This window comes from Cataglyphis hispanica, chromosome 9 (genome assembly GCF_021464435.1).
Source record: "Cataglyphis hispanica isolate Lineage 1 chromosome 9, ULB_Chis1_1.0, whole genome shotgun sequence".
NCBI lineage: Eukaryota > Metazoa > Arthropoda > Insecta > Hymenoptera > Formicidae > Cataglyphis > Cataglyphis hispanica.
Window position 1 is genome coordinate 7,134,121 of NC_065962.1, and position 275,813 is coordinate 7,409,933.

Sequence of the window (275,813 nt, forward strand, 5' to 3'; positions counted from 1 at the left end):
TTCCGGAGGAGGGCGAGGGGGTTGGTTGAATGTTTGGATCTTTTTTGTTTGCTGAATGCGTTCTTGAGAATCTTTAAATTAGATCCCTAAATTTTCCGATCTTTGATGAATTAAAACATGTCTTTTTTCTTTTGTGTTTGAATCTTGAAATTTTAAGATTCTCAGATATATATATATGTATAGGTTTTTAGAATATATTTTTGGTGATTTATAGAATTTTGAAGTTTTGTAATTTAGAATCATTGCATCTTTCATGCCGTTTAATTCTACTTTGATACATGTTGAATTTTTATATTTTTATAAATTTATATGTCAAAATTTCATGATTAGAGAATTTTTAAAATTTATATATATATATATAAATTTTAAAAACTCTTAAGTTTCTTAAAAAAATTAGAAACTTAACAATTTGAGAATCTTAAAATTTCAAGATTCAAAAACAAAGAAAAAGACATGTTTTAATTCGTCAAAGATATATATATATATATATATATATATATATATATATATATATATATATATCGACTTTGATATACATTGTATTTTTATATTTTTATATTTTTATAAATTTATATATCAAAATTTTATGATTATGAATTATTGGATTTATATATTTTTTTATCTAATCGGTTTTATGAATTTTTTTTTAAAGATATAGTTTCTAGACACGCAAATTATGTTATTCTGTAAATATTTTAGAGAATGTGTAAACAGAGAGAGAGAGAGAGAGAGGGGAAGAGAAAGAGAAAGAGAGAGAATAATAGACGCGAAAAAACTACGTCACGAGCTATAATAACAGTTTCATTCATTTCGTTTATTGAGGAATTGTGTTTCCTGTCTACGTAAGCATCGTGTAAGCATCGAAGAATAGTCGATTAAATTTACAGAATTGGTTATCATATATAAGTATGAGCGCGTCAATGCCATTATAACGCAATCTTATCTTTTCCCTAGTCAGATTAATAGAAGGATCTTAATATGAATAGAAGGATTGCATCGATTAATTATGATTAAAAAAAAAAAAATAAATCCGAGGATTTCATAATTTCACAATAAAAAAAAAGGAATCATCGCGCGAGATAATATTGAGAAGAAAGTTTAAATAGCTGTTAGGGAAATAAAATTCGTCGCGAATTCACCTGAGAAAACAATACGCATGTGTTGATCGTGCTCTCGAGCTTTTTTTTTTATCAGCGTGCGCATATACACATGTGAAAAACGTTATCCTGTGTGTGACAAAATTATCGCGCATATCCCGCAAATAAAGCGGTTGATTAAACGTCAAGAAATACTATACGATATTGATTATCGGAAATAATTGACGAATAATTAATCCATATAGTCTATGGAACGAGGAAAACATATGCGATACAAATAGCTTCTTCTTTACACTACACGTAATTATTCAGATACACTTCAGTTCTATAACTCTCTTATACTGTTCTCCATATTTAACTAAGATTTTTTTTTAACCTTTCCATGTTTCACTCTGACGTGTTTTCTATTTTTCATTTATATTTTCATCAGATAGCGCATCATTTCGGCGTTGGCTATTTTCGCGTGGCAGCGATTTAAATTAAACGCATAATCTAGATATACAGAGTGTCTCGGATTAATCGTACTTTCGCATTTCTTTAGTCAATTTTGAATCAATTTTTTTTTTTAGAATTTTTGCGGCTATTGATAAGTTTTGAATTTAGTGTAAGCGAATTTTGATAATGTTTGTTCTTTTTTAACGATTTTTAATTAATTTTTGTCTTACAATTAAAAAACAGAAAAATTGAAAATATTTTTAAAAATGTATTTTAAATAATGCAATAAATTTTTTTTTTTAATTTTTAAAGCTTTTTGGAGATTGGATAAATTTTCAATTTATGGTATTTCCGGACAGATCTTTATTGAAAATTCTTTCATTCAGAGATGATATTATAAATAATAATACCGCCATTTGCATATGTTGGATGACAGTGTGCATCCTAATGTTATATAATATTTTGATATGAATATAATCATGTCATAAATTACTTAGGAATAAAGAAACAATTTTTAGTCTTCATGATTGAACAAGATCTCCTAATCTCTGGAATGTAATTAATTACAATCTTTCAAAATTATATGCTTATCATTGTTTATCATATGATAGCATATTACTATTAAAAAAAATACCGTATATAAATATTATTTAGAAAAATATGAAAGTATATAAAGAATAATTTTTTTCAAATCATGGAAATTACGATAAGTCGAAATCGTCAAGACAGCAAAATGCTGACGTGATAAGGAACTCGGTGAGACCATTCGATATTAACATTCAAAACGACCAACGATTGATATCGATCACGTGGAAGCCTCTTTGCGTCTCACACATTGCTATAGTTCTCACGTGTGATATCTTGGTAATACTATATTAATGTTCAAAATACTGAGACGTCGATCGAACGTGCGTTAGAAACTCTTTTCTCGGTACGGCAGTGCCGTCGTGGCGTAATGCGTATCTCGAGACACCGGTTGTATGAACGTACAAGTGTACACAATACATGAGCGTGCACATAAAGCGCGTATGCTCGCTCGTCGTCGGATGAGTCATCTCGCGCGCGCGTTACACGCACGATGGCGCAGAACTTCCTTTTTTTTTTCGCGATCGTCAATAGTTAATGTTGCGTGCAACACATCTAGAAGTCGAGAAATTATTCTAAAGAATTTTAATACGTGGAAATAGACTAAAAAAGACATGGTGCACTTGTAAAGATTTTCGTCGTTTTAAAACTCTAGAGGTAAGAATTTAAAAATGCAATAATGTTTAGAGAGTGATACGAGAAATTAAGAATCAACTGATACATATCGGAACATTACATTTTAAAATTCTAGGATGAAATTGATATTGTATATACGAGCACGATCCTCTAGTGGCAGAACTCTGTTAAAACTTAACCGAAAAATATTTCCCGATATTTCAGAAGTTTTTAAAATCCCCGAAGAAAAATATGTCACTTGTTTATATCTTCCCAAAGGAAAAGAAATGTAGAAAGCAAGTATATATAAACAATGTTAATTTATATATGATGCTAGATATGTCACGCACCAAAAAACTTTCAAAATAAATAATTTTTAGCAAGTTACTGTAATTATTTGTGATTTTTTTTCACTAATCTTTTTTAACAAAATTAAAATTTGCAAGACATATACTATTTTTTCTACGAATACTTTCTTTATCAAAAAAGTTTTAAAATAGATATAATGGACTTTGTAAAGCTGACCAATTATAAAATATAATATTATTTGAAATATAATCAAATTATAATTAAAATATAATTATTATTTAAAATAATTAAGAAATTAATTAATAATTATTAATAATATTAATAATAATAATAAATAATTTTTTCTTTTGCAAAAAACCAATATTGAAAAGATTAACGTGCATTCTAATGTAAGCTAGGTTTGGTATGAGGGGTTAAATTACGCTCCTGCGCAGAGCGTTCCACGACCCCCTTCACCCCCGTCGCGGCCCCGCGGCAGCGTTCTCCACTCTCCTCTAATGTGGTTCTCCGCTCTCCTCGTCACCGGTGAACTCGTCGTCGTCGCCGTCGTCGTTGTCGTCGTCGTCATTCGCGTATCGCGCCGCGCTTAGCCTGGCTTCTCCTTCTCCCCCTCAGTCTTCGCTCGCCGGCCGTTGGCAGAGGATCTAGCATCGATCGCGGCTCTCGCGATTGTAGATCTTCCGTGTTCGTACATCGCGCGCAATTTTTGCCATTCCCATGGGAAGCATGTTGCTGCGACGTGAGCATCGCGGGGTCCCTCGGGCCCACGCGATCGCGCTCTCTTGAGACCCGTGACGTCATCCCGATGGTCCATCTCCTCATCCAACATCCTTCTCTTCCTGATCCTTTCCTATCCGATCCTCGTAAGGTCGCTCTTATGGATGGGATATCGCGTCGGGAGTGCGTAACGTCGGGCTTCTACATATAACGCTCTTCGAGCTTTTTCGTTTCTCGAGAAGTGTAAGTCGAAAAATTGGGCCACCGTTGGATTTCTAAAACGGCTGACCGGACTTTTCGGTTCCTGGACATGTAGATGCAAGGTGTGTGTATATAATCATATGGAATGCACGGGATTTTCAATTCTCTGGGGATTTCAAATATATCAAGATTCTATCGAAATATTGCTTTCAATTTTTAGAGTCTTATTGTTAGACATATAAATTGAAAAACGTTAAAATAATTGATCTCTATTGTATTTTTACAGAGATGTAAATAAAATATTCTATCAAATATTTTCTACAAAAATATCAATTTCTGTAAATATCATTCGAAATTTTGTAATAAAGACTTTTTTTATATTTTAAAGTACAATTCGACGCTTTTTCAATTTCGTTAAGCTTTGGATCTTTGGATTTTTTTTTTTTTTTTAATGTGTCTATTTATAAAGTACGTAGATAGCGATAGAACTTCTTATACATTGAAATATTCAATTTTTAAATGTATGTTAATCATATCATTTATTCATATATTATATCATGTATAAATTTTGTAGAAATTAATTGACTTTTTAGTAAAATTTTTAGATATGTTCTCCGTGGAACATAATGCTAATATGGGAATTTTTTATATGTTTAGATTTAATGATTTGACATCTGAATTCTCCGGAATTTTCGAATCTTTAAATGTTTAATCGAAGCAACTATTTTATTCGTTTGCAGATGTACTGGATATTTTAATTAATTGCTTTAATCAATTGCTATCGTATGTAGATTAGGAATGTAATCGTGATATGTAAATGAAATCTAATTGAAATGCTTGGCCCTCAATTTTTTATATCCATGAATGCTTAAATTAATAGTAGGATATGCTTGAAGCATATTTTTAAATGAATTAATTTTTTAATTGATGATTTTTATATTCATTGAAAATATACAATTGGATCAAGATTGAAGCGAGATTTTAAGTTATTATAAAATAATAAATAAAGATTTATGAAAATTTATAATAAAAAATTTTTTAGAGATTTCTTTAAACGTTCTCGACAAGTTTGTACATTTTCTGTTATTTTACTATAATTCACACACACACACACACACACGCACGTATTTTGATGCAATTCAAAATATTTGATATAAAAACTTAGATTATGCTTGAAGATTGAAATGAGATGGACACGATGAAATTAACTCGGAGAAATTATCGTTTTTTTTTTTCGAGTGAATGAAAGCACGCAGAGTATTCCGTATATGATGGCAGGTGTTGGTGCTACACCTGTTCGCAGGTTGAATGTCTTGGTCAGGTTACGAATAGTGATAGTCCGAAACTAATGCCTAAATTATCTTAATTTTAGTCAGCATAGCAATACATTATTTCACTTACATCGCAATTTATCTACTAAAACTATCGGGTTAGTTCTCAATGACGGATTCCGATAAATGTGTGAAGCAATTTTTCTTGAATATAAACGTTTATTTTTCCATTATTTTTCACGATTTTTTAATCTTCACAATTTAATACTACTATAATAGTAATAAAGTTTCAATTATTCTATAAACGCTATCGATGTAAAATATATCCAAAATAAACTAAAAGGACAATGAAACATAACAAAATTTTAATACTTAAAACTTGTCTCTTTAAAATTTTCTATGAAATTCTTTAACTTTTGCTGAGCAAAAAACAATGAATTTATGAAAAAATCCTCGATAAATTGTAAAGTGTTATCTAAGAAATGTCTATATATAAAATAATTTATATTTTTAATTTATTTTCTCTTAGACTAAAGCTTAAAATTAATTGAAAATGATTAATGATATTCAGTTACAAATTTTAAATTTGAAAGTTTAATTCATAGTTTCTTATTTTTTTATATGAAATATATAACACTTTAATTATATAAATTCTGGTTTAAATGTTTTTTTGTCAAAAGAACATGTCTCATGTAACAAATATTTTTTTTTACATTTGTATTTTAATACAATTATTATCGAACAATTTTGTATGTGCGTTTCTGAAAAAAAAAAATAACGTAATGATATCAAGTCTTTTTTCTTGGAAAGTTTCCATATGTTGATTTTATGTAAATTAATATTTTTGCTATTGACTTTTTGCAAGTAAACGTTGCTTTAGCAACTTTCTCGAACTGTTTGATAATGCCTATTTAAACGACCACATTCGTAAGAGATATCGACAGATTGCGAGGGTATCGGGCCCATCGCTAGCCACGAGGTCCCACTTGCCGCTCGAAGCGTCGAATTCCACAACGTTTACTCATTCGAAAGAACGAACTCTCGAAGACTTCTCGGGGCCGGAGAGAAACTTCGATGGCGGAAGAGAAGTGGGAGAGTGGTCGGACGGGAGAGAGAGAGAGAGAGAGAGAGGGGTGGGGGGGGGAGGGAAGGGAGACAGAGTAACTAACCGATGGTCTAATCGGCCGTTGATTCTAACCGAGTATTATTTAGTTTGATCTAATTTAAACGGCTTTTCTCATAATTCAACGAGAATTATATTTTTCAAATAAATTAAAACAAAAATTTAGACAAACACGAAAAGATGAAATTAAAAAATTACAATCTAATTTACGAATCTAAAACTTAATATTCATATTTTAGTTGATGCAGTTTTAATATTTTATGAGATTATAAAGAAATGCGAAAGTAAGTAAATCTGAATCCTAGAATTTTTAGGAATCTAAGATGGAGCAATACGCGGATACTATAGACGCGACGTTATTTATAAAAATATACAAATCACATGCTAGCAAATCCCGGGTATATCACGTAATTTCTAAGTTAGTACATCGTCGCTTACAACAGATCTTTCGTAATGCTCGGGACATTGGTAGTCGTCCAACTGCCAAATTAGAATTGTAACTAAAAGAATAAAATAACGTCAAGAATTGAGAATTCAAAGACATGACAATCTGTGCTGTGTTTTTGAAATATAAAAAAAAAACATTTTAAAATATGCAAAAATATTTTTAGTAAAATATAAAAATTCTTAAAGTGCAGGATATTTTGAAAACTAATATTTCATTAAACTGAGTCAATCATGGACTTGATAACAATTTATCAAATTAATTTAAACTACTGTTCTTGTTTTAATTTAAAATAGAAATAATTGCAAATATGGGAAGAAGAAATATTCAATAAAATTTAATATAAATTTAGTATAAAAATTAAATAAAAAAATATATAATGAAGAAATAAAACATTTTTGTAATATTTTTTTATTTGATTTAATTTGATTTTGAAATAATAATCATGAGAGATCAAATATCTTTTTTAGATTACTTAAAAAGTTATTTAAAATTTGTTTTCTTTTTATTCATTATTTCATTATTCTGTTAACGTTTTCGCAAATAAGCGTATTTTAAATTTGGTAATATATGAAAAACAATCGCAAATGGCGAATTGCAAGAAATATGAGATACATGCGAGTAAGAATGCGCGAATAAGGAGTTTCTGTTGTATTAACTGATGTAAGGAAAAAGTTTGATAACAATTGCTGACGTATCGCAATTAATGATGTTTCAGCGTCGACCGCAGGACCGTGCCACGACGTGAGCATCACCGACGTGAACTCCAACCATCATCATCACCATCATCATCATCATCCCGAACATAATCAGCACGACCATCGGCCTCAAGACCGAATTCCATCCTCCTCCTCGATGTCTACCTTGCTATGCTGCGAGCCAGTATCGGCTGGCCGGCCTCGGGCCAATCTGAAACTCGTGCTGAATCGCAGCCTGAGTGAGCCAGGACCGAGTCCTTGTGCCTTCCCAGCCTCGCCAACCGTTTCACCGATCGCCACCTCTGTCGTTAATAACAACACTAGTAATCCTACTGTACCCTCGATTATTATCGACGAAGAAACGAACGGCGACGACGACAACGACGTCCATCGCCGTAGCTTCCACCACCTCCACTATCACCACCATCATCATCATCACCATCTTCACCATCTACACCATCATCAGCACTTGTCGATAACCACGAAGCGTTGCAAACTGGAGACCGCTAGTCTGCCCAATAGTCCCTGTGCGGAAAACGGCACCCTTCATCGTCAGCTGGTGCTGAGCAAGACCCGCGTCGTCACTTCCGGCAATCTCGCTCAGCGTCTCGCGCGTCTCGATCGACCCTCCGCCGTTCCGCCGGTGATTCTGGACTGCAGACCGTTTATATTATATAATGTCAATCATATACGCGGCGCTATCAACGTCAACTGCTCGGATCGTTTCAACCGACGCAGACTCCAACTGGGGAAAGCTACTCTTGCCGATCTCGCAACTGCTCGCGAGGGCAAAGAACTGCTCAGGAGGAGACAGTTCAAAGAAGTTATAGTGTACGACGACTGTACCGATGACCTGGAGCATTTGCCCGTTCAACATCCATTGTTTTTGGTACTCGCCGCTCTTGTGGATGACGATCGGGAACCCGCTCTGCTGATCGGTAAGTATTCTTCAGTTTTTCTTGATTGTGTGGCTGGTATTCCGATTACAAAGAGTGACTGTATTGTGAAGTTCTCAACTCTTTATTATAAAGATATTGGATTTGTGCAGCGATAAATCATAAATTTTATTCTCTTTCATTTCTTATAAACGTTAAATTAAATTACACATTGAGATATAATCTTTAGTAATATTTCAAAATCATGCATTAATGCTTAAGAATTAAAAAGAACGATAAACTATTTCTTTTTATTTATAAAAAGTATAAAATTTGATATATAAATTATCAAATTATAATTATTAATTTTTATTCGAAAGCACGCTCCACAAGATGAAAGATTCCAATTGAAAAATTCGATTCGTAGTATACGTCAGATAGATTGTTATCGCTATATTTGCTATGGTTTAAATATAGTTTTTGTCATATACTCTGATGGCCAGATGTGCTCTTTGTTATCGAATATAATACAACTGATAGTGACAAGATAATGATATAGAAGATATCAGATCCACAACAGCAATGCATCTTACAAGACAAATTTTAAAGTAGATAGTGTAAGGTGAATTGTTACTTGAAAATATACGGAAACTTAGAAACTCTCAAGTTTCTGTGTAAATAATTCTTCAAATACGCTCGAGATGAATGCAAGAAGATCTAAAAACATATTTTCAGACATTCAAAAATAGCTACAGAAATATAAAAAGTGAGAATAATTAACAAAATTATATCTTTAATTTTGCAATGTTTTGAAAATTTGAATGTGAATATTAAGCTTAGACATTTAAACTTTAAGATTAATATTCTTCAATCTTCTTTCTTAAATCATTGGATTTTTAAATATTTTAATATTGGATTTTATCACTTTTTATACATTGAGTATTTTCGTATTTGAAAGAGAGAGAATTTGAAACTTATCAATTTAAAAAAATTTTAAATAGATACAAAATGAATATGTTGAAGGCATGCATATTTTTAAAAGTACACAATTTATAAGAATAATATTAATAGTTTTTAAAAACAAAAAAAATTAAACAAAATTATTGTGTAAAATTTATTAATACAATAGTATATATTTATACAATAATTAATACAATATCAAGAAATTAATATAAAGAAATTTAATAGATAAAGAAACGTTATAAATTACCCAAAAATTTCGAAATTTATTAATACGACGCAGCTCCCTTTCTTTCTTCTTTTCTTTCTCTTTTATCGACACCAAGTCTATAAATTTAGGATAAACTCACGATGATCTTTTCACATGAAAAACTATTAGTAATTAATCTTCGCCAGTCTGTCCTTGCTGATTTTTTTCTTGTAGCGCAGAATTTATTTACAAAAGCGAAAAGACCATGAAACAGAGCGAACTGTTTGTCGTCTATCCGGTCCTCTACGTAGGAGTGGGTCTCTGGTTTTCGGAAATAACGATGATGCGAGCGCGATATTTCTGCCGGCCGCCAATCGCGCGTCGAAACTTTTACGCCGAAATCATTCCCTCTTGCTATTATTTTTGTCGCTCATTATACGCTAATAATTTCCCGCATTTTTTCATATGTTTTTTTCAGATTATAATTTGTTTTTTATCATCCTGTAGCGATTGTCAGTTTTACATTTTTATCTTAATCTTTCTCTTCGCTTTTGGTAAATTTTGATTTATTAAAGAATGACTGAATGATTAAACTGAAATAAAAGGAAAGAATAGTAAAAAAATTTCTGTTTAAAAATAAGATTTAGCATTGAAACAGGATATATATATTTTAAGTATGATTCCTACTGAAAGGAATATAATAATTTTTATTTATTTTATGTATTTAAAAAATTTTTTTATTAATATATATCACAATCAATAATATAGAATAAATTTAAATTTGGAATTAATCTTTTTTTAAGAAAATCTTTGATGGATGCAAGGGACTATCACAAATTAAAATTAAAAGAAAAATATTTATTTCAAATTTTGTTTCTTTTTTTTGTTTATTTAATTTATATATTTTTTTTTCATGAAAACAATAGCAGCATAATTTCATTTTAGATTATGCATGCTTCTGACGTAAAGACCTGTTTACTCGGGAGAATTTAAGAATGACGCAGGCAGCTTTTCGTATAGTTCGAATAGGTACAATCAAATGAATAAATCAAATATATTAAATTCAAATAAAGCACATTTAAAGAACATTGCATTCCTTTATATAGAAAATCTTAATAGATATTTGAAATCGCCTTTACTAATTGATATAAAAATATCACTTAATGATATTAAAAATTGAATGGGGAACAATAAATAGAATGTTTATCTTAATAGAATTTTAGATTTATAAATATTTTCGATTACCGCTTTTAATCTGAAAAATTGGAGCATTATGCGAGAGAAGGTAATGATTTTACTGAATGTGTTCTTATAAAATTCCACGTAAATCCCGCGACATAACATATGGCAGTTGGGAGATAATTCGAAGGAATCAAGGAAGAAAGCGCAGACGACGACCCGTTCGAACGTTTGACGGCGACGAAGACGACGACGACGACGACGACGACGACGACGACGACGACGACGACATCGTACGAAGGCGAAAGGTGGGGATCTATTCATAGGAGTGACTCACGTCGGAGATGACGCCGCGAATAGTCGGACAGATTTTGTGCGCCGCGATCTGCGCTTTCGCTGTATTTTCGCAAAGCTACGCACGGGAGATGAATTATAGCGAATTAAACGGAAGATTTGTCTAGAATTTACATGCCATAACCGCGTCAAATTAAATATTAATCGCGTTTAATATGGCCGTATAATTTTCAATTTGATATAAGGTCGATTGCGATAACGATATCACAATAATACTCCAGGCAATAAAATTTTTAAAAGAAATATATTACGTAAAAATATGAAATATATTATGCAGAAATTACATTATATAAAATAAAAGATGTAAAAATGTAAAAATTTCAGAATCTAATAATTTTTATGGCTTAAACTCTTATATTTTTAAAAATCTATAAATGTTTAATTTATTGGAATAAATCTATTATTTCTCACATTTATTTATATTTAGAAGAAAATTATAAATATAAATAAATATAAAAATTTGTATATATTACTAATATAATTAGGAAATTATAGATTTAAGATATAATAATAAAATTATTTAATAAATTTAATAATAAAAATTTAATATTAAAATTATTTAATAAATCTAAAGATATAAAATTTAAGAAAAAATGGGAGCAATAATAATAATATCTAAAATATAATAAATTTCATCTTAAAATCAGATATTTTTTTTTTTTTTTAATCAGCAATAAACGTAACGTCACTTTTGTGTGATATCAATTTGTCTTGGCTAGTTACATTATATAATTAGTAACGATTCGCGGCCGCCTATAAACAACGAGACCAAAGCATCGCGTGGCTCGTTTTGGCGAGGCTAATGCGTGCGTCTGGTCTCCCGGTCGGTCCCGATCGCATTTTTCTCAGACGACAACGACGACGACGTTGAAAGCATGAGTCACCGTGTATATCGACCCTACGGCATGTTTACGCTGGCTAAGCGCACGAACAGCCATATGTCAAAATCACGATTGCATAACGTATCCCCCGCGTTGTTACTGACATGGCGTTTTCACTCTCTTTCGGGATATTTAGATATGAATCAGTTGCGCGGATTATAAGATTTTCCTATCAGCGCGACCTTACCTCTTACAGGTGCGCCAATTTCCTCGCTCCGATATAATTTACTTTCGTTTGAAAAAAAATCATAAAGATTGAAAGAATCAGCTGAGACATTCTGTCAGTCTGTAAAACTACGCGTATTATTGAAAAAACTACGTTTTAATTTTAAAAGTGAGGGCAGACAGTTTCCCGTAATTTATAAAAATTTTATTTTTATTAAATTATTAATCACAAGAAGCTAGTTATTTAGTACAGTATATTATTATTTAATAACATCAAAGCAAAATTTACAGATAACACTTATATATTCAGTCTAGTGTACGTTTCAATTATTTCGCAGCTCTATCTTTGTACTTAGATACTAGAAATAACTTTAAATACTGCATCGTGTGTATAACTTGAATTTCAAAGAGTCTAATAGTAAATAGGCTTTTCTAAAATTTCTAAAATTAGATGCACATACGTTATTTGCAACGTTATTTTTAAACAAGAAAGAGAATATAGATGCAAGATAATAAGAGAACGACGATTGCAAAAATTTATAAATAATGTTGATAATAAAAAATAATAAACTAATAATATAATAATATGGCATGTGTGTATATTACATAATTTATTATTATATTACATAAATAATAAAATATAGAAAATGGCGATTAATAAAATAATGATAAAATTTTATACAATTATAAGATTTAATATTAACATGCTCGTACATTATACGAGAGAGCAAACGTTTTGGAACGTTTAGAGTCAATAAATGAAGCCGAACTTGAAGCTTAATGAATTAGTCATCGCTCTCCAAAGCCCGGGGGTTGCTGTATTTTTTCCATTGTACGCTTTTTCATCCCCCTTCCATTTAAGGGTGCGATGAGGAGGTAGTCTAATCGAGGGGGAGCGTGCGCTTCAGAACAACGTACAACGCATCTGGATCAGCTGTCGATGACGATTATTACATATGAGTCATCCGATACACAGCTCGCTTTAAAATGTATCAATGACTAACGCGTCCAGCTCACAATCGTTCCAGCCCCCGCCCTCTTGTCCCCTTACCCTTCGGGTCCTTTTGTGCCGTACCGGCGTGATTCAAGTACTAGTACGATCGTGATGAAGGATCTAAAAATACGGGGTATCTGATGACTTAGCTTTGCTTCGTAACTGCTCATAATCTTGTTTCCACGATATGAACAAAAATCTCACTAAATATATAGGATATATTTCGTTATCGATGACACAGACTGAACGGTAACCCAGAAACAAGATAATTTTATAAAAGTGACAAGTCAAAATTTAAAGAATTTTTTTACACGAAATTTTATTTTCGAAAGAATTTAATTTGAAAATGCTGATATAACTTTCAAACTTATATATGTTTTATGACAGTGTAAGAATTAATTTCAATTTATTTCAATAGCCACTATCTGAATATGGATAAAAGTACAATTCTATTTAAAAAAAATTCTGTTTCATAAATATATAAATTTATATTAATATTTTGTTAGGCTTTGTTAAAATATTTCAAATTTAGATCGCAAATTAATTAATTTTATTTAATTATATTTAATTTTATTTAATTATACGAGCTTAAAAAGAAAATGACGAAAAATATACTATATTAATCTTCTGATTTTTCAAACTGTTTCCTTGAAAGAACAAAGTAAAAAAATTTTATTCTTGTTTAATTATCTTATTTCTTCATACATTATAGAATCATCACTTTCTCGATTGAATCATCTTATATCTATTTGCATACAAGTGAACGGCGGCTGAAATAAAGTTCTAGCGTTACAAAACCGATGCACATCCGCATACTCTTTGCTGGGAAGTGTAAACGGTATATTGATGGTTAATGATATGACACGTGTCATAGAGCACTACATTGTTTGCTGGTTTACGTTTCACTGACGCGTAACCTGCTAGCTTATTGTGAAACGAAAAATAAAATCTTTAAGCTATGACACAGAATAAACTAAGTACATCTAAAGATTATAAAGACAGAAAAATTTAAAATTATAAATATATTATTATTAATTGTGTAAAAATTTTTAATTTAAGATCTGTCTTTATCTTTACCTGCTTATTTTTACCTACTTATTTATGAATATTTATTTAAATATTTAATTATTTAATTATTTATTATATTTATATTTAATAAAATTTAATAAAAATTTTATTATATATTTATTTATATATAATTATTTATTATTTAAGTAAATATCCATAAATAAACAGGTCTAAACTTAAAAGACAAAACCATGAAAATAAAAAAATAAAAATAAAGTTATAATGTGAGCAATGAATTTCATCGATCGATGAGATCAGTTCGTTACTGTTTATATTTCTCTGTATGTTATATGGTGAGCTTTAAAAATCCATAAAAATTACACACACATACACGAAAGAATAATATATTTCTAATTTAACATGAAAAAAATAGATTAAACGTCATGAAGATTCTCTCATCAAATTGAAGCAATTTCAGTCTCTGTCGAATTTCGGTAAAGTCAAACATAGCAAATTCCGCACTAACCTGTTAGACGTGTATTCGACACCATCGACATTGTAATGCGGTGCAACTATCGTCGGACACGAAGTGTTAATCGACCATCACGAGCAACACATTCCGACATTCGGTCATTGACTCGGATTCCCTCTGAAAATATCGGATGCGGGAGGAGGAGGAGGAGGAGGAGGAGGTGGTGGGGGAGGAAGGGATACAGCAAGCTACTGAGAAAAAGAAAGAGAGAGATAGAGATAGAAAAGAAAGAAATGAGGGTCGTGCGGGGTTATTAGCGTGAGATGAATCAGCGCGGACGCCACGCGGACAAGACAAAACGAGCGACCGTACGTCCTTCGAACTCGTCGGAATTTCCTTGAGACTGGACGAGAGTGAGCGAACGAGCGAGCGTGCTATGTCGTGCTATGGTTTTCTACTACGCTTCACTCAGATGAGTCAGTCGGTCGGCATGATTCCGCGGGTTATTCGTGGCGGGAACGGAGACAGCGTGTAGCGATCCCCGCGTACGTCTGTCGGCCTAAAATAAGGCCCGCGACCGAATCCGCGGATGGATCAACGTCATCTCCGCCAGGTTGGATTCATCCTTAAAACACGCATCTTTCCAGCCAATCGCGATTTGACACCGTTAATATACTGATGTTAGTTAGATTGTGGAAAATGTAAAAATTTTTTCATCATTTTTCACGATAACATTATTAGCATTAGATTACAATCGCCATGATTGCTTTTGATTGATCGTTTTTTTTTGGTCTATATTATAGCTAAGTCTATAGAAAGTTTATTAAAGATATCTCTCTTGGTAAACGAAAGATTAATTAATCTCTCATCGAGAGTTACAATATTTAAAAGAATGTAAAAAAAAAATAGATGCTAATAGCAATATTATCTTCGTCATAAATAATTCCGGTTTTATTGTCTTAGCATATATATTTGATGATCACTCAATGACGTCAGATTCATGGCAATTGCGATTCTTGAAAGCAGAGTATTTCCCGAATTTGGACGACTGTTATTGTAAACATTTATGCGCTCGTTCTTAGTCATAGTAATCGTTAGGATTTTAAATCGATATCTGGTGACGATATTCATTATTTACGTCATTTTCAAAATTTATAGAAAAATATACTGCAATAAATTCAGGACTTATCATAACAGGAAAATAACAACGTATAACAACGATTGTGTTATTTTAAAATTAATTAGTGAAGAAATTATTTGTAAGAATTAAAATTTAAAATTTAATACCTTCAAAAAAAAGGAACATAAAATATATATATATATATATATATATATATATATATATATATATATATATTAATTAGGAAATTTTATATACAAAAAACACAGACAAAATTTATACTTTTAAATTCTCTTTATAAAAATTTAAAAATTATAGAGTTTTGAAAAAAATTAAAAGTGCAGTCTGAATGCTTTTATATAAATATATATTTTATTTAATGGATATTTTATTTATTTTGATTAGACAAATATTTTTCATTTAGACTTTTGTTCACAATCAGTAGGAAACATAGCATGATCTTGGTTACCCGCACTTCCTTTTATCTATGCATTCCTTGATCATCTTGGTTTTGTTCTAAAAGGAAGTAAAACCAAGATATTAACGAATGCACAGATAGATAAAAACTTCCACGTTTATGAAAACTTATAAATTAAGAAACTTATAAATTAAAAAATATAAATTGATTAGATAAATAGCAATAGTAGCTTATTAGGTATAACACTTATATTTGTGATAGAAAAATTCTTTGCAGCAACTCTACAGCGTAATGCGTAATGCAATTCCAAATATTACTTTGATCTTTCGATTCTTTGAAAATATGAGATGTATGAGAAACAAACAACTCGTTCGATAAATCTCGCTAAATAAAAAAAAAAAAAAATTACGTTTTAAATGATTTTTTTTTTTAAAGTCAGTAAAGAGATTATTTAAAATAGCGATTTCTATTGACTCACAATGCAGTATTGAACTCTCTTATATAAAAAAAAAAATCAATGATTTCTTGCTTCTAACATAATCCGATATGGCTACAATGAGGAGCTTTAACAATAGTGTGCTTTTATATATCATCCAGCGGTGTCATAGTGGCGGAAAGGGTGAGGATCAATGTCGTTCGAAAGATAGTTAGCGACTCCCTTGATTGAACGCAGACGATACGGCAATCGGTATCTCAGGGTCGTGCTCCGACAGTGAGTCATACTTAACCGCATCAGGCGTCGATATCAACGACATTTACGAGCGTATGTTCAACACGCGTCCTTCTATCGGTCATCGAATGACGCGCGATTGAAAACGTTCGGAGGGGGAGAGTAAAGAGGGACGTGTTGGAAAGAACCGATTCGAAGTCATCTTTCGATTCCCGGGAAGATGGCTTAATCTTCTCTGCCGTGATTTAAGACCACGTGTCTTCGCGCTGCAAAAAAAAAAAAAAGAAAAACATGCATTTATTATCGTATTAACGCGTTGTACGTTTTAACGTGTCCTTGTACATTCGCTAATTACTTTACTCATACGCTTTCAACGTACAATATTGACACTTTATTGCGCATTTACATTGATGTATCTAATTTGAATTTATATTTTTTATACATGGACATTGATGCGTTTTTAATTGTGTCGTTAGCTTTGGAAAATATGTCGAATATAATTGATAAAAATTTGAGAATAGTCAAGAGAAAATTCCGTTTTGTCAATCATAGGCATTCAAATCATCCCCGAGTCTCTTCTGAGTCATTTGCATATAGAAATACTCGACCTCTTTACTCGTTAATTAAGTCTTCCGACATGATTACATAATAATTTGCAATTGAAAAATGCGTTGCTCGACAAATCGGTAGCTGAGAAACTGAAGAATTCTTGTCATCACGATTGTGAACTATATACGTTTGTCATATTGTAAATAGAATTTTGAGTAAACAAGATATATATGAATTAATAGTATGATTCATATATCATAAGCCTTTTTTTTATTTGTATTTGTGTAAATACTGCACAGATTTTTTTATCTTTAGGGCAATACATGTCATTCTGATTATATAATACATTGACATTCGTTTTGCATTCGCGTTAATCACGAAAACAAATCCGCAAATTGTCTTTGGTTTATTAAAGTCGCAGGTTACATTTTTTTATCACACTCATTATACTTATGGATAAAAATTTTGTAATAGATATTTATTCTCAGAAAAAAATTAGAAGATTTCTATGTATGTCAAAATATTTGAAAATTAAAGATTTTAACGTGTAAAAGAACGAGAGGTTTAACTTTAATAATTTGCAAATTTAAATTAAACTTGTGAAAAATCGCTTTATATCGTAATATTAAAAATTTGTTTTGAACAAAAAATATGAGATAAAAAATTTATTAGGAAAAGAAAAGCACAGAATCTTGGCATGAAGTTTCTTGGTAATAGAATTGCATCGTTATCGTATATTTTCCGGCTCTTGTTAAACTGTCTAGGCATCTGGAGATGCATAAGCATCTGAACTTATGAAGGACGAAAACATTCTAAGAATTCAAGTATCCTAGGTTTATCACTTTCTAAAAATGCAACAGCTTAAAAATATTAAAAACTGTAAAAAAAAAAAAAATCCATGGGTTTATAAATTGAAGAATTTTTGTGTGTGAATTAATTATGATTCTCTTTCTCTTCTTATTAATAAGAAAAATGAATCAGATGTGTAACTAAGAAAGAATTTCAAAGAGATTCAAATTCAAGAATCTATATATATACCGTGTGTCACTTGTACGAAATGTGCATGCCGGAACACTATAAATTCTGCGCTGGAGCTGCACAACGTCACGTGCGTACATACGCAATGACGCGATCTCAAAGATCCTTGATCGTATTGATCGTGATCTAGTGCCGCGGAAGACCTTGAGATCGCGATAGAAAGAAAAAAAAAAAACAAAATGACGTTTCGTCGTAGGCATAATAAACGTTTCGCTCTAAGTGATTAGTCATTGGAAGAAATTTCCACATGTGTAGATCTTTCAATGTTTAAACCTTTAGATCATTCATTCCTGGAGTCTGAATCCGCAAGTTTAATCAGAATTATCTGATTCAATTTAATAATTAGTTTTATATATTGAGAGATCTTTAATTAAAATAAAAACTTAGTTTAATAATTTATAATAGCAGAAAAAGACATAGAGGAAGAGAGAGAGGGAGAGGGGGAAAGAGATATTTATAAAATACGAGAATTAAAACATTAAAAGCTTTAAAAGTTTTATTTTTCTTATTCTTAAAATTTAAATTACTATTTAAAATACTTAATAAATTTACAAAATTACATTATTATATTATTACATAATTATTTTTCTTTAAAAAAATAATGTTTTTGCGAAATGCGAGATGACCAAAAGTAACACGCACAATATCGCGATGCAAGGAGGCCACCCGGTATATCCGTGCATGAAAGAGTCATCTGGCTGCATCGCCACGGCGCGTAAAGAAACGTACGCGCTCGAGTCGCGTCGCATACGTTCGGCAATGTTCGGCCGCGATTCACTAACGTCAGCCGCAACTACGGCGACGGCCGACCAATCGGCGCGTCGTAGGATGACTCATCCACGGCTAGGGGCCTCATGTAAACTCTCTCGTGCCGTTCAGCCCGCAGTCTCCCGCCAACCGTGGCACGATTTGTATCTTTCGTTCGTGCGACAAGGAAGGATCACGAGCAGTTCGCCAAAAGCGCTCGCTCGCGAAGTCTTCGAATTATATTGCTCCTATAAATAGCTTTCGGGACTTCTTGTTTTCTTTGAATTTTTGTGTCAAATGGTGAGGTGAAACGACTGTCACGCGGAGGGATCTGTATTGCGGGATTAATTTTAAACATGAGAATCAGAAAGGACGCACCTTGTCTCGTGCTCCGATTGGCGCCGTACGAGAATCTCGAGTCTTGGGGTAAGCTGGATAGAGATTCCTTTCACAGCTTTTCTCGTTATTTCTTGACAGATTTCTTTGCCAGTTTTTTCACGTGTATTTCACACGCGTTTTAAGTACACGTGACATTACTGCGTCGACTGATCGAAATCTTTCGGATAGGAAGGGGGAAAGGGCAGGGGGGGGGGAGAGACGAAAATAAACAAAATAATGTCAATGATGAATAATTTGTAGAATTATTGATTGAATTAATTTTCAATATTTCCATCGTACTACATTACGTTGTATTTTTATTTGTCCCCACTTGTTGCTATGATTGTTGTTAATTGATTACTATTTTGGTTTCGTATTTCTGAATCATCGTTTCGATGACGTCATGGTTGACCTAGAGAAATATAGATATTATTTTCTCTCTCTTTCGCGCGCTCATTTTATAATATAAAAAGATGTATTAGTTAGAGCTACCAGATATTCTATAGGACAAAAAGATACGATGTAGATCTTAAAAAAGAATGAGGTATAACAATGAGATATTTCGAGTGCGCACATGCGTATAATGCTTATGTATATATATTTATAGAGCAAAGAGCTCTCAGTTAAAATTTTATTTGAATTTTAAAGTTTATAGATCATATGTGAATCACGCGCGATAATTCGGAAAAATTTTCATATCTCCGTCTTGAATAAATAAATCTTTGGATTTTTAGATATGTCTAAGGTTTTTAAAAATATGGAGAATAATTTGTTTTTAGAAAGATTTACATCTCACAAAACGTTTATATATATATATATATATATATATATATATATATATAAAAGCTTTTAAAGAAATCTTTTATATATCTACAAACACAAAACCGTCACATATTTTTTTCTAATTATTTGTTATCTTTAACGAATTACAGAAGTGGGTTTTCCTTAAGGAAACTTTGATGACACAGTCGTATTACGAACATTAAAAATATGTGTGTGAGAAAAGCTTTATCAAAATAAATTATATAAATTAAAAAACGAACATACATAAGTCTTAATTCGGAAAATTTAAATAATTCACATATATATATATATATATATATATATATATATATATACATATAGAACTGATTTTTCTCTAAATTTTAGTATGAAAAAATCGCGAAGATATAACTTACCCTTAATCTGTAAACATGCCTATAGACATAATGCATATCAATAAAAAAAAAATTTAATGCATATTAATATAAAAATTAATATAAAATAGTTTTTAATTTATATTAATCTAAAGAATAGTTTTTAAGGAATTATTTTAGAAACTTTTTAACAAAAATTTTAATACTGATCATTATTTTATTAAAAGAAGGAGCGCATCTCCTTTGTTTATAAAAAATAGTGATATTCGCCGTTTTACAAAGACAATATATAGTTTTTATCATATTTATTGTTATATTTATTATTATGTATGATTTGCTATATATGGCATTAATTGATTTATTTTATTTTGTTATTTTTTATGTAAAATATCCTAAAATTATTTTAATGATGAATTTTTTAAGATTAAATCATTTGCAGCTTCGAAAATTTGATAGAAAAAGATTATTTTCATAAATTTTTAATTTAATGATTATTATTCTAACATTGAATCAATCGTTATTTTTTTTTTTTTAATTGCTTTTAATATTGGTAATATTTTTCTCTTACGATCATGTTTTTGGTTGTTCTATTTTATACAAATACTTGAGTCCATAATTTCATTGTTTTCATACAAATCCACGGTGCCTGATGAAATTCTTTTTTTTTTATATGATTATAAATATAATAATAAAAATCATTATACATATATCAGAGCAGAATCTTGGAGGCTCCAAGCTGCAAATATTCTCGACATGCCGCTGTTTCGAATTCTTGCTTAAAGACATGATGTTTGAGTAACAGGATTTTCATCGGGTGCGACGACCGTTGCGAGATTTTCACGTAAACGCACCACCGTTCGATTACTATACCGACCTAAATCAAGTGACTCACATATACGGCTTTGCCATAATGATTATGCGATTCTCGCGACATCGCTTCAATGTTTCATCCTAGATTCGAGGCGATTCAAGTTTATGTATTTAAACCGTTGATTTACAATAATATATCTCTCTTACGTTAAATTTTTTATTTTTATGACAACAATTATTAACATTTAATTTAATTTACGAATATATACACATATAATTAATTAATATATACAATTAATTTAGTAAATATATATGTTATACATTTAAAGTTAACATTAATTTACATTATCAGTAGGTAAGAATATATTCAAGAAACGTGGGATTTGTAAAATAAAATCAAGATTTTATATATGATATCATTAAAATATTATTGCATAAAATAATTTTTAATATATTATTATAAATCTTATCTACTGATCGCTTATTAAAATCCAAAGTAGATTAAAAGTTGTGAAAATAAACTTTATGGAACAATTAAATATCGTATTTTGTATATCAAATAATTGTGATAGATTTACAATGATTACAATCTGTAAGAAATATAGTCTACATATGAAAGACATGCCAATTGAATTTATGATGTCGAATTGTCTTCGAAAAAATTGTCTTTGATTTATGAAATATTATAATTTGATCTATGAAATATTTATAATTTTATACGGAATGAAAATTACAATATATCAAGAATATGCAATGTTAATAACGTGCGATACAGATCTGTATGTCATACAAAATAGATCTATGGAAACTAGATCAATGTGGAAGAGCTATGGAAAAAATTTATCGAAACTATATCTATAGCCTTTTAAATTATTATTTCACAGGATATTTTTTTCATTAGAAATTCTATTCATATGTATACTGTAACGATCTTAATTTAAAATCGTGAAATCGGAAAGGTGCCAACATTGGAATAATGATTGGCGACGACAGTTTGGGGTTGGTGGCCGCTCCGCGAGAGCCAACCTGGCAAAGGGGGTACGGGACGGGAGGAGGGATAACGGAGTGAGTCATCGTTGAGCCAGGCCAGGCCTTAGCAGCCGCAGGTCAGGAGAGGAAGACACTTTTAGCCCACATTTCTTCCTCGCCTTCTCTCTCCTTTTCGCGTTCTTGGCGTTCCTTTATTTTTATCCACCGTCGTTTATTCTCAGTCCGTTTCTCCCTTTCTACTCACTTTTTCCACGCCGTCGTCTTATCCCACCCCTTATCCGTATCTTGGATAGCAAGCTTGAGATATAGATGACGGTATCATCCTCTGAAATTCCTCTTAGATCCCGCATCTGCGACGCTTATAATTGATGTTTTTAAAGCTCGCTGAAAAAAAGAATACAGAAGTCTAATTGGCCAATATATCTTTATATCATAAGCAATAATTATGACTTATGTTTTTTTTATATATTTTTATATATTTTTTTCTTATATATTTTTCTTATATATTCTATATTTTAAATCAAAAATTGTTTCAAAGATCTTTCCAAAAGTTTTCTATTTTCTCTCTTTCGTAATCTTCTGATATTCTTTCGAGATTTAAAATTTATATTCAAATTAAATTGTTTGATTCGTGAATCTGGTTTTTATTGTTAGATTCGGAATACTTGAATTTTTAGATTTAAAATTTTTGAAATTTCAAGTTTCTAAAATACTTGAATCTCTCTTAGATTTAAGATCTGAATATGATGAAAATCTATGAATTTGTGAAACTATTATCGTTACCATTAATTATTTAATTATAGGTGAGATAATCGTTTTATACGTGCTTTATAATTTGATAAACTAGGAACATTAATTTATTTAATTGACGTGTTAAGAATTTCTCAACTTATATGTAGAATAATTTAGAGAATTATCATATTTTCTTTTTTAAGTATATAAATGAATGATTGAACTAAAATGTCAATAGTTGACACAAAATTATGTCAAGCTCATGACGCAAAATGAGATTAATAAAGATAAAGAAAGAGATATTATTTTCCTGATATTTAAAAAATAAATATTAAAAAACTATCTATGTTTTTACACTAAAACATTATAAACGACGAGACTCTCTCAATAGCGATTTATGATATTTACATATTTACAAATAGAAGGTGGATTCATTGTGCCAGTTATATTTATTTCGAAATATACGGTATATATATATATATATATATATATATATATGTATACATTGAGTTAATAAATAAACTCTCTCAATGTTTTTCACAGTAATTCTAATAAATATAGAATCGTGACCGATCACGTGCTCAACGTTAGTGATATGTAGACACTCTATATATACGTATATGTATTTATATATATTTGTTATTACATATATATATATATATATATATATATATATATATAAGAGCGTTTACGAAAGCAAATATGTCTGGCTTTGTCTAATTTTTACGATGTGAATAATTTGACAATAAAATTATTTATAAAGACAAGCTATTCTTGTGCGAGTTATATTAATAAAATATTTTTCCGTATACTCTCTACATAAGCCTTTAACAATAAGAAAAATAAAAACTTCAACCGATTTAAAAAGAGAAATCACTCGTCATCTCATTAAAAAAAAATTAACCTGTTGAACTAATCATGGACGATTATCTGTTTCAGGTGGACATAGGGAGTTTCACAGGCGGCATCGAGAACTATGCGAAGATACACTTTTGCCGAACGGCACCGCCATCGATACCTCGACGACGACGACGGTAAGCGGTTGCACGAGTCCCGGACCGGGTTGTCCCGTGCTAAGCGTCTCCGGTCCACCCACCCCGCAGCCAGCCGACATCGACAGCCACCCGGCATCCCGCGTGTTACCGTTCCTTTATCTCGGTAACGGTCGGGACGCCGCCGATCTGCAGCTACTGCGTGCCCTCGGTGTCACCCGAGTGCTAAACGTCACCTCACAATTGCCCGGTTACCACGAGGAACGGGGTATCACGTACAGGCAGATACCCGCCTCGGACTCTGGTCATCAGAACCTGAAACAATACTTCGAGGAAGCGTTCGACTTTATCGGTGAGTCTGGCGAGATTTGTTGTATTTATTAATAGTTATTTGAACAAACTATTTTTTTTTACTCGGGATTAATTTTGAGTGTAAAACTGCCGTCTTTCTGTTAAAGATTTTTTTTACTCACTGTAGAAAATATTTTATTCGAAAAATAAATTCTTTGTTCAAAATTCACGCAAAGAATATTATCGGAAATTGCCTCGTGTATGTAATTATATAATAATATAATAATTCAGAAAGAGTATATTGACGCGCCAATGTCAGATTGTCAGTTCGCGGATCCACGTGATCGTCGATTAAGCGTGATTTTCCACGATTACGTCGGTGGTAGATTTCCTGCTGTTCTTCTTCCGGTCGTGTTCATTCCGTTATTTCGCTGCAAGTATTAACGGGCCCGTAAACGGAAACAGGGTGTAACCAGGCGTTTCCGGTGAACCATTGAACCAGAGCGCCAGAAGACCAGAAGAACCTTTCATTCATGAAAGCATGAGTCATGCGCGCGCATCCGTGAAACGTAAGAGACCTACCTCTCCCTTTGCCCCTTGACCCTGCGTCCTCACTCCTTTATCCTTGACGTCGATTTCTCTTCTCGCTTGTTTATGCGTGTGCGCATTTGGGATGAAACGGGTGAGGGAAGGGGGAAGGAAGGACTTTATGCGTAGAAGGGAAGCAGTCGTGCGTGGCGATTGAAAGGGCTCGAAAAAGGTAGATGCGAAAGAACAAGGGAGAAAGGAAGATGGGTCTCCCTCCGAGCGTGCAACTGGTGGAATGCCGGTTGAATAAACGGATTCTGCACCCTTGGCATCCGATCTTGGCGAAGGTTTATTCCGGAAAAATTCTTTCCCTCACTATTGTGATTTAACTTCGAATTCAAGAATGCCTAAATATTTCAAATTCAATAATGCCTAAGCCATATAACTATCTTTTTTTTTTATTTGTTAGAAGCTTTTTGTATATAATTAAATTTTCATAAACATTTAATTTTCCGTTAAAATTTTTTTTTTATATTATTTTTTTATATTATAAATAAAATAGAACAAATGATGTATTGTCTTATAAATATCAGAAGTAATCGAATAGCTGAAGATCGTTTATTAATCCGTATTAACATCAAATAATAACTATATTTTGAAAAAATCAATTAGAGATATTCATAAATATTTACATGCTTCTCCCGTATATATGCACATTCTCGGTATGTGTATGTGAAATATTTTTTGATTATAATTGATTTTTAAAAATTCATATTATTATAAAGGACTAATATAATTTTTAAACATACTGTATTGGAATTTTTAATGGAAAAAAAAAATCGAACGATTTATCGCGTGCAGTCGAATTCTTTCGTAATGCGACGTCAGCATAGTCTGCATAGGATCCGGGCGATGCAGTGACTCACTGGCGATACGATAGCGTCCCCCATATATTGCATAATCGAGTCGGTTGTTCGAGTTTCACGACTGCTTCGTTTCAGCGTTTACGAGCTCGACTCATTTCTATTTTTCATAAGCACGCGTTGAAGTCGATTTCGCGAGTCTTGAAAACTTTTTTTAAATTTTAAAGAATTTCGAATAAAACATAAACGAACAGCATATTTTTAGCATTGCAATAGACCTGCAAATGCACCTGGAATCTAGAATCAGAATATTTTTAATCACAATATGATTTGTTCGAATAATTATTTATTACTTTATTTATTCATAATAAATTATTTTGCTTATTATTATTTATTAACTTAAAAAATGAAAATTGAAATATTATCATCATAATTTTTGCAAAATTGCTTTAATTATTATAATTTTTTTTTTTTATGTCAAATAATTTCTTCTATTTTTTTGTCCCACAAAATTCCTAAGTTTTTGCGAAATTCTATTTAAAAAGATCTATGCGATAATCAACATAATAAGAAATATATTCGTCGAATACATTGATCATCGTGCAATTCGTCTTGGTGTTTCAGAGGAAGCGCGGAAAGCCGGAAGTAGCGTGTTGGTGCACTGTCAAGCCGGCGTATCGCGCAGCGCGACGATTGCGATCGCCTACATAATGCGGCACAAGGGCCTGTCGATGGTGGAGGCGTACAAGCTGGTGAAGAACACGCGTCCAATCATCAGCCCAAATCTGAATTTCATGGGTCAGCTATTGGAACTCGAGCAGGGCCTGCGGGCGTCCGGTGACGTCGTCAACTCTGCGCCAGAAGATTCCGCGACAACGACGACGACGACGGCGTCAACGACGACAACGACGAGTAGCTGTCATCAGTGCAGGTGGAGTCATCAGCCTAATAATGAAGAGGTGGTCACATCCGGTTGTAGCGTTTGAGACCGGGACCTTCTTTCCGTATCTTCTTTTTTTTCGATCCTTTTCGAGAATACCGATCGAATCGTCGAAGCCGGCATCGGAGCATCGCAAACGTGCGGTAAACATATCCCGAGATATCATCGAGAGCGAATGTCGACGTTCTTCCTGTGCCTCTTCGTGACAAATGGCCCGGATGATTACTAATTCCCGGGATTGGATGGTCGATCGTTTAAAGATATCAATCGCGGCTGTAAAAAGAATTGTGCGACAATGGAGCCTGCGATCGTTTTTGAAATTATGGAGATTTTGATTTTTCAATATTTGGATTATGTGTCGTATTTTTTATCCAAGGCTTTCTGGCCTAAAAAATATTCGCCCTTCGCATCTTTAGTTTTTAGAATGAAGATGTTCTTAGATTCTCAGATTCCGTGTCTTCGAAACGACCATCCAGTTAAAAGGTAAGCTGCCAACTTGACAGATCAACTTATTAAGGGACTTGAAGGAAATGTATGAAGAAGATATGTCACACTCTTATGACAAATAACTTATTTCTATAAATAGATGCATTGTTCTCCATGTATTGAAATACTACATCTCGTATCACATATTAAAATTAGTCTGTACACTCCATATGCGACAATAAATCACTTTGACACCAGTCGAGCAGCTTTAGCTGGATAAGCTTATTACGAATGTGACATACCTTCTCTTCACGCTTGTATCTAAAGAAAAAAATAATAGAAAGGGATTTTTTACTTCGGAGAGGCGCAAAATGGTAGGGAGCGTATTCCGTATCAGAGGAACTTGAGCACGCTCTTTTTTTTACTTCGACAACGAACACCAACGCGTCGCGATTATTTATTTTCAGATAATGTTCAATCGCGGTAAACATTACTTGTACTTACGATATACAGTGTTCCCTAATACGCCTGGTCAAGTCAATGGAGAGGCAAGTAAAACATGTGGAGTGCTCGTTAACGAGCTTCTCATTAAATAAGCGGTCAAGTGTTGTCGTCCGACATTGTTTATGCAAGAGGAAGCGAGGGAGGAGGATACGATGTTGACGGAAGTGACTGTTTAAATGATTAATTATAGGCAGCTTGAAATATCGAGGAAGACTCGGAACTAAATATTGATACATAATATGTTAGTTTTAAAAAAAGACTAAGGAATAATATTGATCATTAGGTCCACGATTATTGTATCACAATTGAAATATAATTTAACGTTAAGCACAATACATTGGCATGTGCTAATATAAAAAAAAATAGCAATATATATTTTTTATCCGTAATGTATTGGTTTTGCGACATCCTGTTTAAAACAGTTTAAAGATACAAGATATATTATCTCATATAAAACATAAGTTTAAATCGATGTAACACTCACAAACAAGTAAATGAATCAAAATTTATTAAATCCTTTTATTTATTAAATATTTTTTTCTATCAACAACGCGATATCAACTTACAATAGGTAAAAATCACGCTTGCCTCTCAATTGACCTTCTTCATATCAGGCATAAACTTTTGCTAGAAAAATTATCCTCAGCATGGAGAAGATAGTTGTCTAATCAACATGTATGGGGTGTCACGAGAAAAAAAATGAGGTTCTAGTTTTTAGACTAATAAAGTTACTTTTGCAACGATGTGTCATCTTAAATATTTTTTATTTTAATCTGTTTTTGCGTTATACATTTTCTTTTGTTCAGTTAATGTGGGAATAGTAACAACTTAATTAATTTCAATGTTAACCGTGGAAGTAAATATTAAGCATGACAGATTGTATTTTCGTAGAAATTTAATTTACTAATATTTTGACGTAAAACTATACGCACAATATTACATATTCTTATAATATTAGAACTGTTTTAATTCACGTTTTATTTCAAATATGAATAAATAAAAAATTAACTATTTTGTATTATTTTCAAAATATTGCCTTTAAAATTAAATATATTTAATAAATAATGAAATATATAAATGAAGAAGGAAAATTTTCTTTGAAGACGTAATAATTCTTTATTACTACTACCTCGTCCATAAATATTTGCTTATGTGATATTGTAGAGACATATGAAATTGCAAAATCTTAACAAAATTGCAGCAACATTGTGCGATGTAAGTGCAATACTTATACAATCATTGAATGCTGCAATTTTTTTTAATACTGAATTAAAAATTTTTTTTTGTATTTCTCAAAGACATGATGATAAGAATTTCAATTAGAAAATGAGACCCAATAAATAAATACAATTGATTAAAAAGAAAAAACATCCTTCTCCAACCCCCCCTCTCTTAAAATCCCGCAATAATATTATCCAGAATGTAAAGAAAGTTGCGATTCTGTAAGTAACCGATACTATATGAGTGATATAACGTACACATTTTTTCTCGAGGCACCCTTACATCAAGATCAAGTAAAACGGAATGTTAATTTAATGGCGAATTACTAAGAAGTCTCTATGGAAGGAAAAAAATGTTCATTAAATGAAATAAAAATGATTGTCAATAATTTAAGTTAATATATATCAAAACAAATGCAAAAGTGATAGTGAGAGAAAAAGAAAGAGAGCGCGTAAATGACGAGAAAGGAGAGCAAAGATATAATAAAGTGAATCGATCGAGACCATTAATCGAGAGCGGAAATTCGCCTGTTTTGCGTCTATATTTCGATTGCAACGCGGTTAATATTTGATAAAAAATATATTATAATATATCGTTCACTGAAAATAGCTTAGTTCGTTAAGCTCCCTTAGCATTTAAGGATCTGGTTGAGATCCAACCATCGTGATCTAGTCGTTTGTTGGGATGATGATACGTACGATGTAACTGAAACGATACGAAGATGCTCTGTAATCTACGGAATAAGTGTAATGGTCAGAAATACTAAATCATATAATTATTAGATAAGATACAAAGAGATGATGGAAGAAAAAAATTGACGCGCTGAACTTTCCGACTTATCCTTTAAAAGGAATAGTGAAATTCAAGGGAATAAATTTACTGTGCCATGTAACAGCACAATCTCGCGGTTCGACCAATGAAAAAAAAAATCTTAACGTCGCAAAGGCGCCTTGTTAACGATTTAATTATATTATCGACAATAACTTTTTGTGGAGAAGCTATCGTGAATCGCGAGAGGAGAGTTGCGAACGACGGGGAAGTAGAGGGAGAAAGAACCAAGTTCCTTATAGAAATTTCGTCGAAGAATTCTACGACGAATTCTCGATTAATTGAAGAATTTTCAAAGAACGGTACATATCAGTGAAGCGTTGCCTTGCGATAAACGACGAGAGAACTGATAAATAGTCGTAGAAGCGTACGGTATAGACAATTAAACGATTTAAACAATTAGTTACCTTGCCAGCGATCGGGAGTAGAGAAAAAAAGATGGAAATGGGGGTTGATAGAAATGTAGAGTACCTGTTGCATCACACAAAATTTGTACGTATTTTATCAAGACAATGGCAATAATAGCTAATACAACGACTTGCGATAAATCATGGCATTTTTCATTAATCAAATGATAATCTAAATGGCTAGAATTAATCAGTCGTTTACTTTTGAATTTTTGAAACATGCTTTATTTCTTGCGATTTGTAGTGTTGAATAAAATTCAGATTTTTAATGAAAGAAAGATAAAGTGCGTCACATTTTCGCTTAACTTATTCCCTTATCTGTTTAGTAAGCTTAAACAATATAATTTCTTTTGAATCGCGAGTTCTTCATGTCGATCCGATTAAACTTCCAATGTGTGTGTGTTTTACACATCTAAAATTTTATATTATATATATCTTAATCTTATTATGTTATTAAAAATAATTTTTTCAATGCAATTGACATTTTTTTTTATAATTATCGTTAATCGAAATTGTACTCTTTCCTAAAGAATTTTTACTCTTATTCTTAAAAATTATCATTTAATATCAGTCCTGAAAATAGTCTTTTACGATTAGATAATAATACACTCGCATGTGTAAGCAATTTGGTGATTATTTATTGCACGTCGTCGTATTTTTTATTGTTAACGTGTGTGTGTGCGTGCGAAGGGTATCGCTTGCCCTTTCGAGATGTTTGCGCTTTTTAGAGATATCTTCTTACGAATTAATCGATATATCTTTCTTTAAGCGCGACAAAGTATTTTAACAAAGTTTTATACAACGTTTTGAAAAATTACATTAAAATCTTATAAATCGAATTTCCGCGGCTTTTCAGCGGAATAAGTTGCGACAAACAAATCTTGGCAGAATCAAAGCGTACATTTCGAAAAAATAAAAGCAAAGGGCGAACGTATAAAAAAAAAAAAACAGGAAGGATTTTGGAGGAAAGAGAGAAAGACCCTAAATGTATGATCGGATCCCAACGATTTGTAATGTACAGCTACGTAGCGATTAGAAAATATTAGCGTAAAGATGTAACTATATTGCGTATGTGCGTGCAAGTATTGTATTATATTAAAAAATTTATTTAGTTATTTTATGAATAAAAATGCAAACACACTTTGTCGATTCATCTTGGGAGCTGTTTCAGCCTCATATTTTCGCGAATTTTATTCTATACCAAATTAAAAGGGATTGTTTTGAAAATAATTTTGAATACTTTTAACATTATGCTAATTTTTTCGAAATATGCAAGTAATTATTTTCAAAGAAATTTTCAAAGAACATTGCATATCATTTCAAACTAAAGTAAATAATTAAAATGATACAGTAGAGCAGGACAATTAAGATATAAAATAAGAGTATAAAGTGTAAAAGATGTTTCGTTTAATCTTTATGTATATGACTATAAAACATATTTATCTTTAAGGAGAACAAGGGGTACAATATACAAATCATCAGATAGCTTGGCAATAAAAGTTTTTCTTCAAACAATTTTACACATTCTCGTTATATCGTTCCGCGTATTACAACATAGATACTTGCCGCAGAGTTTCCTAATTAAATGCATTAATTGATTACTACAGAATTATTTGCGTGTCTATATATACATAGAATTTTGTACGGATTACGTATAATAATAATAATATTAATAATAATATAATAGTAATAAAATAATTCATAATCTTACATCATCATGTGTTGCAAGTACAAAACTTCCGTAGATCATTCATTCTTATATTATTATAATAGAAAATGAATTAAGTCGCTTATGTCGTAATCGGTCCTTTTGCATGGTTTCAATATTACATACACACACACACACACACACACACACACACACATACATACGTATATACATACATGTATATATGTATTTATTATATGTTATTTCACTGAGGAAAGCATTGAAGCAAATAATGGCAATTAATCAGTAAGGGAGATAGCAAATACATATGTATAATAATCCATCCGATCTGTGTGGCTACAACTGAAGTTCTGCAAGCCATGATTGTTATCAATAATGTCTTTACAAGATTGAGAATTACTATTGCTTTTTACAACATGTAGCTCGCATTGCAGATTGCAAAATCATACATTTATACGATTCCCGTATAGCCGGATCTGAGAATTATCTGTTTATTCGTAATGATTCAATCTGCGATACGCACTAAAAATTAGATTTACTTTTAATTAGGGTGTATCTTCCATATTGCCTAGGATGATCCATAAATCATGCATCGGAGGGATGTAGAAAATTAATTACTACGAATGCAATGTGAAAATATTCTTAATTTATTGAACTAAATATCTAAACTTAACAGGCTATCAACTTAAATTTTTTAACTTTTATTACAAACTAATCCATTTATATATTCTCTATTAAGTTTTCAGCCTTTTAAATTCATAAAAAAAAAGAAGTAAAAATATAACATGATGCACAATTTTATTCTACAGCTCTATAGTTGCCAATTTAAGAAAAAAAAATATATAAATACAGAAAGAAATCTTTGTGCCACATTTTCCAGTTTTTATCTTTCGTTGAGAAAATTAAAAATCAAAGTAAACCGCAGGTGCAGAACTGCATTGTGAAAAAAAAGAAAACAATTCAACAGAAGAATAAAATTTTTCTTGAAGCATTCTGCATTATATATATTGAGCAAGGAAAAACGTACAGAGATATCACAAAAGCAATTAAGATATTTAGTGCAACGCGCAATATTTGTGCTTTATAGTTAACTCGATCAATTTTCGAAGGTATCAATATACATATAACGCGAAAAAAGATTCTCTACTAATTTAATACTCGATAGAGAACGTAGATTCTTTGATCAGTTTATATTATATACTACATAAAAATATGTATATCACAATATCAACAATAATTAAAATAGTTAACGCAATATGCGATTTTCAGTCGTTCACCCTGTAATGGTTGCAAATTTCCCAACAATCGAAAAATTGGGAGATACGATGGAAAAATTATGTTAGACCAACGAAAAGATAAATAAATTGTTCTTGCTACTACAAATGAGAGAGAAAGAGAGAATAAAACAAAATATATATGATAATAATCAAAATAATCAGCGCAGTGCGCGACTTACGGCTCATCCTGCAGCTCGGCGATTATCATAAGGAGCAAAGAGCCAAGAAGGCAAGATTTTTATTAGACGAAGAAGATTAATTGCTGGCTAATGCAGCCATCGCACGAATCAACGTAGCATTCTCCTCACGAAGCCGTTCTCGTTCCACGGCCATTTCGTGTTGTTGCTTTAAAAGGCGAGCCTCGAGCGCCATAATTTTATGATCTCGGTCCTCTAAAAGGGACAATAGCCTCCTGTTCTCCTCCTGTGCTCGTTCAATCAACTGAAAATCGCATCGTGTTCGATTCTTAAATTTACGTTATTTGATTAATTAAGTACATAGAAAAAGTAAAATTTTTGGAATTTTTCGCCCAACATATTTTTATTGTTGATTTAATTAAATTTTAAATATATATAATTTGATTGTATAATAATTTTTTAACAACTTACTTCGTGTGGATTGTCGCCGGTTGGTGTTGGCAATCTCGGTCTGCCGGTCGCGTTGACAGATGTCTGCGGCTCGTGATTGCCATGGTCCGATTGATTAATGCTATCAGATTGATTAAGAGAATCAAATTCCTCGTCGTCGGCTTCCAAATCCGAGTGACTAAAAAAACGCAGACGTCGATCGCGTTCACGAATTAGTATTTTATAGTGTGCCATTTATAATATGCATTAGGCACGACCATTGGTGCGGATACAAAGAATATTGAAGAATATTGCACGTAATTAACATAAATTTATTGTTAATTTTTAATATTCGTAATAATTTAGTTCTAATAAAAAATATAGTCAATAAAAAAAATAATATGATTGATTTTCAAGTGATTGAACATACGATTTTGTCCAAAATCCTTTAACTTTAGTTGCTATCCTTATATTTTTAAATTATTTTTTTTATTCAAGGGAAAAATTATTATTATTATTAGTCTAATTATTTTCAGTTTTAAAATAAATTCATGGCTTAACTAACTTTGTGCATATTATATTTTTTGTATCGCACCAAGTCCTTCATGTTCGTTTTGTGAGATTAATTGTTCCATTACGATTTATGTTATTGTCTACATTTGGAATATTATCAGTTATGTACACAGTTAGATGATGTGACAGAGATTAGGTAATTTGTTAATTGATTAATCAAGATTCTACTAGCTCTATCGTACTTCGTACAGGTCGTGCCTAATTGTAGTTCTTCTGGTACAATGCACTTACCAATTGTGCCTAATTATACATGACCTGTATGAAGTACGGTAGTGCCTAGAAAGCAGTTATAGTTTATTATAAAAGAAAAGTCAAAAATTATAAAAGTTATATATATATATATATATCATGACAAAAGGTGCTCATTTTCCAATTATCATTAATTATGTGCAAATATATATGAGATACCTTTTATTTCGCCTTTGTGTGTACATTCTGGCGGTCCGGTCCTGTAACATGTTATTTTTAAATAACTATCCTAGAAAACAATTGGTCTACACTTTCTTCGTAATAAGAAATATTTATTGTTATCATTTTAATATTTTTTTGTGCCTTTGCAGCATTATATTATCAGTTTTAAAGAAAAGAAATCAATAATTAATATAGTAAAGATTTTGAGAACAATGCTTTTAAAAGATTGAACTTGATTGAAAATTTTGTTATATAATTTTAATTGCAATTATATTTCAAAATAATATCAAAATAATATCAAACATTGCGATTAATAATTCTTTCTAGACTTTTTTCCTCACAATATATAAAGCAAATTTATTGAATACACTTACTTCTATCAATTCATGATCAAGGAATTCATTGTGATGCGTGTTATGCTTAGTTTCAAGGCAAGTACCAGTAAGTTCCTCCTCATCTTCTCCCGTACTACCACCGGTGCTCTGAGAAATTATATCAAATGTCGAAAATACTTGTACAATATTTAAACATTAAAAAATATATAAAGAGCTATATCTCATAACCGAATAATAGTAGTAAGTTTAATATTACTATTTATACGGAAAATATGATTGCTAGAAAGAGCCATCAATTTTCGCAAAATTATAATTATCTTGGCATTAATTGCTTCTGCAATAAAAATTTAAGAATCAAAATTTTGTTTGTTGAAATTAATTAAAGAAAAAAGTATCATTTGATATTCATAAACATATAATTAACAAAGCTTCTTCTACGAGAAAGCAAAAAGTAAAAGATATTTTCGAGTTTGCTGTAATTCACAAATTATTTTGATAATTTCGATATTCTTATTAAGAAAAAAATCAACTGTAAATTAATAATCAAAAAGACTTGACTATAAACAAAATGTAATAATTTAATCTTATTGTGAATTGATTAAAGTAATTGTACATAGAAAGGTGATAATTTAGGAGCATTGTAATATAAAAATCAAAGGCGTTAAAATTGCAAGGTTTTAAAACTGGAGCAATAAAGTCTTAGAATTCGTTAATTTAGGACTTCAAAAATTTGATAAAAATAAAAATTCAAATGATTAAAAAAAGTAAGTTGCAGGACTTTATCGATTTAGAAAAGCAAGCTTATAAAATTTCAACATATATATAGAGATTCAATGATCTACAAATTCATAACATAATGATTTTAAAGATAAAAAAATCAATTTTTAAATTTTTGATGAAATCATATTATTTTTTATGCTGTGCAATCTAACCATGTGATTACTTATGGGTTAATTGACAATAGCAAACCTCTGTCGATGGTAAATGCACGACTCCTGTGCTACGCCGTTTTTCTCGTAGTTTCCGTCGATCGCGTTGCTGCTTTCCCTTGTTTATATGCGTTGGCCTGTGCAAACAGGATACGACACTAAAGACACTAGAACCAGATCCAGAAAGTATATTAGGCAATTACGTAAAGTTCCTTATATCTAGGAGGCTGTTAGCTAATGGACACTCCAAGCGCGGCAATAAGTTTCTACAGTCTTTCTGCAATTTCACAAGGCGCATGCGATCGCGATTTACATACCGGCCCGTTACGCGTTTATCTTGCTTCCTTATTATGGGTTTACTCTGCAAGTTGTCATGCTCGGATAGAAGCATGGGATTGGAACTTGTGTCGTAAGCACCTTGCGATTCTTCCATGTCGGGTGTACTCTCTGAAAGGAAAAGAAGTGAGGGAAATCGTTAGGAGCAATAATAAATCACTGGTCATTAACATTTAATTTCTTAGCTCTTGTTTTTCTTTGATAAAATTAAACGTTTTCATTAGATATTTTAATCTGTATCACAAATATATACAGAATATTCTAGAAATCACTAACGCTAATTAGCTAATAGCTCCTGTAATTTAATTATTCATTCTGTTATTTTCACGAGACAACTAAAATTAAAATTAAGTCATATTTAATGCCACTAAAATGCATTAATATTAAATATTTTGTTTTATTCTTAAAAAAACATCTGATCTCATTTGGTTGTAAACACTTTCACTAACACATACTTTGAAAGCTTATGGAAGACACATCTCCTGTTCTAGGTGGACCCACTCTAGCTCTAGCAGTCCTGATCCTGGACCGCCTAGATGTCAACTCGAAGTCATTGTCAAAATCTTCTTGGCTGACGGAGCTGGACGCCATGCCGGCGATATCGCTGCAATGCAAGAATCCGCTTGTAATACCACACTCGTCGAATTTACAAAAGCAATCGCTATAAGAGTGTGCGTGTGCTGTGCAGAGAGAAAAAAATGGGTCCTTACAAAAAATACCTGGACATCTGAACAAAGAGTAGGTAGGTTGTGACGTGCGATACCTATGGGGATGATGATCGTCCCGTGCGGCTTTTTAGTGCCCGTGGAGCTTAGCTGGTTTTAGGCTACTGTTCAGGACTCGTCTGAGAAAAAGGGAGAGGAAGAGAAGTCGAGAAAAGAGCTTTGTTAAAAAAACAGGCTCGCGGGTAAAACGCAAAAAAAAAGAGACGCAAACGTGCGCAGGTAGGAATGAAATCAATTATCATCAATCGAGGAATCACCTGGGGAGGCCCCTCGGTTGCCGATACGATGATTCACTGGTGACCCAAATGAGGGATTGACAGCTGTCAGCCGACGTGAATGATGATCATAAACACAGACGGTCGAAACGAGCACATAATAGTTGGACCAAAAACTAATTCGACGTATCGATCCGGTGGAAGGCAGGTGATTTGAGAACTGCTTCTACAACTTTATTTTCAGGAATGCAACTCTCTGGTCAACTGTAGAGCTTAGAACCCGCTATACGAAACCTGCTAATGATTGCCAGTAACTGCTAGTCTCTTCGCCTGTTGTTCACTGCGCTTAACCACCCCCACTTTCCTTCGCGTAAGTACGATGCGTAGTATGTCAGATGACAGATAGCTCGAAGAGAGACTGGACTGCGTTCAGAAAACGCAACGATTTTGTAACCGTTGAGGGAGCGCAAAGTGATCGATGAATGCGTTCGGAAAATACAGCAGTTGTGGCTGTTTTAACTGATAATACGTTATATATATATATATATATATAATACATATGAGTGAAAAGATATGAATAAGTATTTGAATGACTTTTCTTCGACACTAGCAATTTATATTAGAATAATGTCATTTTGCTTCTGATGTCATGATAATACTACATATATGATTGAATGAAAGGAGGGAAACCTGAAGAATCATTTTGATGACATATATTAATTTTGTTTATCTTTATAATAATAATTAATATTCTACGATCAGGTGTTATTAATATTTGTGAGTTCAATAATTTCAATAATTTTTGTTCACAAATTAGTTTAAACATTTTTTATTAATAGCTCTATAGAATTAGAATATTATGCGAGACATCACAAACAAATATTGATTAAGCAATATTTCATGTATGTATGTACATTGCAACAAAATGTATGTACATTGCAACAAAATGTAATAATATAAAAATGAAAAATTATGTTGTTCATATATTTATTAATCATATAATCTTAAACCGTGCATAAAAGTCTCGTTTATATTTCATTACATCTTGCTGTAATGAAAAGTTAACATATAGTACATAATAATACTACTTTAGAACTCTATAGTTTTTCTATAAATTAACATTAAACACAGAATTTTAATTTAAAAAAAGAATAACTATCTGAATTATAAAAACAAAAAATCAAGTATCTTTAAATTATATAAACAGGATATTAAAAATAAATTTATTAACATACAAAATTTCTATATATAAGATTTAACATTAGTAATAAGTATTAACATTATTAATATTATTATTAAGTGAATCAATCTTTATGTTTCTCTCTACACAACTCATTTTATTACTCTTTCTCTTAATTATTCATAATTTAGTTTTGATATTTAACAAAATTTATGTATATATGTAATACTTTTATTAATATCTATGAATATTATAATACTTTTTAAACTGTTTTTTTACAAAATATAATCTATATAGAGAAGTTTATATCTGTTATATAATAGCAGAGAATATATAATAGATAAATACCTTAAAAAACACAATATACTATACATACATATATACATCACTCAACACATTATTTCATTAAGATTTAAATTTTAATGACAAATTCTTTGATAACATTGGAATCGATTTATTTATAATGTAAATGTGTGAAAATAATTAACAAAGTGTTAATTATTTTCAAGATATATATGATTAGAAAATATTTTTGTAATATGGATTTTAGATAAATAGATAATAAAGTCATTCTTCAAAAAACATTATTTATAAATATTTCTAATTTAATAGAGTTTTAATTTTGAAATCTAATTACAAAGATGTGTAATACTGAAAATTGAATTTCCATTCAGGAAAAATCGATTCCATATAAGAATCTATCATTAAGTTGAAAGAAGACAAGTAACTTATATACTATTACTGTTTAAAAATTCCAAAAGAGTAGAATAATATTGTACATCATTTCTACTCATCATTTAGTTTGCTCAAACATTTTTCTTTTAGGTGATTGGGTTTGTTACACCTGGCACATACTTGACCTTGTGCTGGACACATGGATATAGCGTGATCTTTACCACATCTAAGGCAATTTTTCACAACAGGTACTTTGCACAACCATGAGAAATGGTTTGCTTTGCCACAATTTGTACATATTTCGCCAAAAGCAAGACAACGTGACTGAATATGATGTGTTCCACATTTAGTACAATCAGACACATATTTTATCTTACAATAATCTGTAAAATGATTATATCCATTACAATTGTTACATCGCATCCCATGTGCTGGACAATGGTTCCTGCTATGGCAAGTACCACAACGAACACATTTCATTTCAGGTAATTGTGGATTAGGAGAGAGCTCTTGTATATTTTTATAGTTCTTTTGTAACATCAAGTCTTCACATTGTTTCCAAAACAACGTAATTTTATGAAGATCCAATAATTGCAAATATGATATCAAGTTATCTCCTTTAGACTGTACAAAAAGCATAGCCTTTCCTGTGAAATTGTAATTTTTAATATCTTGCATAATTTTTTCCTTAACAATATTCACAGGATCACCATGATTGCTTGCAATTGCAACAAGCTATAAAAGAGAAACATATATATGAATTTATATCAATATCAAATATAAGTATAAATATATTTCAGGGCGCTAAATTATTTATAAAAATTATATATGCTGAATTTCAGAGATGTGTAAACAAAATTTTATCATTTAATTCAATATTTGCATAATATTTTTGTATAATATGAGTAGTCCTGAAACTGCTGTATTTTGACAGTATTTTAATTATGTGCATTATATAAGAAAAAATTTGATGTTATATAAAGATTTATAACAATTTATATATAATACATTATAATTATTTATATATAATACAATACAGATATTAATTTACCATCAAGCTATCAATATAATTTTCAATGTTTTCATCTTTTTTTCTTTCTTTAAGTCCAAAAATAAAATGTAAATCAAAATAACGTAATAATGTTTCTAAATCTTTCATCTGAAAAGCATTGCGGGAAGGAAAATCTTTATATGCTTGCTCTCCAAGTGGACCAATTAACATCAATAAGATAACTGTCCATTGATTTTTATATAATTCATTGGCATCTTCTTTCTGAAGAAAGGATAAAAAATTCTGTTTCCACTCGCACCAACTTCTACCAATATTTTTTTTTGTGTCACTCAATGGTGGAAAGTGTCGCATTTTGTTAAATATATCTGATAAAACTGCTGCATTATCTGCTATATATGTAACAATATAATATATAATGTATATAAATAATATATTGTCGTATACACAAAAGAGAAAAATTAAATTGTATAACTTACCCATATTAATTTAATAAATATTTTCTTATTTTTTAGTTATTGATATGTATCTTTCACAAATATTTTGATAGTAAAATTTATAATAAACTATGGATGTCAAAATAATTATATGTCATATATAATTGTCTTTCTGAACAAACCGGTAAAGTGATCTATATTTGACAATAATCGTTTCTTTGCTTTTTACGTCGCGGCGGTCTTGTGTCATGCATTCTTCGCTTATCAAAGACTTGGATAACTGTATGACTGGACATTGGATGCTGTGGAACAAAAGATCGCAATAGATCTAATCGTGCTATATATTTTAAACAGCGTTGCCACATTGATGCTGGCAAGAGCATTTTCAATTGAATAATAGCCATGGACTTTTCCATATATCATACCTAAACATGCTAATACATGGCTTTTGATGTCTTATATGATGAAACAAAGGCACCTTGTTAATATAATTTATAATATATGTATATAGTATATAATATATAGAATAATAGCGTTTTTGAATAAAGCAAATTTAATTATTCTGAAAGCGATTAATGACATAAGTCGTCTTGAGTTATATATTCATTTATATTAATCAAATTCATTTTCGGTTAAACATATACGTTCATGGAAAATTGGATTTAATCGCTTCCTTACATGTTATATTTCTTTACTACTTCTTTGACAGATAAGATTCTTTTGACACTAAACTTTAGAGAATGGAATTTAAAAAAAAATGAAATTATATTCTTCAATCAATTTTAAGTAATTAAACTTAAAATTTGAATTGTAAAAATAATGTTAAAATTTAGAAAAATTCAATCTTTTTCAATAGTTTTGGGAAAAGAATAATCTTTGAATTTGAAGAAACTGTAATGAAAAGTATATTTGATATAATTTTAAAATGCTTGTTTAAAAATTCTCTATTTTTCATATATAATGAAATTGACTTTACAATTTTGGACATTCTAAAAATCATTGACCTGAAAGGAAAAAGATTGCAACCTTTTGTCCACAGAATTGCATACAGATGTGACCGTTTTTACATGAGAAATGATGATAAGATTAAATCATAATCATATTATATACTTTGTCGGAAATTGCATCCAAAGGTGATGTCATTGGGTGATGATAAAGCCTTCATATATACTTTTATACTATTACTTGACTATGAATATATTTGTAGAATATTTTAGAAACATGACATTTTTTATTTATATTTATTTTATTTATATTTATATTAGTTATAAACGCATTACCTTATAACAACAATAAGAACTATAATAGAATAAATTAAGACTCAATATCTTTTATATCTTTAAAATTTCATGACTAAAATAATTTTAATAATACATACATCAAATACATATATATATCTTTATTAAATTTTTTTGACGTTTAATTTTCAAATATATTAAAACCTACAAAAAGAAAGAGAGAAAAGATAATATTTGATTTTTACTTTTATCAAAGTATATAATCTTTATCATTTTCCTCCATATCAATTTACGGTATATTTTTGGGAGTTTGATAACTCGTTCTTAATTACGCATGCTTCCTTTTTTTGTAACACGACGACATACAATAATGCGCGGCATTGAGGGAAATTCGCGGAAGTAGTTTGTGCCTTTAACTTATATATTAAATCTTTAAGCTAAAAGATTATAGGAAAAATGGATGTTCTTCTATTCAATTATCTCGCATAGAAAAATAAGAATGGTAATATAAAAAGTAATATATCGACAAATGTAATAATAATGTGTATCAAAATAATATATATTATGATTTATAAAATTTATATCATACTCTCAACTTTTGTTCTCTTATATAATAGAAGGAATATACTATTCGGGTGATATTCCTAAATTGTTGTATATGTTCATTTTTTGAAACATTTTATTGGAAAATGTCCTCTTTTATAGCACCTAGCACATATGGTATTTATTGCGGGGCATGCAGATTTAGATGCGATATGTGTTAAACCACAATAATTGCAATTTAAAATTTTTGCAATTGAACATTTCCAAGAGAAGTGATTTGTTTTATTACATCTATTACATTCATTCAAATAAGCAGGACACTCTCGAACAAAATGATTTTCCCCACAATATAAGCAATTAGTTATAAATTGAGATGGACATCTTGTCCAATAGTGATTCTCGTTACCGCATTTATTACATCGTTTTCCACGAGCATAACAATTATTTATTTTATGAGTCTTTCCACAATTATTGCAGTTCTTAATTAAAAAATTGTGGATTTCTTCACTTTGCTTGAAGTTCACGTTCTCATATGACATCCAAATATATATCATTTCTTTTAGAGTTAATGATTGTTTGCATGATGGAAATGAGAATCCCAAAATTAAACTTTCAGCTTTTCTTGTAAATCTATCTTTATCTACTTCCATCAGAATTTTCTCTTTCACTATTTCATCTGTATTAGTCATATATTTTGATGCCATCACCTAAAAAATAAAACTATTAATTTAAGTTTTTATATATAAAAAAATTAAATCAAATATTTATATTTTATAGAGATTACAAAATATATTATATATCCAATGCATTTAAATTCTTTAATATTTTAGGCATTTTACAGAGAGAAAGAAAGAAAGCTATAACTTGTTTTTGTAATAAAAAAGGAATGACATATGAAAATCTTGCATAATTTGCATAATAAATTCTAGGCCTCATATTATATAATATGTTTAAAAAATGATTTAGCTACAATTAAAAATAATGTTTTATGAAAAACAAGTTTGTGAAAATAATAAAAATATTCGCATTAACATACCGTCAAATTATTGACATATTTATCGATATCTTCATCATCTCCTCTTTTTCTACCTCCAAATATGCAATAGAAATCAAGTTTTTTTAGCAATATATCTATGTTTTCTTCAGCATATTCTTTATCAAATGTAAAACTTCTAGAAATTTCTTGGCCAACAGGACCCATACGATTTAAGAGCATTATACCCCACTTTTCTTTGTTACTCTCTGCTTGGTCAATTGATTTCATGTATGTGAGAAACTCATTTTTCCATGAAAACCATTGCATCATAAAGTCTTCTTTTGTAGATATTTTAGATGGTGGTGGTTTAGATGGTGTAGTTACTTTAATTTCAGACTTATTTTTCAGATAAATTGTTTGATTTTCATTATTGCATTTTTCTTTATTGTTGCAGGTTTCTGTCATAAATTTAGATTGAACATTAACTGTGTCATTACATGCAAAATTATGTGACTTATCAAATAATTCTTGTCTTTTTTTTTCGTTGGCAGTTTTGTATGTTTCATGATTATTTTTAAATGAATTTATATCTGGAATCCATGTGGTACCCATAAAGGTACCATCTTCCCTTATTATTGTGGCTGTAACGTAACCAGGGGGGCATTGTCGATACTTCATATTATTATCGTGTTCATTTTTACTTTTGGAATTACCTGTAATATTATTTTAATTATGGTTGCTTATAACTTGCTTAGAAGTGTTATTTGTAAATAAAATTAATAATACTACAAAAAAGTAATGAAAAATACCCATTTTTTTGTAACTGCTCACTACTTTATACTAAAAAAACTTTTTAGTAATTCACTTGTCTAGTAATTCATATATCTCAAAAATAAAATAATATGTTATATGGAATAAATTCTAGGGAAGCCTGTGGACACATATATAATATATTATTTAGTTTTATAAAATCATATTTGAGAAAAGGATAGATGGAGAGAGAGAGAGTAAAAAAAAATTTTTTTAAAGAATTTGAAACATTTTTTTTATAAATTTTTTCAACATTCTGTAAAATATGAATTACATGTACTATTTAAAATAACATAAAAAAAATCTAGCATAATTTCTATTTTTTTTTATTACACTTTTACGTTTCAGAAGTCAAATAATCTTAAAATTAAATGTGCTTCATAATTAATGTGCTTATAAATTTGTAGATGCAAATAAAATATGTGATTAAATGTAATAATAAACTAAAATTCATATTTGATTAGAAAAAATTGATTTGTAATTTCAAGTTTCACTAAATATTTTTTTATTCTTATTCAAAACACAACTACCTAAAACAATTGCAGTTTTACATTTAATAGACGTTTACTATCTTATTCCTCAGCAATATGTCAGAAAAAAGATTGAGAATTTTATATTAAATTTTATCTTTCAGTAAGAGATGAGTTACAGAAAAATATTTATATATATCTTTTATATATATATACACACACACTAAACATAGTATTTTCTGTTTCATATACTACTTTTTTCACAAGTATTTATATAACAATTATACAATTTCAACATACGTTCTCAAATCAACACAATTTATGGTATAAAAATATTTTAGTTATCTGCGAGCCTGTTACCTTTGTCCTTACTAGTCTTTACCAACTTCTACTTCTACTTCTTTATTACGTTTCTCTTAAAATAGAACACTACGTATATATACTTCTCCTTTGTCTTCGACACTTGACACAACTCACGTACGAACTGGTGAATTCCCATTAAGCCTCCGACACATGTTGCAGCTGATCGCAGTAGTGCAATTAGTAGTGCATTATGCAGCATTTTCAATAACTTTATTAACAAAGAAAAATTTGAGATTTGCATTTTTAGGACACTTACCATAAAGCCTTAGGAACCTTATACAGTGTTCCATGAAAAACGCTGTCAGATTTCGCTATTACTAATTTATATGTTTAATATTTAATATGAAAACATGCACAGTGTGTCTCAAGCTTAATATTTCGTCAACATAAAACATGAATACGACTGTATTAAAATAATTTTTAAATATACGTCACCAGTAAAGCTTTGTAATTATGATCTACTTTTATGAATTTTATTCATGTTGTGTTTATGGGAAATGCAACAGAAGGATCCTCATTGTTATTAGGAAAGAAATGAGCAAAACACACAATATCTATATCGGTAAATTTTCTAATAATGTAAATAAATTTTCTTGCCAATAATAACGATATCTACATTATCAATCAATAAGGGTAATGTAGGAAATGTGAGGAATGTAAGAAATGATGTAGGACATAAACTTAAATATATTATGAATTTTCTAACAGGATTTTATTCATAATAAATTATATATTATATATAGAGAATATATGATATGTCAAAAATTTATTTTTATGAATGATCGCGTTCATATATTGATATTCTCTCATTTTTCACTCGATTCGATTGCTTTCTTACAAAAATTTAAATGGGAAAAAATTGTTGGAACTATAAACAGGAAAATATAATTATATAAGAGATGATTTATAAGCTGGAATTTTTTGAGAAGACGTTTTAAAGAATCTCTAGAATTTCTTAGTTCGATTATACTTTTAGTCTTTAATTAATCGCGAAGATGTAAAACATACGTTCGATCTATATTGCTTTCTCAATTTCCCCATAAATGGTTATTGTTAATCGCAAATCTTTCCATATAATTCAGTTTAATGTTATTCTGTCTTTTGGATTTATATACCTTGCAGGCATCCCTGACATCGCGTTGTTAAGAAGTGATATCCAGCAAAACGGATATGTAGGTACAAGGTTGCGATATCACACGTCCGTTGATTAGATACCAGGATATACGCATACGGTTTTATATATAAGAAACTTATCGAAGAATATTTTAAAGAGTAATTTTTTGATGAGTTTAAGTTGTTTTGAAATTAAGTTTGAAGTTTCTCTTAATTAAAATATTGCATATTATTTAGCATATATTATTTTTTATGTCGTATATTACAATGTACGTAAATGTTACGTGATGCATAAAATTTTTTTTTAGGCGTCTAAAAAGAAATATATTTAAATATTCCTTATGTTGTATGTAAATGCGAAATTGTTTTATTTTAAAACAAAAGTCCGAAGTGAAAGAATATAATTAGATATATATAATCAGATTCAGAAATTAATAAATAATGTTTCTTACATTTTGTGCCACCAATTTCTCTATTATAATTTTTTTTATAAAGAAAAAGAAATGTTACAAAAAAGTAAATAAATGTAAGTCACAGGATGTCGCAGATTTTATATTTTAATGTATGAAGCATAACAAATTTTTGAAATTTTTTAAAATATATATTAGACTATATATATCATCTACATACATGCATATTTTACTCATACTTGTATATACATACACATATATGACTTTCAGACTTAAGATTATTTTTTTTGATAAAAAATAAATCTTTATTTTTATTAAAAAAAGGATATACATGCACCCAGTTGTGCATAAATTGACAGTACGTTAAAGTTTACAAAAAACACGTTTATAAAAAAAAAAAAAGAAAAAATTAAAAACAGAATTAAAATTTTAGACAAATTAAATGTTTTTGTCATAAAACTTTTGAATATTTTGTTGTGATGTAATTTTCGTAATTTTATAATGTTAATTTCATAATGTTAACGGATTTATTACGAAACAGAAAAAGTGAATCTACGAAAAAAATCGGGTCAGATGATAATCTTGAAAATAGAGTTTCGCGTGTTCTTACAAAGACGTAGTTTTTAGCAGTAATTATTTTAATGTATTTCTCATTAATTAAAACATACCACCCGTCCGTGTGCGGATACCACGTCGGATATTAGAAGCATCACGTACTTTGAATAGCTCCCTAATAGTCTGTTTAATTTTGTAATATTATTTTCCATGTCGCTTTATGTTTACAAATTCACGACACAATTTAATTTATCCCGAAGCAAAATTATATTACGACTGATGGTTTTATCATGAAATGACATATATAAAATCTATATAAAAGTGGTTTCTATGATATTGTAAGAAAATAATTCGATCTTGTTGCGCTTTATATCGCAGAACAAAGATATTGTTTTAACTTTTCCGATTGTTTCGAGATCGATTTTCTGTCAATAAGAATATCGAGACATCAGCTTGAATAAAAAGTTAAAAATCGAAAATTATCGAGAAGCAAAATTTTGGGAATGACTCTGGCAAGCTAAACTTTAGAAATAATATCTCCAAGAGAATTTGCTCTGTTGAAATTAATATATTATGTGAAATTAAATAATTTTAAAAAGTATTATATTATACACGTCACTGTCTAAAATTTTTATTTTCAAAAAATAGAAAGAAACATTCATTAAAATCAATATAATTATATAAAAATTATTTTACGTTATGTTACCATATCATTTTATGATTGCTTTTTTTTTATATAAAAATGTTTTTATACATAATTTAATTTTTTCAAAAAACAACTGTTTATAATATAAATTTTTTTGATTGATCTTTAATTGATACTTTATATTTACTCCAATGTACTCAAAAATTTGTTTAATCATAATCTAAAATATAGTTCTTCATCAGTTTCTTTTTTAACAGCTTGCTCTTCTCGTGAATTCTTCTACAATTTGCCTCTTCAAATAAAATCTCAGTTTCTCGAAGCCACCGAGTTCCCTTCTCTTGACCGGCCCTGTTACGGGTCGATAAAGCCTCTCACTCTCTCCCGCTTCCACATCCGCGCATCCTCTCTGTGCCTCACGGCCTCCTTCCTGACACTCCGAATGAGAAAGAGGGAGACGGGGACGGTCGAGCAGGATGGAAGATGTTGGAGTTCTGTCAGTGGCCTCTCGGACACGGAAGCGTCGAAAGTGGAGAACGTCTGCGAGAACGTTTCTCCTCATCCTGACATCCCGAGTGCACCGCCGCGTGCGCGAACATCCGCACGGTAATAAATTGATCATCGTGAATCGCGGATCGCGGACGTTGATGTGCGCGGAAAAATCGACGATGTCAAAAACGCATCCGATCGCAGTCACACCGACGTCCCGCGACGTCGTACGTACGCGTTTACATAGCGACATTACGAAACGTCAAATCGAATATTCGATCGGTTTTCTTTGTTAAAATGCGCCCCTTCTTGAACGAGGAAGACACAGTTTTCGTTTCATCTGTTTACGGGACGTTTCATCCCTTCCAGCTTCCTCGAGAAACATCCACGGTGATGATCGGCGTGTGATGAGATACATGACATGACATGACAGATCACGAAGTATTATCCTTGTCAAATTCAACGAGAGCATGGCGAGCACTTTCCTCTCTGTTTGTCAATGTTTAATAATTTTTTGTATCCCTGTATAGTCTTTATGTGTTCTCCAACATCCACCAAGCACTCTCGATAGTCAATATCAGTCCGCTGAACGCATTAGAAAAATATTTTTATGACAGTTGTGGAACTGGCGCGATTTTCTTTACAAGCTTGTGATGGTCTTACAGCTGTTTTACACACGAGTGTTCTAGTTTCCCGTATTTTTTACCATCTTGAGAAAATTTTGGATCAATCTGACTGATTTTTCTTTTTAATCACTGACTCGAGCAATGTTGATGACACTTCAAATTAAATTTCCGAAACAAAAAATCGAAATGTTTCTAGTTTTAGAATTATACAATATAAGCAATCGAAGAAAAAGATAATTTTTTTGAATTAAAAAATATGAAATAATAAAGAATGGATAATAAATCTTTCGATTAGTTTTAAATAGAGATTTTATTCGTATCATTCTTTATTTCTCTCTATTTACAAAGTAAATAAACGCTTTATTTTGAAAGAGAAAATTGATTGATTTGCAAACACTTGCATCTCTAAATACAAATAAGATTACAGTTTATCTGAAGCCCTTTAAAAAAACTTGCTATAGATTGATCTATGAATTCGTGGATGGAAGCATTAAAGAGACTTGAATATTTGAATTTTTCGATAAACTTTTTCCTTGAGAAAAAAATGATAATTCGCTGCAAGAGTCACGATGTAATAAACTGTCGTAAAGTATAGACCCGCAAAATATTGTGTTCGAACATATCATTAAAGATATGTTTCATTTTCATGACTTTGACAACAATTTTCTTTGACTAATTAAATAAAGTTTTAACTTCGCGTTTTAAATGTGACATATAAGCATATAATTGTAAAACCAAATTAAATATACGCAAAAATATCTCTCTTCTTTTATGTTATTTAAAAACACTTGGTTGGATTTTATCTCATTTAAAATTTTCCCAAAATTTGTGATATAAAAGTTGTGATATAAAATAAAATATTTAGATATAAAATAAAATCTTTATAAAATTTGATTTTTTACATGAAATCTTACATAAAATTATTGTAGCAAAAATTGTTATTAAATATATATTTTTCAATATGAATGTTATGAAAATACGTATCAATAATTAAAGACTAAAATAGAGAAAAGCGAAGTATAGTTAGATATGACGCGATCCATCTTTTTTCTTAATTATAAGGACTGATTCATCTTTTATGATCTGTTATTACATCCTTAATGTGTAGCAATCATTAGAAAAATTTAACATTAAAAGATGATAGATGTGAGTATTTTTAGACACTTGAAGTTTTTCAATCAAGACGCGCTATCGATCCCCCCGGCCATCCGAAGATTCGTTTACGCGTTTGCACTCGTTGACTTCAACGGAAAAGTTTTATTAAACCCCTTGTCGCTGAGCAAAACAAGATCGCTTTTATAAAAGCTAAAGGAGAAGCTGACGAGAAGATTGCGCGCTGAGAGTTTTGTTGAAACTGATAGTTCCGAAACGAGAATGCACTTTATCGCCTGTACATAAAAGCCACCGCGCCAATATTGCAATTAATTATGCTATCATTAAAATAATTAGTTTCAGCATTTATACAAGAAAGGATGATTTAAGAAATCAAGATTAGAAGAAACTTGTGTAGAGAGTGCATCAAAATCTTGATACCGAGAAAAAGGTGATTCCTTATCGAAATAGTAGAATAAATCTTCTTTTAAGACTTTGTTTTAAAAAAGATTACTTTTTTCATTATTAGAAAATTAATACTTTTTATTTTCTCTCAGGACGAAAAAGTTATTTTTTAATAAAACTTTGATTTTTGCATTTATAGTAAACTACTTTGTATTTTTCCCAAGAAGTCCTATTTGCTTTTACCTTACACCGCGAAATTAAGGAATCCTATGTCGTGTATAATATATCGAAATAATAACGTATCATATGTAACGTAACATGCAATTGCGCGTGGAAATGTGTAGTTAGTAGTGCGTGTTAACGATCGATGCGATTAGATTGGTACGATAGTGTGGCGTGTTCTCTATCGATGGTGCCGTTACCGTATCGATCTATGCACTTCAACCCTCTAACGCACTTTATGACTTTAGTCTGTTACCTTTGGGAAATCTCTGAAATTTCTAACGTAATGAAAAGAAAAGAAAAAATATATATACATATATATTTTATTTATAAAATTTTATTTTTATTTTATTTATAAAGAATATCTCATTTAGAATATTTAGAATATTAGAATATTTAGAATATTTCTCAAAATTATATTGCATATCATAAAAATTTGTTCACTAATTATTATTTTGAATTAGATAGAGATGAGTAGAAGCAGTTTATTTCTGTAACAGAAATATTGAAATATTATAATAGGTCGAAAGTTATAAGCGATTGAACAAAATTTTTGCAAATTAAATTTTAAGAGAATAGATACATAATAACAATCATTTTTAGCAATTAATTTTAAGTTGATTTTATTTTAATAGAATTTTAACTTGTATTTAACTTGATTAAAGATATAACATTAAAAATTGGAAAACTGCGCGATAAATAAAGATTTATTCCGATACTTTTGCTAGAAAAATTGATTGCAAATTAGAAAATGTATTATTAAAAGTCTAATTGCGAACAGTAGATAACTGTCTATATATTTTTATTCATTAAATTTCCACACTACACATGAGGTATATGTATATGTCACAGATAATCTTCCATAAGTCTATCCCGTGTATTACCGTCTACCCAGTCAATAAGTTTCCTCAAAGTTCATCTCAAATGCGCTAATTGGATTCTACAACCCTTCGACAAATATATCATCAAATATCATGAAAATCCTGCATCGAGTAATTGTCGTATATTTCGCATTTAATTGTAATCGCAAAATATCATTGCAAGCTAAAAATAAACAAACAGCGGTTCCATTACAAATCTGAATTTGTAAACAATATATTTGTTCAATAATGCAAACAACATATTTGTTTAATAAATTAAACGGTATTTATTTATAAAATGTAATTTCTAAAATCGGAGCAAACTACTTGAAAGATTATTTTATAAAATAAAAGGAGAAAAAATATTTAATTTCTTTTTGTATAATTATTATTTTCTATCTTTTATTTAACACAATAATTAACACATTTAAACAAAATGTTCTGCAATTTATGATTTTAATTTTAATGCCGGATTTAAAATTTGTAGTCATTACTCACTCATCATGATATTTAGCAGAAAATCAATGAAGAAATTCAAACTTAAAAAAAAACGCAAAAATATATATTATTAATTTTTTAAAAATTTTCAAAATTTTTTCCAAAATTGAAATCTGGCATGAGAGAACTTTAATCTTCATTTTCTATTTATTTTTGCATGTGAAAAATCATCTCCTCAATTGTACATTGTCAGTTACAAGACATTCTGTATTTTGTCCAAAGCTGTATATCCATCATTCCAAATAATTTTTTTAACTTAAGTTGAATTCTTCCAACATTCATTTAATTCATATTTATTCAAATATGAGCACATATATTTTTCATATATACAACAATTAACAGCAGTTAATAGAAAATCTTTAATTAAAAAATGGACGAGAGAAAAGGAAAGTTTTTGGAATCTCTAATTATAGTTTTGTACTAAAACGCACGCTGTAAAATTGATTTATAACAATTTACAAGAAAAAAGAAAACACTGTGCTTATGGTGCTGCAGAAGTCATCGAACATCACGTGGACAAGTCTGACGTGGAAGTCGGAATATGTGCGAGTTGGTCAATGTTGTTGAGATTTATTAATTCATCGACGGAAACATGCTATCGGAATGCGGTGGATTAGTGCACTTCAAGAAGAGACTAAAGCCTCGCAAGCAACGATCCCGAGAACTAATTCGCGTTTTCGGAGGATAAGATGAGCAAAAGTGTGGAGTTACTCGCTGGATCGGAGGACAGTGAGCGAACACCTGCAAGTGAGTGATGTTACGATATGTACTACATTACATATGAATTTTTATTTTAAATATCAATTTTTATTTTTATTCTACTTTTTATTTTTACGTACATATGATTGGAAATTATTTCTATACATTTTTTTCTGATTTTAATAACTGTTTTTACAGAAAATAAATTCTACACAGATTCCATTTATAAGAATTTAATGAAATATAATTTCTTTGTTATTAATATAATATTTAAGTAGAGAAATAATATAAGCTTTTATTTTTTCCAGATAAAAGTTATTTTTTGTGCACTTAATTCTACATATAATAATCAAGTTTAAAAAAAAATTAAATAGTAGAATTCACAGATTGTTTAAGTTAAATAAGATCATGATGAAAAGATTGGATCATTTTATTAACTATTCTAACTTTCTCTCTTCTTTTATAGATAGCTTACATACTTTTATTTTTCGATCTAAAATTTTTATAGCCTTTAGGAGAGATTATAAATCTTGTGATCATAAAACTATGATCAGTGATTTTTCCAACGTTAAATAAAATATCGAATTTTTTATTTATTTTGTCATATCAATATCTCATGCAATATCCCAGTTAGATTGGAATACCCAGATTGATTTCCGCGCTGCATTAACGTGTTAAGATCATTTCCGGAAGGGGAGATAAAATCCAATAAACGTTGAATGCATTTGCTCTCCGCACGTCCGGATCATTCCCACATCCGGAATGTACGCGTTCATTCCGCATTGTGCATTATACTGCACAATATTTTTGTTAATCGACTTTAAATTCGTCTGAGAATTTTTATTAAAAGTAAGATCACGGATAGTTAAATTAGAGAATCAAATTTATTATAATCAAATTTGTATCAAGATGTTATAATTCCGTTTTTATTGTTAAATAAAATATTTTTTTCCTCATTGTGATACAATAATCTATTTTTGTTGTGAGATAATTGAAGCAAATTAATTTAAAGGTTTTAATTTAAAAAAATGTGTAATTATTTTTAATATATAAAAAATATATATCTCAATAAAAAAATATTGAGCAGAATGTTATAAGAATCGGAAATCTATATTAATTGCTCGACACATGTTATCATTTCTGAAGTATGACGGAAAGCATGTAAACCTTTCAAAGTCAGATGCATATTACACTATGTTTAATAATACAGACGGATCAATATGCTTACATGATGTGCGAGTACATATAATGTACTTTCCTTGTCATTCTTTTAGAGACGTACGTGTATTGTTTTATACTCCATTCACAATCCAAATTCACCCTATTTTTCCACCCTATTACATCGACTTTCAATTCGGGTACTAGGGTAAAATATAATCGAAATAAATGTATTTTTGTTGTTTCTTTTCCCATTATTTTTGGTATGTTGCATAGATATTAAATAAAAGGATATCATGTTATCAATAATATTGATAATAGCATTATTGTCTAATATCGTTAATTTTCTCGTTACATTATAAATAAATTATATATATTATATATATTAATATATGTAAGGATTAAAAATTATTTTACATTATAAAAACAATTGGAGTTTTTAATTCTTCCAAAATAATTTTTAGTGTATAGCTAAATGCAAAATAAAAATTAATACTAAAATATAAATTTAGAATTATTTATCTATAAGAATATTGTTAAAATATTATAACTAATAAGGGATTCAAACAACCAAATACCAAAATAATTTAAGAATTATCTAACAAAAATGCCAACTCTCTCTCTCTCTCTCTCTGCTGTGCAAATCTTATTATATGTTAAAATATTTAATTAGTAAAATGATTTAAACAAAGAGCACACGCGTGCAGGAAAATTATAGCAATAAGTTTCGTCAAGTAAAAACTGTATAAAATATTCAATTCGATCGCGTATTAATATCTGTGACGAATATAATTTCATATTATATTCGATATCTGTCTCGTTGATAAAAAATTTCACAATTTTCGTTGCTAGAAATGATATTTAAAAATGTTCTGAACTCTGCTGGCGTCTCGTAACATTTTATCGGCTACAAAACTGTTATTTATTTTATTTGTGATCTTGTATTATTTAATCACATCTTGCTTTTTGGAAATCCAGTTTGTTTGTAAAGATTTTTAAGATATGTGAACTGTCAAAAAATCTGAGTTTAATATGAATAATTAATTTAAAAGAATAACAAAGAAAATTTTCAAGAGTTTTATAAGAAAATAGAGATCATCTTCATTTTCTAAAAATTTAAAACAGTTTGCAAATAAACTTTTTAATTAAACACAGACATTTAAATGTCGGCGAATTAGACAAATTCAAATTATTTAAAAGTTCATTATACAACTACACTTAAACGTTTCATTTAAGCTTATTAAAAAGAAGTATGTCAAGTGAGTTATCCATGTGTGTTGTGAATCAAATTACTATACATATGTTATCAAAATTCACGTATATAAAGTTACTTTACTGTCTTTCTGAAATTAATCATATGTTGTCAATTTTATTTATCTAAATGTTGAATGTTGAAACCGCTAGATTGAAATGTTGCTGAAAAGGTAGATTACATTATATATCATAATATTACATAAAAAAATGCAATATTAGCCACAGATATGATTTTTTAATGCTTGAATTTTCTTATTGTAAAAATAATTTCAGAGACAGATATTATTCAATTTTTAATTTAATAACTAAAAGGGGGAACAAATTCCACTTTATCGTTTATTTTTTTTAGAAATTGATTTCTTTCTTTCTTTACAATGTATTTTTATCTTTTAACAGAATTGGTCATAGCTGGCCGAAAAAATCTATCTGCAGCCATCAATAACAGCATATCAGTTTAGCGTTAATGCTGCGTTAATATTGTCTTTTCGGTATGAATTTTTCATATAATATCCATAACGGCATCAATTATTCATGTAATATTCATATTGCATGCGTGTAATATTAATACCTATATTGTTGATATCAGCATTCATCCAGCTTATTAAAATCGCGAACTTGAACTTTTTTATTTATCGAAAAATTTGTTATAAAAAAGTAGTTTTAACATTAGACCAAGAAAAGAAAAAAATTTAGAAAAAATCAGAGATACATTTCATACTCTAGTAAAATGAAAAATTTTATTTTACATCTTTATATCTACGACAGCATGAAATATTCTGTACGAAATAAATTTTTCTATCTGCTTGGTAAACGCGGGTAAACTGATCGAGACTCTCGTTTCGACTTGCAGGTAACACTTGCACCCCAGAGAGATCCAGACTGAACCTGAACGGAAGCCGTCAATTCTCGAAAAGCGCCACGGAGCTCCGCGACAACGAGATCGCGAATAGCTCGCCATCGAGGCGGGATGATGGATCGGGTGAATCCGGCATCATCCACCATCATCGCCATCATCGGCATGGTCCGGCATCGGTGGCACAGCGAACCCACGTTTTCTTCGCGACCCTGAAGAGTCGTTGGGCTCGCAGCAGGAGCAAGGAGCGGAAAAAGTCAAAGGATGCCAGCGGCGTGCAGGATACGAGCCAGCTCAAGAATCCTGGCGTCGAGTCCGATTATGCCGCCGATTACTCTTCCGAGCATAGCAGAAGTTCCTCGGCCACTCAAAGCCCGGCCAGGCATTGCCTCAATCGTCCAGGTGAGCGATATTCTTTTGACAGATCAACCGACTTGTGCAAAATCTGTCTGTTTATATTTTTTTTAATTTTATTTTAAATTTAACTGATCAAAAATATAATTTAAAGTGAAAAGCAATAAAATGTGAAAGAACAATATGATGCTTTTGTATGCGCGTTGATGACTCAGTTGCAAACTTTCATCTATATTCAATATTTACATATTGCATATCTACGATACATCCGATTGTCAAATAGAACGCAAGCTTTCAATTTATATACACATCGTACTATCCAGTTCAATTAAAAAAAGTTGACAAATATATTAAGTAATTATTTTTATTAATAAAACAGTTTTGCAAATATTTAGAGAAAGATCTGCAATTAAAAGAGTTATAAAATAAGAGCACGATTCAGAATTAAAAAATATGTATCTACATTTTAAAAGATTTAAAATGTATGTATATATAAATGGTTGTTACAAGTTGCGATAGAAAATGTTTAGAATTTACGAGACACTTGATCTGTATGACATGACGGAAAAGTTCACGGTCGTCATGACATAATTGTGTACGGACAGTGTTATGACATGCTCGCTATGCATTGAATACACAATGAATTGAATTACTGTTATGCAAAGAAGCTCTAAATGGCGTCTTTGATTCCCGTTTCATCGCTTACAGCAGCGTTTTTCAAACTATGTTCGACAAAATATCAGTGCTTTAAAACCTTATGCCAGATGCTTCATTCAATGTCACAAGAGAAATTAATTTTTTTTATAAATATTTGAAAAAAAATAAAGAGAGTATTTGTCTTGTTTTTAGATTAGTCATTATTAATTTATTCTAATTTTTCAAGCATTTTTAATATATTTCTGATCTATATCTCTAAATTTTTAAGAGAAGAAATGCGTGTATGTGTAACTCATAAAGAGCTGATCGATTTATTTATATTAGTATCTGCAAATTTTGAATTTATGTTACGTTCAAGCACATTTTTATGTAAGAATGTTATTTGTCATTTTTTCATTCCAAATTATTTTGTACGATAAAAGTCGAGACGCACGAGTCTATGATGTGACATACAAATGATTCTATTAAAGAGTAAAAAAACTTTGCAATCTTGTGTGCCTATCTGGGTTAAATGGATGCGATCTAGAGTATCGGAGAATTAATACTTATCAAATTCATTTGAATAACTGGCTGCTCGGAAGTTTCTGAATTCTTCAGTGAATTAATTTATTGACAAACTACTCGACTTAATAATTAAACCATCTTGCAAAATAATTATGTCATGAGAATTAATTTTCGAGCGTATTAAATAGGATTATAAATTACATTAAAATAGGATGATAAATATAAATAAATACACATGCTTTGGAAGGCGAACTATCTGTCATTGAAAATATATTTATCATCCTATTATATCGAGCAAATAACAATTGCGTTGTTGACAAACAAGCAATAATTAAAGAGTTAATTATACGATTAATAATTAAAGCAGAATCGCGAATAATTTGTGTTCATAATTGCATGTGCAAGTAATTATGTTTCGAATAAAATTTAGCATTAATTATCAAGCTTAGCATTAATTACTGAGAGCGTGCAAATAAAAATATCGAGCGTGCAGTTTGCATTTAATCCCAAAAGTCGATATGTACAGCACGTTTAGATCTCATTATATCAATTGATCCAAAATGCTTCAGCACGAATGCCTGCTGGCGTGTCTTGCTATACTTAGACAGATTAATCTGAAGGACTTTTCATGTGCTTAGTTTATAATACATACAAACGTCAGTACATAGCAGTTTTTTGATACGCGTAAAGCTTCATCTACGAGAGAGATTATCGCGTAATTATGTTTTCATTTAATTACATTTTTACATTTTTTTCTCTCAAACTTTTTCCATAGCCCGATCTTTTTTTCATTCAACCTTGCAGTATAAGAAATTGAAAATATATTATTATTAAAATATAGTTCTAAGAATATTATGAAATTTGGCTATATATTCGATGCATTTCATAACAATTTTTGCACAATAATGCTTGCGTCAGTGCTTCAAGATTAAAAATAATATAAGTAATTATTTGATGTTAAATATAGTGTCAATGATTGAGATTCAAAAAATAATATTATACATTATTTGAATTTTTCTTCGACAATTTTAGAATATTTTGCAAAAATACATCTCAAGGTTAACGGTTATTAACAGGAATCTTCTATTTCCTATAATCATCAAGTTTGTGGTAACATTGTAGATATCGCGATCGTCAAGATCGAGACTGACTGAGTATCAAAACTGACACTGAACAAAACTTTAACACGTGCATCTTAGTATATTTTATATGCGCAGAATCTCCGTTGGCACGTGGCCGAGAAAAAGTCATGATCATACAAGAGGACAGCTTCGGAAAATGCGGCGAGGGATTTTCGAAAGGATCCGTAAGCTTCCAAAAAGAGGGACACACGAGCGAAGGGCCTCGAAGCTCCATCAGCCAAGATGGGGGCGAGTTCCTTCAGGACGAGGTGATGCGAAAAAGAGAACAAGCGTTGAGGCAACATGCCTTCTTCCAACTTCGCTTGCACATAAGGAAAGGCGCAAATCTCGTTGCGATGGACAGATGCGGTGAGAGAAAGAAAAAAAGATTTTTAACTATTTTAATACTTTATCGAAGAGAAGATTCACAAAATATATGAGATATATTTGTTGTATAAATGAATATTTATAAAAGAATGCGCAAACAATTCTCACAATTATTTTGTGAAGTAAATAAATTATAAAAAATATTATCTTAAAGTCGGTAAAATCATTTTAAATTATTTGAATATATCATCGTTTTTATATCGATATATAGTTCGAAATATAGTTCGAGATATTCAAAATTATTTATGAAAACATAAAATATCTTTTATATTCATCGATACAATTTATAATATATTACATTTGTATATATAATTGTTAATTTCTTGTTTTAGGGGCCAGCGATCCTTACGTAAAAGTAAAATGTTCAGGACGATTATTATACAAATCGCGAACCGTTCATCGCGATTTAAATCCAGTTTGGGATGAAAGCGTGACCTTGCCGATAGAAGATCCTTTTCAACCACTTACTTTTAAGGTATATTTAGTGATTTTCTTATTGCACAAAACAAAATTTTGAATTGAATCAAACATTACAAAAAAACTATAAATATAAATGTATCTCTAAGATAATTCCAATTTTTTATACATATAAAATTTCCAAAAAAAAAAAAAATAAAATAAAATTTTTTGTCTTTAGTTTAAATTAAAATAATTTAATTTATTTAATAAATATTATGACACCTAAAACATAATTTGTATTTCGGATATAAAATATTATTTGATGAAAAATTATTAATATAAAAATATTCTGACGAGAAATAATCAAATAATTTTTTATATATTATAATAGGTTTTCGATTACGATTGGGGTCTGCAGGATGACTTTATGGGAGCTGCTCAATTGGATCTTACGCAACTCGACCTTGGACATTCTCAGGATATAATATTAGAACTTAAAGATCCGAACAGACCGAAGCAACATTTAGGCGAAATTTATTTGACAGCTACATTATGGCCAAGAAATCAACAAGAAAAAGAACAGGTATTTTTTTATCTTCTTTAATTCGGTAAACTTTTAATTTATTCAAAATTTTTAATATTTTAATTCATTTATAATTTCACGAGAAAAATGATTAGCTAAGCATACGTAATGTCCATGAATATTCGAGAATAGCTTATATCGGAGATGTATCAACTACGGTTCTATGAAGGATATAAGAAGAGATAATAAACTAACAATAAGCGATCGCGACGTCATGATTCTCGGTCGCGGTAAAGAGATAGATATGCCGTGCGTATATTTATAGCGTATATATGAAGAATATGGAAACTAGGTTGTGAGGGAAGTATCCGTCCGTATTACGATATCGACTTGGCGGCTTGTCGCTGAAAGTGGAGTGCAAGGCCTGGCAAGAACTCCCTTATCACGGGAGTTCCACTTACATGTTAACTATTATTAAATGTCGTGAGGCGATAAATAATTAAATGAAAACTCGGATATTACGTTATGCGTGTCGAGCATTAAATTTACTTTATTTAGGAATTCGTAATTAATTTCTGCAAGAGTCTCAGTCCTACAGGTATAATAATGTGACATTTATTTCAGACGCGTTGCACTTGCTCATTTAAATTTTACTCTGCATAAATTAATATTTATATCTGAATCTACGGTTTAATTTTTGTGTTACTTATAATGTTAGTATTTTAAAATATTTTTGATTTTATTATAACTGCGTTTTATTATTGTCTTAGAAATTTAATTTAATATATTATTATTAAAATATTTAATGTTCAATAAAAAGTTTATATAAATTATAAAATAATAAATTAAATTAAATTAAGTAATATAAATTAATTAATGTTTCTGATTAATCTTCTTATTACTTGTATATAAAATAGTATAAAATATTTATTTACGATAAATCCTTGTATTTATTCTTTAGAATTTTACAAGTCGACCTTTGATAACACAAGAAAGATACAAATAATATTATCTATACAATTAGTATTACTTTGCTTTTCTAAATTGAGCAAATTTAATATTGCTCTGTGCGATGTGTTTCTCTTCTTCTCTCTGCAAACCGAGAAACATCCAGAATATTGAAGGTAAATTAGGCACAAATTTGCTATGTGGTGTATCTCTGTCTCTTTCTCTCTGTGAATTGAGAAACATTCACGGCAAAATATCGTGCTGTGCGGTTATAACATCGTGTATATATATACAGTGTCTCAATGTTTACCGACGTAACAGCAGTTTGCTAATGCGAATGGAGAGGGAAAGGAAGGCCAATTGGTCAACATATTACGCCAGTTGTCGACGAAGCATACTTAATAGTCGGTCGAGTTTAGCCATCCGACTTGCGGGCGATAAGTGCATCGTCGCTTATCAATGCGACGTGGATACGATGGATACGATACCGGCTCGTGAGTGAATTTCATTATACAACATGGTTTACCATTGTTCATGATAAGAGACTTCCGATCGTTGTCCACGTGATTCATTTAGCTGCTCGCCTACATTTCTCGTAATGACTCAGCGACGATAATCGGCAATATCGAATACCGTTATCATTGTAATTAATTAACGTCTGATATTTGCACTTTACGCGTTTCGTAAAGTAATGAGTCAGCGCGTACAAGTGTTTCCTCGTGAACAATTTCTTTCCCACTCTTGAGTGTGCCAGCGTCAATTGACATCAGTCAGTGTTAAGTGAGCTTCAGTGTATCAGACTGTTTGTTTCGAGAGTTTGTTGAAAGATGTTTATATTATATCGCGCGAGTACTTATTGCAAGAGATGTACAAAATAATATGAGTGTGTGATTAATATTTCAGATTATAAGATTTTTAAAAAATCATTAATTTAGAGAAAATTTAGAGGAAGACTGTAGGATTTCTCAGGGTCACGCGTGTTGAATCATTACGTTCAAATACTCCGTTTATTTCCACTGCATTATGCAATTCAACCGATAACTTTTTCATGCAAAAACTATTTGAATGCACTCATTAAGAACCGTGACGAGTTAAATGACAGGATGAAAGACGGGAGGCAGAGGTGATATCAGACATCTCGTTCTGTCGTCACGTGAATCCATTAGCAATGAAGGATGCAAGTCAATCAGAGGAAACATGATAGCAATGACGTTGTATTAAGAAGCTTTCATGAAGAGCATCGACGAAAATAATGTTGCACATTATTTTCGTCTTGGAATAGAGAACTCGTTTAAAATTTGTTCGGTGTACTTGCAGAAGATTAGAAAAATTTCAAAATTAAACATTACCCTTAAGAACAATTTCTACGCAGAAGGAATGCTGTATCGTTAAACTTGGACAATATATTCGATCTAAAGTCAATGCACACACCAACTCAATATCACATCTGAAAAGAATAGTGAGAAATAGTGATAAATCGCGCAAATTTAATACCACGTGGAAGACCAGATCCAATCATCGCATCCAAGATGAACGTTACACCGGAAGATTTTTCATCCAAAGCGAATGCCGCGAGCGAACCTAATATCATCCCCGAGATCAACGTTACGCCGGAAATTGATGTCACGTCCGAGATCACATGCGAAACAGATGCCGTGCCGGGGAAAAACTTCCAGGATGACGTGTCTAAAGTCAACGATGTATCTGAGATTCATGCACTATCTAATACGGATATCGTTCCTGATAAAATAGATGAGACGTTTATCGATAAATCATCTAATATTACTGCGCCTCCCAGAAGATTGCGTCGGAAATTTTCCATGGACCAACAAGGACGTCATTCTCTTGCGGTATTAGATCCAACCGTATCAAAACAAAAATTCGACGATACGGATGACACTACTACGGAGAGCGAAGCTGAAATTAGAAATGACGTCTTGACGTTGGATGGTAATTTTTTTTTAGAAAATCCACGCGAAGACAATTCGAGAGAATCGAGCTCTCTCGCCGACGAGAAATTGAAAATCCAGCAAGCTCCTGCGATTGAAGAATTGTTTGCCGAGACAATTTCCGAAATTAAGGAGGCGGAATCGAATACTGTCGAAAGCGAGAAATCGAAGTTAGAGCGAGCGTCTGCGATGATAGAAGCCTGGAAGGCGCGAGTGGCTGAAGCATCAATCGAAAGGCGATCCGAGATCAAGAAAAGAAAGACGAAGCTAAGAAGTTCCATGGAACGGAAGATGGAATCGATAGAGAAGATACTGGAGGATCACGTGGAGCGGATCTGGGAAGAGAACGTGGAGAAACACTCGTGGCTGCAACCGATTGACACATGGATCGGCGATCGTTGCAAGCCTTCCTCCAGCTACACAGTGACGCATCGTCGACGAGAGGTCAACGAAGACGTTGTGCCAGAACTCACGTACGATTTCAAGTTCACGTCGGCGACGACAGCGGACGAGGAGCCGAAAATCGAGTGCGGACCGATGGATAATCGACGAACGACGACAATCGTCGAACCGAAAATCGAAAGAAGAGTGATTGAGCATTTGCGGAGACTGCGAAATCGAGCCGGTTCTCCGAAATCAAATCGATTCGAGTCCGCGCAGCTGAAGAAGCAAGAAACTATTCCCTCGCACGAGGAAAATGAGGAGGAAAATACCGATGTATTAATCGATTCCGATATTTTGGAAGTAAAGGAGGTCAAACGCTACGACCTTCTGGATAAGCTAAAGGATAACGTTAAGGAGAAAATGGAAGACATTCATAGGGTATAGAAAACGAATGTCTTTTTTTATCGGTAAAATTTATAACGAATTATAACAAAAATTATCTCTAATATATCTTGTCAAAACGGGTTGCTGTAGAGATAATGTCTTTATCTTAAAATTTAATATTTATGCGTCAATTGAATAATATTAAAGCTATATCGGTAAAATAATATTTTACTATTACTCTTTTTTATGTATATAAAAATATGTAGAGCTATTCTTTTTGATTGTTTAATTTAAATAACTATTTTTTTAAATTAATAAATAATCTTTTAGCTATTTAAAAAATCAACGGATAATTTAATTTTATATTTTCCAAAAAAAAAAAAAAAATTAAATAAATTCTCTTTTTAAATAAAGTTTTCTAATAATAATATGCAAATTATATAACAGACATATATGATAAGCCAGGAATATTAGAAAATTTAAAAAGTCAAATAATTGATTTTATAGAGAATTACTTTTCACGCATTCGTTACTCTTATTAAATTTGTTCTTTGTCTATAAAAAATTTTTTATTTAATTATATACACAATTGTTAATTATTGTCTCGAATGTCCAATAATTACATACATTAAATTAATATTATATTGCAACGTATAAGTCTTACAGTTAAAAAGTAATCTGGTAGTAAGAATTTATTTAACGTTGCAGTATTTCCAGAAGACCAATCGATTAGCAGACGTAAATAGACGCTTAAAATCACAAATATGGAGTTCGGTGGTTACAATTGTGCTCGTGGAAGCAAAGAATTTATTGCCGATGGACATAGATGGTTTAGCGGATCCTTATGTAAAGTTTCGGTATGTAAATCCGTTATTATAAAATGAAACTAAATAATTAAACATTATTCATTTTCATTAGAGAATTAATATAAATTTAATTTTGCTTCGGATAAGTTGATTCAAAGAATTCTATATATAATAATTAATTTGTCTATTTGACTAAAGTTTTGCAAATATATTAGCAATTCAAACCGCGATCGTTCAAACAATGGAAAAGTTCGACTATAAAAACCAGAATTTCGCGTCTCAATTTGCAGACTCGGCACGGAGAAGTACAAGTCGAAAGTTATCAATAAGACGTTGAATCCAGTTTGGTTGGAACAATTCGATCTCCATCTTTATGAGGATCCGTATTTGGGGCAAGAGTTGGAGGTGACAGTCTGGGATCGGGACAAGAGTCATCAAGACGATATGATGGGCAGGACGGTGATCGATCTGGCGGTTCTCGAGCGAGAGACCACGCATCGGCTATGGCGCGAACTCGAGGACGGTTCGGGCAATATTTTTTTACTCCTAACAATAAGCGGCACTACGGCCAGCGAGACAATTAGCGATCTGGCCGCACACGAGGAAACGCCGATAGAGCGCACTCAATTAATCCAACGCTATTCGATCTTAAATACATTGCAGAGGATACGCGACGTAGGTCACCTGACAGTGAAGGTAATTAAAGATGATTAACATTCATTATTAACGTACTGTCATATTCTGGAATGCTAATTTTCTTAGAATATTATTTAAGAATGATAATTAATATACAGAGTGTTCCTAAAATAAATTGTTAAAATTATTTAGTCATTACTTGAGTGTTATTGAAAATTCTTTTTATTCATGCAACTTTATATTTTAGATTTATTTCTTTTTGAATAACTTTTTACCAATGCTTTTATTATTATTTTATTTTAATTTTATTATTATTGATTTTTTTATTTTTATGTTTTTATTATTTAAATATATATATGTAGCCAGAAATAATTATTCTGTTTAATAAAAATTATTACGCTTTAAAATTGTGATAAGTTTTGTTTTTAAAATAGTACTTTTAAATATATCAAATTATAAAAAAAAAAAAAAATACTTTTACATATATCAAATTTCTCTACTTAAATTAAAAAAATTGATTTTTTAATAAGATTTTTATAAATTAAAATAAAAGAAGCAAACTTCCTTTGGCGAATCTTATATTATGAGTGTCTGTTTCTAATACAATTTTTTTTTACAGGTATATCGAGCACAGGGACTCGCAGCGGCCGATCTCGGAGGTAAGAGCGATCCATTTTGCGTTCTGGAGCTTGTCAATGCCAGATTACAAACGCAGACCGAATATAAAACTCTGGCACCAAATTGGCAGAAAATTTTCACTTTGTAAGTTAATTTAAATTTATATATAATTTGAACGCTCCACTAAGCATTTAAAAATATTAAATTATCACAAATTGTCAAATACGAAAGCAGAAAAAAAATTAGAATATGATCAGGCAGTCCTTTTCGAATATAATCGAAAACAATTTCTGTTGCTGTTTCAACAGTAATGTAAAGGATATCAACTCCGTTCTGGAAGTGACAGTGTATGATGAGGATCGGGATCACAAAGTGGAGTTTCTTGGGAAAGTGGCGATACCATTATTAAAAATTCGTAACGGAGAAAAACGATGGTACGCGTTGAAGGATAAGAAATTAAGAGGCCGCGCGAAGGGCAACTGCCCTCAGATTCTTTTGGAAATGACCATCGTGTGGAATATAATAAGAGCATGCATCAGAACGCTTAACCCGAAGGAAAAAAAATACATGGAGCCGGAAATGAAATTCAAGAGACAAGTCTTTCTGCGGAACGTCCTCAGGCTCAAGGCTATTATCGTCGTATTTATTGACATAGGAAAATACATACAGTGAGTGGCCTCAACTTTTCGTATGATATAATTTTTCTTTGATTTAGATAAGGTAAGATAATAAAATAAGTGTTCTACATTTGAAATATATAATCCTAAAAATTTTATACTCTTTTTTTGAGCAAAGGAGTTTCGGATGACATTGAAATAGATTTTCTAATTTTTTAAATTGTTACCTTTTACGATGCTATTTTTCGCTTTTTCCTACGGTTAGGAGTTGCTGGGAATGGGAAAGTAAGATGAGGAGCGTCATCGCTCTGGTCATTTTTGTTCTCGGATGCTATTACTTCGAACCATATATGATACCAGGTCTATTATTATTGATTCTTCTAAAATATTACTTGGTAAGTACTTTTATTATTGACTTTACTCTAAGTTTTAATCCCGCGCTTTCGTAGGTACTGTGTCTTTGTATTTCAAATTAATATAATTATCTTGACATTATTTATATATGTAAAAAAAATTATTATTTTTTATGAGATGGTTTAAAAATTGTGATATTAAAGTTATTTTTGTACGTTATATATATATATATATATATATATACGTTTTCAAGTTGACGAGTCTAGAATCCGCAGAAAAAAATTTTTGCAAAGGATTAAAACTTAACTTATATTGCCAGCACGATATTGTATTCTAAATCCTTCCAATTTTTAATTATTATGCTGAAGCGCTTTACTATACTTTAATTAAACGTCTATTTTTTTATTCTTTAGTCTTTATTCTTCGCTCCTTATTGCCTCCCGCAGAACCATTGGTCAAAGTATGTACAGTGATAAAAATCATTGATACCATCACATCCAATGAATGGAGCATGCGCTTCTTAAATATCCACATATTAATCAATAATTTTATTTTGAAATCTTATGTGAATGTGTCATGCGTTTGCGACCTAATTTCCAAAAATTCTTTTAATAGATTCTCGTAACAAAAAAATAAATAATTGGAATTATATATAAATCGCGTATATATCTATAATTCTTAATTTTGACGTGTCATTTATATAGTTCAAATTTATATACATTTACAATGGATATTTTAATAATTTCAAAAAAACATATCTGTTCTTCTATTTCAAAATTTTATAGAAAAAATTAAAATTATTTAAACTACAAAATTTAAAAATATCAAAAGCAAAATATATTTGCAGAGTTGATGCGCCTTAAAAATAAAAAAGACACAATACTTGATTTGAACAGAATAGTAGGATTAATAACCAGAATAATAATCAATTATTATCTGGACGATTCTTTAAGATTTCGTAAACAAAACAAAATATTTGGAATTTTTTATTCTATAATTCATATATTCTGTATATTGTATTTTAAATTGACTCATCCTGCATAAGTGCAAGTTACGTTCGCTTTGTTTTTTTATTGGCTATGTTGCATGTCGAATTTCTTTGCTACCTATCAGCTTAGCGGCGAAAGGAGCGGGTTCAATCATTGGATTTGCGGACAGGTCGCTGTGGTGACAGGTGCACCTTTGATTTACGCAAATTCGCAGTTTCAAGATCATGCTGAAATAGGATCCGATGATGGTCCGGCAACGCCAGGGGACGACGATGATGACGAGGATGACAAAGATAAAGTAAGTTATTACGTTTTCAAAGAATATGGAATTTAATTAATTATGGCACAAACAGCAAGCAAATATTTTTTCGTGATAAGAAGATATATATTTTTGTCCCGGAAAAAAAAAATATATATATATATATGTTTCATGTACGAGTTTTTCTTCATTAACATGGCTGTGTGTAAAAAGTGGTGCAAGTAACATTGTTACTTGTTGTAGACTGTTGCGTCTATTAGATATTGTTAGGGATCTCATTATAGATGATAATGCGAAGATAGTGATAAATATGGCAAATTCTCATTTGCGTACCGTGCTCTATTTAATAAACATTATGACCTTCGACCTATGTAAATTAATCAGGTAGATTGCTCTCCCTCACGTTAGTAATAAGCTGAAGTATTGAGAATTAAGTGCCTCTGTAAAATATTTTATGTATCTCTATGAATTACGCTCTATAAAATGCAATAATGCCTGGATAAAGATGTTATCTTTATAACACATTATTTATAAGCAACAGCGTAGAGGTTTCATATAGATATGCATAAAACTCTCATTCAACAGATACAAAAATAATTAGTTTTACAAACATTAAATATACAAAAATATATACATATTTGTTTTTCTAGAATATTTATATACGGTTCAAAAAATATTTTTCTTATTTTCATTTACATTTCAATTCTACTTTCTGCTTGTATCGATCTTTTATTTAATTCTAATTTTAATCAGAGAGCCTATTTATTGGTTTTAATAGATTGGGCACAAATTTGTAAATAATCTGAAGAATTAGAATATCCGAAAAATTAATATGCCTTTTGAATGTTTAAGCAACACGAAATTAAAACATTTCATTTACTAAAATGTACGATTTTTCAGGAAGAGAAAAAAAGTCTGAAGGAGCGTTTACAAGCAATCCAAGAGGTGACGCAAACAGTACAGAACTCAATCGGCTACATAGCTAGTCTTTGCGAGAGAGTGAAAAATCTTTTCAACTTCACGATTCCCTATTTGAGCTATTTGGCGATCACTCTGACGATCGCCGGGGCAGTTGTGCTTTATTTTATTCCTGTCCGGTATCTGATCCTCGCCTGGGGAGTTAATAAATTCGCCAGAAAAATCTTCAGGCCTCACTCCGTGCCCAACAATGAGATTCTCGATCTTATATCTAGAGTGCCTGACGACGAGGAACTGCTTAATTATAGGTGGGTAATTAACGATAACCTACATTATCGTTATCTCTCAGGATTAATCGGTTTCTTTCGCTTATAGATGTAAAGCATCCGTACGAATGTTTCGAGAAACTCACGTATAATGTGATTTGATACTGTATCTTTCGTTTTATGACATTGAAAGATGTATCATAAAAATTCAACTGGATTATATAATTTTATATTCTAATATTTCTAATATTTCTGTATCTTAAAAAAAAGAAAAAAAAAAAAAAATAAGTTATAAAAAAGTTAACAGTTTTTATGTTTAGTTATAAATAAAAATAATAAACTCTAGAAATTACAGACTACAAGAAAATATTTATTAGAATAGAAACTATTAATTTAAATATTTATTTAAAAATTATTAAACTTGTATTAACATAAAAAAATCGCTAGAAATTAAATAATTTTTATATATCTACGTGAAATTCTGAATTTTTCTTTAAAAAACTTCATCCGCTTCTCAGAGGCGGAGGGGGAAGAAAATGTACAAAATATATTAAATATATATAAATGCAATAAAGTTTTATTTTTTTTAATAGTGCAGTGAATGTCTTTCTTGTAAATTATCATATCAAAATTCTATGTCATCTTCACGATATAATCGATCTCATTGCTTGATGCTTTTGAGTCCGCAAAAAGGACACGTCTTTCAACGCGTGTCCTTTTACAGAGAACTGAAACCTGTGCCGACAGCGGATTGCGAGAGAGGCTCGGGCAGTCCCAGTTCAAATACGAGAAGAGAGCAGAGAAAGAGGCACAAAGCGGCGTAGCAGAATTACCCGCGGCCGGAAGTCGCGGGTCCAACAAGGTCATCCAGTATCCTTAAAAAGGTCCTGCTGCGCCGGAAATTGCGACAGCGAAAAGGATCAGCGGAAAATATGGATGTGATTGATATAGACTGAACATGTACTTTCATTTTTTTATTCTCCCTAAATCGTAAGAATCTTATCTATCGTCAGTCGTTGGCGAGGGTATCGCACGTGATATTGCTTCGAAAGAGGCGAAAACATATAGAAATTATTGACAATGAAAAAATTTTAATGAATCGAAAGAGGATAGCAAAGAAATCGGGATGGATATTTGTTACGTGAGTAATGAGAAAAAAAAAATATTCTTACGCGGAAGATAGGATATTATGTACTGCGGTATAAAAATGATTGATGATCATATGATATATCTTAAGGTATATAACATCGTTAAATATAAGAAAGATTAGAAAAAGACCCAATATGCGTTGAAATATATATCGTGAATAATATTATATAAAATACGTAATGCTAGAATTACGAACACGTAGCGTATAATATATTTAAAAATGCCATTACCATTTTTTAAAATGTATTATATGATCATGTCGTTTTTTCTTTCCGCAGTCGTTAGTAGATATCCATGATACTAAACGGAGATATTATTGTTATTTTTTAAAATGTATGGTGCATGTGATCATTGAGAATTTTCTTCTAACTAATTCAATAGATCAGAAAAAGTCAAACAAAAATAAAATTATATCTAATCATCTAATTCATTTTAGATTTAAATCTACGATAATAAATGCTAAAATTCGGATTAAACTGGGTTTCTTTGTTATTGATAATGATGTGTATAAAAATATAATCAACGAAGAAGTTTGTTAATGTATTTTAAGATTTAAATTTAAACGTTAAAGAAGATTGATATATTCGAGTATTTATAAAGATTTAAAAGCATAAAAGTATAAGAATGTAAGCAAAAACGCAGAAATAAAAATTTTAAAAATTGCATAAATAACAAATGGTAAAAAATAAGCAAATATCTCAAAAAGAGAAAAAAAAATTATTTTTAGATTTAGTAAATTTTAAAAATACTTTATTAAAAGTCTCAATTTTTTTTACATTTAAAAATATTTAAATCAAGAAAATTATAGCTTCTTCCTTGGTCATTTGATTTAGACAAGAAAAGTGTGTAATAATTTTTTTTACAATAATCTCCTAAAAAATAAACAAAAAGAGAGAGAGAGAGAGAGAGAGCCAGAGAAAGATACAGAGACACAGGCAAGGCAATCTTGAAAGTATTTCGTGTTTAAAGGGAGAATCACGTTTCGAGCATATCAAGAAAAGCAAGAAACGCGTATTCTTAAAAATTAGTTAACAATTCATTAGTTAACAAATTTGACAAATTAATGAAGATAAATATTTAAACAAAGCGCGACGACAGTTTCCTTATTGTTAGCGGAACACATGTCGTTCGTTTCGTCCATCGGTGTCATTAGTTAGCCATTAGATATCGTTACGAGGAATAAAGAGATATAAAAGCAATTAAATATTTTTCAGGACATAATCAAGTATTAGTATTGTTACCAAAAAAAGTTACGCATAACTGGGCTTTGCAAAAGAATATTATATAATTTATTTTAAATTAAATTCAGATGTTCTGCCGTGTTTTTCTTATCAATATTAAAATATTACTTCCAAAAGCTCTATATAAAATATTCATTGAAGTTTTTAAAATTAAACAATTACGTTTTACAGTACTTGTAATTAATAATTTGATGCAGGAAAAAGTTATTCTGTTATTATTTGAATAAGAAATACACGGCAGAACTTCCGCATTAACTCAATACATTCGCGCATGCGATTACGCGAAATTGTGTACGCACGCTTATAAGTATAAGTTGCGCGCGATGATTCTCTTCTAAAGCGTCTGACGTTATTTAAGTCTTCGTTCCAACGCACAATTTGTTGATTAAATGATAGAGAAAGAGAGGGAGAGGGAGAGGGAGAGGGAGAGAGAGAGAGAGAGAGAGAGAGAAAGCGCGAAATTATTTTATTTGGGCATTTCTGTATTGTTGAGGAAATCGTTGTTGTGCGAGAAAAGTTTTGCTTTTTCGACTGGAAATCATTCAGATCACGGCGCGTGTATTTTTACACTAACAGTGTTTGCATTTGGATCTTTGGTTAGATAATACTAATACCGGAAGTATATGCAACACACTTTCTATGTGATAACTTTCTTATCACGTAGGTAATAAGTTCGATGTACTGCTGGTGTTACCAATGGCGATTTTACCATGCCTTTTTAACAGACGATTACATAATCGCCGTGACATTTTCTGTCCAGCATGCATTCGTTTCCTTCTTATATTGAATTTGTTGCGCAACTATGTAATATAAAAAATTTATAGAGTACTGTAGTGTACTGATTATAAAGAACAATCGCGCAAAAATGCTTTTTGCATTATAGTACATAATTTTCAAAGAAATAATTAAAAATAATTAAAAAAAGTAATTAAAACAAAGAATTAAAAAAGAATTAAAAAAGAATTAAAATTTAATTTATATCTAAGTTTGAGAAGATAAGATCGAATCATATTTTTCAATTAACTTCAAGTATATTTTCATAAAATTTCTATTTGAAACTTAATTATAAAAAATATATAATATTGAACATTAACATTGTATTACAAAAAATAATAACTTTCCTCGTTTTTATTAAGGAAAGATCGTTTTTGCGAATTACTTGATCGAGAAAGCTATAATTAAGAGGATAATTGAAATTTAGATTATTTCAAAACGCGTTTTTACCCGTCAATAATGTGTTAAGTCATTATTTAATTAAAAAAAAATACAACAGAGTTGTAATTTCTTCGCGGAAGAAGGAGGAAATGTCACGCGCGATGATTACAAATGCAGGCTCGTTATGTAAAAATGCACTCGCTTAAGAATGCGGATAGTACCTAAATATTTATTTCTGGTCACAAATTTACTGGTCTATGGACAATAGAGAGAATTGGAGAAAGAGAGAGAGAGAGAAAGAGAGTGTGTGTGTGTGTGCTTGAAAGAGAGAGAAAAAGTAGTATCGCTGATCCATTTTTCGCTTTTCTAATTGTATACTATAATCGTTATATACACGTGCATACGTCTTTTTGCAATCTTTTATCCTCAATTTACTCATTCTCATCCTCTATGTATAAGCGCCTCGACGATCCTTTCGGCACAATATTTTAAAGTCTCTTATGGAGCACTTACACACGCGAGGCGTATTTAGCCAAACACTTATATAAACACTTACACGTAAATAACATAACAGACTGGATGTTTTACTACTGTTCGATTCATTTCAAATAATTTACTTTTTACAGATTCTTGGATCAATTTGTATAATGTTTTTTTTCTATGTTAATTTTGATAGAATTTTAATTTAGAGTTTACCTACAGAGATATATTAAATTAAAAATTAGAGTGCGTGCAATATGTAACGATTTTTCTTGACATTTTTAAGTTAAGAGAGAAATTTTCAAATGCATCAAAGCTGAAGCTGTAGTTATATATTTAATTATGGAACACACACACACACACACACACACACACACACACACATTGTTTATTTCTTTTGTTATTACTAAAGGCCTAAGAGGCGAGCTAAAACAAATCACACACGCATTTTCAGGGCTTTACATACATCATCTAGTCAACGAATTTACTTAGACGCTCGTGATATTTGTAAAATCATTTTCTAATGTGTTTTTCGGACTTTGCAGTTTTCTCTGCTTAATTTTTAATGTTTATAATTTTATCTACTTTTAACAAACACATTGCCAAATATTTCAATACTGACACATTGAATCAAGAATACGTCGCGCTTTTTTATGTTTGTTTATTTCCAAAGAGTATGTCAAATATTTATCTGACAATGAGTTTATAGTTACGTAGAAAGTTTAATATTCTTTATGATAGAGAATAATAATTTATTTTTTATCTTAAAAAAAAAGATAATAGAAGACAGTATCATCTCAATAAAAGCAAATCTGGATACCGTTAAGTCGATAAAATTCCTCTATCGCTATCAAAATACAAAAATTAGTTTGCAAAATATATTTTTCTGTACCTATAAAATATAATGAAGAAACAATAGTCTAAGAGATTAAATAGAAAACTCAATATTATATAATTATGAAAAAGTTTTAATTGTTCGGAAACGCTTTCTCAAAAAACTTATTAAAGCTTAGCTGCAGCTTATGTAGTATTGAAGAAATTATACATTGAACTTCTGGAAGTTCAATTTTAATTTCTGTTTTAAGTCCTAATTGTAAATATATTACTTTGCATATTTCATTTTATACCAGATACGATATAATAATATATTTTCATACATTAATTTATATCAATTTTACTCAAATATACATATATATATACTTTATTCGAATCGTATAAATATCTACAAAAAGTTGTTTCAAATAATTTTTAAATATCTCATGGAATATTTTTCGAAATTTTTCTGTTTAAATTTAAATTCTACTTGCGTTCGCAAGTAACTATGTTGCGTTTATTCAATTCTACAATTCATGCCAGAATTAAAAGTTCAATTCTGATTATCGAGACAAGTACCTGCTATTAAAACCAAGCATCAGTATTAACGAATAGAGATGTTGCGAAGACGCGATAGATACGTCAGGTTTTAAACTCGTTTTTAACTACTCCTAGTCCTTTTCTACTCTTCCAGTTTTGTACCTCGATAAAATTGTGTCTCCCTTCTGCGATCGACACAATTTTATATTTTCTTCCCATTTTATTGTCTTCACTATTTTCGAGAATACGCGTCAACTTTATACGCATAACGTACATACATATATACACACACACACACACACACATATATATATATATATATATACGATATGCCTTAGATTAGTGGTAGAGCTCTATTCTTCAAGGAATCAACGATTCAAAACTTACATCTCTAACACAAGTATAATCTGCTTTACTTATCGTTATACTTAATTGTTATTAAATCTCGATAAGATTTATTGATTCTAAAATTAAATATTCAAAAAAAAAAAAAGAAAAATTTGAATTGCTAAATTTCCAACTGTCAATTCTAAAGTCCAAATATTGGAAAGTTTTATTTTCACAAATTGCCTTAAATTACACATAATTTAAAAAAAAATATATATATATATATATATATATAAATTAATATATGTACATACCACATAATAAAGCTGTGGAAATTTTTGTAATAATGCATAAAGTAATAATTTTTATAGTTTTTTGTGTAAAATATAATTTTTACATTTTAAATGGACTTAAGACAATTAAAAAAAAAAACAAGCTTTTCACACACACACATACACATATACACACAATTCTCTAATTCCTTTTACAGGAAATGGACTTCCTTATACGAGCTTCAGGAAAGTATTTGAGCGATATGCACCGATACGCATCTTTTAGTAGAACAGTCTGTAGCGGACACGCCTGTACACATATACACACACACACACACATATGCACGTTTCGAATTTGCATGCTCCAGTTTCTTCGTGTGTTATTTGGATCTTCATTCGAGTGTTTAGTCGTTAAGAGAAATGCGAGTATCGCAAATATTTACGAGGATCGCGTGCGTTTTTCTCAATTACATCGGCCACTGATCTAGATCGTTTAGATCAGTCGAAACGCTCCGCACACATTTGTCTACTTCCTAATTGATAAGAGAGAGAGAGAGAGAGAGAGAGAGAGAGAGAATTTAGATAGAGAACGCAAATGTGATTCAATCAATCGATCGTCGAGAAGAGAGAGAAAGGAGTACGTATCGAGGTGAAAGGTGTAAGTTCATCGGAGGATCTCGATCGATGCGTATGTGAAATTCGTTACACTTATAGTGGAATTTAGCAAAAAAAAAAAAAAAGGCGGATACCATCGATCGAGCTCGTTCTGGTGTCCTTAACCAACATTCTTGATATTCCGATAAGATGTACTTACGACAAAGCGTGATAAGAATCGTTATTATATTCATAATATATGAAAAGAGATGAAATATTGAAAAATAAACGAAGCTTTTAATATCCACATCTATTGTTCTCTCACATTTCCTCTTTCATATATTTTCTTTTTGCATTTGATTCTTCTCATACTTCAATCATTATTTTTCAAACTTCTATAGCAAAAAATTATAAATTTTGAGTACATGTTTTTTTTTCCCAAAAATAGAGAGAGAGAGAAAGAGTTTCTATTTTGAAGTAAATCTTTGACGTCAAATAGGAATTTAATTTTGTGGAAAAAAGGAGCAGAAATTTGCAAAACTTGGTAAGATAATATAATCATAATGTATTCTGCAATTTTGCGCCAATGTCGCTTGATTACAGTTTATGTAGATAATAAAAAAAAAGACGGAAAGTCATTTAACTTTGCATACGTCATCACGTTAATTTGCCCTGCGATAAAACGGTTAATCCCCTTTCTATCTCGAACAAAGAAAATTCTTTCACACACGCGAGTTTCTCGGTCGCGAATAATTCGCTTTTCTTCCCGGAACGCGTCTATTATCAACGTATCATGCACTCATAAACTACGTCATATCCGTATTATGCACCTGCAAGACTCGCGAATTTTTCGCAGCCAGCCGAATGATTGCGCAAGTAGGAAACGCCATGTTATCCTTGACGGCCGTTTATTACGCAGTATCCCTTTGTAACCTTTTTGCGACCCCGATGTGTCAAACGTAGTTTACTTTCCATAGCCGACTTGAAGAAAGAGAGACAAGAAAGGTGCACGCACGCCTTTATTAAAGAATGCCGCTACCTCGAATGGTGAAAGTAAACCCCGCCCGCGTCGAAACGAAATTGAAAAGCTTTTATCGAGACGCGTCGAGCCATGATGATCTCTTTTCGTACTTGACGTTCGCTTAATGACACATCATTGTGTGATATAAAAATAATTGTATATCTCTGAGAAACATAAAGAGAGATGTGTAGCTAGACCGCAAAAAAAAATCTTTTTTGTCGAGTTAAATTTTCTTCCACATGGTTTATGCTTATCAAATAATGTATATTTGTAGCACCTGTTCCACTGCTTTATGTGATTCCAGTTCTTATTAATTTACTTTTTGTAGAATTTTTTTTAGATTATTATTTTTTTTCTTAATCAGTGGAAATTGAAACATTTCCGAAGTTTATCAAAATTTCTTTACTAAGAATTGAATTTTATTAATTATTTAATTTCAAAAAAAAATAATCTTACATTTCATATAAGATTATTTTTAAAGTTCTAAAAAAGAAAGATGTTTGTTCTGCCAACGAACGGGAAGAATAATAATAATCATAAGAGACGTCCTAGACCTTGTACGAGGGTGAAAGTCGAGGTCATGTTTGACCGGATTTGGGTCCTCATCGGGAGTACATGGATGACCAAGTATCTGAGAATCGATAAACAAGTCGCAACCACTTTCTCGTAAAACAGGCATGGTTTAAAGAATTTAAGCGTTCATTGACCCGACATACATAATCCAATGGAATATCTCTTTTCTGAATATGCATTTATTTTTCTTATCTTACTTTAAATAAATAAATTCTTGAATGGAATAAAATAAAATTATGATTTTTAAGAAAACATTTTTTCAGCGATCTCAATTGCCGAAATATATAGAGATTAAAAACAAAATATAATATTCACAAATACGTGTTTGGAAATTAAATAATATAGCTAATAATTGATCCTGCACGCAACTGTTACAAGAAAGTGATAATCGTTTCTGAAAAGTTTCGAAAAGTATATATTAAGTTTGAGAAAAAAACGGAAACGGCTGACCACGTAGAAAGGTCTGGTTTGTCTTGATACACATACTCTCTTGATCTGGATCCGTCGGTTAGAATTGTGAAAACTGGATGGACCGGCTATAATCATTACACACTAACTTTCCAGTGAAGTGTCCAAGTGTGAAAATTTCAGTTGTCCGGGTCAAAGGATCCGGTTTCTGGTATTCTCAATATAAAATATATTCCAGTCTATACAGTTCTTTCTCTTTTTCTCTCTAATTGAGGGATAAACGCAAATTTTACTTAAATTATTGATTGGAGAAAATATAGCATGCTAATTCATAAAGCTTCGAAATAAAGATGCAATTAACCTACATTTGCTTTAATTTACATAAATGATAAAGAATAGATAAGAAAGTTAAAAAGAATCTAAAAAAGTAAATTAATAATTTTGTTACAAAAAATAATATAGTCGCATTTTTTATTTTTATTTTTTTAATATTCTTAATATTAATAATAATATTTTTAATAATTTTAATTTTTAATTAATATTTCTTTCTTTTATTCCTAATTCTCCCTTTTATTACTGATCATATATTCGAATATAGTTTCATCAAATAAAGTTTATTTCAAGTTTTAAACTCAAAATAATATAAAGTAAAAATGTTTATTGAACTTTAAAACAATCTGTCATCTTTAAGAAAAAGAACAAATAATAACTTATTATATTTGATCTTAAAACTTTGATTCAACTAACAGCATCGACTTATTATCTGTTATAAACGGAAGCGTAATATCTCTTAAAGTTTAAAAAATCATGGGAAAAAAGATCGTGAAATGTCCCATGACATTGAAACGAAGCTCCTGGACCAGTGCGGTCAGAGATCCAAATGTGAAAGTAAGATATTTCGTTACTCTCTCCTCACTTATTCATCGTCACGTACATGCATATTTTGTGCACACACGTGGCGGATTGTCTACATTAGCATAATGTGATCGAATCTACAATGTGTGGTCGAAAATTTCCCATGAAAACAATTAAAAGACTTTCTTTTTTGTGACCCTGATAAATATTGCGATTTGAGTTAAATACGTAAGAAAAGAATTGTAAAAAGAATATTCTATTTAGAGTACTAGAATATTATAAACACGCGCTACGCGCGCGCCATTTATTTTATGTGTACCAATGGCATATAATTGCTTACATATTAATTCTAGTTTTCCACTTTTTTAAAATAAATTAAATAAAAATTACACACCCACTTAATATTTAAACTATCAAATGTGTCGCTCAGTTATGACAAGCTTTTATTAATATAAAGTAATGTTCAGTGCATCGTCGAGATAACCAATTAGCATCGCGAAAAAGAGGTAACAATATTGCCAGTATTGATTTAATAAACTCCGTAATATATTAATTGATAATTTAATAATTGATTTATAATTTAAAATACATGTATAATTTAATATTCCGTTTGTATATACGTCATAGTACGAAAAATATTTCGGCAACGAATAATCAAAACATAACATAGTATACGGCCTTGACGATGTAAACATTAGCGCGCTAGTGTTATGGCTTACGGCTTTATTATTCTCACGGCGACACTCGAACAGTAAGGAACGCGAAACGCTCCACAAAATTTCTCTACTTAACGCGATCGCGACAAGTATCGGGAAATAATTTAATATCATAAATAATTAATTATCTTTCGTACAATTTAAATTTTGAATAATACGTAATTATATCATAATGGATAAATTCCGAAGCGCGTATTTTGCGTGACGTTTTAATCAAGAATCGAAATGATTAGAATTAAAATTGTAAATTATTGTTTTATCGCAATCTTTCTCTCTCTTTCTCTCTTTATAAACAATAATTTATTTTTTTAAAAATACTTGATTTTTAATTATACTTCATATTTTATCATTTATATTTTATTATTCGATTTTTGATAATTTAAATATGATTCGGCTTGAGAACGCGTAATAAAATAATCAAATAACCGCAGGTTCGAATAATGATTAATATAATAATAAGCTCCATGATGTATTAATCGTTTATTAAATAATCTATAATTTAAAATACTTGTATTATTTAATATTCGACACCGTATATACGTCACAGTACGCAACATATTTTCGGCCGCGAAACAATAACATTGTATTCGGCCTTGGCGATGTAAACATTAGCGCGCTACTGTTAATGTCTTACGACTTATTATCATTCGTTCAGCAACACTCGAGCAATAAAGTCGTATTTGTCGAAGTACGATTTTCGTGTAAAATGGGGTTCGATCATGCCGAAAGTGCGGGAGTGTCGTTCAAAGTATCGCGCGTACAAGTGCGGTAGTATCTTTTAATAAAAATGCGGGAGTGCCGTATAAAGTATCGCGCATGTGAATCAACCTGAGAGGAGGAGGAGGAGGCCTAGGAGAGGCATCTTGCACCGGCGGAGCAACCCAAGGGTGAGTATTATTATTTTTATATTAATTATTATAAATCCCGCACACGCATTAACTCGATTCGATCATTATTTGAATAGTTTAAACAAGAGAGACTCATATCATAAAAGTTTTTATTTAAAAAAATAGTTTTCTTTTTTAAAATTTATAAAATTATTTCATATTTATACCTTTTTATTATTATACGCATCGGATATCAAATTCGATGCGCACAATAATAATTTTTTGAAATGTTAATAATTATTTTAAACGTTGCTATAATTTGGATTTTATATTTGTGTGTTACAGACAACGTAGCCTCAAGACCAAATCTCCGCTGTTGCGCATCAGTGCCGGTGAGTGATAAATTTTATTTTATTTTGAGGTGACGGAGATATTGTAGATGCAAATGTAGATTGTAGATTGTAAATAAATCCGTTGCCTCAAAATGGATGGGCTAGAATAAACGCAATCAAATAACTTTTAATAGACTTTTTAAATATATATTAAAACACATTAGAAATATAATTTAAAATATAAATTAAAACAAAAAATTGAAGAAAATATAAAATATTTTTTTCAATAGAAATTTTATTTAATTTATTTAATATAGAAGACTAACTTTATTTCTTATATAAAATATTGATAATTTTTTAATTGTGATGTTGCGCCAATTTTGTCATAATTTTTTATAGCCCATCCATCTTTCTTATCATAGCAATGAAAGCTTAGACAGTTTGTCACGCATCGTTTTAATATAATTTTACTTTAGTCAATCTAATGCCAACTTATCAATCAAATTTAATCATTGTTTGAAGTAAAAATATTTAATCTTATAATAATATTTATAATAATATGTAAATGTAATTTATATTAAAATAAATTAATAATACATTTATGTGTCATATAATTTGAATAATTTGACTGAAAGTCAAATTATCAATCAAATTTAATAATTGATTGCGAAGTAATAATATTTAATCGTAATAAAATAAAATTAAATAAAATTATAAAAATATATAAAATAAAATTAATAAATAATATAGGATAATATAATATAATATAATAATATAATAATATTTACATAATATAGGATATGCTACGCGTATCCTATATTAAATTTAATTAATAATTTGACTTTCAGTCAAATTATTCAAATTATGTGACACATAAATGTTTTATTCATTTTATTTTAATATAAATTATCTATATAAATCCTATATTATTTATTAATTTTATTTTATATATTTTTATAATTTTATTTAATTTTATTTCATTACGATTAAATATTATTACTTTGCAATCAACTATTAAATTTGATTGATAATTTGACTTTCATTCAAATTATTTATATATCAAATTTTGCAATTTATTAAAAAGATGCATGACAAACTGTCATGTCATAAATGAGCATAAAATTATGCTCGTGTAAAATTATACCCGGCGACAATAATTAGCCGGCAACGGAAGGAATTTTTTTCCTTCATTGATCTCTGATAGGGGGGGTCGAAGCTACATCTCTGGCTAGACGTAGCCAGAATTAATATGGCCAGGATCAACGATAGGTAAGTCCAACTGGCCCAACGGAAGTAGCCTACGGTGCATTATATTAGGGCATTCTATTAGGGCACGCGAGTAAGACACGCGAGTAGGGCATGCGGTTAGGGCACGCATCTATTATAAAATACATATAACTATTATAAAATTAGTTATATGTAATATAATAATATGTATAACTAATATGTATTATCTGTTTTTTCAAAATCAATTAAATCAAAATTATATATATATATATATATATATATATATATATATATATATATATATTATTATATATAATATTTGTATTATATATAATATTATAATTATATATATATATATATAATATTTGTCAAATACGCAGCCATGACAGATTTTTATTAATATGAAGTAATGTACAGCGTAATATTGAAATAACCAATCAACATTGAGGAAAAGAAGCAACAATACTTGCGAGTATCAATTTAACATGTCTTTTTTAAGTGGATCATTTTTCATCATCAAAAATATAACAACGCGTTAATTATTCTCCCATTTTAAAAACATTGTTGCTCTGATGAGATTTATACATTCCGAAGCAGTTCTAATTTTATTGCAGATTCTTGGGTCCGATAACTTTAAATACGTAAAATGTAGTTGGCGATTGCCGAAGCGAATTGGAAGAAGGTGAAATAAATCGTGTGCGAGTCACATTAGAGTCACTAAGAGTTTTCCACAGGGAAATGATAGCTACTATCTTATAGCTGCACTTCCTTTTTGATGATGTAATGCAGAGTAGTTTTTCTTTGTATGTAGCAGTTGATGTTACGACCACGCAACATTCGTGCTATATAATCTCTGCGATATTACATTTAATATTCGTGACCGACGAGAAGCATCATATGTTGACCGAAGCGAATCGACATTTCACGGAACGCTTGTTTTCCCATTCTCGTAATGCTTGGATAACGTTATTCACGGGACAATACAATACGCAATTCTATAAAATCTATTTATATTCAAATAGAGTATCTGATAAATAATAATTATTTTGTTATTTATATTGCGTTATATACAGTATTTTTTTTGTATGTGATTTACATTATGTATTATATATTTTCTTTCTTTTTTCCTCTCTACATATTTATTTTATTTTTTTCTAGCACTTAAAATTTTTTATAGCCAAAATTAAAGAAATTAATAATAATAAATATTAATAATAATAAAAATTAATAATAATAAATATAATCACGTTGCGTATTGTCAAAAAATTAAAATGCGATGAAAATTTCTACGTTGAAGTAAAAGTGTGCCCTGCTTTCGTTAAATGACCCTGATCACGCAGTTGTTGTATATGATAATTAATCTTTAAATTATAGTATTATGTAAATTAAGTACTTAGTAGTAAAAAGTAGTCTTCTGTATAAAACCATTATTTTAAATCGTAAAAAAATATGAATGACCAGTAGACCACAGAAGTGAACTAATTTAAATAAAAGTTTTTAGTTTCTATTAGTATTGCCAAATTTTAATTTTACTACTACAAGGTAAACTCGCAATGAATATTTCAGAAAGAGAAAGAGAGAGAGAGAGAGAGAGAGAGAGAGAGAGAGAACGCACAGAAATAGAAATTTTATGTATTTTTGTTTTTTTAATAAAAAATTAATTAAAAAATTATCACTTCATTTAATTTTAAAAATGAATATGTCTATTACTAATTTTCTCATAAAAATATCTAATTTACTGAATATCTTACGTGACAAGCAAGAGAAAGTTCCAATTAGAGATGAGATAAAATCGATACCATTGATCCGTGAGAAAATCCAAAGAAGGAAAAGGTAAATTCCCGATTGATTCTGATGAAAGGTCATACATGCAATAATGGATTCGTCGGTTCCGCATGTAATCGATTGCGGCTGCACCCTTTTCAATAAAAAAATTAAGGCGCTGATATATTATATCAGATTCAATCGCGATAGGCATTGTCCGCGAATTCGTACGCGCATTTGAAAATAGGCTGCGAACAGCGAATTTAAACTCGACCTAGAAAACATCTAATTTATATACCTTGCGACATGAGTTACGTGAGTAAGAAGTTATTATCGTAAGCACATCTAATCCTATGTGAATCGGTTATAGTGTCGTATTGAAATTCTGCGAAAAAGAAACGCGAGAGTTTGGATGAAAAATAAAATATGTATAAGGTTTTTATTATTATTTTATTTTTGATATATAATTTTGATAATTTTGATAACTTTGATAACAAAATTTATTTTAATTGAAAAAATTTATTCAAAATCTAATTTAAAAAGATCTATTATTCTTTCAAAGAAAAAGATATCTGAAAATATAATCGAAAGGCTTAAGGAAGATTAACAGTGGCTCCTTGATAATGGCATTATTGATATTCCCTGCACGTCAGTTACATGCGGTTACTCGTATTACCGTAACGTGTCTGAAAGTGATTTCATAATTCACAATAGCAAACCAAGTCACATTTAGAATTCTGTCTGCGATCGAGCGATTTGGCAATCCCTTAAAAAAACTTTTATTTCTTCTCACGAATGTCCTCGCTGTCGCGCACTATTAACTAAACAGGGGAAAGCTGTCCTCCTCCGCAAATTCAATCATCACGGAGTTAATTTCTTCGTCTATTCAGAGAGACTGATTGTTATGGAAGAGAATACGGTATACAGAAATGACTTGTTCCGCGTCGCGATGCTTTCTATGCAACAATTCTACCTGTTTAGAGATTACTACGTTTCTAATTCGCCTTACGTCGGCAAATGAAAATTGGTGTGCGATGTGATTGTGTCAGCCAGTTATGCAAGATTTGCATTAAATCTGCATCACATAACGAGAAGATTGAATATCGCTTGCTATTTTCGTGAGATTTCTATGAAACTTTCGCACTGTTAATATAACGAGACTATATTTAATGCAAGTGAGATATTTTAATTTAATATTTGTCGTTTGTTCCGAATCAGTAGTGTTTAGAATAATTTTTATACAATATTACAAATGTACAATTTAATAATGTTATGACATAATATGCTTCTATACAATATTTTTTGTGTTAAATATTATAAAAAGAAAAATGATTCAGTGTATGTATGCGAGTATATAAATCAAGCGGTATTCCTTATATATATTATATAAAAATTCGATCAAATATATTGAAGATATATTTAAAAAATAAAATTAAAGAGAATGGTTTTCTTTTTAAAGAGAATTTTAAGAATTAAAGAGAAATTCTCTCTTTTTGATGCATTCAAAATTATCTGTACAATTAGTTTTAATGATTAATTAGATGATATCCCGATATCAACACTCCTTAAATTATTAAATATTAATATCAAATTATTTTTAAATTTTGTAGCACAATTTACGTATAATAGTCGAATTTTACAAAGATTAAAAAAATGTGATTCATATTTTAGGCATTTGTCAAGAAAAAGTTTAGTTCAAATCTAAAAAATTCGTAAATATTTATTCGAGGAATCCTTAAATAACTCGTCGTGCTTCAAAAGTCACAGTGGAAAATAGTCACCATGCTCGAACAAGGTTCACCCTGACCTACTTCCGGTCAAGTTCATTGCTCATCCGCCATAGGAGTTGTTGCACTCACCTTCCTCCCGTCTCATGCTTTTAAACGCTCCTCTCGTGAGACTCTCTTTTGATCTCACGCTTTCAATGTAGTATGAATATTTCGTCAGAAAGATAATAATTATAAACAACATTAATAATATTTAAACTTTATGCAAATATATATATATATATATATATATATATATATATATATATATGTATGATAAATGTTATATAGGAAGTTAATATCTTGGAAGACTATATTTATTATGTATGTATATATATTTATATTATTATTAATAATATAAATTGTTTATAAATATGAATAATAATATAAATTTATATTATCATTTAGAATAAGAATTAATTCTATTAATTCCATTTTGCAAAAAGATAATAAAAAAGTAATAAAGTTAAATTTTATACAAGAAATTTTTCTATAGGAGAAATATAAATTGTTTATAGTATCGAAACTGATAAAATAGATATTGATAATTCATTGTCAGATCGAGACTAACTCATAAGTTGAAAATAAGGAAAAATATCGGTACCATTGATATATCATATATTGATATATCATACCGATATTTTTCCTTATTTCCAACTTTCGCATATTATTATTACATCCTGCAGAATAAGTAAGCGGCTGCTATAATAATTACTATTATAAAAATTCAGAAATAATGTAATTTGTAATTGAAATTTCAGACCATCTGCCGACTCTTCATTTTGCAACCGATTAAATTGTTGAGAGTAGTGTATGAATGCGATTGCATCTTGCCTAGAATTAAAATGGAAAGAACCTTTGCCCCTTTGGTTGCTCATTTAACAGAGAAACGAGTTCTTATTGTTAAAATAGTACGAATATTATGACATCGTTGCGTTGATTAATCAACTCACAATGCTGCGCCGTCAAATCAAGCAAATTAATAAAGAGAAAGAGAGAAAAAAGAGAGAGAGAGAGAGAAGTAAAAAAAGAAAAAAATTACAATTAATTTTACTCGACCTATATCGATTAATCGCACCGCTTGTCATTTATCGTATTATATTTCTAGTTGCAGATTAAAGATTATTAAATTAATCATTAAATCGATTTGTGGCGACCGGAAAAACGCTCACTTCTCCGTCCGCGTAATTCTTTTGCAAGAAGCAAATGGAATGAAATCATTGTAAATTGAGTCGCCACAATATCCGTCGTTGCGACCACGAGGCAAGGGGGAAAGGACGTTTGCGACAGTGGAAAATCGGTGATACGGCGGCGGTGGATTATTAAGATAATTGCATAGGAGAAGCAGGAGATGAGGGGGCCGGCCATGAGATAGGAATGCATTTTGCTTTACAGGCGGACCGCTTTCACCTGCAGCGATTCTGAAGGCACGAGACCGCGGTATAAACTCTTATTGTTTCTGCTATCAATTAGCGTTGCTCGTGATGACAATCTCGTTTTTCTAGGACTCCCCTGTACGTCTTTGAACCAACTTTGGCCGAATGAAACTTTGATCGATTATACAAACAATCCCGGCTCGAAGAAAGACCGATAATTTATTACTACCGAGAGATATATTTTTGTAAGATACTTTACAACGAATTTTTTCAAAGATGATTCTAACCGATTATTTACACGATATTGCCAATTATTTTCTTAAAAAATAGACAGACAAGAGAAACTTTTTGTAAAAGTGTTTGCTCTTAGAAATTACCGTGAAAATTTTTACGGTAATTTTCTTTAGTAATATACATATTTTTACAGGTTTATTCCCTGCGGCATTTCACAAAGATTCTAATCATCCAGCATTTTACGAGGTGATTAGAAGTCTTCGTAAAAGACTGTCTTTCGCAAAAAGTCTACGACAAATGCACGCGGAAAATCTCACATAAGCTAGGACTAACTTATATAAATCGTTACAGTGAAAGGAAAGGTGAAGGTCTAAGTGAGTAAAAATAGATATATAGAGTGTCCGCAAAAAGGGGATATTTTCTTTTTTCATAAATTTGTTTAAATAAATTTTGTATAAAAGTGGTGTAATATTTTTTTTTTTGAGGTTGTTATGCATAACTAAAATCATGCAAAATTGAAATTTATTATATAAATGCTATTTATAATTTTATTACTCGAGCCAAAATGTTGTTCTTATTTTTAATCTCTATTTTTTCATGTTTATGAATTCTGGAAGATATTATTTTATTATTAATTTTATCTACATAAAAGTGATTGATGCATAACGACGGAGTTAATTTTTATTAGATTAGGTTGATTTGTAACATCCAAATGTAAGATCTAAATTATAGCAATATTCAAAATAAATAATTATCAAAAGTTTATTAATTTACGCATTAAATTTTATATTCAATGTAAATCAATTTTATATTCAATATAATAATAAACAGATAATTAATGAAATAATTATATAATAAAATAAAAAAAAATTATTTTTCTTAAATATAAGCTTTTACAGAATCCTATATATATAAAATTTTTTTCCTAGAGTTCTTGTTTTACTTATTCAAATAAACGGGAATAAGTACGCGCGTACGGAATTCAGAAAAAATAATATCCATATAATAAATTACGATGCCTCTAGATTTCCTTCTCTTTTCGTACTGTCAAATCAACTTCCTCTAAAGTTCATTGTACTTCTGCACTGCATTCACTTACAAAAAGATGACCGTTAATGAGACTCGCGTTCGAGTCGCCCGTCATATAAAAAGCTGGCATATAAAAACAAACAGAAGCCGCATGGCACTCTTGAATAAAAATCGTATATTTTTTTATACTCATTAAAATTATTACCCCGCTCCATTAGATCTTAGTTATTATTCTAAAAAATATTATAATAGTAATATTTAATATAATATTTGTCTGTCCGCTCTCGATTTCTCTCTTTTTCTCATTCTTGTTCTTTCTCTACTCGCTAATCAACTTCCGATTATTATGCTTAGCCTGTCCACTATAATTATTTTCTAGTAATAACGAATATATAATAAAACTAATATATTGGCTAAATAAATTTTACTTTCACAACTTTTTCATTCTTTGCAGATATGAATACTTTCTATAGTAAGGAGAAATCATATGTTTTTTCAATTAGTACAAATTCGTGTTCATGTTTCAAGGTTACTCACAACGTTCGCTTATGCAAATCGATTAACGACCACTTTACGAGACAACGGCACAATGTAAAGAGTACTTTGAGTGCTCTTGTTTGATCAGAAGTTTACATATATCGACAGAACAAGCTGGTTTTCTCTTACTTTCCCTTGTAACATCTATTTGTTTATTTTATTGTACTTATAACAATTAATGGAGCAAATTCTAGTCAGTAAGAAAAGCCAAACGTTTTTATGCTAAATCAAGAAATGTGAAAGGTACCTGTATAGTGTGCTGAAATTTCAGATAATTGATAATTATAATGAGTTTAAAAATATGATTCAAAATTTAATTAAAATAACATTTCTCTTCTAAAAAATAAAAAATTGTCAGAACTTATCAAAATTTGTTATAAAATATATTATACAGCATACGCCTAATGTGAAAATCGACTTGCTACATCACTTTAATTTATCGGCTACTGTATTTTTGAGCCTTCTATACAGGACAATATGAAATGTGTCCGGCGTTGGGGGGCCGTGCGAATGTTGAAGGCATGCAATCATCAGCGCCCCGTATATCCGGGCATTCAATTTGACAATTCACCTCGTCCTTCTACCTCTCGTCCTTATTTCACGCCACTTAAAAGGACATTGAATGGATATATTTCCAAAGAGTGTTATGCCTTTATGACTTTTACGTAAAATTGTACGAAAATATCTTTGTGTCAAAATTCCATTTAATTATAAATTTTATATTTAATTATAAATTCTTGTATATTTAATTATATTTAATTATAAATTTTTAATATGTTGTGACTTTGAAATTTCTGATATTGCAGTCTGACAATGAGATTTGTCAAATTATCAAATTCAAATTTACAAACTTGAAAGTTAAGAATTATTAAAGTATTAGAATCTTAGATTTTTAAAACTTGGATTTTTAAAATCTGGATCTGTATTTTTAAACCTTGCGAAATTTCTTTATAAAACCATCATCAATTTTTTGCTTCTCTTCTTCAATTTTTTATGTTAATTTTAATAATTGTAAAAAACAATTATTGTTTTATAAACAACAAGTAATACAGAAACATGACAGTACAAAATTTTGATAATTTAAAAAGAGAGAAAGATATATAATAAATAATAATTAATAAATATATTAAGCTAAAAGTATTATTCCAATAATGTAACATAAAAGAGAACAGACTTTAATCGACATATTAATAAAAAAGAGTGAAGAGAATCGGAATTCATTGCGTACAAAAGTTTGACAGGAACATGACATATAAAAGATATTTTTAAATCATTAACGTCAACACGGAATAACGGTGAGTGATGAATGAATGTAGCATGAATAATGCGACGGTTTACATTGCTTTGCCATTAACCAATTTGAGTTTGATTAGAAAGACGGAGTAAGAAATCGATGTCCGCGGAGAATTACGAAAGTTACACGGAATTGTGCTTATTTCCTCTCCGACCGAACTCCTATTCAGAGACGGCGAAATATCGGATGCAATATCCTGAGAGCAGCAGCGCGCGGATCATGACAAGACGACCAACGATACGTTCTAGACGCGGCCGACGCGTTTCTTAATCCCGGCGTCCCGATTTCCTTCCTGCAAGCGAGAGGATCGTAACGGCGCACATTTCCGTAAAACTCGACGAACTGACCGACTCACGATTCCAATCAGATGTTGCATAAGAACGAGTAACACGCGCACACCTCTCGCGTTCGCCTCTCACTTCTCTCGCTCGCCTTGTAAACTCCCCGACCGAAGTAAAGCGGCTCTCTTTCATAAAGTCTATTCTAAAACTATTCATAATTAGCGATAGAATTTAAAACAAAATTCTATACCTAACTCGATATGTTTTTTATAAAATATAGAAAATATTTATAAAAATTAAAATCTTTTAAGATTAAAGTACCTTTTTCTATCGTTTAAAATAAATTTAATACTTTGTATATTATTTAAAAAAAATTATTTATTCACTTTATTAATAAGAAGAATAGGCTAAATATTTTGAAGTTTTGTATCAATATAATACAAAGAAAAATTGATAAAATAATATTAAATCGATCAGATCGATCAGATCTAATACATTGCATGTAATATATCTGATACAGAAAACATGCTTCAAGTTTCAAACACGACATGCAATCGAATCACCATGCAAAAAAAATCAAAACACGCATGATAAATGTCGCGGAACGCAATTGTATGTGCGTGCGAAAAATGATTGTTTCTAATAAAAAAGACAATGTTTTTCTTAATATTTTTACACGATAAAATGTTTTATTTATTCGAATTTTATATCTTGAAGAAAAATTGACCAATAAAATAAAAATAGCTTTAATTATTATTACATAATTCTTTACATTGTCAATTCTGTGATATAAAACAAAGATAATAAAAATTTATCTGAGTGGATTGAACCTCGTCCTTTTTAGAATAATATCCAATGTGCAACGATACCATGGGGCCAACCGAAAGAGAGGCTTTCTCCTGGATCACGCCGGTGGTATCCTCGAGTTCTTCGTCTGGAGGGGATATCTATATAGCCTGTCCATTCTGGGACAGCCCGTTCAAACTGCTCGTGTTCCTAAGACCGCACGTGTACTACCGTGTCGACGAAAAAAACACGCGCACGTTGACGTTTTCGCTCCAAGCACGCGGAGAACCAACGGAGACAAGTACGAAGTGACGAGAGAGAATTAAATTAAGCTTGGAATACGGCACGGGGAACATGTGCTAGTGGTGCGATGTGAGCGAGTGCAAGGGACGCGAGCGGTAAACAAAGCGAAAATTGTCTGGAGTTTGTAGAGGGAGAGGAAACGGGCGCGAGAGGAACGAGCGATAAGAGGGTGGTGCTGCGGTGATCCGCTGCGGAAATACAGCACACCCTGCACAATGGTGAGTTCACGGGGGTATCGTTGGGGGTTGCGGTAAACCGCGTGCGTGAAAGCCTGCGTTTGAAATCTTCGAGTCCTACATTAGCACGAATAATTTATGCACTTTACTCTATCTAGTCGATGTAGAATAAAATAGTAGACGTAAAGTATTTTTGAGAAAATTGCATTAATATATATATATGTGGGTGTGTGTATTGAGATAAATTTTATTTTCCGTGACACGTTTCACTTTGGTAAATCAATTTTGATATGCGCTGATAAATAATAATCAGATAATTAGTATTATGCTTGAGAGAAATGTGAAAGGACTCAAAGGATTTATTGAAACAGCTTACGTAAATTTTTCTAAAATATAAATCCGGATAAAAACACGTTCATAAAAACATGATCATTTTTCTTCTTTTCACATAATACGCAAAGTAGAATTAATTTGATATTAATTCTTATTGTTTATTTTTTTTAGTGAAATAAATCGCTACGTAATTAAGAAAAAAAAAATAAACTAAAAAAGACTAGAATTTTAGTTTTGTATAAATTTGAATGAATGACTCGCGTTGAATTATAGCCATTCATTAACAGGATGTATATATTATCAATAGTAGAGAAAGTTTCTCCTTGATGGCCTATTTAAAAAAATAAAATGTGCACGAAGCTCCGAGTAGATTATTCTATGTATATTATTCATTACAGTAAATATATCTATTACATTTTATTACAGAGTGTATATAAACTTAAATCTCTATATGATATTATTTACATACTTTTAATGAAAAAGAGGAAGAGGAAGAGAGAGAGAGAGAGAAAAAGAAAGAAAACTTGTAATATTCAAAAAATAATATAAATGACTTCTTTCTATAAGCTCATATAATTGTGCGTAAATTTATTTATAAATTATTTCATCACTTTTTTTTGCTCAAGAAAAAGCTTATATTATTTTTGAAGAAAATATTGTAAAGAAAAAAAATAATATAAAAATATAAAATTAAGTTATTTATATAATAGTATAATTTTATAATTTATATAATAATATAATTTTATATTAGAATAATATAAAATATTTCATATATTTTTTTGGAAGGTTTTTCCAGATTCATGATTTTTCTTCAACAAAATAACGTGTGTAATTTATTCGTAAATGTTTATAAATTCACGTAAAATCTCTTTTGATATATATATAAATATTCGAAACATTCAGAATATCGGCGATGCATTCCTTTATCTCGGACGGCGAGATAATTGTAAAATAGACCAGTGTGTCGATGCATCGCCGGCGTTACTACGCTTTCTAATTTGCGCTCTGTATGTTGATACTGTAAAATTTCACAGTACATAATTTACTATTAAACAACTTGCGACTATTAAGAAATACTTCATCAAGTATTTAACGGTGCACGATAATACTCGAGACCTGAAAATATTTCTCTGTGCGTAGCTAATAAATTGTTCCCCCCTTTACAGATAATTATTAATAAAACTCGCTCCACTTTTTGTTCAAAATTTATGCTTATAAAGATACAAGCACTGTTTCGCTCAATCAACTATAATTGGGTCGTAATACTATGTGTGCAATTTATGATTCTTTTTCCGCGTAGTAATCATCGTGACTGTAGCCTATATTCACGCTTTCATGCTTAAATGAAAAATTTATTATTTAAAGAGAATAGTAGAATACCGTGCAAAATGAAATAACCGATCATGTACAATGTGGCACAAGAATTACTTATCAAATTTTAATTAGCCTTTCAAAGAGAACGGCGAGCCAATATAAAAGCGTTAAGGATCACCAAATTCATTACAAAAAAAAAAAAATGGAAAGAGAAAGTAGTGCGACTTCTTACATGAAAGATCATTTCGCACATATCGATAATGATCGTCGACGCCTTTCCTTAGAAAAACACGTTTTACGAGTATCAGGACCTCATTCCAGTTCTCGCAAAGATAGGATAGAGATAGATTAGGATAGAGATTGTAGAATCTCGATTAATTGTCTTCTATATAAAGGTGAAAAGTTCTAATACATAGAGAGAAAAAAAGATAAAGAGAGAGACTCTCTCCCACACAAGGTCTTTAAGCTTTATAAGATTATTTTTAATCTTTATAAATTAAGAATAATCTTTATAAGTTTATTCTTAGCTCTAAGAATAGAGTTACAAGAATAATCTTGTGTAGATTATTAGCTCTAAGAATAGAGTCTGCGCTTAATATGTAATGACTTTTATATTTTTGTGCTAAAAATTCATACTCTAATAGAAGATAATAATCTTTTCAAGTCTTCGTAGTTTTTTATATTTATAAAAATATACTTAAAATATAAAGGGCGTTTGTGATGCATTTTTGGGAGGAATAATAAATGATAATAAATAATCTAATCACTAAAAAAGAAAAAATGGAGGTATTTACACATGTTTATCGAGCAAAAAAAAGAGGAGAATCGAGAGGCAAAAACGGTCGGGGAACGCGTTCGAGAGGAGGACGGTCGCCGACCTCCTGAATTGCGACATAAAGAAAGAACGAAGAGCTGTTCACATACTGACCCGCATTTCGTGCCCGTTGGCGAACTGAACCCGCGACTTTTGCCTATTATTCGATTTTCCGCTGCGAGAAGATGACTACACGAGCGGCTCCTTTCTCCCGGGTCATCTCGATAGGATATCCGAATGAAATCTGAATTCGTGTGTTCGATCATCCCGATTTAAAACTCGAGCTATAAATTCGCGGTTCACTTGCATTTATCATGCAGTATAAGATTTGTCGAACCCAGACGGACAAAAGTATATCCGTATTTGATCGTATTGAGGCATGTTCTTTCTGCATCTAATAATTAAATAATAATCATAAGATGGACGAATTTTATTTTTGTATTTTTCAAATTAGCGTGGAATTAAACATTGCGCCTATATTTATACGCAATTAAGTCAAATGGCTGTGTCTATCTACATTAGATTCATTATTATGTGTGCATAACATCGTTTAATTTGCTAATTGCATTTGTATGTTTAATTAATAATAATATAAATGCGTATATTGGTCATTATTTAATTAAATACATTCAATTTTGAAAGAATTTGTTGTCGTATCAATATTTATTTAAACTGAATGTATGTAGAATGACTTTTAGTCTAACAGTTTCAAAATAAAATGTGATTATTTTGTTTCGTTAATATATGATAAACATATTCAATGTATTCTACAGATAAATATTTTTTATATTATTCGAGAAATTTAATTTCACACTTTAAGTTATGTCAGGATAATAATTAATATAATCATAATTCTAAGATGTTTTAATAACGTTAAGGTTTTCTAAGCAGTTAATGACACATGTAGAAAAAAAAAAATGCTCCAGCAGTAAGACAAGGCATCATTGATGTTTAAGTAAAGCTTGTAAAGTTGCAAACGTATTTGAAAAGTTTCACAAAATGGTGATGTTGAATAGAGGAAAGATCCTCCTACGCTGAAAGGTCAGGCGTAGGCGGAAGTTCTTGCTGACAGAAAGTCTAAGTTAAGTGGCACGTAACCGGGCGAAGAAGAGGAATTCCCACCTCCGGCTTATTAATATCTCTATCGCGTGCCGCTCTCGCGAGCGAAATGAAACTAGGAAAAATTTGCCATCTCCACTACTCTAATCACCGCGTTTTGCCGCGATCAAGTTGCGCGACACTCAACGAGTAAATTTCATTTGGTCTCGCAAAAGAAAAAAAAAAAAATTCTTTCTAGAAAGAGAGAGATATAAGAGATATTTCTTACTTTTACAATAAATTAAATATGATCATTTAGCATGTGTGTACAGAGATAAAATTTTTAAATGTACTTTTTTAAACAACCAACACATTACCTTAATTCTTCTGCAAACAAAGAGAAAATTCACTCGCTAAAATTTGTTACGTCATAATACTTCCCTACGGCTTCTTCCATATGCCGTATCAATCATCATCGTAGATTGTAAAAGCTCGCACTACGGCGACGTGCGAACGATACTCACGCAATCGCGATTCACGTGCGACTAATTCCGCAATCATCCTCCATGCGAATCTCACGATCGCATCCTGCTCAACGATCTCGCGATATCATTATCTAAGAGCGATACGTCTTGAGACTAACGAGGCTAAAGTCTCTTCGGATTAATTAATATTCGAATTAATTCTAAATTTAAGATTTGTTCAAATGAAACAAAGAGAAAGAACATGCAGAATTATTTTTATGCAATCAGGTGAAAGATCTTCTTTTAGACCGAGCAAATCTCACATTGTGCGACGTTGTTCTTCCGGTTGGGCGTTAACTCATATATTCCCTTCATTTCCGGCAAGGTGCTATTTAATTTCTTTTTACGGTAGGAAGTCGCACCGAATAAGCGATCTTCCGCGATAGTAAGACAACAACCGTTGCGAATGAGTCTCGGTGCAACGCGCTCAAGTGGGAGCCGAAAAAGTTTGAAGGCGAAAGTAAGGATGAAGTATATACCGCGAAGAAAGTCGGCGACAATAAGTGGCACGACGAGGCGTTGACCATCCGATCGGATCGAGTGTGTGAAACCTGTCGATGACCCCCTCATGATAGGAACTGGTCGAGTAGATCGATTGTTACTTGAGAAAAACATTACATTCATATTTATCCGCGTCAAATGAAACAATAAATCCATATTTCTTAGAGACATAAATATGCAGAATGCGTGATTGTTCAACCGTAGAGAAAACGAGTCGCCATATATACCCGGATGTCCAGGTATCGGTTTTCCCAAAGAAAACAATCGTCTTATTTGTTGCCTTTGCATATTGCATCTGAGTCTTCATCAGATAAATTCTCTGTACGTCGGGTTATATGCAGAAAGAACAATAGCCCGTAGAAATTATAATGAGATTGAACAATGTCATGATTTGAGAGGCATAGCATGTTTTTAGAGAGAGAGAGAGAGAGAGAGAAAGAGCGAGAGAGAGAAATGACATGTCAGATATAATTTTCTTAAATAATTTGATAAGTTCGTATGCATTTTTTATTTTTTCTAGATAAGAATTTAATTTTTCCGCCTACGCTTTAATAAGTCCGTGCTTGCGATAAGTTATTTAATATAAGAAACATGAGAGAATATTACAAATTAAATTTTCACAAACTTTTTGTTTAAAAAATTAATTTATAAAAATATAAATTGATCAACTTGTACTATAAATTTGTATTTTTATAAATAATTTACGCTCAAAGTTAAAAATTGTTGATTGAAAAAATTTTCTTTAAATAGCTTGAATAATCAAGCATAGAGCGTAACGCGCTCGTGCACAACGACGTTGCCGCAACGAGATATTTTACGGTAAGTCACGGATTGCGAGATACAATGGCGAATGTATAGCGCTATTTCTGTGAGTTGGCGTGTAAAGATTATCTAGAAGAAACACTCGATCGAGACTTACATCGTTCGCTTGTATATTTCTTTTAGAGGCGGCGGGCACCCTCTCAATACCTAAGAAACGAAAGTTCGCGAGCAAGTGGAGAATAGTGTAAACGTACAAGTAGAGCGTGAAATTCCGAAGGCCGCGGATATGGCATTTTTACGGTACATTCGATCCGATTACGCACACTCGCGTTTGAGATACTATATGTCGCTTTCGAGGCTTTCAGGACTTAGATAATACTTAAGGACAGAAACACATCCGGGTGTGAATAAAAAGAATGTCGGTCTCTCTAATCTCTTTTTCGCCAATACATTTTTTATTACTTTCAGAAAGTATAAAATTAAAAATTGATATAATAATCCCCGTTATTGATATTCCCCTTTATTGTCTTTTCAGACATACTTCTAAAATTTATATTAAAATACATATTTTTAAATTTTTAAATTGATATATTAATTGTCAAGATATCAACTGGATTTTGTATCAATTTTTCTATTCAATCGATTATTTAATTCTTTGATGCAATATTAATTATTTATTAACCCTTTTTATTAGCCGATCTTCGTATGTATATATTTTATTATATATTTTAAAGGGATTTTTAAAAATAAAAATGCAACAAAGTGTGAAAATTCTCTTGATATAGCAATGTAGTAATTTTTAATTTGATCGCAAAGTTCTTTCAACTGTTAAAAGCAACGATTATGTTGGGCCAAAGTGACGATATCGAGACCGCGCCTTTTTCCAAAGATACGAACTAGCTTCTCTTCGCGCATTGAGAGAAAGGTGTTTGACCTCCTTTTTAACGCCGTCCCCGGATCCGGTATGCAGCGATTGATAATTGCACACATTACCGGCGGAATTGACTGGGCGATGTTACAAGCGAAGTTCAAACGAGACCGAGGAATATCGCCTCACGCTTTACGCGCTCCTCCGTCGAGAGAAAGTCATTTCTTTCGACGGCGATTCTGATCGTTTCAGTCGCACCCGAGACTGGGAACGCGTGGGATATCGACTCGGATTGAAAATGGAATTGCGATATGATGCTATTATTATGATCACGACATACTTTCAATCGTATAGTTGGAAAAATACCTCTCGAGAAATTTCTCGAGGTAGTACTTTTTCCAGATATACATTTTTCAACAATTGTCTATTTTATATTTTTTATTTTTGTTTATATTTATTCAAATAAATATCAAATGAAGAATATATTCGTGGGCTTTTCAATATTAAAAATAAAATATTATATTAATAAAATTTGAAGAGTGTACTTACTTATGATGTCAACATGCATCGATCGAGAAACTGTCAATGACACTTATTGACATATTTCATATTGATAATTGCTCACGCACATATTTATCAGCATATTCATATAATTTCATTTTAAAATCATATATATTTTTTTTTTTGAAAGTAAATTTTCCGTTCACTTCCGCGATCAAACTGCATGTATAATTCTCTATCGGAATTTCGTTGCTACGCGCAGAATGCGCGAACGGACGTTCCACGGACAGGATCGATTTCTTTTCTTTCCAACGAGGGACCCTGTCTGCGCGAATAGCATCATTATTTTACACTCGATGGATTCGTTTCTAAAAAAACGACCGGTCGGAATGCGCCTGGAAAGAATCGCGAAGAAAGCAGAAAAATCGCGCGCTGTATCCGACACGCAACTTCCGCAATGAAAATTGAATTGCGCCTCGTGTATGCATCGCGGCTCATAATCAAAATCATGTCAGTAGCACGCAGAGTTGACGCTCGTTCGAAAATTGTCATAATTCAGGAAACTCGCGAATTGTTCACATCGCTTACATTCACGGATGATATCATCGTTCTCGATGATATCATTACACAGACATTGCACCGATAATATCAAAATGAGATAGTATCGACAAAATGCTCGAGCTACTAGAAACATTTTTTCGAGATTGTCGATAATTGCTCGTAAAAATTTAAATATGATTAAAATAAAATCGATACATGCATATAGATGTATCAAGTATAAGTTTCATAATTCATTGAATGATTCATACATTACAGAGAACGCTACTGAATTATTACAGAATTATTTTTAAAGTCGGTTCTCTATTGAACACATTTTTTTAATTTTATATTCTAGATAAATTTCTTAAAAAAATAAATCTTTAAATTTTAAATTTTTCGATTATACGAGTATGATAGCAAGTATATGTAAGTATTCATTTTTTTATCGTGCTTCTATAGTATTTTAAAAATATTTTTAAATCATGTTTTCACAGTAAAAAATATTTTAATCTTGGTAAAGATAGATTTAATATGTTATGAATTTAATTGATAAATTTTAATTGATAAATTTATTTATTTCATTGTTATGCATTTTTGCTTTCTACATAATTGCTCGTATAATCCATCAATTTTCGTAAAAGCTTCGCTTCGTAACTTGTGATCTCGTAAGATCCGGTAAAGAATCTTCAAACCATTTATTAGAAATCGTATGCTATTTGATACGATTCACAGTTCGTTAGCTTCGTCATACTCCAGAAGTTTCATGATTCGCAGGCAATGTACGATAACGATACCAGCTCTGAATATTGATAATTGGAACGATAACGATAATAATAACCCACGCTAGTCGAGATAGAAATATTAATAGAATAATTCGGCTATTGTTGCTCAAATAATCACATTAATGGCATACTGGTTATAACATTGCAAAACTTCAAATCATGTATCTACTTACATGTCGTGACTTTTATTGATATGCTCGAGAATGTAAGATAGGTTCAAGACAGCAGACCGTATGCGTACGTTTTCCGTGTCCATAACTAGAAGGCCGACTACATTCACTGGAGCACCATGTCACCCGATACCGCCCGCAGATATTTCCTGAAAAATATAATAAATACAATATTAGAAACTAGATATTGAAAACATACAATTATAATAGTGTATATTTGAATTAAGGTCGTATATATGATTGAAGCAAATTAATGTCGTTCTTTCCAATAGAAATCTTTAAATTTATTTATTCCAATAGAAATCTTTGAATTTATTTATTTTTGCGTGACTATTAATAAAAACTCAGTTATCTATATCTTGTAATTTACATGAAATCACTAACAACTTTCCTTAATATATAGGCATGCCTACATACAGATCGCGTGAATATATAAATATAGGTGACAACTTTAGAAAGTTGTCTTTATAATTCGAAAGAAACACGCAACTGTATCTAATGAATCATGTACTCACAGTATTATTAATTTAATCGCAATTTTATTAATTTTAATATTATTTATTTGTATGTGCAAATTGATTAAAAATCGATACTACGTTTGTCGTTGATTTATTTCTTCGTCTAACGATTTTTTTGACAAAAATATAACGAAAAAGAGTATTAATGCAACTGCAGCGTGCAAAGTCGCGTGTGATAAATTAAATAGAAACGGAAAATTGTATTAAAAATAGATATCGGAACAATTGTAAACCGTTGCATATTGTTTCGATATAACAATACGTGTCATTTGCATCTCCATTAAAGATGTATGATCGTATGTGGAACAATCGTGAATTGTATCAGAAATCAAAGATGTCTTGCAATGTAAAATTTCGTACATATATTTTAGGAAAATACAAATATTTTTTCTGTTTTTTATATATAAATATGTATAAATATAAAAGTGTATATCATTTAGCTATATAATAATATTTCGATATTTTTAATTACACTCGTCCATTATGATATATAAAATATTTATTATATAAAATATTTAGAAAATTATATATATTATATTTAATTAAAATAATACTCATATATAAATATATGAGTATTATTTTAATTAAATATAATATATATAATTTTCTAATTAAAAAGAGATAATCCGGATAATAATTATAAATTTTTCGATATAATTTAATTTGTATAATATTTTATAATAAAATTTTACGTTATTTTATGAAATTTTAATTTTTATATTAAAATAAAAATTAAATAAAAATTTCATTTGTACTGACATTAGTAGAAATTACTCAATAATGAATAACTAAGCATATTACTAGACGTAATGATATTTCAATATTCTTATCATTGGAGATCTAACTGTAAGAAAACGGAATCATTTCCCACAATGAGAAAATAATTTATTCAAAGATTTTTAATTGTCATAAATTTACGAAATGTTTGATAATTGTGGGCAATAATATTGAAAGTAGTATTATTAATAGTATTACTTCTTCATCACAGCTTTGTGATATTATAAAACCGCGGATTCCATTAAAAACGATAAAACTGAGTTGCTATTTCATTGGCTTATAATAAATACTTTACTTATTTATTCGCATCATTATAGACGCGATGAGATTGCGGTTGAGTTTCTTGTTATTTTCTGTATTTTGTCTTTCTTTTTCTCTGTTGCTCTTTAATGTATTAGTATCCTATTCTTTAATGTATAAAATAATACTTATTACAAAAGGATTTTTTTATTATTACTCAAGCAGAACAAAATTTCTATCATATTATAGTATATTTTATATTTTATAAATTTATAGTATATTTTATATTTTATTTTATATTTTATAAATTTATAGTATATTTTATATTTTATTTTATATTTTATAAATTCATAGTATATTTTTGATTATTAAGCCCGTTTTAAACAACTTAATATTCTAATGTAATCTGTGACAGAATTCAATTTATAATTCTACATACTGTATATCGATAATGTAATTCACGTTTCAGCCTGCATTTTGCAATTGCATTTTTAACAGCCATAACACAAATGGTTTATTTTTAAAATATAAAGAATACACACATACGCAAACTTAATAAAGTGTCGATGTTGACCTAAATCCATCGTGAAAAGTCAATCAAAACAATTTTCAACGCTGTCAATATAACGTACATGCCGTCGACAGAGTTAATTATTTGGCGTCCGATCAATTAATCGATAACGTTGATTTTAGATTGTGCGGAGGTGTTTCGCACCAACCGCGGTGTTCGTCGTCCTAACATTATTAGTCGGATTCGACGGAAGTGCGGCTGAACGATGGTCACGACAAGTCTCAAATAGCGAGTGGATTCCCCTGGCTAATCCGAGGACTGCTCAATTATCGCAGAATAATGCAGGAAGCGGCCTTTTACCAGCTAGCGACACGCATCTATCGAATCCGATTCAATCACTCGCGTTACCGTCGGCTCTTCAGCAACAATATCAGGAACAGCTGATTCAGTTGCAAAAGACACAGGAGAGTATTCAAAAGCTCTTACTTCTACAACAGCAGCTCAGAGCTCAACAGCAACTTCTTCAGGTAAAACATCTTAGTTTTAATTATATATCAACATCAATCATTATAATAAAATACTTGATATTTACATTTTTTTTTTTTTTCATATAAGTTTGTCATTTAATCTACTTTTATCTTACAATGCTTAAGAAAGTTTGAACTATATTTATATAGCAAAAAAAATTTTATTTCGTAAAAACTTTTTATACGAGAAATAATTAGAAAATAATAAAGCTAATAAAGATTTTCTTATTAAGCGCATTTTCTTCAAACTGTGGATTATTTATTAAACTTAAGGATTGTTAAAAAAATTTATAGAGGATGTCAGTCGATTATCTTTTGCTTAATATTTCAAGTTGATTTTATTTTTGTTTATATAGTCTCAGACGTTCTTGCCCGCTGCCGAAAACGAGAAACATGCACTGCCGCCGAGTTCTTTAAGCAGCTCGCAAACGGCACCTGAGTCCGCAGCACCGGAAGTTTTAGTCCCGCCACATCCATCCTCGGAAGCGCTTCCACCGTTATATCCTGCTCAAAATTTCCTTCCTCGAAGACCGGGGCAAGTCCATCAGAATCTGAACAATCAAGAACTATCGAATTTGCCTGCTCAGGGCCAAGTTGTACTTCAACACGATGATGACACGCAAGAAGGACCTCATACTTATGTGAAACACGGAAGTCAAAGACCTGATGGGAAACATTTAAAAGAACGGCCGCATCCAGGATTATCGCAATCTCCTTTGATCGAAAACAATGAGGAAGAGGAGGTTTGTAAAAAAATAAAGTAAGATGAATGAAATCAACAATGATTCGCTTTCTTTTAAAATGCGTGATTTAACAAGTTCTATTTAGATCAATTTCTCTATTTCTGTATTTCTGCAATATTATCATTCGTCGAATCAAACAGAATTAGAGCGTAGATGAAATATACAAGATGAAATATACATGCGCATGTTATAACGAAGCAAAGCAGGAACTAAGAAAAGCGATAAATTAATCTGGTTTCTTATTTTTACATAAAAATTTGATAAAAGCTAGATAAAATTACAATAATTAATCAGCAAATTCTGAAGTTTAGTAAGAAAATAAATAAATAAAATCTTGATTTTGCTTTAAATCGTATAACTTATATATATTTCGATTTATATAATTGATATAATTTTAATATAATCATTGCGCAATGAAGCAAATATAACGCAATAAAAATTAATTTTAATTAGGTCAATATTTACAATATTAATAGATAATAAATTTTATAATAAATAATATATAATATAATAAATAATAAATAATAGATAATAAATTAAATAATAAATAAACACAATAATATTAATTAATAAATGTTATATCAAAAAATCGCTACGCTTGTAATTCGTCAAATACAATATTAATTATTTAGTTTTATAATCTATAAAGGATTAAACAGATGCATTTTAACAGCAACTGTGATATCTCGTAGGTTCAACTGGTGTATGTTCCGGCGGAAACCTTAGCGCAAACAGGCCAAAGGGGCCGCGGGAGAAAGCAGTATCCCGTTCGCCAACAGTATCATCAACGAGAGAACCAAAGAAATGTCGAACAAACTTCGCTCTCTCCCGATCAAGAAACCTACGCGCGACAGGTGTTGCAACAAATTCAGAAAGAGCGCGAAGAGAAGGCGCAATTCCTGAAGGAGGAGCGCGCAAAAGAATTCACCAGATTAAATGAGGAGCAGAAGGCACTCGAGCGAAAGACGCGACTACAGCAGGAGGCTCTTCAGAGAGAGCAAGAACTGTTGCGGCAGAAGGAAGCCGAGAAGAAACGGAAGGAGCTGGAAAAATTGGAGGAAATGGCGAAGCAACGAGAATTGGAACGAATTCGGGAAGCAAGGGAAAAGCAGAGGCAGGAGGAACTCGAACGACGACGACTCGCTGAACTTCGCGCTAAGGAAGAGAAACGTCGCGAGGAAGAAGCCAGAGAACGTGAGGAGAGGCAAAAGCAATTGGAACAGCAGAGGATCCTGGAAGGCACCGGTCTCCAGCAAAATCCTCAGGCTCTGTTCCGCGAACAAGTGCATCGCCAGCATCTCGCGGACGGTAGGCTCAAGAAGATTCGTGGCAGACAACGTCAACGGGTCAATCAATACCAGGAACAGCCGAACTACCGTGAAGTTACGACTACGCCGTCGCCTAATCAACCTCCTCTCTCTGTTTACATGGGCAGTCTCGGCTCCAGGCTAGAATCCGTCAAAGTCACCGACGTTCTAAAGATCCTGAAAGATGCGAAAACCATCGCCGTACTAGACAACGTCGGCCCTACTTCCCCGCAGGTCTTTGTTGGCCCGTCAAACTTGGATCCTCCTTACGGTTACGCCAAGTTCGATCTTCCCTATCTGTCATCGATCGATCACAATAGAGTGGAGCGCAAGGTCGACAAACTACCTTTCTTTGTGGCTCCGTTGAGCTTCGATCCGCCACCGGGTTACGCCAAGATCCCCTTCCCGGCGCCACATATCGGTTCGGTCGTCGTTAACACGTTATCGGAAACGTCCCCGGAGTCAAATGCACAAGTAGACGAACAGAATCCTAGTCCGTTGTCGTTGATCGAACCGAATTCTTACAACAATGCCGATCAAAGTGAACCCATCGCTACTACCGCGTCTTACGCATCCTCGACTGCTCAGAACTTTTCCCCAGAATCCAGCAGTGCGAAATACGAGTCGCCGTCGTCAGGTTCGAGATTTAGATTCAGACAGTATTACGATAATAAGCCGACCTCCGTAATAAGCACGTCATATTACGGTGAACAATCGACCACGAAGACGACGCCGAAGCAGTCCTATTACGAGCAGGAGTCCAAATCGATTACTCAACCTCCCAAATTCGATACGACGGATAGCTATAGACAGGAGATATCTTATTCTACGCCAAGTTTTCAGGACGGGACAGTAAGTGCGCATAATCCTTCCACGAAGAAACAAGACCTGGCAGCTCATCAATTGGCGCTCATCAATCAGGAGCTGTCTCAGCAAATAGAAACACAGAAGTATAACGCTGCCGAACAATATCAAGCTAATCTAGGTGAATCGTACGACGCCAATGACGTCAGAGCGCCAGTTGGACCAGCGCAATTCAATTTTCCAGCGGAATTACCGCCGATTTCCCCGCATCTGCCGGGCTTAATAAACTCGCTGTTGGATAAACAAGAGGAGAATCTTCCTGTCACTTCAACACTGCCACCAACAACGACCACGCCGTTAACGACAACAACTGCTCATGTAAGCTCCACGACCTACAGGCCCCGAGGAAGGTAACCGTATATATTCAGATATATATGTATGTGTGTGATATTAAAAATATTTATTTTATTATAATTGTTTTATTATGATTTATAATTTTTATATAAAATTTTTTTGTAAAATAATTTTTCTCGTGTAAAATATTTTTTTACTTTACTCAAATTATTCAGGTTTTGTCGCACACATTTATTGTTTTTATATTTTTTTGTATTCTAGGTGATGCATATCGTAATATATCAAGAGATAAAATTTTCTCATATAAAAATTGCACATAGAACTCTTTTATCCTATCTACATATAAATAAAACGTCTATACGGCATCTGTAAAAATTTTTCCATTTTGTCATAAATTTCAACATGACATTAATGTAATAGAAATATATCAGATCGTATTTGCACAGAGGCAGAGTCATACCCACGAGACCCAAAACGACTCAGACACCTAGTAATAAAATCGATAGAACACGAAGACCGTCGTACAACAGATCTAAATCTAGATTTTCGACTACTACGGAGGATTATCGCGAGACCACTTACGAACCCACGAAGGGAAAAATACCAGAGACCACACAGAAATATAACGCGTTAGAAGAACGCAGGAGACCAACATCCAGAACGCAGAAATACAGAAATCGAGATAGAGCGAATTCACAGTCGGTACGATCTTTATTCTCTTTCTCTTTTACTTCCAAATCTGAGATGGAAAACGTAAAATAAATTAATAAACATTATCCTTTAAATTTATTCAGACTCAAACTCACCAAGCGGCCAATTACGAGATCTATCCAACGCAAAGCGATTCGCAAAGCAATGCATCTCCCGACGCGTACTCGCCGACGAGCGGATCCACCTCCAATCTCTACCAAAAGGAAACTTCTTCGTCGGGGATAAGCGATTATACCCGTGAGAATTATCCATCAACCACACCCACGCAGACCGAGAATTATCCGCTGTTGCACGAGATACAACACGGCTCACCCTTGATGTCCGATGATTACACCAAGAGTCAAAATTATCCGCAAAATCGCCCTCAAGATGCGCGCTATCATCAAGAAGCCACGTACGATCAGAACGGCGCCTTCGAGCAGCCGAGACTCGAACAAGCTCCGGTAAATGGATTCAATTATCAAGTTGCAAATGAGAATTCACCGGACCAGAATATTCCCCAAAGACACAAAGAGTATTCGCGTTATCAGGAAAATGCCAACTACAATCACGCTATCACGGAAGATCCGCGAGCCGGCGAGGAACATCGATATTCTTCGATTTATGAGGTCAACGTGGCGCAAGCTCAGCCGGATTATAACATCGGTGGACAGAATTCGTTCCGCAATATTGATGATGGCAAGATCGAGGACGGCGCGATAGAGGCTGATCCGAATGCGTCGCCGATTTTTATTCCGCTCCAGCAGAACAAGCAGGAAGACTACGAACTGCAGATTCCCTCTACAGAGGCATCGAATATCGAAGTACATATGCTTAGTTGATATTATTAATGACGTTTTGCGAATGAATGTTTCAATTAAATGCATTTCTTAGAGGCATTATTATATAAAATTCTATTGAAATTTTATTTCGATTTATTTTATTTTATTGTTGATTCATTTAAATAATATTATATATACAAAATAAAATTTCAATAAAATTTTATTTTATATATATAATTTATTTTAAATAAATCAAAATAAAATAAATCGAAATAAAATTTCAATAAAATTTTATTTCGTATATATAATATTATTTTAAAAAATTCAATAAATGAAAATTAATTGTTAAAATCTTACATTTAAAAAAAAAAATTATTATTGATACACAAAAAAATGAAATGCAATATAGAAATAATATAATATCTCAGATTTAAATATCATTTTAATTGTTTCAGATCGCTACGACCAGTACGACCACTCCGGCGCCTGTAATAATACGCCAGCGAGTTCGAGGTCGACTAAGTGGTCGCATTCATCAGGATTCCGCGGTTCAAACGCGACCTCGGGGTTCTCAAGACGAGTATGTTCGTTTTAGCGTTGTGAATCACGATTCCAGCCGCGGCTCGAATCACAGAAATCGCGATGGATCAAGGACAAAGACACGCGTGCGCCCGCAGAATCACGGATCGCAAGTGCAAACCGACGGAAACGAATACATAAAGATACACGCCATTCAGCAGCAAAGATTGATCGCCACCACTACACCGTCGACAACGACAACGACAACCACCACTACCACGACCGCCCGCGCTGAGGAAGAAGACGTCGATTACGGATTTATAAGACCGCCGAATTTCCGTCCGGTGCAATCGGGGCATCCGGTGGATAACAGATTTCCAGCACCCGTTACATATAGACCCGCCTTATCCGAGGTACGTTTTGATATATAAGAAAAGAAAAAAAATGTGTAGTTTTGAAAATATAAATTAGTTCTTTAGCGTCTAATTAGTTTCAATTAAATTTCGAGAAATATGCCATATGTCATATTTCAGAACTTGTATTAGTTGCACAGAATATTTGCTTTGCTCATCAATAGTAGCTTTTAAAATAAAAAAACAATAGCTTTTTACAAAAAAAAAGAAAAATTTAATTTCATTGTATAAATCTTTCTCTACTTTATAACATAAATGATAATTTCATAATTTCAAATAAAGATTTTTTTTGTAATACATTTCAATTAACTGTAGAAAATTCTCACATATTAAAGACAGATGTTAATTTTTTTGCAGATTTTTATTATAATTTGTAATAGTATTATTTATATATATATATGTTTGTTGACTGACTTTATTGTTGATGATTTTATCTATCATATTCTATCAAAATTATTGCATCTGTTAATTTTTGATTGAGAAACATATAAGGTTTTCTAATTTCTTTTTATATAATATTATTCTTTTTTTTTAATATTATTTCTTTTCAGATATTTTGAAGTGAGACTGTAACCCATCAATCTTTTTCTCGGCTAATCATCTAAAATTTTTCAATGTATTTTCGATATTACATCACAAAGTCACTTTCACTAAATACATTATAAAACTTTTGTGTGAAATACACCATCAATCTTTCCTTCAACGTACTTCAACTGTATCGCACAGGAAGCATTAACGAATGCGAATAAACTCGTTGCAGATACAGCACATAATATCCAACGACGAGACGGCGGTGGAATCGAGTCCGACTCACGTTTTAAAGACTCGTCCGAAATACAATCAGATCCCGACTCGCCAGCCGACCACGAAAATATTCACGACAACGACGGATACCGTACCTGTTGCAACGGCGACGCCGGATAACACCGTATACACGGTGAAACCAAAAACGAGGCCGGACGAACCGAAGCAGACGAGAATACGAGGAAGAATTCGCCGACCGGGAAAGAAACGCACGATGACAAACACGGAATCCAGTCTCGAGGCAAATAACGAGCTACCTCTGGACGAGAACTATCCTCGGATAACGCAGCAACAACTGCCGGTGACAAGACAGCAGCCTCTCTACGATGACAATTTCGACGTGCCGCAATTCGTACCGAATCAGAATCGACCGACGCAGTTTTATGAGGAGAATAGTGAAAACGTAAATAAATTTTCTAATCGTAGCACACTTAAAAGAAAAGAAATGTCATTAGTAAAGGGAATTGCAATCCGAGAAAAATGTAATCAATTTTTTTTCATTCAAAATTTATGAACATTATAAAATATAAAATTATAAAAATTAAATTATAAAATTATAAAATATATAAAAATTGTAATATTAATTTTAAATGGATATTTAAATTATTTTTTAATATTTTCTTAAAGATTTACTTCTTTCTCATCGCTCAAATATAACGCGCGCGCGTATGTTTCCAGGATCCACCTCAGGAATTTATTCTGAACTTTGGCAATCTGCCGAAGCAGGTGTCACAACGAGAGGAATACGATCAGACCCAACTGGCCAGTATTCCATCAAGCAAGTATAGTCATTCGGATCGCGCGAGCGAACATTCCAGCGGTGATATTTATGGCGCCGAGAGTCAATGGTCCACGAAGCTGTCGAAGACGTCGTTCCAACCGAGCTTCGCCTCGAATCGCATGACCGACGACGAGTCGAAGAGGGAACGGAGCAGGATTCGCGACGATCAGAAGAACGAAAACGCGCCCGAGATTATTACGATCGAGCCGGAAATGCCTTCGGAGGTGACCGTGGTCGTTTCCTCCGACTACCAGAAATCGTCGAACGACGGCGCGGACGCAATGATTGATAGTGCTGCTTTCGGAATGAAGACAAATGCGCAGGATCACACGGAGAAGAAATTGAATGCCACAACAGTAAAGACGACGATACTTCAGGATCGAAACGGAAGTGATAAGGAAACGTCATTCGAAGCGCAGGCCTGGATGAGAGACAAGGAAGATAACTCTATGGAACAGGCAAACGAGGATACAAAGATGAAAAAAATCGCCGATCCTCTTACCGGAAGAAAGGTAAAATATTGTACTTAAAAATTAATTTTTTATGCTCTTTATCATTAATAAAATAATATATTTTTATGTGACGAATGTTTCAAATCTATCTATAAATTCAAAATAATTATGTTTTCTCCAGTTTTATATATAAATATATATAATTTTATATAATAATTTAATTTAAATAAAAAAAAAAAAATTATATAGATATAAAAATATTTTGATCTTCAAAGATTGTTTTTTTTTCTCAGGCCAAAATTTATTACAATGCAATTAAAATCATATAAGTCTTCTTTCATCATGTGATATATGCAAAAAAATAATAAAAAATAAGCTGAACATTCATCTTTCAGACTCGAAGAAGAAGAGTGCGCGTGCGGGTAAGGCCCGTGAGTAAAGACGATTTTGTCACTGCCGAATCGCAACACTTCAATTCCGCAATAAACAGCCTGGTTCAAGATCATTACAAATACAACTCGGTTCGTGAATCGAAATTCACCACCGACGAACCGACAACTGTCATCGCAACAACCACCATTGCCACAGAAACGACGGGGAAGTCTCTGCTGCAGGACTTCTTGGAAGAGATGCTGAAGAATGACGAGGTCTCCATTCCGACACGCGTTACATCAATCATCACGGAAATACCCGATCGGACGATATTGACGCCGATGACGACGCCGATGACGACATCGTACATCACTTCCGACAATAGTGAAGTGACGACTTTGATGGAAAATTACACACAGAACGAAACGCTCACCTCGAATACGATCGATGAAGAACGCGTTACGATGACAAATAAAAGTTTAACCAAATGGAAAAACGATATTAAAGAAACGACATCTGAAACAACGTCTGAACAAATTGTTCATTTGTCACAGGAAGAAACTAAAGTGCAAGAAGAAGCAACATCGAAAGAATATTGGGACGAGAATTCTCAAGAAGATAAAAGTGAGCAGAATAATTTGGAAAATGTCGAAATATTCAACCAAAAATATAATCTGTCATTGAATTATCCTGATGGATCAGGAACTTCAAGGGACATCGAGGATACTATAGCGGAACTGACTAACTCTCCGAAAGAAGAGATACAAAAATTAAGTGCCATCAATAAAGGTAAGGAACATATAATGACGTTAAAGAGGAATGAGAAAAATGACGAAGGAAATGACGCGCACCCGAAGAATCACAGAATTAAATGGAGCGAAGTGAAATACCCGTTAACTCTCGACAAGTCGCAATCTACGTTAAAATTGCAGTTCACGACGCCCATTCCCGGTGTTGTCACGCGAAACGAGGGTGATTCCAGTGTAAAAACACTCTCCGATTATGTAAAGGCCATCTTCGACAGCATGAAGAGTGCCGAGAACCAGGAGGAGGTAGAAGAAATCGCGAAAGTAGTCGAAGCTAAAAATGAGACTCCCGCAAAGGCAGATCAAATAATCGGCACGACTGACTCTTCGCGAGGCATTTATATAACGCAGAATATCGAAGAGAACACGACTAATCTCGAAAAAGCACAGGGTATCACAGAGACGACGGCGAAAGAGAATAAGATTTTTGAAACAACCACACTGATCCCAGACACGAACACGGCGGTATCGTCCGAAGAAACTATAATAACAGAGCCTTCCACGACCACCACGCCGACCACAAAAACAACGATACCGATTAGACGAGCTACAGACACAGTGATTAGAGCAAATTCTACCCAGACGATGTTAGGCAAGGTCCTCAGAACCTCGACTACCACGAAAGTGTCTCACATGACAGAAATTTGCTATAGAGGTCGATGCGTGATGACGAGGCCCAAAATGGACGATGTTATGGAAAGATGAAAAAAAAAATCGACGTAATGAGTTACGTTATAAATTCGATCGATCATAATCGATTCGATCAATCATAAAGTCCTTAACACTTTTTTATTCGGTTATTAAAATGGATAATAATGTGGTAAAAGAAAATTTTTAAAACGACACTATCTTTATTAGATGCTAATTGTTGAAAAAATGCAGCAAGAATTAAATAATATTTAAAATAATTTCTACATCAATACATTTAGGAATATATGTATTGTTACATAAATATAAAATCTATAAAAAAAACATGTATAAAAACAAGAAATTATATATAAAAATTAAAATCTAGCCAAATAGAAAAGTGTTAATTACATTTTTAAATTATTATTTTTTTATATATTGATCGATATATATTGTGCTTATGAATCGGATTTTCCAAAGCTATATTTGTCAGTCCGTGAAATCATAATTATGTTTTCGCATTTTTTTACGTTATACATTTTCTCATGCGATACAGAAAATGATCGTAATTTCATATTAAATTATTCCATTATTTTAATCACGTATTCCAGATTATTAAAAAAAAATGGATATTTTTTGTTATTAGAATAAATTAATATTTTATTTAAAATATCGGCCATTAAAATTCAGCGGGAGAACAAAACATGAATTGATTATACAATTAAATTGCTTTATACGTCATACAAAAATATGTAGAGAATGATCAATGTTCTTCAGCTTCATTTAAGAGAGGATATTTCATCGCTGGGAGATAAGACATCGTTCAAGATGTCGCGACAAATTATGTATGTCGGGGTTAAAGGCGAAATACCAACGTGATATCAGCCGTGAAAAGGGACTTCCCTTTCTGGAAAGGAAATTCCGCGTCGCTGGCGGCAAATCGATCGTCCGTCGCGACGCGTGCTTATAAAAAGGACGCCGAGCGTCCTTCCAGCGAGATCGAAGCGCGAAAGCTCGACTTAAAGTCGAGTAATCGTATCGCTTTAAAAAAAATATATATAGAGAGAGTTAAGTCTATTTAATTACACACACCTGTGTAGCATACGTGTAAATTAAGCGTGTAAGTATTTTAATAAAGATGCGAGAATGCAAAAAATTGTATACTCTAACGCTTTCTCATTTTTCTCGCAGCGAAAAGTATTCTCATCCCTTCGAGACTGGATTTTCTTTTATTTATTGAAAAAAAGATTCTTTGTGAAGGTTTTGTAAATCACTCCCAAACGAATACAAATATCTCAAAATCTGTCGAGCGAGTTTATAAATAGAAACTAGTTTTCAGATCAGCGCGCTATCGTGTATTCTAGTAACTTTTCCTTCAAGTCCAAGTCAGCTTTATCCCTCGCGTCGACTAAAACCCACCCTTACGACGCCAAATCGATCGGTAAAGTACAACCCCACTCGTGCAGATGGTGCCACGTCACGAAGGGGTGGCATTTCGGCGTCGGAAGCGCGATAGGGGATGCTCGGAGGGGTCTCACCCGATCCGTACACGTCGTCATCGTGCGAGTCGACGACTATGTGGCATGGGTAGCCACGTAGGCGGCGAAGGGTTGGAAGTGGCGAGAGAGGGTAAGGAGGGTAATTATACGGCGGGTGCGGGACGCGAGGAGTAAGACGAGGGCGCGAGAGCGCGGCAAAGAGAGAGGGTGGGCGAGAACGGCGTAGCGAGACGAGACACAGTCCAGTTGAGGCGCAAGGGTCCTCCGGCCAAGGACTACGATCCCTGGCGGTCCGGGACATTATGCCAGGCGGCGAGGGGTCCTCGATCAATCTCCTCGACCACCATCATCATCATCGCGCGACGACCGCCGCCACCACGTCCGCGACGGACGAGTGCGCGAACGGCGATGATGTCAAAACCGAGACGACGAGCACCGGCGCGACCTTCACCAATACGATGACGAGCGCCCTACCGGGCGACGGTCTCCGGCGCAGAAAGGTCATACACGCGGCCCGAGAAACCCTCGACAAGGGTAAGTCCCCTTCGTCGCCCCCTTTTCGCGGTACCATCGCGTTCCTAGCTTACGAAACCTCGCGCAACCGCTGCTGTGGTCGCGGGTACCAACCTCGAGTACCCCGTCGATTCTCCGACCGCACGGATATCGGGAGATCGATCCTCCTTTCCCAACATGATACCGCCTGCCTCCCGATAAGGCGGAACGCTCTTCGATCCGTTCTTGGCTTCGTTTAACGAGGTGATCGCGGAGACTCGAACCAACGTGCGTTAATGCCGATTTACCAGCCGACTTAGATATCTCTTTCGATCGCGCATACATTTCACGTCTCTGATGTTACGATCAGTGTGATATACATAATGCTAATTTAGTTGTCGTAAATAAAAAATCTTTTGCCACTTGATTCATCAAGTTAAAAAAAGAAATATTATACTTAAACGAAACAAACTTTTTATAAGCTTTTTTTTGTTTTATTTTATTCGTATTTATATTGACTCTTATTACGCATGTCTTGATTTGTTCCATGTGCCGATTTAACATTTAATTATTGGCGAATAGTACATAATAATAGATAATAATAGATTTAAAGAATTATTTTTTTATTTCATAGAATTATTTACGATATCATTGATATATCTACTAGATGTGTCTACAAACAGGTTGAGAATCATAAATAATATATAAGCTGGAGTTCAATGAATTTATGTGGCCTTTAATAAAATGGCAAAGTGCACATCATATTCGATTTACAACGACAAATATTTTTGCAAAAGAAAAATGTTTTATGTCATCTTAATCTTTTTTGACGATCGATTTTTTCAGACCGCCATGTTGCAGCTGCATTTTTGAAATGGTTGCTATTTTGGAATTTATTTTGCATATCATCATTTTTTGAAATCGAAATGTCAAATGCAAATGTTTAGTGTTAATCTCTTGACATTTTTTTTTAGTAATATATACCCATCATGCAACTAAATCTCCTATTAATTGTTTACATATTACATGCTTATAATCGAGAATCGATGGCGGATATAAACTCGTGCCTTCTATCTCACTGAAAATTAAAACATTAATAAAACAGATAAAAAATTGATAGCAAAAATAATAGTATAAATTTATAAAATTCATTATAATATTCATCATAAAATTCATAATAATTCAAAATAATAATAAAATGCTGAACGAATCCAAAGTTATATAACCGCTTTATCTCATATAAAAATCCAGTCTCTCGGAAATATCTGCAATCCGCGAAACGCTGCAGTTCCATATTATCGAATCTTGTCGATTTTCCTACGTTTTGCTTATTTTAACATTCGGTATATCACGGAAGTTACGTAAGAATACTTCGCACGTGGACGGAATACATTATGTACAGCCAAAAACGATTTGCGCAAACACTACTTCCTAAATGATTTCTTACGAAATAATTTCGCGTATAATTCCACAATAATAATAGAACTTGCAAAATCTCAATAATGATTAGTGATTTAATTTCACGATAGCAAGAAAACCGTGATGAATCATAGCTAGCTTGTAGCAAATATGGAATTTTGGCATTTACTGAAGTTCAGTGTTAGCAAACCCTTCTTATTAAGTAACCGAATTTGATTAGCGCGAAATACACGCGAAGCTAGCTTCAAATTTCAACCCCAACTCCAGCGAAAACGACGTTAACCCAAATTCGTTTGATGCAAAGTAGGAAGACGAAAATATTCTGTCTGATTATATGCGCATCTTCTATACTTTTTTTTTTAATTTTAAGATTATTTAATTAAACAGATCAATCTGAAGTTTGTATATATCTCAGTTTAATTTAACTGTTCAAATTAATTATTATAGAAGAAAATTCAAATTAATTATTATAGAAGGAAATTCAAATTAATTATTATGGAAGGAAATTTTGCAAACTTTGAAGTTGTTGCACTTTGTAAACATTCAAAGGGGACAGCTTTAATGGTTACAAAGTTGAAAAGGCATGGAGGATCGCCAGTGCTCTCAGGAAGCACAGCTCTTAAAAAAACATAAAGCGAAGAAGAACGCTTAGCGTTTGTTAACATCGGTTGCGCGAATACGGTTACTCGACCTGCTTTTATGTCACATCACAATTGCGCATTGAACCAAATGATGCGGCATATTGTGCATTTCCTATATCGTATATTATCTGTACTGATTGCCGGCAATTCAAGCAACATTTACATTGATTTTGAGATGAGGATAGTTGCCATTGTCGCGATTTTATGTCGCAATTTCAATGTGAATTTCTGTGATTATTGTTATCTAAGAAATTTAATCGTGTGTGAAAAATTTTATTAAACTCTATAAATAATAGCGGATCTTGTTATTTCTTTCTAATCTTGCGCAGCTGCAATATTATAATTTTCTCTTTTTTATTCTAGAAATTTTGATAAAAATATGAACTTCCGACGTTTTACGCGATTAAATTAAATTATATCTGTAAGATAGATAAAAAGACTTATATACTCTATTAAAGTGTGCCTGCAGTAAGTACATTATTGTTAAAAAATATTGCAAAAAAAAATGCTTACAACGTGTTCTGAACAAGAGTGTAATATAATGTACACCATAATATAATCGATTTTCGATTAGCAGTTGTGAGTTATGACATAAACATGGTCGTAAAAATACTTTTATATAGACTAATATATATAGTTTATAGTAGGGAAGGATAAGCCTTTAAACCGTATATATCGCGCTCTTTGTACATTGAACAAGATTTTAATTAACGCTAATGTTATTTCGCTTTAATTAACGCTATTGTTAAAATCATTATTTTATTATCACATTAATATTATTAATTTTGTATTAATGTGAGTAGCAAACTCTAAAAAAAAAAACTAAATTGAGTTTATTGTAATTTTTTTGCATAAGATTTTACTACAGCATATTAATATCATATTTATTACTGCATCTTTTTTTAATAAAATTTCTTTCTCAAAAAAATATTATTTAAAAAAACCTTTATAATGATTGCACTGACGTCTCCAAACCGTTCATTGTTCTATGTCATTGGACTGTAAATGTAGACATAGTTCTCGTGCACTGACCTTATTCCGAGTAAACCGAGTCGATGAAACATGATTATTCCGTAAAAAAAATTCTTGTATGTGTCACGATGTAGTTGTGTACATACATCGCCGACTTCGAAGAACGTCGCCAGTCCGTAATCGTATGTCTGCAAAAAAATACAAAGTATATTAAAGGTAATACGTACATATATTAATGTCGACGAAGAATGTATATATAAATTAAAAATGCAAAGTTTCAAGAAATAACAAATGTAAATAAAATAAATCTCAATTTATTTTCGAGATGCTCTCTCTATAGCTTTCCATTAACATTTTTTTTTTTTTTCTTTTGAGAGTCTCTAAAGCGAAAAGTGTACAGAGAAATCGTAGAATTTTTGAAAAATCCCTTCGAAATTTGAGGAGAGCGAATCCTTCAACCATTTCATGTAGCTTTGTAATATGCATCATGTGTACATCGATGTTAAACGCGACAATGTTAAATAATATCCCAACGGAAAGGCATGATTTTCTCGTTCGCGAAACAACAGTATATAATTTCCGTGTTTTGTACCGCACATCCAAGATGTAGATAGCGTGCATCTCGCGTGAGAGAATATATCTATATCTACATAGCGGGCGGCTATGACGTAAAAGGGATTCTCGCTCCCCCTTTTCATCCCCCTCCCCCAAAATGAGATGCGATGGTAGCATTTCAACAACGGTTCATCCGAAGGGATTTGGAATGAAAACCTTCTGAGGCAGCTTAACCGCGATGTATATCCTAGATGCACAGAGGTGCGAATTTCTGACCTGACGGGTGCTCGCGAATTATTAATTATTCAAATAGTTTTGCGCGTGACGACGGTGTGCTAGAGTTTAGTAATCGACGGACTGATAAAATTAACAAAATTTGTTAATCATCTTAGCACCAAATCTTTCTCACCATTAGTTTCTACATAAATAATATGCATGCATTGCGAATTTCGATTTTAAGGCATTCTTGAACGAATCATTTTTTAACAGAATTAGAACTATTTTTTTACGTTTATATTGCGTGTTACATAGATATTAAATTCATATTCTTTTTTTCAATCTTAATTTATCAAATTAGAAAGAGAGAGAGACAGAGAGAGAGAGAGAAAACAAATATTTTATAAAAATTCAAAAAAAAAAAAAAAAAAATATATAAGAAAATAAATTTTTTTCACGTAAAGTGGGATGATTGTTCACCACTATACATGAAAATCGCAGCTGATACTAAGGAAATTCGAATTCTGTCTTTGAACTGGGAAATAAAATGGAGAAACTTTGTTTATATTAGCAATCTTGTTGGTTCACAACTACTGTTGGAATTCTGCCATTATTTACATTGTCTCCCTACATTGTTTGGGAAGACTCCAAAAGCAATAATGTAGTGGAACAATATTCAAAGCGTATATTCATTCTGTACAGTGCTACTTTGTTTTACAGTCGCGAATTTTTAAAAGAAAAAATTCTGCGAGCAAAAAATGTAATAATTTAAAAAATAATGATAGAATATCAGCATTTCATAAATATTATAATTTAATATAATAGAATTATAGTATTAGATCAAGATCATTACATACGTGTGTATTATATTTTATTCCTAAAAAAAATCTTACTATTATATATATTGGTAAATTTATGACGTTTCTTATCGAGATATATTATAAATATATATCTCGACAAGAATTTAAAGTTTTGCAGACGACATAGATGGATGTCTATGTTCACATTTACCCTAGATACTTTCAAGTCCATCCGGAGTGATCACGTACCCTACTTTATCTTGTTGAGAGATTTTTAGTCATTATATGTTTTCGTGTAAATGAGATTAATGATCGCATCTCTTTACACGACAGTGTAATGTATCGCTTGGTTTCCGTTACATATGTTTGGAGAAACCGATTCTAACAATGTCGATTAACTTTAATGGTACTTAATTGTTTCTCCATTCCTTTCTGGGAACTGTAAAGGCAATCAAACTGCTACTCAAGTTTAGTGACGTCAGCAAAATTGGCTCCAAGCGATGAAATGATATTCATAGAGATAACATTTTATGAGTTATATTGTTACAATAGGAACGCGCATATAAAACTGCAATATGTATATGAATAACAAATTATAGCTAACTTTATAATTTTTATTTTACTACATTTTCATTAATTAACCAAAAAAATTTGAACATTACATATCTCTTTCTCTCTTTCTTACTAATGTAAAAAAAATTATTACTACTTATTTATTATTATTATTAATATTTTATAGTAACATATTGCTTTGATATAAGAAAATATAAGAAAAAAATGTAATATAAATATTTGTGATAAAAATATAAATTAAGACACAACAAATTAAAATATAAACATACTAAGAGCTTCAATATATACAAATATGATAACAAAATATTTTAACAGACGCAGCAAACAAGATACAAAAAAATAAATTGTGCAAAATTCGTTTATTATAAAATTTTATCATTCAATTTTATAATAAACAAATTTTGCACAATTTATTCTTTTGCGCTTTAATGCGCCCCGCGGTTCCCCATCGCTTGTTAAAACATGTTTTGTCGTATTTATAAATTTAGAAGCAAAATTTCCATAATTGATGTATGCTTCAAATAACACTTATAAAAGTACGAAATCGATGTTCTCTTTTTCTATTAAAAATACATGCTCGTTTATCATTATAACGATTTGTAAAATGCCTTTTACCGATAATAGTTTATTTCAACTAGTTTATTTCAGGATCGCATATTTGATATTGCAATATGCATAAATTTATTTTCTTGAGAAAGAGATTGCAGTTTAGTTTACAATAATTCAAAAATAAATTTTTAAAATAAATATGCACCTAAGATAAAGTAACTTATGTCAATTAATAAAGTATTACATATGTCATATTATTTAGAAATAATTGGAAAAGCTAAATTACGGGCGTAAATTAAGAATTGAAATTAATATTGTTAATATTTACAATTGGATATGCAATTGTGAATATTAACAACAACGTAATTGAATAATATGCAAAATAATCAAACATCGGAACGTTCGGAATACACAAGCATTTAGTTTTTTTTAAATAACTAAAAGATTTATATCCGGATATTCCCGGGAATTTTACATAACAAATTTAATCTAATTCAAAATAAAACAATGCTACGCATATTTTACATTGTTTAAAATTTGTGTAAAATATTATCGCTTAGTAAATATTATCTTTATATTTATTGGTGAAAAGTAGAAACATGTGACAATTGACATAAGACGTATCCTTTTTGCATATCTATAACATCAATTCAGAAATTGCTTCAGGATTTTCAATCCCTAATACAAATAATACGAATTTAACATATCTCAATGGTTACACATGTACTTTTCTTTACAGCGTCCCGTCTTTTAAGACGAAAAATACCATGTACAGGCCATTTAATGACCCCCCGCCGCCTATGGATACAAAAGGTTCCTACTCAGGTATGTATTTAAAATATATCTCTATATATGTTATTTCAAATAAATTATGATATGTATCATCACTTTTATACGCACATTGCATAAATCAATTATCAAATGCAAACAAAATATTGAAATATGAATTGTATGTTATATACATTGTATTCCCTATACAAGATCATCCCTATACAAGTTTATAATACGCGAATGCTTTTTGTGATGAAAATGTTGCTTTTTCGACTTGTAACATACACAAAATCACGCTCGGATAATATTCTTTTTACACTCGATTATCACTGAGATAACGGTAGTTTTATTTGCTTTTATTAATGACATGTACTAAAATATCTCTATTTATATCCCCGTACGTGACAATCTCGCATCAGTTGTAATATATAATGTAATGCGATGATATCATCGCATAAATAACTAATCCAAAGTAATTAATACAAACACAATACGGGGGATTTTTTATAAATAAATAAATAAACATGAATTTATATTTTAAATTGATTCACGATGAATTGGTTATACAAACGTGAGCAATGATCATTAAAGAATATTCTGTGGAAATAATAATATCGACTTTACACACATTAAGTCATTAGTGGATATCGAAGAAGTCCGCGTGTACTTCAAAGCTGTATTGTTGATTTTGTGCTATTCTTGTTTGTCTTTTACTATCCTGTCTCGAATTACGCGAATTCGATTCTTGTCCTGTTAGAACAACGTGAGGTAAATTGAGTATGCTGTTTAACGTAACATAAGAATGTGATTGTATTAAATTATATGTAATTTATAGTAATAAGTATCATATAAATCCTATATTTGCAATAGTTATATAATCTCTTATGTCAAAATATTATTAAATTTTAATTTTATAATAACTTTATTTCTTCCGTAATAATTCTCTCAATCAAGTAATCATCTACATGCGTTTATTCTAGCATTATAGATCAGCTGTTTTAAATGTTTCGAAATATAATAATCCTAAGATCTATCCTAATATCTAAATATCTAAAAAATATAATAATAAAGAATTTAACTTTAAAAATCTTGAAAACGCAACAAAAAACATCAATGTGAAACTTCTTTAAAAAGCATGTATTCTAAGAAGAAAAAGTGTAAGAAATAAATAATATTATTTCTACTTAAGTATTTTGTTTTATTGTTTCAAGAGTCACTTGAGATATTAGTTTTAATATTATAACAGTAAACTTTTCTTGGAATTATACAACTATCTGGAGCGCAAAATCTAAGATCCGTAATATTTTTTACTTTTGAAATAATCTCCTCAACAAATTATCAAAGTTCTTGATACTCGTTATAAAGCATCCTGTACATAAGTACCGTATCGTTTCTCTGCACGATTCCCTCTTATTGTCTTTTGAAGTAGGTCATCACCGTATAACAATTGTAGTACATTGAAGCCTCAATGATCATGATGTACAGTATTTTATCGCGTATCGTCAGCGTATGCCTACTTACTGCGTGTAAAATATAATCATTTGCTTTAGTGCTGCTATTAAATATTGATTTCATGTAACTTTGCCAACGAAAACGTGTATCTCTTACATGACGCAAACGTTATCGATCCAGAAATTATATTTTGCGATATATTAATACCAAATTTTTCTAGCTCTCATTACAATGCCAATGGCTTTCGTAAAAAAGAATACTAATTTTTTTAAAACTGACAATATCGTTTATGTTAACTTTGATGTTTGTTTATTAAATAATTATATTTTTTCTAAAAATATGTCTCGTAAAATAATTCGATTAATTTTAAAAATATGCAACAGGTATCGTTACACGCAATGTTAACTAAAATATTTGCATATTATACATCACTTACAAGCTAGTAACGTAACGACATCCGTTTTTACCGTTTGCAAGAATAAATACTTAAATACATATAAACAGAAATCATGTATTCATTATCAATCATGCTTATTTTGATTATAACGTATTAAATATAATAAATAATATAATATATTATGAATTTTTTTTCGATTAAATAAAATGAGAGAAATTATTACGCCATTATATAAAAATTTTTTAATCTTATTAAATTAATTAGACAAGAGAGTAGAATAACCTCGTTATTAATAATTATGTAATACTGTAGAAAATTAAGATAATATTTTAAGATAATATTAAGATAATATTTTTTTGCAGGATTGATTAATTGCACATATAACTATTCCTTCTTTCGAGTGATATTAATTTTCTTAGCTAACAGTTTTTACATGTAATTTTTGCACTCGATTCAGCATAAGTTGGCTAACATCCAAATAGTTTCATAGCACTTGGTATTGCCAATTCACGTACGATACCCCGATAACGATGGCTGACCTAGTAATGTACGTAACTACTTGGCCACGCCAAGTAAATCCATTCGAGCCGTCCGTTTTCTTGATCGTATCAGATCATTAATATTTCACGAAACGACGTAAAGGATCGTTGAACTATTTCTTAAGAAGCGTATACGAATCTAATCAATCTATACGATGCAATAAAAACTCAATTTTTTCATGATTTTTTTAATATAAAGTTGAAAAAAAAGAAAGTTAAAATTTGTTTCTGTTCAATAAATTATATAAATATGTGATACCATTGTTCATCGCTCAATATACATAAATGCAATATAAATCAATTGAAATTTTAAAATTTTGAACTTTGGAAATTTCACTACATATTTTAGTCGCATTATATGAAATTTATAAAATTATGATGATGAAATCTGATTTCGGAATTTCAACAATAATAATACATAAGAGCGAATGCTACATGAATTCAATATAGAGAGCTTCAGTATGAAAAATAAAATATTTAACAATATAAAGAAAAATTAAATAAAAGTTTAAACATATTTTTCATATATAAATCAGAAACAGATATTCAGTATTTTTTCTTAGAATAAAATATTGTATAATTATTAATATAAATATAAAAATAAAATGTAATTTTCGACGGAAATACATATTAGTAATTTATCGTAATATATAATTTATAAAATTTTATATTTAAATTTTAATTTATATTCATTTTTCCAATACATGTTTCACATGTAATTATACTTTTTAGTATGCAAACTGCGTGCAAAGAAGTTTAATAATTCGATTTTTTTTCAGGAATGCGACGTAGTCATGATGTTCCCTAGCGGGACAAATGACGAGACCTTGATGTGGTTTTTAGCACGGCTTCGGGCTGGAACCCCGGGGTTAATAGTTCACGTGCGACATCATGCCTCATCGGACAGTTACGGGTTTTACATTACAGCACCTTTCGGAATGTAAGTATCCGAGTGTCAGGTCAAGCTTTGATAAAAACACAGATCATACAATCGAATAACTTTAATTCCATTGGCTCGCAGTCTACTCAAGGCTGCCGAGGAAGTGCATCTACCGAAGGCCCTGCGACAGGAATTTGGCGGTGGACTCAAGGAGTTTGTCGGCTCTGAGGCCAATTGCTTCGAGGGCAGCGACGACGAGATTCGCTTCTTCACTACCCAAGAAAGACAGTCTCTAGTGCTGCACTTGCTTCACAGCTTGAGAGCGAACCCACACGACCTCCACAGTCTGCCTGGTCTTAAGCTGGTGGAAGGTCAAGCGATTATTCCAAAGTGCATTTCGTCTGGTATTATTTCTCAGGTGCGATATATATATACATATATAAACGATAATTTACATGCTTCATCCGTATCTCCTTAAATCTTTTCTTCATTAAAAGAGAAATTTGTCACATTTTTCTAAGTTTATTCTCTTTCTTCTTCTCGTCAGGTCTTCCCCCTTCATGAATTACCCGCATTAGAAAAATTGCAACGAAACTGGGTTCGCGCGTTCCTTAGCCCACAGCCCTTAGACGACATTTGTAAATACTTTGGGGTGAAAATTACCATGTACTTTGCCTGGCTAGGCCACTACACTACCGCTTTAATCGTTCCAGCTGCAGTGGGTGTCATATACTGGGTACGTATGTGTTTCGCATATATCAATGTAATCCGAATAAGATAAATAAATAATAAAAAAATATACATGAAGCAAGCGTGTATAAAATTTTAATATTTATTTGAATAAAATAAAAAAATAAATATTTATATATAAATAAATAATTATATATAAATAAATAATTATATTATATAAATAATTTTATATATATATATATATATATATATATAATTATGTTATATAAATAAATAAAAATATTTAAATAAAACAAAGCAAAATTTAATAAGAAATTTAAACGCTAGAAATAGACTGATTCTCAGTCAATAATATATTTTAAAATTTGAAAATATATCAAACTTAATGAGCGTTTTTCGACTGTTTAGGTCGGCATCATCGGCAGGAACCAAGCGGTGGAAGACGTGGCCTACGTTCTGTTTTCGGTGTTCAACGTGATATGGGCTACCGTATACCTGGAGACGTGGAAAAGGAGAGGCGCGGAATTGGCGTACAGGTGGGGCACTTTGGATCAGAGGGACGATTTATTGGTCGAGCCTAGACCTCTGTTTACAGTAAGAACCTTTCGAACATTCTTAAGCACTCCGATATCGGCATGGTAATGCCGTAGCGTGCTAATTCTCCACCTGCACAGTGCTATGAGAATATAGATATGCTTTTGCTACACCATTTTAATTGAAAATATAGCGAATACTACGGAGGGATTTTAATAAACAAAAATATATCTCTGTAAGACTTGTTTGCAGTTTGATGATCAATTACGATTCTAACTTTGTTAAGGGAACACTGGAGATCTCACCGGTTACAGGAAGACTGGAACCAACGTATCCCAGATGGCGTAGAAATATGTTTCGGTATTTTGTGAGCGTTCCTATCATCGCAATCTGTTTACTCTTTGTCTTCATCGTTATGATATTGAGTTTTCAGATACAGGTACATAATTGCACAGAATCATATTATAAACTACATTAAATATTTTTTTACGCCTTAAAAAATATTTAATAATACAATCATAATAATATTTTATTAATATATTAATGAATATTTAAATAATATTTTTAAATTAATTTATTAATAAAATAATATAATTATTAAGATCATTCATAAAAATTTTGATTTAGATATAGAAAAGCAGTATAAACATAAAAATTATTTTACTTTAAGATTTACAAGTCCAAAGAATAAATAAATATATAAAATTCAGAGCAAATAAGTGTATATAAAATTAACTGTATATTCTTATGAGATTGAAAATTGAAGAAAATGTATATAAAATATGTACTAATATAAATAAAATTGTAATATAAATCCTTTAATTTTTCTTTTTTGTAAAATCGCAGGATTGGTGGGATGCGTATCTTGAATCTGGAGGCTATGGATTTTGGCTTAGTTACGTGCCAAAGGTTTTGCTCGCAGTAGTCATCGCACTGATGGATGAGGCGTACTTCAAGGTCGCGGTGTGGTTAAACGATTTGGGTATGTATGCCAATAATAATCGACTCCCTACACTTCAACACATATCTCTCTCTCTTTCTCTCTCCATCTCTCTCTTTCTCTCTTCATCTCTACCTATCTCTCTCACTTTTTACGTAATCATATCTCCATGCGACTCAAAATACGAACAATCGCCATTTGCCGACTTCTCCGCATCGATTTGTGTATTTTACATTACGGTACACTATGCACGTCTAGTTCAAGAGCATAGCATATACTTGCGATAATTTTCCACAGCTTAGCTTCTTCTAGAGAAATAATTGGGAGACAATGTAACGAAAATATTTACATTAAAAATTGTTGTTCTGTTTTTTTTTTGTGTGTAAATAAACTTATTGAGATATAATATAGGTACAGTTCCATTTTCATTTAAATCTTGGAGAGCGTTTATGGTAGATAGTATTTGTAATTTTTGTGTGTTGGACGCAGAAAACTATCGACTAGACACCGAGTACGAGAATCATCTGATCTACAAAGTGGCACTGGTAATAAGACGAACTCTCCATTCTCAATGAATAGACTATCAATGTTGTGTTAGACATTGTACGTATGTTCTTCTCTAATTAAACACAAAATAATATTAGATCCAATGAAAAACTATATCATTTTCCTTTTATTATAATAAAAAATATAATGCATCAGTCATATATTAAATCTAAAAATATTTGTAACAATTATCTATAATCGATCTATAATCGATAAAATTATATAATGATCATAGTTTGCCTGAGACGCTTAACTAAATAATTTATTAATTAATATATATTTTTTTATTTATTTAATTTATTTATTTTATATATTTTGCTGATTTTATTATTACATATTTATAATTCGATGGCATTCTTTATTTGTCTTTTTCATTATTATATTTTGTTGATTGCGTCATCTGCGATTAACTGAATACTTTGTATAACATCGCTGAATATGATTAATTAATTTATAATTAATTATCATGTTGATTTTCTCTTATTTTTTAGTAAATTAGATATCTTTATATTTATGAATTTTATTAGAGGCGTAATGAACTCCTCTTTTTATGGAATATAATTATAAAAAATGCAAAATTTATAAAACAAAATAGAAAAGTATAGTTCAGAAAAATATTAATGCAATATAGAAATTATTAAAATATTTATGAATAGAAGTAGAAATAATTTTGTGCTAGTGCAGTTTTGTAATTTAATCTAAATCTCTTGTGATTTGCGACCCAGGCAAACGTGCATAGTGTAAATTAAAACCGGCGACAGTATTTTGCTAATTTTAATGATATTTAAAAATTACTCATATATATTTAGAGATGGACGTATAAAAGAATATAATATAGATTTTAAGCTTTTTGTTTTAATGCCTGCTCTGGCTGTCTCTGTCGCTGCATGAACATACTATTCGCAAATGAATACTTTCTTGCTTAATTATTTTACGTCATAGATCATTCGTATAATTGCGCTTTTATGTAAATTTGTGTTCATACGATGTGTATGTCAAAATGTCATATTGCGATCGCCATATAATTTACAACAACCATCCTATATTTCAGTTTCAGTTTGTAAACTCCTTCCTATCGCTGTTTTACATCGCCTTCTATCTCCAAGATCAAGAGAGACTTAAAGAGGTGATAATTCAATTATTTCTCTCACAAAACGTTATAATCACAATGAGTATACGAATATCCGTTTCAGCAATTGGCGGCCCTACTCATAGCTCGTCAGGTGATCGGCAATCTAAAGGAATCCGCGGTACCGTATTTAATCGAGCAGCTGCGATTGGCACGTCTGAGTTTCGAGATGTTCGGGGCTTTGAGTCCCAGCGAAGCAAGGCCACCCCCGAGTCAAGAAAACGAAGATGTACAGGGTGGTAAAAACAACGAGGAAAAGGAGGATCGACCCGAAAGCGGCAAATCGAAGCAACCGCGAAATGTCAGCCAGGCAGAACTGGAGAGTTCCCTCTACAGAGTAGGGCATCCCACTAATTCTCTACTTAGTGACGTTACGTTCAAGGTTTGATCTAGATTTAGCCAATTTAGTTTTTTTCTTTTCTCTTAGAGCACTCCGCCGTACATGTAACATTAACCTTGAAGCACTTGCAAGAGAAACGGAAGGTCATCAATATACGTTTATTGAACTATCGATCTATTATGTTTAATGAGTGCTTCAGCCATCCCGTCAAGGTTTCTGCTCCTTAAGCAGGTTTCCGTTCTTGATGTTGCCAGTGATTTGAACACTTCACATCATAGATCAAATTATCTCGCCCTTAAGATTTTTCCGTTCTCTCCGCTCAGACTGCACTCTGCGCACTCAATTGCATGCTCAATTATTAATAGTAATGTCAATGTCACATTGCGTTTGTCGATTATTTCTTTTTTTGCAGAATTTTAATGATTTCTTTCCTGTTTTACACCCATTCCATTGACGACTCACAGGTATCGACCAGAAAGGTAATATCCTATTCATCCTATCATTAAATCTCAATCTCTTCTGTCACGAACAATCGCCATTTGTCTCATATTGTATATTGTATAATTTTGTTTATTTGTTTTTGAAATACACATCAAGAATGTAGCAATATAAGAATCAAAATATTTTACTGAATAATTTTGAATAAAATTAAATCTTATTAAATATATGAAATATTTGATTTTCTCTTTACAATATTATAGAAGAAAAATTAATTTAGCTCCAAATATTTGTGTATGTATCTTTCTTATAAAATAACATCGTAATAGAAATCTATGCAAACACGGCAAGTTACGTGACCGAAAGATATAAGCAGAAATTTCATGGCTTATCATGCAGATCCCGCGTTTACAATTTGTGTTTCGCTAAAATTTGATTTTCTTTATTGTATGCACGATCTATGCTTAAGATACGATATACATATAATCTCTAGTGTTTCAATTATTTAAAGAGACAAGCTCTGGAGAGATGTTTTTTATGTTATTATTTTTAACAGGTATTTATAACAATTTTTTTTTGTAATATCATGTTAATCGGATATTCTATAATATGAATTAAACTTTTATTACTTATTTTATACTGTCAATATTGTCAAATTAAGGTCTCTTTCTAAATTATCTTTAAAATAATTATTATTTGCAAGAAATTTCAGAACAGAATTAATAATAATAATAATAATAATAATAATAATAATTATTATTATTATTATTATTATTATTACTATTATTATTATTATTATTTTAATTATGTACATGTCATGTTTTAATGTATACATATATGTATTTTACGTGTTTAAATGTGTTGTAATACACAATATATAAAATTTATAAATAAAATTTTGTCTTCAATTTTGTCGAAAATTATACATATATCGTTTAAAGAAGTTTTTAATCTAAATGTTTTTTATGTTTATTAATTTTTAATATGTATATGTGTAAACGAAATAAATCAACGGATTATATTATATAAAATATATATTATATAAAAAATATATTATATAAAAAATTTTATCTAAAGATAAAATATTTGATTACCTGTTTTATTTTTATCAAAATAATCGAATATATCAAACAGGTTATTAATATATATGTATAATTATGAGGCAGGCAAATTCAGAGAAAATATTTATGATAATTATTTGAGACTGTTTGTTTGCACAAGCTTAATAAATAATTATTTTTAATTCACAGTACGACGGGGCATTTTCGGAGCATTTGGAAATGCTATCCCAACTGGGATATGTCTGTCTCTTCTCTTCGGCCTTTCCATTAGCTGCGATGGCTGCATTACTTGGAAATTTATTAGAATTACGCGGTGACGCATTCAAATTATGTTTCGTGCTTCAACGACCTTTCGGGCGTAGAGTTTCGAATATTGGCACATGGCAAGTAAGTAAAAAAAAGCTTATATATATAAGCATATAAATTTAAGAATGAATTCAACCTCGCGAAAATAATAGAAAAAGGTTTACATAATTATATATCATATATTTGATATTTTTCTCTTTCTTATTTATGAATTATATTAATTTTTTTTTATTGCATTATTTGTTCATTTGCTTTTACAGAAAATGCTTGAAATAATTTTCCTACGCTTGATAAGATCTTAAGTATGATATTGTCAATTTCTATTAAAAAATTATTACAATTGTTGAAACAAAAAATAAAATATATAAGGACGAAAATAGTTGCAACTCAGAGACAAGATTAGAAAAGATAATACAGACATCTCCATAAATTTTCATTATTATTTTTGCACGTTAAATTCATTTATAAAGTTACACTCGCATATTAGATATAAATTATAATTAAGTTAAACTCAAATGATACAAGTCCAATTTTGCAAATTTGATAGAATGCCATGGAGGCGATGGGTCTGGTCGCTATTTTAGTGAATTGCGCCCTGATTGGATTAAGCGGACAAGTGCAACGAATGTTCCCAGAGATGTCGGCAACGCAAACAATTTTATTAATTGTAGCATTGGAGCATATAATGTTCGCTATTCGATTTATAATCATTTGCGCAATTCCCGATATACCTCATTGGGTCGCTACCGAGATGGCTAAAGTCGAATTTTTACGACGCGAGGCAGTTCGGAGATTATCCTCGACCCCATCACCGGAACAACAACCAACAACAGTGATAGGTACATAATTCATCTTCATATAATAATCGTTCATATATGTGCATTGTTTAACATGAAGCATATAACATGATTTCACGCGATTTTATGAAAATTTATTTCATGTCTTCCTATTTTCGTTTCTCCCGACTCGATAACCGTTTCTAACTGCGAGCCTATCCAGTGCCAGTCCACGAATGACCCACTCTATCAGCAAGAAAGTGCTAAATTGCTTTACCTGTCGCGTTACATCCTCCCTCCTATTAATCTCGCTCGAACTCAGGGAGATTCGTGGTGAGTCCAGCAGACGGAGAAAGCGAAGAGCAGAACTTGCTCTCCGACCGCACCGGCTACGCGACCATGTCGAGTCAAGCGGACACAACGACCTTGACTTCAACCACTCACACACCCAGTGGACCGACAACGCCTAGCGCCGCGTCCGTGCCGAGGATCGCGGAAACACCACCCACGGCCGTGACACCTGTCAGCGGCGGAAGCAGCAGCGAGACTAGCAGTCCATTCCTACCCGAGAACAATTCCAGCAATGTCACCCGCGATATTCGTAATATGCCAAGATGTTCCATACCCGGAGGCGAACGAGGTTCGATTTCAGCAATTAATTTTATATTAAAAAATAAAAAACACAAATTGCTAAAATTATTCTAATTAAATTAAATTTTTAATTTTAATTTTTAATTTTAATTTTTAATTTTAAATTTAAATTTAAAATTTAAATTTAAAATTTAAATTTAAAATTAAAATTTAAAATTTAAATTTAAAATTAAAAATTAAAATTAAAAATTAAAATTAAAAATTAAAATTCTAACTAAATTAAAATGGTTAATGTGTTGTACAGTCTTTATCAATTGAATAAATAATTCTATTTATTATATTGATGAGAGATTTTTTGTAGGACGACGCTCGAGGGAATGGTTGACCAATGAGCCAGAAGCATCTGGTACGACCGATTACGGGCATCATCTAACTATTGGACCGCACGGCGTTGACTGGGTACGTCGATTAGGTCTAGAAGCCGGTGGGAGAAAATCGAGCGATTCCGAAATTAGCGGTGCCGGTGCAGTAAGCGGACGGGAGGAGGAATTAACTTTGCACAGATCGACCGATTGCATCGTTTCCAAAGAGCTCGCCTCTTCCTCAGATAGCGATCTTCTCAGGTACACGGAAGGAGAAATCTGATTTTTTTTTTATTTCTCACAATATATAAAAATGTTTCTAAAGTTTTATATCTTTTACGTTTTTCATTGCTTTTACATTTCGGCATCAATGCGTCAATTTCGTACTTAAAGGTCAGCACCACCGTGGGCGGTTGCTCACAGAAACCAGAAGTTCCGCTTCTCGCCAGAAAAGGAGAAAGAACGTGAGAGGATGGAGAAACAGCAGCAATATCAACATCATAATCCGCGAGAATCGACGCATGATCGCGAGCGGGAACGCGAGCGAGAACGCGAGCGGGAACGCGAGCGGGAACGCGAGCGGGAACGCGAGCGGGAACGCGAGCGAGATCGCGAGCGAGATCGCGAGCGGGATCGAGAGCGGGATCGAGAGCGGGATCGAGAGCGGGATCGAGAGCGGGATCGCGAGCGGCAATCCTATCTCACCGAGAAGGAGAAGGACTCGAGCGGTTTGTCAGACTCCAGCAAAACAATCTCGAGTCAGGAAGAGGAGAAACCGACGACGAAGGAGGACCGGGAGGCGAAAAAGACACGCGTCAAGCAAAGCCTGATGAAGCGGGCGCGCTCGGTAGCGATCTTTTCGCTCAAGTTAAAGGAACGCCGCGCACGGGAGGCTGAACTTAAGGCCAAGGAAGCGGAAAGGGAGGCTAGGTGGCAACAACCGCAATCCTGCGTCGGCGGCGAACTCTCGTGCATCCCCATAGAAAAGCTTATTTCCGTGGATGACATTGCGTCCATGGAAATGCGTCGGATGAATCATTAGCCGCTTGACTTGTCTTTCTCACACATTTTCATTTTCTCGCTACGTAGAGAGCTGTTCGTGTGCCGCGACACGTGAATGCATCAATACCATCTTGTCAACTCGATGGCAAAATTTAGACGCGAGAAAAAAATCGCGACCGAGAGAGAGGCGATAATTTGACGGTCGCGAGGCAAAAACTCGTGATCGGAAAAAAGAAAAGGCGCACAATTTATGGATCATCGCAGGCACAAGATCTTAGACATTTCATTTAGGAGATACTTCCGATATATCGTTACTTAAGCTCAGGGCATCAAATCGCGACTTGGTTCGGTTTCAAAATGAAGCAGATAGATATTTTTCAAGGATTCATGATAGTATTTCACAATGAAAGCGCTAAAAATTTTCAAAAACCATTTTGTTTTGCTTTAAATTTTTTAAAAGATGTTACAAATGATTACGAAAAGAGAAAAGGGAATAAATATACAAATTTCGCTAATTTAAGCAAATAATTTTACAAAATGGAAAATTACAGAAATTATATTGATTTTTAAATAAAAAAATAAGGATATAACTTTTTTTAATTTCAAAATTTTAATAATATGATTTTACAGAGCAGGAAAAGATTATGTGACTGAATTATTATTTCTTCAATAAATAAAAATATATATTTTTATTGGTTTTAAAGATTTTGATTTAAACGTCAAAAGTTTTAAATAATTAATTATAAATAAATTGTCAAAAAACATTAACGGGTGGTCTGTAACAAGTTGTACAATTTTTATATTATAAATTCTTATTCATCGTAATAATTTTAATTTTGCGTCGATTCAACGCCCTACTAAATGGCACATTCTTCTAGTTTACTAGTTTAGTTAAATAACGAGACATCGTAGATTATTGAGCCTTTAAAAAAAAGAGAAATTATTGTGCTACAAAAAAAAAATAAAAAAACGTTCCGTTCGTGCCGTCAACATTCTACGCCGAAATTGAATTATCCTCAACTGCTCCATAATGGAATCCGGATGGCATAGTCGCACGCGATCTGATTATCGAAGAAAGAGAGAACCGCGAGAGATTCTCTTAGAGAAACAGTCGATTGTAAAATATCCAGTTACTTGCTGAATAGCGAGCATCAGGGTGTGAAATTCAACGAAAATGGAGGAACTTTGTTGTTGTTGCGGTATATGTATAATATATAATATATATATATATATATATATATATATATATATATATATATATATAATAAGTTGTTAATTAATCTATAAAAATTCTAGGCATTAATGGGTTGACAAACCTTTTGCTGAATAGATCTCTACGAAGGCATATCATGTTGTCGAGACCATCCACGTCATCATCGCCGCCTCTCACGTCGTTTCGTATCCTCAGTAAGATCGTCCATCCAAGATCGCACACGTGGATGCCCTGCAGATGATGCAGAACGAGTTCGCGTCCGCGCGTTACTTATTGACGATGAGATAAAGTCCAATGGCACACACAAAGCTGTCCTTCGTCCTGGTCGAAAGAAAAGAAAAAGATGAATGAAATGATCATAGAAACCGTTTTTGTATATAGTTAAAAATGTTACGCAGATTGTAAAATCGGTTATCATGGCCTAGCCACACATCCCCATCCGCGGCTAAACTTTAGCGCAGAATTGTTGAATATCACTCACACACACACACACATATACAAGAAAAAACGTACACACACACACACACACACACACACACACATACACATACACACACATACATACATATACACAGATACATATGTCACATTTTATTACATTTACGAATATATTGTTAGCCTTAGATTAACCATTAGACATCCACATTGAGCACCGTTAACGCAAACCGATAATCGCAATTGTACTTAGCGTATCCTTCGAAAATTTACAAGACGCACGAGTGCATTAGATGCGAAATCGATAGATTAGCCGCTTTCGTAAAGGCAGGTCGAAGTAAATTCAGCCGGAAGCATCTGTGTTTGTTAGATGTTTTGTATAAAACAGAGAAATTGAGCCAATAAAAAAATATTCTACAAAAGCTATCGCGAGAAAATAATCCCCTTCCTTTTCTGTTAAAAAAAAAAAAAATAAATATAAAAAAGAAAAGTTTAATTGTTTAAATGTGATATAAAAATAGTAAAAATGGATTTTTTTCAAGAAAGTTTCAAATATATTTTCAACGAGATTCTTATTTTTATTTAATCTTAACTATTTTTTTATAGAAAGAGAATGCGCGCGAGAATGGACGAATCTAATATTCTTCGAATATATTAAATATAATATCATCCGCGTTAAATCTACGTTATATTATATTACACATGTAATTGTTTAAATATAATGGAAACAGTAAAAATAAATTTTTCAAATGCGCGAAAATCCAAGAAAGTTTCAAATATATTTTTAATAAATTTCCCAATTTTATTTAGTCTCAAAGTATTTTCTCGTATAAAAAATACGTGGAAATGGACGAGTCCAATATTTATATGCTTCGAATATATATATATATATATATATATATATATATATATATATATATATATATATATCAAATAAAATATCATCCGCGCAAATCTATGTTATATTATATTACACACATGTAATTGTTTAAATATGATGGAAACATTGGAAGTAAATCTTTCAAATGCGCAAAGATCCAAGAAAGTTTCGAAATATATTCACAATAAATTTTTCAATTTTATTTAGTCTCAAATTCTTTTTTCGTACGAAAAGTACGCGAAAATGGACGAGTCCAATATTTATATGCTTCGAGTATATCAAATATATCATCCGCGCAAATCTACGTTATATTATATTACACGTGTAATTATTTAAATATAATGGAAATAGTAAAATAGATTCTTCAAATGCGCGAAAATCCAAGAAGGTTTCAAATACGTCTTTAATAAATTTTTCAATTTTATTTAGTCTCAAATTCTTTTTTCGTACGAAAAGTACGCGAAAATGGACGAGTCCAATATTTATATGCGCAATAATATTATATCATACATGTAATTATTTAAATATAATGAAAACAGTAAAAATAGATTTTTCAAATGCGCAAAAGTTCAAGAAAGTTTCGAAATATATTTTCAACAAATTTTTCTCAATTTGATTTAGGTCTTCCTTTCTCTCAAAGAGAGAACGCGGGAATGGACGAGTCCAATATGCATGTTTCAAAGATATCAAATATATTATCCGTATTTAAACAAGTTTCACATCGCATTACATATATGATAAGAAACATATATATTATATGAATTCGTTGCATTATATTATATGTATTTTGTATTAAATATACCATTAAATCGTATTTCCTTCCGCAGTTTTCGTCCCGTGTACGTGATGCGGCTAGCACTTACTTCGACTCTTGCCGCTCTGGCAATAATCTTCCAGAGGGCGCTAGCGCACGGCAGCTTCTCAACTACGTCACTTTCGTAAAGCCCGTATCATACATCGAAGACTAATATATCGTATGATCGCATCGAGAATGCACTGAACTTGACCAATCAGAAGAAAGAAATGCAATGACCTCTTTGTCTGATTGGCGGAACCATAAATGTATTAATCGTAATTAACGCATGCGCTCGAGTATCAATTGCGATGTAGCAAACAGTGAACGTCTCCGTGACGTGTGGTCGAAAATGTTTCGTTCTGTTACATGTGAGTTTTTTATTCTAAATTATATTAATACTTATCAATTAAATATTCTTACATTCTATTCTGATGCATTCTTAAGCTTAATATGTATATTTAATCTTATATTCAACAAAATGCTACGTTGATTTAGATGGTAAATGATTGATAATTTTGGAGTGAATTTCAATTTTCAATTACTTTTCATTTTAATACCGTATTATTGCATAAGATTACATCCTGATATATGTCATAAAATTTAATGCGTACTTGTTTATTTACAGTTAGTTATGATTCATTTTCTTAAAATACTTTCATAACATTCCACAAACATAGCTAACACAAATTTAGTATGTAAACATGTAATGATGCACTGATCTTTTTTTATTTTCCTTTGATTCTTTTTTTTACAGATAACGTTCCACAGGGACTGCTGTCCCTAGTGCGCAACAATGTAGCATCATCAGGATGCGCGGCTGCAACCGCAAAGATTCAAACTAAAGATATGGCTACGGAATCATCTGTGCAGGAGGCAAAGACTCCATTGCCAGAAAAACCTAAAGTTGAACCTTATAGTCCGTTTCGACCCAATAATATGGCAGAATATGCCTTAGCTAGGGTGGATGATCTGTTAAATTGGGGCCGCAAAGGATCAATATGGCCAATGACTTTTGGTTTAGCTTGCTGTGCTGTAGAGATGATGCATATTGCAGCGCCTAGATATGACATGGACAGGTTTGGCGTTGTATTCCGTGCTTCCCCTCGACAGTCAGATGTTATTATAGTTGCTGGTACTCTAACAAATAAAATGGCGCCTGCCTTGAGAAAGATCTACGATCAAATGCCTGAACCACGATGGGTTATTTCTATGGGAAGTTGCGCAAATGGAGGTGGATATTATCATTATAGTTATTCTGTGGTCAGAGGTTGTGATAGAATTATACCCGTGGACATTTATGTACCTGGTAAACTTATATCTATTTGTTTAACTATATTGATTACAACTACTATTTATTTTATTTATTATTATTTTGTCTATTATCTTAAAAACTTTAATATTGCAGGTTGTCCCCCAACAGCTGAAGCATTGTTATATGGTATCTTACAATTACAGAAAAAGATAAAGCGTATGCAAACTACACAAATTTGGTATAGGAAATAAAGTACAATATCTGTGACATCTATAGTTGTTTGTATATTAAATGTATAAATAATTTAAAAATTATAAGATAATTGATATAATCAATAGAAAAATTATAGATCATCCAAAAATGTGGTTGATGAAATAAAATCACATTTTAATAAAAATATTTCTTATTACACCAATTCTTCTTACTTTGAGGGATATGTAAATAAAAAAAGGGATACATTTAATATTCTAATATAATAAATCAAATATATCAATTTGCTAAATATAAGAGAAATTATACAATTGAGGAAAATATGATATATACTTTAAAAGTATTTTTTTTCTGTTTTATCCAAGATTTTTTATAAATTTATATAAAATTTTGCAAAAAATATCGAAATTTTTTTTCATATGTCTAACATTATTATAAATAATATAATATAAAATCGAATATATTCAACTTATTGTACATAATTATGTAAGAAAATAAGCAGTTACATAATATTGAGTTTTTTTTAACATCATATAATAAAAAGAGACAACTGTACATATAGTTAAACTTGTATGCAATGTGCAAAATTTTATTTCTTTATTTTGTCAAAAAAAAAATCTCCACTATAGACTGATATCTATATCTTTTATTTTTTTCAGAAAAAAGCAATATATAATATCTCAGGGACTCTAATTATATAAATGATCTGAATAGTACCACCTATACATTATTAATATAATGCTTAACATGTAAAGAAATAAACTACAAAATACGAGATTTGTACTGTCTTTATGTTGCGGCAACAGTGAAACATTTAAAGAAAGCTGTATTTTTATTACATTATTTTTTTCCATTGGATTTGCATATGTATTGTTTTACTTTTAAAAATATGTACAAAATATGTTCTGAGTAATTTAAACAAAGCAAAGAATTTTAAGCAAAAATTCTTTGCCGTTTAAGTTACATTTTTTTCTAAGGCCCCTTTTTTATTTACTGTAATTAATACTAATAACAATTACATTTTTATTACATATTCATACTATATATATAATTTTAATAAAATACATATATAGAAACATCTTAGATGTATAATAGGTAAAAAAAATTGCTTTATCGATTTGCAAATTTTTGTACCCATCATTCTCTATTATGCCATTTAATAAACGTGCTGTTATTCTGTTATGTCCACAGCCAAATTATATTAACGTTTACTTTGGTCATTAAAAAAAAGAAAATTTATAATAAAAAAAAAACCAATAAAATCATTTTAATAATTATTCAGATAATCTATTAAATCTGAAAGTTTAGCTTAGTTTCATCTTCCTTTTATACCTATAAATTATAATCCAATATATACAAAAATTAATCTAAATTTTGATATTTGTTCCCCATCTCCTTTACTTACAACAATTTAAAAGTTGATTGTGTTTCTTCCAACAAAATTTTCATTTTTACAATAATATCGTAATTATAAATTTAAAAAATAATAAATTTTATATACATATATTCCCCTTCTTAATTTGAAAACTTAACATGTTAATTTTTATTTGCAAGAATTCTAACATGTTAAACATAGTAGATTGACAGTGTAGAGAAAATTTTGCAAGTCCATATTAAAATTTGAAATTGATGAACTTTTAAACAAAAATAAAAGTTTTTATTCTTGTATGAACTATACTTTTTATATGTGCAGTACAAATCTTATTTAAACACATTGTGCGGCAGAACGAGTCATATAATTTTAAAAACGCATCTGATCTGCATAGTGATATTCATTATTTGTATCCCTCTCTTATAGAGAGTATAAATCTATAAAAAAATGTAATGTAAATAAAAATTAAATTATATAAACTTGAAATAAACAAAATATATCAATGATCTAAATGTAATAATCAGTCCCTGCCATATAATTTTGATAACTGAAATAATATTATAAACTATCACACGAGCTCTGCAGCTATAACTAGTTGCCTCATATTTTTGTAAAGATCGTATTTAAAAAAATTATATCCAATAATCCTTTCATTTCTTCATCATTCACAATTAATTCCGAATTTTTTAAATTACTCGTTATAATTATCTTAATATCTGAAATTGAATGATGCTGAAACAAATTTCACACTTTACAATCCAATAAATAAGTAATACAAATATATACGGCTTCAGCGAATAATCTGGACAGTTTAAGTAAATAAACACACTTAAATATCTTTTTATGTTATTAGAGAATTGCTTGTGACGTAGACGGTGGTGGATTGGTTGGTAACGCAGGCACCGGACCGTCTGTCCAATGAATAAGCGAATATTCACTCATTTGAGTACTCTGAAAATGGTCCTTCAAAAGGGTTTGGGAAAATGTACAGTGCATTTGAAACGCTTCGCTTTCACGAGTAGGATCACCGCAAATTCTATACAAATCTGCAATATTAATTATGCATATAATTAATCAAAAAAGATTGAATTATATTTCAATGCAAAATATGTAAGTACATACCTTTAAGAATGGCAGTAGCCCATAATTGTACATGCACATCAGGTATTTTAGAAGCTAATTGCATCGCAGGTGTAACCATATTCATTGATTCTCTACTATTTCCCAATGAAAGAAATATGTGTCCCAAAAGCACAAGACTACACGAAGTGAGTCTATTCAAGTCTTCCGAATTTGCCATTTTTAATGTTTCTCTAAGATACCGTCTAAAAATTATATTTACATATTAATGCAGAAATTGTTTTACATTATTCCAGATTGTTCTATCTACATTTTTCTATTTCTCAAGAAATTAAAGTTTGTATATTATCTATAAGATACATGAAAATAAATATAGAAAAAGATTTTACTTTGCTTCATTATATCTAGCACCAAAGAAAGCTTGAAGTCCTTGTACATAATATGCAGCTGCCCTCAAGGAATGAGAATGTGATGGCAAAGATTCTGGATTTATCCTTTCTAATAATGCTCCTAGTTCAGCTTCTCTTTTTGTTCTGAGATATACTATTGCTAAATTCAAATTCGCGAATGTCCAGAGTTCCCTCTCTTGTGATATCTGAAAAGAAGGTAAAATAATTTCTTTTACAATGCGATATTTAATACAGATATAGATATTTTATCAACTAATTTGAAATTTAGTTGTCAAATCAACAATCAAAACAATAAATCTGAAAAAATATAAGTGTCAGTTTTAAGTACAATAAGAACTTACAAATCATTGTATAATTTATTAAAGATAGATAACACATAATTTCTTCTTACTCTGAGTGCAGCAGTAAATTGAGCCTCTGCAGCTTCCATACTATTCATAGACATTGCATATAAACCTAGTAATGCATGTAATTGTGGTCTATGGCCTTGAAGTAATCTAGGCTGTCGCCTGCAAAGCTGACAAGCTTGAGAAATTTCCGCGAGAGCCACACTTTTATTTCCCATTACAAGCCGACACATAACTATATGTTCCAAAAGCATTAATTGAAACACAGACAAAATAGGTTTGTTATCAACAACTGTAAAATAATAAAAATTTTTAATTTTTTGAGCTAAGCATTAAATTGATACAAGGAAACAGATGTAATGCATATTTACTTTTCAGTTTTTCAATTTGAGTAAGAGCTTTATCAGTATATTTCTGAGCTTTATCCATATAGCCAGCTTGCATAGAATGCATGACAGTTACTAAATAAACCAAAACATATAGATGATCTTTTGGCATCCATATAAACATATCTCCTATGTTGGAACCTGTAACTATATCATCAGTCGGCCAACTAGGAGACATTATAGTTTGTATGCTTTGTTGCAATTGTTTTAAACAAGGTTTCACACTTTTCACCTAATTTAAAAACATATAAGATCAAATATATCATTACAAATAATAGTTTCACATATATTTATTACATATAGATCATAAGTATGTTCGTACCTGCCCTGCCATGAGGTAGTGACATACTTGGAGAACTAAAAAATAAACTTTGAGATATTCCTTTTGATGTGGACTTCCTTGCCAATTTTCTACATGATGTCCCGCTGAATTTAATAGAGGATGAACCTCTGTGAATTTTTTGTCTATTAGAAGGAGCATACACCGAGATAGAAGAAAGAGTACTCTGGTGTAACTGGCGTTGCTTATATGAGAATAATCCACGCCCACTGCAAGTAGACTGCTCGCTGCGACAAAGTCCTTTTCCGAAGCATGAATTTGCTATAAATTATAAATTACCATATTCTAGAAATACTACTTCTAGATACTATTTCCAGAAATGCAAAATAATCTGTTGAATTTACTGCGAGTTGAAAGATAAGCCTGCAATGCCAGTAAACATTGTGCTGAGATAATTCTATCGCCTTCCTTAATATTGGTTTACTTAGGTTTGGCTGTTGCTGTTGTTCGTACAGTTCCGCAACCACACTGGCTGCCTCAAATTTCACATCGTCGAACGTATTTATGTTCTGACTCAGTCGCCACTAATGATGAGAATAAACGAAAATCATTAGTACATTCGAGATAAGTTGTAATTAACGCTGATTAATGTATAATCATGTCTAGTTGCAGATTAATGTATAATCATGTCTAATTGCAGATTAATGTATAATCAGTCTATGCCACTTATACATATCATATACTTGTTATGTTACCGACAGGAGAAGAGAGGTTAGAACGAAAGAAAAACAAGGTGCGAGGAATCATTGGAGAGACATTAGGAGAGAGGAACGGGACAGAGATTAAGACATCGATTTCGACGCACGTACGAACGAAATAACTACGACTAACCGCTTGATCTAAGTGAGATCGCGCCAAATCGATGTTTTTCGTGTGCGTGAGCAGGATGTTGCCAAGCTGAAGATGAGTGCGCGCCTCGACGCGCGGTGGTGGTTTGAAGTGGAAAACTGCCTGTAGACACTGAATGCACGATTTGACATTTGGCGGATTTGACGTACGAAAGTTCTCGGCCAAACCCAACAACGAGAGATACCAAGCGTCCTGAGAAGACGCCATTTTGACATTTCACGCACGACGGATGGACGGACGAACGGACGAATCCTATCGTCGGAAATTACGGGTCCGTTCTAACTTGATCATGCGCACAATATTTTTATTCGCAGTAACATATATATGCATCTATCTTCACTTTATAAATATAATATGTAAACAAAATCTCTTATTATTGCATATACTATGCCGGTGTGAATCTATCTGTACATGTCCGTCACCGATCATTACAAACAATATCGATTACTTAGCGATACTAAAGAGTTTCATAGCATACGAACGACGTAATGTCAGTGAAAAAAAAGAAAAAAACGTCTGTGTCATTTTGTCCCGCTGGATTCGAAATCGTCAAAAAAAAATCATCGATCAACATGAGATATCGTTCGCGCTGCGTGTATACGTGCTTGCTCTTTGACATTAAATTCGATTAAAAACACAACGCACGCACATCTTCTATCGTCAGTAATCGTCAGTAAATACAGAATTGTACAGAAGTTCGTCGGTGGGGAACGACATGCGCAGATTGGCCGGACGGTAGTGGGGACTCCCGTCTTTCCTTTACGCTCTGCGAGCAAAGGAGATCTATAAAACTGCTGGCAGCAAGAGGCGAGAGGTAGTGATAGAGGATCGTCGTAGGGTGATGTAGATATATACGAGAGCACGAGTTTGGTTTTTTCCTCGGTTGCAGTGACTGTTATTTGTGTGTGCGATTTCGGAGAGAAGATAGGATCAGTGAGTAAAACGAGATCGACGCGGCGCACGAGAGGACGAAGAAAGAAACTGAACGAAGGAAAAAAAAAAACAGGAGCATACGGAGAGAGCCCGAGATACGTAACAGGGTGTGTGTGTGTGTAACATACGTTCTGTAACGGAGAAACGGGACTTCGCTTAGCGAGATTTGAATTTGGAGGGACGGGTGCTACGCGCTCGAGCGGTCGCGGCATATATTTACAGCTGGGATCTGGCAGTGCCAGAGATTCCTGCCCACCGCGAAGCCAAACAACTCTCCGTGTCCGCCATCTTGTGATAGAGAAAGAGAGAGAGAGAGAGAGAAGAAGCCGTTGTTGTGTTCGACGAGCGAGGGGAACGCTCTGCGTCAGAGAATAGGCCGCGCGAAAGCGACGTTAAAGAGGCAGGAGGAAGGAGACGCTAAGGTGGCGAACGGTCACCGGATGTGGTCGAATTTGCGAGGAACGCGAACTGGGAGGACCGCGAGAGAAGAGGAACTCGAAGCGAGGTAGCATCGCGCTAACAGGTTTTTGGAGTGCCCCGCCGCATATTATTCCTTCGCATCATCGTCATCATCATCATCATCATCGTCGTCGTCGTCGTCGTCCCCACCATTCTCTACCCCGACTACTGTGATTATTGCGCAGTTGAAAAACTTGAGCATTGACGCCGAGGAACGTGGGATATCGCCTCCGAGAGGCAATCCGCGAAAATTAACGGTGAGAGAAACTGCGTCTTCTTTTTATTATATTCTCGTTTCCGCTCGAGAATAATCTCGAAATGCGTCCAGGAAACCGATACTTCAAGAGGAGGGAGGGGGGAGGCAAGGGGTCGGATCATTCTAAAGCGTAGAAATAAGATAAGGAACAAAGAACGAGTCATTCTAAAGCGTAAATATGAGATAATAACAGAGACTGTATATGCTGCGTGTATGTATGCACGAACTCGGCCTTAATAACGTAAATAATGTTTTATTAATATGAATATCTCTATATTCTTTCTATAAATCTCAATGGGTGTAAAGTTTTGGTTTAACTTCTAGCCATCTGACTTATATTGTTTTATGAATGATGCTTTCTTTAATTCTCAATGAACGTAAATAAAGAATTAAAATCGATGACCGAATGATTTTTATATTAATTATTTATGCCAAAATTTTTCACACATTTATGGAAAATAAAACAAGTGAACAGATATTTGTATAAACTATAAACGCAACAAAATAGTATTTATTCAAATATATTTATAGATATTTACTATAATTCATATATATTTGCGATAATTCTATTTATAATGATATTATGGTGATAATTAACAATGAAATTAATAATGAAATTGATTTCACTCTTATGAAAAGTATCCAGCCAGTGTGTATCCTTAAAGAATAGAGTATCTTAAAATGCATCACAATGCTTTGAAAAAAATGCTCTTTCTTAAACATAAATATTTGAAATATGAAATGATAATTATTGCACATATTGCAAAATGTTTATTCAAATTTTTGCATGTACACATTGCTCTTGCTCTTATTTATTTATTTCTTTTTTCCTTTTTCTTACGTTTTACTGTTTCAGGATCTTCCTTGATCTTCTTTGATGCTTGCTTATAAATATATTTGCTGTAATTATATTTTATAATGATAATTAACAATGAAATTGATAAGTATGAAATTGATTTTGCTGTTATGAAAAGTATCCATCCAGATGTGTATCTTTAAAACAAGAAGAGTCTTAAACGCATCGCAATGCTTTGAAAAAGAGTTCTTTCTTAAACATAAATATTCGAAATACGAAATGATAATTATTGCGCATATTGCAAATTGTTAGATAGCAATTTTAAATAATATCTTATTACGATATATAATAATAGAATTATAATATAAATTATACATTTTTATCTTATCTAAACACATTAATAAGCACCAGTACTCATTTTTTGTTGCGATTAAATGCTGCAGTCCATAATGTTTACGTAGAGATAAATGCACGTCTTATTGAGGATCATTGCAACGCTTTTTATTTTTATGTAAACACGCAAATGAAATTATATCCTATAGAAGTCATAATGTCGAGATGAATGAAGTTTACAATATGATGTATTATTTCATTTCATGTTGCATTATAAGTATAATATTTGTGTTTCTGTTTCAGTATATTCAATGTCTTAATAATCGGATATAATCAGCATAACATTTATGATATCTTATGTTTTTACAATAAATTTTAAAAAATGGTATAAATTCTGCTTTTTATATAGCTTTAATATTTTTTTAATCTTTGAACATGAAAAGTATTTGGGAAATCTGGAATTCTTTTGTACGTGAAGAGATTTCTTTTGTATCTGGAAAAATCAGAAAAGTTTTATGAAAATTTTTTGGGTTTCAGGAAATTAAAAAAAAATTTTTTTTGATACTTTTGCTTTTGTATTGTAAACAGTCAGCAACTCGCCAAAAAAATTGAAAATTATGTTTAACATATATTATAAGTATATATCTTTGTGTCTGTTTATATACTTAATGTCTTAACAAAATATTGAATATGCAGCATATATTCTTTATTGTTATTTTTAATGATAAAAAATGTTATGATAAAAGATGTTATACAAGCAAAAAGTATTCGTCTTTTGAAAGTTATTCAATTTTTTTCTTTTTTTTTCTTGGTACATTTGCAAATGTAGCATTTGAAATTTGGGAAGCTTTATGTTTTTCCTTAAAAAAAAAACGCATACAATAAAAAATTTTATTTTAGAAAGTTGCACTAAAAATACTTTTTGAAATATTCTCTTTACCTAGAATTTTTAATTAAAAATATCTGAAAGATAGGAAGTTTTCAGAGAATTTTTTCACAAGATTTGAATAGACACTTTATTATAAAAAAAAAATCAGAGGATATAAAAAAATGCAAATTACAGTTGTTTCGATAAACTTCTTTTCCTATTGCAGGCCGACGGATTAGTCGGTCTTGTGAGGAGGGTGAGTGACGAGGATACGAAGACGAGAAAAAAAAGACAAACATCCGAGCCATGACGAATTCCGCGCCCAAGTTAGACAACGCCAAGGTGGACCGACAGGCCTCGCCAAAGGTCGGATATCAATTCCAGTACAATCATCATCATCAGCATCATCGTTCCAACAGTAAATCATCGCCGTTCCTGTATAAGAACGGCCGCCACGCCGCTAAAAACACCAGAGACGGCCGGCAAAGCTGCAGCCCGTATAGCTCGTCATTCAAAAGTCCGAGGAGCTCGCCTCAACAACAACAATACTGTGAACAGCGCAGTCCAAGCAGTAGCCCGACGAACAACAGCTTTTACGCGGGCGCTAAGTTCTCTGAAACACCATCGCCAGCGAGTGTGCCCAAACCGCCAAGTCATTGGACGAGTACGGTGACTGGATTGATGAACGGTTGTCATCAATCGAATAACGCGAGCGACTATTCGAGACAACTACGTATAATGTTAAAAGTTCAGGCCTGATACCCAGAAATTAAAAACGCGTCCACCGCCATCGTTCGAGAAGGGAAGCAGCCGTCAGCAACTTTTAAAGAATCAGGTACGGTAGGAAATCATCGTCGATAAGACATCGGCCAAGAAGATAGCGGGAATAATAATAATAATAATGATGATAACGACGAATGATGGTGACACCGTGTGCAGGTCGTACACACGGGTTTTCAATTTTATCGCGCGAGTGGATATCGTAATCCGTTCTTTATGCTAAGCTACACATCCAGCATATAAACTTTAACCGTAGACTATACATACGGCGGGATTATGACGCGATGCATCGGTGTGTCCCGATGTCGCCATCGATGTGTGTGTGCGCGTTCGTGCATGCGCGCGATAGAGATACATGCATTATATATGTATATTGCGTTCTTTGGAACTCTCATCACGCGCCATTATACGCTGTGACAAAATGTAAGTAATATTGTATTTTAGATTATCGTATACCGCTAAACTTTCAACACAAGGAGAGCCCTACGTACGTACATACATATACTATATATACAACATCGGAACACACAGAAAGAGAAAGTACATTCTCAGTCTAATGATACAAGTGGACGAGCGAAGTTGCGCTTCGCGATTCTGTCATACGAGATGTGCTTCAATATCGACGCGTTGAAAAAGGTGTCTAATAACTCTTTGCGATAACTCTTTTTGAAACAGCTTTGAAACCTCACGTTTCGCATTGCTCTCAAGACACCCAGTGTTTCCGCGCGCGTTTTTATCTCGTCAAACTCTAATCATCCTAGCAGCAACATTGGAAACGAAACAATTTGCTGCTTTATAGCACGGAAATGCTGGATAAATGATTATTTGTTTAATAGTCGCCCGACTAATGATCATTATCAATATATCACTTTATTAACAGTTTCTTTACCATTTTGGTATAGATTAATTTCAAGTAACCCTTTTTAATTTCAGTTTATTTTTTCTTTTTTTTTCTTTTTTTTTGTTGAATTTATTTTAATTTTATTTTATATATATGTGTTTTTTTTTTTCTTTTCTTTTCTTTTCTTTTCTTTTGCTATTCTGCTGCATTATTCGACGTGAAATAAATATATAAGATATAAGTTTTGAGTTTCATAGTGCACGTTAGGAGAGTGGTAGTTAAATGTGTAAACGACAAAACAGAAAGGATCGAAATTACAGGAGAAATCTGAGTGATAGACGAAGATTCACGAATGATTACGAATGAATGCTTTGATTGTATGAATGTTTCGGATATATTATAATAATCATTACGACATTGTATTAAATCCAAATTTTGATCAAATTTTTCGTGCTCGTTTCTCAGCATGTTTCAATAAAATCTCACTAATATAATTGATAATTTATAACTTTATATAACTTTAAGATTTATTTTTATTATATCAAGGGAGAGACGGGTAAAGAAATCGAGAGATAAGGAGTATTGTCAGATTTGATCGTTATAAAGACAAAATATTTCTCTTACTCATAATCGATTTATAACACATTCAATTTGTTATAAATTGCTCTTAATGTAATGCTATTAATGTGATTGTCGTGATGATCATTTTGTTGTGTTTGTAAAATTTAAGTACTAACATATTATTATGATACTTTAGACATGAAGGACGAGAGTTTTTTAAGGGGAAAGAGAACACATTATCGTCGCCGTTATCTAATAGTCTTGGTTAACTAACGTTTCATTAGGTGATTATCTGTCTATTCTTAGATCGTAATCATAGCTATAACAGAGAAATAGGACTTGATAACAACAGTTAAAGAACAGTTAATACTGTGTCCCTATTAACGGATGGAGATTCATAAGTAAAGAAAAGCCAGGAATAAGATTTAACAATAACCGACGTTGACTCGACCCGTCCTTAAAGCGTTCTTTCTACGAGTTTACGGAAAGTTTTGTTATGCTAACAGGTTTAGGAAATAGGGCGATAAAGTTTTTCGTTGTTTATAATACTTTACGGGCGCAATTGTCATATCAAACTCGCATCTTCTATCTATATTGGACAAGTAAATGGACTTAATCTACTGTAATACACAATAACGATAACAATAATATTAAGGGTAAATAATAACAATGATAGTAGTAAGATAAGGCCTTAACTATATAACAGCGTGGAGAATACGATTGTGATTTAAGTTTTTATAAAATTTGTGTTTTTTTTTTTTTTTTGTAATAAGCGAAATTATTTCTAGCCACAGACTGAGCAACATTATTTAACGAAGTATTTTAATTAATGTTATTCTTTTTTCTTTTTTTTTTCTTTTTTTTTTTTTTTAAGTTTCCTCATAACTTGCAATAATTTTCTTGCAACATTTATTTATATACATTTATTTTTCTTCTTTCGTCAATTCTTTTTTCGATAAGCGAATAATCTTAGATAGAATGAGTTTATGGAACGGTTGTGAATGTGAGACATGGAAAAAAATAGACTCACAAGTGAGGAGGATGCAAGATATTAATAGAAAGATAAAGAAATGATATCAAAATATGCAATTTCGATTTTTCGATTGCTCGCTCCGTATATTTATAGTTTTGTAAGACAAAATCTGCAAAATATGATGCGCGCGCGCAATATCTATAGCAGTTGATACATAATCGTGCGTTGAGCTAACAATCGATCGATTTGATTTATGACGTCGGAGATTATTGAAAGGAAGTATATATTTCTATATACGAATAGACGGGTACTTGTCGATTGTAACTCGATTGTACGTGAGATCTTTTTTTTTCGGTGTTAAGTGCCGTGCTGAATGACTCGAGAGAGCAAATCGATATCCCGGGATACGCACGAGGAGAAAGTTTGAAACTTGTTTCCTTTTGCCTTCGGACTTCGATTTATATGCGCGAAGAATTGCCAATCCAGAGATTATTTTTATATGATTGGGACGCACTTTCACATTTGGAATTTATTTTGTTTATCATCAAAATGATAATGAATCTAAATATATATCTTTACATGAGAATCAGTCGGAGAAAATAAAATTACCACGTTGAAATTTAATTACGTGGTAGATTACGAGGAACTAAAAGAAATAAGCGTAATAAAAATGCAATCGTTTTGCATTATATGTATATTCTTTTTTTTTTTCGTTTCTTATCTTATTCTTCCGCGAGTTTTACAACGATTACAGAATAATACTGGTTAACATCTCGGGGCCCCTCTTAAATTTATGCTTTGCTTTTCAACAAAACATTGCATATCCGGTTACTGTATATATTAACGCATAGCTCGTCTATTACCGATAAATTCGTGCCGTTTTTTGAAGACATTTAATTTATTCTTCTTTTATACTAATTATTACTTTTCGTGAATCTATATACTTTTCGCAAACAACAGTGATCATATACGGCTTTTACAAAAGTCGGCGAATCAATTAGCCCGATCGTTAGATATAAAAAAAGCGAAACTGCGTCTCGAAACACATTGTGATATTTAATGGCCCGTAAGAGTCTTCGAACCAGTATGCTTCACGGTCGTCGAGATAAATCGTCAAGGTCTCAGAATTCGCGGTAGATTCATTGAGCGAGAGAGAAACGAATTAAACACTGCCGTCCGGTGAAAGAGAGAGAAAAAGAGGATAAATTAAGCGGAAACATACGTATTTATTATTATAAAGACGCGCATGCCAATCAGTCTCACGATCCCGGAATAATAATGTGTAAATATCAGCTGTATAAACAGAAATTGTATAATTTCGATTGTATAAATTTTCCTCTGTAAAATTAATGTACATATGCACGCGTGAATCGTCCGATCGCAGTCGATAGTAATAACAATTTTTGTTTTATTTGTCGAGAACGCGAGAATCACGAGTTGAACATTTTTGTGAAAAGCACGCGCACATATAATCGGCATTTTCAGAGGTATGTGTGATTGGTGCCAGGCTCGATTTTTCCCTATCGATTTTATGGCGCAAATGTACAACCGGAAAAAAAAAACGCGAATAACGAACGAGACGAATGAGGTTGGAAGGAGAAAAAAGCAGAACAGTAAAAAAATCAGTCGTTTAACGAGAAGAGTCGATGAGAAATTAGCTGTGATGATGATTCAATAGATACTAATTTTTAATTGATAATACACTAATCAATATAATACATATGTGTGTGTGTGTGTGTGTGTGTATGTGTGTATGTGCGCGCGCGTATCTGTGTATGTATGTACACATATGTATGATATGTATATTATACATATATGATAAACCAATATAGAGAGAGAAAATAGAAGTAACGTTTAAGTACGATAATTATGAGAATAATGATGTTAATAGTTGGATAAAATTATGACGATAAATAAACGAGCGAACAGAAAGAAGAGAGAAAGAGAGAGAGTGTGTGTGTGTGTAAGAGAGAGAGAGGAGGGGGGAGGGAGCAAAGAGAAGGAGCCTTCTTCTCTCTGTCTCTTTCGCTCTTATAAAAGAGAGCATAACATCTCCGTATTCTTCACGCTTTAATATTAATTAAACGTAAATTTTTGACAGTTCGATAGTACTATCAATACGGACGCGCTCGGAAGCTCGAGAGTTTTGGGCGCGATCGAGAGAAAAGAACAAAAAAAAAAAAAAGAAAGAGAGGGGCACAATAATCCGAGCGTATCTAGCTCGTGGCTTTAAAAAACGCGATTCAATTGTCGTGATTATAAGACATACACACACAAATATAGCTGATAATCGTAGTTTATAATTGCAACGTGCCGACGTGCAGTTGGGTCGTCCCGAAAAACGTGGATCGACGAAAAGCGATTTTCAAATGAGCGATCATCACTACTGTGGCGATCCTTAATTAAGAAAGCATGCATTTTAGGAGATCAAGCGTTTTGAAGCGTGTGTCTACTAACACTTGATTAGATTTGCTTCGTTTCTGGGAAAAGAAAAGAAAAAAACATCGAGTACAATCATGTACGATCTCTCTTTAAAGAGAGCTCGACAAAGAAACGCCAAAAGTCCGAGCAAGATCATGATCTTTTTTTTTTATTCGAGAAAAAATGTACAGATGGGGGACGACCCATTTATCGGTCAACATACAATTGTGATATTGTAATGTACAAAATCGCAATATAGGGCTTGGGCTTAATTAAGTGCGGGAGACTTTGAAAGCCGGTGAGCATGAAAAGAGGATAGGAAGGACCGTCTTCAAGGCGATCGCGATAAGTTTACGAACGTTTTGCGTTGCATTTATCGAGACGTGGTAATCGATGAGGCTCGTACATTGGGATATTTTATTGATGCTTTCGATAAATTCTCAAGATTTCTCTAGTGATTGATACTTGACTACTTTCACAAAACGGATTTTTGAGCGAAAGGACTATACTAACAATAAGTCGTTTTTTTGAAGAGGTATAAATTCTTCGACAAATTTGCAATTTTTCCATGGTAAAGAAATGTACAATGATAAAATAAGCATCGTTTTATTTACAGAGTCAAACCAGATTCCGTCGCAAGTAATTTAGACTCGAAGTGCATTTAAGCGTTTCACTTTCTAGCTATATTTTTTGGTAAACACAAAATACATAATTAATCTCAATTAGTAAAAGACTTGAGAATTTCACTTTTTCTCAGAATAGAAAATTTTGATTACATATATTCTGCTTTCGCTGTTTTTGTCTAAATTATTAATGTATCGTTTTGTTAGTTATTTTACTTTTCGCTCATATTCTATTGGCATATAATTAAAAAAAAATAGATGATATTTCAAACATTTTGTTCGTGCTTCCTCTCATAATAGTAGTAGTAGTAATAATATATAGTAGTAATAGAATAACGAAAAAAGGAAGAGAGAAGGAAAAAATGCTGTTAAAATTTTACGATGCTTTTTACAGATTTTTCCTAAATTTTCTTACCAATACTTCTTAGAAAGGTATGCAATATAAGGATAAAGAAAATCGCTTTGAAACTTTCAGGAAGAATTCTTTGATATAAAGTTGATTTTTTTTTTTTTTTTTCTTTTTCATTTTAGATTAGGTTCCTTCGTAATTTTTCTCTGTGAGGGGGACTTGTTTCTTGAACAAATATAAAATATAACATGGAATGGACTGGTTCTTGGTGAACGTTTGTGAATGGAATAGGATGTTAAATTTGCATATAGCTTTTTAACAAATAATAAGTTTTCGCATAAGAAAGAGTATTAATTTTTTAATGCTTCTTTTATCTGTAGTGAAGTATATGGTACGCTTTTTAAGGAAAGTCTTTGTAGACACAAGAACGAACAATTGATATAATTTTTCATTTTTTCATGTAACGCAACAGTTAGGCGGTCCTTTTTTATTCATTTCGCTTTGTTGACAAAAATTTAAAAATGTTTTTATGAATGATGAAATAAATAGATTATTTGAAGCATGCAAACTTGCGAATATTGATCGTCGTAGAGAGCAATGCGAGCTACTTGAATACGTAAGCGAAGATATTGAAGCTCATTGAGAAAGAAACCAAGGTGTTCGAACAGATTGCCGAGCTTTCTCACGATTGCGCCTCGAATTTTCCACTTTTCGTTTGATCGACAAAGAGGAAAATTCTTGGGGAAGCGTTCTGCGAGAAAAATTTGAAACTTTTTAGTGTCCAAACTCGCATACGCTCGCGTCTTATCATACCGAGCACTGATCATAACAGGGACACAAACACAAGTCACACGAAACACTATGTCGATTAATTACATAAGCCTTAAATTTAGGATTAAGTTTACAGAGCGAAACGAAGGAGAAAAGGAGAGAGGAAAAGAAAGAGAGCGAGAGAGTATAATTGTTGTACCGAAGCACTTTTTTTTATGATCTAATGTTATAAATTATTCAGAATCAGTTTTAGAATCGCGACAAGCGACGCATAACTTTTTTTCTTCGCGATATTATTTAATTTTTAATATACTCTTCGACGAGAGATATAATACATTCCTTCGATTTTTTTCTTCTCTCCGCGAATTTGTATCGTTTGCGTTTTACGCTAAATTTTGTCGCGTGCCTCTTTTCGTATCGCTCACCGTCTTATTTCTCCGATATGAATTTTTTTTTTTTTAATTTAATTTTAAGTTTTATTATTAAAAATTGTCGAGGCACGAACTTCGATCTCAATCGTTTCATCTCGCCAAATATGATTTATTGGGATTGTATAAGCGCGTGTGATAGCACATTTGCATATTTACACTCTGGAAAAACATCGCATGCGAATGCAGAAAAGGAATGGATAAAATTGGGCGTATGTAGCCATTATAAATCAACATTTCTAATGTATAATACTTGATGTATAATACTTTTTTTTAATTCAGATAAAGCTACAGGCTGCATCGGGAAGACAAATAGATCATGCAAATAAATCAGAAATTGTTCATTATCCTCTTCTGTGCATCTTCGTAAACGTGCGATGCGTTTCTGGTGCGAAACCGTATTGAGTGCTTACACGCGTCTATATGTATACCCAGTGAACGTTTGATTTAAAAGACATTTCGAGGCGCTAGATAGTTTGTTTACAAGTGTGTGGTCGGACATAACGTTTGTTGACGACGGCGGGAGGGAGAAGTTTCTTCGCCGCTTTACAAAGCGTTTCGCGCACATTCTCCTTGAGGAGGATCAACCCGTCGACGACAATATTTTTTATCCTTCCTTCTGCCGCCGTTTACACGGCCGCGTGACGCGACGATGCGAGAAAGAGAAATACGTCGGATAATTTATACGTATACAAGAGGATGCGATACTTTGGGATGACGCGTCTCGCAAGAGATAGGATAGATATTTCTCAAAATACGGAAAATGCACGAAATGTCTCGTATCGTGGCGTTCGTGTTGCCGACAACGAAGAAAAGATTGTTCGCCAGTACGGCGAGAAAATGCATTGACTATTTGAGCGAATCGAGAGACCATGTACCTTGATATATATACAATATAAATATAATTTAGCGTATTTCCAGAGAGAAAGAGACGATGAATGTTTGTGTGAATATATGCGAATGAATACGATAGAATGAATGTGTGCCAAAATCGGAAAGATCGAAAGAAAGAATGAAAAAGAGGATTGAGAGTAAAAAGAATACAAAATATATATAGAAATATATATATCTACAAAGAAAGAGAGAGAGGGAGAGAATATATATATATGTATGTATGTGAGCAAAAGAGCTTCCTTCTCCATGGACACATTTATTCTGTTGACTCATCATCGAATTTTTTAATAAAATATTGATACCAATGGTTTAGTAAAAGAGAGAGAAATAAAGGATAATACGCGGATATATACTATTAAAAGTATATTATCAAGTAAGCGTTGAATGTACTTTTACATGCCTACGCTTGATTCATATTAATCTTTATTTATCTCTTAATAAATATTTGGCTTTATAGAAGCAATGACGAATATATAAATACATGGCGCAGTAATGAAAAAATTATTCGGAGAAGGATCACCAGAAAAATGTGTCATTTTAGATTAAAATTGTTTTCGCGCGCGCATGGCACAAATTTATATTGTAAGACGATTGATCGTCGTTATAAACGGCATACGAAATGCGAATTCTCTTCAGCGCGCGTGAAAGCAACTTTCTCATTCGATAAATAAGCATGTGTGTAAGGTTCTATTTTTCCTCTTAATTTCTTGACGCACGGAGGAAGGGGGAATATCTGTACGCACAATCTGGCTATTGATAAAGAGATCTCATCGCGCGATCATTAATATAATGAGTTATCTTGAATTCTTAAAATTTCGATTTTGTTCGATAATGATTTAAGCCGATGATTAATGGTGTCTTATTTTAAAGAAGATATACCATCATATGTTTGAAACTATAGACAAGATTTTCTGCCGATCAATTCTTTTTAGACATGCTGGCATAAATTTTTTTGAAAGGCTATCGTTGTTTTATAGTATCGCGCGCGTGAATACGAATAAAACGAGTATTATATATAATATAAACATTTTAATAATGTATATACTTTTAATAGAATTACTAGAATTTATATTTATTTTAAAAATTTATATATACTTATATTTTTATATTTAAATGTTAGCGCTGGATTCGCATATTAATTTTTCGGTACTAATCTTACAAAGATGAGAAAATTTGGTACACAATTTAGCGTTAAATGAATATGTATTTTCAAAGTTAAATCGATGACGTCAAATCAGTAAGAAAGTTTTATGCAATTTTACGATAGAGATCATTCTCTGCGCACGTCATATTCCTCCCTCTTTCGAGCATACAACCTTGTTTTTTTGCGTCTATTTTTTCTTCTACATTTGTTTGTAAGTTTACACTTTATACTTGAGCATCGCTGAATTATTTCCCGAAACTCTGGTCTGCTTTAATGGAACAATGTTAGAAATACATATTATCGCGAGAGATAGAGAAAGAGAATGTGTGCTTTGATATTTCGCGAGTTGTTTCTTTTAAAAGTGGATAGTGTGAGAGCGCAATCTCGAAAAACTATGAATATAAATGAGACGCGGGAATCAATTGACTTGACACGTGTATTTTTAAGAGAACTAAACGCTTTTGAAAGAAACACCTCGCTTATATGTAGTGCATACATTTTGTATTTGCAAAAATTTTAAAGGCGATGGTAATCCAACAAGCGTATGCGATCTTGAAGAATAATAATGTGCGAGTTATGTTATGATTATCGCACAGGTTGACGCGAAATTGTAAGAAAAACTTGCATGAATAATGATGTTATCTTTTTGTCGATGCAAAATGTATACCTATATGAGATTGCGAGGAGATAACGGTATTGTTTCGTTGTCTAAAGAAAGAGATAGTGTGAAAGAGAGCGAGAGAAAGAGAGAGAGAGAAAATGGAAGAGATAAAGAACTGCGAATCTATTAGAGGAAGTTAATAATAGTTAGTAAGAATATTGAGTCGCGATCTCTGTGATGATGATAACAACGTTGACAATGACAATGATAAAGATTTTCCCTGCTCCGTGTTTCTCTGACAATTTCTGTCGTGGACATGTGATGAGATGCAATTAACCCTCGAGGTTTCTAGAGTACATAAGATATAGAGTCGTAATCTACTATGTAGCAATGTAAAAGAAAAAACAAAAAGTTAATACTTTTAAGGTCTGACTGGAGCGTAATAGACATCATGTATTATATTGCGATTAAAGATTAAGCTCTTTACACACGAGGAGGGATCATCGAGCGACGATGATTATGAGAGGATAGTAATATAGACGATGATAGACATTTAAAGATGTAAATAAGCGAAATAAAAATGCGCATGAAGAGGATATCCTCGAAAACGGACAAGAGAGGGAGATAATTATTTTGCTACGCGAGAAGAAAGGAAGACTTCCGGAAGCTGTGCAAAGTGTTCTCATTGGCAAGTCGGTTCAAGCGGTTCAAGATCCAAATACCACTTCGACCGATTGCAGAGATCGCTCTTAATCTTGCGCAATATCTGCAAATGCGACAAGGCAGAAGAGGGCGAAAAAGAAAGACGACGGAGGAAGACAAAGTGGCAAAGGAAGGAAAGAAGATTCGTCGTTCGCGCAAAAACGAGATCTATCGATCGTCTGTCCATCCAATAACGATTCGATATCAGAGGTTTGCATTCCCGACAATCCATACCGGACAATTCTTGCAAGAGAGTCATTTCCGCGATTCTCATTTGCGAGAACAATAACGAGAGCTGCAAAAATCATGGTTTTCAAAAGAGAACGAAAAAAATTATCTTCGGTTCTGAAGTATTCCAGCCAATGATCTAGAACAAATAATTTACAGCCAAGAAAAAAACCTTTACCTGCTCTTGAAGCAAGGGAGATTCAAGGGAGAAGAGGGAATGTTGTACTGAAATCGTGGCGATAGTATCATCGTGATTGCGCGAGAGGCGAGGAAGGTCATATGAATAATTAGCTGATCGCCACCTTTCAACGCGCATCTCATTGTTTTCACCGCGAAACAATCGTCTCGTGTTTGCGCGTCCGACGAGAAGAATGAAGAGTTGGCAAGAAAGAGAAAGAAGAGTGGAATGGAAGGTTGACGGATGCTAAGTTTGCTATTGCGTTCTATCAAGAAGCTGTGCACTAGAAATCGTCATAATTTTCTTTGTCTTTATTCTCGACATGTATAAGAAAAATATGTGAAGATCGATGGAGATTGAAAGAATTAGGAGATGGAGATGATTATAGAAATCCGAGACCGAAAAACGAAGACCATGGCGTTTTGAAAAGAACAACGTATAGACATAATAAAGTTGGAGGCTTTCCGGAAGTTATTCGCTTAATACGTTCGGCAAGAAACTTGAAGAGTCTTGCTTATGAGCGTAACTGTTTATATCATACTTTGCTTTGCACGTTTATAATGCCGGTGCGTTTCTCGAGGAAGAAACAAAATGAGAAGTACATAGCAGAGATTCGACAAAGAAGAGTGGCGCAATGAAACGGAGGAGAAAGCGAAAGAATTAGGAAGAAGAGTAAGAAAATGCAAGTTTTTCGGGTGTGAATGAGCATCAAGATATGGAGCAAAGAGCGGGGCAGCAAGTATATATGAAAAAAGCTCTCCGTTCGTTAGCAGAGCGATATCTTGAGTCTGAATAAGTGATTGAAGCGAATGTCAAGATCTTCAAGAAAAAAAAAAACGGACCAAAAAATGTCTTTTTGAATACAAAAGGCACCAAAAAAATTATAAATGTGAAGGTGAAATCAGAGAAAGAGAGGGAGAGATTGTGTGTATGAATGTACGAAAAATACGGGAAAAGAAAGAGTCAAAGGGAAAGAGCTTGACGAAGAAAAGAAGTGGAAAAAATTGAGAGCCAAAGAACAGAGTCGAGAAATTGGCGTGCAATAATATCCGATAAATTGATTCCGGTTGATGATAACTAGAGAAATAAACGTGGAGTTTCGATTCCTCGATCAAGCGAAGAAATCCAAGGAATCTTTGTGCAACAGTCGAGTAGGCGGAATAAACCGTAGTGAGTTTTACTAGAACTTTCCGTTCCCGAGAATATATGATGACTTCCAGAATATATTTCAGCGCAGCATGATTATACATCTACTTATAGGGGACGGAGTTCATATATTTCAAAATGTTTATGTGAATCATGTGTGACACACATATTCATATCATTGTTAAACAAAAAGAGAAAGAAAGAGGAGCGAGAAAGAGAGAGAGAGAGAGAGAGAGAAAGCAAGCGCGTTAGGAGGATAACGGATGATGAAGATAGGGAGAAGTAGTAGAAGAGGAGATCAGTTGCAGACTCGTCTGACGAGTTTCGCGTAAAAAGGTGCTGTCACTTTTAGAAGACATGAAAGAACCTTTGAAGTTTGTACGTGTCGAAGAGAACGGAGTCAACATCTTTCCATGAGAAGCAAAGAAGGAAATCATTAAGATGTAGTAGAAGAACCTTTCAATTATCCCCCATTCGTTCTTCCTTTCCTTATTTTTCCCTTCGTTCAAAACAAGAAAATTATTTTACAATCAATAGGAAAAACTGAAGAAAAAAAATATCTTAATATGCAACTTTTGGACATCTTCAAGATTCGCAAAATATTTAACGAGAGAATTACCTTTATTTTTGTTCACCTACCATTTCCCTACCTTATTACATTCCATTTTAATCCAGATTCTCCCGATTAATCCTTTTATTTTTTTTAGGGTCCCTTCCGGGGATCCGCAAATGCATCACAACGGTGGTACATTCTCGGTCAAAGCAATAAACATATGCACAAATGTGAGATTAATCCAAATTGTCCTTATCAGGACAAACTTCACAAAAAAACTGTCCTTTTAAGGACAAGGAACATCAAAATATTTGCAATATAAAAAACTGTCCTTTTTAGGACAAATCTTCATCGTACCTGAAATATAATAAAGTATTTTCTCCTTATATATAATTTCCTATTAAATTATCTCTTTTCAGATCGCATAATTGTATAATCTTATAAATACACATAGAGGTAATAAATTTATTTATATAGTATTACATAGTTTATAGAGTGTATATTATTAGATTTTTCTTTATTAATATGATTCTTTTTTAATAGCCAAATAGCCCAAATGTCAGCATAGATTTGTTATTAGAATAATCTATACTCATTTCTTGGTAAGATTGCAAAGTACAAAATATATTCGTTATTAAATTCGTTATCAAATAATTTTGCATGAAACAAATGTGTACATAATACATATAATGTTTCTAACTTATCATTTTTGTTTCAGGGATGATCCTTGAACTTTGTGGATTTTCAATCTTAAAAAAAAAACGATGCGTCTAATCTGAGAAACATGTTGCCAAGAATTATGTGTGCGTCATTGTTCCTTATCTATTGAGGAATAAGAAATACGCTATGACATATAAGAAGAGAAAAAATCAATGTTTCGTAATAGTTTATTTGCGTAAAAACGTGGATATACACGTGCAATATAGAGTATATGTAGTAGTGTCAGTCCATTCAGCAAATATCGCAAGTAACCGTCGATCAGAGTTATGTTCAAAACAAGTGACGTGGAAATTTCCATATTTCAACATTTGCCCGAACATCTCCAACAGCCAGAATATCTCTAAAATAAGTAAAATAAATATTAATTTCTATAGTATATAATTTTTTATCTCGATATTTTTTTTAATCTCATGCGTTGGATACTTGCGTTACATTATTGTGCAATCGCATTTGACGTGATAGATGGAAAAGACAATCATTTTTTATATGTAAGTATGTATAAAAAATAAGTAAAGAACAGTGTATATACTAGTTCTTGTTCTGTTATCTTCATATTAATAGTTATTTAGGCATTAAAAAATGCAGAAATTAAATATACGTATTCCAACGCAATCAATTAAAATATTAAAATTTTATTCTAGACTTTTTAGTCTATTTATATTTTATATGTATAATTGTACACTACCATTTTTTATAAATTTCAGCTAGTCATGTTATCTATATTTTTTTAATAAAACAAAAAATAAAACTATAAAGGAAAATACACATATGCCAAGAAAACTTATAAGCAAGTTATAAAAATCCTAACAATCGAATCTAAAATTAGAAAAAAAGAGAAAGGAGTTTTTGAACGATGAATCATCCGGATTTAATTATCTTACGTGTACCTCTTAGAATTGACGCGTAAGCTGCTGATGCTTTGTTTGCTAGTAATTTCGAATTTTGCACATGTCATGGGTTTAGCATTCGTGACATTGTAGAATTTTATATACGCATCCGCTCCGTACGCCGCAAATATATCCTGATTGCCAATCATCCATGTTAATCCCACGACTGTATTGTCCACAGAAATGGTGTGCTGACTGACGTGCTACAAAAGTATGCCCATATAAGACATAATTGCATAATTACAAAATATAAAATTAAAATTGATATTAATACGTAATAGATTTTAATTATTCTTAAAAATTTATCTATCATACATTAATTATGTTATTGCATTTGTTAATGAAACACTTTAAAAGTTTTTATCTTTGACTTTGAAATGATAAATGAATCATTCATAAACGATCGAATACGTCACATTTACACACAATTACACATTCTTACACAAATATTGCATCTATTTTAATATGATATACTTGATATGCACAAGAAAAGTACATTCTCATGCTTCGCTCATATGCTTTTGTAATTGTACGCAATATTTATAGAAAATGATTAATATTTTCACAGTAAAAAATTCTGTAGACTTCAACTTTTCATTTTTTAACTTTTTATGCAGAGAATTATATGTATCTTATGCAGAGAATTTTTAAATGTATAATGCAATACATGTGACTCATTTTTTAAGCTTATTGTGTGTGTTTCAAATATTAACAAATTATTGATTGAAATTTGAAGTGTACACATTCCTTTTAAAGAAATGCATAAAATATTGCTCTTTATTTCCATAGTCCAAAATCGTGCTTATTGTTATATTAAAAAAAAAAATTAAAATGTGATATTAAAAAAAAAAAAAATGTGAAATAGGATTTACCTCGTCAAGATTATATATACGGATTTCTTTATCTGTAGTACTGCTGACAAATAAATCATGTAACGATGAACACTTGATACAGGTAATGCTACCTCCCTGTCTTTCATATTCGTCAATTACGGGATCTATGAGCGTGGCATCTCCTGAAAAATTGACAAGAATATATTTTGTTTATAATGAAAATTTTATGTTTTTAATAGGTACAAACCTTCGATGGAAGTTACACTGTCTAAACTACATTTGTAGATTCCACCACATAATGTTCCAACGATAAATATACTAGAATGTCGTGGAGAAAAATCAAAACTCGTAATGCACAATCCTGCTTCCGCAGCGCGCTCGCGAGTACCTCCAGCGCTCCGTGGCCTAGCATTTTCCACTGGATTACGTTCTTTGACTATCTTGAATCTAAAATATAATAAATATTTACAATTTATTAAATAATAATATATCTACGAAAAAAGAGAGAGAAAGAGAATACAGTTAATAATACCGTTTATGCAACTGTACAGTAGTAAAATTGGCTGTCAATTTATGAATCAGTATATATCCATCTTTGCTGGAACTTAATAATAATGACACGTCGTTCACTGATCTTGGTCTCCAACATACTTGAGATACACAATCGCTATGTGTACATACAAGTGTGGGTGTAATAGAATCATCATTTCTAAGATTCCAGACCAATACGTCCCCTTAAAAAAAAAATTATATAAAAATTTATTAAATATAATAAAATTTAAACTTTTCTTAATATCATTTTTAATTCAGATTGAAGAAACTCACAATTAGACAATCCAGCTGCAAGAATAGAAGGTTCTGTTGGGTGATAACATAATGTTGCAATACATCCATTTGTCTCTAAAGTTTTGGTGGGTTCATCGATGAGATTATCTTCTATTGTTAAATTATATAATTGAATTGTAGAAAGATGATCACACCATGCTTCGTGATAGATATGGCTGAGGCCTACTGCTAATGTACCACCAACTGTGCTCCATGATAGGTCACTTACTTTGATCTACAAAATGTTTGACATTAAGCAGTTCATGTGTATGATGTGATTATTTAATTTTATTAAAAAGAGATATACCTGAGTATCTGATTCTTTCAATGTGTTTATCTTTTTCAATATCTCTACATTAGTAGAAGAAGTTTCTGTAACATTAGGATTATAATCATCAAAAGCATTGCTACCATAAGCTTCGTCAAGAACTTCCAGAATTCCTGGTGTAACTCTTTTTAGAAATTCTGCCAATTTATCATAATCTACTTGTATGTCCGTATTCTGTTTATTTATTGTCTGAATCTAAAAATACAAAAAATATTGCATAAAAAATCACAAAATGCAACACAATAATAATATTTATGATATAAAATTAGTTATTTAAAATAAATGGTATTGAAGCAATAATAATTTAGAAGTTTTTTATAAAAATGAAGTACACAAGACATGAATAAACACTATTTTATATAATATTTAACAATGTTTTATTTGCAATCTCTTTACCATTCACAATATTCATAATTTATAAAGCATTTATTATTTATTAAATATATATAAATTGAATCAAACTCTGAAATTCAATAAAATATAGCATTTTTTATAACAAGAGATACCCCAATACTCCTTGTATCTGTGGTTTGTGTATCATCAGCAGTATAAATTATTTCTGTGGTTTGAACATTTGCAGGTGTTTCCAGTCTGGAAAAATATATATATATATATATATATATATATATATATATATATATATATATATATACAATGTGTTTAATAATTAAAACAAGAGAAAGTGTTAGTGATTTAAAATAATAAATAATAAATTTAAAATAACATACTTTGTTGTAGACAATTCCGAATTGAAACTCACAACGTCAAAGGACTTGGTATTAAACATTTTTCAATAGAATAAATTTTTCCACACCTATCTCTTTTGTTTTAAAATTTAAATATAATTTTTTTTTATTTATTTATAAATGTGCAAGAAACAAAATTATTTCAGATTCACACTCTGCGATTGATTATTTGAACTGTCTCTGAATTTATAGTACATTGAAACAGAATATCAGCTGATTGTGAGAGATAGAACTGCTCTCGCCATCTATACATTAAAGGTAATAACTGCTTGAAGCATAAATTCGACAAAATGATGTTTTTCTTTAGCAGTTGAGCAGATAACAGATTAATATATTTTTATTGTTAGACTCTAGTTAGCTGATTTGAACATCAATGAAATATTAAAAAGTAATTTTGAATTCAATCTTTTAATCTTCCAAACTAATTTTTATTTTTTTAGAGAAATGCAAACACTTCTTGCAGTAAGTATAAACCCAGTAAACACCATTTATTGCAGCAATATAACATGAAAATAACAAATAATATAACACAAGTTATTTATTATAATATAACTGTAATATATCATGAGTATAACAATGAAATATTACTTTTTATTACATCGAACATAACTGCAATGTAACATTGTTATTTTTATGATATATAAATATTTTTCATATAGAGTTGTTATATAACATGATTATTTTAAAAATATGAAATATACATATTACAATATATTAATATGCGTATAATAATATAAATAATATAATATATTTTATTATATAAAAATAGAGGTTTGTTTTTTAATATTTTATTTAAAAATTTTTTATCGCAAATAATATAATTGTTTTTATGCAACGAATGTAACAAAATATTTTATTTAATCGTATATATATGTAAGCTTAAAATCTTCGGTAAAATGAATAAAGATTGATGCATGACGTACGTGATTTCAAACTTGTGCGTTTAAAAGTCAGGTCATATGATAAGTAATATCTTCAAACTTAATGTATAGTCTGATCTCTGTTGAACTTATTATTCCATGAAAAATTTTTACATTAATATTATGCTCAAAGAGTAATATTATTTCTCTCAATATATTATAAAAATAGTATTCTCTTTCTCTTTATTTTCTATTCTATCAACAATTTTGACAAACATTTTTGTCAAACATTTTTTGCTATAAATATAATATTTTTAAAAATATATCTTGTATATAACAACATTATTTTTATAAATGAATATTAGTTATGTACAATAAAGAATCTTACTTTAAATTATTAGTTGTAATATAATTATAATTACAATTAGTACTTGACTATTTTATGTTTAAATATATAATTTCTTATGTTACTTGATTATGACGATTAAATGTTTTAAATCTATACAACTAAAACTATTTTACCACGATATATTTTTCCCTGAGCAATTCGCCTTTGTTACAATATTTTTGATCATACTTTAATTAATAAATGATGCACTTTTATTCACAGATACCGTCGTTGCAGGATAATCCGTTTGCGCAAGAACATAAAATGTAATGGATATTCTTAATTTCTAATCGTGAGTTATCTGGATAAGTCAAATTAGCCGTAAAAGGTTCAGCGTTTACTCGGCATTGTTCACCCTCCTGTTGAAACGGCATACAGCTCGGTATCCCGTACCTTATAGGTGCTAAAAATATATAATACTGAACATATTGCTGTCAAAATCTTGGAGATGTCTTAATGATTTTTAATTGAAAATGTTATTATAGCTAAGTATAATAATGTTTAAAGCATCTTTGAATTTTCAACTATTATAATTTTTTTAATAAAGCTAATCTTATATGAACTGAATGTACAGATATTAACGTAAAATATTCCCCCCCTATGGAATTTGGAAAACATCTTTTAATAGAAGAAAGAAAGAAGATACAAACTTAATAAACAGCATTGAGTTGGACATTCCGAATTAGTTGTACATATTTTAGATGGAGAATCGATAGGGTTAGCCGGAACTGTCCCTGCTAAGATGACTAGTAAAAATGCACTCAACATCAGCAACATAATTGCTTGTAATATAAGCTGTGGAAAATAGAAAATTAATGGTAAAATAATTTTTTAAATCTTAAGAAATATAAGAAAAAGAGAGATGCTTATCAATCATTATATTATCTATTGCAATATATTGTCAAAGATCTTTAATATAATAATAAATACATAACAGTAAAAAAATATATATATGTATAATATAAAATATAAAATACATTTAAAATATAAATAATAAAGTTTCATTGAATCATTCATTTTTAGATTATGTTTTTATATAATATATAAGTATTGATATTGTCTCAGAAAAGAATATCCGGATATGTAATGCGTATGCAATACGTAGGTCGAATTTGAATCTATTAATCTGATTTAGATATTGTTTGAGTGGCCATGAAATTCTATATATACTTTTCTACATTGTTATTACTGACATAGTTATTTTTACTATTCAAAAAACGGATAAATTATAATATATAGAAACTTTTACATATTTATTAACATAAGTTTGTTTTTTAATTAATGATTATTATAAAGTAAAGAAAACTTAAAAGAATAATGAAATTGTTATTTAAATAATAAAAAAAGTTGATCTAAAGATCTTTCTTTAAATAAAAATTTTAATTTTACTTTCTATCGAACTGTTATTCAATAGTAATAAATAAATAAATGCAAAATTATTACATTGTCAAATTAAATTAAATTAAACAAGCTATTATCAAAAAATTGACACTGTCAGATAAAAATCTGTCGTGGAATTTTTCCTGCAGTTTTCATAAAAATTGGTCATGATTTTTCACTATACGTTCATGAATTTTCAATTGTATTCAAATTGTTTGTATTGTCACGAATGAAACGAAATCTTGTCCATCAATATTTTCAATCACGAAAACGAACATATATTACAAACCTGCTGTTATTTCACGATCCACACTTGTCGCGCACTGCACAGCATATGATCTCATGAACTGGTGAATGCATTGTTTTATAGAAGCCTTCGGTTTCGCGCTCAAATTGTTAAGGAAGTAATTCCGCAAGTTAAGTTGATAGCAAAACCAGAACAAAATTTTTGAAATTCTGTTGTTATCAGTGGAATATACGTATTAATAAAATAATAATAATTTTATAGATAGTTTGTTGTGAAGAAAAAAAAGAGCAAAAGTGACGCGAGAGATCAAACGGATAGAAGATGATAAAATTAGTCGCTCTTAAAACAAGGATCTTAATAAATTTCCTACATTATCGTAATGTTTTTTTTTAATAAAAAATATAATATTTATTGTTAATTTTTACAAAGTAACACATGTGTGCGATATTGAATAATTAGTAGAAATTAATATATATATATATATAATATATATATATATATATATATATATATATATATATATATATATTTATTATATTGATTATATAATTGTGTTAATGACGACTTTCTATTAAATTATGTCATGGTTATAAATGATGATGTGTTTCTAAAAGGTAAAAATGGTTGTCCGATCATCGATTAAGATAATAAATAATTTTTCTAACAATTACATCAAGACATAATAAGCAGCATAACAAACAATAAGCAGCTAATTGGACAATTCGAAGCTTGTTTAAAAAACATTGAAGAATCACATATATTGATTACGTAATCAAGGATCCGGAATTTCCAAGATGCAAATAAATTCATTAATGCATGGAAAATGTGTTTCTGGGAAATTTCATGATCTGTTGAGTATTTTTTTGCAACGTAGATTATCCTCTCTCAGCATTTTATCATTCAAAATTATTTGTAATTATAATGCTATTTTTAGTTTTTCCTTATCATATATAATGTCTGTATTTGTCCATATATCATTGTACTATTTCTTATTTTTATCCATCTGCAATAAGCATATTAAGATATCATGAAAAATAAATATTTCTTTGTCTATTACTTTCTTTTTCTAGATTTAGAAAAAGGTTCGAAAAAAAGGTTTCGGAAAAAAGTTTATATATATATTAATTATACATATATTATATATATTTGATTATATACAATTTTTTTTCAAGATAGGACATATATATATATATGTCCTACATTGCAAAACATTTATCCTTTGTGTAATTAATTTGACATAGAAATATTATATACATATAATAACAAATTAACATATTTCCCCATGCATTCAAAAATAATTAGAAAAATAATTTTTAATTGCATAACATGCGCTTTATAATATTTTATTTTATTTTAAATAATTTTAAATAAAAAATTTCGTTCAACTTATATGTATATATATATATGTGATATCATGCAGTACGCAGTAATATCAGTTTTAATTTTATTCTGATATTCTTAGATATCCTAGATGACAATGCAAAATCTGCTTGGAGTCTGTCATAGTCCAAATAAAAAAAAAATCTAGTTGAAATATATCATACTTCAAGTAAAAAATTTACTTGGGTTTTGATAGATTTCAAGTAAAAAATCTATTTGAGGTGTCTGTCAGATTCCAATAATTAATATTTATCCTTTTCTATTATCCGAAGTTAGCCGAATGAAACAGCGAGCTCACATATATGTGCGTGGTCACGATATTTGTGTGCGTTGTCCCCTCTACTCATTGTCACATTGTCAGCTGTGCTGCTTGAATCTTCATTCTGGCTTCTAGCTTGGCTGGCATCACTGGGTTACACTGGGTACAGAGCGACGATAACTGGAAATAACCTCGCATTCGCATGCGAGGCAATTTAATGTATTCGTTCGGTATAATGTGGTCGCCAGACTACAACTATTTATAAAACCAGCTCGCGGACGGAGCATGCCCTTTAAAATGGTAGAGCATACATTACTCGTGGCAAATCGGATTTATTTTATCATAGTCTCTTTTAGAATCTATTAAAATTTTCGAAACATTGTTTTTTCAATGGAGCAGTCTTGTTTGTGAGAATTTAACAACAGCCAGAACATCTGATTGAAAATGGTAATTTGAAATAAAATTATTTTATTTGCAGAAACGCGCGATGTTCATATATAGAAATCATATATTCTATGTATTTCTTAAAGTTATGCTTATCAATTTTATTTTTTATTTACTCTCTATATAATGATAGAGTTATATATGACATGTATATTTCTTTCAGGCTTTGTTAGGAGCACAATTGGTCATCACTCTTGTAATGGTCAGTGTCATACAAAAATTAAGTCCACATTTTTCTTTCGCAAGATGGATCTTATGTTCTACTGGGTATGTATTAGCATACATATGTGGATACGAAAAATAAGTTGTAGACATGATAGTAATATGCTAAAATCTATTATAATTTTTTTTTTATTTGCACAGATTGATACGATATCTGTATCCGACAGATCAACAACTTAGAGCATTGGCTGGTGTGCCAAAAGAGAAACCAAAGAGAGGAAAACACAGTGAAAATGGCAAAGTAGGAGATGTATTTCATATTCCTAGAAATCTAGATATTCAGCTCGAAAGTACAAAAGTGACTGCGCTTGATGTTGTACACTTAAAATATTATACGGAATATCAATGGCTATTGGATTTCTCTATATGCTTCTATTGTTTATATACTGACAGAGGTTAGTGTGCTTGTTAATCACTGCTTATCTAATATATGGATACAATGTATATGTGTGTTCTGTATATGAATATATTTTTCTCTATGTAATTAGTTTGTTAATTAATGTTATATTTATAGCTTGTATAGTGTATATTTTGTAATAATATCTATATTCTTTTTCTTATTGTTTAACAGGCATATAATTATTTGTATCCAATCAAAGATGAGATTAATCTCAGTGTACTATGGTGTTTGGTAGTTCTGGGTTTTGCATTGTATCCTTTGGATTAAAATCTTTATTAGAAAATGTTAAATGTTTCATATTTTTTGGAAGCATAATTAAAAAGTTATAGGAAAGAGAAAATATGTAGCTTTGCTTTCCTTACATAATTTATAGTAAGGTGCTACTTTCCCTCTGGGTACAATATTTCAAAGGAGAGGAAAGTGTAGGTGAAAGATCTACATGTATTGTTACTGGATTTGCATACCTTCTCATTGCTATGATGGTGCTTATAGTTGATGAAAATAAATTGGAAATTGGTTTGGAAAAGGCATATACAAGTTTTAATCATAGCGCTTCTCGATTTTTAGATACTCAAGGGCTTTCTTCCACGTGAGTTGATTACATAATTTATCATTATTAATAATTTTATTAGATCTTTATTGGTTATTAATATACAAGTATAACAAGTAGGCTATTCTAATAACAAATCTTTATTTTTCGTGTAATTACATGTTTATAACTACATTTTTTATTTAATAAATATGGAAAACTTATATTTAATATAGGGGGCCAGCTTCAAAAATAGTTGTGAAGTTCTTCCTTGCTATATGGTGTGGTCTATTGGGATCGTTATTCACTTTCCCAGGATTAAGGGTATCAAAGATGCATTGGGATACATTAAGGTTACAATAAATTTTATTCAATTCAATCAATATTGAATGCTGATTATATATTATATACGAAAATAATTGTAGGTATTATAAAGACTACAAATTATTGTTATTGATAGCAAATATCAGCTATGTCTCACCATTGCTACTGGTGAGCTTATGGATTACACCTATCAGCAGGGATTATTTGACTGTTCGAATATTTAGTGGTATGACTGGTCCACTGTAAGTCAATATTTATTATATATCTAAATCAAATTAAATAGATATAATAATTAATTAAAGATTATTTATTATAGAATGACAGCTGCAAGTTTTGACAGTATGAGATTGATTATTATCATCATTGCTGTTTTATTAAAAATTGTACTGATGCCAATATATTTGCAATCTTATTTAAATCTTGCAATTCAAAGATTAGAAATTCAGAAGAAAGAGGCTGGTAGAATAACTAATGTTGATTTACAGAAAAAGGTATATCGTAATAGTTGTAATTTACAATGTCATATAATAAAAATAATAATTATATTAATTTAAAAAAGAGAGTTTTTCTTTTCTATAAATAATTATAAAATAATTATAATTATAAATAATTAATAAAAAACGAGTTTTATTTTATATATTACAGATTGCAGCTGTGTACTATTATCTATGTGTAGTTGCGCTACAATTTATTGTTCCAATAATTATGTGTTTATTTTTTACATTTCTGTACAAAACGCTCGGTAAGAAAAAATGTTTTTTATAAAATATATAACACAATTGCAAAAAGGTGCAATAATGCACCTGTATTTCTTGTTGAATTAGGTGGTTTTACTTGGGAAGGTATTTTAAACGGAACACTAGAGGAAGAGTGTCCAGCGGATGAATTACCGAAATTACACTTGTCTACAATTAGTAATGATAATACTGATAAGACTGTTATACAAACTGCTGAAGAACTTCAACTTGCATTAAATTCATTGAAGCAGGTATATCTCAATATATCTGAAAAAAATATTAATAAAATAATGTTTTTAAAAAGTGATAATATTAAATTTGCGATGTTTTATAATATAAAAGAATATATCTCCTTTGTTACAGATCTTTACCACAGATGTTTATAGAGGTATCTTAGGATTGGCAACATGGTGGAGTTGTTTTGCATTATTTGCGACTAGTGCTATGGGCATGTTTTATCAATCATATTTTTCCAACATATGAAGAGATCTAGAAGAAAATCCAGACATCGCACAAATCTTCATTATTTTACAAATCGGTCATTCATTATTAGAATCATAGCATTATCCATTCAAATACATATTTTCAGATTACCAATTTAACATATGCCTATGGTCAAATAATTAGGATGACAGCTATGATGTATAATGTAAGATTTTGTAATACATATATGGCAATAAATATAATATTGCAGTTGTATTATAAATGAGGACTTGAAACTTAAAATCTCGCTCATATTAAAAATATTAGTATATTAATATGATATTTATATGGTATACAGATAAAACATTGTTAAATTAGTAATGTTCGTGTTTTTTGTAGTACAAACAATCACTGTAATGATTCTATTTCACGAATTTCATGTAATACCGAAATAAAACCGTTACCAGTGAAATATTTAACACAATCGTCTACTTGATTGCAATTAATACTCATCGTGCGGCTACAATGTTGTCGTATTAGGCATTCTGAAAGCAACTTTCTCCATTATCAATAATCTTAATCTCGATGAAAATAGTTTTCGAATTTGAAATTTCTGTTTCGACGTTATAACGTGGAAACGTTAAAAACGATTAATATTTTGTTACACAAAGCTTTATGGTTCTATTCTTGTCTATCATATTTTGAGAAAATTGTTACTTGTCATCTGATTGTGATTCACGAATTGTTTAATATCGGTATCCTGGAGAAAGTATCCGCTACAATGATGTCGATCGAATGCTACTCACGTTTTATGCCAATTGCTTCCGTGGTATATAGTTCCCCACAGAATTTCTTGGCATCGTAATACCATTGTGATTCTCGCCGACGATAATACTGCGCTTCTATTATACGAATATCACATTAAGATAATTTGTATAAGTTTTCATAATGTTGGTGAGTAACGAATAGCAGATTATGATATAGAGATTTAAGAGTATATTGTATATTTTGTATCGTAAAAATATATTAAAATATTAGCTCTATTGTAGTGCGCTTCATAATTTTTACAAGAGAAATTTTATAATAATTTTATATAATCAGTTTTTATAATCAGTACTTTATAAAGTGTTACTGATTTTTATTAGAATCAATGAAAATAATTGTGACATATTAGAGGGGAAATATATGTACATTAATTAAATTAAAATATATGACTGATGTGATTTTTTAAATGATAATTGATAAGAGTGTCAATGCTCTCTCTCTCTCTCTCTCTCTCTCTCTTTTTTCTATTATAAATGCAAGATACTCTTTTTTTAAGATTTTATAATTGGCTATTACACATTTAATATTAAAGAATAATTAAATATCGTATTTATCCTCATGTCACAATTATGATCGATTGATCTTATAAAATTATAATTTGCAGAAACACGCGATTGTCGTCAGTGCATTGTGTTACCTCGTCATAGCTGAGCCACCCGTTCAAGCTGTAAAGCCGAACATAATAGGAAGTTCCGAACAACATACCTCTTTCAGTTTTATCCGACCGGGATTAACGCAAACATCGTTCGCATTCAACGGGCCGAGTTCCCATCAATCTTTCGCATCTAGTATCGGCAATCCTCAGTTAGCGCAAAAAGTTTTGCCAAGTTTAGCGCATGCCCTCGCCTATAGAAATCCTGGCTTAGGTTCGTATTTGAAAACTATTGATCTTTTTTATTACGATGATAATATAATTTTGTACAAAAGATATATAATATATAATTTTTACATATTAAATTCTGTACAAATCGAAGATGGAAAAAATAAACAAAAAATTTATTTTTAAATAAATTTGCGACGAATTGACAGAAATTTTTTAATTATAGGGTATTATTCATTTGGCTCTATCCCGAATGGTGCGATTCCGCAACAACCAACTTTTGCAGCATCTGCAATCGGACCATTAGCTTATCAGGCGGTTGCAGATCCCGCTACTACATTAGCGTACATGCAGCAATTGCAGCAGCCACAACAAGCATATTTGCATGCATATCAACCGAATACTGCTTACCAGTTACAATTAGCGCAATTGCTTGCGCTTAGACAGGCACAGCTTGCGCAAGCTCAACAAGGACAATTACAAGCAGTTCAGTCAGAGCAGGTAATTTTTATTAAAAAAATAAAAATGGAAATTAAAATAAATGTCACACAATATTAGTGACATCATATTATCTTTTTATGTCTCTATTTAAATTATAAATAAAATTGTCTATTGTTGTTAAATTATTTTGCATAGAAAAAAATAATAATTATCGTATGTATGTATTTGATGTATTAAGTATGATTTCTGTTAATAGTAACTGTACACAGGTGCCTGAACAAATTCAGTTACAACGGCAAGAACAGCAACCAGAACGACAGCAAAATTTATTAGGAATCGCTTACTCATCTGCCCCATCTGTGGCGCATGTAAAGGTTTCCGGAAATGGATACAAGTTCAACTTTTAATGTTAGATATGGTTATTGTTTTATATTGTACATAACACAGAAATAATTCTTCTTTAATTATAATTTTTGACACATATATATGCAGAACACGAGCGCATTGATATTTATTGTAAAAAGATATATTACAAATAAGAGAATTCACACATATATTTTGCATACTCAAGTAGCAATCAAGCATAATATTTAAAAATTACTCACTGCAATTATTTTATAAAAATAAAATTAAACAACTCATAAAATTTATAGATTTTTTCTTCACTCTTAATAAGATTTTCAAGCTTTCTATAAGTTATATAATATTCTTATTATACAGGTATATATTAATCAATTGAATATTTCTACAAAAATATATGTATTCATTATTGATTCGAAACGACAAAAATTACCCCCAGAAGGCCCCGGGGGGATTCGAACCCCCGATCTCCTGTTTACTAGACAGGCGCTTTAACCAACTAAGCCACGGCGCCTTTAAATTTCCCCTCCAAATATTAATTTCTTCAGCAGTTGCGTCTTATTTAATCTTTTAATTACGTGTTAAGTGTCTTTATAATGTCTTTATAATTATATTATTAATTATATATATGTAACTGAATCAGGATTAGTAACTGGATAATTTATGATTAATAACGGACATAATATAAGAATTATAAAAGAATTATAAAAGATTTTCAAAGCGTATAAACAGGGGATTGCAATCGTATGGAATAATTGTATTTTCGAAGCACATATTAAAAATAACATAAGACAAATATAATTGTGTATTATAAAACTTAATTTACGTGAGATATTTTTAAATACAAAATCTCAATGAGTAGAAAAAAAAATAATAAAAAAATAAAAAGAAATTCTCCCCGACGGGGAATCGAACCCCGGTCTCCCGCGTGACAGGCGGGGATACTAACCACTATACTATCGAGGAATTTTAAATTCCCTTTCTTGAAAATTTGTAACATGCAGTTATTTGTATTGAATATATATTTTAAATTTTTTTTTTGACAACTATGCAAAAATATTTAAAACAAAATTTTATATTGTATTTTAATTATCTTATATTACAATTTGATATATATTAATTGTACATATTAAATTGCGATAATAATCATCTTTTATATACATTATTTTATGTTCATAAATGAATACAATGAGGGTAAAAACAAAGTAACTCCATATATATATATATATATATATATATATATATATATATATTATATATATATATTATATATATATATATATATATATATATATATATATATATATATATATATGTCTTATGACATATATATATATATGACATATATATATATATATATATATATATATGTCATAAGACAAAATATTTCGGCAATGTATTATAAATAATAAAATGTTCGGTCCTGGTGATAGCGCTCTATTGTTTATGTTTTGTGACTTTGTTGTCATTTGTGCGACTACATTTGAATCATAAAAGTGGGAGACACTACGTCACAAATTCCTTTTCTGTAATGTTTATATTTATTATCATTCACGCGACGACATTCGAACAGAAAAGTAGTGACGCGAGACGCTCCGCTAAATTCTTTTCCATATGCGATCGCGCCAATTATCGGGGAATAATTCGATATGATTATTAATTATCTTTTACATACGTTAGATTATATGTTAATTATATCGTGAGAATAAATTTTGAAGCGCGTTTTCCGTGTAACTTTTTTTTTTAATTTAATTATATTTTATTAAAGTTATTCAAGTAAGAGAAACCTAATGACACCAGAAGTCCAAAATAATAAATTATGATTTTGTTGCTATCTCCTTTTATGAGTAATATTTCTTTAATAATATTTAATAAATATAATTTAAATTTAAATTTAATTTAAATTAAATATCATAAAGTCAAATATATATATTTGTTCCAGTACTTTATTACATTCGACTTTTCGACAATCTAAATATGAGTCACATTGGGAACGCGCAATTAAATAATCGAATCGCGGGATTAAATAACTAACTTAATAAAAGACTTCGTGATACCTATCGATTAATAAATAATTAATCTAATATGTATATATATATATGTCATAATACGCAAAATATTTTCAACTGTAAATTATCAATAACATAAAATTTGGTCATTGGTTTCTCTTCGACAATTTAAATTAATCTATAATTTAAAATTTTTATATAACTTAATATTCCGCGTATATTTTATAATTGTAATACGTAAAATATTTCGACAACGAATTAACAATATCTCTAATGGTATTCGGCCTTGGCGACGTAAACATTGGCGCGCTATTGTTTACGTATCACGATTTTGTTATTATTTCAGAGATACTTGAATAGAATTGTAGTGGGGTGAGAATTTCTTTTCTACGTGTTATCATTCGAACGGCGATACTCGGATAGTACGGAAGTAGAGCGCGAGACACTGTTAAATTCCTTTTTTAAACACGATCGTGTTAAGTATCGGAAAATAATTTAATATGAGAAATATTAATTATCTTTTATATAATACTTTAAATAATACATTATATCGTAATGATAAATCTCGAAGTGCGTGATATATACACATATAATCAAAAATCGAAATGATAGGAATAAAATTGTAAATTATTGTTCTATTACGATCTTTCTCTTCCTTTTTAAATATATATAATTATTTCTTAAAAGATACTTTAAGTTCAATTTCGTCCGATGCTTTATCGTTTGATTTTTTAAATATGATTTAAATATGATTCGGATTAAAAACGCGCAATAAAATAATCGAATCGCAAGATCGAGTAATTAACATAACGATAAGCTTCATGATACATTAATCGTTTAACAAATAATTGATCTATAATTTAAAATACTTATATAACTTAATATTTCGGATATATATTTTATAATACGTAAAATATTTCGACAACGAATTAACAATACTTCTAATATGGTGTTCGGCCTTGGCGACATAAACATTGCGCGCTATTGTTTACGTATCACGACTTTGTTATTATTTCATTTAGAGATACTTGAATAGAACTGTAGTGGGGTGAGAATTCCTTTCCTACGTGTTATCATTCGAACCGCGATACTCGAACAGTACGGAAGTAGAGCGCGAGGCACTCCATCAAATTCCTTTTTTAAACACGATCGTGTTAAATATCGGAAAATAATTTAATATAATAAATATTAATTATCTTTTACATAATACCTTAAATAATACGTTATTATATCGCAATGATTAATCTCGAAGCGCATATTTCGCGCGTGATATATACACATATAATTAAAAATCGAAATGATAGGAATAAAATTGTAAATTATTGTTCTATTACGATCTTTCTCTTCCTTTTTAAATATATATAATTATTTCTTAAAAGATACTTTAAGTTCAATTTTGTTCGATGCTTTATCGTTTGACTTTTTAAATATGATTTAAATATAATTCGGATTGAGAACGCGCAATAAAATAGTCGAATTGCGGGAGTGCCGTTTAAGTAACGCGCGTGTGAATCAATCTGAGAGGAGGAGGAGGCCTAGGAGAGGCATCCTGCACCAGCGGAGCAACCCAAGGGTGAGTATTATTATTTGTATATTAATTATTATAATTCCCGTATATGCATTAATTTGATTCGATCATTATTTGAATAATTTAAACAAGAAAGTCTATTATTATAAAAGTTTTTATTTGAAAAAAATAATTTTCTTTTTTAGAATTTATAAAATTATTTCATATTTATACCTTCTTATTATTATACGCATCGGATATAAAACTCGGTGCGTACAATAATAATTTCCTTGAAATATTAAATTATTTTAAACGTTGCTATAATTTGGATTTTATATTTGTGTGTTGCAGACAACGTAGCCTCAAGACCAAATCTCCGCTGTTGCGCATCAGTGCCGGTGAGTGACTTTTATTTAATTTTAAAGTATCGGATTTGTAGAGATTTGTAGAGATATAGATTGTAAATTGTAGATTGTAGATAAATCCGTTACTTTTAAATGGATGAGCTAAAACGTATTAAATTGAATAACTTTTAATAAGTTTTTTTGATATACATTGCATCTATTGCAAAGGTAAATTAAAATCTAAATTAAAGAAGGAAAATTATAAAAAACATTTTTTTTCCAATTTGTAGATTTTTATATTTATTGAATAAAAAATGCTAGAGAGAGTAATTTTGTCGGTTATATACGCGTGATGATAACTTATAATACGCGCTGATCTTATCCTAATTTCTATAGCTCATTCATATCGTAGAATTTGTTTCTAGATACTGTTCTTAAACTTTATTTTAACTGATATAAGACCAAATAATTAATCAATTAAATTATCTGCAATATGATAATAAATGACATAAATTAATATTTTATTATAAATTATATATTATTATATTATTATTTTATAAATTATATATTATATATTCTATAAATTAATTATTAATTATTATATATTATTATTATATAAATTTTAATTAAATTTATATGTTTATTATAATTTATCATAATTTTTAATCAAAATTTTATGATGATAATTTATCTCATGTCAGTTAAAATAAAGTTACGAACATCTAACGAACGATCGTAAAATTGTACGATCAACAACGAGCGATCAGAAATACTCTCAATCTGCCAGACAACAATAACTCGGCAAAAGAAGAAATTTATTTCCTTATCAACGCAAAAAAAATCTTGCGCTTATTCGCCAACAATAAAAGGAATGTGTATCTCCTTTTTTGATCTCTGATTAGAGATCGATCGCAGAAAGTGGTCAGGAGCAACGAAAGGTAAATCCAACTGGCCTGAAGAATGAATGTAGCTAAACAAAATAGGCGGCCAATATTGGCCAAAATGTGTAGCGAGAAGTACATAAAGTATACATAAAATACGATAAAAGCACGCGATTAGAGCACGCGAGTAGGGCACGTGGATAGGATGCGCGATTAGGGATATGTTTTCCAAATCTCAGATTTCCGCTGATTCAACCAGCAAATAGGATTGTTAGGGCTGTAGGAGCTAATTAAGACATTAATGAAATAGCTAAAAGTAAAATTAAAATATATAATATAAAAATAATTAAAATATCGAAACATTGATAAAAGCATGAAAATTTCGTAGACTGTCCTACTATTTCTTCTAAATAATTATGCAATCTGAGCACAATTCTCTGAACAGTTTGGAAATGACTTAAGTAAAGTTGCTAGATTTTTATGAAAAATATTATAGCATTTATTGACAAATTTGATAAGGAAAAAACATTACCAACAAAATAAAAATTTTTACATATATTAAGAACACTATAATAAATATTTGCAAATTTTGATTTATGGTGTTTTAATCATTAATGCTCGGCTTAGTCATGAAAGGTTTTTAAAAGTTCTTATTATATTGATCTTGCACGGTGCAAGGTCGAAATAATCGATCTCGACAGCGCGGAAAAGGGGAAAAAATAATATTTGCAAATATTGATTTAACAAGTCTTTTTTAAGAGTGGATATTGCAAAAATTATGTATTGAGCAAAAAAATAATCCACCATTTTACGCAGTCGGTAGGACTCGAACCTACGCTCCCAGAGGGAATCTGATTTCTAGTCAGACGCCTTAACCACTCGGCCACGACTGCTACGTATACTTGTTCGTACAAACTGAGAAACCTTCATACAAATAAACTAATGCATCATAAATTTTATTATTAAATATGATAATATATGATGATAATTAATACATGACAGGTCAAATATTTTGATATATTAAAGCTCTTAACAAAGTTTCAAAAAATAGAAGAAACCTTATACATACATGTAGTCATAAAATATTTTTTTTAGCCTTTTATTCGACATGTGAGGCATTTTTTATACTATAATATACAATAAAATCATTAACAATTTCTTTATGGTTACTGGTGAAATTATTTTAATCATCGTTACGCACGCACGGGTAATCTTTTTGTATGAAACTACTTCGGCAGAATCAGGCGGACGTATTTAAATAAGGCGCGAGTATGGGAGTACATATACGGACGGTATGCGTCGCACATATACGACGTTGATCGATCAACCTTCGCGGAGCTCTCGTATGTGCCGTATAGCGATAGCGCAGAAGCGTGGTGAACGCACGGGCAAGCCCGATGCCTGATCGCCGTCGGTTGTCACCCCAGTCTGCCCGACTTGGCTCGATGACGAGCACGTGGTGCGTGCTCACATCCCGCATGCGAGCACCACGGTATCCGAGTAACACGTAGCGATAGGAGCCAACATGAGACAGCGCGTTCTCCCTACATTGAACAGAGTTTCGCGCGGGTTGTCTCGCCGAGCCCCTCCTATTATCAGGGGAGCACGCCATGCAAAGAGGCTGTTCCTTCAGACCGGCCAAGTCTATTGCGATATTCCGTCATACCTTGACTTTCGCCCGTGAGGAATTTTTTCAACAGGAACGCATGCGGCCGCCTGTAATTTCGTGACGCCACCGATAGAAGCGCTAGTGTCAACAAGCTGCCGGCCTATCTATGTGTACACGCACGGTTATGTACAGGGTGTATCGCGAAATTATACGAGGACGTGAATCCGTATATGATGAGCGTTAGAAAAGTACATGTAAACTTAAAATAACTTGTTAGGGCTAATATCGATGTAATTTATGGCATATGAATATGCAACTGTCAAAAAAATGTGTATCTCGTTTATAATATTCGTTTATGACAATATTAATACAATGAGTTTTTGTATATTAACGTGTAATTGTTTAAATTTTGACACAAACTTTATAATAGAAGCAGATACAAGAGATATGTTAAGTTTTTTCTACAATAAAAGGAAAAGAGAACTAAAGAGATGAATTATTGAAAAGATGAAATTTTAAAATTAAAAATTTCAACGAATTCTTATTAAATCTATTAATTAATATTTCAATCTATTTTAGTTACGATTTATATAAATTACACAATTCCATTATCTGCCACTTTATTCGCGATTCATGGACATTGTCGCTTACTCTAATGTCACGAGTCACCCTATATATACATATACATACACATCGCCCCTTTGCAGGTAGCGATCCCCACTTTGCGCGCATCGGCTTTAATTTTAGGGGAAAACATAATAACGTTCGATCCCACATTTGGGATATAATCGACTCGTAGCCTATGGGATGCGCGATGACGCACGTACGATATGTAATACGTAATGACTCGACAAAGCTCTCGAGCAATCGTGGAAGCCGGGTGTTCGATGTCGGCGTCGAGGGGGGAGAATCGCCTTGTATTATTAATGCCGATTTTGGGGAAAAACGGTGTCACTGTCCCGCGAAGACGGTCTGTCCTGACGGCATTCAGGGCGGCTACACGAGGCGGTCAATCAATGCGACGTCGCGCGCAAGAATCTTCGACGAGCAATCGCAGCCCGGCATGAGTCGCGCCATCCGGGCGGTCACAGGCCCGTTAGCCCTGCCGAAATTTCCGTCCACTCCGGAGTCAATGAACCAATAAGCAGTGGAAAGAGATCGTCGTGGACCAATGGGATATGGCTGAGTCGTGGCCGCGCTTAGGGCCCGCGCGGCTCTTCCTCAAAATTGTGTCTTTCCGATCTACGGCGAACAGGAGGTGACGGGAGGTGCGAGCGCGAACGTGGACGCGACGGTCCGTCGCGACCGAAGACCAGACGCCTTCTGCGATCTCCTGTGTCCCTGCTTGTCGCTCGGTTAAATTGTTGATTATGTCCATTCTGCCCGTTGACTGCAGATTACCGTGTGCCACGTGTAAATTAGCGCATGTAGAGAACAAACGGGGGAGGAACATCATCCGCTGAGCCAAAATCAGACGTGCCGCGAGAACTTTCGTATCGAGGTTGCCTCTCGAATGGTTATCGTTTATCGTCTTAAAGCTGCTCGTAACGTTCTGCACTTATCACGTGGTACTGTGTCTCTAACAATTATCTCTTAATTATTACGATATATTATTATGACATATATATATATAATATTACATAAAAGTAGGTATTAGCAACTCTGAAACGTAGGCTATTGCAACGAGTAAAATAAATATTATCCAAAAAGAGTGTTTTGATTAGTACCTTGCTTATCCATCAATTGGTGCATTGAAATTAGAAGTACGTAGATAATCATATTATTTATTATTCCATAAATGTACCGATAAAGATTTTCACCTTTCATTTATTAATTATTTACGCATTTGGACGTGCATTTTGATGTAATAATTTCAATCCTGAGTCTCGAAGAGTGATCCCTGCAATACATATAAATAAATAAATATAAATATAATATAAATATATCGTTGGATAAAATGTTTTTATTTATCAATTGATATTGTGTTATAATCGCGCTCGCGATATCGACATGCAATCCTGTTGAACGAAAAGCATTTCGGACGAAAGTAGGTACCATAGGTAATACAAGAACGCTGATGAAACTTGCTCGTTTGGCGTGCTAGCCTGGTACGAGGAGGGGCTAAATGAGACAACCCGCGCGAATGACGCTCAACTGTACGAGAAAGGAGAAAGCGCGCCGTTCCTGCTTCCCTGATAATGTACGGCCTATGTGCGGGATGTGAGCACGCACCGCGTTTCATTGCGGTCAAGGAACAACGGCCGTAAAGGCGACGCGATGTGTCACGTACATCATACACATGCGCGAAACACAAAGAGAGAAAAAAATGCCAATTCGTTTGTTGTCAAAGCACGGAGGGTCGGCGAAACGCGGAGAACGAACGTCTTTCCATACGTGCCTCGACCTATTTTTTTTCCTGCCCACACAACGGATCGCGATAAATTCGTAATCACAGCTGTAGCAACGTTCTTACGAAACTCGGAAATTTATAATGTAACTGAGAATTTATTTCACGACGACGGACGAAAATTATTTCGCTTTGCTTAAGATTGCATTCAAGGGATATAAATGTCACATCTTTTAGGAACGCAATTAACATATTTAAAATAAAAAAAAATTAATACACACATAGAACGTGGATATATGTTTTATGTATCTCGACAAAAGTTTTACCTTCTTTTGACCCCGACGTGATTTGAACACGCAACCTTCTGATCTGGAGTCAGACGCGCTACCGTTGCGCCACGGAGTCTGGTTATAGCGATGTCTTTAAATCGATAACTAGTCTTTCCATCTGACAGATTATCCGTTTTTTTTTTATATCTGAAAGCGAGTTTATATTTAATTAGCTACGCGTTGCAAGCTTTAAATAAAATAATTTATGAGGGGATAAACTTATAAATTCTCGAAAAATTATTACATATAAATATAAGAATAAAGAAAAAAAACTTTTTTATATATATAATAATATCGTTTAACGATTTAACGCATTATAAAAAAAGTTAATAAATGTGATAATAAATTTAATAAATTGTTATATAATTATAATTTATATAGTTTTTTAAAGTCTAGTGAACATTTTTTTTTCAAGTGCATATTGTAAATGTATAAATATATGTACATGCATACACATATATGAATAGTTATAAAAAATATGTATGTTATTTTTGTTACTTTGTTGTGCATTTTTAGTTTACTTCTTATTTTTTAAGTAATATTTTATATGAGAAGCAACTTTAAATATATGTATACATATAATAATATGTACATATAATTATATGTGCTGTGTAATATTATACATAATGTGTAATATACAATAATTTGTATACGCATCTGTAAAATGCGATGACAAAATTCTCTGATATTCATTTGCAATATATTAACTGGTCGCCGATTTCTCTCAAGTTGAGAACATGTCAATTGGGCGTGGTCCGTGGTAGCATCTTTTGAATGAAACCCGTATCAGGATACCACGTGGCTTCGGAGCCTTCACTTCCGTTCTCCTTTTTTTTTTTTCGATATCATGATTATTATTACATCGGCCGTTCCGTTCTCCCCTTCGCCGTTTCATAAACATTCAATAACGATCCCTTTTAACCGAAACGGGCAGGAATGGCGAGCCCCCGACGACAACAACGTCAACAGGATCCCATCTGCTCGCAAGAGCATTGAAACTCCGCGAATAAGCTTCCGTAAGGAGCATACGTTCCTTCGCTATGTATCTCGTACATTGCAATCTACATCTTGTTCTCTCCTCAAAGACGTGATTCTCGCTCTAGATAATATTCTTGTGTATCACACTATATATAATAAAACACAAGACTCTATTTATTAATAAAAGATAAAACAAAATTAATACCTTGTTAATCGGAGTCTTTTCATATTTATATCAATCTTTTTGAGCATTTATCTTCATGATCAAAGATATCTTCTTGACCAAAGATATATATCGTTCTATTTAAAGGTTAAATTCTTCGCTTGAGTAGTGCATAATATTTTCTATCGTAAATCCTGCGTTCTCGAGATTGTCGCACGTTTCGCAGTAAAAAGTTTTCCACAAAGAGATGGATAATCATAATTAATCAAGTTACGATACTTACAAATTTAATTAATGTTTATATGCGAAACTGATTTGAATTGTATCATAAATTTTTTCAACAGTAATACTCCGCCTGATCGACCAAACTCGTTTATTTTGAAAGAGTAGATGATCTCTCCCACAGATGCCGCGTATATGAAATATTCCTAGATTGCCACATACTCGGTACCGCTACTTTCTCGCATGACATGTGCTCCTAATAGGTGTGAACCACGGCGCCGCGTGCCGACGCAACCCATTGGACCTTCGAAGGAGACGCTACCACTGCGTTTCGTTAATCGTACCCCACGCGGTCGTCGCGCAGCTCGAGTGCGAACGAAACCGCAAGCGTGGGGTGCGTAGTTTCACACGCGCGGAACAAAAAAAAAGTGGCAGCGGTGGGATTCGAACCCACGCCTCCGAAGAGACTGGTGCCTTAAACCAGCGCCTTAGACCGCTCGGCCACGCTACCGCTGTCAAATGACTTAGTGTTTATTGAATTGCTTTTAACAGCGTTTTCAGGTAAACTGGAGCAAGTTTAATCTTGTTTTTATTTTTATCATGTTGTGGATTAGATAGCGCAGAAAAATCTGTAACAGAGTAAAGCAAAACTTTATATCTATAGAAACATACTATACAGCTCTGAGAGAGAAAAACATAATTTTTCTTTTTCTTTTTATATTTTTGTAATGATAATATATGTATGTTACTTGCGTATATATAATGCACATAACTTATTTGAAACATCACGCTGGATTTTTTAAAAGGAGATAAAAATGTAACAATTATCTATTTGAATTAGATTTTAATCGTTAATCAGTCATTATCGTATTTGCGTCATCCGCTACACTCTTCCTGTAGACATGCTATGAATTGCATTCCGGCTTGAAGTAAACGGTGAAAGAGAGAGAGAGGGAGAGAGAGAGAGAGTGAGAGTGATTCACAATTCACATATATAGAGGCGCCCCCACATTCACCAACATGGATGCGCATCTATCACGCATATATACGCAGCCCAAGCGCGATGGAAGGCATTCTTTTTGTGCTTCAGCTTGAGTTAGTGAAAAGCTGAGAACTGTTGAGACGCGTCGCAAAATTTTGGAGAAGCGTATACAAGTTATTTGCCATGCCTGGACGCCCACTTTGGCAAGTAAGTGACGCGTTATTTTTTAAAATCGAAACGAGTATATACGAATGTATAATGTAATATACACGAGATACACAATATCATAGCTTTTTTCCTAATCTTTCTAATGATTTATTGTCTCAATCAAGTGTCTTTAATCAAATTTTTTTTTCTTGACTATTTGCTGTCAAGTATTTACTCGTTGCGATTATTATTTTATTATATACATCAGGGATATTTTTTATATTTTTCTCTCATAACTGAAATGTGTGTTATTTCTCTTTCTCTCTCGTGATTAGTTTGAATATCATTTTGTTGGTTAGCTATTTATCAATATCATTTATCTTATGTATAATTATTGTGTATATTCTACAGTTGTTTTTTAAATTGAAAATAATTTTTTCTCACAGCGATCAAAACATTTAATAATATTACTTAATTTAATTAAAATATTTATTACAAAAATCCAATATTGTATAATTTTATAATCAGTTATGTTTTTAATGACGTTTTCTATTTCTCTCTCTCTCTCTCTCTCTCTTTTACTTATTGTTTGTTTATATTAACGATATCTGTATCTTTCCCGCTTAATGAAAAATATAATATGACAATAATATGCTATGTAAAATAACTGCATAAATATAGGTAAAAATAGAGGAATATTAAAAATATAGAGAACAAAAAAATTTTAAATATATAATTTTTTTCCGTGAATTAATAAATTAAAACAAAAAATAATATAATATAATAATATATGTATTATTATTTGTATAGGGTATACATATGTAATATTGCAATATATCAATATGCATTTTATTGTAGCTTTTCTAAAATATAAATTATATTTGCATTTAAAATTAAAACAACATAAGTATTACATATTAATAATATGATAAAAAATTATGTGTTATTTAATCTTGCAACAGAAATGTTATAAAATTGTACATCGTAAATAAGATTTTTCAATATATTGCGCTTATATATTTTGAACAGTATTTTTGAAATTTCAAACAGTGACTTTTCTATTTAGATACTCTGAGTCAGTACGTCAATCTGCAAAAGTTTTGTAAATCCGCACATTAAAGTGCTTCTAATTTGAGAAACTCTTACTTTTAACATCGTGAATCATCATTCAAAATTCATCGTTGTTCACGTTTTTCTTACCAAAAGCAAGCAAATAATTTTCAAGTACTATCACATGCTATCAAATAAAATAAAATAGAGAAAAGTGCTCTTGATATCAAATTTCAGAATAATTAAATCTTTATGCAGTTCTTTATATGTATATTATCTTGTGAATCACTTTAATAAAATAATAATCTATATCGCGTAGAACGTGATAATACTTATGAAAATTTATTCAAACAAAACATTATTTAATAATTTATAATAAAAAAACTCTGTAAAACACATATACAAATTATTTTTCGGAAAAATTGATTTTGTTACGGAATGAACTAATATGGAGTCGTGAGCACAGAGTCTAACGGCTATGTATGCTACGTGATCCAGAAATAAACCGAAAGGCACTCGGATCTGCCAAGGAAAGCAAAAGTATATATGAATTAAATTTTACCAGAAGCATACACGAGCGTTACCTTCCACGAAAAATTGAGAAAAGCGTGTCGCGATGACGCGATTGCGATTTCTCATTTATTTATAAACAGTAATGGATATTTTTATACCTGTGTGGGGCAAAGATAAACAGGACGATGTAGGGTAGATCGTGATGCCGGGCAAAAAATTTTTTACTCGTGTAAATTGTATTTAATATGTGTTTAATTAAGAGTTTAATGGTGTGTACAATTAATTAATTTCTAATAATTATTGTTTACACATTGTATCAAACGCTCTATCAAACGCATGTAAGGCAAAAAACAAATTAAATTTTGTTTAGAAATTTCTTTTAGAGAGCAACAAATTATCGATTCTTTATATTTTGATATTTTTGGCCAGTATTCTTTATATTCATAAAATATACAACATCTTTATATTAGTAATTGCAATTTGCCTCAACCACATATTGGTTCAAAATTTACTATTCAAAATAACTTCATAGTATATGAATGAAATAGTCATCGCGAACATATGAAATTAATTTAATTTTTGATTATTTCTTGCATTGCTTTATTATTTCCTTGTCATAATGGTTGTGCATATTAGTAAAAAATTTATTTATATGTTGCACGTTTTTTAACGTACATCTTAAAGTTATGTATGGTAAATTTTATTATAATATATAAACAATTAATATATAATAATAAATGATAAAAAAGAATATATAAATTATGAAAAATGACGTTTATTTTTGATACATATAAATATATATATATATATATATATATATATATATATATATATATATAAAATTTATTTTTAATTTAACATTTAAATATCACAAATAATAACAAAGTTGTAAAAACTTATTAATTTAATTTATCAATTTGCAAAAATAAAATATTGGTACAACCAAATTAAATTATATAACTTATGAAATCGTCTATTGCAAAACATTACATGAGATTAACATCGATTTTATCATATTATAAATCTTAATAACTATTTTTATAATATTAATATTCTAAATCTATAACGCTTAGAAATTTTTGGTGTAATATTTGTTTATACATGTGTGTGTAATAGTATAATGTATAGTATTATGTGTATATGCGTATGTATATGTATGTATATGTTTATATATGTGTATATGTCAAATTGTGTTAATGTGCAGATATACATGAAAATATGTATAATTATTCATTTTTAGTGGATTTAATTGCATTAAATGTATTTAACATTTTGTTTAACATCATGTAATGTTAATGTAATAATTTATTTTATCCTGATTTGAAATATATGAATCCGACCGCGAATACGTGTGTACATATTTTTTTTGTCTATTTTATATAACAATTCGTGTAATTGTGTAAAACTTGTTTATGTAAATGTGTATATGTGAATTCTAAAAACATGTTTTTAAAGCACTTTTTTGCTCATTGCCAATGTGTGATAAAAAATCTCCTACTTATATTTACATGCAACCTACAACTGTTACGATTATAAAAATATATTTTTGCGCGATTAAATTAGAAAGTTAATAATTATTGATTCTATTATTGATATAAGAAGAAAAAGATAAAATTTATATATAATGTATTAACTGTTAAATATCAATATTTAAAGTATTTATTAAAAAATAATAATTATAGTTAATCAATACTCCAGAGACGCAGTATATGTGATGTAAAAAAAAAATCATAGAGAAATATCAACACAAATTATTCAATCTCATTTATATCAATAATAATTATGACAACAAGAAATAAATAAGTATTATTTAGAATAAAAATACTTATTTTTTGATGAAAATAATAAAAACTTTGAAAAATATTCCAAAAGCTTAATCTTATCTTCATGTTATACGCGCGGTTAAAAAATGTGATTTATTTTGATGTTTTTACTGTGTTTACTCCGTACTCGATAGTTTATCATTATATAGCATTTAATATATTATATGCATTTTTTATTTAGACGTGTGCATGTGTGTTTATGTATGTGTGTATTTGCTTCTATAAAAAATTTACATATGCCGAGTATTTCCAAAGCTACCGAGACCAGCTTGGCTGGCACCCTTATTGTAACCCATTTGAAGATTCAAATGACCTTCGCTGGCACGAAGCTGTTCCTCGGTGAAGGTTCTCTTGTTCTCGTCTGCCATCTTCGGTCCTAATCTTGGCCCATTCCAGTCATGTTTCTGAGTCTGTTGTAGTAGTAAAAATTAATTAATTAAATTTTATTAAATAATCAAAGTTTTAATAAGCTATACGGAAAATGTCTGCTGTGTCATTTTACATTGTCGTTTGTCATTTTTATGAAATGGGAGATTTTTTTTAAATTTTACTTTTTGTATTATATAGTTTTCTATTCAAAGTATAAAACAATGCAAAAAATCTAGTATTTTTACAAATAAAAATATAAATACAAACATTTTTTTACCGTGCATATATGTTTTTTTCATAAAAAAGATATATTTAAGATAATAAATTTATTCCTTAATTTATTAATTGATATATCTAATCTTAATATCTAATCGTAAATAATTAATTAATTGCTAAAAATTAAATACGCACCATTCTGCCCAGCGCGTACAAACAGAGGGTAACTTGAGGGATATTACGTCTTTCAAAGAGATCCGCGGTCTGGAAAATTTCTTCTTGCGGTACACCATAATTTTTAATTGCCGCTTGGAATCTATTGAGACAATAGATACGCATTATAAAATAATTGTTATGTAGAGATGAAGAATTAGGTATATATTATATAAAAAAGGAAACATATTAAGATATAATTTGATAACGCGATACCTTTGAATATTTTCCATAAGTTGAAAATTGGTGCCTTTAGTTTGAATCTTCTTAACCGATCCGGGTGCAAGTTTGTTAATTAGATTGCAAAGAATCACACCATCTCTCAAAATATCTTCATAGTTTCCAGGAGGGAGTTTCTCGCCCAATACAGCCTCTATCCATTCAAGCACTTCAGCTTCCTGTTCTTTATTGCGACCCTGAAATAGATATGTAATATAAGTATATATAGATAGAAATTAAAGTTTTTAAATAGATGTTAATATACGGAACAATTATTTTTTTGTATATTTTATTACAAGAATTTGATCTAGAATGTATTTCTATAAAGAAAGCCGATTGCATGCATTCTAAGCATTTTCTGTGAGGATAACTTAAAAATGGCTGTATCAAAAATAGATCGCACGCGGCAGTGTAGGATTACTCGCACGCGCGTAAAATCCAACGAAAATAAAATACGATGTCTGAAATTTTGGCTTTTACGTAAACTGCCAAAACAATATTAAGCTATCGGACACTTTTGCTTGAATTTATATATTATTATATTGTAATTTTATTCATACATTAAATGAATTATTTTCGAAGAAAGAGAGAAAAAGAGAGAGTGATAAAAAATATATTTATTTATAAATTATATATAAACGTAAGAATATTTTGTAGTGTAATACGAGATAATTTTGCGAATATAATTTTGTAAAAATCTCTAATTATAATTTTAACTATATTTCAGTTTATTTTGAACATCATTTATTATAAATTTCTCTTATAAATGAGAAATGTCTTACGAGGAAGAAATAATGAGCATCTTACAATTAATGGCTTTCACGCTTTTAGAATTTCTTAACGTTACATGATTCGATTTATGACTCGAACAGCTGACCGACGCAAATGAATCTGGCACTATTCAGTCAAAGCAATAAATCAGTATTTATAGCAAAATTAAAGTACAATCTTTTAAAGCCGCGGATTGAAAACTGCGCGATAAATATCGTAGTCATCGTATAATAGTGATTGTTTTTCGATTCACTCAACCGTGCGATATTTTGGGAAGAGTGATGTTATTCAGTCAGATATATAATGGACTTGGGCAATTTGTAATAATATCATGATCGCGGTTTCGAGAACAGCTGAACTGCACAAATACAGCAATTACGATGACTCTAATCTATTCTACGATTCACTTTTAAATAAATGCGCGTTTAATGATTATTTTTAATATTATAATTTTAGCGTAGGAAACAGTGTATTATATTTATTAAAAATAAAGCTAAATAAAAGCAAAGAATTATTATTGCAGATAATATAATCAAATTGCATCAACAAAATAAATATAACGTGTGAATCAGGATGTCCTAGAATTGACAAAAAGTGAATTCGCGTTACGTGATATTGGCTATATACAATTAATAAATATTTTTAAATTCACTGCGTTACGAAAGTATATATGAAATTTTTTTATATCTTATCTACGACATGTCAGGCGTGGTCGGGGCAACGTGTTTCTCGTCGCATCCATTCGGAATGATATTTTAAGCTTTCAAAGGGAGCTTCCGTTCGGACGAATGCGGCATCACCGCTTCCGAGGATATTTTGCAAACGTAACGCGCAACGTCGTAATAAATCACTAAATTTAAAGTTAAATTGGGTGGGTCCATACGATTCGCAACACTCCAGTGAATTAGCTGGCGATAGATCAAGCCGCACACCTGTGCTAAAGACATCATTTCGACTATCATCAGCATGAATTGAATATTATAATCGAGCATAACATTTTGCGCACATAAAGGATAAGATTTTACATTATATTAGTAACGTAAACACACACACAATATATGTATGTAACTAATAATATAAGAAAAAAAAAATTTTTAAACTTCTACTATTCTAATTAATTTTGCTATTGCTTGTTTTTATTTTAAATCAAATACATAATACGACAAATTAACACAATCAATGTATTAATTTAGATGATGGGCAGCTTTAATTATTGTGATAAATTGAATATTAATGTAATATTTTTTAAATGGTTTATTATTTTAGAACAAAATAATTGACAATTTGAGGCAAATAAACTGCAAATAAATTGCAATTTCTTCTTGGTTAGATAATTACTAAATTTCTTTGCACTAAATTATGCCCGAGAAACTACAAACTCTAAATTTATTGAAATTGAAACTTTCATCGTAAAACGGTATCCATTAATATTTTTTAAAACTGTTTTATTTCTTGTAATAACGTTTAAAAACCTGCATTGCATAACGATATTTATGTTAGGATATAAATACATTATATGTAAAGGAGAGAGAGAGAGAGAGAGAGAGAGAGAGAGAGAGAGAGAGAGAGAGAGAGAAAGAAAGAAAGACATACATCAACAGAAGGTACTGACGTAAAACGATGCAGAATGATGAATTGAATCATAACTATAAATATTTTAAGAACCATATGTGGGTGTGCATATTAGAAATATCAAGATATTAATAGTATTTTGTAGACTGTAATATCGTTATATATATAAAATTAAACGTTAAAAGTTATACTTACAAGCTGCATTGATTATAATATATTTGATATACTTTCAGATTATTCATTTCCTTCTATGAATTAATTGTTATATTAATTGTTTTTTTTTTTCATAAATAAGAAAAAAAAATTATATTTATATCTTATATTAATATCAAATGTGTATACAAAATATAAAAAACGTACATATTTTTTATTAGAGTTATAACAGAATCGGATCATGATTGATCATTAAAATAAAAACAGAATAAAAAAAATGACAGCTTTTAAAGAAGAACGTACCGGCATTTTGCTGCTATGTCGTTTCTTCGACGGTATATAGGTTGATAGCTTTCCCAAATAGTGTGACTTTGAAACTTTGAGTAGAAACTAAATCGGACGCTGCGCGTCGCGACGCTATATGGCGTCATCCCCTCCGTCGTATCCTTCCTGCCGATATTCAAGCAACGAGTGCTTTTGGCCGGCTGCCTAGTTTTTGGATGGGTATTCCCACACCCCCGCTCGTAACCAGATCTTGACACCGCGGCCCTATTTACAGGACGCGTTGTGGTCTTAAATTAAATTACAATTCGCATTCAGACAGACCGATTGCAGACCATCTGACATTGCCAATGAAATACTCGACACTATATTTTACATGAAGTGTAAAAGCGAAACAAAAACAAAATTATAATATAAACACTAATTTTCGGATAAGAACAAATGTAAGAAATAACGATTGACAATTGTGTGAAAACTGCTTAAGTAATTTTATATATATATATATATACTATATATTGCATGAAAATCTCATGTATGAAATTTGTTGCAAATATTAATGAGCGTATTAATAAGAGGTATTTAAAAAAAAATACTGTTTTTAATAGAATTGCTTTGGTCTTACACTCAGTCACAGAAAGTTTCCTCACTGACACACAGCTGCGTGACATCTGATGTCGCAATTTATTTTTAGCACATGTGTACATTATACAAACTTTATGAAAATCTTTAAACTTTTTATTAAGCATTCGCGATTTAATTTATAAACGATCTAAACCGCATATTTTTTAGTTCAACGACCCACTTCTCTATAGGGTTTATAACCAGTACTTAATTTAGAATTTAGATCATATACATTAGCTGTGAGATTTATTTCCGTGTTAAAGGATTTCATTTTCAATTTTATTTATTTCAATTGTTAATTTATAGCTAGCATTATATTATATATATTCTGATTAAATATATTAAAATTTGAGTAGAAACATATGAAAATTTAATATTAGTTAATTGCTAGAAAAATTATGTTTAATTATAATAATTCTTATCAAACCGTAAATCTATATAAAATAAAATAGAAAATAAATAAATAAGAAAAATTAGTGCAATGTAGTAAAAAGTAATTTAAAATAATATCGTATTCTGCATTATAATCGTGTATTACAATTGCTATGCATACGAAAAACGGCAAACCAGTAAAAAAGTAGAAACAAGTGGGTGTATTTTGCACAAAGATAGGGTTCAACATGCGTGGATATTCGCCAGATGAAAACGCCGATACATAAACGTCATAATTTCTGGACTCTGGCCACTTCGAAGGGTGAGGCCACCGCCGAGTTTAGATTTTATCAATCGTCGCTATTTCCTAAGTTTATCCTAACACAACGGATCTGCGTAGATGTCTGGAACAATTTTGTGATGCGTTCGTTCGAATTACGTAACAAAACATGGTTTCGTTAATAAATGGCACATCATCGATAACTTTAAAAAATATCATGATTCGTTGAAATGTTTTGTAGTATATGTGTTTTTAAAATTTTTTAACATTGACGTAAATAAATATCAGACATAGCAGAAAAAAAGACTGAAAAAAACTGGATATACGAAAAAGAATTTTAGATACCTCTTATTGACATATAATTCATAAAATAAAGATGTGAATTATTATTTTATATTTTATATATTAGTTTAATATAATAATTATTAGTCTGTAATCACATTAAAATAATTGAGTACATTGCGTATACTTATTTTCCACTTAGTCAATATTAAAAAAACATATGCTATTTATTAAAGTTTATGCTAACTCAATTGCGCAAATGACAGTTCGCATCCGAACTGTCATTAATTGTGTGTAATATAATTATAAATGTTACTATAATTATAAATGCATTTAGTTAAATAATTCAAGTATTTGATTTATTTAATTTTAATTGCATTTATTATTACATAGCAATTTGAAAATGTAAACAAGATAATTTTATTAGCAGTATATTGTTACTATCAAAAATTGCTCTTTGTATTATTTAATTCGACAATTACAATATTAATGTGTTTTATAGAAAATATTTAATGCATTTTAGAAAATTATATTACATAGCAATGTGTCCAAAAAATATCCAAGAAAGAAATGGTGAGAGATATAACTATCGCGAACGCTGACACTGTGACATATACTTCCTCGAGCGCGCACCTCCTGCCGTCATGCTCTCCTGTTCAGATATATTTTCTTACAAATATCCGGCTAGTCTATCATTTAAATTATCCGTTAATAATGACAAATTTTATTCATCTTGGGTCGGCGGATAGAAGTCACGTGTTTCGATGGCGATGTGCGCCACAAAGCTTCTTCTGTCAAAGCCGCTTCATTTCGGCTGCTCTTTAGTTTACGAAACGGACGCTACGTGGAGCTAATATAGAAAGCTTTCTCGCGATCAAAATTCCTCCTGACTACTATGAATACCGGTCCGGCTGACCGTCTCGTCATCTTTGCGCAGTGGCGATATCGTAACCAATGAGGTTCTACCGAGGTGCGATTATTGCTAGTTGAAAACTTTTACCAATACCCCGCCATGACGATGTGAAATACCATCGGCTACGGCAATTTTTGAAAGTTTCTGCGGAAACTGATAATTTTAATTCAAACACAAAGTTAAATCTCAATAGAACGAAGAGAAGAAGCTATCATCTGTTTCTTTATTCTCTTTTCTTTCTTTCATATTTATGCATACATATATATAAAATGTGACAAAATATCTCTTATTAAGGGTTATTATTAATTACGAAGTAGTTATATGTACGCATAAGTACGAACTTTTATTACCTTATAAGTAAATTACTTATCAGAAAAAGATTACATTTTTATTTCATAACAATTATAAATAAAAAAAGGAGGAAATTGGCATTTTATATTTCTTTAAGAATTATTTCTTTCCTTAAAATATATATATTTTTGTTCACTAAAAATATAAAATTAGATTTCTTGTTTAAAATTAAATATCTACACGAGAAAAATGTAAAATAAACAACATTTATCATTCTGTCTTTATATATAGTTGCCAAGCGTCAGTTGCTGAGCTGTTATTTTCCTTTAAGTTATTTAGAAGAATGCAGTTGGATAGCATATGTCATTTTTATGACTAGAGAATAAAAACTTTTAACGTGACATGCTTTTTTTTAAGATTTTATAATCTCTTCTGGTTAATCGCAGGTTGCTGGCAAGCGCGAAGCAAGCCAGGAAGCAGAAGCTCAACAATGGATCGAGACTGTAATTGGCGAGAGATTTCCACCAGGTAAATTTCTAAAATAAATTAATTAAAATAATATTCGTCATTTCAATTCTATATGCAATCAATATAATTTACTTAATTATTTTTAAAAATTATAAAATTTTTATAACATATTGTTCTATTTTTGACAATAATGAAAATCATTGAACAGAAATAATTTAAAATTATTTAATATGTGGAATTCATATACAAAAGAACGAGTTATTAGTTGGAAAAAATTCAAGTAAAAGTATTGAACTGTTTATTGCAAACTTCAGAAAATATTATCATATGTTTTAAGTAAAGATGTTTTAGTTATTTTTTTATAAATTTTAATGTACAAATAAGGATCCATTTCTGTATAGGGACAGAATTATTACTGTACTGTATTTTATATTGATTGAAAAAAATTGTTAAGATATGAATTTAATGCCCTAATATTTTCGAGAACCTACAAGCTTAATAATTCTTACATCTTAATTTACTTGAGAAATTTAATGTATATCTATTTCAAATATTTAAACATATAATTTACAAGTTTCTTAGAAAGTAAATGGATATATAACTTCAAAGATGTTATATATATTAACTAATTAATTATAATTTTAAATTTATTTACTATTTAATTCATATAATAATATAATTATATTTTTATATATATAAAAACGAATGATGGACGAATCTGTGGACTTGTTTCCTTAGAGTGTTATAAAAACGAATAATTCTTTTTAAATGCTTCTTTTAATAAATAAATATTTTTCAAAATACTTTACACTTAAAAATAATCAATAAAAATATTTAGTCTCTTTAAATAGCTATAATAGCTATGTACTTAATGATGCTACGAACATATATGAGCTCCTGTTCCGCGGAGGTGATACGAGTCCGAAAGCGTTCCGACGTTTTCATCCCTATTGGGGTGACGTTGAACGAAAGGGGTGGAAAAGCGCGTGCTGTTATCTAACTAGAATCGCATAATAGCCGGATACAAATGTCAGGTCGCGTGACGTCGCAAAGGTTAAGTTTCGTCGAGGTCAGTTCTCCCATATAGAACACACATCACATTTGATGCGATATGTATCGTGATAATAAATGTATATACATGTTATATCAGATAATATTTATTTTAAACATTTGCATATTTATAATATGCTGGAGAGTCAAATATTAAATTTCTTTTATCTTACTGTTGTAAATTAAATCGTCGAAGCTACTTGTAAAAATAGACATTTTTCGTGTAAATACAAATATGGGAGATGTAAATATAATTTATATACTTATATACACAGATACATAACGCTTTAAATATAAATAATTACTTAAAGATATATGTACATACATGTATATACATATACACATATGTATATAATATTCATAAATTTAACTTATTCTTTATTCTTGCAAGACTTGTCAATAGATGTATAATTGCCAATGAGTTTCCAGGGAGAAAATTATATTCCGAATAAAACTTAATAACATAAAATTAGAGTATTTATGAAATGGTGTCAAGAAACTTTTAAGGGATCACTCTCTCTGAACTCTATCCCTGAATTACTAGGGGTAGTTCTGCCTCCTGTTACATTATACTCCCCTGGCAAAACGCGCGCTTTGTTACGTCATTGCGAGCCACCCTATCGAGCTTGCCTCGGTGAACAACCCTCGATTCGACATACGACCCTGATGTGACAAACACGCCAGGCGTCGTCGCAATCGACGTTGCTTCACGTACGTTTGCGCGGCGCGTTGTTTTTTTTTACTCGTTATGAATATTCTGATAAGATCGACACGGAAAGAAGTCATATATCATAAAATCTCATTTAATAACATAGGCCGACAAAAAAAATTTTTATCAAGTAATTCTAATCAGAGTAGGTGTTTCTTATAGATTTTCGGTCACAAAAAAATAATGCTTCTGTTTTTTAAAATAAGAACTCGCTTTTTTAAAATTCAAAATAACTTTAAAACTTGATTCAATGGAGCAATTTGGACAGCGGGATTGTTTTTTATGAAAATTTATAAGATATTTATATACCTACTCTGATTAGAGTTAACAAAAAATATTTTTGTCGGCCTGTGTATATTATTCTTAAATGTCTTGTATGTATATTATGTGTAATAAATTTAATTATCAATTTTTAAATAATGAAACGTTGCTCTTAAAATGTAATTAATAGAGTAAAAATATATCATAAATTTGTCATTTATTTTTTAAAGAAGTTTTTATACCTGAAATTATTTTTAATATAATCTTAATATCGAATCTCGATAAATAAATGACAAAATTTATTTATTGAAAATAACTCAAATAATCATCCGATAAGATAGTTGATAATAACGTAATATAAGATAGTTGATTATGTTAAATATATGTAATAAAAATATTTCGCAATTTAACTGATTTTTTTTGACCGATTGCCACTGGCATGCATGATTGCATAGTCTTATCAGTTAAGATTAAATATTGCTTTTGGAATAATGATATAAATAATAAAATAAAAAAAATATATTACATTTCTAAATATTTGATACAGACAAATTGAAAAATATTATTGATTAATTTTGTTAACCAGTTTAATAAATTTTTAATGTTTGAAGTTCGATGGCTCTTGCCATTTCAAGAGCCCGTCACGCATATTTGATCACCGAAAATATGAATCTCTTTTCTGTCGCATTCATTAAGATCTATAAGAAGGGACTTATAATATATTCGACATAACATATTCGACGTAACATATTTGATAACACTGATTATGGCAAGTGTTTAGATTTAACGACCCTCCACCCATGACTGTCATCCTGGTTGTGTCGAGGATTCGATGGAGGTGGCCAAACGACGAAACCACCCCCACTCGAGCACATGATTAATCCCCACTAGAAACCTTCGATACCTATGACAATCTAAGTGGGGGTCCCCTCGACACGCAAGAAAGCTCTCTTGAGCGAGTGACAGCCTGGTCCCCGCGAACCTTGAGCGTACCTGTCGGAAACAGACAGAACCCAACGTGTTTATAAAGAAAGCCAATCTCGATAATATCGGGCGTAATAGAAAAAATTCATATAATACATATAATCGAGATGAAAGCCTAAATAAGCTTAAATAAATCTTCTTATGAAGAATAATACAATTTTTTGTAAGCATTAATTTTTTTATGTTCTTAAAAAAATATTTTGCTTTTTCACTTTCTTCCTGTTACTCTGGTAATTTGAGAACAAATTCTGTATTCATCTTCAGCTTCGCCGGTACTTTTACTTATTACGCGGCGAACCTAAGGGTGATCTAGATTACAATATATGTCACGTAGAGCATGTTCAAGCTCTATGCGAGGATGCGAGCCGGATAGTCGAAGCTTTTGATGTTATTGACTCGTTTAAAATTGAACTTAAACACTCGAGGTTCAATTACGCTCTTTCCGTCGCGTCCCGACCTGACCTACCCTAGACACTGGGATCCTTATGCTCGCGTAACGCGAATTTAATAGGAATTTCAAAGTATCCCGTGGGACTTCCAAATACAGATGGTAGCCTGCTCCCGGAAGCTCGCGAGGCATGCTTGGCACGACCCTTGTTTGACAGGTCTCAAGTGTGAAATATTGCATTAATGTTTTTATGTGTCGTCGATAGTTTCGAACACGGTTGATTGGGTGACATGTATTTCAAGAAAAATTAAATTAGACTTTTGAGTTAAGAAACTTAAATGGACATTAACACGCATATATTTAATAATTTAAAATTTTTTAGTTATCACATACACAAATGTAAAATAATTATGAAGTTTTTGTCATTTTGATTGTCGTTTTACAGTCAATATATGATATACTTCTAATATTTTCATTATACAATAAAGACACATTTTTTATATAATTACAAGATACAAATAAATTGTTAAGTTTATATAAAAATAATTTATGAAGAAAATATTAGAATTAATTACATTTATATCGCCAGAAATGATGATGATGATTGTAAGCAATGCGCATATTTTCCTGCTGTCAAAATTTGTAATGTGCAAAATTTTCATGCTGATTTCAATTTAAGCTTAATTAAATATTAAACATATTTCACATAAACATACAGTATTCGCACGTACATATAACAATCAATTTACTAATCATTGCATATGATGATATTAATAATTATTTTCTTTTATGGAAGAATGAGCATTTCGCAAAAATGATTATACTAATCAAAATAAATTTTGTTATTGATAAAATATTTAAGACATACAAAAACATGTTACTCTTACCGAACATTTAATACTGACCGAGTCGACGACGAGTATTGATTTACCGTCATCTGTTCATCATGTTACGTCGTAAGGACGCTGGCATACCAGGGCCACATACAGCACTCTAGATGGTCGTGCTTCTAGTGCTGCTAGTTACATATGTCACCTCCGCACTTCTTTGATCTCTTCATCCTGCTTTCATATACTTTCACCTACAATTATTATGGTTTGTTGCGGATACTTTGATCAAGCAGCGTTCATAATAAACGATATATAATTTCGATGAGTCAATTTTGTTCACACTTCTTTTGATTATAAAATTTCACATTTTATATTGACATTTTTTTATATAATTTTGTTAAGTTAAACGTTAACAATTTTGCGATATGGCTTATTTTTCATATCAAAAGAATTGTATAAAAGTTGTACGATATAATTTATAATTTCTTTGCGATTGCATATACATATAACTGAAGTGTATTATACGCAAAAATGAGTTATACATATAACTAGGTAAGATAAAATACACAGACACGTTCTCCGCATTTTTAATTTAATTTATAAATTGTATTTATATATTTTTAAATTGTGTGTTATGTTAAATTAACTCATTAATGCATAATGCCCCAGCTCATCTTTCTTTGAATAATCACAGAGCGATATATATCAATATGTGAACGCTGCTTAATGCCTTAAAAATGTACTTCTGAAAGAAACGTCAGTCATCTGTCCGTCACGGTGGCGCAAGTCGCTTGGGTACACCAGGGCAACAGCAGACGTTTGAGGGATTTATAGGGTGTCCCGCCGACACGTAGACCGATCGATTCGTTAAATTACGACCTTATGGTCGCGTTCCCCTCATCCGTTCTGGCTGTTCATTACCCCATCTCTTGAATCGGATACGCTCATTGAGTATTATCGAGCACGTGTTCTGTCGATACGTCGATGGTCTCGTCATATGACACAGAGTGACGTCACGAAAGCTCGCACCTACTAGGAAAGCAACGTCGGGCAGTAGATGAATTTATGGAGACACACGGCTACATTGTGTTCCATCTCGCGCGGAGGATCCTGGTAAGCTTCTCTCACGCTTGTCGTGAGGACCCGCTCGCGATACGATCCGCCGAAGTGTAAGAAGAATTTCTTCGATACGAAAGAAATCATTTGACGCGCGACAACGGATGACCGATCACTCGAGGATAGGGTGCGACTGTCAGTTGTCCGTCAAAAGATCGTCAATGACGTCATTCCGAGACGAGCCTACCAGGAGCCTACAGCCCCGAGCTAGATTTACGAGCGTCGCACGATCAACAGGTGGTTGCTGTGATCAACAGGTAGTCGCTGTCAATAATGCAAGCGCACGCGAGCGCATCTGCTGGGGAACGTATTATTAAAATAAAAGTATATTCCCTCAATGAAAGCAAATATTACAGTATTATATCGTCTAGTTTAACTTTGTGTTACCGTAAATATAATCATTATTAAATTATTAAAGAGAAGTAATGATAAAGAAATGCAATTCGATAAATGCAAATAATCGAGATATCTTATTCGTTTATTTACTTCGACTAGTCACTTTGACTTACTTTTCTAACTGCAATAAAGTAATTATTCTTTCATGTCTAATTATATACTTTTTGAAATAGCAATCTTTAATTTAATTTTGATATATTCTTTTAACTTTTCTTTGGAGATTTGCTATTATTGTACGGGATATCCGATAATTTTTGACATATGAAATGTGAAGGTAAATTGGCTCAAAAATTGAGAAGGAAAATCTTATACCGTTTTGCGATTTTTGTAATAATTATTGAGAAATTAATTCAAAAAGGTCGATCAATTCGTGTGTCAAAAATTATTGGACTTCCTGTATATTTCACACACTACTGCAAGAATTATATATGTGTAATGCATATACTTAAAAACGGATTATAAAAATATTTTACATCGTATTTAAGATTTTACATAAAATTGTAAGATATATTTTATGCCTTTAAATAAGTTGACGAATAAAAAAAAATTGTAAGTAAATATAAAAATATAATAATATCGCTTAATTTGCTCGGGGATTCATTAGCATTAGAAATTAGAGGAACGCGGCGGAAATCTTGGATTCTGCGTACAACGGTATTGCATTCCCGCGAGACCTGTTGCCATGTCGACGATCGTAAATTCAAGCGCAGGATGTTGTCCTGATGAAAACCGTGCTTGTGACGTCTTTATGACATGAGTCTGACATTTAATCGATATGAAGGCGACGCAAGCGCGTTCGTTGTCTTTTCCTGCCTGGTGTATGTCTGAAATAATTCATTATCTTTATTAGCAATATAGTTGCTAGCAATACAATAAATATTTCGAAATGTACGAATAATGTACGATTTAAATATAGTATAATATATCATTGTGAGAAAGATAAAGAATTATAATTATGTATCATATATGTATACATATAATCTCAATTCCAAATATTAATCTTTTTTTTTTCATTGTTAAATTAAGCACGATAGAAAAGTAAATAGTAATTAGACCAATTGACACACGATTTTAAAATTAGACGATTTTATTAATTGCTTTATTAATATTAATTTCAATATTTATAAATCATTATTATATAAATATATATATATATATATATATACATATATATATAAATTAACATATAAATTTATTTTACACGGTTTGTAAAAATCGTAGATATGTTTTATCGATAATGAGCGTGGACAAGAATTACAACAATACGTATAGGCCTTCGACTACTAGATGATAATCTTGATTATCGACATTTAGACGTATTACTATGCATTACATCTTTCATATACGAGTACATAGTATGTCGAGAAACATTCATTATCATTCGCATTTGCATAATGCTCTTAATCTCTTTCGGTCTCTTATTAACGCGACTTTTTGAAATCATAATTCATCATCGGTAGCAAAAAAAAAACGTTGAATGGCGACAACCGCGAACGATATCGGAGACGAGCCATCGATTTCACGTCAAATCCTCCAAACATGACGACCATGACGTGTCAACGTAACAGGATAGTATCACCCGCGGGAATAGTTTCGATCTGTCGATACATATTGTTGCGTTCGGGGATTTTTTCCCGAAGACGGCAGGAAGACGCACGGCGTCTGAAAAAGACCAGGCCAGCATCACGCCGTGGCTATTCGCCGGCGGATGAAAGAAACGGGCGAAGACAAACTCGGAGTCACGGCGACGACCGCGCGAAGGCGCGATATTGATTTTCTGTCATCTTCTCGGGTTTACGACATCTCACCGCGTTTCGACACTACCAGGAACCTATCAGCATGTCACGCTTGTTTATCCCGGACAGCCGGCCCCCCTCCCCTCCCCCGCCCTTCGCACGCGGCGCGTATTTGTTTGTCGAAGAGAACGACGGGTGGATGCTGCCTGGATATCGCGCAAAAGCGGTGGCATCGTACAGTATGAAATTTATTCCATCTATCTATATCTATACTATATAGAATATAGAAGGATAGAATGTATTCGATCTAACGTAGAAACTTTGTGACTTCTTTTTGCGTACATGTGTATTAAGATTACTTAATTAAATTTAATAGATTTATTTGAAATTAGGATTCTAAGCTATTTCCGCGAAAATTATATATTTATATAACAAATTATTTAAAAGTATCGTATATTTAAAGAAAAAATATCGTATCTCTCTTCTACAATATGTTTGTTGTAAGACTAAACAGAGATGTTGTTCTTAAAGAAAGAAAAAAAGATAAAGAAGGAAACAAAAATTTAATATTAATTAAAATTATTTGAATACGCTTTGTCAGATGTATATAAAATATAAATTATATTAATTTATTGATAAGAATGTTGGGTTTCAATTTCCTTATGATTTTGCTTTAAAATTAATATATTAAAATTAATAATACAATTTTGTAAAGACAAAGATGTCATGTGTTGTTTTCCATACATAATTCCATAATAATAAAATTATCTATAGTCAATAAAATATAAATAATTCCGTAAAAAAATATAGTTTTATTAGATACATGCATTCTCGAAGAAAAATGTTTGCAAAAATTGCATAGTATTTTATCCGTTTGATAATTCAAATCTTTTAAATTGTGTATTGAGTTATCTTTCAAATATTATTATTTACACACTTAAGGAAATTTAGAGTTTATCCCGGGATAAAATTCTTGAAGAAAGATTCAAGTAGGGTAAAGCGAAATGGGAAGTTTGAGGGGGAAGCAGAAATGTGTGCGTCGAGCAAAAGCGAACATAGGGAAAGCGCGTAATACATTCCTGATACCAACCAAACTATTCGCATTAGAAAACGAGCAACAAGTCTCTCATTTCTGATCAATTTTCTCTTAATTATTGCACAAAGAAACGAGCTTTAATTAAATTGGAGAAATTATGATTAAAAAATATTTCAGATAAAATATATAAAACGGTATGTATACATATACATATATTTCTTTAAATTAAAATTTTGTCCAAAACAAATTGAAATTTGATAGCGATAATGTCATTTAATGGAATAATTAATTGACCGATCGGAATTGCGGAGGACCATCCAGAACCAATCGCCTGTCGATGGCTCGTCAATCGAGAATTCAAGCGTACGACCAGCCGCTTACTAGGCGAACAGATTTCGGGGTTGGCGTTTAACGCGATCCCCACCAACTCAAAACCACGTGACCGTCGTCCTTGCAGGATCAGGCTAGTAGTATTTTAGACAGTTGGCACGTGGGTGTCCTCTTGTCCGAAAATGTTCCGCTCTAATATTCCGCCGGGTATGCGGATGAATCTATCACTCTTTAAAGCTCACTTCTTATTGCATTGTATACTATATAATTTAGAATTTTTTACATCGTTTATCGCGTAAAAAAATTAAAATTATATACTACAATATTAAAATAAAATTGAGGATTAATTAAAGAATTTTCGCAAAACTACACTTCGAATATGATAAATATGCTGGAATTTAAAACTGAAACGTGTAAAAAATATATCAAAGTGTAAACATGAATGAAAAGAAGATGCTTATTTCCTTGCAACTTTATGCACTGCATTATATTTAATGCATATTTTTAGGATTAAAATAACCGCGTGATTTTCTTATCACTTGCAATTTTGCATACGTTGAGTTAATGAGATTTTTATTCCAGTCTCTGTATTCATTAAATTATTTTTGTTCTGCGAGGCAGAAGGGAATAATCAATATGTTGAATATCACGTTTTGTGATATTAATTTAAAAAAATAGGTTTATAAATTATTTACCAATTTATCATCGTAGCTTATCATTTAAATAAAATTGATGTGAGTGCAACAATACTTTAACAGTAATTAAATTACAGTTTTCGTATAAGATAAAATAATTAAAGTCAAAATAAAGTCTTGCAATTCGATATAAGCAATTCTGCATTCATGTTAGTTTCTGCTATCCAAGTAGCTTCGATAATTTAGAATCTAACTTAATTATACGCGCATAACTATCAGTCGAGAACCGGAGAAATGGAGAAAAATGCATTAACGGATTAAAATACTATTCGTAGGGGCGGTTATCGGAAAAACCGTGTGGGAGTTATGCCAACTGTTGCTTCTCGGACGTCGTGCGTCGATACAATTTGCGATGGCGGCGGCGCGAGCAGCGTCGCGCGCCGATAGATTGGATACATCGATACACGCTGGTTGTATCGCTGACGTGGGGGAGGGAGGCGGGAGGGAGACGGAAAAAAAACGCAACGACAGTGCCGAGTGCGGCCCGAACGCACAGCTCTTGTAACGAGCTGCGTCCCTAGGATCCCGAGACGCGTCGTGTCTTTCGAATGGCGACGTCCGATCGTGACGAAAGGCACCATCGGCCGCCGCGTCGCCGCCGCCGACGGGGAAGACGCCGATGGCGTCGGCGGCGGCGGCGACGACAACGGCGGCATTTTGCTGTCCGCCGATCAAGGCGAGCAAAAAGAGCGCCGGCGTTCGCAAGACGCGAGCGGCCTTTCCTGATTCTTCGTTCGACGTGACAAAAAATGCCATGCCCCCTTGGCTCGCCTCTTGGCATAATGGGGCGCCATGAGCGAGCGCTGGTTGCCGCGCACGTTAAGCCTCGCAGTTATTATTTCGCGGCGGATCTGTCCCCGCGAGAGAGAGCGAGTGAGCGAGCGATGCGGGAGCTGAAGAAGAAGGGGGAAGCGATAGTGGGAGAGGGATAGAGAGAGGAGGCAGAGATGGGCACGCGGAGTATCGAGCGAAAAAATGGTCAATAGGTAGGGGAAGCGGCGGGGAGTTGGACATTGATAACCGCCGTTTCCCGGATACCGTGGTCCGCGAAAACCAAAGGTCGCTCGGCTATCGCGCAAGCCCCGGCCTCCTTGAAACTGCGCGCGAATTTCGGGTATCGGGTGCGGGAAGGGAGGATGTCGTTTCTGCGATCCTGGTGCCGCGGTGATCGTCAACATTCTTTTCACTATCGGGCCGCTCTCCCTTTCTCTCGGAGCTTTCTCTATGCAAATGCGGCCGAAAATAATCTAATAAAATAAATTGAAGAAGAGGTGAATCTTCCTTGATATCTTTATTAACGTTTTTTGAAGTGTTAGAAGAAATATATTACGCGCTGATTGCATGCTTGTTGTGTAATCGAGATCTTTTAATCGGCACAAGATTACAGACTAATATGATACTATCAGTTATGTCAAAATTGTATGTGTAAATAATATCAACTTCACATAGTGACAGCGTACCACGTGTCGCTTCAAAAATTTTTCAAGAATAAGAAAAATTATCATGTTTGTCTCCAATAATAATTTATTGTTCTAAACAGGATAAAGAAGAAAAAGGAGATTTAATATTAATTAAAATTATTTGGATAACACTTCATTAAATGTATATGATTTATATTAATTTTTTTCATAAGAATGTTGAGTCTCAATTTTTTTAGGGCTCTGTTTTAAAACTAAAATTCTAGTTTTTGTAAGGTTCAGAAAACATAAAATGTCTTATGTTCCTAATAATTGTAAATCAATTATACATCAAGCCTAGGATTGCATATATATATTCAATCTAATATGAAAGACGATATTGAAAACAGAATAATTTTCAAAATATCTAAATATCATAGCGCTTTAACATCATGTCTTTATGATATATTTTTCTATTAAAATTGTAAGATTATATTTTAAATAACGATATAATATAACGTAGTATTCATATGTATTCACGCACATTTATAGGATTGAGTTACGAAGATGCCTTGAGAGATGGTGTCATCCTCTGTAAGCTCATGAACAAATTGCAGCCTGGCTTGATCTCCAAGATCAATACGTCCGGTGGCGATTATAAGATGATGGACAACCTTAATCAGTGAGTATCGTACGGTTCTGAAAAATTTGAAATATAGGCATTCATGAAAATAGGCGAAATTATTTAAACAGTGCATAAATCAATGAAGCATCATAATACAATAATAACAAAAATTTCGTTTAAATGTCTCGTGAATAATTCGATGTAATACAAGACACAGGTAATTTATGTATTCGTGTCTAAGGTATCTCTCGGCTATCTCGCCGGTTGTCAGTATGTCAGTGTCGGCGACGCGCTTCCTGCGATCTCATGCTGCCCTAATCCGCCGTCGACTTTACGCAATCGACAGTGTTTTGCGTCAATTTCTCGATTGCAGAGTATCGACAAGGCCGATCAACGACCGTTGTCGCAGTCGAGAGATTGTTGACCTTCTCGACTCTTCCCGACTTTCGAGAGTCACGCGATACCTGCGGCCACATGAAACGGCGCGAATGCCCTACGATAACGATCTTGCTCCTGGCCGGTCGTGTTCGCCTGATAATCGAGAACCGACAAAGTCTGAGGTCGGGACTATCGACTATACATTGGAGCGCGATGAAAGTGAAAACGGAATAGATATATGTAGACACACAGAATAGCTACTACTGAGCGCGTAAAGGAAATGGAAATTCGCAGAGGTTTTTACAAATCGATGTTTTGCATTCTTTTTTGGATAATCTCTTCAATTGTAAGATTCGTACAATGAGATAATCGAATAATATTCCATTTCAGCAAAAAATTTAATTTTTAAAGATGCTCATCAAAGCGATCTTTTTATTACTGTTTAATCCATATATAAATTGCTCTACACATTAAGCATAATATACATTCCTAAATTTACTTTTTTTCTTATGATTTAAATATTTATATATTTTCTTAGATGTTCTCGTGTCAATTCTTTATGCATTCGCGTAAGATAATCTCATTCGACGAAATATATTTATATCACAATTGCAATCCAAAAATAGAATAGATATAATACACGAGTCGGAAGCCTGTAGCACACTGCTACAATCCTGATGAAATATTTGCCTGCGAGGAGGTGATTTTAGGATCGCGCAAAGAAATGCACCCTTGCAGACGAAAACTGCGCTTCGCCTGTCTCTTTTCCTTTCATCGCTCGGATGAAGCGAGTTTCTCCTTCTCGAACTGCCGGAGAAATGTGTACGCATTTCCCGTAAAGCGTGTCGGTTTCTTTTTTCTTTCACGATCGCCGATTTATGCCCGCGAGACAATCGCATATCCGGAGTCGCTTCCTCATCCTCGCGCGTCTCGGTGTCATCGTCGTCGTTCTCGCGCTGCATCGTCGCCGTCGGCATCGTTGCACGTGCGCATGTCGCGCTTCTTCTCGGCATTTGGCGCGTTTTGAATGTTTAAGAGCGCTTCCCCGAGGTAGTGGGGCGAACGATGCGCAGCGCGGCCACTCCGCGTTACTCCCTTTCTACGCGAGCAGCATAATTCCAGCGAAGGTGATACATCCGCCACATGTCGCGTCTTCGGCGGCCACGTAAGATGACGTTTGTTACGTACGCACATGTGTACGGCGCGAGGAGTCTGCATGCGCGCCGACCCATGTTCTTTCATGCGCCTCTGATAGATGGGTAACTCAGTGACCTGCCTCACGTTTTCCGCTCGGTGAACGTAACGCGCATCCAACACACACTTAATCGCATAGAGATACCACATTTGATGATGTCAATGATCTTCTTTTTCGTTGTGTAAGTATGTACATATGTACGACGCGAGAAGGAGTCTGCATGTGCGCCGACCTAAACTACTTTATACGCCTCTGATAGATGGACCTCATTGACCTGTCCCACGTTTTCGGCTCGATGAACGCTCATCCGAATACATACTGACATACTTGATCGCATAGAGACACCGCATAGAGATACCACGTTTGATGATGTTGGTAATCTCATTTTTTGTTATATTGATATTTTTCAAAGATTTATTACATTGTAAAGTATATTATAAAGATGCGTGTTGTGAATATTTTATTTTTTCGCGATGCTTTTAACATAAATTAAAGAGCTCTAGAAATCTCGTTATAGAACGAGATTTTTCATTTGATTGTTAGATATGCGATTAATCAATTTGCGAGATATTACCTTTGTAATTAACGCGAGAGACATGATCGACTGCATTTATACGTCACTCTTAATCTTGTTTAATAATATTCTTAAAACTGACCAATCATAGCTATTCCTCTGCACAACAGAATATATATATAAGAATAACGTATAAATGCAGTCATTAACAATGATAGTTGTCTTAAACGGAGGATGAGATCCTGCTATCCTGTTAAGTGGACACACGCAACACGTCATTTCTACGATATGGAGAACAAAGCGTCGCGGCTCTCATATTCCCAGAGTACGATATACTGCACAAACTTTAATGTTAATTATCAATCAGTGATAATTAGCGACCAAACAATAGAAGCGCGTCACTAGCTGAAAGCGACGCCCAGGCGAACAGCCATATAAAGGAGTTAAATGTGCTGCTCTTTTGTGTCTTCCTCGCCTTTGTTTTCCCTCCGACTTGCCGCCATTCTCAATGATGTGTCTCACAAGCCTTCCTCATTGCATAAGAATTCTGATGTATATTTTTCTGGAACATAATCCGCAATTAATTAAATGTGCGATATTAAATATATAGAGTTTCTTCTCTATTTATCTTTTATTTATTGAAAACATTAATGTATATCTGGTTGTATTAATAAAAATTGTAAAAAAATATATTTTAATTTTCAGATTTCAAAAAGCCTGTGTAAAATATGGTGTACCTGATGTTGATCTTTTCCAAGCTGTCGATCTGATGGAACGTAAAAATATCGCTCAAGTAACAAATACCATCTTTGCCATTGGACGGACGGTAATTAATTAATGTCACTTTATTATTCTCTTGGAATATGATAGTTAATTTTATACATTAAATTTTAATTTATTCATTAAACTTTTAAAATTTGCAAATTTCTTTAATATGCAGGTCTACATGATAAATATTCGAGATGTGCAATTAATCTGAAAGTAAATAACGTAATGTAAATTAAATGCATTATTCTATATGACAGTCATATTGCTTTTTTAATTATATTAGGTAAGCTATTAAAAATGAAAATACATACATCTTTTGTGCGTGAAAAAATTATTATTTACAGACGTACAAACATCCTGAATGGCGCGGTCCTTGGTTGGGTCCGAAACCAGCGGAAGAAAACAAAAGGTCCTTTACAGAGGAGCAATTAAGAGCTGGCGAGGGACTTATTGGCTTGCAAGCTGGTACTAATAAGGGAGCTACTCAAGCAGGACAAAATTTCGGAGCTACGAGAAAGATACTTCTTGGAAAGTAATTGATAAAAGTAGCATTTTTTATGCTAGAAGTATCATGTTTAAAAACAGATAATTCTTTAAATGAATATACATATAAAGCCGTCGCAACGTAAAATTATCATAAATATATTAAAAATGATTTAATCATAACACTTTTACAAAAGAATTGTTTTACAATTCTTTTTCTGTTACACACACACACACACACACACACACACATATATATTCCGCTGGAAAGAACATAAGTGATATTGATAACATATATATGTAACTATATGTTTTAGACATGTTAAAATTATTCTGTATTCAGTATATTTCCTTGATGTGAATGTATTTAACAAAGTAATAAGTAATATAATAACACCTATGTGTTTCGACAATGTATGTGAAAACTAAATTTATTATTTCTATTTTATTGCCATAAAACATAAAAACTTGCATACTTTATTGTCTAAATCTTCTTCGAAATTTTAATGCCGTAAAAGAAAAGTGAAATAATTTATTTTAAATTAATATAATTTGACTATATATTTCTTCAAATTTTTATCACATTCAATATTTTATTAATCAAAATTCTAAAAAGTTCATCAAAATTAACTAAAAAAAGACTTTTATTTCTTAGCATCCCTGAAACTTAATTATTTTCTCTACTCTCTGATTTAATTCAAAATTTTTCTATATCTTATCTTGTTAAGAAATAATCATTTGACAGATCTCATCTCGAAATACTCTTGTATAAACAAACATTCTACATAGTTAAGTCCGCATTATCGCAGTGTCTTGAGCAGATTTTAAGATATAAGCTATTCTAAGCGCGTAAAATTCCTAGAGCGAGAATCTTGTCGCTCTTGCTACTTTCCTGGCAACTTGGTCCGCGTCCGACAATCGTCTCCTATCGTGAGTTCTGTGTCGGTGCATAGAGCGTGACAGGCTGCTAGACACGTATACACATCTCTCTGCACACGTGTCGCGTTATCGCAACCGCTACGAAGATCAGTCGTCGTATGTACGTACGCATCGACGTATGTATGTACGCAGGTGGCGGAGCGCGTATGCGACAGCACAAGCCTCGTACGTGACAGGGACGATGAGTGGGCGTGACGTGTACGTACACGCGTTACACGCATTCCTTGACCGGTTTCTACACCGCAAGGCTCCTCGAGGATCAGGCGAACATCCTAAGATGGAGCATGTTCCGATTCGAAATCATGCTCCGTTTTTCTCCACTCATTCATCATGTCGTCGTCGCTGTTTTACATTCTGTAAAGCAGACAATAGACAATGATAATGATAATGAAACTGGATTGTTATTCTAAAAATCTCGTCGAAGTAAAAGTTTATATCTAAAATAATATAATACATACGTAAATATTTAACTACTATATTTTCTTAATAAGATTCTATATCTAACTATATTTTCTTAAGAATGACAATATAATAATTAATATTACTAACATTATTAACAGATAATTGATACATCGATTATAATGACAAAAAATTTTGATCGATGAGTTTTTCTATGTGCTATGTTATAATAATTCGTGATTTTCGAATTACTTGTATATGATTATTTTTTAAATGATGAAATAATTTATCAATTACCAGAATCAAATTAAATGTAAATTTCATCGCTTATAGTTGTTTATATAAAATAAATGATAAACCTTTAAAATACAATGAAAGACAAAAGTAAAAAATAAGAATATGAATATAGTAAAATTTAAAATAATTACATCAATTCTCTCGAATAGAAAATGTAAGAGCATTAAAAAAGTAAAAAAAATTATAAAAGACATATATATATACTATATACATATATGTATATGATCTTGTATCTGTGTAGAGCATGTCAAGACATCTCTATAACATATCGTATGATCGATTAAAAATAAAGTGTAAAGAAAGCAAAAAAGAAAACTACATCTAAGTATCTATCTACACTGTATCCAGTATCTCTTTCGACATGTTTAGATTTTAATTTGTATTTCGTGTGTGTATAATATATTTTATCATCCGTGTCGGTCCAGGCGCGGTGTTCCTCCACGTGCGCGCAATGACGTGGTTTGGCGTGACTTGATCGTGGAGCAGGCCAGTTCTCGGGGACCCCCTGTCGCAGGATAACAGCATCTCGAAGAGTCTGCTTGCGTCCGGACGAGCAGTCCAGACGCACTCGCAACTCACCTCCCATTGTCTTATGCGTTCCTCTTGAAAGGGGAGCGCTGCGGAGTGGCCGCTCCGCGCATCACTGCGCCCCACTATTCTTCGCACTCGCAAACGCCGCGTACATACGAACGCAGCGCGCGCCGGAGGATGATACGATTGTGATCAGCTTATTTCTTTCTCATATCATATAAATGCAGATTCGGATGATATAGAATATAGATTCAATTTCATTTGGCTATCTGATATAAATACGAGCATTACCTATCTTATATACTGAGCCAATTATTATATAATGTTGCGTCTTTGAATCAAGTTTTGATTCAATTGACATGTCTTTGAATCAATCTTTGATTTTTTACATTTCTCTTGTTCAATATATTGCAATACATACAAATAACTCATCATATACATATATTCATCTTTATTTTATATTATTTTGATCTTGATGAATAATTCTATATCTGTATTCTTTTATGTTCGAGAACAAGATTTATGCCTGAGTTGATTGAATTACAATTAAACAAAAGTTATAATTTATTAATGAAAAATATAAAGAACAAGAAATTGATAAATAGCTTTTGCTCTTTAAAATTGTGAAAGAAGTCTTATTCTAACAAGAAGAATCAGATTTGAGAAACTTTACTCGCGCTTATCATTTATTTATAATTATCTGAAAAAAAAAATGATATCTGCTTCGCGATTGAGCGAGTGAAAGAAATATTTCTCGAGATTAAGCTATTTTAATTACTTAATACATCGGAGTCATTGCGAAATCACATCCGAATTCACATTGTATATGTATGAGCAGGAGAAGAGACAGTTCGAATGGTTCTTATGCGCGTCTCTAATCATACATGAGACACGAGACTCTTTCACGTTCCTGACAACCTATTCGCGTGGAGTTCATTGGTACGTTTCCACGGTGCTCCGTACTGTAGCACCTGATTCGACCGAATGCGAATGACCCACAAACTTGTTATCCTCCTTTCTCTAGCCACAGTGTGTGACTGCCTGAGTGTTCATGATCTCCCAGTAAAGGGTCCCCTCTAGTCGATCGACAAAAGTATCTCGCTATCTACCGGTCGGACAATCCTCGACGAAGATTCCTTTGCAGAACGTGATAGAATAGGACGTGACGGACGTTCTTCTCCTTCGTTAGGATTTACTTTAGAAAGATTTATCGTTGTGATGCAATTCTCTATCGTCGCTTTTGTTATGCCTAAAATAAAATTTTATTAATTACAAGATAATTAATTACGATCGTGTTTCTAGCTTTCTTCTCGATCAACAGATCTTTCGACTCTTTTTTATTTATAGTCTTATTAGCAAAAATAAATGATCAGAAGAGTAATGCATTTTTAGTTTAAGAATTACATTTGTCGAAAGATCAATGAAAGTTAATATGTAATAAAAAATTCGATATAATTGAGCCGAAGATATGAATTAGTAATAATATGCCGTTTGAAATATTTCATGTATTTCTTTCTATTGTATCTATAGATATCTATAGATACATCACAAGGTTTTGATTGACCCATATCATATGATTGCGTTAATAAAATGATTGATGGAAATAGAATGATGGAGGAATTTATCACGTACGATGCGGGTGCGAGAATTTTCTACACGTATGATAATTATGTATCATCAAACTATAACCATAAATATTTTAAATTATATTTAAACGTATAATAATAAAAATATATGTCGATATCGCAAAATAACTTTAAAATTAATCAATTCGAATTTTTACATATTTAATATATATATTTAAAAATCATCTTTTTCGATATTTTATATATTTTAAATGATTTTTCTTTTGTATTTTGATGATATATTGAAATAGTCAGAGAATATTCAATTAATTAAAATTTATATTTAATATGTATTGAAAATTTTCCTTATTTATGACCAAATATTTTTTAATTGATCTTTCTTTTACATTCTACTATTATATCGAAATATCTAATAGAATATTTAATAAGAAAAGATGTAGAAAAATTCGAATTATAATTCACCAATCATTTTATCATATAATTATAAAAGACAACTAATAAAAATATAGTATGTGTAACAACTTTTAGAGCTTCTGCATATAGGATGCGGCCAATCAACTTACCATTTTTCCATAAAAGTGAAAAATTGCAAACATTCTGTGTACAGAGAAGCCATTATTTTTTTAAACTTATGCTGTTTTGATAATATAATGATAAGAGAATGTTTCATGTAAATCTCGCAGCCAAGCGTGTTCTGTTCTTATAACAACATGCAGGTGTTGTTTTTATAAGAAGCTTGGTTAAAACAAATTTCTGTACGAAATAACAATAATACGACAAAATTCTTGCTAAAGAAAAACTTCCATAATTAATTCAAAATATCCATAGACGTGATTTCCAGTGTTTTCGCTCTAAGCACATGTTGCGTAACATATGATTTATCAGTAATATTCTTGTCAAGGTGAAAACGACTTACGCATCAATTTACGCCGTATGCCTTGCTCGCTCATATGCTTATTCAAATGATTTACGTTCGATTCAAAAGCGCCTAGCTAACGGTCGAAGTTTCGACATGTGTAAGAGAGAGAGAGAGAGAGAGGGAGAAATTCGCTCTATCTTGAGAATGTCTATTTTTATACCGGCGGAGCGAGACTGATCTCGCTGCCATCTGTGAAGTTTCACACGCGGATCTGGATGCACTAGTGCACGACCTCGACTTCGACTTCCTTCAGGTTTGTGTGTTCTAGAAGGAATGGATGGGTGGTGATTTCTATGATGCGCACAACAGGTATTTTTTTTCACATACTATGTCGCACTAATTAATTTCGTTTCCGAATTAATTTCGATCCTATGCCAATCGTTTACTATCTCATTTCGTGATCTACTGACAAATTTATCTCGATTGTGATGTGTGCTCTTAGTGTAATCCTGGCGTGTTATTGCTCTTGTATACCTTGATTATATTTTGCAGCTTTATCTTTGTGCAATCTTGTGAAGAATGTGAACAATGATCTCTTCGAGGAGTGATAGTTGTATGTTTTATCTCAGGTTGAGTTTCAACAAGAGAAACCAGTATCGTGCAAAAGAGAAATGATATACATTTGTTTTTATATTTTAGCAGGTAAAAATCTACTGTTATCATTTTGGTAGTATATCAGTTAGGATATCCATTTGACATTTTGCTTATTGATAGGTACAATCATCAAGTTCAGCCATTTAATTTTTTTGGAATATACTATAAAGTAAGAACTCAAGAATATAATAGCACAGTATATATAGTTGGCGACAGAGCCTCAAGCAATATGCCTTCTATTTGTGGCGATATGGTCGATATGACTGGTAATTATAAACTTCTATTTATTGGTATATTATATTGTTGTTTTAATATAATAGCTGTACAAGTATTCTTGACATATAAAAATACAATTCTATACAGCTACTTCACAATCAGGCATGGAAGGCATTTCTAGTACAGACAGTGTTGGAACACAGAGTGATATATCAGGACATACAACTGTACCAGGAAGGCCCAGGATGGATGTGGCCTGTGTCTTGGATTTGCAACAACCAGAACATCTTGCTCAACGAAAGAAAGCATTAGACGAAGTTAGACAAGCCTGTAATCTGGTCAATGCCAATATTCATCATATTCAGGTATATTTTTGTTATAATTTAATTATATTTAAATGACAAATTATTTTTTTTTAATTGAATTGGAAATGATATTTGAATATTTAAATGTGATATTTTGAATTGACTTTCAAAATGTGATTAAAGAAAAACTTGCAATGTGCATCAGTTTTATATTATCACTAAACTTAAGCTAGTTTCAAAACAAGATTCTTATGTGTCAAAAATTAAAATATCAAATCAATATGCTTAAAAATAAATAAATAAATAAAAATATATTACATGCAGAAAGAATTTGTAATGTATTTTTTTATCTCTCATTTCTTCATATATTCTTTTTAGTTTGAAAAGCTCGATTTTGGTGAAACCAATGTGTTGGATACATTTTATAATGCTGATGTGGCAGTTGTTGATTTAAGTATTCAATTGCAACAATCTGCGTTATTTTATCATCTTGGTGTTAGAGAAAGTTTTGGTATGAAAGAAAACATATTGCTGTATAATGATGTAGATACAGAGGCAACAATTAGACTCAAGGTATGTATATATTCATGTTTTTCATTGCTTCTAAAAAAATGGATAAAAATCTCACATTTATTACTAAATGCTAAGCATAATATAGTAATGATAACACTTATTAACCTTGGTTATTTATTACACTTAGAATGCACTTGATAGCAATGATCTCAATTAAAGATCTCATAAATAAATTGGTACAAGTGACTATATTATTGTATGTATGATAATATATTAGGCAATTTAATTATTTTTTAAACATATGATATTAAGAAGTTATCTATTTTTTTTTCTTTTTTGTTATAAAAATATTTTTTGTATTTTTATATGTAATATAAAAAATTATAAATTTTTAAATCTGTAAATATAAAAATATATTTAAAAAAGTATATATTTAAGTTATTTAATACATATTGGCTGTACCAATAATTTATAAAAATTGAGAAGAACAAATATTGATTATCATCCTGTATATTTCATCTATTTATTATTACATACAATTATTTTGTGCAAACTAATTTTATATTAATTTATATTAATTTATATATTTTTTAAAAGTTATCTTAAATATTAATTGTTAATTAAAATTTTATATAACTACCTTTTTATTGATTCAACTTTCTATGGAACTATTACTTAAAGCTTTAAAATGATTATGTATTTTTATCGTCGATAATAAATAATATGTTACGCACTGGATGATACTCGACGTCGAACTGCCACCAGCTAAACGTAATCAGTATTCATCAGAAACGATATCTATGTTTGTCAGGCAAGCACCAAATATGTAATTGTGCTCGATATGGAATAGAAAAACATGAGCTCATAATCTTAATATAGCAGTTGGTGCTAACCGATCGCGCGCAATCGCTCGATGCGACTTGTCATTGATACATGTGCATTTGATTTCTATATTAAACGCATGTTAATTCCGTTTAGAATTTATATCGATAATTTATTTCAATTTAATAAATCAGAATAAAGTAAAGAGGATGACATTTGAATGTGTGTTAAAAGTGAGTGCAAAATATACAGCAAATAATTATTAAATAAAGGGTTGCAAATATAGAGGTGATTAATCACTTTTAATCACTTTTAAGTGTTTTTGTTGTCTTAATAAGAAGAAAGACAAAAAAGTTTTTACAAAATAAATTATGTTTTAATTTATATATATATATATATATATATATATATATATATATATATATATATATATATATATATAATATTATAAAATATTTTCATAGTTATCCTGTGGCAGCTACACATTTGTTTCATATCGTGTTGTGGAATCATGTGGCTCATGTGTAGCTACTAATCCAGCAACCAGTAGAATTACAGGCGAAGAAACGACAGATCCCAAACAACATCTCACTCTAAAATTGAAGAAATTGCTTCAAGATGTAGAGATACAATCCAAGTAAGCAAATGTGAAAATCTTTTATAATTTTCTTTAATATAAATTCGATTATAAAATACCATGAAATTTGTAATTAATATTTCATCAAAAAGATTAGAATAGATATTTTTATCAATGTGAGAAATATTTTTATATAAATATATTAAAAATATATATTCCAGAGCACATATGAAAGAAAAATTTTTAGCAGATCTGCGCAAAGCGCGCGAGACATATTCTGGAGAGGAACTTTCCAGAACTCTGAATAATATGCGTAAACGTTTAGATGATCCAAATGTTTTATCGGGAGAAGTTGTTTTAAATGTGCTTATTTCATTTCGAGAAATACAGGTAAAATATTAATAAATTAATAGTACTTTATAATGAGAATTATATAATTATAAATATTGTTAAAAATTGACACATCTGTATTAGGATTATGATGCAATGGTACAATTGGTTGATGACTTAAAAACTATACCAACTCACAAAAATTATATAAATACTCCAGCTATAAGATATTTGTATGCGTTTGCTCTAAATCGACGAAACAAAGAGGGCGATCGAGAAAGAGCACTAAAAGTCATTGAAAAAGCATTAGAAAAGAAAGAAAATCATGTTCCAGATATGTTGTGTTTATGTGGAAGAATATATAAAGACAAATTTGTAGAGAGCAGACATACAGATCAGGAGAGTTTAAAGAATGCGATCCACTGGTATAGAAAAGGTTTTGAGGTACAATATATGTATATAAAAACTATCTCAGTCATTGTGAATTCCTATTAATACATGTATATAATATGTATGTCATTGTTGTATATTTAGGTCCAACCTAATGAATATGCTGGTATAAATCTTGCTACTTTATTGGTCATAGCTGGAAATGAATTCTCTAAGAGTGAAGAGTTACAACACATAGGAATGGTACTAAATAACTTAATTGGCAAGAAAGGCAGTTTATCGAGCTTAAAGGATTATTGGGACGTAGCAACATTTTTTGAAATTAGTGTATTGGCAGAAGATTATTCAAAAGCAATACAAGCAGCCTTGTGTATGTTTAAATTGAAGCCACCAAATTGGTAAGTATATGAGCAATGAAATTATCTGTTCAGTAAAAAAATATAATATGTTTAGGATTTAAAAAACAAAGTATATACTTAAAATTTATATTATTGAATTATTTCAATTAAAGTTCTTTTTTAATCTTTAGGTATCTGAAGTCGACAATAGGCAATATATCACTGATAAATAGATTCCGTAAAAAAAATGAGGAAGCTGAAATTGCACCAGAGGAACAAATATTTAGTTTTTGGATGGACTACTTTGTCGAAGCTACAAAGGCGGAGGTTGGCGATAGTATATGGTTTCCAGTAAGTTTATAAATGGAATCGTTCTACTGAGGATCCAGTTCCCAATTCGGGAGACTATGGCTTAGAGTTATATATTACCAATCCAGCTTACTTCTATACATTTTGGGTCAAAGTAAGAATAATACAAAACTGCTTTTAGAGCAGATTTATGGATTCACTCTTAAAAAGAACATCAACTTAACAATTTAATTATTTTTTTTAATAAAAACTTAAACACAACGTTTTCTTAGATTTTAGTGTTGGAACCAACAAAAATTTTAATGCCGAGCTACGTGAACGTAAATCTTGGTGCAGAGGAGAAGTCTATACATATAAGGAATTTGTGTAATTCGTGTTTGGATAATATGAGAAATAATAATTGTAAGCAAGTTCATGATTGGCTTTTTACTGCAAATATGATACGCAGTATGAGTTTATACAAGAGGGATGAAAGGTGCCTTTTCTTATACGTTCATCAAAATTCGGATGACTTTCAAATGTACTTGCCATCGGTACAATGTAGACAAAGATTTTATGATCTGATATTAGAAATGACTAGGGATCAGGAAGGCATGGTTACAGATTTGGATGCTTACATGACTGATGATTGCATGAAGGTTTTTATAATTATTATTTAACTATAATTTTACTTTAATTAATTATATTATTTTTATATAATATTAAAAATTTAATGAGATATTTATATATTTATAGTATGAATATGAATTGGATGATCAAAATAAGCGTATAATTCTCGGCAAAGGTACATATGGCATAGTGTATGCAGCACGCGATTTGAATACGCAAGTAAGGATAGCAGTAAAAGAAATTCGTGAACGAAACTTGGGTGATGTACAGCCTCTTCATGAAGAAATAAAATTACATAGCCAATTGAGACATAGAAATATCGTCCAATATTTAGGATCAGTAAGTGAAGATGGATATTTCAAAATTTTCATGGAACAAGTTCCTGGAGGTAGGAAACAATTAATAAGTGTAACATTTGTATAAACGACGTTGTAAATTTCAATTATTCTTATAATTTTAGGAAGTTTATCAGCTTTGTTAAGATTGAAATGGGGTCCTTTAAAAGAAAATGAATCAACCATCTCATATTATACTAAACAAATGTTAGAAGGCCTTAAATATCTCCATGATCAAAAAATAGTCCATAGAGATATAAAAGGTACATGATTTATAATTTATAATATACTATTTTGTTATACTTGTTTATTTATGTACAGTATATATATTTTTTTTACTTATACATATAATTTACATAAATAAAATTGTATGATATAGGCGATAATGTATTGGTAAATACATATAGTGGAGTAGTAAAAATATCTGATTTCGGTATGTCGAAACGTTTGGCTGGCTTATGCCCAAGTACAGAAACATTTACTGGAACATTACAATACATGGCACCAGAAGTTATTGACAAGGGTCAACGTGGGTATGGTGCGCCTGTAAGTTTGTTTTATTAAATATTTTGTTTTGAGAATTCACAGGAAAAAATGTACTTTTTTGTCATCAAAATAATTATTCAAATTTTTCCTCTAGGCGGACATTTGGTCTTTAGGTTGTACAATAGTTGAAATGGCAACTGGAAAGCCTCCATTTATCGAACTGGGTTCTCCACAAGCAGCTGTTTTTAAAGTAAATTTAAAATATTAAAAATTTTTTTGTTTTAATAAAATCTAACAAATATATGTCCTTATATAGGTGGGGTACTACAAAATACATCCCGAGATACCATCAGAGTTGTCTGAAAGAGCAAAAAGTTTTATATTACGCTGTTTCGAGCCAAATCCTGATATAAGAGCAACTGCTGCAGAACTATTGGAGGATCCATTTCTTAATGAGTATATATAAAAGCATAATATTATAGAGAGCTTTATAAATAATTAAAGTCATATAAAGTAAAATACTTATTTTTAACAGGAAAAAGAAGAGCAGCAGATTAGCTGCACCACCAGATTTCAGTAGAAGTATATCAGTTCCTGCAGACAGATTGGAACGTTTAGGAAAATGTGATAAAATGAATGATAACCATATTGTCGCTGCTACATCTATGCAGATATCTCAATCAGATGATATCAGGTATTGTAAAATTTTTTTTTATTACAATGTGTCGTTTTGTGTTAGTATTCTTGTAATAATTTGTGGCGTTTCCGCCTTTGTTTCGCTATGTTACATATATTTACTTGATTTTTCATTTATATCGGTTTTAATGCCAATCTCATTTTTCATTACTGAATAATTGTTAAATCAGCATCGAGACAATGAACAGAAAATGTCTCCATTGTTTTCATATCACAGTATTAGTAAAGCACAACAAATTCAAATTGATATTTTTACTGTGTTTTGAATTACAGTGTAATCTATACATTTTTTCTTTTAAGTTATTTTTTTTTTGTTCATTAACTATTGATCATATTTTCTGTATTAAAAATTGCATTATTCAAATTGCAATTTTCTACAAAGAGTACGAATATGAAAATATAAAAAGTATAATATTCTCTTATGTAAAAACGTACGTTGTGAATTGTAATTATAAAATGTTAAATTTAGTGGAGGGTTAACGAAGTCAAGCCCATTGAGGGAACGCAGTCCAGCTCACCTATTATCTCCTATCAGCATGCCTACTACAACCCTTTCTTTTAACAGGTATGGTTCTAACTTTGTAAATGTAAATTGTTTGTATGCAAGGAAAAAGTAGAATTAAAAGTATAATTTATTTCTTGGCAATATATTATCTGTAGAAGTAAAATATATGGAATAAGATTTATATACATATCATTTTTATTATTAATATTGCATATATAAAATGCTTAATTGCACTGCTTTAAATTATTTTTTATTTAAAAATATCAGTTATCAAAATATTCTTTCATTAAATGTTTAGATAAAGGCCATTAATTTAAATGTTTAGATGTTGCATTATGTTTCAATGTATAACCCAGTGATGCTTTGTATAAATCACATCCATTACAAGATTCTTTTATATTTTGTGCAAACAATGGTATATTGTTAATTATATTTAGACAATTCTTAATTAAATATTTATAAAAAACAAACTTGTATTTACAAACAATAAAAATACTATTTATATTTATCATTAATTACATATTATACATATACTAATATATAATTGTCTTGCTAAATATAAATTCTGATCATACATAATAGATATGTTATAACATATAAATTTACAGTATATTAAAACATTTATATTATTAAAGTAGTGCTCTAACATCTGACTTATTTTATAATTATAGCTTTTTATATAATCTCCTTTAAGTAATAATTTATACTTAAAAAAAATAGATGGACCATTTGTATTAAATTATTAGATATCCATATAGCTACATATAAAGAGAATTATTGTATGTGTGTACATATGTACACACATAAATATATATATATATATATATATATATATATATATATACATATGTATATATATACACTAAACATACATACACAATCATTTGTGCCTTATATATTATACAATTTTTATTAATTATATAAATAATTAAACAAAAAATACTATTGATATCATTTATATAAAATTATGTAGATTTTAAAATGGCTATCTTCTCAATTATATTCAATGTGCAGAATGCTAACACAATGTTTTGACAGTATCAACTTAAATTATATAAAATTTTATAATAATTTGCTATGTAAATGTTGTATCAAAATGTTGTTAAAAAAATGTAGCATGTTTCTAATATACAACATTAATTCACTGCTTTTTATACCTTTATAGTACCATAGGGAATACTCCATCGATAGATACTAGTGAAAGTGATATAGCAAGTGCCTCAATAACACGAAGAAGTTCATCTGGTGGACTATTATCACCAGAAGTTGAATTGGGAGGTAAATATGTGCAGCGATAGAGAAAGATAAAAGAAAACTTTACAAGAAAATATAATAACAGAAAATTATTTATGAAGAAATTTTAATAGAAATTTATTTGAAATCACAAAAATGTGTATTGCTATCATTGTTATTATAAACGGATAAATAAATTAAATGATGAACTTTCTAATTCATATCTACACCTCTAACATTATTCTATGCTACAATATTATTTATTTATATTTATTAATAATTGGAATAACAGGACAACCAGGTCAAAAATCTGGAGAAGAACAGGAGGGTTTTTATTTATTAAAAAAGGATAGCCAAAGACGCATGACATTAACGAGAGTTCTCAATCAAGATGAGGCAAAAATTTGCGAAGTTTGGATGAGAGGTATACATCAAGCAGAAGGACAAACGGTGCTGCAGATGGTATTTATTCGGCTGTAATATTACATTGCATTGTAAATAATATATATATTAATAGACTAATTATTTATTATAATTTTAGAGTCAGTTGGTATTGCTCATGCGCGGTTTGAGAGATTATATTGCAGAGCAAAATCAGGAAGTGATAGTAACTGCTATTCGAACATTAAAAGAGGAATTGGATTTTGATTCGACTGCTATTAATCACCTACATTTGGCCATTTATTTATTTCAAACGGCAGTAAACGAAGTTCTCAGAATGCATAGTATAAAGCCACATTGGATGTTTGCCTTAGATAACTTGGTGAGAAATGCTGTGCAAGCTGCTATCACTGTGTTATCTCCTGGTGAGTATCTTTTTTCTTATTGAAACAGAAGTGGATTCGCTATATGCATTTAATAAGTTTTAATATAGAGACATCAGTAAGAATTAAATCTTGGATATCAGAAAAGAATGTTTTGTTTGTTTAACTGATCAGATTTTGATATTTGTATCATGTCCTGGTGCGAACATAAACCAGATGTGAGACGTTTGCATATATCTCAAGTTTAATACATGTGCAAATAAAGTACATTATCATGTCAACTCTGAAAATATCTCGGAAAAAGTTATCACGAGAAGGGTCTTTCTTATGAAAGTCGCATTCAGTAAGAAGGTTACCGCACTCCACTGGAGTTCACGCATGTGGTTTAGACAAATATTTTATTAAAAATCGATAAGATCTAAATCGAAAAATATTTAGAAAATTTATACTATATGAAATGTATTTTGTGTTACAAATTGTGTCTAGAATTGGGAGCTAACTTACTTGGACAAGAGCGAGTACAACCTGGCGGTCAAGGACCTGAAGAGGAATCAACTTCTGGAGTATCGACCGTAAATTCTGTAAAATCCCAAAAAACTGCCGATTCCATTGATAATAAGTATTGGAAAGAATATAAAGATCAAATGGGAGCACTAAAGATGGAAAATATGAAGCTGCTGCAAGAATTGATAGAAAGTCAGAAAGCATATCAGACATTATTACAGCAAGCTCTCGAAGAACAGAGAGCTCAAGTTAATACATTGACGCATTTGTGTGAAAATATTAATAAGAAAGCAGTGAGGCAGGAATCTGGGTATGAAATAAATTATTGTTTCATTTATTGCTGCAACATGCATAATTTATATATTAACATTATATGCAATTTCTTATAAGTATAAAATTATATTTTTGATAAATTATATTTTTGATATACATATATGATTTCCCGCAGTTATAATTCTTGCATCTCACCAAATATATCTGAGCAATCAACATCCTTGACAATTACTGATACACATAACAGTATTCCTTCGCATTCAGATATGGCTCTTGTCAATTGGTTAAGAAATCTTCAGGTAGATGATATATCGATTGATAGGGTAAGCAATTTGCCAATATATAAAAGAAAAACAATAGAACAAATTAATTACATATTATTTATTTTACATATGATATTTATGAACGCAATTTTTTAATATCCTTAGTTTCTATATGAGGAATATACACTGGAAGATATTTTACATCATGTAACACGAGACGATTTGCGCAGGCTAAACTTAAGGTAAGAAATGAACTTTTCTATATGATTTTATATAATATTTAATAATAATTTACATAGAGATAAATATATTTTACAATTATTAGCATTAAATATCGTACACAATTTTAGGGGAGGAATTGAACTCAGGATATGGCAAGCTATACAGAGACATAATTCATGAAAATTAATGGAAATTAAATTGTAAAGATTAATGAATTATATCTATTTTTTGTCACTATTAGTGAGATAATATAATTAGTAATTGAAGTTTCAAGCAGGGTAAAAAATATTTGTTTTTCGCGTGCGCTAAATCGTTTAGTTTATCATCAGATAAAGACAACGCTATAAATCGATCACATACATGCTATACTATTATGCTGGACATAAACCGAATTTCTATAGAAAGAGAGTTTCTTTTATGACATTATATAATAATGATATTACTTGTTTATGTCGTAGTTCCTATAAAAATTAGATGAATATTACTCTTTACACAAACAATCATATAAAAAAAATCTATGCACATGATGATGTATTAACGAAATGTATTATGCTTGAATAGGTTTTATTACAGATTTTTATATTACAGCTTTATTTTAGATTTTAAATACTTTGTTAAAATTTCATGATATAAAAAATTAATATTTTTATATATGGAATATATTTCATACATTACACATTTTTCTATTATAAGAAATTTTGTAAATTTTTAAATGATTTTTAAATTATATATTTAAAATCAATCAATATATTTATTTAAATATATATTTAAAATCAATTTAGAAAAATCATTTCTAGATACTTAAAAAGAAACATTAACAAAAAGTTGCAAATAATATTTAAAAAAAAATTATAAATGTGAGAAGCTCTCTCTCTCTCTCTCTTATCAATAATACATTAGATATATTTTTTTCTATTCTAAAGTAAGATAATGTGTTCTATGCACAACAAAGGTTAACATATAGACCTTTTGGTAATACAATTAATGTAACTAATAAATCACGAGATATAAATATATATTCGCCGAATAAAAGCAGTTTACTGCCAATAAAAAAATCTTGATTAAAAACGATTTATATTTTTACAAAAGAGTAATAATTTTATATAACATTTGTTTATTAATATTAAGGTTAATATTAATATTAAGCAATAGTTATCTGTAGCGTTTCCCATTTAAACTTTTTCATATAAATGAGGGCGCAATTATTTATAGTGCCTTATGAAACTCGTTCTAGTACAAGAAAAGATATTTAATATATACAGTATACATAATATACATATGTATTCGTAAGCGATAATATGAAATAATTACATTTTATGTTCTCAAAGAGCAAAATTTTACTTGCACAAAACATATACTAAATCTTCCCAGTATTCAAACATTAATGTAACATGAATGTTCCCATATCGATATTTATCATGTATATAGGATGCTTTTTTATAATTTGTAAGAGCTTTAATTGATTCGTACTTTGTCGAATTGATTTAATTAGATGTAGTCTTCCTTTTAGATTTTTTTTTTTGTATAGATACGTATACTTTTATGGCGAAAAATTCCAATCTTGTATGCAATATTGGAATATATAAAGGAAGAATTATAACAATATAAAGGAAGAAATGCGTCTATGTTTTTTGCAAGGCATATTATATATCTATATATATAAAATGCATAATATACCTGTATTACATATATATATATATATATATATATATATATATAATTAGTTTTTTATGTGTAATAATTGAATTGAATTTAGCAAGTATCTGATATATTTTAACAAACTCTCAAGAGATTATTTTCTTGAAAACCCAGTGCCTAACTATTTTAAAAATATATTTCTTAAGATGGATAAGCTGGATTCAATTTAATTATATGCATATGTTGCAATCTGTATTAATTATATGCATGATGTTGCAATATATGAGCTAATGACTGACAAAATTAATAGAATATTTTCTTGAAGTACTAATACATTAAAAATTACAATGCAATAATCACGTGTTGGTACTTGTATTTAAGTGTTTTGCTTACAATAGTTTTGCGTTTCGTTAGTTGTGATTAGCCAGTCACAACAATTGAGAAAATAAAATTCAAAACAAGTATCAGAAAAGAATCATTATTGTAACTCTTGTCTTTATTTACAAATAGGATTAATTATTACTTGCGTGTGCGACCGTTTGTAATACAATAATGAATAAATATTTATATTATTTAATATAGTTTTAATATACTTCACTTTATAAAACAAAAAATTTTCCCATATAAAATTAAAATTATATAAATGTTTAATTATAAAAATATATAGATTTTAAAGTATGTGAAAAATTTCTTTTTTTTATTACAAATTTTTCAAAAATAAGTCTATATTTCATGAAAATATTTATTCATTGAAAATATTTCTTTATTCAATCGATCCAACAATATTATAAACAATCTTTTTTTCGAACGACGAATTTTGCGAATTCGTTATCCCTAATTGAAATTGGAGGGCAACGGGGCGAAAAGACGTTTTTCGAGGGGAAAGGCAATAAAGGAGGATGAGTATACGTGATCGGCTTCGAGCGTGATATTCTTTTCCGTAGGTAACTACCTCATAGAAACTGTGTCATTGATATGGATGAGATGTTCTCTTCGTCTCTCGTCGTGATGCTCCGTTTAAAAGATAAGTCAAATAGATTCGCAACTCGTCGGAGGGTACCGCTTTTCATTCAGCTCGTCGGCTAAGGTTTCTTTGTTACATACGATCGATATCTCAGAAAGTCAATCTAGCGAAAGATAGCGTTTATCGTCACTTTTAATCTCACGCTAAAGTGAAAAAATAATACTTTGCAGTTGCGTTTTTCTTTTTTAATTGCATTACTTTTGCTTAGGCTACAAAACTAGTTGAGAAGATTTTTAAATTTTTAATCTTTCTTTCTCTATAATTAAATAAATAAACATCAAGCACAAAAATATATTCTAAAAATAATTGATTTATAAAAGCGTTTATATTACATGCAAAATATAATATCTATACTATTAATTAAACATAATTAAATAATAAAATATAATGTAAAATGTGAAAGTTTCATAAACACTATTTTATAGCGTATGAATGAACTGTTATTTAAATCACTTTGCGAGAAGTATGTGGCCAGAATTATATACTCGTTTTATATGTTTAAGAAGAGAAAAGCGTCGAGCAGCTGCAATGGATATTGCGAAAGTTTTCAATCTGTTAGCATTCTACGAGCATTAAAGCGCTGGGCAAAGCCTCGCTCGTTCGATACAAAAAGTTTTTATTAATACATTTATATAGAGGTATATACACATAGAGAGGTGAATACACGTACATACATTTGAGGCGTTTCGTAAAAATGCCTCACCTTTGTTGCGTTGCATTTGCGTGCAAGCAATCTACGCACACGGTCACGGCCAATGTATGAAATATTCAGAGTGACTCAAACCGACGACCGCTCTCTGGTTTGCCTCCTTTGTGCGGTTCATGAGGGGTGCATCTGCATGCAGATCGATTCTGCATCTGGAAACCGGCTTATCCGCTTACGCGTAGAGATGATAATATACGCACACGCCCCCGTTCGTTTGGTATTCTAAAAAGCGGACGATCCTTTGCGTCTCCTTGTCATGCAATATTCAAAATTTTGCGAGAGTGATGATGAACGAGTCCGTATTACTCATCGATCTATTAAAAAACCCTTATCGAGAATTGCTGTAAAATCTCGTATTAACTTTTTAAATCAGAATTATACGATAAGTTCATTATTGAATTTTTGTGCCGCTTTAAATAAGGATAAATTTTTCTGTCTGTCTATCCCTTACATGTTCTCCTTATTAATCGTTTTTTTCCAATTAAAAAGTATCTAAAACTTTGATGAGCTTTCCTATTAAAAAAAAATATATATTTTTAAATGTATATAATACATTTTAAATATCGATGATTTAAATATCGATAATTAAACTGATACAATGGATTATAAAACTCGAATGATGTCGCACGGTCATTTTTTTTTGCCACACTTTATAGAATGATTCTTAATTATCTATGCAAATATACAAATACACAAATATATCTCATAAATTGTAATCGTGCCTGGGAGAATCGATTTCGTTCCGCTCAATTGGCATAATTCATCCGGAGGCCATCATCGACGGGATAATTAAATGATCTTGCGAAAGAATCAGAAGAGAAATATGATTATGTAAATGTTATCGAAGTAGTAGCTGGGATGGGGGGAGGGAGGGTTGTTTTTTACGATCGATTTTTGAGGCTCAAATGTGTTCATTTTCTCTTTGCATTTAAAATTAATAAAATTCTTTCATGATCTCTTCACTATTCAATTGCGCAAATGTTTCTCGATCGTATCATAAATTATTCTATTAATCTGATGTATTATGTATATAGGTATATAGTTACAGGAAAGATCAAAATAGGAGAGATTCTTTTATTTTTCTTTTATCAGGCTGCTGAAAGAGACGCGTGTTTTATCGCTGAATATTTTTCCACGTTATCTATCAAGCTCCAGCAGCTGCCAGTTGTTATTACAGCCGCTTCTAACGTTCCCCCATCATCATTAGGAATTCCATAACAGAAAGCTGCGGCGAAAAGGGCATTGATGCCTATCTTTTTTCATCGAAGAAAATATACTGTACAGACTATATAAGTATATCACTTGATTAGAAAGATAAAACAAAGAATAAGAATTTAATAGAAACAAATATATATATTAATTTATCATAATATTCTTTTTTCATTAAAAAAAAAAGATTTATTTTAAGAAAAAAAAGCATCACATTTTGCTAAATTATTAAATTTTCTGCATCTTGTAGAGCGCTTGGAAAAGCTTAAGGAAAAGTTTTTCATTATAACGGGATAATCGGATGGTTGAGTATCCATGGGGATGGCGCATACCAGCGTACTCATTTTCGGGGATGGCGCAAAACGTACAATGTTTCACGGTTAAACGGTTCGATTGTGCTTTCGGGAAAAGGGGCGCAGTGTTCGCCTCGGTGAATTATTAAATCCTCCCCGCTGATTTATATTTTCTTACTTTCCTGTCTTCCTATTCGGTCTTATGGAGCAGAGATTTGCAGGAGAGATTTGATTGCGAGACCGTCTGATTTGATTACTCGCTTCGCGAAGTATGACTTGTAGATCTTGCGCTCTCGTTGCAAAATTATATAATTTTACTCTATTTTATAAAGTAGAATATTTAAAATGAGTGATAATATCACAATCCTCGGGCTGCACTTTTAAAAGCATACAATTTATAAAATAATATGCAAATATTATTTTATAAACGCGATATAATACAAGCATTTTTAACTCTGTATTTTATAAAATACATATATTGCCGTGTAATGATCCCTCTCGATTTGTTGAATAAGTAATATATAAAAATAAAGGGGAGAAAAGTAGATAATTTTATGTCTATATCGCCGATAAAACGACCTAAATGTTTGCCGAATCGGAAGCAACCCTAAAGCATTCCTGGCGAAGCAAAAAAGTTATTTTCTTCGATGGAGCTGCAAATCTCAGTGCCTCTCATCATTTCCTTTCTCTTTCGATCATTTGTTTCTCGCTATCAATCTTCTTCTCACTCCTTCCTTTTGTCTTTATCGCTCTTTTAATCTTTTTTGACGTTCTCTGCCTCATTCTCTCTTTACCTTTTAATTAACTATCTGCGCTTGTGAAGTAAAGAAGAGCTCACGGAAAGAAAGAGAGAGAGAGAGAGAGAAAGAGAGAGATCGGATAATCCATTTCCCAGAAAAGCTAAATAAGATTATCGAGTCACGTTCCAGTAATGTTGCTAAAAGATTGCGTCTGCTAAATCCTTGAGTTTCGAATTCAATGAACAATCGGGCGACTTCTAAATGGATTTTGAAGATAAAATATATCTTAGATTTTTAGACTTTTATCGCGTTAGTATTTTTTTACTCCTATTCATATAAATTATAAAGATAATAATTTGCGCAAACATTTTTAGTCCGTGAAAAAGGAAAATAATTATTTATCCATGATGGCACTTAATGAACTTTAAAAATGTAATTTCTGTCTCAATTTGCAAGATAAGATTTAAGAAAATACATCTCTATTTTTTCTCTCTGAATTTTTAAAAAACTTATTCTTCTACGTGATCCTATATATAGTCACATCTTTGTTACGTATTTTAAGACTCGAAGAACGGAAAAGTTACGACTGCCTGCCGCTGTCTTATATAAACTCCAAACTTTAAATCCCGTTTCCTCGAAACGATACTTTTTCGCGAAACTGTGACCAAGATAAATCATCAACGAAGAAGGTTACAATTTAGACAGAATATAGTGGACAAAAGCAGTTTTTACTGTACAAATCACAAATATTATTATGAGAATAAATCAGAGAAATATATATATAATAAATAAAATAAAATTCATTTTCTGATAATTTTTGAAATTTTTCGTAATCGCTTTTATGATAAATTGGTTTCTTATAATATATATCTATTACAATAAACTCAGAATTTTATTATTTAAGACTATTTTAAAATGCATAAATTACTTCTTCCAGAATTTGTGCCAGAAGCTTTTAACGTGACGAGACGGCGAGTCAAAAACTTATGAACGTTCCTGAAGGATTAATGTCGGGAACAATGAAGACTGACTCTCTATCTCCCCACTTTCATAAAGTGACACCTCGTCCGTCCGAACTAATTACTTTCGGCTTAAAATCCTTAATTTGTTGCTGAAAGGCCGTTGTCGGGAAAAGCCGTCCCTTCTCCATGAAGTCTTTCTTTGTCCGGTGCGCGATGTAAACGCTGTCGGAGACGATAATTGGTTCTGCGCGGATCCATTAAGAGCCGCAGGAAAAAAAAGCATACGTAAGATCTCTGAAATCTTTCTATAATCAGAATAGATATAGAGGCATTTTATCCTGCGTCTATCCGTGTCAAGAACATACTCAGAATAGACTGAAGGTCAAGTTCATTGGAAGTAAACAACATAATTATGCAATATGATATCATCTACCAGTTTTAGTATCGTAATATCAGAATATTAATTACAATGTTTCCTCTCTGTAGCTAAAAACTTGTTTCTAAAGTTGATTCTGTATTGCATAACTCCCTGTTATTCATCAATCAATTATAATCATAAATCAATTAATTCCTTGAATATTCTTTTAATAAAGCAAGATTAGCAGTCGTTTTACTGAATTACAGGATTTGACTGAGAGCTAAATATAACGCACGAGAAATAAAAATATTTATAAAATATTTATAAAAAATATAAATAAAAAATATTTGAAAGATATTTATAAAGACATTTATTTCTTTATTTCTCGTACGTTATATTTAGTTCTCAGTCAAGTCCTGTATATACATAAAAGTAGCATTAGAGACTGACATAAATCTTGATAAAATTCTCCGGTATCTCCGACAGCCTAGAAATTAGCTTCGCGCCCGACACGTTGACTTCTGGCACGTTCTGCGAAGAAGAAACCCTGGCCTGATATTGAATTGTTTCTGCACCCTTTCCCGGCTCTCGTAACACTCATTTCCGTAAGGGCTACGAGGCAACAGATGTACCTGATACATATTCATATCCGTTTTCCGTGACTGCGTGTTATCGTTATTGTTATTATTATACGGACGTGCACAGTTTGCCCGTAAGTGTTTTGATAAAAAAAAAAAAAAACGCGCCAACCTTTTTGGTTCACGTCGTCTTCAACTTCGGAAAAGTTGCGCCGTCATGAGTTTTATTTTCCTCGTCGTGGGTTACGATTTTTAACACGATCATCCGTTATAATCATAAAATCTCGTGTCATAAACGAAATCGTGACAGTAGCTTTCTCTCTCTCTCTCTCTCTGCATTATGCCGGCGATAAATTTTTATTTTTATAGTTATTGCAATTTACTGTGGCTTCTGTCATCCCATTGTGGATTTAACTGCACGAGAGAAAAAGACGTGAGTTTCTTTTCGGTAGAAAAAGAATAGCTGATGTGAGATATACGGCGAGTAAACCAATGTGATGTCTAAAAATTATTTTTATAAGTTATTTATTTAAATACAAAATATTTAATACGTTTTTCCATATTTTCTAAAATATAAATTTTAAATTTTAAATCTTACATTAAATATTAATTTTTTTCTGGCTTTTAATATTCATTAAAATTCCATTTTCTCCAAGAGCTTTTGTTCTTCGGTTTTATTCGAATGACAAAATTATGAATAAAATTCATATAATGGAATTAAATGCGAAATCACAAACACGTTAAAGAAATAATAGCAGTTGTGTGAGGATGCAATATTAAAATTTAAAAAACTATATAAAAAAAGTCAATCTTGGAAAATGCTTATATAGTATCCTCACCCTCTTATTCTACCCCTAAATCTCACCTTCCCTAAAGAGATGTCAGATTACTCAGCTTATATTTTTATAAAAGACAATACAATACTGATTATGCACTTTATCTCCAAGATTCATATATCATTAAGACACTTAACACTAAATTTCCGACAATTTCTCGGGATCGACGTTTGCATGGGATTATTCGGGAAACAACAGAACGTTGGGTCAGTGTATTATGGGATATCTATTACTTCGACGAGCACTTGGGCGCGTGCTTTCGGCGAGCGCGATACTTAAGATGAGTTATTGCCGTGGCTCTTTATTAAAGACTAATACGAGAGCAGCGGCGCTGGGTCCGGGTGACTCCGTATCCCGAGAATCCCTTAATCTCCGCGATCTATTATCCCATGCTGGGGGTGCACCGGAGTGAGAATTAGCCCTCTCCCCTTCCCTCGTATACGTACGCGGTCGTAGTTGAATTATTGCCCGGCATATCTGGAATCGTAGTAGGCCAACGCCGTAAAGCCGGGCCACCCAAATGTTTCGCTGATAATGCGATTCCACGGCGAAATTACTCGGCGTGACAGCGAGATCGGCGCCGCCTGCCATCGGAGATTCGCGAGCGGGCGGGTGAGAGAAGCGGCTCCCTGATTTTGCGAGGAGAGAATGTCAAGACCGGTGAAGAAAAAAAAAAAAGAAAAAAAAAAGAAAAAAAAGGAGGAGACGGTGTACGGCGAAGGAAACGACGAGCGAGAAAGGAAGAAAGGAAACGAGGAAATCTTTGCGTTATCTCGAGCGTGTCACGCGCTGCTGCGTGAAAAAATCTTCCTTCTCTCTTCCTCCCTTTCTTTCTTTTCTCGAATGATCTTTTTGTCTCTCTCTCCCTCTCTCTCTCTCTCTCTTTGTCGCAGAGCCGATACTCCTCGCGTTAGCTAATGAATTATGCATGAGAGAAGATGTAAAATTTTATGACATATATATATATATATATCTGGCCCGCGCCCGATGGTTTAAGGCGTCACAAAGAAATCCACGAATCTGTTATACGCTTTTTAATTAGACGCTGCCAAATCTGACGAATGAGATCTGGAATATTTTTAGGAATCCTCTTCGCCATTCACACAACGAGAAAAGCCTCTTATCGTTGAGGAAAAAGTTGTAAAAAAAGTAGCGTATACATATACAATAAGAAATGCCCTTCCAATTATATCTCTTAACTATTTACTGTATATCTTAATTATATCATAAATAAATATATATATATGATGTATAAGTATATATTTTTCAAAAAATATTTATTATATATATTAAAAAGTATATAAATCCTAACAAAAAGAAATTATTTTATAAAAAACAAAAAGACATATTACCATATGTATCTAATATAGTAACAATATCTCATCATTTTATCAAAATAATATAGATTTTATAAAAAAATAATTATTTCAATTGATATATAAGTAATTTACATATCTAAAAAAAAAGAGACAGCTAGAAAATGTGATTGGAGGGTATAACTTATTATTAGTGTTAAAAATATTAGCAAGTATATATTAGCAAGTGGCGCTGCGATGTCTGCAATGCCTCCCCTGATTAGTTCGTGCACCTTGGCAGGTGCAAAACAACGCGTTCAAGTGAACGGAAAAGAAAAAGTGAGACGGGGTGAGTAAGCTGGAAAATGACCGAGACTATGGGGTATTTATAAGCGTGGTAAGTGGTCAACGAGTACCTTTTCGCACGTTGATAAATGGCTCCAGCTACCACTTAACCGAACCACCACCACTGCCACTGCTGTGTTTTATGGAAGGTAAGCACTGGCAAGAGAGATGGTAGAGATACTATTATTGAAATGAAAAGAAATAAAATGTCAATCAATCTTTTTTTGAATATTTTTGTATAATCTATCTATTATTTCATGATTTATTCAATTTGTTATTTTATATACTTTAAGATTATAATTATGTGGAGATAAAGATAAATTGTATGCACATTATTATGTTTTCTTTTCAAATATGTGTCAAAGAAAATTATCTATGCAATAATTTTATACGTTATATTGTATGTGTGTTTTGACTTGTAAAATACTTTGCATTGGAATTAATTTACAATCTCTATGATGCACTTACACATAACTGCAGAGTATACACGAAACAGCCACAAGGAAAAACTTAAAGCTATATTAAATAAAAATAGCACACTTTGATGAGAATCGAGAAAATCCAAGAAAGCACAATAGAAGATATTAATAGGTAATATTTCCGAACAAGGAGAATTCGAACAAACTCAATCCTTACATCGTCATGGTGCAAGGCCGTTGCTAGGAAGTGTTTGTTATAGGTGTGGGCCTACACACCTATTGTGTGTGTATGTGTGTGTATTGTCGGTATCATGTGTGAGAAAGATATATACAATTTTCATTTATAAAAATGCGTTTCCTTTTTTAAAACAAACTACCTAAAGATTTTTCAATTAAATATTTTTTACCTGAAAATATATAAACAAATATTTTCAATGAAATTAAAAAAAAATTATCAAAAAAGTGTATAGCCAAATTTAATACATACAAATATATTTGTTACGATTGTTAAAGATTTATATTTATGTCTAATATATTATATTTTAAATCTGATAATTTTTATAAATGAAAAAAGATTTAGAAATAATATTGAAAGTTAGTTATGTACAAAATATTATTGTGTATATATTCTCATCTAATATATCATGTAAGGTTTTTTTTTATTTTATCATTTCATTCTATAAATTTTTATAGAATATTTTTATAGAATATTTTTTATAAAATCTTTTTGAACTAGAAGCTTAAAACCATACGAAATATGTAACAGCTGAAAGAAAAGATCAAAGAGACGTTATGATTTAAATACATAATCATCGCTAATACTTTTTCTTTTTGATGAAAAATTTTCGAATTTTATATGCAATTTTAATTTTAATCGACAGTCTACTTTGCAAATAATCATCGTGAAAATCATTCTACTATCGAAAGTGGAAGACTATATCCTTGCTGGCAAAGCCACGTATAAACGGCAAGAAGAAGAAGATAATGCGAGTGGAGGTACGATAACTGCGGAGAGACACAAGCTATGTCAGCATAATTGGAGATATATTTCCGTAGCTCTGCGATTTTTGCCACAAACGGCGGTATTGGCGCGTTTTAAGAAGAATAGCGGCGAAAAAGTCTGCCTTCGAATAATATCTGAATATTGAGGCACTGTGCGAGGACTGTCACGGTCGTAAAGCAAGGACTGATATGAATGCGGATAGCTCAATTTTACACGCTTACGCACACCCGAAGCAAGGCTGCTCCTCCTTTCTCCCCCGTCTCATCCCCTTTTGCGCCTACCCTCTTTCCATCGCCTGTCATGCATCATTTTCATTGATCGCATCTATCAACTCCCGTTTGCGACGCAAAAGGGTGCAAAACTATTCTCTAGAAATAGGTAGCGTATATCGCATCTATTTCTAACTTAACAATTGAATTCCGTGCAAATACTTTTACAAGCAGAAAATTTAAAAATTATTATAATAATATTTGACACTTTTTAATTTTATTTATATATATAATTGAATGTTATAATAAATTATAATCATTATAATGAAATATAAATGCTTTTATCATATAAGAGAGACTAAAAGATTATTAATTTTTTTTTTTAATATCTTAATATTAATTATATTTTAAAACAACTATAGCGATGCATTTAATATCTTTTTTAGGAATATATCATTAAAATCGTACAAAAATATTGCAGAAAAATGTCTGATTCTGAGGATAGCATAGTGAGTCTCGACTCGGAAAAATCAACAACGCGCGATGAGACCGTTGAGGCGACATCGAATCACAATGGGAACAAGCTTGAGGAATTTCAGGCACAGCTTCAATCAATGATGGTCTCCCATAGTACTTCTGAAGAGGAGGAACAGCCGGAGGAGGGAGATAATGCGAACGAGAAGAAAATCATAGGTAGGCTATCGTATTCATTGATTCTCAATATTATTGAAAATTATTATATATTATATATAATTATTAATTTTCATTAAAATAATTATTTTAAATATTAAATTTATAATTTCTAAAATTATTAAAATATTAAATTATATATAATATAATAATAAAATTATAATATTCGCTCTTTTCTTTACCAATAAAAATAAATTTCCAAATAAAAAATAAAATTTTATATCAATACAATAAAATATCATAAAAAAGCGTAGAACGGATGAAATCTTTCATTCGTTTCCAAACGCTCGCCCGCTTCAGCGTTCGATTCGAACGACGATCTACGAAAAGTGTGAGGATGAAATTACACCGTAGAACTCTAGGTAACCTGTTGAGAGATTCTAGAGAGTGGGCGAAAATGGAAAGCTTGCTGCAGCTTAACTTGGAGAATTTCCCAGACGCTCGCCAAGGGCATTATCAGGGAAAGTGGCTGAACAGTAGTAGACGGCGCGAGGGAAATTTCTCTGGCCTCGGGGATTAAGTTCCGCTGCTCGAACCGTATCACTCTTTTCCTCCTCGTTTCACTTCCCCCGCCCGCCCCTGGACTTTATTTTTATTCCACTCTCGTGACGAGAAAACACAGATGCTGACTGGAAGTTCGGCGATCTCGCTGTCTCTCAGTTTCGCTAGTAGATTAGCTATTCTTCTCTGTAATTTCGTATGCTTCGTTTTTATTCCCGACACGTTGCGATGTGACAGCCTTTGTTTGACGGAACTTTATTCGCGCGCGGCAGAAAAGTCCATTACGTGCAAGCGAGATTTAAAAGACACAGGATAGCGACTGTCATTCCTTTTACCCGAGCACACATTATGTCCATGTAAAGCCGGCAATTATTTTAATTGCTACCGGCTAAAGAGAGATTTACGCGAGTGCGTAATCCAATATCCGAAGCCGCAGAATATGTTACCGATTCTATGATTCTGTGCCGCAACGCTATCTCGGTCTTATACAAAGCGTCCTAAATGTCTCGGTAAATTTCGCCAGAACCGAAACCCATACACGATGGAGAGAAACCGTCTGCGTCCCAAATTAAACTCATAAAACGCCCGCGGCTGCTTAAAGGTAGATCCACAAGAGTAGATTAAGATCGAGCCATCTGCGTACAAAAAGAAAGGATAATGCTAGGCAATCGTCGCATTAAAACTAATTCGCCTGAGAAATATTGTAATCGTCTTAAAAATAATTACAACGACGTCTCTGAAAAAAAGAAGAAAGATTTATATTCAGTCCTAAAAAAATTAAATGATTTTGATCGGGCTTTTGCGGAGACAAATTCGAGAAAAGATTCTTTGCGAGAAAATCTCCGATAGAATTTTTTATTCGAAATAATTGTCATTTGTATGTTATATGTTAATAATGATTTTTTTATTCTTACACATCACATTCGAATAATCGCATATAAATAACATGTTTAAGTTTACTATGAACGTACCCTGCCATTCGACTCGGTGGCTGCATCGATAAGCGTTTTGCAATGTCACATACTTCGCAGAGACACATGCCATCCGGAAGAGGAGGGTGGGCAGATGGAAATAGTACGGAGCCATGATTAAAATAATAAATTTTGGAGATACGAGTAGGAATGTTTTAGACCAAATTAGTATTACATCGAGGACGATACCGCACGACCGCATACGTTCTCTGACTGCAAAGAGAACGATATCTTGAATTATATATAAATATCAGGCTGAATACGATATAATGTTCCGGCGTATGTCGTTCGAATAAGGAGTCTTTCGAAAGAAGGGGGTGAGATTTTATTAGGGTAACGTTCGTTAGGTTCGTCTCTGGGCAACGTTCCAATTCGATCTCACGGTCCGTTTCATTCTCGTGAACTGCGGACATATATTAGGCAGACAAAGGATAGTTGGATAAAAGATTTTTCGATGTTCTGGAAAATATTTTTGACTCAGTAGAATGTGAATCGATAATCTAATCGTTTTCTTGTTATCTCAGCTCCTATCTCTAATTTTTTTAAGCAACAAATTAATTCACAAACATAAACGGATAATATAAGTGTCAGTTAGATTCTACAATAGATTTTAAAATTAATTATTACAAGTAAAGTTATCAATCGGATATTAAACAATTAAATAATTAAAAAATATTTTTATTTAATTTTTAATAGAAATGTATTAAATGTCTAAAAAATAAATAAATTTGAAATATATTTATAATATCTTTTCTTAAGAGAATTAAATTTTAATGATAAATAAAAACGATATGCGAATTATTTAGCAAGTTATTTAGCAATCAAATCTTTGTGATTAAATCATTTAATGAAATATCGTAGATAATACATATTATTAAAAATTAAGCAAGATTCAAGGAATTAATTAAAATTTGTGTACATAGATTTACATACAGCCATGCATTTGAGTTATGTTATTTCATTATTTCTGTTCTCGTTACGTTCTTAATTTCTTATATATAGTATGCAGAATATAATTGATAAAAGCACGTTTTATATTGCGCATTTATTACGCTCTAAAGCGCAAATGTATGATAAAATGAGAAGTAGCAAAAATGTCTCGCGTGTATATATATATGACATCATATTGCAACGCAAATAACATTCAGTTCTACGACGTCCTTTATGCATCTTATGTGCTGTCGCGTTATTTTCTCCCAGTGGATCAAATCTCGATGTAGCCTCTCGTCAAAGAATAAATGTATTTTCCAAGGCTTTCACGCGTTTTTTCGGCTCTCCCGTCTGAGAGAATTGGCACGTAGAGCGCAATATGCGATTTCGGATTATCATAATGTCGGCCTGTCAAGCTTGTATATATGCTTTCTCGCGAGTTTAACATCTTTTTTTCCCTTCCGTGGCCGGGACGCGTTTTAAGCTCTACTGGAAAGTTTCAGGCAACGGATTTGCCAGATGTCCCGCGTTGCACCTTCTCGTCGAGAGGGTCCCCTTCGCGTTATAGTTGGCACTCGATTAGGATCGAGTCCATAGACGCTCAAACTTTTATTCGCCTTTGATTTATACGGTCATTTCTCAGATTACAACGAGAACGACGCGATGTGTAGTTAGCTGCATGCCATTTTATTTTAAATTTATAAGCCATGTAATATTATAGCGATATGTAAAGTGTATTTATGGCTATAATATTTGGACAGAGACGTATACCAGCAATGAAAACAAGCAACGGTTAGACGAGAGTGAAATACTAGCATTTATGAAAGTGTATTTATTCGATCCTGATACCTTTCCGGACATATATATTTTAGCGAAATAATAGATGTCGGTGGTTTGTAGCGACAAGAAATATTGATAGCCAAATGATTTTTCACAAGGGATGATTCCGTGTAGAACGTCAAGTTTATGTTTCCTCGATATTTCTCGCCGGTGTGTTATATCGGGACGGTGCAAGCGCGCGTATTATCAAGATTCCATTTTTTTCGCGTAAGGAAAATTGGAAAACGTTCGCTGGCAGGAGTCGAGAAATATTCCTTTCTCCCGCGCGACATCCGGGGAAAGAAAGCGGAAAGTGGAAGTTTCAAAAGCGACGCTCATCGGTATCGCTGCACCCGCGCCGTGTGAAAAATGACATCAAGTTCAAAAGCTCCCTAAATAAGAAATCATTCCCGCGGAGGCGCGCGATCGCATTATTCACTCGTCCGAAAACTCTAAAGTGAAATAGCCGCGTAGAAGGCCCGCGGGATTCACGATCATCAATTTCAACGTCGTGCCAGACAAAAACGCAAAACACCCCGTCGGTGACGAGAGGAAGGAGAAGGGATGGAGGAAAAGCAGGAGGAGATGCGATCTTCTGTCGGATGATGTGTTTCGCGAAGGACGCGCGATAATCCTTGGCGGTCGCCGGTTTGTTAGAACGACGGAAATCGCGGGGGAATGACGAATGGCTCGGAAGACAAATTTTCTCATAGGGTAGATAACGTCGAGAGTCATTTCTTTTTTTACCGTGCGCAAATTGTTTCACGTCGAGAAAAGATTTTAGATGGCTATGTCTATATTTTTGCGAGAAAAGAAAGAATAAATTCGAAATGAATAAATCCGGAAAAGAAAATTAGATCATTCTGAAATAAAGATATGACATTGTATCAGCTTAGGTTTTTTCAAAATTCGTCATCCCTTTTATACGTGTACAAAACTCTCGGATCGTAAATGATGGCATGGCGATGGCACAATGGAATATGTGAGAAAGCTTTCGAACGTTATTACAACGCATTTACTACTCCGGATGCTGATGCGTGTCGCTCCAATTTCCGCGACCACCTAGCGAGGACGAATTTTTTTCGCACACCCCGGCGACGGGATGGAAAGACGGGCGCGCGGAGGATAAAAAGGTGGAAAGGAGGCGGAGTAATTTGATATGCTAGGCCAGAGTACAGGGGCACTCGCCCTTTTTTTTCCTAATTTGAAGAAGGGCGAGTATCCGCGAAATGAAAAGCGCCGGGGCCCTTTGTAGATACGCGCGTACGCGCCCTGCGTAAAGTCCGCGCGTGTGCGTGCACGTGCGTGTGCGAGGATTAAAGCGATGAAAGAGAAACTCTTCACCCTCATACGGCGAGCAGCGTGCTCGATCGGGCACAACCGGAGATATCTTTAATATGTTCATTTAAACGCTGTAGTGAAATTAGAAACGTTCAACACAATTTACGCTCCTTTTAATAAAGATTCATTTAATATATATAATATTTATATAAATGTTTACGATTAATAAAAGTATCGCTCATTTAATAAAGTTCTTTCATGTTAGAAAAAAAGCATATTTTTGAATAATTTAGATATTATATACTGCAATAAAAATTTTTTTATGTTTTTTAAAGCATGTAAATATTAACTTTGATAAACAAAAAAATTAAGACTTGCTTGTTGTGCGCATAATATTTAAAGTATTCAAATTTTCTCTAAAGTTCAAAAATGTTTTATTATAATTTATAATTTTTACTTTCATGTCAATAAACTTTTGTATTAAAAGTAAAATCTAATATATCGAAATAAAAGATTTTAAATCTACAAGATTGTATGATAAGTACAGAATAGATAGGATCACAAATTAATTATAATGTTGAAATTATTCTCGCAAAAAAGATAATGAAATATATTAAAAGGAGAGAGAGAGAGAGAGAATTGTTCTTTTGCCATGCAATTTTTATAAGAGATCGATCAAAGTATTCAAAGGTTATCCCTTTTTTTTGTGCGCGAAAATGGTGCACGGTACAGAGTGATATTCCGAACGATACCTACTTTGCATTAAGTAGAACTTTCCGTGATGTGACATATTATTTATGATATTGATTAAAGCAAAAATTGTGTTCACCTTTTTGCGGCAAGGAGAAAGTAAGAAGGATCGACTTCGAGAAAAAAAAAAACGATAAGTTGTAAAAGATAAGTTTGCTCCTCATTCTTTTTATCAATCCTCTGCAAGCTCCTTGGAAAGTTTCGTAGAAAAATCACTCGAATTATATATTATCTTTCTACAATATAGTATGTACAATCAATAACTTTCACCATTATAATTTAAACATAATTGTATCTTATAAAGATATGCAAGTCTCGCACATAAAAGAATAAAAGAATTTCTCGATAAATATAAAAATCGCATTATAAAATAAATTTATCATTCACATAAGGCTTTACGATGAACAGCGTGTATTATGTAAATTTTATGACAAACATCGTGCAATATATTAATATTTGCATTGCAAAACTCACGAGTGGCGAAGATCCTCGTTGCAAAATTGCAAGTAGAAGAAACCGAAGTAAAACGTCACGCTAGTCGACCAGAAGACTCGGCTGCGCGAGCCTGAAGAAACTTGGAAGAATGATATCGTACCTGTCACTGCGCGAAGGATAGATAGCGTGCAATGTCAGTTGTTTTCAGCATATTCCGTGCGTCCCGTGACAATAGGGGGCTAACAATCGAGCAAGCTTCAACTCGGGAGACACGATCGTCCAATACCAAAGCTGGTTTTCGCTGGTTCAATCCGTACCTGGTTTCCTGACCTGCTTGCACGACAACCATTTAACGAATATAATACTGCGACGTCAGCAGAATTTCGCGTTTATCGTCTCTCTTTGTAAAAAGCTCACGAAAACCTTCGCTTTCTAAATTCTCGATGTGCAGTTCTCGATGGGTCGATCATTCGTCTTTCAAGTCCTGATATCGCGCGACTGGAAAATTATTCTTAAATAATCGCGATGAAAATTTAAATAATTTAGTTAGTTGTCTTTACTATAATTGATAAATATAATTGTGATAGATGCAAAAAATAAATAAAATAAAAAATACATTCTATGAATAACGCACTTTTTTCTAAACAAGTATTATTTGTTAAAAAGAAAATTGCAAAATTTTAATCTTGTTTTATGTTGAAAAAATTTCTTGATATTGTGTAGAAATGACTGCTGCGGATGCACCACCCGACTTTCGACTCGAATACATCGGAAGCTTTGTGCAAAAAAGTTTGAAATTAAAACCAGAAAAATGGGGAAGATTATTATTGACGGAAGAATACCGAAATGTGGTGCTAGATTTTTTGGATAAGCCATTACCAATCGCTCTTTTTGTCGTTCTAACATCGAATGCACAATTAGTGGCATCGTCCAATTTTCCCATACCGTACCAAAGAACAAAAGGTGAGTTTCATTATTGTAATTTGTTGTAAGAAATCTGAAAAATTTTGATATATTCCAATGATAAATAAGAATTTGATTTATTTTATATAAAAGCTTATTTTTATTTAGAAGCTATATTTTTAATAACATTTTCATTGTAATATAATGCTACAAATAGAACAATACCGTTAGAACTATTCCAAAGAGTTATTGTAAATAGAAGATATTTATTATTAAATAGAAAAATATATAAAAAAGTTTACATCATCATTGCAGGAGTTTATGCTGTTAAAGTAAAACAAGCGCCATTACCAAAAGATAAGGAAGGATGTTCGACTATGTTAATTTTAGGAGATTTATCGCATCGGATTGTCGATCAATTGGCTACGTTAGTCGATAATATATTCGCTCCTCTTCTCACTAAGCCTGAAAATCATAAGGATTTGCCGGAAATAGCAATTCAAGACATATGTAAGCACGTACACGCTCTTCGCGGTACGCTGTATCAGGTAATAAAGCAATCGATATTAATTTTTTGTCTCGATAAAACGTTTAATGAGACATATACCCGTATATGTAATGATATTTATTACGCTCGAATGCACATAGGTGAAAGGTCAAGTGAACGGAAGAACGGTGTTACCGATGCCAGCGGGCCTCGAAAAAGTAACGGAGGTCGAGAGATTGGTTTCCGCAGAGGGTCCACAGGCAGTCGATCTGTATCTGAAAAGTGCTATAGAAGGTGTCGTAATAAAATGGGCTTACTTAGTAAATGATGTGGTCACTCATGAATCTAGCGTTGCGTTCGAAAATGGCCAAAATCCGACGCCTGATGTCGAACTGGAATATTGGTCTACTAGATTGGCGAATTTGAGGTGTTTAAATTATATAATTAAAATAACAGATAATATAAAATATATTTTTAATAAGCATATTTTAACATATTTTTAATAAAATTATTTTTAATAAAATATATATTAATATGTTTTCAATAAAATTATATCTTTTACGATTAAACTATCAATATGCGCGTTTTCTTTTTTTTTTTCACAAAATATATTCTATAAGAATATCTATCTACGATTATATATATTTTTTTATAGATACATCTATGATCAACTGCAAGAAGACCGTGTGAAAAAAATGGCAATAATTCTTGAAAAGACTGACAGCGCGTACTTTCCCTGCTTCCGTACATTGTTCGATAATGTTATTTCTTCATTAGCCGAAGCAAAGGAAATATCATTGTATTTGACGCCTTTAGCAAAGTGTTTCAAGTCTATAGAGGAGACCGACTTTGCTGAGGCTAAACCGCTGATGGCAACATTGATACACTCGCTCGGATTAGCGTGGGCGAAATGCAAGAGTTATCAGAGTTCCAGCAAACTTATCATCATGCTTCGACAGATTTGCAATCTGTTGATACAAGAAGCACGTCGATTTCTCGATCCGACGTCGATATTTCAAAGCGACGTCGACGAAGCTCTCCAACGTGTCAAAATATCAAAAGGCAAAATATCAATATTTCGATTTATTAAGAAATTATTATTGGCAACATAAATATGTTGTCATTAGTAATTTTTCATTAATTATGTCCTCATTAATTATGTCATTTTATGACTATTGAATAATTCATCTTTTCGCGCTACGTTAGACTTGCAAAATGCAAATTAGTCACAAGTAATCATCAATTTAGTTTGTCAATAATAGACAGAGCCATACAATACAACTTTTGTTATCAGATTATTAATTAAAAGTAACAAACACTTTTTAAATAAATATATATTATAATATCGTCCAGAAATGACATAAAGAATATAAAATCATATATCAACAATTATTACATATTCTAATTTATTTTAATCTCTAATTTTACTTAAAAAAAAAAACTCAAACATCTTTTTCAATCAGGAGTCCTGGAAGAATTCAAAAGACAATTCGAATTGAGAAAGCACATGCCTGGCTTGAAACCAGAAGCACCACCTTGGACATTTAATTCGACCGCCGTCTTCACTCGTCTCGACGCTTTCCTGAAACGGCTGGCGGATATCGAGTGGCTCTTCGATACAGTTCTCGAATTTTCCAAGTTAGAGAAGATTGAAATAGGCGGCATTCTCGGACGATCCTTGAGCGCGAGAATCATAAGTGTATTTAAAGAATTCCAGCAGCTTTTCGTTTCCTTCACCGTAAGAGCCAGCGACGTTCTCGAGCCGGACGATGAATCTTTTGTCGTCGATTGCATCAAGTTTGCAGAGTCCATCACTGATCTTGACAGCAAATTGGCGTCGATTCTATGTCAAGCTTTCGACGATTGTGGCAATCTCGAAAGCGTTTTCAAGGTGTAATTTATTCTTTTTTTTTTTAGTACATATTTCAAAGTAATTAAGATACAACAAATGCTTATTTTTATCTTTCAGTTGATAAATATCGCTGGATCGGTTTTGGAACGTCCTGTCATACGAAAGCAATTCACTAATCGATATGCTAGAATTCTCGAGCTTTTGAATATGGAACTTTCAATAGTGGAAGTATTGTTTAATCGCGGTATCACAGATGCTCTGATTGATTTGCCGCCTTTGGCCGCTGCCTTAACGTTCACTAGCATGTTGAGACAGCGGATCGACTTGCCTATACAATCGTTTAAAACTATGTCGTATCCGTACGTATTAAAATGCATAAAATTTTTTTTTTTTTTTTGAGCTTCCACTTTCTTTTTACTTCAAATATTGTTTTATTAACGATTTTATACAAAAAAAAATTACCTGAAATTTATCAAAGATAAAAATAAAATATATCTCTGATAATTTCTTGATAAACATATGATAAATATCAAGTTATACATATAATGAATATATCTATAACTTATTCTGTTTATAGTATCATGCATGGCGACGAAGGTAAGAATATAATAGCACGTTACGAAAGGCTGATAAAAATATTCGCTGATAAGGAAGATGATCTTTTTATTGAATGGGCGCAATCGGTACCGCAAACTGTTGACGTTGGACTTAATCGTCATCTGCTTTATAGAGAGAGCGACATTTTATTCTTAAATTTCGATCCCGATCTTCTCGCCATATTAAAAGAAGTAAACTACCTAAAACAGATGTCACGTTCTGATATTCCCCAAGAAGCAATTAAGGTAAAACATAATCTGAAATACGTGCTTTACCTGAACATTTTTACATTCGAAAAATATTATTGCGTTATTATTAATATATTAAATTATTCATTTTGTATTATATTAGGTATCTGAAAGTGCCGAGACGTTTAGGAAATTTCGCACGATGCTAAGTAGCATAGTCGATTCATACAACAACATACGTAAAACCACCAAGCGAGTAGAATTTAATTTAATCAAATTGGAAGTAGCGCGTATTGATTCCTTGATATCCCGCGGAGAGAACGAATTATGCTGGAGATCAAACGGGCTTCTGGAATATATAATAGAATTGGGCGATCTCGTAGAAGGACTATGGAAACGCGTGAAGACTGCCCAATCGAACATGGAAAAGATCAGAAACATTTTGGAACCTTGGACAAAAACGCCCCTCATAGAACGAAAGGATCGTCGTAAAGACACGCTGCTCGCCCTGGAAGATCGTTCGGAAAAAGTATCGAAACGTTACGCGGAAATCACAAAAGCAGCCGAGCAAATACACTCAATATTGAAGGAAAATGAATCGCTTTTTCAAATTAGCGAGATCGGACAGGAAGCTTGGCAGGAGTACGTAATATACATTGACGACATCGTGATCGAGTCTCTTCGAAAAGCAGTTGGATGCTCTCTAGGTTAATGTCCATCCTGAAATTAAAAAAAAGTTACATTCAATGGCATGGAAAATTTATTCAACGTTTCTTATTTAATTATTAAGCAATTTTTAATTTATGCGACAATATATACAATTATAGAAAATTAATAAAATTTGTATTAGACATATTTTTATCGCGCTTAGGCTTTTTAGCGGAAAGTATGGATCCGGTTGGTGAATGCGAACCATTACTTGAAGCAAAATTAGAGCTCAGAGAACCAGATCTGTATTATGTGCCATCACTGGAACCTGATGATCCGGATGGACTCGATCAGCTGATTCTTGGCGTGTTGAATGACATTACTGGTATGGCTGGCTTGATATCGCGATTGAAAAATAATTCCATAGGATATGCTGAAGAACTGTCATACGATGCTGATATCAAGGGAATGAAAGATGAAATATTAACAAGTGTAGCTACTGCTGTAGAAGAAGCTACTGATTTCTGTGGTAATTTCGAAGGTATGATTCTCTCTCTCTCATAAATACTAGTATTATATTAGGCTCTAAATAAAATTTATCACGCGATAATTTCTAGTCAATATAAATAATACCTTCATAATACAAATTCTATATATAATATATATACATATTTAAAATTATAATAGTCTAGTTTATATATAATAATTTAAATTTAAATCCAATAATTAATTCTCTTTTTTTAATAAGCGCAAAAATGGATATATTTTTTTAAATCCTCTATTTTAAAGTACATATTAAAACATATATAAAAAGTATATCATTATTAATAAATTATAATAATTAAATTAAACATTACCATTATATAATAATATAACAGATAAATTGAAATATGCTCTTTAAAAATTGTAGATCCTACTCTATTATATTATTTTTTTCATTTCAATGTAACGATCCAACGTTTTGATTAGGCTACGCTTATCTATGGCTGGATGATAGGGATGTTGTGATGCAACAATTCCTCGAGTACAGCCGACAATTGTCAGCGGAGGAAATGGACATGGTGGCGGCCCAGGACCCTAAAGGTCCGACGAAGTCACCGCCGAAAATGGAGCAATTCCGCGAACAAATCGACCTTTACGAGGGGCTCTATCTCGAGATCGAGGAAATGGATCTGTCCAAAGTATTTTGCGGCTGGTTCAGAGTAGATCTAAAACCCTTCAGACAATCGGTACTAAACACCGTGTGCAAATGGTCGAGCATGTTCAAAAAACATTTGGTCGATCGCGTAACAAGCAGCCTTTCAGATCTGGGAAATTTTATAAGGTATATTTCCAGAAAATATTTAACATTACAATTTTTTTTATGTATGATTTGTTTTGTAACAGTAATTTAAATATAGCAAAATTTTTTAAATAAAATCTAAAAAAAAAATTATATATATATATATATTTTTTTTAAATATATTATTTTAATTTATATAAAGTCTGTATATGTATAAAAATTTTTTATTGAATATTTTATTTTTATAAATATATTTTATCCTTATTTCTAGACTAGCGGACGAGGGATTGTCGCAACAAGTACAACCAGGTGATTACGCTGCTTTGGTGAGCGTAATGGGCTATCTATTACAAGTAAAAGAACGTCAGCCAACTACGGATGAAATGTTCCATCCATTAGAGGAGACCATTGAGTTGCTCAAGTTCTATGATCAAGATATACCCGAAGAGGTAAACGTACTGTTGCAAGAGTTGCCGGAGCAATGGGCAAATACGAAAAAACTCGCTCTTATGGTGAAGCAGCAAGTTGCACCATTACAGGCAGGTTTGTAGAATAACACGTATACAACGATATTATTAAATTGACAATATTTCTATCAATTTATCATTTTATCTTTTCTATTTTAATTATAAATAGCAGATAAAAATTAATATATAACCCATAAATAATAAGTATTATTATTAAAAATTATTAATAAATATTAAATATTTAATTTTATTTTAAATTAATATAAGTTTGTAGTAATGTGTTCAATATTTTTAATTAAATGCAGTAATAACATATTAAATTAGGTGAAGTGTCACGAATTCGTGGTCGAATCTCGGCATTTGATATTACAATAAATCAGTATCGGGAAGCATTTCGGCGATACACATTTTTCAAGTACGACTGTAAAAATCCTTACGAGCTATTAGATGAGGCGCACAAGGAGATTCTCATGTTGGAACGTCAAATGAAGGATATACAAGAGTCCGCCTCGTTGTTCGAAGTAATGGTACCCGAATTTAAACAGCTGAGACAGTGTAGGAGAGAGCTGAAAATGCTTAAGCAGCTCTGGGATTATGTAAATATAGTGCAGAGTAGTATCGAGGGTTGGAAGACGACACCCTGGAGGAAAATTGACGTGGAGAATATGGACATCGAGTGCAAGAAGTTTGCGAAGGAGATACGTGGTTAGTAGCTAAGAAATTGTCTACGGTCCCGAAGGATTTTAGCGAATAGCACTGTTTTATGCCCTGAATATATTTTTGTAAAATATATTGCCATTTTCTTCTTGCATTATTTTCTTCATTCTCATGTAATTTCATTTATGCACACAAAGTAGAAATGAATTTTATATTCTTATTTGCAAAATCTCCTTCTTGCAAAATCTCTATAATTTTATTTCCGGAAAATAATCGAAACAATTTTAATTATTTACTCATCGTTATATTTCGTCTAGCAGCGCTGGACAAAGAAATGAGGCCATGGGATACATATGTATCGCTGGAAGCGACGGTAAAGAACATGCTTACGTCATTACGCGCCGTGGGAGAATTGCAAAATCCAGCTATTCGAGAAAGACATTGGCGACAGCTGATGAATAGTACTAAGGTATCGCTGGAAATCGCAAAGCGGATGTATCATCCATTTTTTTACAATACAAACTCATGCAAACTAGAGGACATATTTAATGTCGTTGGCTGAAAAATACAAATTTATACATAGAGTTCTCTCAGTTAATTTTTCATATTCTGATCAATGATTCGATTGTTACCTGATGTTCGCTTCAAATGAAATTCCCTTTCTGCGAAATTGTATATAAAAATCCCATAATGTGAATCACATGTGTAATCACTACTAGACTTAGTTGCACCGCTGTATATACGCTATCGATGTTACAGAAATTGGGCAACATGACTCCAGAGATGACCGTAAGTCTGCTGTATATACGCGCATTTTTATAAATTCTCTATACTTTTATTATATTTTTAAATCAACGTAAAATTCGAATTTTTTTATTTTATAAAATTTTAATTTTAATTTTTATAAAATCAATTTCAGCACAAATTTGATCTTCCAATGTATGCGTTTTTTCTTTTATAAACACTGTTATGTATCATATTTTTTTAAATCATATTTTAAATTTTTCATAAACACACACTATTATGCATCGCATTTTTTTATGCGATATTTATATATTATAAAATATCTTATATATAAGCATGGCTCTAGAATAATAGTATTGTCACATGGCTGATAAAGTTTTAAGTTTATTCACAAGACTTATGCATAGGCTTATTTAACTATACTTATTTATAGACTAAATATATCTATTTAATGCTGGTTTAGATTTAATTATTATATTTTAAATTTCACATTTAATAATAAGACTGAAAATAATCATAACACAACACATATTTAGCACTAAACTATACACTCAAATAATCCACTTATTTATAGTTTGTTTATAGGCATTATTATCTTTCATTATATATGTTATTCATATTCATTCATTGTATAAATCACACACTGTACAATTTTTTTAATAAATCTGTTTTTAAAAAAATATCACAGGACATCACATATGAATTTCATATCATTATATTTAGCAACTTCCTACGCTATTCTAGATTATTGTATGAGCTAAAGGAAACGAGACAACTCTGAAAATATATTTATTTTGTCAGATAATTTTCTTATGTAGGTTCGTTTCGTAATGGACGAATCAACGACTCTAGCCGATCTGCTCGAGCTAAATCTCCATGAATGTGAAGATGAAGTTAAAAATATCGTTGACAAAGCTGTTAAAGAAATGTCTATGGAGAAATACATGAAAGAATTAAATGTCACATGGTCGAAAATGGAATTCGAGCGAGAAGTTCATGCTCGAACAGGAGCTACTTTAATAAGAGCTAGCGAAGAATTGATCGAAACTCTAGAAGAAAATCAGGTTAAATAATGAAGATGATTCGTATTCTCGCTTAAGATATTACCATAAAAAATAAAGAACCAATTATTAGTTATTTAATTATTTAACATTCTAAAGTGTTTTTTAAATGTATCTTATCAAAATACTTTGCTAAAAACATATATATATAATAAAAATATCATTTTTCTCTAATATTTAAGAATTATTTTTCTTTGAATCGCAGGTACAATTACAAAATCTGATTACCTCGAAATTCATCGCGCATTTTTTGGAAGAAGTGTCATCATGGCAGAAGAAATTGAGCATTGCCGATCAGGTGACGACGGTATGGTTCGAAGTTCAACGCACCTGGATGCATCTTGAGAGCATTTTCATGTCATCCGAAGATATCCGACGTCAATTGCCGGTGGATGCTGAACGATTCGATCGCATCGATAAGAAATTTAAGGAGATGACGGAGGAGATGGCGAAAACGCCAAATGTCATCGAGGCGACGAATAAGGACGGTCTTGTATCCGCCCTAGACGTTTTGCAAAAAGAACTCGTATTATGTGAGAAAGCCTTGGCGGAATATCTAGAAACGAAACGTCTCGCTTTCCCGCGATTCTACTTCGTCTCTTCTAGCGATTTGCTAGATATACTCTCGAACGGAAACCAACCGGAAATAGTGGCGAAACACTTGACGAAGTTATTTGATTCTATGGCACGTCTAAATTTTGATGACAAAAATACTTCATTAAAATGCGTTTTAGGTAAACAATTAAATTATATATATATATAAATTATTAATTACACATTAAATAATATACAACGTTTAACTTTTTTTTACATTTAAGGTATGTTTGCTAAAGACGGTGAATACGTGGAGTTTGCAAACTGCAAGATGATTTGCGAAGGAGCCGTGGAAGCCTGGTTGAATGGTCTTCAGAGTGCTATGCGCGTATCAATCCGACATTATTTCAGCGAAGCGGTAGTGACATACGAAGAGAAACCACGCGAGCAATGGTTGTTTGATTATCCTGCTCAGGTATCTCTCTGTGGAACGCAAATCTGGTGGACCACCGAGGTCAATATAGCGTTCGCGCGTTTCGAGGAAGGCTACGATAATTCTATCAAAGACTATCTGAAGAAACAGATCTCGCAGCTGAGCACTTTGATCACGCTGTTGATAGGTGAACTGACCAAGCAGGAGAGACAGAAGGTCATGACGATTTGTACGATCGATGTGCATTCAAGGGACGTCGTGACAAAACTAGTGCAATCAAAGGTCGAAAGTTCGCAGGCTTTTCAGTGGCAGAGTCAACTGCGGCACAGATGGGACGAGAAGAAAAAGGATTGCTTCGCAAATATTTGCGACGCGCAATTTAAATATTCTCACGAATATCTGGGTAATACTCCCAGGTTAGAGCTCATCGTGTTTCTTTTACCAATACTTATTTATTCGATCGATGTTTATGTCGAATAATAAATAATATTGCCTATGTTTATTTGCGCAGATTGGTCATAACGCCGTTAACAGACAGATGCTACATAACTTTGACGCAATCTCTGCATCTCATTATGGGCGGCGGTCCGGCTGGACCAGCTGGAACTGGGAAAACCGAGACCACGAAAGATTTAGGCCGAGCACTCGGCATAATGGTCTACGTGTTCAATTGTTCCGAGCAGATGGATTACAAGTCTTGCGGTAACATATACAAGGGATTAGCGCAAACTGGCGCGTGGGGTTGTTTCGATGAATTCAACAGAATTACCGTCGAAGTGCTCTCGGTGGTCGCCGTGCAAGTAAAGTCGATACAGGATGCCATCAGAGACAAGAAGGAAACATTTAATTTCATGGGCGAGACGATAGCTCTTGAGCCAACCGTCGGCATATTCATCACGATGAATCCCGGATATGCCGGCCGTACGGAATTGCCGGAGAACTTGAAGGCACTTTTTCGTCCTTGTGCCATGGTGGTGCCTGATTTCGAACTGATATGCGAGATTATGCTAGTGGCGGAGGGATTTCAGGATGCCAGGATACTTGCAAGAAAGTTCATCACTTTATACACGTTATGTAAAGAATTGTTGTCTAAGCAAGATCACTATGACTGGGGATTGAGAGCAATAAAATCGGTCTTGGTAGTCGCCGGTAGCTTGAAAAGAGGCGATCCCGGCAGACCGGAAGAACAAGTATTAATGAGAGCTCTGAGAGACTTCAACATTCCTAAAGTGGTATCAGATGATTTACCAGTCTTCATGGGATTAATAGCAGATTTATTTCCAGCATTGGACGTTCCCAGAAAGAGAGATGTTGAGTTCGAAAAGATGGTTAAACAAGCGGCTGCCGATCTGAGTCTGCAACCAGAGGACGGTTTCATCCTCAAAGTCGTCCAACTCGAGGAGTTATTAGAAGTAAGACACTCCGTCTTTATCGTAGGTATAGCTGGTTCCGGAAAGACACAAGTTTGGAAGACACTGTTCAAAACGTATCATAATATGAAGAGAAAGCCGGTATATAACGATCTCAATCCCAAGGCGGTGACAAATGACGAGCTCTTCGGCATCATTAATCCAGCAACGCGAGAATGGAAAGACGGCCTCTTCTCGGTTATCATGCGAGAACAGGCTAATCTTGGCGGCGAGAATCCGAAATGGATCGTTCTGGACGGCGACATTGATCCGATGTGGATTGAGTCTCTGAATACCGTTATGGATGATAACAAAGTTTTGACGTTAGCTAGCAACGAACGAATCGCGCTAACGCCGGCCATGAGATTACTCTTTGAAATTTCAAACTTGAGAACCGCCACACCCGCCACGGTCTCTCGAGCCGGTATTTTGTATATAAATCCACAGGATTTAGGATGGAATCCATACGTGACGAGTTGGGTGGAAAAGCGGCCGCTTCCGAATGAAAAATCGAATCTGGTCATGCTCTTCGATAAATACATTCCTCCCTGTCTCGACACTTTGAGAACTAGATTTAAAAAAATAACGCCCATAGCCGATATGGCACACGTCGAGATGTTGTGTCATCTGCTTCATTGTCTTCTGAAACCGGAGCTGACGAGCGGTGATTTCTACAAAGACCATTACGAACTTTATTTCGTGTTCGCCGCTGTTTGGGCCTTCGGCTCCTCCATGTTTCAGGATCAAACTATGGATTATCGAGTAGAGTTTACTAAGTGGTGGGTCAATGAATTCAAACAGGTGAAATTTCCGTCACAAGGCACGGTATTCGATTATTACATCGATAATGAGACAAAGAGTTTCGTTCCATGGACGAACCGTCTTCCAAAGTTCGAGCTGGATACGGAGATACCTTTACAAGCTGTTTTGGTTTACACGTCAGAATCTATTAGAATAAGATATTTTTTAGATTTGTTAATGCCGGAAAAGCATCCTATAATGTTAGTCGGTACAGCTGGCTGTGGCAAGACCGTCCTCGTCGCCGAGAAACTTTTACAGCTTTCTGAAAATTACGCGGTCTCCAATGTGCCATTTAATTTTTACACCTCGTCCGAGATGCTGCAGAAGATCCTCGAGAAATCATTGGAGAAGAAAGCAGGCAGGAATTATGGTCCACCGGGAAGTAAAACTCTAGTCTATTTCATCGATGATATGAATATGCCGGAAGTGGATCCGTACGGCACCGTCCAGCCTCACACGTTAATTAGACAGCACTTAGATTACGGTCATTGGTACGATCGTACGAAATTGACTTTGAAGGACATCCACAATTGTCAGTATGTCAGCTGCATGAATCCGACCGCTGGATCATTTACGATTAATCCAAGATTGCAGAGGCACTTTGTTGTATTTGCCGTTAGTTTTCCGAACGTAGACTCTTTGACAACTATATATTCCTCCATTTTGTCGCAACATTTAGCAAATATAGAGCACAGGTAATAAACAATAAATAAGTAAAAATAATAAAATAATAAAAAATTCTTTATATATCAAATATATAATACTTGCAATACCGTAGAAGTTTCGATAATATTGCAACTTTAAGAAATAATCATTTGTTACATAATGATATTAATTATAATGTTAATTAATAATAATAATATTACTTAGGTTTCCTCTAAATGTCACCGAATTATGTCCAAATATCGTGCAAGCCAGCATCCAACTGCATCATCGCTGCAGTCAGATGTTTCTGCCAACAGCCGTAAAGTTCCATTATATCTTTAATCTTCGCGAACTTTCCAACTGTTTTCAAGGTTTATTATTCAGTGGTAATGAATGCTTGCAATCTTCGATGGATTTAATTAGACTTTGGATGCACGAGACTCAACGTGTTTATGGAGACAAATTAACGGATGAAAAAGATATCGAAAGTTTTTTGAAACTACAACTCGATATTCTAAAAAAGAATGTAGAGGAGGTAGACGAAAGCGCAATTCTGGAAAAACCCAACATTTATTGTCATTTTGCAGGTAAATTATCAAATTTTCTGATTTTATTTTTTAAGATTTATTTGTTAAGATTTTTGAAAAATTAATAATATCTGATTTTAATTTTTCAAGATATAATAAGATATATAATAAAAATAAATATTTACATTTTTTTTGTATTAAAATAAATTATATGTATAATTGTTAATAAAATAAAAATATAAAATTACATAAAATAAAAATATATAATATTTCGGATATTAATAAAAAGATTACACGATATTTAGGAGGTGTCGGAGAGCCAAAATATATGGCTATTAAAGATTGGATGACTTTACATCGGCTGTTGTCTGAAGCAATGGTCAGTTATAACGATTTAGTGGCAGCTATGAATCTCGTGCTTTTCGAGGATGCCATGATGCACGTATGTCGCGTAAATAGAATTTTAGAGTCACCCAGAGGCAGTGCGCTCTTAGTGGGTGTGGGTGGTTCCGGCAAACAGAGCCTTTCGCGATTAGCAGCTTTTATAAGTACATTGGAGGTTTTCCAAATTCAACTGAAGAAGGGCTATGGCATAACCGATCTGAAACTGGAACTCGCTGCCCTGTATTCGAAAGCAGGTTTGAAGAATATTGGCATTATGTTCTTAATGACAGACGCACAAGTGCCGAACGAGCAATTCTTAGTACTTATCAACGATATGCTCGCATCGGGAGAGATTCCCGATTTATTTGCCGAGGATGAGGTGGAGAATATAATAGCAGGTTTGCTGTGTTAAAAACAATATTAATTAAAAATTAAGATTGATAGATATTAGTTATTAAAATACAAAATAAATCTAACACACATTCCTATACAAATATTTTTAGTATTTATCAAATATATGGCAAGTATACAAATATATGAAAATCTAAATATATTTTATATTAAAAAAATGGTACAGGTGTTCGTAATGAAGTGAAAGGGGCAGGTATGTTAGACACGCGTGAAAATTGTTGGAAATTCTTCATCGACCGCGTTCGTCGACAGTTCAGAATAGTATTATGCTTTTCTCCGGTCGGTTCTACCTTGCGAGTCAGATCCAGAAAATTTCCGGCAATCATAAACTGCACGATGATCAACTGGTTTCATGAATGGCCTCAGGAAGCATTAATGTCTGTATCGAAAAGATTCCTACAGGAACTGGAAGAGTTGCCAGAAACTTATAGGTAAATGTTTAATTATTACGGAGAAAAACAGCATATATATATATATATATATATATATATATATATATATATATATATATTAAGAAAAATATTTTTGACAGAGAATCAGCTGCCAAGTTTATGGCTCATGCACACACCAGCGTAAATATAGCCAGTCGTCATTATTTGAGTAGCGAACGCCGTTACAATTACACGACTCCGAAATCTTTTCTGGAACAAATAAGTTTATACAGTAGATTGTTAAAAACAAAAACCTCCGAGCTACGTGCTAAAGTGGCTAGATTGGAAAACGGCTTGGATAAATTGAGATCAACTGCTGTACAAGTGGATGAGTTGAAAAAGAAGTTGGCCGTACAAGAAATAGAATTGCAGCAGAAAAATGAAGCTGCGGATGCTCTAATTGCTATAGTTGGTGTCGAGACGGAGAAAGTTCAAAAAGAAAAGGCGATAGGTTCGATATTATTAGTATTGTAATGAAATATATGATTCTAAACATATTTATTTTATATTTAACAAAATAAATTATAATTAATTTAAAAAAGATTATATTTTATTTAGCGGATGAGGAAGAGTCTAAAGTAGCCGTAATAGCCGATGAAGTTTCAAAGAAGCAAAAAGACTGCGAGGCGGATTTATTGAAAGCCGAGCCTGCTTTGCTAGCCGCGCAAGAAGCTCTGAATACCTTGAACAAGGCAAATTTAACGGAATTAAAATCATTCGGTTCGCCTCCTGGCGCTGTAACGAACGTCACTGCTGCAGTCATGGTCCTTTTGGCACCAGCTGGCAAAGTACCTAAGGATAGAAGTTGGAAAGCTGCCAAGGTATTATTAAATCGACTGGAACGATTCGAGAGAATTTCTTTCTCGTCGTGTTTCGCCAAAATTATAAATATTAAAATTACATTTTTCATTTTCTTCTATAAAGATCATGATGGCAAAAGTAGATACTTTCCTGGATGCCTTGATTAATTATGACAAAGAGAATATACATCCTGAAGTGATTAAAGCAATACAACCGTATCTCAAGGATTCGGAATTCGAGCCTGAGTTCGTAAGATCCAAGTCAGCCGCTGCAGCGGGCTTATGCGCCTGGGTGATCAATATTATCAAGTTTTACGAAGTCTTTTGCGACGTAGAACCGAAACGAAAGGCGCTCGCGCATGCGAATGCAGAATTAGCCGCGGCTCAGGAGAAACTTAGTGGTATCAAGCGAAAAGTGATTGTAAGTGAAACGACGATAACAACAGATTTTTCAAATTTTCTAATATTTGTTTTAAAGCATTATAAAAAATTTTGCAAATATATCTGTTTATTTTTCATGCGTGAAATTTTCTGCCATTTGTAATAATCTAGATAATCGATTTTTTCAGTCTTTGGAAGAACAGCTGGCGAAGTTAACGGCGGATTTTGAGAAAGCAACGGCCGAGAAATTAAAATGTCAACAGGAAGCCGATGCCACTAATTCAACAATCGCATTAGCGAACAGATTAGTCGGTGGTCTGGCGTCTGAGAATGTTCGTTGGGCTGATTTGGTAGCCAAGTGAGATTTTAAAATATTATGTCATCTCATTATGTCATGTTGACATGTCATGTTAATATTTAAACATTTTTAGTTTTATGCAACAAGCGTCGACACTACCCGGCGATGTACTGCTAGTGACGGCTTTCATATCCTATGTTGGCTGTTTTACAAAACAATTCCGGCAGGATTTACTAAACAAGCAATGGTTACCTTTTATACGCAGCATCGAACCAACGGTCCCAATTACCGAAGGCCTGGATCCTCTCTCGTTGCTAACGGATGATACACAGATCGCCAAATGGAATAACGAGGGTTTACCAAATGATCGAATGTCGACAGAGAATGCTACAATATTGACAAACTCCGATCGTTGGCCGCTGATGATAGATCCGCAGGTATATGTATCAAAAAATTATTAAAAATAAAAGCAATTTAATAAAAAAAATTTTTACAGCTTCAAGGTATAAAATGGATTAAAGAAAAATACGGAGATGAGCTGAAAGTAATTAGATTAGGTCAACGTGGTTACTTGGACGTGATCGAGTTATCCTTGGCGAATGGATCTACAGTTCTGCTGGAGAACATCGGAGAAACCGTAGATCCTGTTCTGGATCCTCTACTTGGTCGAAATTTAATCAAGAAGGGTCGTGCCATTAAGATCGGCGATAAAGAGGTGGAATACAATTCTATGTTCAGATTGCTGCTGCATACGAAGTTGGCTAATCCCCATTACAAGCCGGAAATGCAGGCGCAAACCACGCTGATTAATTTTACGGTAACGAGGGATGGCTTGGAGGATCAATTGCTTGCGGAAGTGGTTAAAGCAGAGAGACCAGATCTGGAGGAGCTGAAGGCGGAGCTTACCAGGCAACAGAATGATTTTAAGATTACTCTCAATAGTCTCGAGGATTCACTTCTTTCAAGGTATAAATTAGCTTCGTCTTTTTTAAAACATAATTAAGAAAATTACAAACTATTTAAAATATAAAATCTATATACAAGATAAATTATATTTAAAAAATTTTCAAATTATGTATACTTGCCATGTGAAAAAAATAATTTAAACGTATTAATTCTAAAAATAATTATAACGTACTACATAAGTATGACAGTATTTTAAATACTAGTAAATTTAATAACAACATATTTTATTTTATCTTATAATTATTTGTAGATGATAGTATTTGTTCGTCTATTGGAAAAGAAACAGAGTATATTTGTTAATATTTAAAAATATATGTATATAACAATTACTACGATATATAATATATATTAATATACATATATTATAATATATATATATATATATATATATATATATATATATATATAACAATAATTTTAATTATTTATGTCATTATCATAGATTGTCATCAGCTGGCAGCAATGTTCTCGAAGATACATCTCTCGTCGAGAATTTGGAGACCACAAAGCGTACTGCCGCAGAGATCGAAACCAAGGTTACAGAAGCTCGCGGTACCAGTCGAGAGATTGACGCAGCTCGAGAATTATATCGACCTGCAGCAGCAAGGGCCTCATTATTATACTTTATTTTGAATGATCTGAATACTATTAATCCCATCTATCAATTTTCGTTGAAGGCATTCAGTGTCGTCTTCCAGAAAGCAATCTGGAAAGCCGATCCCGCATCCGATGTTGCTGGAAGAGTGCAAAATCTAATTGAATGCATCACATATTCAGTCTTCATGTACACTAGCAGGGGACTTTTCGAGTGCGATAAGCTAATCTTTGCCTCGCAAATGGCATTCCAAATTTTATTGGCGAGAAACGAAGTTACAGCCAGCGAGTTGGACTTTCTCCTAAGATTTCCTATAACGCCACATGTCACCTCACCCGTAGATTTTCTCACCAACACTAGCTGGGGTGGCATAAGAAGCCTCGCTACGAGGGAAGAGTTTCGGTACGCAGGATGGGAAACTGTTATCCCATTGTCGCGCTTTACTTTCTTACTGTCTTCCTCGTTTGAAGGAATCTGGATCGCGACATCGAGAGTTCCGCCAAACGTTGGAAAAAGTTCGTAGAGTGCGAATGCCCGGAGCGTGAAAAGTTTCCTCAAGAATGGAAAAATAAAACGGCTATACAACGTCTATGCATGCTGAGAGCTCTGAGACCAGACAGGATGACGTATGCCATCGCTGCATTTATCGAGGAAAAGCTCGGTCCGAGATACATTGAGGCGAGAACGGTGGAATTTGCAAAATCTTTTGAAGAAACTAGCCCAAGTACTCCTATTTTCTTTATTCTATCGCCCGGAGTTAATCCATTAAAGGTAATCATATATATTTTTTTATCGCTGTTTTATGTGAATAACATTTCTTAAAGCAAAGCTTTCAATAATGTGTGTATATATTTAAAAATTTTTTAAAAATGCAATTTAAATATAATAGTAAGATCAATACAATAAATATTATATTATATATATAAAAAATGCATTTCATAAAATATTAAAAATAAAAATAATAAGATATATTAACAAAAAAATATAATATTTCGGAATATTAGGATGTTGAAGACTTGGGTCGACGTCTCGGCTTTACATCGGATAATCAAAACTTTCATAACGTGTCCCTTGGTCAAGGACAAGAAACTGTGGCCGAGCAAGCTATAGATATAGCAGCTAAAAATGGTCACTGGGTAGTGTTGCAAAATATACATTTAGTAAAAAAATGGCTTCCCCTTTTGGAGAAAAAATTGGAAATAGCCGCGGATGGATCTCATTCCGATTATAGAATGTTTATGAGCGCAGAACCGGCTAGTACACCAGCCGGCCATATAATACCTCAAGTAAGAATATTTCGCAATGTTAAATTATATGTAATTTAAACATATACACAAAATCGCTTGCTTAATAATCTATTCGTATATATTTTACTCTAATAAATGCATGTTCCTTGTTATAATAATTTTTAGGGTATCCTGGAATCGTCAATTAAAATTACAAACGAACCACCCACCGGTATGCAAGCTAATTTGCATAAAGCTCTAGACAATTTTACTCAAGAAACTTTAGAAATGTGTTCTAAAGAAGCTGAGTTCAAAGCGATTTTATTCTCTTTGTGCTACTTCCACGCCGTCGTCGCGGAGCGTCGTAAATTCGGACCCCAGGGTTGGAATAAAATATATCCCTTCAATGTAGGAGATCTGAACATCAGTGTCAGTGTGCTGTACAATTATTTGGAAGCAAGTTCGAAAGTGCCTTGGGAAGATTTAAGGTTGATATAATCACATTATTAATAAGAATCAAGAATAAATGCAAAAGTTATGGAAAATTAATTAATTAAATATCGCTCACAATATAAAAGTATAATTTAATTATAAATAAAGTCATTCTTTCAAAATATGGGGAAAAAAATTAATAATACGCATCTTCAAAAAGGTATCTCTTCGGAGAAATTATGTACGGGGGCCATATAACAGATGACTGGGATAGAAGACTTTGCGTTTCTTATCTTGAAGAATTAATGCAGCCTGACTTGATTGATGGAGAACTGCAACTGGCGCCGGGTAAAGCAACGTGAAAATTCAATTGTTACGATATTAAATAATAATTCAATATTTTCTGTGAGATTATCATTGTTGTCTTACATTTCAAGGTTTTTCCGCACCACCTAATACAGATTTAGTTGGTTATCATGCGTACATCGATGAAGCTTTACCTCCGGAATCTCCGTACTTATACGGATTACATCCGAATGCGGAAATTGGTTTTCTGACGATGACGGCTGATAATTTATTCAAAACAGTCTTTGAAATGCAACCCCGAGACGCTGGTAGCTCGGGAGGACAAACCGTTACCAGAGAGGAGAAGGTTATTATATTCATTTAAAAATATAATAAAATAAATGACACGCTTGTTTTATTTATTTATTTTTTTTTAGGTGAAACAAGTATTGGATGAAATAATAGAGAAATTACCCGAGGAATTCAATATGACGGAAATAATGGGAAAGGTAGAGGAGCGAACACCTTACGTGATCGTCGCGTTTCAAGAATGCGAAAGAATGAATTTCTTGACGACCGAGATTAAACGATCGTTGCGCGAACTGGATTTGGGTCTCAAGGGCGAACTTACCATAACATCAGACATGGAAGATTTGGAGAACGCATTGTTCTTCGATCAAGTTCCGCCGGTGTGGACCAGCAGGGCTTATCCGTCCTTGTTGGGTCTAACCGCTTGGTTCGTCGATCTGCTGCTGAGAATCAGAGAGCTGGAGACATGGTCTACGGATTTCGTTGTGTGTATATAGAGACAGAGAAACACGCTAATTCGCGTTTCCAGAATAATATTAATGTGCAAAAAATTAATGTTTTTCTAGTTACCGGCATCCGTGTGGCTTGCCGGCTTTTTTAATCCTCAATCCTTACTCACCGCCATCATGCAATCGACGGCGAGAAGACACGAGTTACCACTCGATAAAATGTGCCTTCAGTGCGACGTGACCAAGAAGAACAAGGAGGAGTTCACGTGAGTAGAAAAGATAATTAGACGGAAGTTGAAGTTTCGCGATACGCGCGCTCGCGAGGACAGAATAGTTATCAGTCGTTAACTTAATTCATTGTACATCGAGCTGACGAGTGACTTCCTTCCCGATTCGTTCGTGTTAGGTCGGCTCCGAGGGACGGAGCTTACGTCCACGGAATATTTATGGAAGGCGCCCGATGGGATGTCCAAACAGGAATCATCGTCGACTCCAGACCTAAGGAATTATATCCAGCGATGCCCGTGATTAATGTACGCGCGATCACGCAGGACAAACAGGATTTGAGGAACATGTACGAGTGTCCGGTATACAAGACACGCATGCGAGGTCCAACATATGTGTGGACGTTCAATTTAAAAACCAAAGACAAGCCGGCTAAATGGACGTTGGCCGGTGTTGCTCTTTTGTTGCAAACCTAAAAAAAAAAAATAGTCGTTAATTTAACAGTTGGCTAATAGAATAATTGCTTGAACAATACTACACAGACAAGTTGACAGTATAGTTGTACCTGATAGTAAATAAGATATATTATTAACCATTTCTCTATTAAACACTTTTGCATTTAATTTTCGCCACATGAATAAGATGGTATTTAAAATTTTTCTCTGTTATATAATTTTTTAATTAATTGATCGTAAAAATAATAATTAAAATTAATAAATTAATAATTGTACTTATTTATTTTTAATATTTATTCGCGTTATATCAATTCTAATTATTATTTTGATTATTAATTTTGAAATTAGATTATATTTTATAAATCTAATAATATAGAAAATATAAAAAATATATAAAGTTATTGACTATTAAATTAATATTTAAAAAATAATTAGATTTGTATAATACTTAAACACTTTAAAATTAAATAAAACTAGGCTCTATCGGAAGAATAATCTATGTATTCTCAATTTCGACTAAAATAAAAAAAATATGTCTATTAAAACTAGTATAACATTTTATATACAAAATAATCGTTTAGATAATATCACTTTTATATATAAAATTGATATAAATTTGTTCCTTACGATCTTAAAATGATACATTTTACACGAAACAGATCCGCAATTATAGCGTATAGAAAAGAGAACGATTCGACAGGAAATCTCAAATGGTCGATCGAAGGTGGGATATTTCGAGGTCGACTAATCGACCGAGAGTTAATAAAACGTAGGAAGAGAAACGACGCGAGGTCTCCAAGGAGTATATCCGGCCCGTTTCACGAATCGGCGCTCAGTTTTTCGCAATAGAGAAAAGGAAAAAATTATCCGTCATTCGTCGAAATGGGAGTCCTCCCTGAAGACGTCGCAGATCAATATCCCGGAGTAAACAAAAGCCGATGCCTATCTAGCTACAAAGTGTCGGTCAATTTAATTTAGTGCCGATTCCCGAGATACGCAGAGAAAAAAGATACAAGACACATATCCGCGTAGAGAACACAAAGATTTTTTTATATCGCGCAATATCAAAATTATATTGCATTAGGAGAACAAATTAAATTTTTGCTCGCTTCAATTTGTGTCTTTGAAGTAGTTCATGAAAGGTTTATTAAATATATGAAGAGAATATCCGAAATCGCGAGAAATACATATACTTGCCTTTTTTTACTAACTTGTAAAGCAATCAAAATTTACGTGATAAGGCAAGTTGAAAAAATTTCTGTTAATTAAATCGTAAAAAAGTTAAAAAATACATGATTATTGAATTTCTTGTCTATCATTTTTTAAAATCTTGTTTCTCAGTGAAAAAAAAAAAATGCGCGATGTTTAGATTCAATTTTCAAACTCACTTTAACAAATTGAAACAAAAGGAAAGAGGAAATCATAGACTTCGGCAGTATTATTATTATTACTATTACGTTTTGGTCACCCTAATGTCTCAGACACACACAGCGGCAAAAACTAATAGTACGATCTGTACAAAGTCAACTCATGAATCCCATCGGACGGAAAGGGGGAAAAAATTATCGTCCCTTTGACAGTTCTCGATGATTGGCTCTTGGTCACCCTCTTCGTGATACGTGGCGGATCGATCGGTATTCGTGCACCGGCTTCAATCACGGTTTTCATTAAGCCGCACTGGACGGTTGCGGAGGATAAGAGCGGCTCGAATAGCTGATGTTTCGCGTGTCAGGTGGAACGAGACGAAGCTTTTGGTTTCAGGACTTGCGCTTCTGATACGAGCTTCAAAAGAAACTTCGACACCTAATTGGGCATCAGCCATTCGTTAGACGATATCTTGAAAATTGCTTTGTTATTATTGAAGAGAAAGAATGAAAGTAGAAAGAAAGAGATCTGAAATCTTATCGAAACTTATTTCAGAATATATAATATAACAAAAATTATAAATGTTTAGAATAGAGCACTTAGGTCAAATCGTCTTGAGTAACCATAAAAAAATGTTAACCGTCGCTCGTTCATTAAAAATAATATATTATAAAAATGATGTATTATAAGTAAACGAAATTTCACAAATTATATACATAGTTTTTGGACACCTCCTCAAAAAATCTTAATGTGAACCAACTATTTTCTGACAAAGAGAGACAGCATTAGTTCCTCGTATATTTCCTGTTAATATTTAAATAATTTATATAAATGAAATTATGCAGGTGTTAATTTTCTCAACATATTAATAAAAAATAATATTAAATTAGAAATAATTTAAAATTATTTCTTTGCTAAACAAATGTTCATCGCGAATTATACAAAGATAATTATGTTTCCTCTTCATCCTCCTTGACAATTTACGTCAAAGTTAAGACAAATCGATCTGGCTGTCATATTCTAAAAAAATATTTATCTAATATAAACAATTTAATTAAATTATATTATTAACTTTTAATATTGTTATAATAAATATTAATATTATTTTAATTTTGTTAATATATTGATTAATGATAATTAATTTATAATACATTAGTAAATTTAATAAACGAGATTGTTAGACGATATTGTATAGAATATAATAAAAAAGACAAAACAAATTAAACACTAAAGAGCACTCGTAAATATTCAAATGAATCTTCCGCACATCAGTAAATATCTTAAAGAGCGAGACTTGTATAACGAATCCGATAAGAACTTAGTAACGAAAATCCTTGACGTCAGAAGCTTCAAAGAAATCAAAGTTTATATTGACGAAGATTCCACACCAACAGGTAGTCCTTCCTTTCAAAGACCCCGACCTTTAATCCATTCGCAACAACCAGTTTCATTCAACGAAATCACTCACTGTTAATGAGCGTGTTTAATGTTAGGATTATGTATAATGTATATGTAATAACATTGATAGCGCGTCTGCAATCGCGGCAAACGAGAATGTTAATGAACGTTCGTTAATGCGACAATCAGTTATCAGTACAACGTGTCTTCTATTTTTACGAAACGATCGAACGTATTGACAGGAAATCAAATTCATTGGAAATCGATAAATTTTCCGTTCGATGCACTCTGTAACAAGAGTCATATATATATATATATATATGACTCGATAAGTAAATTCTTTCATATCATTCTGATTTTAATTTATAATCTTGTACTCCCCCCTCCCATCATTAAAAAAATTTAAAACAAAATTGCAAAGCCTGTTACATCATTACTTAGAATTATCTTTAATATTAACTTAATAAATTTATTTCTTTTTTTCGCCGCTTATATTATAAGAATAATTATAAGTGTTTTGTAAAATCAAATAGCTAAAATTTAATTTAAATTTATTTAATTAAGAAAGTTTGTGTAATATTTTTTTGTGCAATCAGAGTCTTCTATTTAAAGTTATTATAATAGGTAACAAGAAATCTTAAATTAAAAGATAATAAAGTTTCCTCTCTTTCTGTCTCTTTCTTTTTCTTTCATATAATGAGAAACACATAGACAGAGAGGATATAATTATACGAACGAAAGTATTTGTTTAAAACAAGTTTGCCTACTTTGTTTATTCAATACAAAAAAAAATTCATATAATAGTATTGTTTAGGATAAGGTCCATGGTCACATACCGTCCCTACCCGAGGGGGAATTAATGGCTCCTTTGTTTCGTCCGGGCGACTTCCATTTTTCATCGGCGTCGGTGCGGCTGGGACCGGCGTTCTTCTTTAATCGGGTTAATCATTTTTGAAGGACCGACCACAGGTGACGGTGCGTCATATTCCTTGTGACCGTGATATTAAAGGACGTCAGGCATTCGAAGGCCGGCTTTCCCGGCTAGAATTAAATTTCTCAGGCGAGGGAAAGCCAGGTTAGACAGTTCCCCGTTCGCAGAGGAATAAGGAAACGCCACGAAAGCTGTCGCGCAATTTGTTTTGCATACGGATGACATTTTTCACTTCGTAGAAGAATGGCCTGACGTTTAACTCCTAAGTGTCTCTCGGAGATTTGCATTATACGTCTTAATTCTAAGACAAATGATATGTTCCAAGTACAATTTTATATTATCGCACGTTTCTCTTTGAAGCACCATCTTCCTCGAATAGAAGAATAGAAAAATGAATAAGAAGTTGATTCTATATAAAAAGTGACTTAAAAAAAAAAAATCTTCGTGTCAAAACCGTAATGGATATCCTCGCCGCATATACAGATGTAATAAATAAATTGCATTTTATTGCGACATAAAGTCTAAAAATATTTCATTTATCCCTTTTTATATAACTAGAATACTATAAACGCGCGCTACGCGCGCACCATTTTTTGTATGTGTATGTGTATATAATTACTTACATATTAATCCTAGTTTCCCACTTTTTCAAAATAAATTAAATAAAAATTATACACCCACTTAATATTTAACTATCAAATGTGTGTCGCTCAGTTATGACAAGCTTTTATTAATATAAAGTAATGTTCAGTGCATCGTCGAGATAATCAATTAGCTTCGCGAAAAAGAGGTAACAACATTGCCAGTATCGATTTAATAAACTCCGTAATATATTAATTGATAATTTAATAATTGATTTATAATTTAAAATACATGTAATTTAATATTCCGTTTGTATACGTCATAGTACGGAAAATATTTCGGCAACGAATAATCAAAACATAACATAGTATACGGCCTTGACGATGTAAACATTAGCGCGCTAGTGTTATGGCTTACGGCTTTATTATTCTCACGGCGACACTCGAACAGTAAGGAACGCGAAACGCTCCACAAAATTTCTCTACTCAACGCGATCGCGACAAGTATCGGGAAATAATTTAATATCATAAATAATTAATTATCTTTCGTACAATTTAAATTTTGAATAATACGTAATTATATCATAATGGATAAATTCCGAAGCGCGTATTTTGCGTGACGTTTTAATCAAGAATCGAAATGATTAGAATCAAAATTGTAAATTATTGTTTTATCGCGATCTTTCTCTCTCTTTCTCTCCTTATAAACAATAATTATTTCTTTAAAAATACTTGATTTCTAATTATATTTCATATTTTATTATTCGATTTTTGATAATTTAAATATGATTCGGCTTGAGAACGCGTAATGAAATAGTTAAATCGCAAGTTCGAATAATGATTAATATAATAATAAGCTCCATATATTAATCGTTTATTAAATAATTAATCTATAATTTAAAATACTTGTATTATTTAATATTCGACACCGTATATACGTCATAGTACGTAACATATTTTCGGTCGCGAAAACAATAACATTGTATTCGGCCTTGGCGACGTAAACATTAGCGCGCTATTGTTAACGTATTACTTATGGCTTGTCATTCGCACAACGACCCTCGAACAGTAAAGTAGTAGAGCGCGAGATATTCCGTCAAATTCCTTTTTTAAAAACGATCGCGACAAATAATTTGATATGATAAATAATTATCTTTTATCCTAAATAATGTCATAACTATATCGTAATTATATCGCAACAATACATCTCAAGGCGCGTATTTCTCGCGTGATATGTACATATTATCGTGAATTAAAATAACAAAAACTATAATTATTTCTTTAAAAATAATACTTAAAGTCCAATTATATTTTGTCCACAATGCCTTATCATTTCTTTTCGACGATTTAAATATGATTCAAATTGAGAACGCGTAATAAAATAGTCGAATCGCAGATTAACCTAATGACAAGCTTCGTGATATATTAATCGTTTATTTAATAAGTGATTTATAATTTAAAATACTTGTTTAATTTAATATTCCGTTTGTACATACATCATAATACGCAAAACAATTTTGGCTACGAAATATCAATAACACGGTATGCGGCCTTGGTGATATAAACATTGACGCGCTATTGTTAACGTATTACTTATGGCTTATTTATCATTCGCATGGCGATCCTCGAACAGTAAAGTAGTAGAGCGCAAGATACTAAAATTCTTTTTCTAAACGTGATCGCGACAAATATTGGGAAATAATTTAATATGATAAAAATAATTAATTTTCTTGTTCTCTTTTACGATATAATAAAGTGTGTGTTACGTGTGATTGGTCCGCGATCGGAAGTGCCGTTTAAAGTATTCTGCAATCGTTGTATGTACGATTAACCATAATTAATTATGTTTTTGCGAGTGACGGTGAGTGTTATTATAGCAAAGAAGAGAAGAAAAAAAGGGACTAAAAAATATCGAGCGATATAAGGAGCAACAATATACAGTGAGTAATTTATTATTTATTCTCTTTTATTTATCTCATTTATATTATTTTTAAAATATACACATTGCTTGTTCTTTTTTCATTTCTTGGATAATGTGTGTTTTCCAATTTAAATTATCATTGACGATAACAAATTGGTTAGTATATGATTTTGATGTTTGATTAGGCTGATTGAGACACTCCGAGTGGTCTCATTATGAACAATTAGCAAACAATCCAAATAAATAAAATTAACTTCATAATTAAAAATTTGTAAACGTATCAGCATAAAGCGGTAGCTATTTATCAAACTAAATATTTCACGCAATTTATTCATTCAAAATTAAATCAACAGAAGTTGAAAATTATTCGTAAAATTTTTTTAATGATTTTCATTTACATTTTTTATATTTAAATATAATCTCGCACATATGTAGTGACAATGAGTAACAATCAATTGAATGACTAATAATTATTTTCTGATGCATTTATCATTTCATGTACGACATTTATATTGTACAATTTTATAATGTATGTCTTATAATTTATTTCGAATTAACAGACAATAATTATTTTTTTAGCAACATATCAAAGTAAATATTTCACGCAATTTATTTATTCAAAATCAACGATAGAAGTTGAAAATTATTAACAAAATTTTTTTAATGATTTTTATCTACATTTCTTATTCTCAAATATAATCTCACGTTATACGTATATAATTTTCTAATATGATATATCATATTACAAAATTATATACGTATAATACCCTCCTAGGGTGTAACCTTGGCGTGGTGGGAGGGCATAGTACCCGGATGGTACCTTAAGGGCCTTAAAGGCCTTCTGAGGTTACTGAGAAGGGGAAACCAAGCACCCAACGCCGTCGTCGCTGTCATCGTGCCGCGGACGGCTCGTCGTATCGTTAGTGCTGTCATCGTGCCGCGGACGGCTTATCGCGGCGTCGGTTCCGTCAACGTGCCGCGGACGGTTTTCGCGTCGTCGCGTGTCCATACTGCATTGCCACGAGTCGTACAATGACTCATATGTGGCACGCACATCTGTGGAGGACTTAGTGCGTTGCCTTGTTGCTTGTCATCGGAGCGTACGAGCAACGAGAGTGTCGCGTAACCGCATAACCGCGTTTTCGCGTCGTCGCGTCTTCGCGTCGGACTTTTATCCCGTTTTCACGAGTCGAGGATCGTACTTCGTTGCCGACTAACTGGGATATCTCTCAGCGTTGCTATCGGTAATATATTAATACCCTATTAATATAATTAATTTTATATAATATTAGGTAACGTTAATACAATATTAATGTTATATATATTATATAAATATTTATGTATTAATAAATTTAATATATTAATGGAGACGCAACGTTAAAACGCCTCAGTATCGCGGCTGAGGTGAATGCCGGCCGCGTAGCAACGTATGATCGTGCATAATATAGATGCGATGATCGCGCGGTTAATCAAGAACTTCGGTTCGAGAATTGGCTGTTGGGGCACGCTCTGCTTCGACGAACGGTTCGGCCCGAATCGGTTAGAATTCGATCGATTTTTGAATCGTCGTTCCCTCATCTTGTTCCGTCTATCAGCTGTACTGTATCGCATTGAGGACAGTTGGCTGTGTTTTATTAGGTTCGATTTTCGCTCGCTAGAGAAGCTGATTTCTCATCTTCTAAGTGATCTAAATTGTGACACTTAGGACTTGGGTATCTTCATTCTCGACCCGTCTCTCAGCCTTATGATAAGCGTAAGTTTCAGTCTGTATGATAGAAACTTGGTGGTTCTCTGTGATCGTTCCTAATAAAGTTCGAGTCGGCCCTCGGTGAGAACAAGCGCGGACAAGAATTGAGCGTCGATTCCATCAATCGATTTCGTCTTCTTCCTTTGCTCGCTTAACCCTAGCTCGGAGTAATCGTGAATTCCCGACTTGTCGACTCGCAGTATGATTCTCGTGTGAAACGGGGTTCGATCGTACCGAAATTCGAAAGTGCGGGAGTGTCGCTCAAAGTATCGCGCGTAAAAGTGCGGAAGTATTTTTTAATAAAAGTGCGGGTGTGCCGTTTAAAGAATCGCGCGTGTGAAGTGTCCTCTACCTGAGAGGAGGAGGAGGCCTAGGAGAGGCATCGGGCATCGGTGAAACAGCCCTGTGGTAAGTAACTTGTTATTTATATATTCATTATTTATTAATTGTGTACAATTTAAATCAAGCAATTAATCACGTAATTTGACTTTTTATTTATATATTTTAAACAAAAGACAATTAGAAAAAAAATTTTTATATAAAATCTATAATCTTATAAGTTTCTACTTTTAGATTATAGTTTTTATATGAAATTATTACAGTTATTAGTAGTTTTTTTCAAAATTTATAAAATTATTTTATCAATCTGCTTATTATTATATGCATCGAATATAAAATTCAATGTGTATAATAAATTTTTGGAAATATTAATTATTTTGAGCATTACTACAATTTGCACCTCCTTTTTATGTTACAGATCAACGTGGCGACCTTAACATCCTGAGAGGAGGAGGAGGCCTAGGAGAGGCATCCTGCAGCGGCGGAGCAACCCAAGGGTGAGTATTATTATGTTTATATTAATTATTATAAATCCCGTATACACGCATTAATTCAATTCGATCATTGTTTGAATAGTTTAAACAAGAAAGACTCATGCTATAAAAGTTTTTATTTAAAATAGTTTTTTTTTAGAATTTATAAAATTATATTTATATACCTTTTTATTATTATACGTATCAGATATATAAAATTCGATGCGTACAATAATAATTTCTTGAAATATTAATTATTTTAAGCGTTGCTATAATTTGGATTTTATATTTGTGTGTTGCAGACAACGTAGCCTCAAGACCAAATCTCCGCTGTTGCGCATCAGTGCCGGTGAGTGACAAATTTTTATTTATTTTAATTCTAAAGTAACGGATTTCTAGAGAGTGTAGATAAATTATAGATTGTAGATAAATCTGTTACTTTAAATGTGGATGAGCTAAAATAGTTTTATTTAAATAACTTTTAATAAGTATTTTTGATATGCATTGCAAAAATAAATTAAAGTCTAAGAAAGAAAATTATAAAGAAAACATTTTTTTCAATTTGTAAATTTTATCTGATTTGATTTAATCAAGAATATTACTAATTTTATCAATTATTGTTTGATAGTAACTTTTTCTTATAACATGCACCGATCTTATTCTTATTTCTTATAGCTCATTCATATCGTAGAATTTGTTTGTAGATACTGCTTTTAAATTTTGTTTTTACTAATATAAAACCAAATAATCAATTAATTAAATTATCTGTAATATAATAATAAATGGCATAAATGTTGTGTAAATTAATTTATCTTTATCATTAATTTATATTTATCATAATGTGCCATAATTTTTTAATCAAAATTTTGTTTGATAATTTGGTTTATTTTAGTTAAAATAAAATTATGAACGATCCAACGTCTAACGAACGATCGTAAAGTTGCACGAGCGTGAACTGTTTACGCTCATCTGCCGGTGTTAATTACCCGGCAAAAGAAGGAGCTTTTCTCCTTATCAATGCAAGAAGAATCTTGCATTTATTCGCCGGCGACTAAATAGTCGGCCTTACAAGAAGGAGTATCTCCTTTTTCACCATCTCTGGTTAGAGATCGATCCAGAAAGTGGCCAGGAGCAACGAAAGGTAGGTCCAACTGGCCTGAAGAATGAATAAGCTATATAAGGATACGCAAAATAGGCGGCTAAAATCGTAGCAAAAGGTACACAAGATACAATTAGGATCCGCGAGTAGAGCACATGGTTAGGACACGCGGTTAGGGATATGTTTTCCAAATCTCCGCTGGTTCATCCAGCAAGTAAGATTGTTAGAGTTATAGGAACATTTTGGAAAATGAAACTTCAAAATTTATTATATCCTCCTCGGGACTTAGAAATATCTTGATACATGACACGACATATGAAAAAATAATTTCTGAAAAGCAGAAATATATTCTACTGTAATTTTCCTCTAGTTTTGAACTTTCGTAAATTATACGAAAAATCGAGATATCTCTTGCAATATTGTCGGAGCGTAAAAATTAAGTGAAAGTTTCTTTTATATTTCGTGCCATGCGACACAGATTATATTATATTATCCTATATTATTTTTTAATTTTATTTTATATATTTTTATAATTTTATTTAATTTTATTTTATTAAAATTAAACATTGTTACTTCAATCAATTAAATCGTCAAATTATCCATGTGACACAACAAACGTTTTATTCATTTTATTTTAATATCAATTACTTATATAAAATATATAATTACTTATATTACTCCTTTATTATTAATTAATTTTATTTTATTATGATTAAATATTATTACTTCATAATCAATTATTAAATTTAATTGATAATTTGACTTTCAATGAAATCGGCATTGTCGAAGCAAACTTCACCGAGAATAAGTGCCGATAAAAATTTTTCACGTACGATACAGAGATACACTCGATACGTTAAAACAGTCGCACGTGTTAGATATAATTCTTCGTTTTAGCTTCTATAAATCTCTTCGTTAATGTTTCGCCAACGGGACGCATGCACGGAATATATCTCATTCAAGGACGCGCGATATCGCGCACGTTTCTCTTTCAAGCATCATTTTTCTCGAGTAAAAATAAACTGTGAAAAAATGCACAGAAGAGTTGATTGCATATAAAAAAAATATTTAAAAAAAGATTGTATAATTTTGTTGGATTGTATGTTGTTGTCGGAAATATTGATCCAGCTACAAGATATGGCGACGGTATATCGAGGGTATTAATTAAACATTTGCGAAGAGCGAATTTGAACAGTAGATAGGTAGGAGGATCGCGCGTCCATGACTGACATATATATATATATATATATATAACTAACTAAGAGAGACCTTTGAGCACCGACTTCGGCTCGGGAGATCTGTAAACCAATTAGTAACGCCTCGTCGATACGAAGGGCTAAGTCGTCCTAACCGGATCGTTCGGTTAAACTGCTTACTTGATTACGACGTTAGTTAGTGTCACTGTAGTCGCCTGTCGACGTCGATGATACCTCCTAAATTCCGATCACGTAGAAAAGCGCCAATTTTTGGCACTTGGGAACAGCACTTCAGCTGTCACGCAATATCGCAAACGCAATTTTATCGAGGAAAATTCATTTTTTTTTACCTGCAGCAAATTTATACGTCACTGCGATATTTTCGCTCGAGTCGGAATAATTTTTCAATTCGCGCTATAATCGAATTCTAATATTAAAAAATTATTAGCCGTTTCTATAAGTTGTATTTATGTGTGTATATATATATATACTTTTCAAAGAGTAATATTGTTTAAATTATATAGATTAAATTATATTAAATTATATCTCCGTTAAACAAATTATTTCAAAAGAGAAGATTAGATAATTTTTTATCGCGCAAATTGTGTGTGAAATATGTATATATATATATATATTTATGTGAAAATATTATTTCTACGAAGTAGCGTAGTACGAAACGGGGAATAGCAAAGCACGAAAAAAATTTGTTTATATACACATATTCTCGGCTGTAAATATTCTTTTATTAAGTCGTACAGAATGCATCATAGAATGTGGCATAATAGCAAGAATATAGGGGAGGGAAAAAATAAACTCCGGAATTGTAAACTCCTGGCTATATTGCGAACGTATCCCCGACGAGGGTCACTCGATATACGCGGAGAGTTCCGAGCGTACGTGCGTTCACGCATCCCTCGGGAGATTACAACAAAAACGCGGGGGAAGATGGTACACAGAGGGACGGCTACCAAATTCGAACTATGTGTATCCAGATACTTTTTTTCACCCTATGCACGAGTGCCCACGAGGCGTTATCATTGCCTTATTAAATTCAAAAATTACTTTTTTTTTTTTTTAATAGTGTATGTGTGTATTCCATATTCATGTAGCATCATTATAGTATGTTACCATCGTATCTGACTGCACTTATATATTTTTAATATGCAAAATCTTTTATATAGAATTTCTAAAAATAAATAATAAAATCTTAAAGGCTCTCAATGTTAAAATTAAAATAATAAATAACGAGCAAAAAAATTTGTTCCGTATCCTTGATCTTATCACGGCTTCTATTAATCGATTATTTATTATTTTAAAAATAAAATAAATTATTTTAAATATTATATCAAAAATAAAAATTCTAAAAATAAAATTTAGTAGTTAATGAAATTTTTTTAATTCTTTCCGAATCTTACGACAAAAACGCAATGAGTATATATTAGGACCAGTTACATGTTATATGAACCTACATAAGATACTTTTTCCCTCCCATTGAAATACACTCGGGACGTAGCAAGTTATTCGAGCCTTGCCAAACATTGGTTGGTTCGATTGTATACTTTGCCTTTCTCCATCATTCTCTTTCTCTTCTCTATTTAAGAGGGCTTAGTATTGTCTTAATTAAAGGCAGTAGCTTAATTATGCTGGTAATGTGTGTGTATTATTTGATCCACTATGGTACGGCATGTATTGCTTGCGTTTTACTCATGTTCTTCTCACAATAGAAAATGATCGTTTATATATTTTAGTATCTAATTGTTTT

General features: G+C 31.8%; 17 protein-coding genes, 1 long non-coding RNA gene, 6 other non-coding genes and 1 pseudogene across 54 annotated transcripts; 13 read left to right on the top strand and 12 right to left on the bottom strand.

Moving 5' to 3' along the window:
• Positions 1–3,584: 3,584 nt before the first annotated feature.
• Positions 3,585–31,302, top strand: LOC126851983 (dual specificity protein phosphatase 10-like). Its single transcript, XM_050596404.1, has 4 exons — positions 3,585–4,081; positions 7,517–8,434; positions 24,102–24,506; positions 26,461–31,302. Exons 1-4 carry the CDS (start codon positions 4,075–4,077, stop codon positions 26,820–26,822), a joined length of 1,692 nt encoding a protein of 563 aa, XP_050452361.1. The 5' UTR covers positions 3,585–4,074; the 3' UTR covers positions 26,823–31,302.
• A 343-nt stretch (positions 31,303–31,645) lies between these two features.
• On the bottom strand, positions 31,646–37,611 carry LOC126852012 (PRKC apoptosis WT1 regulator protein-like). 8 transcript variants are annotated; one of them, XM_050596461.1, is made up of 10 exons: positions 37,493–37,611; positions 37,241–37,430; positions 36,969–37,102; positions 36,714–36,862; positions 36,240–36,369; positions 35,963–36,089; positions 35,033–35,140; positions 34,656–34,696; positions 33,717–33,873; positions 31,646–33,549 (listed from the first exon to the last, which is right to left on the bottom strand). In XM_050596461.1, the coding sequence occupies exons 3-10, from the start codon at positions 36,983–36,985 to the stop codon at positions 33,364–33,366; spliced, it is 915 nt and encodes a 304-aa protein (XP_050452418.1). In that variant the 5' UTR covers positions 36,986–37,102; positions 37,241–37,430; positions 37,493–37,611; the 3' UTR covers positions 31,646–33,363. The 8 variants fall into 8 exon arrangements, with proteins under 8 accessions (XP_050452418.1, XP_050452422.1, XP_050452419.1 ...); XM_050596465.1 differs by having other exon boundaries at positions 37,022–37,102; positions 37,241–37,560; XM_050596462.1 differs by having other exon boundaries at positions 36,978–37,102; positions 37,241–37,560.
• Positions 37,612–38,665: 1,054 nt separating this feature from the next.
• On the bottom strand, positions 38,666–41,770 carry LOC126852003 (uncharacterized). 2 transcript variants are annotated; one of them, XM_050596443.1, is made up of 3 exons: positions 40,542–41,770; positions 40,105–40,454; positions 38,667–39,788 (listed from the first exon to the last, which is right to left on the bottom strand). In XM_050596443.1, exons 1-3 carry the CDS (start codon positions 40,543–40,545, stop codon positions 39,165–39,167), a joined length of 978 nt encoding a protein of 325 aa, XP_050452400.1. In that variant the 5' UTR covers positions 40,546–41,770; the 3' UTR covers positions 38,667–39,164. The 2 variants fall into 2 exon arrangements, with proteins under 2 accessions (XP_050452399.1, XP_050452400.1); XM_050596442.1 differs by having other exon boundaries at positions 38,666–39,788; positions 40,105–41,770.
• A 119-nt stretch (positions 41,771–41,889) lies between these two features.
• On the bottom strand, positions 41,890–45,458 carry LOC126851998 (uncharacterized). Of its 3 annotated transcripts, XM_050596430.1 has the most exons (5): positions 45,335–45,458; positions 44,897–45,107; positions 44,066–44,187; positions 43,317–43,969; positions 41,890–42,987 (listed from the first exon to the last, which is right to left on the bottom strand). In XM_050596430.1, the coding sequence occupies exons 3-5, from the start codon at positions 44,067–44,069 to the stop codon at positions 42,400–42,402; spliced, it is 1,245 nt and encodes a 414-aa protein (XP_050452387.1). In that variant the 5' UTR covers positions 44,070–44,187; positions 44,897–45,107; positions 45,335–45,458; the 3' UTR covers positions 41,890–42,399. The 3 variants fall into 3 exon arrangements, with proteins under 3 accessions (XP_050452387.1, XP_050452389.1, XP_050452390.1); XM_050596432.1 differs by lacking the exon at positions 45,335–45,458 and having other exon boundaries at positions 44,837–44,901; XM_050596433.1 differs by lacking the exons at positions 44,066–44,187; positions 45,335–45,458 and having other exon boundaries at positions 44,897–45,071.
• Positions 45,459–48,005: 2,547 nt separating this feature from the next.
• On the top strand, positions 48,006–75,727 carry LOC126851956 (multiple C2 and transmembrane domain-containing protein). 12 transcript variants are annotated; one of them, XM_050596335.1, is made up of 15 exons: positions 48,006–48,550; positions 50,185–50,278; positions 52,308–52,559; positions 55,774–56,178; positions 58,509–58,781; positions 59,132–59,274; positions 59,590–59,781; positions 64,095–64,243; positions 64,483–64,888; positions 65,448–65,590; positions 65,755–66,114; positions 66,329–66,458; positions 67,531–67,704; positions 68,566–68,891; positions 69,574–75,727. In XM_050596335.1, exons 3-15 carry the CDS (start codon positions 52,502–52,504, stop codon positions 69,671–69,673), a joined length of 2,859 nt encoding a protein of 952 aa, XP_050452292.1. In that variant the 5' UTR covers positions 48,006–48,550; positions 50,185–50,278; positions 52,308–52,501; the 3' UTR covers positions 69,674–75,727. The 12 variants fall into 12 exon arrangements, with proteins under 12 accessions (XP_050452292.1, XP_050452290.1, XP_050452294.1 ...); XM_050596333.1 differs by having other exon boundaries at positions 48,006–48,226; XM_050596337.1 differs by having other exon boundaries at positions 48,006–48,226; positions 50,191–50,278.
• Positions 56,078–133,796, bottom strand: LOC126852066 (uncharacterized). Of its 2 annotated transcripts, none has more exons than XR_007687764.1 (4): positions 132,886–133,796; positions 116,183–116,310; positions 99,076–99,221; positions 56,078–56,190 (listed from the first exon to the last, which is right to left on the bottom strand). It is a non-coding gene; the product is annotated as an uncharacterized LOC126852066 (long non-coding RNA). The 2 variants fall into 2 exon arrangements; XR_007687763.1 differs by lacking the exon at positions 56,078–56,190 and adding an exon at positions 98,739–98,919.
• LOC126851943 (uncharacterized) lies at positions 90,678–112,260 on the top strand. The gene is made up of 10 exons (XM_050596284.1): positions 90,678–90,967; positions 101,301–101,645; positions 102,002–102,388; positions 103,081–104,909; positions 105,300–105,555; positions 105,648–106,367; positions 106,781–107,257; positions 108,018–108,464; positions 108,740–109,354; positions 109,690–112,260. The coding sequence occupies exons 1-10, from the start codon at positions 90,965–90,967 to the stop codon at positions 111,175–111,177; spliced, it is 6,567 nt and encodes a 2,188-aa protein (XP_050452241.1). The 5' UTR covers positions 90,678–90,964; the 3' UTR covers positions 111,178–112,260.
• LOC126851953 (anoctamin-8) lies at positions 112,398–132,768 on the top strand. 5 transcript variants are annotated; one of them, XM_050596316.1, is made up of 17 exons: positions 112,398–113,132; positions 119,555–119,640; positions 122,754–122,914; positions 122,996–123,272; positions 123,402–123,590; positions 123,953–124,138; positions 124,365–124,517; positions 124,925–125,060; positions 125,508–125,563; positions 126,616–126,690; positions 126,758–127,075; positions 127,498–127,512; positions 128,722–128,919; positions 129,386–129,677; positions 129,937–130,254; positions 130,567–130,828; positions 130,961–132,768. In XM_050596316.1, the coding sequence occupies exons 1-17, from the start codon at positions 112,901–112,903 to the stop codon at positions 131,607–131,609; spliced, it is 3,603 nt and encodes a 1,200-aa protein (XP_050452273.1). In that variant the 5' UTR covers positions 112,398–112,900; the 3' UTR covers positions 131,610–132,768. The 5 variants fall into 5 exon arrangements, with proteins under 5 accessions (XP_050452273.1, XP_050452275.1, XP_050452277.1 ...); XM_050596318.1 differs by having other exon boundaries at positions 129,958–130,254; XM_050596320.1 differs by having other exon boundaries at positions 129,961–130,254.
• A 1,314-nt stretch (positions 133,797–135,110) lies between the features above and the next one.
• On the top strand, positions 135,111–136,554 carry LOC126852112 (NADH-quinone oxidoreductase subunit B 2-like). The gene is made up of 3 exons (XM_050596596.1): positions 135,111–135,261; positions 135,648–136,199; positions 136,299–136,554. Exons 1-3 carry the CDS (start codon positions 135,180–135,182, stop codon positions 136,394–136,396), a joined length of 732 nt encoding a protein of 243 aa, XP_050452553.1. The 5' UTR covers positions 135,111–135,179; the 3' UTR covers positions 136,397–136,554.
• A 427-nt stretch (positions 136,555–136,981) lies between these two features.
• On the bottom strand, positions 136,982–141,502 carry LOC126852097 (MAU2 chromatid cohesion factor homolog). Its single transcript, XM_050596568.1, has 8 exons — positions 141,122–141,502; positions 140,635–140,814; positions 140,273–140,551; positions 139,936–140,182; positions 139,609–139,856; positions 139,197–139,402; positions 138,850–139,052; positions 136,982–138,773 (listed from the first exon to the last, which is right to left on the bottom strand). Exons 1-8 carry the CDS (start codon positions 141,344–141,346, stop codon positions 138,577–138,579), a joined length of 1,785 nt encoding a protein of 594 aa, XP_050452525.1. The 5' UTR covers positions 141,347–141,502; the 3' UTR covers positions 136,982–138,576.
• A 1,147-nt stretch (positions 141,503–142,649) lies between these two features.
• LOC126852117 (proline-rich nuclear receptor coactivator 2-like) lies at positions 142,650–159,477 on the top strand. The gene is made up of 3 exons (XM_050596603.1): positions 142,650–142,788; positions 145,011–145,619; positions 158,696–159,477. Exon 2 carries the CDS (start codon positions 145,091–145,093, stop codon positions 145,541–145,543), a length of 453 nt encoding a protein of 150 aa, XP_050452560.1. The 5' UTR covers positions 142,650–142,788; positions 145,011–145,090; the 3' UTR covers positions 145,544–145,619; positions 158,696–159,477.
• On the bottom strand, positions 158,847–163,781 carry LOC126852104 (cytoplasmic dynein 2 intermediate chain 2-like). 2 transcript variants are annotated; one of them, XM_050596585.1, is made up of 9 exons: positions 162,299–163,781; positions 162,077–162,161; positions 161,550–161,765; positions 161,243–161,477; positions 160,950–161,151; positions 160,665–160,864; positions 160,457–160,599; positions 159,585–159,787; positions 158,847–159,037 (listed from the first exon to the last, which is right to left on the bottom strand). In XM_050596585.1, the coding sequence occupies exons 1-9, from the start codon at positions 162,355–162,357 to the stop codon at positions 158,968–158,970; spliced, it is 1,413 nt and encodes a 470-aa protein (XP_050452542.1). In that variant the 5' UTR covers positions 162,358–163,781; the 3' UTR covers positions 158,847–158,967. The 2 variants fall into 2 exon arrangements, with proteins under 2 accessions (XP_050452542.1, XP_050452543.1); XM_050596586.1 differs by having other exon boundaries at positions 161,967–162,161; positions 162,299–162,362.
• Positions 163,782–166,976: 3,195 nt separating this feature from the next.
• On the top strand, positions 166,977–170,192 carry LOC126852102 (transmembrane protein 161B). The gene is given in 13 exon segments (XM_050596580.1): positions 166,977–167,130; positions 167,187–167,277; positions 167,438–167,541; positions 167,638–167,859; positions 167,861–167,891; positions 168,068–168,147; positions 168,270–168,485; positions 168,662–168,778; positions 168,851–168,991; positions 169,066–169,240; positions 169,395–169,491; positions 169,574–169,737; positions 169,850–170,192. Coding segments are annotated over 12 exon segments (1,470 nt in total). The 5' UTR covers positions 166,977–167,130; positions 167,187–167,274; the 3' UTR covers positions 169,970–170,192.
• A 147-nt stretch (positions 170,193–170,339) lies between these two features.
• On the top strand, positions 170,340–172,624 carry LOC126852113 (negative elongation factor A-like). Of its 2 annotated transcripts, none has more exons than XM_050596597.1 (4): positions 170,340–170,863; positions 171,339–171,600; positions 171,781–172,055; positions 172,265–172,624. In XM_050596597.1, the coding sequence occupies exons 1-4, from the start codon at positions 170,858–170,860 to the stop codon at positions 172,400–172,402; spliced, it is 681 nt and encodes a 226-aa protein (XP_050452554.1). In that variant the 5' UTR covers positions 170,340–170,857; the 3' UTR covers positions 172,403–172,624. The 2 variants fall into 2 exon arrangements, with proteins under 2 accessions (XP_050452554.1, XP_050452555.1); XM_050596598.1 differs by having other exon boundaries at positions 172,252–172,390.
• Positions 172,625–172,795: 171 nt separating this feature from the next.
• Trnat-agu (transfer RNA threonine (anticodon AGU)) lies at positions 172,796–172,869 on the bottom strand. Its single transcript has one exon. It is a non-coding gene; the product is annotated as a tRNA-Thr (tRNA).
• A 380-nt stretch (positions 172,870–173,249) lies between these two features.
• Positions 173,250–173,321, bottom strand: Trnad-guc (transfer RNA aspartic acid (anticodon GUC)). The gene has a single exon. It is a non-coding gene; the product is annotated as a tRNA-Asp (tRNA).
• A 4,586-nt stretch (positions 173,322–177,907) lies between these two features.
• On the bottom strand, positions 177,908–177,989 carry Trnas-aga (transfer RNA serine (anticodon AGA)). The gene has a single exon. It is a non-coding gene; the product is annotated as a tRNA-Ser (tRNA).
• Positions 177,990–179,876: 1,887 nt separating this feature from the next.
• LOC126851934 (uncharacterized) lies at positions 179,877–183,236 on the top strand (annotated as a pseudogene).
• On the bottom strand, positions 181,386–181,457 carry Trnaw-cca (transfer RNA tryptophan (anticodon CCA)). The gene has a single exon. It is a non-coding gene; the product is annotated as a tRNA-Trp (tRNA).
• Positions 183,174–183,255, bottom strand: Trnal-aag (transfer RNA leucine (anticodon AAG)). Its single transcript has one exon. It is a non-coding gene; the product is annotated as a tRNA-Leu (tRNA).
• A 522-nt stretch (positions 183,256–183,777) lies between these two features.
• On the top strand, positions 183,778–209,589 carry LOC126852114 (muscle-specific protein 20-like). The gene is made up of 5 exons (XM_050596600.1): positions 183,778–183,933; positions 194,260–194,341; positions 205,762–205,891; positions 208,627–208,747; positions 209,034–209,589. Exons 1-5 carry the CDS (start codon positions 183,910–183,912, stop codon positions 209,223–209,225), a joined length of 549 nt encoding a protein of 182 aa, XP_050452557.1. The 5' UTR covers positions 183,778–183,909; the 3' UTR covers positions 209,226–209,589.
• On the bottom strand, positions 185,671–191,239 carry LOC126852115 (muscle-specific protein 20). Its single transcript, XM_050596601.1, has 4 exons — positions 191,076–191,239; positions 188,274–188,473; positions 188,040–188,160; positions 185,671–187,669 (listed from the first exon to the last, which is right to left on the bottom strand). The coding sequence occupies exons 1-4, from the start codon at positions 191,079–191,081 to the stop codon at positions 187,490–187,492; spliced, it is 507 nt and encodes a 168-aa protein (XP_050452558.1). The 5' UTR covers positions 191,082–191,239; the 3' UTR covers positions 185,671–187,489.
• On the top strand, positions 193,535–193,675 carry LOC126852145 (U4 spliceosomal RNA). Its single transcript, XR_007687796.1, has one exon. It is a non-coding gene; the product is annotated as a U4 spliceosomal RNA (small nuclear RNA).
• Positions 209,590–214,024: 4,435 nt separating the features above from the next.
• On the top strand, positions 214,025–226,346 carry LOC126852093 (mitogen-activated protein kinase kinase kinase 15). 3 transcript variants are annotated; one of them, XM_050596561.1, is made up of 25 exons: positions 214,025–214,152; positions 214,336–214,485; positions 214,558–214,703; positions 214,801–215,018; positions 215,337–215,531; positions 216,758–216,930; positions 217,092–217,260; positions 217,345–217,644; positions 217,735–217,988; positions 218,120–218,279; positions 218,510–218,875; positions 218,973–219,234; positions 219,307–219,444; positions 219,561–219,727; positions 219,822–219,917; positions 219,984–220,123; positions 220,203–220,361; positions 220,833–220,928; positions 222,034–222,146; positions 222,394–222,563; positions 222,643–222,907; positions 223,352–223,679; positions 223,818–223,965; positions 224,071–224,147; positions 224,256–226,346. In XM_050596561.1, exons 3-25 carry the CDS (start codon positions 214,667–214,669, stop codon positions 224,305–224,307), a joined length of 4,083 nt encoding a protein of 1,360 aa, XP_050452518.1. In that variant the 5' UTR covers positions 214,025–214,152; positions 214,336–214,485; positions 214,558–214,666; the 3' UTR covers positions 224,308–226,346. The 3 variants fall into 3 exon arrangements, with proteins under 3 accessions (XP_050452518.1, XP_050452519.1, XP_050452520.1); XM_050596562.1 differs by lacking the exon at positions 220,833–220,928; XM_050596563.1 differs by lacking the exons at positions 214,025–214,152; positions 214,336–214,485; positions 214,558–214,703; positions 214,801–215,018; positions 215,337–215,531 and adding an exon at positions 216,319–216,526.
• Positions 226,347–245,396: 19,050 nt separating this feature from the next.
• LOC126852091 (dynein beta chain, ciliary) lies at positions 245,397–263,268 on the top strand. The gene is made up of 30 exons (XM_050596552.1): positions 245,397–245,720; positions 245,939–246,203; positions 246,310–246,853; positions 247,018–247,335; positions 247,764–248,118; positions 248,348–248,619; positions 248,868–249,248; positions 249,521–249,669; positions 250,763–251,008; positions 251,211–251,739; positions 251,824–252,388; positions 252,484–254,877; positions 255,053–255,414; positions 255,660–256,136; positions 256,316–256,580; positions 256,682–257,031; positions 257,139–257,401; positions 257,505–257,801; positions 257,950–258,119; positions 258,193–258,496; positions 258,556–259,025; positions 259,468–260,022; positions 260,091–260,391; positions 260,625–260,906; positions 261,033–261,334; positions 261,499–261,626; positions 261,716–261,930; positions 262,001–262,357; positions 262,439–262,587; positions 262,728–263,268. The coding sequence occupies exons 1-30, from the start codon at positions 245,458–245,460 to the stop codon at positions 263,020–263,022; spliced, it is 11,823 nt and encodes a 3,940-aa protein (XP_050452509.1). The 5' UTR covers positions 245,397–245,457; the 3' UTR covers positions 263,023–263,268.
• The last annotated feature ends 12,545 nt before the right edge of the window (positions 263,269–275,813 follow it).

What these genes read in the sequence shown, in the direction of transcription:
- LOC126852012 (XM_050596461.1), bottom strand. An exon ending in GTCTTCCATAAGCTTTCAAA is followed by an intron (nt 36,370 to 36,713) that starts GTATGTGTTAGT and finishes TTTTCCTTTCAG; the next exon opens with AGAGTACACCCGACATGGAA. An exon ending in GATAAACGCGTAACGGGCCG is followed by an intron (nt 36,090 to 36,239) that starts GTATGTAAATCG and finishes ATCTGGTTCTAG; the next exon opens with TGTCTTTAGTGTCGTATCCT.
- LOC126852114 (XM_050596600.1), top strand. Translation starts at nt 183,910, where the DNA reads ATGCCTGGACGCCCACTTTGGCAA. An exon ending in TGGCGAGAGATTTCCACCAG is followed by an intron (nt 194,342 to 205,761) that starts GTAAATTTCTAA and finishes GCACATTTATAG; the next exon opens with GATTGAGTTACGAAGATGCC. An exon ending in TCTTTGCCATTGGACGGACG is followed by an intron (nt 208,748 to 209,033) that starts GTAATTAATTAA and finishes TATTATTTACAG; the next exon opens with ACGTACAAACATCCTGAATG.
- LOC126852093 (XM_050596561.1), top strand. Translation starts at nt 214,667, where the DNA reads ATGCCTTCTATTTGTGGCGATATGGTCGATATGACTG. An exon ending in AGGCAACAATTAGACTCAAG is followed by an intron (nt 215,532 to 216,757) that starts GTATGTATATAT and finishes ATATTTTCATAG; the next exon opens with TTATCCTGTGGCAGCTACAC. An exon ending in TTGCGCAGGCTAAACTTAAG is followed by an intron (nt 224,148 to 224,255) that starts GTAAGAAATGAA and finishes ACACAATTTTAG; the next exon opens with GGGAGGAATTGAACTCAGGA.
- LOC126851943 (XM_050596284.1), top strand. An exon ending in AAAACAATGAGGAAGAGGAG is followed by an intron (nt 102,389 to 103,080) that starts GTTTGTAAAAAA and finishes GATATCTCGTAG; the next exon opens with GTTCAACTGGTGTATGTTCC. An exon ending in CAGAGGCATCGAATATCGAA is followed by an intron (nt 106,368 to 106,780) that starts GTACATATGCTT and finishes TAATTGTTTCAG; the next exon opens with ATCGCTACGACCAGTACGAC.
- LOC126852117 (XM_050596603.1), top strand. Translation starts at nt 145,091, where the DNA reads ATGACGAATTCCGCGCCCAAGTTAGACAACGCCAAGGTGGACCGACAG.
- LOC126852091 (XM_050596552.1), top strand. Translation starts at nt 245,458, where the DNA reads ATGCTTATTTTTATCTTTCAGTTGATAAATATCGCTGGATCGGTTTTG. An exon ending in AGCTGATGAATAGTACTAAG is followed by an intron (nt 249,670 to 250,762) that starts GTATCGCTGGAA and finishes TTTCTTATGTAG; the next exon opens with GTTCGTTTCGTAATGGACGA. An exon ending in CATTTATTGTCATTTTGCAG is followed by an intron (nt 255,415 to 255,659) that starts GTAAATTATCAA and finishes CACGATATTTAG; the next exon opens with GAGGTGTCGGAGAGCCAAAA.
- LOC126851956 (XM_050596328.1), top strand. Translation starts at nt 62,199, where the DNA reads ATGAACGTTACACCGGAAGATTTTTCATCCAAAGCGAATGCCGCGAGC. An exon ending in TGGCAGAAAATTTTCACTTT is followed by an intron (nt 65,591 to 65,754) that starts GTAAGTTAATTT and finishes CTGTTTCAACAG; the next exon opens with TAATGTAAAGGATATCAACT. An exon ending in GAGGAACTGCTTAATTATAG is followed by an intron (nt 68,892 to 69,573) that starts GTGGGTAATTAA and finishes GTCCTTTTACAG; the next exon opens with AGAACTGAAACCTGTGCCGA.
- LOC126851998 (XM_050596430.1), bottom strand. An exon ending in AATATGTCAATAATTTGACG is followed by an intron (nt 42,988 to 43,316) that starts GTATGTTAATGC and finishes TTTATTTTTTAG; the next exon opens with GTGATGGCATCAAAATATAT.
- LOC126851953 (XM_050596316.1), top strand. Translation starts at nt 112,901, where the DNA reads ATGCCAGGCGGCGAGGGGTCCTCGATCAATCTCCTCGACCACCATCAT. An exon ending in GGTGTGGTTAAACGATTTGG is followed by an intron (nt 125,061 to 125,507) that starts GTATGTATGCCA and finishes TGTTGGACGCAG; the next exon opens with AAAACTATCGACTAGACACC. An exon ending in ACAACCAACAACAGTGATAG is followed by an intron (nt 129,678 to 129,936) that starts GTACATAATTCA and finishes GCTCGAACTCAG; the next exon opens with GGAGATTCGTGGTGAGTCCA.
- LOC126852115 (XM_050596601.1), bottom strand. An exon ending in CTTATGGAAAATATTCAAAG is followed by an intron (nt 188,161 to 188,273) that starts GTATCGCGTTAT and finishes TTGTCTCAATAG; the next exon opens with ATTCCAAGCGGCAATTAAAA. An exon ending in TGTACGCGCTGGGCAGAATG is followed by an intron (nt 187,670 to 188,039) that starts GTGCGTATTTAA and finishes CTACTACAACAG; the next exon opens with ACTCAGAAACATGACTGGAA.
- LOC126851983 (XM_050596404.1), top strand. An exon ending in GGAACCCGCTCTGCTGATCG is followed by an intron (nt 8,435 to 24,101) that starts GTAAGTATTCTT and finishes TATCTGTTTCAG; the next exon opens with GTGGACATAGGGAGTTTCAC. An exon ending in GGAAGCGTTCGACTTTATCG is followed by an intron (nt 24,507 to 26,460) that starts GTGAGTCTGGCG and finishes TTGGTGTTTCAG; the next exon opens with AGGAAGCGCGGAAAGCCGGA.
- LOC126852003 (XM_050596442.1), bottom strand. Translation starts at nt 40,545, where the DNA reads ATGGGTAAGTTATACAATTTAATTTTTCTCTTTTGTGTATACGACAAT. An exon ending in ATTATATTGATAGCTTGATG is followed by an intron (nt 39,789 to 40,104) that starts GTAAATTAATAT and finishes TCTCTTTTATAG; the next exon opens with CTTGTTGCAATTGCAAGCAA.
- LOC126852113 (XM_050596597.1), top strand. An exon ending in CTATAGAAATCCTGGCTTAG is followed by an intron (nt 171,601 to 171,780) that starts GTTCGTATTTGA and finishes TTTTAATTATAG; the next exon opens with GGTATTATTCATTTGGCTCT. An exon ending in AAGCAGTTCAGTCAGAGCAG is followed by an intron (nt 172,056 to 172,264) that starts GTAATTTTTATT and finishes AACTGTACACAG; the next exon opens with GTGCCTGAACAAATTCAGTT.
- LOC126852104 (XM_050596585.1), bottom strand. Translation starts at nt 162,357, where the DNA reads ATGTTTAATACCAAGTCCTTTGACGTTGTGAGTTTCAATTCGGAATTG. An exon ending in CAGATACAAGGAGTATTGGG is followed by an intron (nt 161,766 to 162,076) that starts GTATCTCTTGTT and finishes TTGTATTTTTAG; the next exon opens with ATTCAGACAATAAATAAACA. An exon ending in ACTGTACAGTTGCATAAACG is followed by an intron (nt 160,865 to 160,949) that starts GTATTATTAACT and finishes ATTATATTTTAG; the next exon opens with ATTCAAGATAGTCAAAGAAC.
- LOC126852112 (XM_050596596.1), top strand. Translation starts at nt 135,180, where the DNA reads ATGCGCTCGAGTATCAATTGCGATGTAGCAAACAGTGAACGTCTCCGT. An exon ending in AATGTTTCGTTCTGTTACAT is followed by an intron (nt 135,262 to 135,647) that starts GTGAGTTTTTTA and finishes TTTTTTTTACAG; the next exon opens with ATAACGTTCCACAGGGACTG. An exon ending in CGTGGACATTTATGTACCTG is followed by an intron (nt 136,200 to 136,298) that starts GTAAACTTATAT and finishes TTAATATTGCAG; the next exon opens with GTTGTCCCCCAACAGCTGAA.
- LOC126852097 (XM_050596568.1), bottom strand. Translation starts at nt 141,346, where the DNA reads ATGGCGTCTTCTCAGGACGCTTGGTATCTCTCGTTGTTGGGTTTGGCC. An exon ending in AATTTACTGCTGCACTCAGA is followed by an intron (nt 139,403 to 139,608) that starts GTAAGAAGAAAT and finishes CCTTCTTTTCAG; the next exon opens with ATATCACAAGAGAGGGAACT. An exon ending in GCTAGATATAATGAAGCAAA is followed by an intron (nt 139,053 to 139,196) that starts GTAAAATCTTTT and finishes TATAATTTTTAG; the next exon opens with ACGGTATCTTAGAGAAACAT.